The 273435-nt window shown below is 53.0% G+C and overlaps 17 protein-coding genes across 17 annotated transcripts; all 17 read right to left on the minus strand.

Moving 5' to 3' along the window:
- Positions 1-60282: 60282 nt before the first annotated feature.
- LOC136286211 (acrosin-like) lies at positions 60283-62125 on the minus strand. Its single transcript, XM_066177567.1, has 4 exons — positions 62105-62125; positions 61394-61526; positions 60978-61123; positions 60283-60471 (listed from the first exon to the last, which is right to left on the minus strand). The coding sequence occupies exons 1-4, from the start codon at positions 62123-62125 to the stop codon at positions 60283-60285; spliced, it is 489 nt and encodes a 162-aa protein (XP_066033664.1).
- Positions 62126-67166: 5041 nt separating this feature from the next.
- On the minus strand, positions 67167-73707 carry LOC136286212 (acrosin-like). The gene is made up of 6 exons (XM_066177569.1): positions 73690-73707; positions 69680-69813; positions 68858-69091; positions 68278-68543; positions 67862-68007; positions 67167-67355 (listed from the first exon to the last, which is right to left on the minus strand). The coding sequence occupies exons 1-6, from the start codon at positions 73705-73707 to the stop codon at positions 67167-67169; spliced, it is 987 nt and encodes a 328-aa protein (XP_066033666.1).
- A 341-nt stretch (positions 73708-74048) lies between these two features.
- On the minus strand, positions 74049-75890 carry LOC136286213 (acrosin-like). Its single transcript, XM_066177570.1, has 4 exons — positions 75739-75890; positions 75159-75424; positions 74743-74888; positions 74049-74237 (listed from the first exon to the last, which is right to left on the minus strand). Exons 1-4 carry the CDS (start codon positions 75888-75890, stop codon positions 74049-74051), a joined length of 753 nt encoding a protein of 250 aa, XP_066033667.1.
- Positions 75891-80931: 5041 nt separating this feature from the next.
- On the minus strand, positions 80932-82774 carry LOC136286214 (acrosin-like). Its single transcript, XM_066177571.1, has 4 exons — positions 82754-82774; positions 82043-82175; positions 81627-81772; positions 80932-81120 (listed from the first exon to the last, which is right to left on the minus strand). The coding sequence occupies exons 1-4, from the start codon at positions 82772-82774 to the stop codon at positions 80932-80934; spliced, it is 489 nt and encodes a 162-aa protein (XP_066033668.1).
- Positions 82775-87815: 5041 nt separating this feature from the next.
- On the minus strand, positions 87816-94359 carry LOC136286215 (acrosin-like). The gene is made up of 7 exons (XM_066177572.1): positions 94342-94359; positions 90330-90463; positions 89508-89741; positions 89326-89331; positions 88928-89193; positions 88512-88657; positions 87816-88004 (listed from the first exon to the last, which is right to left on the minus strand). The coding sequence occupies exons 1-7, from the start codon at positions 94357-94359 to the stop codon at positions 87816-87818; spliced, it is 993 nt and encodes a 330-aa protein (XP_066033669.1).
- A 341-nt stretch (positions 94360-94700) lies between these two features.
- Positions 94701-96964, minus strand: LOC136287620 (acrosin-like). The gene is made up of 5 exons (XM_066180384.1): positions 96894-96964; positions 96402-96635; positions 95822-96087; positions 95406-95551; positions 94701-94889 (listed from the first exon to the last, which is right to left on the minus strand). The coding sequence occupies exons 1-5, from the start codon at positions 96962-96964 to the stop codon at positions 94701-94703; spliced, it is 906 nt and encodes a 301-aa protein (XP_066036481.1).
- A 4630-nt stretch (positions 96965-101594) lies between these two features.
- Positions 101595-108138, minus strand: LOC136286216 (acrosin-like). The gene is made up of 7 exons (XM_066177573.1): positions 108121-108138; positions 104109-104242; positions 103287-103520; positions 103105-103110; positions 102707-102972; positions 102291-102436; positions 101595-101783 (listed from the first exon to the last, which is right to left on the minus strand). Exons 1-7 carry the CDS (start codon positions 108136-108138, stop codon positions 101595-101597), a joined length of 993 nt encoding a protein of 330 aa, XP_066033670.1.
- A 341-nt stretch (positions 108139-108479) lies between these two features.
- Positions 108480-115024, minus strand: LOC136286217 (acrosin-like). The gene is made up of 7 exons (XM_066177574.1): positions 115007-115024; positions 110995-111128; positions 110173-110406; positions 109991-109996; positions 109593-109858; positions 109177-109322; positions 108480-108668 (listed from the first exon to the last, which is right to left on the minus strand). Exons 1-7 carry the CDS (start codon positions 115022-115024, stop codon positions 108480-108482), a joined length of 993 nt encoding a protein of 330 aa, XP_066033671.1.
- A 14112-nt stretch (positions 115025-129136) lies between these two features.
- On the minus strand, positions 129137-135679 carry LOC136286218 (acrosin-like). The gene is made up of 7 exons (XM_066177575.1): positions 135662-135679; positions 131650-131783; positions 130828-131061; positions 130646-130651; positions 130248-130513; positions 129832-129977; positions 129137-129325 (listed from the first exon to the last, which is right to left on the minus strand). The coding sequence occupies exons 1-7, from the start codon at positions 135677-135679 to the stop codon at positions 129137-129139; spliced, it is 993 nt and encodes a 330-aa protein (XP_066033672.1).
- Positions 135680-136020: 341 nt separating this feature from the next.
- LOC136286220 (acrosin-like) lies at positions 136021-137863 on the minus strand. Its single transcript, XM_066177576.1, has 4 exons — positions 137712-137863; positions 137132-137397; positions 136716-136861; positions 136021-136209 (listed from the first exon to the last, which is right to left on the minus strand). The coding sequence occupies exons 1-4, from the start codon at positions 137861-137863 to the stop codon at positions 136021-136023; spliced, it is 753 nt and encodes a 250-aa protein (XP_066033673.1).
- A 5041-nt stretch (positions 137864-142904) lies between these two features.
- On the minus strand, positions 142905-149446 carry LOC136286221 (acrosin-like). Its single transcript, XM_066177577.1, has 7 exons — positions 149429-149446; positions 145417-145550; positions 144595-144828; positions 144413-144418; positions 144015-144280; positions 143599-143744; positions 142905-143093 (listed from the first exon to the last, which is right to left on the minus strand). Exons 1-7 carry the CDS (start codon positions 149444-149446, stop codon positions 142905-142907), a joined length of 993 nt encoding a protein of 330 aa, XP_066033674.1.
- Positions 149447-149787: 341 nt separating this feature from the next.
- LOC136286222 (acrosin-like) lies at positions 149788-151630 on the minus strand. Its single transcript, XM_066177578.1, has 4 exons — positions 151610-151630; positions 150899-151031; positions 150483-150628; positions 149788-149976 (listed from the first exon to the last, which is right to left on the minus strand). Exons 1-4 carry the CDS (start codon positions 151628-151630, stop codon positions 149788-149790), a joined length of 489 nt encoding a protein of 162 aa, XP_066033675.1.
- Positions 151631-156671: 5041 nt separating this feature from the next.
- LOC136286223 (acrosin-like) lies at positions 156672-163215 on the minus strand. The gene is made up of 7 exons (XM_066177580.1): positions 163198-163215; positions 159186-159319; positions 158364-158597; positions 158182-158187; positions 157784-158049; positions 157368-157513; positions 156672-156860 (listed from the first exon to the last, which is right to left on the minus strand). Exons 1-7 carry the CDS (start codon positions 163213-163215, stop codon positions 156672-156674), a joined length of 993 nt encoding a protein of 330 aa, XP_066033677.1.
- Positions 163216-163556: 341 nt separating this feature from the next.
- LOC136286224 (acrosin-like) lies at positions 163557-170102 on the minus strand. The gene is made up of 7 exons (XM_066177581.1): positions 170085-170102; positions 166073-166206; positions 165251-165484; positions 165069-165074; positions 164671-164936; positions 164255-164400; positions 163557-163745 (listed from the first exon to the last, which is right to left on the minus strand). The coding sequence occupies exons 1-7, from the start codon at positions 170100-170102 to the stop codon at positions 163557-163559; spliced, it is 993 nt and encodes a 330-aa protein (XP_066033678.1).
- Positions 170103-170443: 341 nt separating this feature from the next.
- On the minus strand, positions 170444-179175 carry LOC136286225 (acrosin-like). The gene is made up of 7 exons (XM_066177582.1): positions 179024-179175; positions 178444-178500; positions 172137-172370; positions 171955-171960; positions 171557-171822; positions 171141-171286; positions 170444-170632 (listed from the first exon to the last, which is right to left on the minus strand). Exons 1-7 carry the CDS (start codon positions 179173-179175, stop codon positions 170444-170446), a joined length of 1050 nt encoding a protein of 349 aa, XP_066033679.1.
- Positions 179176-184216: 5041 nt separating this feature from the next.
- Positions 184217-192948, minus strand: LOC136286226 (acrosin-like). Its single transcript, XM_066177583.1, has 6 exons — positions 192797-192948; positions 192217-192273; positions 185909-186142; positions 185329-185594; positions 184913-185058; positions 184217-184405 (listed from the first exon to the last, which is right to left on the minus strand). The coding sequence occupies exons 1-6, from the start codon at positions 192946-192948 to the stop codon at positions 184217-184219; spliced, it is 1044 nt and encodes a 347-aa protein (XP_066033680.1).
- A 32578-nt stretch (positions 192949-225526) lies between these two features.
- On the minus strand, positions 225527-227779 carry LOC136287621 (acrosin-like). The gene is made up of 5 exons (XM_066180385.1): positions 227709-227779; positions 227217-227450; positions 226637-226902; positions 226221-226366; positions 225527-225715 (listed from the first exon to the last, which is right to left on the minus strand). Exons 1-5 carry the CDS (start codon positions 227777-227779, stop codon positions 225527-225529), a joined length of 906 nt encoding a protein of 301 aa, XP_066036482.1.
- Positions 227780-273435: the final 45656 nt, after the last annotated feature.

Here is a 273435-nt window from a genome sequence, read left to right on the forward strand (position 1 = left end):
CCTGAGCATGTCTCTAATGGCCTAAAAAACCAGAAGGGACTTTTAAACTGGTCCCACTATGTTAAAGATCTCTGCACTGTCTCTTAATAATTGTAGCTCAAAATAGCTAGTTTTGATTGTTTCCTTCAGCTTTGATATCTTTCTTTTGATGCCCCCAGTCTCTTCAGCCATACAGCCAACTTCTTCCCACATCTGAGGAGTTTCAAAAGGAAAGTAGCAAGCCACCCTAGCACTGAGGTAGAACCACAATGAAACCTGGGGCAATGTCAACTCCAAGAATTTCACCCCTTGTTTTCGTTTGCTGCAGCATTTTTTAACTGTTGTGGCTTTTAGTAGTGGTTTCAAACTTACTTTTAAAAAAGTTTCATTTTCTTTCTTTCCTCTTTTTTTTCTTTGTAGCTTGAATTTAGATTAGTATCTTGGCAGAGGACTTAAGGCTTGAATCACTTTCATGCATCAGCACTAACAATATCTTTTTTGCTATTCATTTTTTGGGAAATATTAACATTCTTAGAAAAGACTATCAGAGAGTAGTAATGAAAACAATGTAGTATGTAGGAAGTATCTGTAATGCATATGCAATATCTTGGTATTCCCTTTACCTGAAAATATTTATTTGTTATGAAAGCGTGTTAAAGAGTAAAATCATTATTTAAATCTTCATGATTCCTATCACAGTTGTATCTGAGCTATCACATAAAACATAATATACCTCTACATTTGAGCTGGGAAGCTTCCTGAGCTGTTGCTAAGCTGTAGGTCTGAGGAGCAGAGGGTCTAAATGGTCTGTCCAGGAGCAGAGAGAAAGCCAGGGACAAAAGAGACAGCAGACACACTAGGAGGAGTCCTTAGGGACCCTCTGGATACAGTTTTAAAACCAGCTTTAGATAACCCCAGGAGATGGGGCAGGATGGCAGAAAGCCTGCAACAAGACGCCTGGTGATCTGCCATTGATCTTCAGAGGGCCACCAGAGACCAGAAGTGGGGGAAGAGTTGGGAAAGGCAATTAACCTAAGTGGTCACAGATGTTCTCACTCCACATCTGCCCTCTGCAGACTTCAGTGGTGTGGTTTCTGTGGAAACAGAAACTCTGCTAAATGGAGCTGCTATCCCTGGCAGGATCTAATTTTTCCAAAGATGTATTCTACAGTAGCACAACAAGCACTCCTTGATGCCGAAAGGTGCAGAGCTATCCTGCAGCAGTATTACATATTCTGATCCAAGGAAGAACAGGTTTTGATCCAGGAACAATCGCAGGGTCTGTTATGGGTTAATCCAATAAATGATTCTGTAAAAGGAAGGTCTCTAACTGTGGCAAAGACTCTGTGTAATCCTCAGGGAGCATGGGGTCAATTTGAAGTATTTCCTCTGCCCATTTTATGGTGACCAGGGAAAAGAAGATTTGAGCTGAAGTCCTGACTGCATTTAAGCATGTCTGTGTACATATCTCTGTGTAATTTTTTACTTATTTAGGACTTATTTTTGTAATACCTTATTTGGTTAATATACCTTGTTGAATGTATTAGGTTTCATTTTTTTTTAATTGAGTCACTCTACCACTTTAGAGGCTTAAAATTACTTGGGTTGTGTAGTACTTCTTTTTCCATCTTTCCCCCAGCCCCTCCTCCACAGCCCCCAAAAAAGCAGTTGCCTTGTTTTGTTTTCTGCTGACTGCACTGAACTGACAGAATAGCCTTAATTGACAAAATGACAGGATAGAATAAAATGTTGGAAGGAAAGAACTGACACAGGCATTCCTGAACTTTTTAACAGTTCAACCACAATGGCCTGTTTAAATGAATTCATTACTTCCACAAGAGAAAGTAAATTTTATCCCTCCCAGCATTTGCATGGAAACCAAAATGGCCAACAGCTGCTGACTGCCATGAGTCGTCCTGACCATGACTTACAGTGGACTGAAAGCTAAGCTGAAATCCATCCCACCTTCTCCGAGGTTATCAGGAGCAAAGGAAGGCCATCTGGGCCTCCTGTAACAGCTGCTAAGCCAGAGCTGGCAGTAACCCTGACTGCAATTGCTTCAGCCATGGATTTAAAAGAGGACGAATTCTACAAGTCTCCTTTCAAGATCCCAAGAGGGTGTAAAACAACCAGCTGAGAATGATGGGCAGTAGGGTTCACTTTGAATTGACTAAATCTCTGCACAAAGCCAGCACCCCCAAGTCAGGTGCAGGGAGAGGGAAAGTAACTTTACTCTGAATTACCAGGCCACTCCTGAGATGGGATAACTGACTGTACAGGGCCTTAGTCTGCCACCAGAACCATCCCCTTGCAAAACCACATCATCTTGCTTTCCCAGCTGGGAAAGGAGGGTGCCTGGAAACAGGAGAACACAGCAAACAAGAAAAAAGCACGTTGTCAGATTCTAATTTTTAAGTTAGCCAGAGAAGTAAGAAACAATGTGAACCTGATTTCCAAAATGAGATAAAAATAAACCAGAGGGGTTATTTTTAGATGTACCAAGCTATCCAATAACAATTCAGCTTTATGGCATATAAAATAGGATCCAGATTCTGATTTTGGTCATATTGCTGGAAGTTTTCCATTGGTTTCAAAGATAATTAGTAGTTTCACCAAAGTAATTTGATCAGAATTTGGGCATAGATCTATTCTTCCTTGATGTGAGGCATTTACTCAGTAAGTTTTCAATGAAAAATAATGATTAAAAAAATAAAAAGAAGCAACACACTGCTCTACCACACAGTTTCATTGAGGTTTAAATGATTGTAAGTGTTTTGAGAATGAACAGTGCTCTGTGTCTGCTAAGCATTATTATGCATTATATAAATGCATGGTATCAGGCGTGCTATTTTCTTCTTTGCCCACAGCATGATAATGACGTCTCTGCAGTGGGATGAAATGCAACACCATATTTAATAAAGGTTATGGATTTTGTTTCTATTTCACGTTGTTAGGTGCTGTGCTGCTTCTGGTATCTAGGTCAGTGTTCAAATCTCTCAGGGGTTAACCGTGGCCAGTCATTCCTATCTGGCCCTCTGCTGCTACAGGGAAAGTTGTTCCCCTCTGTAACTCATCAGCGTAGTTTAAAGTTAGCAAAAATGCTCTGTGATGGTGCCAGTGCTTACAGGGATGGAAGAAAATGCCAGACTTTATTTTGGGATATTCATTATTCAGCTATGCAGTGTTGTTGATAGTGATGTAAAAAAAATTAAGGACAGTTAGCTGAAACACTGAAGTCCAGCATCTTTTAGGAGTACTAAAAATCTAAGTGAAATATCTGAGAACAAGTTTAGTAAGCTAGTGGTTTGTTTAAGAGAACAGTTTCATTTTTTTACATGGGTCTGATGTGGTTGCAATGAAGTGTAGGACAGAAGATATCACTGGGGTCTCAGAACACTTTCCAGTATGGTTTGCAAGTCTGTCTTTGATAACAACAAAGTTTATTTCCATTGCAAAACTAAATATACATATATATAAATTCTTTAGTTTAGATTTGTGTCTCAAGCCTTACTGTTGGCACTTCTCCTGTATTGCCACTATTTACCCTGAAGAAGTGTACAGAAATCCACTGGAACAAATCTTAAGGTCTTCTGGTCAGTTTTTTATTGAGCTTTTACTAGAAAAGAACTCTCAGTAGTTCAAATCCTGATGGATAAAAAACAGCTGAGCCCACACCCTTCCCTCTGATTTCCACAGCAGTTGTTGCTGAGTAAGAACTGGATGCATCTCCTGCTCCTGCGTCAGGACTGCTGACATGAACAAGTGGGAGGAAGATCAAGCTCCGGCAAGGACGGACTTCAGGAGCTGCTTCGTTCTTCTTTCACACGGATGGGAGTGTCACAGCACGCTTTCCTGTCTAATCAGTCTCAACACAGCCTTGCACAACTCAGCCTGCTTTAAGCTTTTAACCAGGGTGTAGGAGTTCAGAAAAAAAAAACAAAACAAAAAACCACCTCCCTTCCCCCAAGAAAAATTGCAAAGATTTTTTTTGATGTAGCATGTACAGTAAATTTGAATCACTGAAAGGGAACCACACATTTGTGCGAGTATTTTTTCTTTCCCTCATTTTCATTCCTAGTTAGTTATTCATTTTATTTACCTCCTAGAGAAAATGCACTAGAGACTGGATCTGACTTCCAGTGAGGATCGTGGTGGAGCTGTCAGGGCCATAATCCCAGGGGCTGTAAGACAGCTCCTCTCTGGTGACCCCGCTGGGGCTATCCCAGTATATGCCAGCAGACAAGCTGGTCCCACCATCATTAATGCAGACAGTGACTCATCTTATGGGCCAAAGCCAATGTTAATGCTCAGTAATTATATCAAAATAGTGCATAGTGATAGATTCCACTCTCGTTGTAATTGTGTTACTAATTACAGGTGCTACTTACACTTCATAAGACTCATTTGTTTTAGTACTCTGAGAGAAATCATGAGGTTAGTGAATTTAAGGCTTCATACAAAAGCCTTGATGTTATAACATGAACTGCAACAAAAGCAATGCATATATGTGCAATTGCAGTGTAAAGATCATGATGCTTGTAAGCCATCTAGACCTCTGGTGAAGCCTACACAGAAGTTTCAAATTTGTTCGTCCATTAATAAGCTCAGAATATGGATCTTGGTTATTATTATTACCAGTATGTAGCATGCTGAGATGTGGAGGACAAGTGGCAGAGCAGACTAAAATTCAAATTAAGCAATAAATGAGCATAGTAAATAGCAGGGTGAGAATGGAATATCAAGGGACAAAGCCAATAAAATATTGTTCTGTTTCGGGAAGATGATCCAACAAAATGAACTAATATTCAACAATCACATACTCACTATAGAGTAATTTACTGGGACAGCAATAAGAAAACCACTAATGAATGGCTACAGAAAAGTAATACAAACCAATGCCATCAATGAAATTGGGAATTCCTTGACAAGACAAAAAGACAGGCTGGGAATTGAGGCTGTTCAGCCTGGAGAAGAGAAGGCTCTGAGGACACCTTCCAGTACCTAAAGGGGGCCTGCAAGAAAGTTGAAGAGGGACTTTTCACAAGGGTGTGTAGTGATAGGACAAGGGGGAATGGCTTCAAACTGGCAAAGGGTAGGTTTAAATGAGATATTAGGAAGAAATTCTTGACTCTGAGGGTCATGGGGCACTGGCAAGGCCAGGTTGGATGGGGCTCTGAGCAACCTGGTCTAGTGGGAGGTGTCCGTGCCCAAGGTAGGGAGGTTTGAACAAGGTGATCTTTAAGGTCCCTTCTGACACAAACCATTCTATGATTCTGTGATATTTCTACCTCTGTTAGATAGAAAACTTGTTTTACCATGGCACCTGAGCATCATTCTTGTTACAGCCCTCATGTCCCCTGCAATTGGGAAGCTTTGGAGCAGGCCCTCAGCAGCTGGCATCCCTGGGAGGGTGGCAGGCTCCCAGGGATGGCAAAGACAGCATGGATTGTCCTAGCCTGAGTACCTCAGCCCTACATTCTGATGGCACAGCTGCTGGCACCACCACCTAGCAGTAGCTCTCCAAGCCTTCCCTATCCCATCCCATCCTTCTCTTCACTCTTGCTCTTGGTTCCCCTGCAGCATGACTGTGCCACTATGTCAGTCTTTTTCCCTCTATTCCAAGCAGCCTGTTGGAACACAGGAGAAGAGGTTGGGACTGCTGCTTCTCAGAGGAAAGGAGAGAGCTGTTGCTTTTGGAAGAGGGAAAAAAAGTAAATTATTACTCTTCCTATCTCCATCTGTATTTCATGGATCTTACCAGTCTTCCTCCCTTCAGACTTACTCAGTGTAACTACAAAATTCACTTTTACCCATCTATCTTGGGATTCTTGGGGAATCTTATGCCCTTCATACTAATGGGAACAGAAGCATGGAAAGAATAAATTAGTGTATCCAGAAAGTCTACAGCAGGGAGAGATCCCCCAAAATTAATTTCGCATGCAGTCTGTTACCCTGGCTAATTTCTGGATGTGGAACCATATTTTTTTACCTGTTAATCCATGCTTCTCTCCTTTTTCTCATGTTTTTGTTTCATCTAAATTCAATAAAAATGCAGTTTTGCTTCCTCTGACAATGCTGATAAACAGAATTTCCCTTGCAATCATATCCAGGTAGCAAGAAAGTCTTGCAAATATTTGTGAAAGTGTTCACCTAGTTCATAAACTGTATGAATTAACCATGCTGAAATCTTCCTGTGGCTTAGAGAGCTGTACAGGAAGGGGTCAGAAACAGTGCCATCTAGGAAACCAGGCCAAGCTTTAGGCAGCTGGTCTAAGCAGTTGTCCTAATGCATAGTTCATGAATGAACCATTGGCTGCAATATGTTGCTGTTGATCATGTATCAAATTAAAAGGAGCTCTGAAGAGTAGATTCTGCAAATGAATGGATGGGGCTGACTCCCTCACCTTGGTATGAGGAATGTGTCTTGAGGCCCGTGTTTATGGAGCTACAAATTTGTTCTTTGATCTCTTCCCAATAATAAGGCTAAAGGAATGCAATTTTTGTTGTTAATATTTTGCTTAACATTAGTCTAGAGAAAGGTCGTTAATATTCTGTAGCTATCTCATCAGTCTCAAGGGACATGTCATATACATTAAAGGAGACATATCAATAATTAACATAAACCCCTTCTAATCCTGAAGTCAAATATTAACATCCTCTCCTACTTTTTTCCTTTTTTCCTTTTTTTTTTTTTTTTGGCTTCTGGCAAATTCCTAAAGAACCCAAGGCTAGAATTTTGCCCAGAGATGATAAAAATAATGAGACAGCCATGTGCCTGCCTGTCTGTGGCAGATTTTAGGCATATAAGTCTGCAGTAATCTCAAAAGTTAAGTATGCAGAGAAGTGTTTTATAATGTCTCATAATCTTGCAGTTAGATCTAATCAAGAGAAGTACCTATAGTACCTTCAGTACCTATAAAACAATAAATTTGGGGGACAAAAGCTATTCTTCTCTGGATTGCAGCTGCTTCTAAAAGTCTATTAAAACTAATTGCTATAAAATAATAGTTTAAAATATGCACATTTAGTTATTTTCAGAATTAAATATAGTTAGATATTTCTAAAACTGACTTATGAACCTGAACATAAATCCTTATATTAAAAACTCCATTTTCATCCCATAGCATTAGCATTTAGGGCATTTAAAAAAGTGTAATAGTGCCACATGTTCAAAGCAATTCCAAATTCCAGTTAAAGAGTAACATCATGCTAAACAGCTATAAAGTCAAACATATGTGAATAATTTAGTAGGTATAGGCATAAAGGCTTTTTTCAAATGTCTATGTACATCCAAAAATGGTGCCTATCCCTACATGTGTTTATATCTGTATGCATAATAAATTGCAGACCCATATATTCATTAGGTAGAGGCATACAGATCGTTCAGATACATTCCCAAGTCATCTTCAATCACCAACTTTTTTGTCAGTGGAAAGGAACATGATCTTTCATAACAATGAAGTAATTGATTGTTTTCTCCTTGCCATTTTCTTCCAAGAATTAAACATTTTGGGCTACTTATTTCCATGAGATAATTCCTGCCATTCTGCTGAAGGCTCAAGCATGGCAAAGTGTTTCCTAATTCCCAGAAGGCATGTGTTATCTCATGGCAACATACACACACATTGCAGTGTGACATTTCTCCTTGATACAGGTAAATGGACCGTACTGTATCTAGGATACAGCTTTTTGCTTCCATTAAAATCTCACTTGTATTTTCCTGCTTGCGAAATACTTTGTCAAGTTGTATAATACAGAATATAAATTTCACTGAGCTCTTTTACCACCATGATTTTTAATAAAATACAGAGAAAGGCTAAACAGAAATGTCTAGCTGCTAAAAGCCTACAGGACTGGCATTTAGGTGGAAGTTGCTGTCTCTGCTCTTGTACATGTGGGAAAGGATATTCATATTCTCATGCTCCTAAAGGCCAACAGTGTGTGGATAGCTGTCTTAGAATATATTGTGAATATGATGGAGATATTATTGTTCAGTGTTTTCAGGATGTTGCTGTTGAGGCTTGACTATAACAAGGTTTCCTAACTTCAGTCAGCAAATCAGGTGAGGAGCCTTCTGCCAGTCTTCCCCTCCCTGGCTGCCTGCATTTCTCAGCATTCTCGGTCAGGAATGCATCCAGGATGCATTCCAGATTTCAGGCTGTTCCTTGTGCTGTCAGTTCTGCAGTTAGTCACTTAAAAAGATGGACAAGTCTGTGCAGTGGGCAGCCACCTCACGTCACCTCAACCACCCTCAGGGCCAGCTCTGGCTTATTTTTCCACACATCGGATGCTCTGAGGCAGACAGCTCTCCATGCTGTTAATGTCAGCTCAGGGGAGACATAAAAACTCCCTTGTACATGGGGCAGAGGAAGAAAATAGAGCAAGGCAAGTCCCCAGATCTGATACTAGTTTCTGATTGCAGCATATTTTTCTCCTTTCCCCGTGGCAGAGTGTCATTGTGCCACTCTCAGCTCTTCGAGTTCAAAGTCCACCGAGATCAATATCCAACGAATGAGGCCGTGAGAGGACACATTCATGGTAGGACAGGGAGAGGACAGTGGAAACAGCCTATTAACTATTGCACTTAGGGATTTGCCTCCAGAAACTAAGGTCCTTCCAGATTCCCTGTAGAAAGGAATTTGCAGCCACTGGGCACATGCTCTTTCTATCAGTAATTTATTGTATATTGCCAATGAGGCAATGCGGGCCTTTCTTCGCGTACAATGAGCTACTACCCTGGCAGATAAAGCCACACATGGCATATTGTAAATGTGATCTTTAAACAAGTTCTTCTGTGTTACGGGATCACCAACAGAGGAATCTTTCTTCTGTTGAAGGAGGACTTGGATATGGGAAAATTACCTATGGGGAACTCCCATATGCCATAAATAACTACCATATGCCATAAAATGATAATGAACCTGGTTATCTTCTAAATAGAGTAATAAATAATATTTTCTGTTTGGTTAGTAATAATCCACCTGTTTAGTTTATCAAAATTTTAGCAATAGCTTTTCATGTTTCAAGAGAAAGGGGAAAAAGATCCTGGGTTGGAGAGGCACACTGACCAGAACACAGCTGCAGTAGCTAGACCAACATGAAAACCAGATTTTTGGGGGGTTTGGTTTTCTTTTTTCACAAAATTGTCTGTGGGACTAGCTCTCCTGCAGATCCATTTCTGAAGACTACAGCCTCTGCTTTGCATCTGTTACATACAGAGCTGAACATGGGCTCTGCAGTTTGAAACTGGATTTCCAGTTCATCCGAGTTCAAGGAACACTTGGGATTCTTCTGGCTTGGTTTCATAGCTCATTACATGGGGCAAAATCCTAGTTGTCTTGAAGTCAATGGCACAAATCCCACTGGTTTCAGTGGGGCAAGAATGTCACCCCTTGTATTTTAGAGGTCAACTACAGAAAAAACACCCCACAACAGCTTTGATTCTGACCATACAGTGATTTTATCATCTTTATTCATGTGCATGTTTGTCATGCTTTTAGTCTACTGGATCCATTTCCCTCACTACATATTTATAAATGTTTCCCTGCTTGCCTTTCTGCAGTTCTGTGATCTTGCCAAGGGGTATGATCTTCAAACCTAAGAGACAGAAAGACCCCTAGGAAGTTCATAAGCATAAAATGCTGATAGCTTTCTGGCACTTAAATTCTAGTTCCCAATGGGGTCACAAAACAGATTCCATTTATTTTAATTGTCTCTACATCAGTTCTTTTTAGTGCCTGAGAAGTACTGGACACCATCAGATGAGACGTGAAAACTGTTTGTCAGAAGAAATGGGCAATAATCTTCTGTTTGTCTATAATATTATTTTTTCTTTTGTTTTTAATAATCAGGACATCTTCCTCAAATATTCCTAGCCATATATAGTATGATTTTTTTTTTGCCTTTATTTAGGAATTTCCTTTTCAATTTCTCTTGCCTTTTTTTTTTTTTTTTTTTTTTTTAAGGCAGCCTATACTGGGGAAGCATGAAAAATTTCTAGAGTGTGATCCAGTCTCTTGCATTCATATCTGATAAGATGATGGTTCTCTGAGCCTCAGGCGCTGGGAGAACAGCATCACGTTTATAGGGTTTTAATTATAGCTCCTATAGTTACTCCAAACATAGTATGTTACACCAATATTTTGCACTGAGTCCTGCCAAGGCTCCTCAGTGTGCTTTCTCCCAGCTGTGCTGCTGTCAGCCCGAGGACAATGCCTGCAGTGAGGAGCCCAGCATTCCCGCAGATGCTCAGCTGACTCCAGGCTGGACCTCAGCCAGAAGGCTCCTGAGCCATTTCCATGGGCTATGTTCTAGTGTATGTTGCCTGTGCATTCACACCGTTCTTTCTAATGGATGTATGATTTGCAGGGAGAGCTGCTGGGCTGGCTTACAGTGCTCTGGAAGCACATAAGGCAGAGAGATCCCCTCTGCAGAGCTAACATTGTATTATTTTCTATGACAGCTGTGAGTTCTCACATAGACATTGTCTTTTGCTACTTTGTTTGCCAAAACATCATCAAACTATGTGGCATTTAAATACACGAAGCCATGCTGGTTTCTAACACTCTCCTTGTTGACTGCTGTGTTGATGTAGTTATGACCTTGGCTGGTGGGATGGTGTGATGTTTTGGGAAGACAGCCCCTCTTGTGATGCTGCGCCCCTTCGTCCTGCACCTGGTGGTTTCTCTGGCAGTACGCCTTGGGATGGCCACCATGACGTAAAGGGCGCTTGGAAATCCGTGTCCCTGCTTCTTCTTGGGGTGTTGATGATGAGGAGGAAACTGAGTGAGTACTTCAGCAGAACATTTGTCTGTCACAGCTCTGCTCAGTGCAGCAGCACTTTGGGTGCAGCGGGGGGTGCAGCAGGGAACAGATGCCATCCTGGGGCCACCAACCTCTGTTGCCAGAGGTTCCACTCCTGTCTGCATCAGCGACATGGTCACACACAGAGCTTCTCTCCAGATCCAGTTTTGCAATGACTGTTCAGCTGGGGAGGTTGCTGTGGTGCAGGCATTTGTGATTTTTGTGATGCTGTTCTATCACTTAATATGACACAGCAATGTGAAGACATTTATTAGTTGCATTTCAAACAGTTTAGAAAAGGTCCCTTCTGACAAATAGGCTTTTTCAGATATCTGTACCAGCTGACACATTAATGCTTTGATTACTTACAATAACATAAAAAATAAGATGACCACACAAAGTTAAATCACATGCCCCAAGTCACAGGTTCTTGCTTTGGTGCAGAGGTAATTTATGCAAACTGAAATTCTTTTCATGCCCTTCATGCAAGGACATCCATCACCAGTGAGAGCCAGGTTACTCTGAGTGGATTTTGACATGTGTCAGTTCAGTGCTTCATACCATTATAGAAAAAACACCTTTGTGATGCTTCTCTGCTTTCTAGAACCTTTCATCATGTTGGTTGTACAGAAGAAAACTGGTCTAATTCTGAACCATGGGTTTGCAGAGTGCTAAGAATATTCTCCAGAATAACTGAACACAGTAGCAATGCCTGTGTAAAAGCTGATGGTTCTCACCATCATGGGTTTTTCATGCTAAGTGTCTGATGGCTTTTGCACATTTGTGAGTGCATGAGAACGATGCTGAAGGACTGTGGAGATCAGGAGGTCAAGAGATCCTCTGGACATGTGTAAGCCAAAGAGGAAACGCTGGCAGGCTGCCTCGTGTGCTCAGGGATACAGGATCAGGGAGGCATTATGCTCCCATTTAGAGACCAGAAAATAATTGGAGGGAAGGAATGTCATGTAACCAAGAATATGTGTTTGCATTTACTCACACTGGGAGTTAACAGCATGGAAGGATATTATGCTTTTGATAGGTGGTACTCCGATGAAATTTAGCAGCTGAGTGGCATCAGAATAAGTTTACTGTGTGATAAGCAATAACAGAAAACAAGTGCAAAAACAGAGATATCACATTGTTTCTTGAATAGCAAGCCCCCGGTGAACTGGCCTTTTGGTAATGAGGTAGGCAGGTAACAAAGCAAGCAGACTGGAAATTAATTGGATACAAATCAGGACCTCCACTGGAAAAGTGCTAGGGATCTGCAAAGCACACACCACAGCTTAAGAATGACCAGTGTAAGTAATGCCTTTGTTCTCATTCCTCTTCTGGGGGTGGGATTGCACACTGTGTGCTGTGGGGTGGCCCTCCAATCACCCCTGAATGCGTGTATCTTCTCCAGAGTGCAGCGCTCCGGGGTGCAGTCATTAGAGCCAATCACAAAGGAAGTTAATCCATGACATTCCTCCCTGCAATGCCTGTGTCAGGGCTCTTTCCAGGGCAGTGAGCTCCATTTCAGTCCTCTGAGGATTCTCCAGGAAATGCTTTAGGGCCTTCTCTTGGATTAGGTCCAGTAGTTGCTGGAACAGATCCCTCTCTTGCTCCTTTGTCTTTCTGAATGTTGGTCATTCTGTCTGTGTGCACTACTTACTGCTTCAGGGGAGTTGTGGAATCAGAAAGCCTAAAACAGATTTTAGAGAAGAGGAAAGGGTTTAAAGTTATACTTTCTTAAAATCAGTCCTCATGTTAAATGAAACAAAACTGCTCCCTTGACACTGCCCCATTTCAGTTCATGCTCTGGAGTCTAGGCGAGGCAGCAGAGTGTAATCCAAGTTGCTTTTGCTTGCTGTCAGTCTTCATGTAGGAATCGTGAGATGCTCTGGAGCATGGCAAGGCAGGGGGAAATTAGCTGGAGGAGGTGGGCAGCTGTGGTGGCACATATAAATAGAGCACATCAGTTAGGAGGTTGGCAATCCCTGTTCCCCAGTTCTGTTTGCACAGGAGGGTATTACAGCCTCGGGGATCAGAAAGAGCTTTGTAAGAGTCCTGTGCAAGAGAAAGGACTTTGTCACAACAGTGGCCCAGTGGATTCTTCAGTATTCCTCTCTGTGCTGGGTTCTTGTGCAATTTTCAGCCCTGCTGGTTTGTGCAGCACTGGCTGCTCTAATAAATCTCCTGACTGAATCCTAATTCATACACAAGATCAAAAGAGCTTACAGAGGGGTTTGTGCTGTTTGTTTGGTTGTCTTCAGTGCCTGTGCTGCAGCCTTGGGCGCTTTGCAAATATACAGCCATCCTGGAACATTCAGAGCCTCTGCCTGCAATACCTGCAATAAGGTGGTCCAGCTGCTCCTTTGCTAATTAATTCCCCTGGGAGCTCTCTATCTTTGCCTTGGGAAAGGGGACAGTGTGGTGTGTTTGTTATTCCTTATTTGTCTTGAAAGTGCTCTCCAAAGGTGTCTTCATTCTGGTGCTTCTTCTGGGAGAGACTGCAAAGGTCTGCACAAGTGTCAGTGAAACTTTCTCTCTCAGAAAAGGCACACAGTGCAGGTAGCTACTCTTCTTTAAAATTTTGAGGAGCAAGTTCATGCATAATGTTCCAGCCTGGGGTCTTCATAGACACCAAAACTAGCCTCATATGAAGTGCTGACTCCAAACTTTCTGGCTCCTAATCTAAGCCCAGCCTGGGAAACTTGGCAAGTCCCAGCACTAAGATCAGCTTACCAACACTTACACAGCACAGAGATGCATGGCATGAAGTGGCAGTGACCATGTGGCCTGTATTTGAGCCCTCAAGCCGCAACAACAGTTGTAGGAAGCAGAAATATGGGGAATGTGGTTCTAAGTTCTGAAATTCTGTCAGATCATTAAGATTTACTTTCTTTTGCTAAGTTGTTCCTGACAGTAACCTTCTCAGAAACCTTGCATGCTACATCTGCTTGCTACTCTACTGGTTTTCGTTTTACTTCTGAAAATTGATTTCAAACTCAAAGACATCATGACACAGTTCAGCTTTGCTCCTTAGCACAATTGCAGGACTGCAACCTAAGAAATGAAGACAAATATAAGCAGTTACTGATAGAGGTGAGCAACGTACCAGTCTTTTAAATATACCACTGACTGACTTCACATTCCAGAGAGTCCACGCAGATCATTCCCTGGATAGTGTAGTGAATCATTTGCCCATCCCAATGTTTTGCTAGAACAACAACTCTACCAGTCATCTGATTTGTCAGACAACTGGATGATGTCAGATTTCTCCTCTGTGTCTCACTTTGTGCCCCCAAGGCTGAGAAAATGGATTGATTTTAAATGGGACCTATCGTGCCAAATTTCCTGAGAACTTCAAATGAATGCTCTCATTCAGTCATGACAAATGCCTTCTCAGATTCCAAGAACACGTCCATGGTCTGCGTGCTCCTCTTTGGGTTGAATAACAAAGAACCTCCACTCATAAAGGGATCTTTCAAGAAACTTCTTGTAAATCAATCACTGACAACTGCACAGTCAGTCTTCTTGGTCTTGTCAGTTTTTAATTAAAAAGTTGCACCAACAAGTGATGACAGACACCAGCAGCACAGCCTTCTTCAGAAAGTCCAAATATGCCTAAAGGTGAGCATGCAATAACAGCTGAAAATGACCTGCTACATAGAAACAAAAAACAAACTTTAGAAGATAGGGTTTTGATTTGTGTATGCCCAAAATGTGCTCTTTAACATTTTGCCCTAATCCAGGCCTGGATGTAGCCCCAGAATAAAGAAGGTGACTGGGTTTACCCCAGCATCCTTTGATGACATGACATCTTTCACTCACCAGTGGTAGCTTACAAGGAGTCAGGAAATGATAACTCTGTGTTTCCATCCATATATTCTCCTAAAAAGCACTTGGCTGTTTGGATTTTAAATTAATTAATTAATGTGCTGGAAGAAGGAAAACTCTGCTCCAAAGCTGTCCAGCACTAAGTGTCTTTCCCTTCACCACCTCCTGGTGATTTTAACCAGTGCCTGAGACACATTGACACATATCTTTACAGATCTGCTGTGCCAGCAGATGTTCATGCAAAAATAGTGAAGACCCAGAACTGGCAATCAAGATGATATGAGGTGAAAGGAAAGCAAGGCAATATTTTTTAGAGTTTTATTCTACTCAGAATGACTTTCAACATCATAAGGAGGGCAGGAGAGAGAGAAAGAACAACTCCATTTAAAAGTATTTCTTTCAAGGCAGATAACCTTAAAAATACAGAGAAGAAACCTGCTGGTTTGGGCTTGCAAAATCTTCTGTTCATAGATTTGTATGTAACCTTTGTAGTTTTCTTCTTGGTCAGGAAGCAGAGATTAAGAAAATTGGACCTGTTTCACAGGAAAACTGGAGGCTCATTTGGAGACTTCTTTATCTTTGACCCCAAATATGAAAGTTTGCATTTTTATCATTCAGTCAGTCAACTGTGGATTGCCTAAGATATAGAGACGTACTGAGGATTTGTAGAAGTCTTTTTAAAAGACTTTTGTTTCTACACTATCAAGTAATTCTGGCAGCAACTTCAGATTTCCCCATTGGTTTTGTTTTTGTTTTATGTAGCATGGTCTGGGAATAAAGTAATAGAATGTAGAACAACAAAAAAGGATCATTTCTCTTAACTTTCTCTCAGCACATTACATAGCTTTTTGTTTCTCACTTTTTATGGTACTTCACCTGCATTTCTAGTTAGGGCTCATTTCTGCCTGTGGGCCCAGCAGTATTGACTACTGCAGTTACATGGCATTTTATTCCCTGTTTTCCTTGCATTGTGAGTAAACAAGGCAGATCGTGGGTAAAACATAGTCCCCTCCTTCCAATAAATTATTTTTCTCCTCTTTAAAGAGCCAGTACCTTCCCATACACTCTCTTCCTGAGGTTTGCATTACTGCTTAAAAAACCCAAAAGAAACACTTCAGCTTGACTGTAGCTTCTAGACTTTTCTGTAACTTTCATAATTAAGAGTAAAGGATACTACTGTGGTTAAGGTTTTTGCATTTGGACTCAAAATGTAGGGAAGCAATCCCCTAAAAGTTATTCAAGGCCTCCTTTGGCAGAGAGCTGTGGGGCTTCTTTTCAAAACAGGCTTTTGATTTTTGTTAGTGTTTGGTTTTGCTTGTCCAGTTGGAGGCCTGGCCTTTAATGCCTCCAGCTCAATGAGAAGTCAGTGGGACCTGCAGCTTTTGCCATGTGTTAATCAAGGTCAAGGTGCTCCCAGAACAACCAGGAGTGGCACATTCCCAAATTAGAAGCCATGATTGAAAGTCAGGTTTTTAATCTCTTGTGATAATTCAGAATTCCGAATTTAGATGACAGGGGACTTAACTGACTCTATAAGGAGCCTAAGGCTCCTATGTGCCAAGCCAGAAGCTTAAAGGTTGGCAGAGTGAATATGTAATCCCCTGTGAATTGGGATACTGTCCTATCACACCAGGGAAGTGTTCCAAGAGTCTCAGGTGCCCATCAAAGACAATATATGTAAAAGGAAAAGTTCACTGATGAGACTTCAGCAACACTGACTGCAGGCAAAGAGCTATCAATTTCCCCCCCAGACAGCCCTTCAGTAGGGTCCTGAAATATATACAGAAATCACACCAGCATCCATGTCTTTACAGCAGGGATAAGGAATGATGGTGGGTTGCCAAGCAGAACGGTTAATATATTAATATTAGGACCCTGATTCTTTTCTTATGTTATACTCATTCAAACTAAGAGCATCTCTTCTAAAACTGATGGATTTGCCTCTGTGAAATTCCTTCAGTGGGAATGAAAAATAGGCTCTGACTGACAGAGACTCCTCAGTTTCAGGTGCCATTAGGTAGGCAATACATATTGACAGCAAGAAAGAGCTTAAGCTCTTTTTAATCCTCTTAATCACTTATTGTATGTTCTAGTGAGGTTGATGTCACTTTGGGATATCATCCAAGACTAATAATAATTATGACATTATCACATGAAGGCTGGCTTTTGCCCTTACCCAGTATAGCAGCATGGAGGAAAGAGAGGATAGAGGAGACAGAGACCTTTAGCTTTTGCCTGTCTATGCTTTGCACAGGCACTCAAGAAAAAACTCACTGTCTTCTGCAACACAAATATGCCTTGAATGATGGACAAAGAAAAGAATAATGGCAACACCAGCAGCTATAACTCTGCCAAATCCCTTCCTGATGTGGGATTTATAAAGGCTATCATGGACTGGGGAATAATTTCAAAGGACTTCTTTATTGCTATGGCCTGGGGCCAGGGGAATAAACCTTCTGAAGCAGACGAGGATTCCCTTTACCTCAGGCTATTTGTTCTAACTGTGAACACAGTGCAGAATTGGACTTACCAGTCTGTCCCCTCCGGAGGATCCCCAAAGTCTCTTCTTACGGCACCTAAAGAAAATCAGCTGCTTCTGGAGATGAAAAGATTAGAGCTGAATTTGCCACTACCCAAAGCACATTGTGTAACACTGTAAAAGGAAAAGGAGGGGCCAGTGTGTGGGGAAATTTGTGCTCCTATAGAAGATGCACCAGGAGAGAGAAGCCAGGAACTGATTTCCAAAGCTTCATGTGAAACTCTGAGACAAGACTAGAGAGATCCATTTTTAAAAACTTAACAGATAAACTGAGCAGTTAAAAAAGGGTTTTTTTTCTTTGTTTCTCAGAAGTCGCTGGTCTGAGGCAAACACCCCATCCATTCTTTTGAAAGTCCCAGCCTTCCTTTTTTAAAATGATTTGTATTTCTTTGTAGGTGGTTATTACTTTCTCTAACTCAGACATCATCTCAAGATCAGGTGGGGGAGTTAAACACCAAACCTTCCTCTTCCTAAAATGAAGGCATGGGTGCTCCAGGGTACATGCAGCTCTATTGAGGCAACAAATGGGAAATTCCTCAAGATGGTGTTCCATGTGGGGACACTGCCATTGCCATCAGGACCTCTTCAAGAGGTCAATAGATGATTGACCTCTTCAAGATGCTCAATAGAGCATCTCTATTGCTTTTTTCTCTTCAGTCCCTCATTTTATTGAATGCTGAAGGCTGCTGGATCCCCAAGGCTGGTAGAACTCAGTACATGCCTTTTTTTGCTTTCTAATGGAGATGTTCTAAGCTTGTACAATCTCTGTGTCCCAGGCAGGTTGACACAGCTGTGGTTTGCAAATGAAAGAAGGATAGAAACTTTCATTCTTTGCTGTTGGTAGTCATGAGGCTATGGCAGAGTCACCCTGTTTTGATTGTGCCCTGTAGTGTGACAGAGGTGCTCAGACACTGATTGCTGGTTTACTGTGGAATATACTGAAGCCCCATTTTTTTTCTCCCCCTTATTCATTTTCCCAGCCTCTTCTTTCCACAACAGTCAGAGCTGCCATTATTCTTTGCCTAAAGAGAAATCCCCAGCCAGTCATGAAGCAGACTGAAATGCTGGGAGTGGCCATATGCTGCTGTCAGCTTTAGTGCACATCCCTTCCATTGGCATTAAAGCTTGGGATCACGTGGAGCTGATCATCACTGGCCAAAGGCAGGGTATGAATGTGCATGTGCAATCACAGGACTTACCCCTCAGTCAGTGGGAACACAAAGCCCATCCCCAGGCCATTATCCATTAAACGTCCTGCATTTGGATCAGTTAGTTAGGACCTACTTTTGGATGATTCTGAGTACATCTAAACTCCAGGTAACTTCAAGGAGGCTAAGAGCAAGCTTTCCAAGTACTGAGCACAGAAGAATAACAGGAAGACCTACCCCTGACCAGGTCTCATTGCTGGGTTGTTTCCTTGTTCAGAAATGAGCCTCAGAGCCGGTCTTCTTCTTGTCTTACAGGGTAAGGCCGATGCTGAAGAAGGCTTTTGCTGCAGATTCCACCCTGAGCAGCTCCTTCCTGGAATCGCTCCTGAAAATGAATTTACAGCTTCAAGACTACACCTGCACAGGAGATGCCTGTGGCAGTCAGTAGGGAATGTGCCTAATTAAATACGAACAGATTTTCAAAGATTGCTTCATCCAAGAAGCAAAAGCTAAATAATTATATGGAACAAGATGATTACCTGTAACAAGACGATAAAACTCCTAATGTTCCTGTTTATGATATCACTGTGAAGCTTCTCTGTTAAAGCTGGGATGCAATGTATTATAGTTTATTGTTTAATAATACAACAAATAGTGCTGCCGGTATTCTGTGAGAATCATGCTTTTCTTCCAAATAAAATTCCATCTGGAACCGGCCTGTCCAAGTAACTCCCACAATTTTCCCTGGTCTATCCTCATCTGGGAGGAAGGAAGGCTTAGGAAGGGAGAATTATGGTTTTGCATCATATATCAAATACACCTGGGAACTTTGGTAGATGTTGAAGGAGTGGTCACATCTTTACAGGAAGGAAAAAAACCCCAAAGCACAGAGATGGTAAATTGCAGTGAGAGGGTAGATCTGTGACCCTGTGCCGCCTCTTTTGTGTGATGAAAATGCGCTGATGCCATGGCCACAGCCACCCCTCTTTCCTGGATTTTGTGATAAAAAGGAGAGCTTTGCCACTGTGTGCGCCTGTTCAAAAGCTACCGGAGATCTTTTGTTCCCGTCAGCCGGCGGTGTGATTGCAGGGTGTGCCCAGCCCATTCAGCCAGCCACTACACAAGCAAACCCAGCAGTTAGAATGTTGATATGCATGATGATTTAACTCCTCTGACCTCTCAGTGGCTGAGTTCCCAGCTCTGTGCAGGCTCCGCTCTGCTCTCCACCCTGCCTTTATGCATTTTTATTCATATCCACTTTCCCCCCACCTTTCTCTATTTCTTTTAAAGAAACTTGGAATTCTGGAGAATAAAATAGCAGCTCATGAGAGGTGCCAATGAGTTATACCATGAATACAGCTCAGTACAAGTGCTGTCTAAACTCAGCCTCAGTACTCACTGTATTTCACCGATGACCCTTTACAAGACATTAAATTACTGCTTGTCTCAAAGGCAACACTTTCTCTTCTTTACTGTCTCTCACATCTTCCCTAAAGACATTTATAATGACCTCTGCAGCTTGGCTTCAAAAAATTTCCAAGGATTTTGGCATCAGCTGCTGCAAGTGGTCCTCGCACTGTAGCTCCACACCCCTGTGAAACTCTCCTTGTAATGAATCCTGAAAATGGGGACCAGCTCCACCGAGGTTTTAATGCACCACTTAGTTTTTTGAAAATTGTTTAATTTCTGTTAGACTGTTCACATCTTTACAGCTAAGTATGAGTTGAAAAATCTTCTTGTGTCAGGACTTATGGTTTCACCTGGGACGGTATCTCAGAATTGGGACCTGCATTTTGATATGGCCTTTCATGTGTCTGCCTAAAATTTCATACCGACAGGGATCCTGGAGTCTCTGTGTTATAGGGTTGAGCAGCCCATTTCAAGTTAAAAAACCCCTTTGATTAACAATACCTCTGTTTCAGTTGCTGTTTGTTTTTAACCATTTGTGCAACACCTCAAGCCAATTGGCAGGATTAATTGGTTTACAATACTATATTAATTAATATCATAAAATCGTTTTGAGGGAAGGAAGAGCTAATTAACTACAAAGCATTAATACTCCAACTGGGAGAGAACCCAAGGGAAAAAGTCTATAGTGTAATTAATACAGAATACATTTTTTTCTTCCTGCCCTACAATCTCCCCATAGTCCCAGGCACTAATGACTTTCACTTGCCTTTCTGAAAGGTTTTCTGCTCTCCATCAACCCATTCCATGCTTAAAAATATCCAGAGGTAATTTGTATTTTTTTTTTCTTTCTTGACCTTTTCTTTCTGGAAATTCTCTCGATGCAAGGTATGAACTCAACTCTTGCCCTTGCTTCTGTGAAGTGCTTGTGAGGCAGGTTCTTTCTGATATGGAATGGCCATGCTGGTTAAGATCCAGTCTCCAGCAGACAGTGACACAGGCACGGCAGGAGAACAGGGCATGCCACAGCAACCCTTTCCATTCTATACTTTCCCTTCCTATTGCACATCCCACATTTTTCCGGTGAATGTCAGATGAGTCACTGATTTTTTATAGCCTTTTTTAAAAACCTAGTTGGCAGTCAACCTGCTTAAAACCACACTACATTTGATTTGTTTGCTGTTCTCTAGTAACAATCTTAAAAAAAAAAAAAAAAAAAAGCTAAACAAAATTACAGACTATTAAGGGGGAAAACATTAAAAAATATGTGCTTGTTTCCGTAAAATTCCAACTGAAAGCATACTGCCCTGCTTTTTGTGCTTGGACTTCAACCACTTGCACAGAAATGCTTGTAAAGGTGCCCCCAAGTGAGGAGTTGGGCAAGGGCACACGGAGAATTGTCAGAATAAACACATAGAGTGAAAATAGCTACCTTCTCCCTATAAAAATATCTCCCTGCTAGATTTTGGGCTGAGTTAACTGATGGCATCCAGGAAATAAATGTTTTCAAATGTCTAAACCAGAATTTATAAACATGAGAGAGCAGCTTCAGTGAACTAGCCATCAAATCCTAAAACCTTCGTCCATATGAAAATGCTTGAACTACTTTGGTAAAAACTGAAACAGTAGAACAAACAAGCCAATAAAAAACAACTGTAATACTGAAGCATTTCCACAGCATATGGCTTATTCCCTGGTAAGAAGCATCTGCAGCAGTGGTTATGCCTAATTATTCAGTTTAAGGAAAAAAAATAAATTTAAAAAGTGCCCAGGACCCAAATTTACACAGTTCTTAGGGGTTATGATACAGTTAGCACAACCCAGACGTCCCAGTCAGGTCTAAGTCCAACATGGAAAATACATCTGTGTGGTATTGCCAGGAGAGCACTGTGTCGTTAAGGAGTCTGCTCCTTCAAAGGAAAGGTTAAGTCAAGCTCCCTAATCTCTGTATGAATAATCTCATTATTTTCCTGGGAAAACATCTCACCTAGCAAATACAGTGGAGTCTTGCCCAGACATGTTTTCTATAGGTGGGAATTGGTAATACGTGGATGAGGGTGTGGAATGGCCTTTCTTGGTGAAGTCTCTCTCCATTAATCATTGCATGTCTCATACCCAACAAAAAGTGTTGATGGAACGGGTTTAGACACACTTTTGAGTTAGAACAAAACCCATGTCACACCAGCTCAGCTAACATTGGGTATTGTGTTTGTAGTTGCCTGGTGTGATGCAATGGAAAATTGCAAATAAAATTCTGATGCGCTGTCAGCTCCCGTGAGCTTTATCTGTAGGCAAGAGGGTGTCACAGAAACAGAACAGCTCCCCAGGTATTGCCACAGACACCTCCCTGGGACGGGGGGGGAGGAGGGAAGACTCAGATTACCACTGTATAGGTGATATTTCTCACAAAAGGGAGTTTGATTTTGAGAGATTTGCATCTTTATTTTGTTTATCTAGGGTCGAATATCCTTTATCACCTTCTGTAAGTCTGTTTAATCCACATGGGCTGAATTCACCTGCCAGTTTATAGAGCTAGACAATGCACTGTGGTGCCTTTCACTGGCACTTCATGTAATGAAAGGTTCCTGCCACCTCTTTTGAGAAGTTCTAACACCTTTATTAATTGTTTCATGTTTATTAATTGTTTGATGCTTGTTAATTGTTTCACCCTCATTCTTTTGGTAATTGTTTTCATGCTGGGAATAAAAACCTGGCAGCTCTGAAATCTGGCAGGAAGCAAGCGATCAGCACAGAAAATACCTCATTTTTCTTCTGTGAATTTCGCTTCAGGTGTTACCATAATAGAAATGATTGAAAATTTACCATTTCCCCACTCCTGGAGGAATAGCTGAAAAAAAAAGTATTGGCAGCACATCACATTGTAGCTGATGGCAAATATTTTTAAGATAAGGATTCATGTACCACCGGGGCAGCTGTGAAAACTAGTGTGGCACTGGCAGTGCTTGGAAACTGCTGGAGCAGATGGAGCAGCAGGTCTGGGAAACAGGAGCAAGTCCAAGCTTCTCTGGCCATCAACTAGCGGTGTTCCCTGTCTGAAAGACACACAGGAGCCTCCAAGCTGTTCTCCCCACCATCCTCTCCCCACATTGTTCCTTACCACACCCCTTGGTTGACCTGGAATAGAGTTTTCCTGGGTACACTCTACAAGCTGCAGAATCTCCTGCCTGACATGTCCTTATTCCTTTTTAGAGGTTCTAGCCTATTTTATGAGTAAAAAAAAAACCCCAACAACGCAACAAAACACCCAACCACCTCCAGCCCAGCCTGAAGCTTCTCACCCGTTTTACTCAGGGTTGACTGGTTGTTGCCTGAGGGAAAAGCATTGCAATCTGGCACTTACCACTTATCCTGGCTGTCAGCCCAACCAGCAGGTCACCCACAGCAGCCTCGGGAGAGAGCTAGGATAAGTTTGGGACTGGTGCCAGCTCTCCCAGATAGAGCCAGGGAGGTGGTAATAGCCATGTTTGTTGAAGTAGCTGAAGGTGGAGCTGAGGGTCCCCTCTACTGGGCTGAACAAGTGTCTGTGTGAGATAAGGGGTGTCCACAGCTCACTGGGGTGTTTGCATCTCCCATCTCAAGCTGCCTTCACACACAGCTCATGAGGTGCTGCTCTGCTGTCTGGCAGGAGGAAAGCAGCTCTTGGAAATACCTTTGCAATATAAACCCTCAGGGGAGCAGCTTCAAAAACAAAACGTTTGACAAATCCTTACAATACCATTATTGACACGTGCCATCACCAGTAAATTATGTTACTGGAGTCCTTACAAAGTGGGAATACAAAATGGGTAGAAACCCATTCAAAGCAAAGAAAACCACTGGGGTAACTGGGTTCCAGTGGACCTTTGGTAGTGGAAATAGAGGAGAGCCCATGCTCAGCTATGAGAGGTACAAAAGCCACTGCTCACTTTTCCTTCACAGCTTACCTCCTGGGCTTCTCCAACTTGTCAAGTTTAGTGCAGGTGCATGCTCAGCAGCTGTGCCTGGAGCATATTCAGTTAAACATTCAAACTGGGAAATATTTATGCAAAAAACTTCCAGGACTGTTTTTCTATATTTATTACTGGGGAACAAAACCAAGTAGAAACCCTTGTTCAGTATAGTTTTTAAAATGTGGGGTTTGAACCTAAGGAAGCAAGTGACATCTTCTGCTTCTTTTGCATTTTGTAGGGTCTGCATGAGTCAAGTTTAAATGTACAGCCAAAAAAATAATGCAGATTCCTGAGCCAAAGGTAATATCCTTGACTTACTGGCACAAAGCACCTCTTCCCTGCAGATAGTCTACACTGCTTCAATCATTTGGCTCTTTCTTTTTTAGCAGCTTCCAAAAGTGATGAAATGTGTATTGCTACAATATACATTTTGGATGTACATTTTCAAGGCCTTAAGACCATGAAGTCATGCCTGTGTGTGTCATTCTTTCCATTAGTGATGAGCCTGAGGTACTGAGTTTATTCCTGAATCCAGATGGTATTTGGGGCCTGTTTTTTCATCTGAATATATGATCAGATGCCTTTCCTAACTAAACACATTTCTATGTATCTATTGTTTGAGTATTCAGAGAAGAATATAGTCAGCTTTGTGTAACTACTGAATGTGACAATCAGTATTTCTTCCCATGCTGAGGATAAAATAAGGTGGAACTGTAGTGACTGAACAAAAAGTGGAATCCTCACAATCTTTTGAAAATTTTAGTCTGTTATATGTCTGTCTGGATTCAGAATCTTTTCACACTTTTTTATTTTTAACTTGGGAAAGAAAGTGCTGTCTAGACTCATCCCTATAGATGATTAACTGTTCAAGGGGACATACACAGCAGGCATGGATACAAAGGTTTGGATAGGAACACTGCTATATGTTTGCACACCATATCCTGCTGGATAATTCCTTCCTTTGGGGATATGCCTAAGGACAGACTGCTATCTGTGCTACAAAGTCACACTGAAGCTGATATTTAGGTGTGTTGAGACTGCCCAAGCTCTGCAAGAGTCTGGGCAGTCTCTTAGGGTTTGTCCTTGAGGCAAAAGCTGCTGTTCCTGAAGGCAAGAAAATGAATGCATGATGTATTTTCTCTGCTGTATACAGGCCAGCTAAGCTCCCTTTGCCCTGAGCCCCAAGGTTTGTTCCTTGTGCAGAGTGCTAGTTTTGATGACTATCAATTTCAGTGTCATGGTAAAGAGCAAATTGGGTACCCAGAATGGGCACAGTGGGTTTTACATGCACCCCTGGCAGGCAGCACACAGACCTTCCAGAGAACATGGCAACAACGTCTGTCAAATGGGCATAATAATCCTTAATTGTCTCCAGTGTAGGAAGCTTAATTAGGAATTTCAAATCATCTTGAGCTCCTCAGAGGGATGGCCCATATGCTGATACAGTGAGTAATTTGGCACAAATGTATTATCACACCTGCAACTTTATTACCATGTGGATGTGCCAGGGCAAATAGAGCAGTGAATGTCCCAAATGCTGTGAAGACAAACAGCTCTGGAATTGCCTGAAGACCTCTAGCAGAAGAGAGGGATACATCTGTGCAGAGGCTTTATTATAACACCTACTGATATCAGGAGCCCACAACTTTTCATCCCTATAGACAAATACATCCACAACCACATTCCTTCTGGCAGCACAGAGATACACCTATGGTTCAAAACCCTTCTGGGACCCCTCGGGGACAGTCACAGCCACAACTTACTGGCAGTGCACAAAAGATCTGTGTGTAGTGAGCAGACTTTCTGGCAACACAGCTGCAACCCCAGAGCCTGGCTGCCTACGAGCAGTGATACACCAAGCAGACCACATCCCTTAAGGCATAGAGATGATACAGAAACACCTCACATCGCAAAGGGAGATGTCATTGAAAGCCACTTAAAAACCCAAAAGAAACCCCACTGGATAGTGGGCTTTATTGTTGCTTAAGTGCCAACAATGTCAAAGCTATCTGTGCGTGAAGTGGATGCTCAGTGTTAATAAAATACATTCCAACTGAACAGTCTGTATGTTCTGCTGAGCTGTACAAATCATGAGAGCTCTCTGCTCCTGTGGTTTGTGTTTCCACCATGAACCCCTAATAATGAAAGCACTGACCCAGCAATCAGCGTTTTGAGTGCAGGCCCTGAGATTGCTCAGCTGGGTGTAGTTTCTCTCTCTAGAAGAGAGCACGTAATGCAATTAATCCAGCTAGTGGTACAGTGTGTAAGGGGCTGGCCACTCTGCTGTACAAACAGAACAGCTGGTATTCCAGTATTTCCTTATTTCTGAGTACTTGACTGTCAAAGCTTCTGATATTCTTTGACTCAGGGAAGAAAAAAAGTAAAGGGGGAGTTATTTAATATTATACAGCAGACCCAGATTTGTTGTTATTTAGGATTATAGCTAGAATGAAATACTGTGGGATTTACTTTAATCTCCACAAGGGACTAGGCCTGTTTGGAAATGTCAGTGTGTATGCTATAGCTGATCTACTGAGAACCACTTAGACCCAGAGCTGCTTTTGAGGTGGTTGTGCTCATGTTATGCTCAGGAACTACTCAAAATGGAGTCTCAGTTTCCAGGTGTTTTGCTGGCTGCTGCTGAGTGAGGTGTTGGGAACATAAGGGAGTTTTCTGTTACCTTGTGGCTTCTGCTTTCAGCTGGGAGGGCAGCCAGGAGAGCCAGAGGCAAGTGGCACCCAGACTGCTTTTAATCACCTTGCTCAGTCCAAGGCAGCCATGCCACTCCCACAGCACCACGTCCTTCAAGGACTCCAGGAATGGACAGAGCAGGACATCTCTGCCACTTTCACTCTGCCAGAGGAGGAGGAGAGTGGAGCCAGCACTCCCAGTGCAAAGGAGAAAATTATCAGAAGTCATTTTTAACAGCCTGATAAGTAATAAATCAAAGTCACTTGTATTTTGTCTCTCATGCAGCAATAAAAGGTGCCCTTTACCCTGTTGGATGTGATACGGGAGGGTCCTGGGGAAAGCCAGGTTAGTGTTTGGAGTTGCCTGCTCAGAATTGTCTCCAGCAGACATAACTCCCCCCGAGTGGCTCTGCCCTCGCTCCAGCTCATTGCTTTAGCCCAGTGGTCAGCAGGCTGCACTGCACAGGTTAGTGAGAAGCCGCCTTGGCTGGAATGTGCCTTCGGGTGTGCGGCTGTGTGTAAGGATGGTAGGCACTTGCAGTTGATGCTCATTCACCTTCCCCTGTGGATTGAAAGGCAGGAAAAAAGCCCAGTCCATAAGCATTGAATAGCCATAGTGGCAGAAGGGTTGTCCCATGGAGCCTCCAGCATTGGAGACCAAGAATTATGAAGACCTGTGAGGGTCAGACTCAAAGGTGTTGCTTTCCTCGAGAGCCTGAGTCTACGGCTGTAAACATGAGATAAAGCCCTTCTGAGAATACCTGATAGGTCTGCAGGATGGGACTTGGCAGAGCTGCTTGCAGCACTGTAGCTTGCAAGAGAGGTGCTACACCAAGATGGAAATAGGGATGGATGAAAGGACATGAGTGTGCTGATTCATTTCCATCCCCTCACCTTCTCTTGGGCCTTTACTCAGCTGTTTGCTGCACCATGGTTTGGTGGGGGCAATGACAGCATTCTCCATGTGTAGAGGAGCTGGTAAACTGCACTGTTCTGCTGTATGATAAAGAACTATCAACAGTGTTTGCACATAGAAAATATAGTCCATTTGTTTATGGAAAACTTGTAGAAGTTGCCAGCAGAGCTTGTACTTAATGGCAGTGAAAACCAAAATGGACAATAAAAATAATAATTTTAAAAAAAACCTCATTAAGGTTTATATCTTGGACAGGAAATTGAAAATGAAATAATTCCAGTTTGTTGGGTTATGCGTAAGTACAGTACGTCTTGCTAAGCTATGTCAGGCTCCATTCCTACTTCAAAGTTTACTTTGATCTTCCTTTATTTACATTAGCCTTTGCCACAGTATTCACAAAGAGTTTTCAATGACTGCTCCAAGTTATATATTGCACTCTGCTAAGACAAGTTTTAAGTCTTGTGATGGTGCACATTATCTGGTATAACAAAAATACCCCCAGCAGTACGAAGTATTGCCCTTATTCCTTTAGCACACACACAGAGCAGAATTTAAACAACCTCAGTGGTGGTTGCACATAATTAGAAACAGGATCTAATAAACCCTCCCCAAAGTCCTGTGAATGTTCCCTTATAGACCCAAACCTAATTCTCAATATGCTCTTTCACAGAGTGTGCTCCCTGAGAATGAGACATTCTGGTACGTAATGGTCCATGAGCAAACTCGTAGGGACACAAACAATTGCATGAGGACAACCAACTGAGGAAGGATCAGGCCAGGCAACAGGTGTGGTGGTAGAAATTGACTCTACATCTCACCCATATGTACAGGGTTTTTACCTGTTTTGCTTAGGTATAAGCAATTTGCATGTTTGAGTACAACAGAAAATCCAGCCCACAACATGGAGTCTCTTCTGCATCTCTTAGCACTCCCTTTCCTGATGCCACGGATCTGGGCAGGCAGGATGGTGGCTGGCTTGGTCATTCCCATGGAAATCACAAGGAGACATGGCTTCTCCATATTTTTAAGCATCCCAAGGATGAGGCAGGAAGGGTCACAGCATTAGTTCCTGATTATTTCCTCACTTATAGCCAGGTCTGTTTAGGAAGTATCGTAACAGTAGCTTTGTAACAAGTGTCATGATCAATTCATCAGCATGGTAAACCCTAGGTTTTCCCCCTCCCATTGGCTTTGGTTAGGTAATTGGAAGGATGACGTAGTGGAGAGACTGGTGAGATGATCAAAGCATCAGGCCAAGAGTTTAATTTTCATTAAGGCCACCTTAGGCTCCTGTAGAGCCAGGGAATCCTAAACCAAACAGATATTCCAGCAGTGACAGACAGTGTGAGAGCACTGTGAATGACTTTGAATGCAGATTTTATTCTGTAATTTACACTAGTCAGGAGGCTACAATAACTATGTCACTCACAGAGGGTGGGGAGCATGAATATTCCACCACGTTTTCCAGAAGCCAGACAGTTGGTACAGAAGACATTATGCAAACACCAAGCTTCTCACTCCCATTAAGAATCTGTTACAATCCAAGTAATGTTCCAAACCTGAATGTGCTTAGGAAAACACATAATGCTTAAGATTAGAAATTTAGTCTTATTTATGTAGCAATCTACCATGTTTCCATCATCTTTTAGAATAACAATAGGAAACCAAGTAAGGCATTCTGCCTTCCACACTGAAGGGTAAAGAGAGGAAAATCAACCTCACACCCTGCAACACATGCACAGCAGAATGCCTGGGAAAAGATACTATTTATTTACCATAATGCCATTTTAGGAACATTTGTATTCTTACCAGTATTTCTGGTTGCAGTAAGTCTAACTGATATTGCATTTACATAATAGATCTTTTAAAGCAAAAAAATGTTGCATTAATTAGTGAAAAATTACCAAGTAGTCATAAATCACTAATAAGTAACTATGGCAAAATATTCCAATAGTTGTATTTGAAAATAGATCTGGAATTACTAGTTTGGGAGCTGCTGGTTTTTCTGTTGACTGGGTTGTTTAAAATGAAATGTTAAATACTAAGTAATTCTCATTTGATACTATGTAGTGTGTGGAAATTGTGAAAGGAATGGACAGACAATTAGAAATCCAGGAGTTCAGGTGTGACAGCGGACCCAGTTCAATTTTTTATGATTTTCTTGAATTTTCTATGTCCTAATTTCTCTGTCTTTCAGTCGGAGAAAAGAAGGTGTTCTTATCTTAATGAAACTTTGTGAGGCTGTCATATATGATTTTATTCACAAATACAGACCATTGTAACTTTGCATACAGAAAATACAGTCAATATTTACATTGAATACTGACCACTGGGTTTTAATCTTCCCTTTGTAACATCACTAGCACTGTCCTGGGAGCACTGCTAACTATAAACTAAAGGTCACACCCTTTCTGCTTTCATCATACACCTTAATGGATGACAGGGAGTTTGGGGAAAACACCTTATGACAGTCAACAGATGTAACACTGGAGTAGGGGAAGAGATGAGTACTATATTCCAAAGTGGAGGTGAAAGTGGAACTGGACCACTTACTCTTTTTGCCACTGAAACCACTCGTCTCCACAATCAAAGAAAAAAAAAAAAAAAACAACAACAACAACAAAAAAAAGGGGTGGAGGTGCTGGGTATTAAAAGTCTGTGTCTGCTGCTTTGTCCTGGGTCAGCTGGTAAAAAAATCAGCAGAGCAGCTGGAAATAGAGCCTGTAGGCGGTATTGTCTGTGGAAAAGGAGACTGCAAATTCTGTGGAGCACAGAGGCACCACACATTAAAGACAGACTGTGGTCCTCCAGCTCAGATAGGAACATAAACACTCTGGACTTCAAGACTCCAGATTTGGATGATTTCCATTATAAAATACAGAGTATTTTTTCAGAATACAAATCCAAACTCCATCAAGTTCATAACAGTATGAATGAAATGGTTTTGTACTTCAGGGTGTAATCTGCAGTCATGTTTAATCTTTGTAGGCCCATTAATCTCACTGAGAATCTGACCTAAAAGTTGTAACATTCTCTCTATTTTTTTCCTAAACATTTGTTTAAGAAATATTAGCAGCATTGTCAGTCATGGACTAGAAATGTCAGAAATGGTTCATTAAACCTCCCAATGCCAAAGATTTCATTTTAGAAATGCATTAGTGGAAAAAAATAATGACCATATTGCTCCATTCATGAGTGTGTTATAACCCATAACAGGCAGGTAATCTTTTTTTCCAGATGCCTGTTTTCTAGAGTTTTTTATAAAATTATAAGAAATTATAAAGCTCCTACTTGTATAATTTTTTTCTCTTTCAAAACAAAAAAGCATCATAATTGCCATGAAAATTGCATTGTGGTGTCAGGTCACCATCCTGGGCTGCTGTGACCAACAGGGGGTTTTGGAAAACACTATTAATCTGGAAGGCTTTTCCATAGAAGGATAAAAGCTTTGCTCACCTTCCATGAAAGCGTCTTTGGATGCATGACTGCAAAGCAACACCAGTGATGTTTTCAGAAAAGTATAAAACAGGAATTATATAAAACACGCCTGCCTGTTATCCAGCATGTGTGAGATGCCAGCCTGTTTGTGTATCCCCATGCAGCCAGCTAGTGCTGATTTTCAGAGTAAACTTCCAGCTGGGGAAAGGTTTAGTCAGGGAACATACAAAGGCAATAAATGAAAAGCTTCAAGGGCCTGTGCCAATGAAATGTCCAGCACCATCTTGTGGCATTACCATTAATTCAACCAATTGGTCTTTTCTACTGTGGAAACTCTGTAACTTTTGCTTTCCTCACCTGAAGAGACTGATCACTATAAAACAAGAGTGCAGACACAACTTTGCTGACAAGAAGAGCTGAGGACATGGACCTGTTGAAGTGGTTCCAGAGGAAACTACAAAAATGCACAGTGGGCTGGAGCACCTCTCCTAGGAAGACAGGCCAAGAGAGTTGGGGTTGTTCAGCCTGGAGAAGAGAAACCCTGGAGAGACCTTGGAGCACTTTCCAGTACCTAAGGGAGGCTACAGGAAAGTTGGGGACAAACTTTTAGTGGGACCTGTTGTGATAGGACAGGAGGTAACAAATTGCAGTAGGGGTGATTAGGGTTACCTATAAGGAAGAAATTTTTTTTCTAATGAGAGTGCTAAAACATTGGAATGAGTTTCCCAGAGAGGTGGTAGATGCCCTGGACACATTCAAGGCCAGGCTGGACAGGGCTCTGGGCAACCTGTTCTATTTGAAAGTGTCCCTGCTCAGTTCAGGTTGACTTTAAAAGGTCCCATCAAACCCAAACTATTCAGTGATTCTGTGACTAGAAACAGGCTGGGGAATATTTCTCCTTCTGATGGCCTGGTCAACATTCCTTTCCTCGTAAGCTGAGATGAACCTGGTGCCAGCTATTGCTGAAATAGAGCTGCTGCCACATTTGCTTACATAGCTGGTGCATGACCACGATCTAAGTCATTGTTTGTAGAGCACTATGCAAGATGTTCTGCATAACTGTGTGTAGAAACCCACACCACGCTCTCAGATAAGTTTTTAAAGTACTCCCATACAGCTTCACAACTTCGGCCCTGAGTTAAATTAGGCCAAAAAATGGAATGAGTAATTTCCAGGAAGTCTTCAATTTTCTGGACTGACGCTTCTTTGTCTTTGCTCAAACAACAAAACGACACAGCTGAATTGCTTTGTGTTCTCCACATCTGTGTGTGAATTAAATTCCACTGTGAGGTGCTTGGTTCATAGATGAGATTTTATCCAATTGAGAGGGAACTCTGGAAGGTCATCTGATAATTTCTTGCAAGCTGAAGTTTCTCTGTCTCTTCTAGTTCTTCTTAGTTTGGAATTTACAAGCCCGTACTTAGGAATAAGGCTTTAGTTCACTCATTCCTTGGCCTCTGCCGAGACTGATACAACATTCTAACATTAAACAGCACCTGGCAGGAGAGCTGTTTGTTTATTTTTAATATGGTTGCAGTATCATTACCAGATTAATTTCTGAAGTCATTGGATTCTTTGGTCTCTACCCAAAAGCAATGTACAAAAATGTAGCTCCACAGACATAAAACCTCTTGAGGATCTGGCCAGAATTTTTTAGTAGCAGTCATAGCTCTGTTGCAAATATGCTAATGCATAAGGCACACATGCATAAGTTTTTTTATAAGTACCCACATATTTTTGAAAGCTTAAGCTTTAAATTTTAAAGCTCTTGAAATTCATTTTTATGAAATTTTAAGTGGAAAAAAAACCCAAAAAACTCCCTAAGAACTAAGAAAAAACCCCCAAACAAACAAAAAACCCAAACCAACAAGAGCAACAAGAAAACAACAACAAAAATATCCCCAAAACCCATAAACTACTAAGGCAAAAGGATACAGTACATTCTTCAGTTCTGTAATTACTAATTAATCAGATTGTTACCATCATGTCTTGAATTAAAATGATGGGGATCAACTTTTTTCTTATAATAACTCCCCGCTCACATTAACCCCTGACCACAGGGACTGTCCCTGCAGCCGGTCATAACCCTGCAGCCAGGTGCTGCACTCCTTGGTGTGCCCTTCCTCCAAAAACCAGGAATGCAGTCTCCAAGGGAATGTAAACAGCTTATAGTCAGCTACCTCCGACAGTGTCCTTCTCCCCTCTCAGACCACATTCAGAGGTGCAGAGGATGCTGTCCCCAGAGCCTGGGGACACAGAGATCAGGCAGCCTGCTTAAGAACTCACTGTGACTTCTGTTCCTATCATGGGACTGGTAGATATGGGTTAGATACCTAAAAACTGCCTGAAGGTATGAAAATTTAGGTCTAGGGTAATGTTTTATTGTAACAGCCCTTTCAAGCAGGGACCAAACATGGGTTCTCAAGGTTCACCTCGGCAGTGTTGGCACTTGTAGCAGCTGATTCTTTAAAAAAAAAAAAAAAATTAAAAATTGAGAAAAGCCCAACTGTTGACCAAAGGTAAATGTACAAAGGTTTTATTTTTTTTTTACAAAACAAAGTTAATAGCTATTGAATCTCAGGTATAGTTGGTATTTAGTTCAGCTCTCAGTTTACTAGCTATTTCAGTGAGACAAGGCTCTACTTTATTCAAGCCTGTAGCTACAGTAATTCCTTCCTTGCCTTTCACAATAAATCAGGAAAAACAGCTCTGAAATAAGACACGTGTGATGTATGATTTGTAGTCAGTGACCACTGCAAGGTATTTTAAGTCACAGAACAAGTGGATAAATTACTTTACCAGAGAAATGGAAATTTAGTTGGGAATATATTTTAACCACATGGGTGCCAGGGAGACTTCTCCATGCTTCTGTAAAAAATTGCTTAACAAACAGATGTCTGATCTCCAGCTGAAGGGATTACAGAATAAATAGCAGATTTGTCCTTCTAACTGCAGCTTAGTGAATCATAGGTAATATGTCAAACTTGATGTACATCAATAAATTGACTTAATATGTAAGTTGATGGGTGGGTTGTTTAGTTTTGGTATTTGTCAAATGGAATTTCAATCTGTCAGTAATAAAATACCACAAACTACAGCAATGGAATACATTGATGAGCATGGAAAAATAAGGAAAAATTGTCAAAATTCAGCATGGACAAAAACAGTGAACTGCTTTGGGCTAAGAGAGCAGACGGTGGCTTTATTAATTTATACAGGATAACTAAATGAATTCATACTCAGAAAAAATACTAAGACTATAAATTTAAATGTAATAGTTATAGATAACCTAAGTGAAGAAAAAAGTAATTATTTTATTTGCAAAAAATGCTAGAGAAAGGTACATTATGCAGTAGTCAATCACTGACAGAAATGGCTCTGAATGCTTTGAATACATTTTTTAAGAGAAAATGTCTCTCACTGTTGCCTGTCTGGAAATCTGATGAATGAAGGCTTGACTTTTTAATGCAGGTTTACTGAAAATGGGGGGTTTTTGGTATAGTGCTACAGAGCAGCTACGTTTGCCTTTATAAATGACAATAAAGACATAGTATTTGCTTTGACAACAAATTTCTGTAATGCTGTTTCATATCCATCATCTGCCTGAGCCTGCAATTGTGCACCAAGGGAAGAGGATGTTTTCTCTGAGAATAGAAATGAACCTTTTTCTGTGGGGCAGTGATGCCTCATGGCTCCTCCTGGGGTCAACACTTGTCCCAGGATACTTTGGAAAGAGGGAATTATGTATAATTTGAAAAAGGGTAGGCCCACACGACCTTACAACCAGTCTTAATAGAAAATAGATATGTTTGCTTCCTGTGACATTGAAAGGATTAACAGCTGAGATTGAATCCTACCCCCTCCTATTAATCCACTGGGCAAACAAAACATCCATTTGAGCACTGGTAGCTCACTCCAGGAATTATTCTGTCACTGCCCTCTGTGCCTTAAATAATTTTCAGCATCAGTAACCATGGTGTGTGGCATGCCCACACTTCTGCAGGACATTCCCACTGTGGGATGGGGCAGCTCCTGCCTTCACTGGGTGCAGAATTGGCAAGGCTCACAGGGCTGGTGTCTTGGTTCGGGAAGACAGGTATCTGCCAGGTAGTAAAAAAAACAACTGCAGTTTCCTTTGGAATGGAGAGTGTAAAACCTCCCCCCCCTCCACCCCCCCCTCCCTTTTTTTTTTCTTTTTCAATTATAAATTACAATCAGAGGCTCTTAGGCAAAGATTTGGGAAATAGGAATAGCAGTTCTTTACTAGTATGTATTACAAAGCAAACAAACACAAAAAACCCCCCACCAAACAACTACAGCATTAATAACAAACGACAACAGTACCAAGAACCTTGAGGGCTTTGTTTCACAAAACCCAGGGCAGTTTGGTTTCGGTGTCCCTGCAGGATCCTCAGAGCACCAAGCTGGAACAGTGGAAAAGTCCCGGGCTGGTAACTGGGATGGCAGGGTGTCCCGGCAGCGCAGGGGGTGCAGGGTCACACTGTAGCAAGAGGAGCAGCGCCGAAGAAGCCGAAGGAGAGGCAGAGCCTGGACCAGCTCCCGCAGGTGGCAGAGAAAACTCAGGATTCAGACCGAACCGGTGATAGTAGTTTTCCCAAGACTGGATCCCTTTGGCCACAGTGAAAACTTTCCAGCCAGCAACAGCCGTTCTGTCTCTCCCCGAACGCCGGAAAAAAAGAAGAGCCCGCAGCTGCCTCAAGCTCTGTCTTTTACCTGCGTTATCTCCCCCTTCCACCTTTGTCCACATCTTTGTTTCGGTTAAGTACTCTCAAGTATCCAACACTTGGTCTCCTTGGTAACTTATGAGGAAAAAATTCTTTAGAGAAAGAAGGAACAAACCTAACCCCCAACAGCTGGCCATGGCAGGCTACAGCCAGTTCCATTTCCTTAGCCTGGGGAAAAAAAAAAAAAAAAAAAGCAAAAAAAACCCCAACAACAACAACAAAAAAACCACAACAAAAACCAAAACTGTTTTAAAGTGCTTTTCCTTTGGTTTTCACATCCCTTATCTACCAGGGGGCTGCTTGAGATGATGTAATGAAGGTGAGAGTTACTTTCTCTTCACCAGTGAGGGGACTTGAGCTCTCCAAACCCTGTTCCCTGAGAGCAGGAGAGTACCCTCAGCACCGCCTGGCAGCCTGAGCAGTGTGGCTCCCTTGTACTTGGGGTGCTACAGAATCATTTCTTGATAGCATCTTATGGAAATCTTAGTGGTAACATAAACATTCTCATGTAGGACCTTGCTGATGGTGGAGTATTCCTGTGGAAATCTTCAAGTGGAAATTAGCTGATGGGGTAATTCTGTTGTGGCTTTTTTCTTGTAGGAGTTTGTTGGTGGTGGAGGGCTCCTGTGGGACTTTTCATGCAGGAATTTACTGATGGTGGAGCACCACTGTAGAAGGACTTCTGGATTCATTTTGATGCGCAGTGTTGGAGAGTTCACCACTGGTTCGGCGTGAGTTTGTGGAAACACAAATCCCGTGGGTACGGTGCAGAGGGCACACCTGAGGTTTCCTGTGCAGTGCCGTGGAAGGGAGAGCTAATGAAGGTGCTTCTCCAAAAATGAGGAGAGCTGAAGCAAAGCTGTCTGCTTTAGCCCCTTCTGCCAGGGCTGAGAAAGGCCCGTGGAACAGAAGTGTTTCCCCAGTTTGAGGAAAAATCTGTTTCCAAGATATAATTTCTATTAAACAGGCAATGAACTTCCCTCTGTATGGAGATTTGGATAGAAGTGGCAATGTTTAACTTTATTTCAAGAAAGAATTTCAAAACATGTTGAAGTTCATTTCAAGAGAGGTCACTCTAAATTATCAAAAAAGATCACTTCCTAGAGTGTTGTTACGATATAATTAAATAAAGTTCAGGAAGACTCTGGACTTAATTAAAGAAGAGGAAAGGCAACACAACTGTCAGCTTTGTAGTGAAAATGAAATAAAACCTACTTTTCATGGAGGAGGGTTTTTTATAGCAGTGCCTTGCCTACTAATTTACTTTGAATAATAGAGACTCAAAGTTCAAAGAAAATCTCACCCAAACCCAAAGAAATCAAACAAAGCTGGTGTTAAACCTAAATTACACCCACCTGAGAGAAAGGTGGGTGCTTGAAACTGGGAGTGGAGAATGTTACAGTCAAGAAGGGAATTCAATTTTTTGGGAGGGATGGGGATGTGGTTTAAGTAATAAAAGAGCAACACTCAAGGCTTGCCTCCTCTTTAGGAGTGGAGGGCAGTACAGTTGTAGAGGTGGTAAGAAAGAAGGAGGATAAGGGCTGTCTCCTCTTTAGGAGAGGTGAGGTTTGTGGTTCAGAACAAGGCAGGTGAATTGAAAATTAATGTTTAGAAAAAAGTAGAGGCATGTTTGTCAGTCCAGGGCCTGCTGAGCCAGCTGCCCACTCCCTTTGCACAGTGACCTGGTCTGGAACCAGGACAGTGTAAAACAGTATAACCGTGCTCAGTAGTTTGCCTCATGAAGAGAAATGCATACACATGCTAGTAAAATGAAAAAGATCTCATGCATTTAGGAGTTGTTCAAGCAAGGACTTTCCTCCATGTGGCAGAAACAGTAAAACATCTCTAAAGCTAAAGGGGTTGCACAGTTATATTCCAGGCTCCCTTGCAGTTGAAGTGCCTGTTGGCAACAGCTGGACTGTTAAGAGGCATGGGAGACATTGAGAGCTCTAGAAAACTCATATGTTTGCAGTCTTTGCAGGTAGCTGGGACATGGGCTACATGAGTGTGTGGAGAACACGCAGGATTAGATATTCAGAGCAATTAAAAACCCCAAATCATAGGAAAAGTGCAGTTAGTTCAAAAGACATGTTCTGGACTCCAAAGGAACACACTGTTCTCAACTGGAATACTGGTGCACATTTACTTCCCTGCTTGGCCAGGACACTTCTAGTTTCCCTAAGTTAGTCTATTTGCACAGGGTTTCTTTTCCTCCCTTTTGTTCATCCACCAAAAGAAATAGAGAAAGGAAATCTCCTCTGTCGGAGCTGACTATGGGTGGTGTTGGGGAAGCTCCTGTCTATCTGTGAAGGGGAATAAGTGCAGCTGTGTGATCTTAGTACACCTGTATTGAATCTTTTAATCTTCCCCTTGTGAAAATAAAAGCCCAGCCTGCCACCTCTAAGGATCGTAAGTAAAACTGTCCTTGATTTCTGGAGGGATTATGGGGTAATAGCTGGAACAGCCTTGTACAGAGGCAAAAGAGCATTGCTGTTTCTGTTCCTTTTCTGACTCCAGAGGAAAAGTGTTTTCCAACCTTTGCTTGCAGGGGTTCAGTCTGCTCCCTGGGTTGAGGGAATGTGCTTCATTTACTGGTTTGCATTTGTGTGCTGCAGGCTTTTATTCTGCTGGTGGTCTGTAAAACGCAGTGTCCCATTGTAATCTGGTGTAATGACTTGATACTTGAATCACATTCTTCCCCATCTGCAGCAGTAGAAGGCTCTTCCTGGCAGGCCAGTGTTAGCAGCAAAGTGCAAACAGGTTCATTCCCTTGGCTCCAAACTGCAGTCAACTAGGACAAAGTAGTTACAAAATTAAACAGTAAAGTTTTAGAGGTCTCCTGTAACTAATTATTTCCAGCTACAGCCTGCTCCTAGAGTGACACTGGAGGAAGTTAAAGTTAATTAGTGGGTATTTTGGCTGTCTGCTCAAATTATATTTCTACATTCAGCTAGGCTAGGGTATCCAAACAATAAAAATACCTTCTAAAAGTCATGATGAACTGCTTTTTGTCCTCACTGCATCCATTTTTCAGAAATTACTTGAGCACATTTTGTGGTGAGAGGGGTGAGTGGATACCTCTGGAGAGAGCAGCCAGACCAGGGAGCAGCCTCAGGCCATTACCCACTCCTTCTCCTGAACCAATGTGCTCCTGTATACCCCAAGAGCAGTTGCATGTTCCAGGCTTTCATATCTATGATGCACAACCAAGCCTAAAACACCTCACAGAAAGTTTTGCCCGGGGAAGAATCATCCCTGCATCTGCTGCAGCCCCCCATGCTTGCAACAGCTGGTGTGTGGCAGCATAGATTGCATGGAGTTAGGGCTCCTCTGGAGGAAGATCCATCACACAGCAATAGATGCTTCTCTCTTTTCTGTTTATTTAATATTTTTCTTTATTTAATATTATTCTTTTATTCCTATAATTCTGAAAATGAAGTGCCCGTGCTGTTGTTTTGTATGATTCTTCTCCCTGGAGGTCTGCTGCATTCTACAAATGCCCACAAGCACCTGCACACATCTCCAAAGCTTTCTGTTTGTGTGTCCACTGGCTAAAAAGCATTAAAGCAAATTGTTGCTATCTACTCTATTCAGATTTAAGCTTTATTTTCACAGGAGGTAAGTATCAGCAGTGATACTCTCATCTGGATGCAGCTCTATATACTATGAAAATCCAAGGGTATTTGTATCTGTATTGCAAGTCAAAGCTTTTATTTGAGAAAGCACCACTGTTAATTCCCCACCTGCAGGCTGGTCTCAGTGAACCTCCTACAGAATTATTCCAGGACAGCCTCAGACTCTACAGAGAAACTGGTACAAAGGAGTCTTCCCTTTCCCTTTCCCTTTCCCTTTCCCTTTAAACAAAGCCAAAACCAGCCAAACAAAGAAAACCCAAAAAACCAAACCAGTCAGAACATTGACACTCTCTTCTGCTTGCAGATGAAACAAATTACTCCTGCTATTAGTAAAGAGCTATTTCTGCAGTTGTGAACTAACTTCTTTAATGACACTATATGCTTGCCAAAAATACAGCTCAGTTGTTGCTGTCACTGACCTTAGTGTTTTTCCTGTGCATCAGGAAAAAAAAGAAGTGGATTAGGAAAGGACTTCAAAAACAGGAGGCTGGGAAAAAGGAATGAGTTCTTAAATTACCAGGTGTCATGGGTTTTGTACACCAGGTCAGGCAGAAATGCTTAAGAGAAAAGTAAGATACTTCGTGAAGTAACAAATAATTCCTTTAACTGGTTAGAATAAAACCGGTACAGGGGCATGGCTCTTCAGGATGTCTGCATATTTAACCATATGATATTCAGTTTAAATAGGCTGTCTTATTAACCATCTGCAAAAATCAGAAAAGGAATGAGGACAGCACTAGATTACAATTCACTGAGCCTGAGCATTACCTTCATTCCACAGGGGAGCAGACAATTTCACTGTCCTGGCCAATGTTCACCCCATATTACTCTTCCCACTAGAAAACTTCTCCCAGACTATTCTCTTTACAGATCATGCTTACCTTTGGCAGCCCCTTTGCAGACCCACTCCAACTGCAGCTCTAGGCTTACACTCCACCTAAACCTGAATCCTACCCCTAAAAATAACCATAATCTCAGGATTATCCTTCCATACATGGCAATGGTAATGGCATCTAGTCATTGCCCAGGAAAAAGGCATTTACAACCCAGGTCTCTCCATGGCCCACACTTCCCTTTGGGTGCTCTTTTCTAGCCCCACTGCAGCTGCAGCTCTCCAGGCTCTCCCTTTCCTCCAACCCCAAATCTAACCTTTACTTAGGCTAAGCCTGTAAGAAAGGCCCCCAGTTATGGTACAGATGAAAAATTTCTCAAGGCACAGTCCTCTTTGCTGACTACACTTCAGTAACATCCCTTGTGACAGGATTTTATTAAATGTTAGCTTTGTGAGTGAGTGTTGCACCTCTGACTTTCTTAATTTTCTTTATCTGTAAGGAAACATTTGTATTCAGTATGTTTAATCAGGCTGATATGTTTGGGCAGGATTTCCAAGAGAAGCAGTCCAAAACGAGGTAACTGTAGAAGGTTTCTTTTATGGGCAGATCACAAATTATTTGTATAGCAGAAAGCTTCTGAATAATTCCTCCAAAGCAATAGCAATCCATGAAGCGCAAAATGACAGGAAGAAGAAATACCTGTTTCAAAATAGATTCACCAGGAAAGAGGAGAAAGAAGAAATGAGTCTTGAACATGCACATTTCTATCGAATCTTTAATGACAATGTTAAACTTCTGGGCAGTGCTTGCATTAATAAAACAAACAAAAATACCCCCAAAATCTGATGAGGTAAGATTCTGAACTTAAAGGGATAAATATGGAATAATGAAGATGTTCATTACCTTATCTTAGTTCTTTTACACTGGCCTGGCTGTGCAGATCAACAGAAACTCTCTCCATACCTTTGTGTGAAAGCTCCCGACTAGGAATAACCTGTGGAGCACAGCAAGATCAGCTGAGGTGCTGGAACTCCCCATGGCCTCAGGTTGCAAGTGCCCACATGAGGTTATCAAATACCCACATGAGGTTGTCAGAAACCCACCTGTATTACAATGGATTACTCCTTTGCCATAGTTGCTTTGCTTAACTGATGCTGCTGGGCACAGATTTTCAAAAGGGTTTGCATCTCCTTTCTCCAAGTTTAAAATATGGCCTGCATAAAGCAAAGTATTCTATCAGTTCATTGCTGAATTTTCTTTCTCTTCGACAAAAACAAGGAAATGTAGTCCAACAACATTCCTTTTATACAAATCTTCCATCAGCAAGATGCCCAATATCCCAGAAGAGGTACTAATTTATTTATTTAAATAAATCCAGCAATGAGTAATGGGGGTGTAGGTAAAGTCCCTCTGAAGGGAAATATTCTCCTTTAGCTGAAAACTGGAATTTCTAAAGAAACTACACTGAAGCAAAACATCTTATTTCATCAGCCAACTTAATTAGATTTATTTATGCACATGTCTCTCAAAATTTTAATGAGACCTAAACTTTTAAATCTCTGCACTGCTAAAAGGGCTTTTATCTTCATTGTCTGGAAGAAAAAAAAATTTATTAAAATAGCAAGTTAGAGCTCGACTTTTCTGCTATTTTGTGTTGAGTGTTTACCACTAAGAAGTTATTGTGCAATAACAAATCCCTTCAGTTTTTAATACAACTCAGACTTATTTAAACTCTCACTGTAAGCTGTTTAGTAAGACTTTCTAGAGGACAAGAAGCCAGAAAGGAATAAAACATCTGTGGTTTTTATACGCATGACTTGGGCTGTGATACCAGTAACTCCTTCCATTTTTTTAAGAGACAAGGGAGATGCTGCTGGCCTTGCCATCAAAGTACTGCTGTGGCCAGAGGATAATCTATGGGGGCTGTGACTTCCCCACCAGCTTTGAGAAGCACCATCCAAAGTGGCCCAGGCACTCTGTTATCTTCATGCAGGCTTGGTCCTGCTTCTCCTCAAATCAGTGGGAATTTCTGAAGTCTACTGAAAAGGAAACAGAACCTGTGAGGTTTTGGGTCAATGCAGGCTCAGCAAGGTGAAGTGATGTGCTTTTTAAAACTATGTGAAACTCGAGCACTTTAAAAGTTAAACAGCTGGATTCAGAAATGTCAAAGTTCTGTACACAGCTTCCATTCTCCTTTACATGTGTGCATTACAATATGGCCTAAACAATGATGTTCTGCTTTCTCCAGACATGTACAGGACAGATGCAGAATATGGCAGGAATGTGTTTGGGATGACTTGGTTTCTGCAGAATCTTTCTTACCTCACACATAAAAGTTGGTTGACAGAGGATCAGTCGTGAGATATGGGGAGAAATGTGCTTACAGTTCTTAGCTACGATCTTAATTGTGACATTTCCAGGTATCTCATGTTTGGTTATTTGGGTAAAGTAAGAACAGATAAACACAGATTGATCTTGATGCTGGTGCCTGCATAGTTTTTGAAAGCACATTTGCCCCTATGACACTGGTGTGGAATGACAGCAGTGACTCCTGGATTCATTTATTAGATTTCTTGGGTTGTTGAGTTCAAGAAGTCAGTAAATAATTAAGCCGTTCCCTTTTTTCTGCATGCTGTCTTTAGAGGAAGAGCTTACACTTTCCCAGAAAGTTTCTATTTTGAAGACTTGGGTCCGAACTTTCTGTTGTTTATACTAAAAATCCAGAGGAACCAATTAAATGGCATTATTCTATAATGATATTTATAGGTATCAGAGTTAAGCATACAGACAGTTTTTCTATGGACAAAAATTAAATTGAAGATAAATTTCCTATACTGTAGAACTGAATCTGCAGGACTTACCTGCAACTGGATCCTAGGTCAGGATAGGTAGGTTTGATTAATATTTTAATTAACTGTTCAATTTCCACCATTGAAAGAGATGAAATTTAAAAGGCTTCCAGAAACCTAAGCCAATTTTTTGATTGTTTCCTTGCTTTCCTCCCACTCCTAAGGTAACAGATGTATGATGAGCACTGAAGGAGGAGAAGGTCATGGAGGTATCCTGCTAAAGAGAGTAAAAGCACAGTATTGATGGAATACCTGCAAGCTTTAAAAGTACATATTCAGTAATCTTAATTAGTTTTATCAGAATTTTATCATAGAATTCAGTGACGGCCGGCGACAGGAAAGGAGCAGTGACCATAAACTAAAGGACAAGAAGTTCCACCTCAGCATGAGGAAGAACTTCTTTACACTGATAGTGGCAGAGCACTGGAACAGGCTGCCTGAGGGAATTGTGGAGTCTCCCTCTCTGGGGACATTCAGCCTCCACCTGGACACATTCCTGTGTCACCTGCTCCAGGTGGATTGCCTCCCTGCCTTGACAGGGGGGTTGGACTGGGTGATCTCCAGAAGGCCCCTCCAATCCTAGGGATTCTGTGATTATTCAGTATGTTTCTAAAAATTAAAACAAGTCTAGAGTCCAGCACTACATTTCTCTAAAAATGCCACTTCCAAATGTTAGAAACATCAGGTGATTTGAGGACATGCTTGGTAGGACTGTTGCTGACATTAGCAGAATGATCAATTTTGGATTAATTGCCATCCCCAGGATGGCTGTAAAACTGTTCAAATTCTGACAAAAGCCTGAGCTGAGAAAGACAGGACATGGAAAATATTAACCTGAAAAATGAAAACTTTGAACGTTCCGAGCTGGCCAGATCCAGAGATCGAAAGGAGTGTTGGCAACACCTCTTGGCCATGGCAGATGATACAGAGCCCTGGCAGAACTAGGTCATGGTGTCCGCAGACCTAACTTCGGATATCTGCTGCCCTCTAACAGAAAACATAGGAATCACAAATTGTTTTTGCTGGTGAACTGGAAAACACAGGAACTGGAAAACACTGGAAATCACAGCTCCTGCTCTGAGCTGCACCCCCTCCTGTCTCCTGTACCTGCAGAACTGTGTGCTGCTTCTGTTTCACTACAGCTTTAGCGACAACCTGTATATGGCTTTGGTCTGCCACACACACTCCTCTGCTTTTAATCACCCCTCAGAAACATAAAAGGACTATATGTAGATACACAGCTTGGAGTCTTCTCCCCAATACCACAGTTGAAACCAAAACCAGCCGTGCCAGGGAACAAAAGGTCTTTTGGGTTGTTTTTTTGTATCCTCTCCCTCAGTAGCTCTGGCTCCTGCACAAAAACTCTGATTGCTACTGAGTGAGTTGCAGATGCATTTGTTACAAAAAAAACCCCTCCAAACTAAAATTCAAAGGCATTTTATCTTCCTGAACTTGTGAAAAACAGTGTAGAGGCTAAGGTAGTAACGCTGACGTCTGTGCTACAGAACTCAGGATATCTTCTCCCTAGAACCATGTGGATGATGTACAAAAAGAACTCCCACTATTTCTGAGATGAGCTTGTGAAGAGGGGGCTGTGTTAGCCACTAAATTTCCACTTTGTGATTGTAATGCTCTGATTGACTCTTGAAAGGGCGAGAGCATAAAGATAAACACAGGAAACCAAATTTTCTTCCTGAAACTTATACAAGTACAGTAGCATAAAAAGGGGGTTAATATTTTTTATGGTTTGACATTAGTATAATAGTGTATTCAAGCAGGATCCTCTTGAAATGTTTGTTTAAAATGCCAATTTAGAAAGCCATTTATGTAAGTACTGTAATTGCACTCTCGTTCTGCATGGTAAACACGCTGTTCTGTGCAGGCAGTTTGAACGTGTGAAGAGAAACTCTTTCCCTGCCAACCTAATTTCTTTTGAGAATTTATTTTTCATGCTGTGTAGTTTTTCAGATCTGAAGGAGAAGTCTAGCTAAAATAATGAAGCTGAGCGAGACTGTCATCCAGTATTTGGGTTCCAGTTTTAGAAACTAAGCAGCTAATGCTAATGGGATTAACTGTTAGCCCACTGGCACACTTGGTGATTGTGACACTGGCCAATCTAATGAGCCCATGGTACTATGAAGGTAAATAAATTACATAGAGCTTAAAGCTAGCAGCTGCTCTCTCCTCCTTCTTTATCTAGACATTGTTTATTCCTCTCAGGAGGCACAAATCATGCCATTTTCATAGTGATAGCTGAAATCTGGACCCCATACCATGTCATCTAGCTCAGCAGTACAGAGCTGCTTGCTTTGTGCATGCAGTGCATCGTCTCAGAGGCATTTATGGATGTTCCCTTCCCTTATGCCTTCTAAGAATGAGAGAATGACTCTGGTCTCTCTGCTTCTCTGAAGTTATACATAGAAATAAGAAAAGTTAGCAAAATCCTGGAGAAATAAACAGAGGAGTGATATCTTAACTCACATATTGTAATTGGGGATTTTGAAGACAAATTACTAGTTTTTTAGCATTTGAGAAAAACACATTCACAAATCTTTAGGCACACCTTAATAAATGGCACTCTGATTTTGATAAGATTTGTTACTTTGGTTAGGTGGGAAGGTGATAGACAAAGCACTTCAGCAGAAATATCATGCCTGAAGGTTTAATCCAGTTTGTAAGTCCAGTCACACTGACCACATCCACAGTATTTAAAATAATAGGTAGTGCCAATTGCATTTCTGCTCTGGCCATGAACAATTACTGCTGTGGGTTAAGGAAATAAGAGGACTTGGAAAACCTTTTCCTTTCTAAAATATCTATCATTTCATGAAAGGAAATGAAATTTCAAGATTTCATCTAATGCCCAATCCTTCCCTTCCATTTCATTTTTTTGATATTTCATTTCTTTCCATGAAATCCTTTCATGATTTTCCAGGAGCTCCAGATTTGTAACTTCCTCTGTATGTGTGGATAAGCCTCTTGCTACCTGAATAACTGTTAGGAAAAAAAAACCCTTCTGAGGGTGAGAAATTCAGTTGTTTCCTTCTTTGGGGCTTTTCCTCCATATGAAAAAAAAAAAAAGGAAATAATTTAGAGATTGATGCAGAAACACAAAAGACAAATCACAGACAACCTGGTGTATCTGTGTATATCTCTAGGATTTACTTCTCTTAGTTTTACTTGTGATGTCCTCTCTTTTCCTACTCCTGAATGTGTGAAATAATAAATTTAATGTGCCAAGGAAAGAATAGTAGTTCACAAGCTGCAGTTTAGTACAAAGGTTTCAGGTACTACCACTTTCCTCAGCTGGAAAGGGCAGTGTGGTTTCCAAACAACAAATTTTGTGGTCCTCAAAAAATCAGTGAGGTGCCCTGCTGAGGTGCAGTGCTGAGGTCTTCTGTTCTTAAGCTATGGACAAAAACCAAACATAATGCCTGGCTGTGCAGTTTTCTCTGTCACAGATGAAATGAGGATTTCTCTGGGTGTGTAAAAAAAAAAGTCTAATGACTGATGAACATTTATTTCAGACAAGAGTATGAAAAGGCACTATATAAAAGTATTTGTACAGGATCTGCTTTTTACTCTGTCACTTGCCTCTACTTACCTCTGTGTAGGGTGGATCTGCAATCACAAGTATTTTCATGTACTGTTCAGTTCATGTGAAAGTTACTGCAGAAAATAACTACATTCAGCTCTTAGAGGTCTTTTATTAGAGTCACCTTTTAGGCTGGTAGTTGATAGGGAATTCCATTTTTATCATGACCACAGAAAACCAGCCACGTCAAGCTGTCTTGCACACCCCGGTGGTTTGGCAGCTCTGGCCCCCTTGCTGCTTTGCACTCAAGCATAGATTTCCCTACAAGCCTTTGTGGGTGGCAATTCTCTCTCTAGCCAGATGTTCCATTAGATGGCTTTTGCTACATTGGTCATAAAACTTTTGCACAAAGCCAATACTGTACACACAAACTTTAGGGAACATTTTCCCAACTTATGATGAATGCTTGGGTAGAGATTGGGTAGAGACTGATCCTCTTTTTTTCTGGTGACCATCGCAGACAGGTGATATGACCTATATGACCATATTAACTACGGTATCCACTCTTTACTATTCAGCATACTTTGCTTCCATCTTTAAAAAAAAAACAAAAAACAAGGGAAAAAACCCCACCCAATCAAAGTTGATCAAAAACTCCCATGTCAAGTAACTAGTCACAGATCAGAAACATATTGAAGAGATGTTAGAGAAAAAATTCTGCATCAAAAATTATTCATACAAACAGTTCTGCAAGTACTCAGAAATGAGGCCAGGTTTGCAAATAATTTGTGAACTGAACGACTAATTAAAAATTTAACTGGATAAGATTTTTGCAGGGAATGTTCTGACTACTGGAAGGTATCCCATTAAATCCCCTACACATGCTGAATTTCTCAGCCCTAGTCCCCCAGATGGCAGTCTGAACTCATTCTCTGAGATGGCAGATTTGCTCTGCTGACATTCAAGTTTTCTCTCATTAAGGATCATAAAGATCAGGCATCCTTTATTTTCTATAACTCTCCCTGATATTTCACTCAGATCAGTGACATCAAAGTCCTACTGAAATGAATAAAGAATTTGAAAAGATGAACTTCAAATACAGAAAATAAGTATTCTTTTGCTTGATCGATAGCATGGTAGCAAAGCAGGAATGATACTGCCTCCATGGATATGTCAGCTGCATTTCTAACCAAAACCAAAACAGAGGTCTCTAAATTTTAAGCACATCCCTAGAGAGATCTAGCTTACGTGCTGAAAATCCATATTTATTGAAACAACCACTTATTTTTTTAGAAAATATTTCAGAGATATTAATTATGTAAGAAATCCATCCAGTTGGACTCTGTCACCGAATAAGCCTATGAGATGTATATATTTTGCATTATTTAAATATGCAAAATATATAAACACTCTAGGGAGTACCTGAGAGTTGTCTGAAGATATATTTATGAAATAAGATTTCTACAAATCTATTGCAGACCTCTAAAAGCAGGGAAGAAACAGAACAAATGATACTGATACCCACTACAAGCAAAGCTGCACTGATGCAAAGCAATGACACTTATTTCTCTCAGCTTTTGTTTCAGTGCTCTGAACACCAGGAGACAGTGAGAAGTTTGTTCAGATTCGCTCATGTTTGAATTGCAACAAACAGCTCTTGGCCTGTAAATTTTCCAGTCTAAATATACAATATTTGAATTCTCATTTATATTGATTTTTCATAACTAGACCAAAAGTTCAGTGGGGTACACATATGCTACATGACTGGTGGGACTGTAACCAGTAGAATCACATTTGTAGCACAGGGGGTTTTTCAACAATGTTCTTCGATATTTGCATGCTTTTATTTCCTGAGACTACTTCAGCATGTGAAACACGTTCCTGAAATATTCATCAAAAGTGAACCTAGATGGGAATAAATACTATTGCAATGAAGGAATAAAGGACAAAACATTCATAGAGTCAGAAACACTTGCATAGTTTTTGCTTGGCCTTCATATTTCTAGAACAATAATGGAAGATACTAAGCCAAATAGCCAATTTGCTTTTTCATGGAATGCTATGACTCAGATTCTCAGGCCTGGGAATGCAGGCAATACAAAAGAATGGGATTTGGCCAGGCTTAATTAGCACAGATTAGTCTTATTGGAAGAAAAATTCTCTATGAGCTAAGCGTGAATGCTGAGTGACATTGTTAAGGTTACAAAAAATGTATTCTGAGTCCTCAGTCACTACACAGTCACCTGAAGTGGCTGCAACCTTGATGTCTGTCAATCAAACCAGCATGGCTTAAAGAGTCAATGGAGGTAAAAGCTTCCCAGTACAAAAAATTGAACTATTAATTTCCAGCCCTTTTCCTTCTCTCTTCTTTATCTCCCACTAAAGGTTGCTGTGAGGCTGTGTTTAAGTCAGAACCAGTGAGAAGCTGAGGTGAAAGGTTTTGTGGCAGCACTTTTTGTTCATGTGGTTCTATTATGTTATTGTCCTTGAAGACCCCTGGATTGGAGCTTTGCAGTGTTAGGTGACACATAAGCATAGAGACAGTGCTTGCCCTGAAGAACACCTCATTCTCTAGGTATTTCTTCCATTTAGGCCACATACATCATTTCCTCTTTGCTTCCAGAATTCCCTCTTCTGTTTGGACACTCTCTGTTCTCTAGTGCAAATCTCAGCTGCTTTTTATTTTACTTTTTTTTTCCTTTCTCCTGCCTGTTTTTCAGCTGTACTTTGTCTTCATCAAAACTAATCTAGTTAATTCTTCATTTTCAAACCAGGCTGTAGTGCATGGTCCACAGCTGCTTAGCAACAGTTCCCCTCTGTGAGCAGGGATAAGGGCAGGCAGGGATGCCAGCCTAGAAGTCTGATCTACCAAGGTGAGAAAAAAACAGGACCAAGACAGGTTGTCTCCCTCTGGGCTTTAGTGCTGCACATCCTTCTGCTACACACTGGCAGAAATGTCAGAAGGGCAGTGTTTGCTTTCATTAGCAGAAATGGCTTTTCAAATAAAAAATCCTCTCTCAGCACACGATAGGAATCAAGTATGCACAACTCTGGTATGTTCTGGATGCATGTGCGGGTGAACTAAACCATTTCTTTATTAAGCATTAGGCATGGTTTACAATTACTCAAATCCCAGTCACTTAGGCCTGAAACGTACCATGGAGGAATGTGAGTAACTTCATTACACAGAATTTAGGGGACTAAGTGTTGCAATCTCAAACCGGGAGGTCTGGCACTTTCAAGATGGATATGAGCAGTTTATGGAACAGATTTCTCCCTAGACAGACTTCAAAAAATGCAGAGGACAGTGTAGGAAGTAAAAATGTTGTGGGCTTTTACCATCCTCTATAAGTACGTGTATGTGGGAATGTACCTTGTCGCTCTGTTAAAACCCTGTTTACATCACATCCTTGGGTGAAAATCAAGAAATGCAAATGATAGGGCTTGTTGGGAACAGCATTAATAACAAATATTGAATAATTCTAAAAGATCCAGGTTACCTTAAAAATCTTATTACTTCAAAAACATAAACCTGTAAGATGACTTTAGGATTCAGGTTATCTAGAGATTGAGTTAAAATATTCTTGTAATTGAAGGTCAGGATAGTAGACACTCCAGAGGGCTTTATGAAAATCTCAAGAATAGTCAGATTGAGACATTAGTCTTCATGCCTTCCACATTACCTCAAGCTGCAAAGAAAGAATTTGGAACAAGGCACAGCCAGAATTTTGTTAAGCCTTACAGGCTGTTGTAGATTAATTTCAGCTGGAGATGCCTGCAGTGGCCCTAAGTATGTAGAGAGGAGAAAAAGTTGCTTAAATTCAGACTTAATCCAACTTAGAATAATCAGATGAGACACGCTGTCTGGCCCATCCCATCTTCACCCCTAACCTGCCTTTGCTGTGAGTCACAACACCCAATCTAGGTACAAAATGGAAGGAATTTCTCCAGTATGTTGTTCTTCCTCCAAAATAAAGGTTTAGAATTCTTTTTTCTCTATGCAAGAAGTGCAATATATAGGAAAAAAGAACTACCAGGTGCATCTTTCCATCTCCTGTTCTTCAACTACAACCTTTAGTAAATCTCATAAACTGTTTGTGACAGCAGTAAGGAATCCTCATGCTCCTAGTCCTCCCCTTACTCTGCCTCCTGCTCATGTAGGAGCTCACAACAAAGAATTCAATGTCTTGCCAGCTAAGTCTGTCACAGATACCCCAAGAGAGAATTCTTTGTGACAGCTATTTTTATATTTTTAAGATACATATTTATACTTTGTATACAGTACTTGCTCTCTCTTCCCACGAGTACATTACTGAGAAGGCACTAATGCATGTATTTGATAAGGTGATTGTTTGTTTCAATTTGACATTGTGGCGTAGATGTATCTGATGTAACTATTACTAAATTGCTGACTTAATTTTCACTTATTATCAAAGACCAAATGTGGAATTCTGCACATGACAGTATATTCACACTCATTTATGCTAATTAACAATAAAGAATGACAGATGGAGATCATCAGTGCTGCTGAAGAAGGCAGAGTTTTACCCAATGTACTCCACAGATAATAGAATCATAGGATGCTTTGGATTGGAAGGGTCTTAAGGATTATCTTGCTCCTATGAACAGGAACCTTGCACTAGACTCAGTTACTCAGAGCCTGGCTCAAAACCTGTCATGGAACTCTTCAAGGGATGGGGCATCCACAGCTGCTCTGGGCAACCCATGCCAGTGCCTCAGCAACAGAATCAAGAATTCCTTCCCAATATCTCATCTAAAGCTACCCTCTGTCACTGTAAAGTCATTGCCCCTGGTACTATCAGTACCTGCCCTTTTAAGAAGGCTCCCTGTAGCTTGCTTTAGGCCCCTCTTCTTGCAGGATGCGGTTGTGCAGGCCATGGGGAAATTCAGTGGTACCCTGCTCTCTGCAGACTTTTCCCACAAGATTCTTCCCAAAACAGAATCTCTCTGGAACAGGGCTTCTGCAGGAAGCATGTGTGCACTTGGGTGAGGAGGCAATCCAGTCACAGCCACAGTGGGTGAGCACTGAAGTGCCCAAGCTGCATTATTCCACCGACAGTGAAATGCAGGTGCAGCACAGTCCATGCTGGCAACATCAACCACAGAAATGCCCTCTGGCAGGCTCCATGCCCTTGCTCCCAGTGAGCTTTATTGCTGTTCTTGGGCTTAAACTAATGAGGGTACTTGTGGCACCCTCATGCCAGGGGGCCAGTGGCATAAAGAAATCGAAAGATGTAGACAAAGGAGGATGCTCCTTCTCTAAACCACAGACCACTGTCCATGCCATTCTGCTGTGAGAAATTAAGGGCAAAACAGTTTCTTTCCCATCCTGTGGTGATTATGTGCAGCACTCAGACAAAGAAGTACAGCAAGCTGCAGTTTGTGTCTGTGCAGCTGGATCTTTGACTGCTCCATCTCTCCATTTGCCAGACTTACACAGCAGCCTCATCTTCCTTGACTCCTCCCTGTCTCTGCCTTTGTCCCCTCCCAAATATGGAGCCACGCCCAGGGGCTGATGTCACTGAGGGCTGGGTTCCGTGTTTGGGGCGCTGTGGGGGCCTGTGCAACCGGGGCCCACTGGGGGAGGGGCAACACTGAATCCATCAGCCATGGAATGGTTTGGGGTGGAAGGGAGCTTGGAAATCACATGGCTCTGTTAATATCCCCTAGCATGTACACAGAGGGATAGCTTGTACTGGAGAAGGTTGCTCAGAGCCTGGCTCAGAAGCTGTCATTGAACACTTTGAGGGATGGGGCATTGAAGTGCTAAGTCTTTATCAACAGGCCCCGACTGAGGCAGGAACAAGAGCTCTTGATCAAAAGTTGGCCTCTGCGTGAACCTGCCAACCAAATGTTATCTACATCAATACACTGGAGAAATATGGATTTGCCTTTCCCTAATCAGAAACCAGACAAGGCCACATCTGGTCTTCTTTTGGGATGTAGGATCACAGACAACTTCCTTGGTTCCTCCTGGAGTCCTCCAAGGCCTTGGGAGCATCCCAAGAGGAGAAAAAAAAAACAGATGCCCCTGCACTAGATGTTATGGTAGCTTGTTTATTCAACAGTATAAAGGTGGGCCTCTCTCACAGCCCAGTCAGAAACCTCCTTGCCTGTAGGGGAAGGCACCTGCAGGATTTCCCAGTTGCTGGGAGCGGTTCTCCAGTCCTTCACTGTGACTGCCACTGGCTTCCCCCACTTGATGGGCAGACCTGCATGATGGTCAAGGATTAGGGTAACTTGTGATGTGTCTTTCTTCATCACTGTAGGCAGTCTATTATAGTAATGATTAGGTGCATTGCTTAGCTTATCCTTTTGTGGTTTTGAATTGTAGTAAATGACATTTATTCCTGAAGTTGGTGTCTGTGTCTTCTGTGCTCCCCCGACTGTGAGAAAAGCAGAGTTCCACACTGCCCTGGTCAACCTCTGCCTGTGCCTCAATGCTTTGGAGTGATTTATTATGACAGTGTATTCAGATACCATCTGCTCATTTTCCAGAAATTGTTATTGTATCTTTAAGACCCTGCTGCCCCAGGAGTCTGTGTGTGTGAGGCCGGGAGAGAGGAGTATTTTCTTTTGCGTGGGTATTTTAAAAAAACTCCCTGCCTAGGTTTCTCAGGGCTTTGTGTGGCGTGATTTTATCGCGGCTGGCTTGGTTTTTGCCTTGGCAAAAGTTTTTCCTTTCCTTATCTCATGGAAGCTGCAGTAGTGATTTTTGGGCTGCCTTGAAGCAAATTGAGCAACTGCTTGTCCAAGACCAGGGACATCATACCGGCGGGAGCGGAACTTCCTCGCTCTGACCCAAAGTGCTGTCAACTGCATGTAGAAGTTTAAGGCAGATTTTTATGAGGAAAGCTCCTAAGGGGGCCCTCCCTCCCCTCCCCCAACCTGTTCAGAGAAGAAAAAACCTCCTCCGAGAGAAGCGGAAAGAACCCTGTTTATTAAACTGACAAAGCACTCCCCAGCACAATGAATTTGACAGTACCAGATGACAAGAACTTCGTGCCGCTCTGGAGAGATGACAGGATTAGAAATTAAATCCTTCCTGGAGGTGGTTGCTCTCTCTCAGTCCCTCTAATGCTGGAACACGCTGCGCAGGATGGATCTTGGTGGGTTCCAGGTGCGGCCTCCCATGGCGCTCCCCCAAGTCCTCAGTCCAGAGAGATTTTAACAGTTCCAAGGGAAGACGAAAAAAAAGAGGGAAAAAAACCAGGAAAGAAAAAAAGAAAAAAATCCAGGAGGAGACGAAAAAAAGTGAAGCTTCTCCTCTGCTAGCTACTACCTAGCTAGCTAACCAACTACTGAAGAAAAAAAAAATCTCTCCGTCCCTTGCCGTGTTGCTGAATCCGACTCTGAAGGCCAGCTGGCGGAGGAAAGTTTCTGAAAACAAACCACGCACCTCCCCCTTCCCCCTGCTCCCAGACCCAACACCAAAGGCACACAGGGCAATATCCAACAGAGACCCAACAGACAATTGGCGATACAAACCTCACAGCATCACCCCAGGACACTGTGTCAAGCTGTGAAGAGAACACGCCAAATGGCTCAGCCTAGCTGTTTTTACCTTCCTCGTCCATTCTGCTGTCCTTTGTCATGGGGAGGAGGTCAGCGTTAGATGAGCCACAAGGCCTTTGTCTGCTGCTGGGCCTTCGTCTGCTCTGTGAGGCTCCTGCCTTCCAAAGGGGGAGAAGTTGCTGCCATCTTGTATCATATATCAGGAATGGGTGTTCTCCAGCATTTGGGGTCTCCTTTTGTTCTGATGGGGTGGTGAGGTTTGACATTTTGATATGCACAAATTATTTACTTTTTGCTTTTTCCTGCCTGTTGGCATTTGGTTTGTTAATGAAACATTGGGGGTTTGTTGGTTTTTTTCACTTTCATTTCTTAGTATTAATTCCTTACTAGCAGAAAGGGATTCTTGCAAATCTAAAGAAGGTGAACAAGACGGTTCTCTTCTAAATTGTCTCAAAATGAGACAAAATTTGTTGCCCAACTTAAGGGGCCAAGAGAAAGTGAAAAATAAAAAAATAACATTCTTGTCTGAAAGGCTTTGTATTGGCTACCACAGTCAGTGGCCACCATGCTGTCTGGTTCAATAATGGCTTCCTGGCACCTAGGCATGTGTGCGTATCGATATATAGTGGCAATCCTGGCCCTGGTATATATCTTCTTAATATCAGGGACATGAATCAGAATTGCTGTGTTGATGTGCTCTGAGCTAATAATTTATGGAAAGATAACAGCAGAGGCAATAAGAGTTATTTGGGATGTGTATCCTCTGCTGTTTTCCTGTGCTGGGGAATTATTAACAATTACACTCAGTCTGTTTGGGGAAAAGTACATTCTACTTCCTTCTTCCTCTTCAGATCCAGCAGATCACCTCTTGAGGATATTCCGTTCCCTCCAGATGTTAAAGATATCATATTTTCTTGTTTTTTAATTCCGCTAGCTCTCATTTAGAATCAGGGCTGAAATTTCCAGAGAGGTTGTCCAGACATCTGCCCCAGTGGTGGAAAATCTTGAGTGGTGTGGGATGTGGGAGGACATAGGCCAAACTCTGAAGGAATTCTCTGCCCCAGTAGTTTGGAACTTTCCTCCTGAACGAATTCAGCTGAGGTGGGGAAATATCTGAAAGAAAATTGCAATGACAGCTCTAAAGTGAAGAAGCTCATTGCAATGTGCTGGGCCCTGGCTAATGCTTATCACACAGTGCTAGACACTGTATGGCAGCAAATACAGAGGGGCAGGAGGATGAATCAGCAGACACCCCAGGCACTCTGGCTGCAGCTAAACCAGACAGGGAGCCTAAGCCAACAGCAATTGCCCCTGTCCAGAGAAGGAAACACGAAACCAAATCCACTCATCCAGTGGATGACAATGAGGAGTGAGGACCCTCACAGCCAGCAGAGGAATTGGAACCAGAAATAATCACCAAGTCTCTGTCCTTAGAAAGCCTTCACAATCTGAGAAGAGATCTCAGGCAATGGCCCAATGAGTCTGTATTAAGTTGGTTGGTCCGAATCTGGGACACCACAGGCTATGGTACAATTTTGGATGGTACTGAAGTGAGGTGTTTGAGACCTCTGTCACGTGATGTGGGTATTGACAAGGGGATTGCGAGGAGGCCCTTGCAATGTTCTCAACCTCTGGACATGGCTCTTAACAAGTGTGAAAGAAAGATACCCTCACCCAGAAGATCTTCAGCTGCAGCAAGGCCTCTGGAAGACCATGAATCAAGGAATCCAACACTTGAGAAAAGTGGCTGTGCTAGAGGTCCTTTTCTCAGATGAGAACCAAACTGCTAGGAGTCCAGACATCGTAAAATGTAGGGCATTGAGTGATGTAGCTCAAGCTTGAACAAATCAAGCCACAAATATACACTCCTGCCATAGCAACAGTGCAGTGGAAGGAGAGGGACGAGAGAGTAGTGCTGGGACAAACAGGCTCTGGTACTATGAAGACACTGTGCATGGCCCAACAGAAGCAAAAATTTCAGCTGTGGAAACAGACTTGGCAGACTATATACACAAAGTGGAAAGCAGGATTGAAGAGACTCATCAGAAACTCAGGAAGGAGATTAGAGGACCTTCTCCAAGTCTTGTCGGTACAGAGCAGATGCCCTCTTATCAGAGACAGATGACCCCAGCTAGGGAGAGAGGGCACGAGCTGACCTTTGGTTCTTCCTTGTGTAAGCCTGGGGAAGATATGAGATATTTCTGTCCTGGCAGCACAGGTGTGTAAACTAAAGGAGGAAGCTACTAATGAGGGGGTTCCAATAGAAGGAATGTAGTTCCAGTTTCCTGTAGCAGAGCTGCCAGGTATAACAGAAGGGAGGAAAATATGTCCTTCCCCTTGAAGGAATCTCTGGAATGTACCCAAAGGGAATAAATGACAGCCAGGACAAGAGGGGCCCTGTCCTCTAGCCAGGTAGATGCTGGGGAAATTGGGTCTTTTGGACTGTGTGGATCCAATGCCCTAGCGCAGCGGAACTACAAAAATACAAGGTTTTGGCTGACAGTGGTGCACAATGTACTTTAATACCACTGGGACATGTAGGGACAGAACCTGTTTCTATTGCTGGGGCAACAGGGGAGTTGCAGCAGTTGACTCTGTTGGAAGCTGAGGTACACTTGACTGGGAAGGAGTGGAGTAAACACCCGATTGTGACTGGTCCAGAGTTCCCATGTATTCTGGGTGTAGATTTCCTCAGGAGTGTTTATTTCAAAGAGCCTAAAGGACTCAGGTGGGCTTTTGGAATAGCTGCTGTGAAGACAGAGGGTATTAGACACCTTGCCTGGTGTCTCAGAGGACCCTTCTGCAGTAGAACTCCCGAGGGTAGAAGAACAGCAGGTACCAATGGCCCCTACTACAGTGCATCATTGGCAATACCACACAAACTGAGACTCCGTGATTCCCATACATAATAAGATCCATGAACTGGAGAGCCAGCGAGCGGTCAGTAAGACCTATTCATGCTTCAACAGTCCCATTTGGCCCTTGTGCAAGTCTGATGGGGAATGGAGATTGACTGTGGACAATCATAGCCTAAATGAACTTACGCCATCACTGAGCACTGCTGTGCTGGACATGCTGGAGCTCCAGTACAAGCTGGAGTCCAAGGCAGGAAAGTGATATGCCACGACTGACATTGCTAACGCGTTTGTCTCCATTCCTCTGGCAGAAGAGTGCAGGCCCCAGTTTGCTTTCAACTGGAGGGGCATGCACTACACACAGAACAGACAGCCCCAGGGGTGGAAACACAGCCCCACCATCTGCCATAGATCCAGCCTGCACTGGAAAAGGATGAGGCTCCAGAACATCTACAGTACATCGATGATGTCATTGTATGAGGGAACATGGCAGGGGAGGTTTATAAGAAAGGAGAGACAATAATCCAGAGTCTTCTGAAAGCAGGTTTTGCTGTCAAATGAAGTAAAGTCAAGGGGCCTGCCCAGGAAATTAATTTCCTAGGGGTGAAGTGGCAAGATGGATGCAGACAGATGCCAACAGATGTGATTAATAAGATAAGTGCTATATTCCCACTGACCAGCAAGAAAGAAACACAAGCTTTCCTAGGCACCATGGGCTTTTGGAGAATGCACATCCTGGAATACTACCAGATTGTAAGACCTCTCTACCTTACGACACAAAAGAAAAAATAATTTGACTGGGCCCCTGAGGAACAGCAAACTTTTGAGCATATCAAGCATGGGATTGCCCATGCAGTAGCACTTTGGCCTGTCAGGACAGGACAGGATGTGAAGAATATGCTCTACACCACAGCTGCAGAGAATGGCCCATCCTGGAGCCTCTGGCAGAAGGAACCTGGGGAGACCTGAGGCTGACCTCTTGGGTTTTGGAGTCATGCATACCGAACCTGAGGCCAGCTACACCCCAACTGAGGAAGAGATTCTTGCAGCCTATAAGGGGTTTAACCTGCCTCAGAAGTGACTGGCACCGAAGCACAGCTCCCTCTGGTACCCTGACTACCAGTGCTGGGCTGGATATTTAAAGGAAAGGTCCCTGCAATACATCATGCCACAGATGTTACCTGGAGTAAATGGATCACCCTCATCACAGTGAGCTCAAATAGGAAACCCAAATTGCCCTGGGATCTCGGAAGTCATCACATACTAGTCTAAAGGTGAGAACTTTTGATTATCATCAGAAGAGGAAGAACAGGTGACATGTGGTGAGGAAGCCCCACTATGTAACTAGCTACCTGAGAGTGAAGGACAGTATACGCTACACAGATCCTGCCATGTTGTAGGAACCAGTAGGAAATGGAAAAGAGCTGTATGGAGCCCTATGTTGGGAGTTGCAGAAGCTACTGAAGGACAAGGTGGATCCAGTCAGACTGCAGAGTTGAAAGTTATACAGCTGGCTTTGGACATTGCTGCATAAGAGAAGTGGCCAGCACTGTACCTCTGTACTCACTGGTGGATGGTAGCAAACGGTCTAGGGGTGGCTGGAAAGGTGGCAAAAGGCCAAATGCACTGTAGAGGAAAACCAGTCCGGGCCGCTGAAGAATGACTAGACATCACTGCCTGGGTAGAGAAGCGGACTGTTAAAATCTGTCATGTGGATGTCCCTGTGCCCAGGAGTCGGGCAACAATGAACAGGTGGATCAGGCTACAAAACTGCGGTGTTACAGATAAAATTGGCATGGCAACACAAGGGGAAGTTGTTCCTAGCTCAATGGGCCTATGATACTTCAGGTCAGCAGGGCTGAGAGGATGCCTATAAGTGGGCACAAGACCAAGGGGAAGATTTAACCATGGACACAGTCTTCCAGGTAATCCATGACAGTGAGAGGTGCTGAAAGGACAAGGGGCAATGGCTTTACAGTGACAGAGGCTAGCTTTGTACATGTCTTCCCTGAGGAGTTGCAGGATGTCCTATCATTTATTTTTTTCCTCAACATGAACATTGTGGGGTTAAATAAATGGGTATAAAATTTTGGGGTGAATTTTTACAGTATGTAGAGGATTTGTTAATTAGTGAGTCGAGATAAAAGGTTTCTTGCCCATCCTGTGGTGCTTATGTGCAGCACTCAGACAAAGAAGCACAGCAAGCTGCAGTTTGTGTCTGTGCAGCTGGATCTTTGACTGCTCCTTCTCTCCGTTTGCCAGACTTACACAGCAACCTCATCTTGCTCGACTCCTCCCTGTCTCTGCCTTTGTCTCCTCCCAAATATGGAGCCAAGCCCAGGGATCTTTTTCCCATGGCTCCCAGGCTTGCCCTGCCTGTGAACAGCCTTGCTGTTGCAGCTGCTGTTGGCCCACTCACTTTGGCCTTCCATGGCATTCCTGGTGTGCTCTCCTACTGTTTCTGCCAGGTTCCTCTCCCGAGAATGATCCCAGCACTTCCTTTGAGTATCTGTGAAGTGTGACCACCTGGCACCTGAGTCCCCCTTTACTCCCTGTGAACTCTGGCTCTGCCTTAGGGCACTGCCACTCCAGTAAGGACTTTCCCTTTTCATGCCTGGGACATTCCCAGATCTGTTCCTGAACCTTCCTGAGGTCTGGCCCAGACTATCAGACCCCTTTGACTTTCCTTGGGACTCAGCCCCACGGCGACTTGAATGGAGAGAGACAGCTTTGATACAGTTGTCCGAAAAGTACTTTTAATAATAGAAAAATAACAGACAATAAGCTGTCCACTCTATTGGATCAAACCAGACAAAGCAGTAAAAGGGGCAGAAGGCACGACGCCAAAGGTGGAGTCCAGGGGCAGAGAGGGGTAGTTATACACCCTGGTATGGGTGGGGAGATAGGGCGTGGTCTGAGGGAAAGGTCCAATAGGGGACAGTGATTAGAAATATTACAATTCTTGCACTAAAAATCAACGTGTGGTAACAGAGAGAACTAAGGGGAACTTTCTAGTAACAATTATAATAGAGAGCATGAAAATCAGCCTTCGGCTTATGGCAGAAAGAATGGGGTTTCTCAAGGCATTTTTCCAGGGTTTTCTTTTTTTCCTGGGGAAACTGCTCTCTACATGTTCCCTTAGGCCAGGATGACACCAGCCCCTAAATCATCAGCCCGTGGGCATTTGAGCACTGTCCCCAAGGTGTCTGCTTTTGTCCTATCCCCTTCCTGGGCTTGGCGTACCGGCTTCCTCCAGCCCATGGTGGCTCAGAGCCCTCTGCTCTCTGACCAGGCACACTGGTGCTCTTTGGAGCCACTCTGTCCCTTCGTGCCTCAGGCTCATTCTGCAGGTGCCGAATGTGGCACTTGTTGCCCTTCCCAGGAATTGGAATGACACTGAAAAGACGGCTCCCTGTGAACAAAGGGAACTTTATTTCAACAGTTAGATCAACTCCAGTGTTTGCCTGCACACAGGAGAGAAATGGGGGCGGGGCAGAGCAGGGTTTTGGCACTGAGGCTGCCTTTGGATCAGCAGGCATTGCCCCAGCAGGAGATGGTCGCGGTGCACTGCAGCCTGCCCTGGATCCTGCCTGTCCTGCTGCTCAGGAAGCCCTTTCAGCTGTGTGGAACGCACGGATGTTGTAGTCAATCCAGTGATAGAAGTGCCGAGTGGAGGTGTAGATTCCAGGCCGCTTTGGTCTGGCGCAGCCTTCTCCCCAGCTGGTTAAGCCGACAACCCACCAGTACTCAGCGGTGTTGTCCTTGCACATGAGAGGACCACCACTGTCACCCTGCAATAGAGCAGAGAGGATTAAGGTGGCCTTGAGTGGCCCCTGCCAGCACTGGGGCTGTCTCCTCTTCTCTCACAGCCCCTGCCAGAACTGTATTCCAGGCAGAGGAAGGCTTTCCTCAGAGGCTGGAGCCTCCAGAGCCCTGGCTGTGAATGGCTTGGGGTCCTGGAGGGTAGGGCTCTCTCTGTCCTCTCTGCACAAGGCAGGAGTCCTGGATGTGCAGAGGATGGATGTTTGGCACCAGGATCTCTGCGCTGCCAAGACCACCAGCTGGGCTGTCTGGGCTTTCTGGCACAAGGGGGGCACTGGGCAAGTAGGAGTGGATGGGGAGGGTGTAGGAAGCCCCCCCAGCAGCTGGGGGCGGGGGGGGGGGGGGGGGGGAGCTGGGGCTGGGAGGGTGACCGGGCGAACTGGCCGGGGCAAAGCAGACCCTGGGCGGTGTTTGGGCAGTGCTGCCAGGGCTGCTGGTGCTGCTGGGGGCTGAGAGGCTCGTGACACATTCATACCTGGCAGGTGTCGATGGTGCCCTGTGGGTAACCAGCGCACAAGTTGTAGGGGTGGACTTGCCCTGCATACCAGGCTGTGCTGTTGCAGAGCTGGGAATTGATGAGCTGGACCTTGGCCTCCTGCAGGCGACCACTTGAACCTTGAGCTGGGAGCAGAGAAAGCAATAAGCCCTCAGCATCCCCGTGTCAGTTCTCCTTGCCTGTCTGAGGGGAGGAATCCCTGTCCCTTGGGCATGGCTTTCCCTCTGCAGAGGCACTGGGGCATGGTGTCCCTGCTTCCTGCCTTTGGGGAGCAGGCCAGGCCCACCTCTGCACCGGGGTACGTCCTTCAGCCTGGCTTCGGTCTCTGCTGTGAGGAAGCCCAAACCCTCTCCCCAGTGCACTTAGCTGGCTCAGGTTTCACTCCTGGAACTCACCTCTTGCAGTGGTGGAACCCCAGCCAGCGATCCAGCAGTTGTCGAGCTTTGAGACTTCTAGGGCGGGGTCAGCCAGACAGGCCAGCTGGATGTAGGCGCTGCACTGGACAGAACCGTCCAGTTGCAGCAGGGCAATGTCGTAGCTGAAGTCGGCACGCCTGTAGTAGGGGTGAACCACCACCTGCTTCACGTTGCGAACTACAGCCCCAGGGCCCGGCTGAGTGAACTCGGTAGCTCCAAGCACCACATACAGCATGCTGATGTCACTGGAAAGAAGACGGAGAGAGGGCTGAGAGGGAGCAGGGCCACGTACCACAGCAGCCCAGCGGCTGCCTCTCCTCTGCTTGGCAAGGCAGAGAGGGCGCAGTGCTCTGGCAGGTGCGAGTGCCCTCGCACACATTGGGCTGGGGGAATGTCGAGCTGGAGGCTGCTAGGAAGCCTTGGCACAAGCCCAGGCTTCTCCTGAGCACTGTGGCGGCTGGGCTGCCTGAGAGGAAAGGGGATGGGAGTAGCAGGTGGTGCTGCTGACAGGGCACCTGCTGGTGTAGCGAGGGTGTCCCCATTCCCTAGTCTGCCTTACTCCAACTTGTCGAAGCAGTGGGCCGCTGTGAGGACCCAATCGGCAGTGATGAGAGACCCTCCACACCAATGGCCCAGGCCTGGATGTTGGATGCTGACGATCCAGGGCCAGGATGCTTCCAGAGCGCCTACTCCACCCACAACGCGCGTCATGCCGTAGTCGTAAGCTTCGTTGCCGGTGGAATAAGTCGTGGAGCTGTAGTCGGGTTGCGGAGCGCGGAGGCCGCAGGAACCTCTGCAAGCAGAAAGTCATTTCCACGCTGCTGCGTGGCCTGCTGTGGCTCAGGCTGAAGCTCAGCCCTCTGCCCTCCCCACAAGGGTTTGCGGGCACAGCAGGCCAGGGAAGCCCACGGGATGTTTGTCTGTCCAAGGAACTGAGGCTTCCCCGTGGTGGGTGGGAGGCTGTGGGCCAGCCATGGGGGCCAGGCGGGTCCCCTCCAGGGAAGGCCTCAAGTGTTGCCATGGCTCCCTCCCAGGGCCTGGGGCCACTTACCCGCAGGGGTATGGTATGCCGTGGGCCAGCCCGGCCACGGTCAGCAGGACGAGGAGGCCGAGCCAATTCATGGCTGCCAGAGGCACGTGTCAGCTGCAAGCACTGAGGGCTCCGTGCAGCAGCACAGCCACAGCCGCAGTGCCCGGCAGCAGCCGCGCTGCCCGTGGTGCCCTCGGCCCCGGGGCTGATGTCACTGAGGGCTGGGTTCCGTGTTTGGGGCGCTGTGGGGGCCTGTGCAACCGGGGACCACTGGGGGAGGGGCAACACTGAATCCATCAGCCATGGAATGGTTTGGGGTGGAAGGGAGCTTGGAAATCACATAGCTCTGACTTCCTGCCATTGGTAGGGATGGATAGTTTGTACTGGAGAAGTTTGCTCTTCTGAGCCTGGCTCAGAAGCTGCCGTTGAACAATCTGAGGGAGGATGGGACACTGAAGTACTAAGTCTTCATCAACAGGACCTGACTGAGGCAGGAACAAGAGCTCTTGATCAAAAGTTGGCCTCTGCGTGAACCTGCCAACCAAATGTTATCGAGATCCGCTCCTCGGCAAAACGTGGATTTGCCTTTCCCTAATCAGAAACTGGACAAGGCCACATCTGGCCTTCTTTTGGGATGTAGGATCACAGACAACTTCCTTGGTTCCTCCTGGAGTCCTCCAAGGCCTTGGGAGCATCCCAAGAGGAGAAAAAAAACCAGATGCCCCTGCACTAGATGTTATGGTAGCTTGTTTATTCAACAGTATAAAGGTGGGCCTCTCTCACAGCCCAGTCAGAAACCTCCTTGCCTGTAGGGGAAGGCACCTGCGGGATTTCCCAGTTGGCTGGGAGCGGTTCTCCAGTCCTTCACTGTGACTGCCACTGGCTTCCCCCACTTGATGGGCAGACCTGCATGATGGTCAAGGATTAGGGTAACTTGTGATGTGTCTTTCTTCATCACTGTAGGCAGTCTTTTATAGTAATGATTAGGTGCATTGCTTAGCTTATCCTTTTCCCATTGGTTGCGGTTTTGAATTGCAGTAAATGACATTTATTCCTGAAGTTGGTGTCTGCGTCTTCTGTGCTGACCTTGCCTACATGAAAAACAGGCATCCACAGCTGCTCTGGGCAACACATGCCAGTATCCGTGCAGCCTCACAGTCAAGAATTTCTTCCCAATATCTCGTATGAAGCCACCCTCTGTCACTGTAAAGCCATTGCCCTTGTCCTTTGAGGACCTGCCCCTGTAAGAAGGGCTGCTCTCTGCTGCTTTCTTTAGGCCCCTCTTCTTGCAGGATGAGGCTGCGCAGTCTCTGAGGCCAGCAGCTGCTGAGGAATCCATTTGGGGCAGGGAGCTGGTTGTGCGGCTGCAGTGCCAGCTGCAGATTGAGCTCTGGCTGGTGGGAGTCTGGGACCAGAGACTGCCACCCTTTGCATGGCAGAGGGCACAGGGTGCTGTGGCACAGGCCAGGGATTTGAACGGACCCTGAGTGCTGCAGCAGGAGCCGGTGGCTCTTTATGGAATGTGACATCTGTGAGTCTGCTGGGGCAAAGAGCCCTGAGGTTGAATGGGTACGGATACCCGCTCTGACTGGCTGAGAGCGGTGTGGGGAGGGAATCAAACGGGTCACCCATCAGCTTGTTGCAGTCACCTGTGCCTCTGGAATGGTCACACAGGGGAGATCCCTCAGCATTTTGGCAGCCCAGATGGGACCGAAGGACAGTCCTGCTGGAGCCTCCGTCCTGTCACAGCAGGTACTGCTGAGTTCACCTGGGATCTTTAGAGCAAGAAGGAGCCATGGGAGGAGTGTTCTAATTCCATGCGCAGAGTCTGTGTAAATTATAAGCATGGAATTGAGCCTCTCTCTTGTGGTGGCATTTGCTGCAGATTTGGTGAAGTCAGGGGTAGCGGGTGAAGAAGGTGCGCGCAGCACGATCAGTGTAAGGTGGCCACGGAGGAGTTGTGGGGGCCCCCGTAAGTTGTGAGGTAGAGGGGCTCGAGTCTCTGCTTGAAGGCTTTTGCAGACAGGCACAGGGAGAACCTTGCGTCCCTCGTGCCGCAAAATGGGTGCTAGAGCACACACAGAAGGGGGTGGAAATCCCTTCTTGGCATGCAGAAGAGGGTTTCACATGCATCCAGGTGTCTGATGTGATGGGAAATATCCCTGTTTTAGGTGAGGACATGTCTGTGGCCAAAGTTGTAGAGAACTGGGAGAAACTCTTATGGGCAGCAGAATTTTGCACAACAAGGTCGTGCCAGGATGATTGGGCAGCTCTAAGCTTGTCTCCCCTCTGGGCAGGGTAATGATCAGCCCCAACCCTGAGTGACACTCTTGGACTCGGTGTCTTTAGTGAGCAGGCAGCCCCTGAAATTTGCTTCAGCAAAGATTTGAAGAATCTTATGCCAGGGTGGCGGGGCCAAGTACAGATGTGGCATGATTGTTCTCAGCACGGCCCATCTTGATTAACACAAAGGGAAGAATGCCACATGCCGTGAGACAGGACTCTGTTTGCCTGGAACCCAAGAAGAATGTCCAGAAGCGGACGGAGTGACACCTAGCCCAAGGCATTTTGAAGCCTTCCATTAATGCGGGCGTTCAGAGCTGCGACGGCTAGCTCGGTCCCGAACACGCATTAATGGGTACAACTCCGGTACCTTCTTGCTGTGTGAGCCCTGGCCCTCAGGCAGAAGTGTGGCTTCGGTGTGGAAGAAAGGCAGACTCTCACGTGGGTGACAAGATGGGTCTATTGCTGCCAGCTGGCCAGGTGAAAAATGACTTCTCTGGGCTCTCCTTGACCTTAAGTACCAGGGGTGTGGAAAGGGGCAGGGATTAGCCCAGGACCAATACCATGTGGGGTGGGAGTTACCAAGACAAAAAGACAGCACACAGGGCATCTGATACATAATACAGGGCGGGGAAGTCAGAGGCTCTGCCAATCACCCCAGCCCCCCACCGGAGTCTGGGCAGGGTTGCAGGGAGATGGGCAGGAGCCACAACTAGGGAAAAACCAAAGGGGTTAGAACACGGGCTAATCTGGAACAAACCATTCTGCATAAAATTGCACAGTAATAATTTTCGCACCGCAACATTCCATTATATTTAGAAAGTCAATGTTCGCTTGCCTTCACCTGGAACAGACAGCAACTGCCTTCAACAAGTCTTCCCCATGGCATTATGCCATCATTTTTTCTTTGCCCGTCCCAGCACCCCAAATATTGAGGTTTGACTGAAAAGAGTCTAAATTCTGGGGCAAATTTGAACCGTTTGTAGAGGATTTGTTAATTAGTGAGTCGAGATAAGAAGGTTCTTGCCCATCCTGTGGTGCTTATGTGCAGCACTCAGACAAAGAAGCACAGCAAGCTGCAGTTTGTGTCTGTGCAGCTGGATCTTTGACTGCTCCTTCTCTCCGTTTGCCAGACTTACACAGCAGCCTCATCTTCCTTGACTCCTCCCTGTCTCTGCCTTTTGTCTCCTCCCAAATATGGAGCCACGCCCAGGGATCTTTTTCCCATGGCTCCCAGGCTTGGCCCTCCCTGCCTGTGAGCAGCCTTGCTGTTGCAGCTGCTGTTGGCCCACTCACTTTGGCCTTCCAGGGCATTCCTGGTGTGCTCTCCTGCTGTTTCTGCCAGGTTCCTCTCCCCAGAATGAGCCCAGCTCTTCCTTTGAATATCTGTGAAGTGTGACCGCCTAGCACATCAGTCCCCCTTTACTCCCTGTGAACTCTGGCTCTGCCTTAGGGCACTGGTGATGCCTTGAGCTTTAGCTTTCGTATTTTTAGGTTCTGTGCTGCTTCGGGGTGTAGTTCTGAGCCTCGCATTAAGTGCCAGTAGGCTCTTTTTATAGAGGAAGCAGACAAACAAATCCTTTTCCTGCTGAGGACCGAGGGCAACTTTCAGGCCAACAGCATAAACAACAGCGGACTGAAGAGAGAAAACAAGAAGGATGAGACCCCACCAGCTGAAGCTGTAATTGGACAATTAAACCCCAATATGCAAATGGACCAAAACCTATAAAAACGTAAGATCTTGTGACCCGTCAGCCATTTTGTGGCCATTATTTGTCCAACTTTGTGGATAGCCCCGATCAGGCTCCTGTCCTGGCCAAGGTGGATTCTGGAGGCCTTTCAAGAAATACCTACTTTATTTTTTTATCTCTGTCCAATCTCTGTTTCACGTCAGCCTTCCCAGCCATCACTGGCAGTCCACTCAGGAGGCAGGAGTTTCCCTTGTCATGCTTGGGACTGTCTCTGGTCTCTTCTCTTTGCCCAAGCTTACACCGGGCCCTAAATCATCAGCCCATGGGCATTTGAGCACTGTCCCCAAGGTGTCTGCTTTTGTCCTATCCCCTTCCTGGGCTTGGCGTACCGGCTTCCTCCAGCCCATGGTGGCTCAGAGCCCTCTGCTCTCTGACCAGGCACACTGGTGCTCTTTGGAGCCACTCTGTCCCTTCGTGCCTCAGGCTCATTCTGCAGGTGCCGAATGTGGCACTTGTTGCCCTTCCCAGGAATTGGAATGACACTGAAAAGACGGCTCCCTGTGAACAAAGGGAACTTTATTTCAACAGTTAGGTCAACTCCAGTGTTTGCCTGCACACAGGAGAGAAATGGGGGCGGGGCAGAGCAGGGTTTTGGCACTGAGGCTGCCTTTGGATCAGCAGGCATTGCCCCAGCAGGAGATGGTCGCGGTGCACTGCAGCCTGCCCTGGATCCTGCCTGTCCTGCTGCTCAGGAAGCCCTTTCAGCTGTGTGGAACGCACGGATGTTGTAGTCAATCCAGTGATAGAAGTGCCGAGTGGAGGTGTAGATTCCAGGCCGCTTTGGTCTGGCGCAGCCTTCTCCCCAGCTGGTTAAGCCGACAACCCACCAGTACTCAGCGGTGTTGTCCTTGCACATGAGAGGACCACCACTGTCACCCTGCAATAGAGCAGAGAGGATTAAGGTGGCGTTGAGTGGCCCCTGCCAGCACTGGGGCTGTCTCCTCTTCTCTCACAGCCCCTGCCAGAACTGTATTCCAGGCAGAGGAAGGCTTTCCTCAGAGGCTGGAGCCTCCAGAGCCCTGGCTGTGAATGGCTTGGGGTCCTGGAGGGTAGGGCTCTCTCTGTCCTCTCTGCACAAGGCAGGAGTCCTGGATGTGCAGAGGATGGATGTTTGGCACCAGGATCTCTGCGCTGCCAAGACCACCAGCTGGGCTGTCTGGGCTTTCTGGCACAAGGGGGGCACTGGGCAAGTAGGAGTGGATGGGGAGGGTGTAGGAAGCCCCCCCAGCAGCTGGGGGTGGGGGGGGGGGGGGGGGGGAGCTGGGGCTGGGAGGGTGACCGGGCGAACTGGCCGGGGCAAAGCAGACCCTGGGCGGTGTTTGGGCAGTGCTGCCAGGGCTGCTGGTGCTGCTGGGGGCTGAGAGGCTCGTGACACATTCATACCTGGCAGGTGTCGATGGTGCCCTGTGGGTAACCAGCGCACAAGTTGTAGGGGTGGACTTGCCCTGCATACCAGGCTGTGCTGTTGCAGAGCTGGGAATTGATGAGCTGGACCTTGGCCTCCTGCAGGCGACCACTTGAACCTTGAGCTGGGAGCAGAGAAAGCAATAAGCCCTCAGCATCCCCGTGTCAGTTCTCCTTGCCTGTCTGAGGGGAGGAATCCCTGTCCCTTGGGCACGGCTTTCCCTCTGCAGAGGCACTGGGGCATGGTGTCCCTGCTTCCTGCCTTTGGGGAGCAGGCCAGGCCCACCTCTGCACCGGGGTACGTCCTTCAGCCTGGCTTCGGTCTCTGCTGTGAGGAAGCCCAAACCCTCTCCCCAGTGCACTTAGCTGGCTCAGGTTTCACTCCTGGAACTCACCTCTTGCAGTGGTGGAACCCCAGCCAGCGATCCAGCAGTTGTCGAGCTTTGAGACTTCTAGGGCGGGGTCAGCCAGACAGGCCAGCTGGATGTAGGCGCTGCACTGGACAGAACCGTCCAGTTGCAGCAGGGCAATGTCGTAGCTGAAGTCGGCACGCCTGTAGTAGGGGTGAACCACCACCTGCTTCACGTTGCGAACTACAGCCCCAGGGCCCGGCTGAGTGAACTCGGTAGCTCCAAGCACCACATACAGCATGCTGATGTCACTGGAAAGAAGACGGAGAGAGGGCTGAGAGGGAGCAGGGCCACGTACCACAGCAGCCCAGCGGCTGCCTCTCCTCTGCTTGGCAAGGCAGAGAGAGCGCAGTGCTCTGGCAGGTGCGAGTGCCCTCGCACACATTGGGCTGGGGGAATGTCGAGCTGGAGGCTGCTAGGAAGCCTTGGCACAAGCCCAGGCTTCTCCTGAGCACTGTGGCGGCTGGGCTGCCTGAGAGGAAAGGGGATGGGAGTAGCAGGTGGTGCTGCTGACAGGGCACCTGCTGGTGTAGCGAGGGTGTCCCCATTCCCTAGTCTGCCTTACTCTAACTTGTCGAAGCAGTGGGCCGCTGTGAGGACCCAATCGGCAGTGATGAGAGACCCTCCACACCAATGGCCCAGGCCTGGATGTTGGATGCTGACGATCCAGGGCCAGGATGCTTCCAGAGCGCCTACTCCACCCACAACGCGCGTCATGCCGTAGTCGTAAGCTTCGTTGCCGGTGGAATAAGTCGTGGAGCTGTAGTCGGGTTGCGGAGCGCGGAGGCCGCAGGAACCTCTGCAAGCAGAAAGTCATTTCCACGCTGCTGCGTGGCCTGCTGTGGCTCAGGCTGAAGCTCAGCCCTCTGCCCTCCCCACAAGGGTTTGCGGGCACAGCAGGCCAGGGAAGCCCACGGGATGTTTGTCTGTCCAAGGAACTGAGGCTTCCCCGTGGTGGGTGGGAGGCTGTGGGCCAGCCATGGGGGCCAGGCGGGTCCCCTCCAGGGAAGGCCTCAAGTGTTGCCATGGCTCCCTCCCAGGGCCTGGGGCCACTTACCCGCAGGGGTACGGTATGCCGTGGGCCAGCCCAGCCACGGTCAGCAGGACGAGGAGGCCGAGCCAATTCATGGCTGCCAGAGACACGTGTCAGCTGCAAGCACTGAGGGCTCCGTGCAGCAGCACAGCCACAGCCGCAGTGCCCGGCAGCAGCCGCGCTGCCCGTGGTGCCCTCGGCCCCGGGGCTGATGTCACTGAGGGCTGGGTTCCGTGTTTGGGGCGCTGTGGGGGCCTGTGCAACCGGGGACCACTGGGGGAGGGGCAACACTGAATCCATCAGCCATGGAATGGTTTGGGGTGGAAGGGAGCTTGGAAATCACATAGCTCTGACTTCCTGCCATTGGTAGGGATGGATAGTTTGTACTGGAGAAGTTTGCTCTTCTGAGCCTGGCTCAGAAGCTGCCGTTGAACAATCTGAGGGAGGATGGGACACTGAAGTACTAAGTCTTCATCAACAGGACCTGACTGAGGCAGGAACAAGAGCTCTTGATCAAAAGTTGGCCTCTGCGTGAACCTGCCAACCAAATGTTATCGAGATCCGCTCCTCGGCAAAACGTGGATTTGCCTTTCCCTAATCAGAAACTGGACAAGGCCACATCTGGCCTTCTTTTGGGATGTAGGATCACAGACAACTTCCTTGGTTCCTCCTGGAGTCCTCCAAGGCCTTGGGAGCATCCCAAGAGGAGAAAAAAAACCAGATGCCCCTGCACTAGATGTTATGGTAGCTTGTTTATTCAACAGTATAAAGGTGGGCCTCTCTCACAGCCCAGTCAGAAACCTCCTTGCCTGTAGGGGAAGGCACCTGCGGGATTTCCCAGTTGGCTGGGAGCGGTTCTCCAGTCCTTCACTGTGACTGCCACTGGCTTCCCCCACTTGATGGGCAGACCTGCATGATGGTCAAGGATTAGGGTAACTTGTGATGTGTCTTTCTTCATCACTGTAGGCAGTCTTTTATAGTAATGATTAGGTGCATTGCTTAGCTTATCCTTTTCCCATTGGTTGCGGTTTTGAATTGCAGTAAATGACATTTATTCCTGAAGTTGGTGTCTGCGTCTTCTGTGCTGACCTTGCCTACATGAAAAACAGGCATCCACAGCTGCTCTGGGCAACACATGCCAGTATCCGTGCAGCCTCACAGTCAAGAATTTCTTCCCAATATCTCGTATGAAGCCACCCTCTGTCACTGTAAAGCCATTGCCCTTGTCCTTTGAGGACCTGCCCCTGTAAGAAGGGCTGCTCTCTGCTGCTTTCTTTAGGCCCCTCTTCTTGCAGGATGAGGCTGCGCAGTCTGAGGCCAGCAGCTGCTGAGGAATCCATTTGGGGCAGGGAGCTGGTTGTGCGGCTGCAGTGCCAGCTGCAGATTGAGCTCTGGCTGGTGGGAGTCTGGGACCAGAGACTGCCACCCTTTGCATGGCAGAGGGCACAGGGTGCTGTGGCACAGGCCAGGGATTTGAACGGACCCTGAGTGCTGCAGCAGGAGCCGGTGGCTCTTTATGGAATGTGACATCTGTGAGTCTGCTGGGGCAAAGAGCCCTGAGGTTGAATGGGTACGGATACCCGCTCTGACTGGCTGAGAGCGGTGTGGGGAGGGAATCAAACGGGTCACCCATCAGCTTGTTGCAGTCACCTGTGCCTCTGGAATGGTCACACAGGGGAGATCCCTCAGCATTTTGGCAGCCCAGATGGGACCGAAGGACAGTCCTGCTGGAGCCTCCGTCCTGTCACAGCAGGTACTGCTGAGTTCACCTGGGATCTTTAGAGCAAGAAGGAGCCATGGGAGGAGTGTTCTAATTCCATGCGCAGAGTCTGTGTAAATTATAAGCATGGAATTGAGCCTCTCTCTTGTGGCGGCATTTGCTGCAGATTTGGTGAAGTCAGGGGTAGCGGGTGAAGAAGGTGCGCGCAGCACGATCAGTGTAAGGTGGCCACGGAGGAGTTGTGGGGGCCCCCGTAAGTTGTGAGGTAGAGGGGCTCGAGTCTCTGCTTGAAGGCTTTTGCAGACAGGCACAGGGAGAACCTTGCGTCCCTCGTGCCGCAAAATGGGTGCTAGAGCACACACAGAAGGGGGTGGAAATCCCTTCTTGGCATGCAGAAGAGGGTTTCACATGCATCCAGGTGTCTGATGTGATGGGAAATATCCCTGTTTTAGGTGAGGACATGTCTGTGGCCAAAGTTGTAGAGAACTGGGAGAAACTCTTATGGGCAGCAGAATTTTGCACAACAAGGTCGTGCCAGGATGATTGGGCAGCTCTAAGCTTGTCTCCCCTCTGGGCAGGGTAATGATCAGCCCCAACCCTGAGTGACACTCTTGGACTCGGTGTCTTTAGTGAGCAGGCAGCCCCTGAAATTTGCTTCAGCAAAGATTTGAAGAATCTTATGCCAGGGTGGCGGGGCCAAGTACAGATGTGGCATGATTGTTCTCAGCACGGCCCATCTTGATTAACACAAAGGGAAGAATGCCACATGCCGTGAGACAGGACTCCGTTTGCCTGGAACCCAAGAAGAATGTCCAGAAGCGGACGGAGTGACACCTAGCCCAAGGCATTTTGAAGCCTTCCATTAATGCGGGCGTTCAGAGCTGCGACGGCTAGCTCGGTCCCGAACACGCATTAATGGGTACAACTCCGGTACCTTCTTGCTGTGTGAGCCCTGGCCCTCAGGCAGAAGTGTGGCTTCGGTGTGGAAGAAAGGCAGACTCTCACGTGGGTGACAAGATGGGTCTATTGCTGCCAGCTGGCCAGGTGAAAAATGACTTCTCTGGGCTCTCCTTGACCTTAAGTACCAGGGGTGTGGAAAGGGGCAGGGATTAGCCCAGGACCAATACCATGTGGGGTGGGAGTTACCAAGACAAAAAGACAGCACACAGGGCATCTGATACATAATACAGGGCGGGGAAGTCAGAGGCTCTGCCAATCACCCCAGCCCCCCACCGGAGTCTGGGCAGGGTTGCAGGGAGATGGGCAGGAGCCACAACTAGGGAAAAACCAAAGGGGTTAGAACACGGGCTAATCTGGAACAAACCATTCTGCATAAAATTGCACAGTAATAATTTTCGCACCGCAACATTCCATTATATTTAGAAAGTCAATGTTCGCTTGCCTTCACCTGGAACAGACAGCAACTGCCTTCAACAAGTCTTCCCCATGGCATTATGCCATCATTTTTTCTTTGCCCGTCCCAGCACCCCAAATATTGAGGTTTGACTGAAAAGAGTCTAAATTCTGGGGCAAATTTGAACCGTTTGTAGAGGATTTGTTAATTAGTGAGTCGAGATAAGAAGGTTCTTGCCCATCCTGTGGTGCTTATGTGCAGCACTCAGACAAAGAAGCACAGCAAGCTGCAGTTTGTGTCTGTGCAGCTGGATCTTTGACTGCTCCTTCTCTCCGTTTGCCAGACTTACACAGCAGCCTCATCTTCCTTGACTCCTCCCTGTCTCTGCCTTTTGTCTCCTCCCAAATATGGAGCCACGCCCAGGGATCTTTTTCCCATGGCTCCCAGGCTTGGCCCTCCCTGCCTGTGAGCAGCCTTGCTGTTGCAGCTGCTGTTGGCCCACTCACTTTGGCCTTCCAGGGCATTCCTGGTGTGCTCTCCTGCTGTTTCTGCCAGGTTCCTCTCCCCAGAATGAGCCCAGCTCTTCCTTTGAATATCTGTGAAGTGTGACCGCCTAGCACATCAGTCCCCCTTTACTCCCTGTGAACTCTGGCTCTGCCTTAGGGCACTGGTGATGCCTTGAGCTTTAGCTTTCGTATTTTTAGGTTCTGTGCTGCTTCGGGGTGTAGTTCTGAGCCTCGCATTAAGTGCCAGTAGGCTCTTTTTATAGAGGAAGCAGACAAACAAATCCTTTTCCTGCTGAGGACCGAGGGCAACTTTCAGGCCAACAGCATAAACAACAGCGGACTGAAGAGAGAAAACAAGAAGGATGAGACCCCACCAGCTGAAGCTGTAATTGGACAATTAAACCCCAATATGCAAATGGACCAAAACCTATAAAAACGTAAGATCTTGTGACCCGTCAGCCATTTTGTGGCCATTATTTGTCCAACTTTGTGGATAGCCCCGATCAGGCTCCTGTCCTGGCCAAGGTGGATTCTGGAGGCCTTTCAAGAAATACCTACTTTATTTTTTTATCTCTGTCCAATCTCTGTTTCACGTCAGCCTTCCCAGCCATCACTGGCAGTCCACTCAGGAGGCAGGAGTTTCCCTTGTCATGCTTGGGACTGTCTCTGGTCTCTTCTCTTTGCCCAAGCTTACACCGGGCCCTAAATCATCAGCCCATGGGCATTTGAGCACTGTCCCCAAGGTGTCTGCTTTTGTCCTATCCCCTTCCTGGGCTTGGCGTACCGGCTTCCTCCAGCCCATGGTGGCTCAGAGCCCTCTGCTCTCTGACCAGGCACACTGGTGCTCTTTGGAGCCACTCTGTCCCTTCGTGCCTCAGGCTCATTCTGCAGGTGCCGAATGTGGCACTTGTTGCCCTTCCCAGGAATTGGAATGACACTGAAAAGACGGCTCCCTGTGAACAAAGGGAACTTTATTTCAACAGTTAGATCAACTCCAGTGTTTGCCTGCACACAGGAGAGAAATGGGGGCGGGGCAGAGCAGGGTTTTGGCACTGAGGCTGCCTTTGGATCAGCAGGCATTGCCCCAGCAGGAGATGGTCGCGGTGCACTGCAGCCTGCCCTGGATCCTGCCTGTCCTGCTGCTCAGGAAGCCCTTTCAGCTGTGTGGAACGCACGGATGTTGTAGTCAATCCAGTGATAGAAGTGCCGAGTGGAGGTGTAGATTCCAGGCCGCTTTGGTCTGGCGCAGCCTTCTCCCCAGCTGGTTAAGCCGACAACCCACCAGTACTCAGCGGTGTTGTCCTTGCACATGAGAGGACCACCACTGTCACCCTGCAATAGAGCAGAGAGGATTAAGGTGGCGTTGAGTGGCCCCTGCCAGCACTGGGGCTGTCTCCTCTTCTCTCACAGCCCCTGCCAGAACTGTATTCCAGGCAGAGGAAGGCTTTCCTCAGAGGCTGGAGCCTCCAGAGCCCTGGCTGTGAATGGCTTGGGGTCCTGGAGGGTAGGGCTCTCTCTGTCCTCTCTGCACAAGGCAGGAGTCCTGGATGTGCAGAGGATGGATGTTTGGCACCAGGATCTCTGCGCTGCCAAGACCACCAGCTGGGCTGTCTGGGCTTTCTGGCACAAGGGGGGCACTGGGCAAGTAGGAGTGGATGGGGAGGGTGTAGGAAGCCCCCCCAGCAGCTGGGGGCGGGGGGGGGGGGGGGGGGAGCTGGGGCTGGGAGGGTGACCGGGCGAACTGGCCGGGGCAAAGCAGACCCTGGGCGGTGTTTGGGCAGTGCTGCCAGGGCTGCTGGTGCTGCTGGGGGCTGAGAGGCTCGTGACACATTCATACCTGGCAGGTGTCGATGGTGCCCTGTGGGTAACCAGCGCACAAGTTGTAGGGGTGGACTTGCCCTGCATACCAGGCTGTGCTGTTGCAGAGCTGGGAATTGATGAGCTGGACCTTGGCCTCCTGCAGGCGACCACTTGAACCTTGAGCTGGGAGCAGAGAAAGCAATAAGCCCTCAGCATCCCCGTGTCAGTTCTCCTTGCCTGTCTGAGGGGAGGAATCCCTGTCCCTTGGGCACGGCTTTCCCTCTGCAGAGGCACTGGGGCATGGTGTCCCTGCTTCCTGCCTTTGGGGAGCAGGCCAGGCCCACCTCTGCACCGGGGTACGTCCTTCAGCCTGGCTTCGGTCTCTGCTGTGAGGAAGCCCAAACCCTCTCCCCAGTGCACTTAGCTGGCTCAGGTTTCACTCCTGGAACTCACCTCTTGCAGTGGTGGAACCCCAGCCAGCGATCCAGCAGTTGTCGAGCTTTGAGACTTCTAGGGCGGGGTCAGCCAGACAGGCCAGCTGGATGTAGGCGCTGCACTGGACAGAACCGTCCAGTTGCAGCAGGGCAATGTCGTAGCTGAAGTCGGCACGCCTGTAGTAGGGGTGAACCACCACCTGCTTCACGTTGCGAACTACAGCCCCAGGGCCCGGCTGAGTGAACTCGGTAGCTCCAAGCACCACATACAGCATGCTGATGTCACTGGAAAGAAGACGGAGAGAGGGCTGAGAGGGAGCAGGGCCACGTACCACAGCAGCCCAGCGGCTGCCTCTCCTCTGCTTGGCAAGGCAGAGAGAGCGCAGTGCTCTGGCAGGTGCGAGTGCCCTCGCACACATTGGGCTGGGGGAATGTCGAGCTGGAGGCTGCTAGGAAGCCTTGGCACAAGCCCAGGCTTCTCCTGAGCACTGTGGCGGCTGGGCTGCCTGAGAGGAAAGGGGATGGGAGTAGCAGGTGGTGCTGCTGACAGGGCACCTGCTGGTGTAGCGAGGGTGTCCCCATTCCCTAGTCTGCCTTACTCTAACTTGTCGAAGCAGTGGGCCGCTGTGAGGACCCAATCGGCAGTGATGAGAGACCCTCCACACCAATGGCCCAGGCCTGGATGTTGGATGCTGACGATCCAGGGCCAGGATGCTTCCAGAGCGCCTACTCCACCCACAACGCGCGTCATGCCGTAGTCGTAAGCTTCGTTGCCGGTGGAATAAGTCGTGGAGCTGTAGTCGGGTTGCGGAGCGCGGAGGCCGCAGGAACCTCTGCAAGCAGAAAGTCATTTCCACGCTGCTGCGTGGCCTGCTGTGGCTCAGGCTGAAGCTCAGCCCTCTGCCCTCCCCACAAGGGTTTGCGGGCACAGCAGGCCAGGGAAGCCCACGGGATGTTTGTCTGTCCAAGGAACTGAGGCTTCCCCGTGGTGGGTGGGAGGCTGTGGGCCAGCCATGGGGGCCAGGCGGGTCCCCTCCAGGGAAGGCCTCAAGTGTTGCCATGGCTCCCTCCCAGGGCCTGGGGCCACTTACCCGCAGGGGTACGGTATGCCGTGGGCCAGCCCGGCCACGGTCAGCAGGACGAGGAGGCCGAGCCAATTCATGGCTGCCAGAGGCACGTGTCAGCTGCAAGCACTGAGGGCTCCGTGCAGCAGCACAGCCACAGCCGCAGTGCCCGGCAGCAGCCGCGCTGCCCGTGGTGCCCTCGGCCCCGGGGCTGATGTCACTGAGGGCTGGGTTCCGTGTTTGGGGCGCTGTGGGGGCCTGTGCAACCGGGGACCACTGGGGGAGGGGCAACACTGAATCCATCAGCCATGGAATGGTTTGGGGTGGAAGGGAGCTTGGAAATCACATAGCTCTGACTTCCTGCCATTGGCAGGGATGGATAGTTTGTACTGGAGAAGTTTGCTCTTCTGAGCCTGGCTCAGAAGCTGCCGTTGAACAATCTGAGGGAGGATGGGACACTGAAGTACTAAGTCTTCATCAACAGGACCTGACTGAGGCAGGAACAAGAGCTCTTGATCAAAAGTTGGCCTCTGCGTGAACCTGCCAACCAAATGTTATCGAGATCCGCTCCTCGGCAAAACGTGAATTTGCCTTTCCCTAATCAGAAACTGGACAAGGCCACATCTGGCCTTCTTTTGGGATGTAGGATCACAGACAACTTCCTTGGTTCCTCCTGGAGTCCTCCAAGGCCTTGGGAGCATCCCAAGAGGAGAAAAAAAACCAGATGCCCCTGCACTAGATGTTATGGTAGCTTGTTTATTCAACAGTATAAAGGTGGGCCTCTCTCACAGCCCAGTCAGAAACCTCCTTGCCTGTAGGGGAAGGCACCTGCGGGATTTCCCAGTTGGCTGGGAGCGGTTCTCCAGTCCTTCACTGTGACTGCCACTGGCTTCCCCCACTTGATGGGCAGACCTGCATGATGGTCAAGGATTAGGGTAACTTGTGATGTGTCTTTCTTCATCACTGTAGGCAGTCTTTTATAGTAATGATTAGGTGCATTGCTTAGCTTATCCTTTTCCCATTGGTTGCGGTTTTGAATTGCAGTAAATGACATTTATTCCTGAAGTTGGTGTCTGCGTCTTCTGTGCTGACCTTGCCTACATGAAAAACAGGCATCCACAGCTGCTCTGGGCAACACATGCCAGTATCCGTGCAGCCTCACAGTCAAGAATTTCTTCCCAATATCTCGTATGAAGCCACCCTCTGTCACTGTAAAGCCATTGCCCTTGTCCTTTGAGGACCTGCCCCTGTAAGAAGGGCTGCTCTCTGCTGCTTTCTTTAGGCCCCTCTTCTTGCAGGATGAGGCTGCGCAGTCTCTGAGGCCAGCAGCTGCTGAGGAATCCATTTGGGGCAGGGAGCTGGTTGTGCGGCTGCAGTGCCAGCTGCAGATTGAGCTCTGGCTGGTGGGAGTCTGGGACCAGAGACTGCCACCCTTTGCATGGCAGAGGGCACAGGGTGCTGTGGCACAGGCCAGGGATTTGAACGGACCCTGAGTGCTGCAGCAGGAGCCGGTGGCTCTTTATGGAATGTGACATCTGTGAGTCTGCTGGGGCAAAGAGCCCTGAGGTTGAATGGGTACGGATACCCGCTCTGACTGGCTGAGAGCGGTGTGGGGAGGGAATCAAACGGGTCACCCATCAGCTTGTTGCAGTCACCTGTGCCTCTGGAATGGTCACACAGGGGAGATCCCTCAGCATTTTGGCAGCCCAGATGGGACCGAAGGACAGTCCTGCTGGAGCCTCCGTCCTGTCACAGCAGGTACTGCTGAGTTCACCTGGGATCTTTAGAGCAAGAAGGAGCCATGGGAGGAGTGTTCTAATTCCATGCGCAGAGTCTGTGTAAATTATAAGCATGGAATTGAGCCTCTCTCTTGTGGCGGCATTTGCTGCAGATTTGGTGAAGTCAGGGGTAGCGGGTGAAGAAGGTGCGCGCAGCACGATCAGTGTAAGGTGGCCACGGAGGAGTTGTGGGGGCCCCCGTAAGTTGTGAGGTAGAGGGGCTCGAGTCTCTGCTTGAAGGCTTTTGCAGACAGGCACAGGGAGAACCTTGCGTCCCTCGTGCCGCAAAATGGGTGCTAGAGCACACACAGAAGGGGGTGGAAATCCCTTCTTGGCATGCAGAAGAGGGTTTCACATGCATCCAGGTGTCTGATGTGATGGGAAATATCCCTGTTTTAGGTGAGGACATGTCTGTGGCCAAAGTTGTAGAGAACTGGGAGAAACTCTTATGGGCAGCAGAATTTTGCACAACAAGGTCGTGCCAGGATGATTGGGCAGCTCTAAGCTTGTCTCCCCTCTGGGCAGGGTAATGATCAGCCCCAACCCTGAGTGACACTCTTGGACTCGGTGTCTTTAGTGAGCAGGCAGCCCCTGAAATTTGCTTCAGCAAAGATTTGAAGAATCTTATGCCAGGGTGGCGGGGCCAAGTACAGATGTGGCATGATTGTTCTCAGCACGGCCCATCTTGATTTACACAAAGGGAAGAATGCCACATGCCGTGAGACAGGACTCCGTTTGCCTGGAACCCAAGAAGAATGTCCAGAAGCGGACGGAGTGACACCTAGCCCAAGGCATTTTGAAGCCTTCCATTAATGCGGGCGTTCAGAGCTGCGACGGCTAGCTCGGTCCCGAACACGCACTAATGGGTACAACTCCGGTACCTTCTTGCTGTGTGAGCCCTGGCCCTCAGGCAGAAGTGTGGCTTCGGTGTGGAAGAAAGGCAGACTCTCACGTGGGTGACAAGATGGGTCTATTGCTGCCAGCTGGCCAGGTGAAAAATGACTTCTCTGGGCTCTCCTTGACCTTAAGTACCAGGGGTGTGGAAAGGGGCAGGGATTAGCCCAGGACCAATACCATGTGGGGTGGGAGTTACCAAGACAAAAAGACAGCACACAGGGCATCTGATACATAATACAGGGCGGGGAAGTCAGAGGCTCTGCCAATCACCCCAGCCCCCCACCGGAGTCTGGGCAGGGTTGCAGGGAGATGGGCAGGAGCCACAACTAGGGAAAAACCAAAGGGGTTAGAACACGGGCTAATCTGGAACAAACCATTCTGCATAAAATTGCACAGTAATAATTTTCGCACCGCAACATTCCATTATATTTAGAAAGTCAATGTTCGCTTGCCTTCACCTGGAACAGACAGCAACTGCCTTCAACAAGTCTTCCCCATGGCATTATGCCATCATTTTTTCTTTGCCCGTCCCAGCACCCCAAATATTGAGGTTTGACTGAAAAGAGTCTAAATTCTGGGGCAAATTTGAACCGTTTGTAGAGGATTTGTTAATTAGTGAGTCGAGATAAGAAGGTTCTTGCCCATCCTGTGGTGCTTATGTGCAGCACTCAGACAAAGAAGCACAGCAAGCTGCAGTTTGTGTCTGTGCAGCTGGATCTTTGACTGCTCCTTCTCTCCGTTTGCCAGACTTACACAGCAGCCTCATCTTCCTTGACTCCTCCCTGTCTCTGCCTTTTGTCTCCTCCCAAATATGGAGCCACGCCCAGGGATCTTTTTCCCGTGGCTCCCAGGCTTGGCCCTCCCTGCCTGTGAGCAGCCTTGCTGTTGCAGCTGCTGTTGGCCCACTCACTTTGGCCTTCCAGGGCATTCCTGGTGTGCTCTCCTGCTGTTTCTGCCAGGTTCCTCTCCCCAGAATGAGCCCAGCTCTTCCTTTGAATATCTGTGAAGTGTGACCGCCTAGCACATCAGTCCCCCTTTACTCCCTGTGAACTCTGGCTCTGCCTTAGGGCACTGGTGATGCCTTGAGCTTTAGCTTTCGTATTTTTAGGTTCTGTGCTGCTTCGGGGTGTAGTTCTGAGCCTCGCATTAAGTGCCAGTAGGCTCTTTTTATAGAGGAAGCAGACAAACAAATCCTTTTCCTGCTGAGGACCGAGGGCAACTTTCAGGCCAACAGCATAAACAACAGCGGACTGAAGAGAGAAAACAAGAAGGATGAGACCCCACCAGCTGAAGCTGTAATTGGACAATTAAACCCCAATATGCAAATGGACCAAAACCTATAAAAACGTAAGATCTTGTGACCCGTCAGCCATTTTGTGGCCATTATTTGTCCAACTTTGTGGATAGCCCCGATCAGGCTCCTGTCCTGGCCAAGGTGGATTCTGGAGGCCTTTCAAGAAATACCTACTTTATTTTTTTATCTCTGTCCAATCTCTGTTTCACGTCAGCCTTCCCAGCCATCACTGGCAGTCCACTCAGGAGGCAGGAGTTTCCCTTGTCATGCTTGGGACTGTCTCTGGTCTCTTCTCTTTGCCCAAGCTTACACCGGGCCCTAAATCATCAGCCCATGGGCATTTGAGCACTGTCCCCAAGGTGTCTGCTTTTGTCCTATCCCCTTCCTGGGCTTGGCGTACCGGCTTCCTCCAGCCCATGGTGGCTCAGAGCCCTCTGCTCTCTGACCAGGCACACTGGTGCTCTTTGGAGCCACTCTGTCCCTTCGTGCCTCAGGCTCATTCTGCAGGTGCCGAATGTGGCACTTGTTGCCCTTCCCAGGAATTGGAATGACACTGAAAAGACGGCTCCCTGTGAACAAAGGGAACTTTATTTCAACAGTTAGATCAACTCCAGTGTTTGCCTGCACACAGGAGAGAAATGGGGGCGGGGCAGAGCAGGGTTTTGGCACTGAGGCTGCCTTTGGATCAGCAGGCATTGCCCCAGCAGGAGATGGTCGCGGTGCACTGCAGCCTGCCCTGGATCCTGCCTGTCCTGCTGCTCAAGAAGCCCTTTCAGCTGTGTGGAACGCACGGATGTTGTAGTCAATCCAGTGATAGAAGTGCCGAGTGGAGGTGTAGATTCCAGGCCGCTTTGGTCTGGCGCAGCCTTCTCCCCAGCTGGTTAAGCCGACAACCCACCAGTACTCAGCGGTGTTGTCCTTGCACATGAGAGGACCACCACTGTCACCCTGCAATAGAGCAGAGAGGATTAAGGTGGCGTTGAGTGGCCCCTGACAGCACTGGGGCTGTCTCCTCTTCTCTCACAGCCCCTGCCAGAACTGTATTCCAGGCAGAGGAAGGCTTTCCTCAGAGGCTGGAGCCTCCAGAGCCCTGGCTGTGAATGGCTTGGGGTCCTGGAGGGTAGGGCTCTCTCTGTCCTCTCTGCACAAGGCAGGAGTCCTGGATGTGCAGAGGATGGATGTTTGGCACCAGGATCTCTGCGCTGCCAAGACCACCAGCTGGGCTGTCTGGGCTTTCTGGCACAAGGGGGGCACTGGGCAAGTAGGAGTGGATGGGGAGGGTGTAGGAAGCCCCCCCAGCAGCTGGGGGCGGGGGGGGGGGGGGGGGGGAGCTGGGGCTGGGAGGGTGACCGGGCGAACTGGCCGGGGCAAAGCAGACCCTGGGCGGTGTTTGGGCAGTGCTGCCAGGGCTGCTGGTGCTGCTGGGGGCTGAGAGGCTCGTGACACATTCATACCTGGCAGGTGTCGATGGTGCCCTGTGGGTAACCAGCGCACAAGTTGTAGGGGTGGACTTGCCCTGCATACCAGGCTGTGCTGTTGCAGAGCTGGGAATTGATGAGCTGGACCTTGGCCTCCTGCAGGCGACCACTTGAACCTTGAGCTGGGAGCAGAGAAAGCAATAAGCCCTCAGCATCCCCGTGTCAGTTCTCCTTGCCTGTCTGAGGGGAGGAATCCCTGTCCCTTGGGCACGGCTTTCCCTCTGCAGAGGCACTGGGGCATGGTGTCCCTGCTTCCTGCCTTTGGGGAGCAGGCCAGGCCCACCTCTGCACCGGGGTGCGTCCTTCAGCCTGGCTTCGGTCTCTGCTGTGAGGAAGCCCAAACCCTCTCCCCAGTGCACTTAGCTGGCTCAGGTTTCACTCCTGGAACTCACCTCTTGCAGTGGTGGAACCCCAGCCAGCGATCCAGCAGTTGTCGAGCTTTGAGACTTCTAGGGCGGGGTCAGCCAGACAGGCCAGCTGGATGTAGGCGTTGCACTGGACAGAACCGTCCAGTTGCAGCAGGGCAATGTCGTAGCTGAAGTCGGCACGCCTGTAGTAGGGGTGAACCACCACCTGCTTCACGTTGCGAACTACAGCCCCAGGGCCCGGCTGAGTGAACTCGGTAGCTCCAAGCACCACATACAGCATGCTGATGTCACTGGAAAGAAGACGGAGAGAGGGCTGAGAGGGAGCAGGGCCACGTACCACAGCAGCCCAGCGGCTGCCTCTCCTCTGCTTGGCAAGGCAGAGAGAGCGCAGTGCTCTGGCAGGTGCGAGTGCCCTCGCACACATTGGGCTGGGGGAATGTCGAGCTGGAGGCTGCTAGGAAGCCTTGGCACAAGCCCAGGCTTCTCCTGAGCACTGTGGCGGCTGGGCTGCCTGAGAGGAAAGGGGATGGGAGTAGCAGGTGGTGCTGCTGACAGGGCACCTGCTGGTGTAGCGAGGGTGTCCCCATTCCCTAGTCTGCCTTACTCTAACTTGTCGAAGCAGTGGGCCGCTGTGAGGACCCAATCGGCAGTGATGAGAGACCCTCCACACCAATGGCCCAGGCCTGGATGTTGGATGCTGACGATCCAGGGCCAGGATGCTTCCAGAGCGCCTACTCCACCCACAACGCGCGTCATGCCGTAGTCGTAAGCTTCGTTGCCGGTGGAATAAGTCGTGGAGCTGTAGTCGGGTTGCGGAGCGCGGAGGCCGCAGGAACCTCTGCAAGCAGAAAGTCATTTCCACGCTGCTGCGTGGCCTGCTGTGGCTCAGGCTGAAGCTCAGCCCTCTGCCCTCCCCACAAGGGTTTGCGGGCACAGCAGGCCAGGGAAGCCCACGGGATGTTTGTCTGTCCAAGGAACTGAGGCTTCCCCGTGGTGGGTGGGAGGCTGTGGGCCAGCCATGGGGGCCAGGCGGGTCCCCTCCAGGGAAGGCCTCAAGTGTTGCCATGGCTCCCTCCCAGGGCCTGGGGCCACTTACCCGCAGGGGTACGGTATGCCGTGGGCCAGCCCGGCCACGGTCAGCAGGACGAGGAGGCCGAGCCAATTCATGGCTGCCAGAGGCACGTGTCAGCTGCAAGCACTGAGGGCTCCGTGCAGCAGCACAGCCACAGCCGCAGTGCCCGGCAGCAGCCGCGCTGCCCGTGGTGCCCTCGGCCCCGGGGCTGATGTCACTGAGGGCTGGGTTCCGTGTTTGGGGCGCTGTGGGGGCCTGTGCAACCGGGGACCACTGGGGGAGGGGCAACACTGAATCCATCAGCCATGGAATGGTTTGGGGTGGAAGGGAGCTTGGAAATCACATAGCTCTGACTTCCTGCCATTGGTAGGGATGGATAGTTTGTACTGGAGAAGTTTGCTCTTCTGAGCCTGGCTCAGAAGCTGCCGTTGAACAATCTGAGGGAGGATGGGACACTGAAGTACTAAGTCTTCATCAACAGGACCTGACTGAGGCAGGAACAAGAGCTCTTGATCAAAAGTTGGCCTCTGCGTGAACCTGCCAACCAAATGTTATCGAGATCCGCTCCTCGGCAAAACGTGAATTTGCCTTTCCCTAATCAGAAACTGGACAAGGCCACATCTGGCCTTCTTTTGGGATGTAGGATCACAGACAACTTCCTTGGTTCCTCCTGGAGTCCTCCAAGGCCTTGGGAGCATCCCAAGAGGAGAAAAAAAACCAGATGCCCCTGCACTAGATGTTATGGTAGCTTGTTTATTCAACAGTATAAAGGTGGGCCTCTCTCACAGCCCAGTCAGAAACCTCCTTGCCTGTAGGGGAAGGCACCTGCGGGATTTCCCAGTTGGCTGGGAGCGGTTCTCCAGTCCTTCACTGTGACTGCCACTGGCTTCCCCCACTTGATGGGCAGACCTGCATGATGGTCAAGGATTAGGGTAACTTGTGATGTGTCTTTCTTCATCACTGTAGGCAGTCTTTTATAGTAATGATTAGGTGCATTGCTTAGCTTATCCTTTTCCCATTGGTTGCGGTTTTGAATTGCAGTAAATGACATTTATTCCTGAAGTTGGTGTCTGCGTCTTCTGTGCTGACCTTGCCTACATGAAAAACAGGCATCCACAGCTGCTCTGGGCAACCCATGCCAGTATCCGTGCAGCCTCACAGTCAAGAATTTCTTCCCAATATCTCGTATGAAGCCACCCTCTGTCACTGTAAAGCCATTGCCCTTGTCCTTTGAGGACCTGCCCCTGTAAGAAGGGCTGCTCTCTGCTGCTTTCTTTAGGCCCCTCTTCTTGCAGGATGAGGCTGCGCAGTCTCTGAGGCCAGCAGCTGCTGAGGAATCCATTTGGGGCAGGGAGCTGGTTGTGCGGCTGCAGTGCCAGCTGCAGATTGAGCTCTGGCTGGTGGGAGTCTGGGACCAGAGACTGCCACCCTTTGCATGGCAGAGGGCACAGGGTGCTGTGGCACAGGCCAGGGATTTGAACGGACCCTGAGTGCTGCAGCAGGAGCCGGTGGCTCTTTATGGAATGTGACATCTGTGAGTCTGCTGGGGCAAAGAGCCCTGAGGTTGAATGGGTACGGATACCCGCTCTGACTGGCTGAGAGCGGTGTGGGGAGGGAATCAAACGGGTCACCCATCAGCTTGTTGCAGTCACCTGTGCCTCTGGAATGGTCACACAGGGGAGATCCCTCAGCATTTTGGCAGCCCAGATGGGACCGAAGGACAGTCCTGCTGGAGCCTCCGTCCTGTCACAGCAGGTACTGCTGAGTTCACCTGGGATCTTTAGAGCAAGAAGGAGCCATGGGAGGAGTGTTCTAATTCCATGCGCAGAGTCTGTGTAAATTATAAGCATGGAATTGAGCCTCTCTCTTGTGGCGGCATTTGCTGCAGATTTGGTGAAGTCAGGGGTAGCGGGTGAAGAAGGTGCGCGCAGCACGATCAGTGTAAGGTGGCCACGGAGGAGTTGTGGGGGCCCCCGTAAGTTGTGAGGTAGAGGGGCTCGAGTCTCTGCTTGAAGGCTTTTGCAGACAGGCACAGGGAGAACCTTGCGTCCCTCGTGCCGCAAAATGGGTGCTAGAGCACACACAGAAGGGGGTGGAAATCCCTTCTTGGCATGCAGAAGAGGGTTTCACATGCATCCAGGTGTCTGATGTGATGGGAAATATCCCTGTTTTAGGTGAGGACATGTCTGTGGCCAAAGTTGTAGAGAACTGGGAGAAACTCTTATGGGCAGCAGAATTTTGCACAACAAGGTCGTGCCAGGATGATTGGGCAGCTCTAAGCTTGTCTCCCCTCTGGGCAGGGTAATGATCAGCCCCAACCCTGAGTGACACTCTTGGACTCGGTGTCTTTAGTGAGCAGGCAGCCCCTGAAATTTGCTTCAGCAAAGATTTGAAGAATCTTATGCCAGGGTGGCGGGGCCAAGTACAGATGTGGCATGATTGTTCTCAGCACGGCCCATCTTGATTAACACAAAGGGAAGAATGCCACATGCCGTGAGACAGGACTCCGTTTGCCTGGAACCCAAGAAGAATGTCCAGAAGCGGACGGAGTGACACCTAGCCCAAGGCATTTTGAAGCCTTCCATTAATGCGGGCGTTCAGAGCTGCGACGGCTAGCTCGGTCCCGAACACGCATTAATGGGTACAACTCCGGTACCTTCTTGCTGTGTGAGCCCTGGCCCTCAGGCAGAAGTGTGGCTTCGGTGTGGAAGAAAGGCAGACTCTCACGTGGGTGACAAGATGGGTCTATTGCTGCCAGCTGGCCAGGTGAAAAATGACTTCTCTGGGCTCTCCTTGACCTTAAGTACCAGGGGTGTGGAAAGGGGCAGGGATTAGCCCAGGACCAATACCATGTGGGGTGGGAGTTACCAAGACAAAAAGACAGCACACAGGGCATCTGATACATAATACAGGGCGGGGAAGTCAGAGGCTCTGCCAATCACCCCAGCCCCCCACCGGAGTCTGGGCAGGGTTGCAGGGAGATGGGCAGGAGCCACAACTAGGGAAAAACCAAAGGGGTTAGAACACGGGCTAATCTGGAACAAACCATTCTGCATAAAATTGCACAGTAATAATTTTCGCACCGCAACATTCCATTATATTTAGAAAGTCAATGTTCGCTTGCCTTCACCTGGAACAGACAGCAACTGCCTTCAACAAGTCTTCCCCATGGCATTATGCCATCATTTTTTCTTTGCCCGTCCCAGCACCCCAAATATTGAGGTTTGACTGAAAAGAGTCTAAATTCTGGGGCAAATTTGAACCGTTTGTAGAGGATTTGTTAATTAGTGAGTCGAGATAAGAAGGTTCTTGCCCATCCTGTGGTGCTTATGTGCAGCACTCAGACAAAGAAGCACAGCAAGCTGCAGTTTGTGTCTGTGCAGCTGGATCTTTGACTGCTCCTTCTCTCCGTTTGCCAGACTTACACAGCAGCCTCATCTTCCTTGACTCCTCCCTGTCTCTGCCTTTTGTCTCCTCCCAAATATGGAGCCACGCCCAGGGATCTTTTTCCCATGGCTCCCAGGCTTGGCCCTCCCTGCCTGTGAGCAGCCTTGCTGTTGCAGCTGCTGTTGGCCCACTCACTTTGGCCTTCCAGGGCATTCCTGGTGTGCTCTCCTGCTGTTTCTGCCAGGTTCCTCTCCCCAGAATGAGCCCAGCTCTTCCTTTGAATATCTGTGAAGTGTGACCGCCTAGCACATCAGTCCCCCTTTACTCCCTGTGAACTCTGGCTCTGCCTTAGGGCACTGGTGATGCCTTGAGCTTTAGCTTTCGTATTTTTAGGTTCTGTGCTGCTTCGGGGTGTAGTTCTGAGCCTCGCATTAAGTGCCAGTAGGCTCTTTTTATAGAGGAAGCAGACAAACAAATCCTTTTCCTGCTGAGGACCGAGGGCAACTTTCAGGCCAACAGCATAAACAACAGCGGACTGAAGAGAGAAAACAAGAAGGATGAGACCCCACCAGCTGAAGCTGTAATTGGACAATTAAACCCCAATATGCAAATGGACCAAAACCTATAAAAACGTAAGATCTTGTGACCCGTCAGCCATTTTGTGGCCATTATTTGTCCAACTTTGTGGATAGCCCCGATCAGGCTCCTGTCCTGGCCAAGGTGGATTCTGGAGGCCTTTCAAGAAATACCTACTTTATTTTTTTATCTCTGTCCAATCTCTGTTTCACGTCAGCCTTCCCAGCCATCACTGGCAGTCCACTCAGGAGGCAGGAGTTTCCCTTGTCATGCTTGGGACTGTCTCTGGTCTCTTCTCTTTGCCCAAGCTTACACCGGGCCCTAAATCATCAGCCCATGGGCATTTGAGCACTGTCCCCAAGGTGTCTGCTTTTGTCCTATCCCCTTCCTGGGCTTGGCGTACCGGCTTCCTCCAGCCCATGGTGGCTCAGAGCCCTCTGCTCTCTGACCAGGCACACTGGTGCTCTTTGGAGCCACTCTGTCCCTTCGTGCCTCAGGCTCATTCTGCAGGTGCCGAATGTGGCACTTGTTGCCCTTCCCAGGAATTGGAATGACACTGAAAAGACGGCTCCCTGTGAACAAAGGGAACTTTATTTCAACAGTTAGATCAACTCCAGTGTTTGCCTGCACACAGGAGAGAAATGGGGGCGGGGCAGAGCAGGGTTTTGGCACTGAGGCTGCCTTTGGATCAGCAGGCATTGCCCCAGCAGGAGATGGTCGCGGTGCACTGCAGCCTGCCCTGGATCCTGCCTGTCCTGCTGCTCAGGAAGCCCTTTCAGCTGTGTGGAACGCACGGATGTTGTAGTCAATCCAGTGATAGAAGTGCCGAGTGGAGGTGTAGATTCCAGGCCGCTTTGGTCTGGCGCAGCCTTCTCCCCAGCTGGTTAAGCCGACAACCCACCAGTACTCAGCGGTGTTGTCCTTGCACATGAGAGGACCACCACTGTCACCCTGCAATAGAGCAGAGAGGATTAAGGTGGCGTTGAGTGGCCCCTGCCAGCACTGGGGCTGTCTCCTCTTCTCTCACAGCCCCTGCCAGAACTGTATTCCAGGCAGAGGAAGGCTTTCCTCAGAGGCTGGAGCCTCCAGAGCCCTGGCTGTGAATGGCTTGGGGTCCTGGAGGGTAGGGCTCTCTCTGTCCTCTCTGCACAAGGCAGGAGTCCTGGATGTGCAGAGGATGGATGTTTGGCACCAGGATCTCTGCGCTGCCAAGACCACCAGCTGGGCTGTCTGGGCTTTCTGGCACAAGGGGGGCACTGGGCAAGTAGGAGTGGATGGGGAGGGTGTAGGAAGCCCCCCCAGCAGCTGGGGGCGGGGGGGGGGGGGGGGGGGGAGCTGGGGCTGGGAGGGTGACCGGGCGAACTGGCCGGGGCAAAGCAGACCCTGGGCGGTGTTTGGGCAGTGCTGCCAGGGCTGCTGGTGCTGCTGGGGGCTGAGAGGCTCGTGACACATTCATACCTGGCAGGTGTCGATGGTGCCCTGTGGGTAACCAGCGCACAAGTTGTAGGGGTGGACTTGCCCTGCATACCAGGCTGTGCTGTTGCAGAGCTGGGAATTGATGAGCTGGACCTTGGCCTCCTGCAGGCGACCACTTGAACCTTGAGCTGGGAGCAGAGAAAGCAATAAGCCCTCAGCATCCCCGTGTCAGTTCTCCTTGCCTGTCTGAGGGGAGGAATCCCTGTCCCTTGGGCACGGCTTTCCCTCTGCAGAGGCACTGGGGCATGGTGTCCCTGCTTCCTGCCTTTGGGGAGCAGGCCAGGCCCACCTCTGCACCGGGGTGCGTCCTTCAGCCTGGCTTCGGTCTCTGCTGTGAGGAAGCCCAAACCCTCTCCCCAGTGCACTTAGCTGGCTCAGGTTTCACTCCTGGAACTCACCTCTTGCAGTGGTGGAACCCCAGCCAGCGATCCAGCAGTTGTCGAGCTTTGAGACTTCTAGGGCGGGGTCAGCCAGACAGGCCAGCTGGATGTAGGCGTTGCACTGGACAGAACCGTCCAGTTGCAGCAGGGCAATGTCGTAGCTGAAGTCGGCACGCCTGTAGTAGGGGTGAACCACCACCTGCTTCACGTTGCGAACTACAGCCCCAGGGCCCGGCTGAGTGAACTCGGTAGCTCCAAGCACCACATACAGCATGCTGATGTCACTGGAAAGAAGACGGAGAGAGGGCTGAGAGGGAGCAGGGCCACGTACCACAGCAGCCCAGCGGCTGCCTCTCCTCTGCTTGGCAAGGCAGAGAGAGCGCAGTGCTCTGGCAGGTGCGAGTGCCCTCGCACACATTGGGCTGGGGGAATGTCGAGCTGGAGGCTGCTAGGAAGCCTTGGCACAAGCCCAGGCTTCTCCTGAGCACTGTGGCGGCTGGGCTGCCTGAGAGGAAAGGGGATGGGAGTAGCAGGTGGTGCTGCTGACAGGGCACCTGCTGGTGTAGCGAGGGTGTCCCCATTCCCTAGTCTGCCTTACTCTAACTTGTCGAAGCAGTGGGCCGCTGTGAGGACCCAATCGGCAGTGATGAGAGACCCTCCACACCAATGGCCCAGGCCTGGATGTTGGATGCTGACGATCCAGGGCCAGGATGCTTCCAGAGCGCCTACTCCACCCACAACGCGCGTCATGCCGTAGTCGTAAGCTTCGTTGCCGGTGGAATAAGTCGTGGAGCTGTAGTCGGGTTGCGGAGCGCGGAGGCCGCAGGAACCTCTGCAAGCAGAAAGTCATTTCCACGCTGCTGCGTGGCCTGCTGTGGCTCAGGCTGAAGCTCAGCCCTCTGCCCTCCCCACAAGGGTTTGCGGGCACAGCAGGCCAGGGAAGCCCACGGGATGTTTGTCTGTCCAAGGAACTGAGGCTTCCCCGTGGTGGGTGGGAGGCTGTGGGCCAGCCATGGGGGCCAGGCGGGTCCCCTCCAGGGAAGGCCTCAAGTGTTGCCATGGCTCCCTCCCAGGGCCTGGGGCCACTTACCCGCAGGGGTACGGTATGCCGTGGGCCAGCCCGGCCACGGTCAGCAGGACGAGGAGGCCGAGCCAATTCATGGCTGCCAGAGGCACGTGTCAGCTGCAAGCACTGAGGGCTCCGTGCAGCAGCACAGCCACAGCCGCAGTGCCCGGCAGCAGCCGCGCTGCCCGTGGTGCCCTCGGCCCCGGGGCTGATGTCACTGAGGGCTGGGTTCCGTGTTTGGGGCGCTGTGGGGGCCTGTGCAACCGGGGACCACTGGGGGAGGGGCAACACTGAATCCATCAGCCATGGAATGGTTTGGGGTGGAAGGGAGCTTGGAAATCACATAGCTCTGACTTCCTGCCATTGGTAGGGATGGATAGTTTGTACTGGAGAAGTTTGCTCTTCTGAGCCTGGCTCAGAAGCTGCCGTTGAACAATCTGAGGGAGGATGGGACACTGAAGTACTAAGTCTTCATCAACAGGACCTGACTGAGGCAGGAACAAGAGCTCTTGATCAAAAGTTGGCCTCTGCGTGAACCTGCCAACCAAATGTTATCGAGATCCGCTCCTCGGCAAAACGTGGATTTGCCTTTCCCTAATCAGAAACTGGACAAGGCCACATCTGGCCTTCTTTTGGGATGTAGGATCACAGACAACTTCCTTGGTTCCTCCTGGAGTCCTCCAAGGCCTTGGGAGCATCCCAAGAGGAGAAAAAAAACCAGATGCCCCTGCACTAGATGTTATGGTAGCTTGTTTATTCAACAGTATAAAGGTGGGCCTCTCTCACAGCCCAGTCAGAAACCTCCTTGCCTGTAGGGGAAGGCACCTGCGGGATTTCCCAGTTGGCTGGGAGCGGTTCTCCAGTCCTTCACTGTGACTGCCACTGGCTTCCCCCACTTGATGGGCAGACCTGCATGATGGTCAAGGATTAGGGTAACTTGTGATGTGTCTTTCTTCATCACTGTAGGCAGTCTTTTATAGTAATGATTAGGTGCATTGCTTAGCTTATCCTTTTCCCATTGGTTGCGGTTTTGAATTGCAGTAAATGACATTTATTCCTGAAGTTGGTGTCTGCGTCTTCTGTGCTGACCTTGCCTACATGAAAAACAGGCATCCACAGCTGCTCTGGGCAACCCATGCCAGTATCCGTGCAGCCTCACAGTCAAGAATTTCTTCCCAATATCTCGTATGAAGCCACCCTCTGTCACTGTAAAGCCATTGCCCTTGTCCTTTGAGGACCTGCCCCTGTAAGAAGGGCTGCTCTCTGCTGCTTTCTTTAGGCCCCTCTTCTTGCAGGATGAGGCTGCGCAGTCTCTGAGGCCAGCAGCTGCTGAGGAATCCATTTGGGGCAGGGAGCTGGTTGTGCGGCTGCAGTGCCAGCTGCAGATTGAGCTCTGGCTGGTGGGAGTCTGGGACCAGAGACTGCCACCCTTTGCATGGCAGAGGGCACAGGGTGCTGTGGCACAGGCCAGGGATTTGAACGGACCCTGAGTGCTGCAGCAGGAGCCGGTGGCTCTTTATGGAATGTGACATCTGTGAGTCTGCTGGGGCAAAGAGCCCTGAGGTTGAATGGGTACGGATACCCGCTCTGACTGGCTGAGAGCGGTGTGGGGAGGGAATCAAACGGGTCACCCATCAGCTTGTTGCAGTCACCTGTGCCTCTGGAATGGTCACACAGGGGAGATCCCTCAGCATTTTGGCAGCCCAGATGGGACCGAAGGACAGTCCTGCTGGAGCCTCCGTCCTGTCACAGCAGGTACTGCTGAGTTCACCTGGGATCTTTAGAGCAAGAAGGAGCCATGGGAGGAGTGTTCTAATTCCATGCGCAGAGTCTGTGTAAATTATAAGCATGGAATTGAGCCTCTCTCTTGTGGCGGCATTTGCTGCAGATTTGGTGAAGTCAGGGGTAGCGGGTGAAGAAGGTGCGCGCAGCACGATCAGTGTAAGGTGGCCACGGAGGAGTTGTGGGGGCCCCCGTAAGTTGTGAGGTAGAGGGGCTCGAGTCTCTGCTTGAAGGCTTTTGCAGACAGGCACAGGGAGAACCTTGCGTCCCTCGTGCCGCAAAATGGGTGCTAGAGCACACACAGAAGGGGGTGGAAATCCCTTCTTGGCATGCAGAAGAGGGTTTCACATGCATCCAGGTGTCTGATGTGATGGGAAATATCCCTGTTTTAGGTGAGGACATGTCTGTGGCCAAAGTTGTAGAGAACTGGGAGAAACTCTTATGGGCAGCAGAATTTTGCACAACAAGGTCGTGCCAGGATGATTGGGCAGCTCTAAGCTTGTCTCCCCTCTGGGCAGGGTAATGATCAGCCCCAACCCTGAGTGACACTCTTGGACTCGGTGTCTTTAGTGAGCAGGCAGCCCCTGAAATTTGCTTCAGCAAAGATTTGAAGAATCTTATGCCAGGGTGGCGGGGCCAAGTACAGATGTGGCATGATTGTTCTCAGCACGGCCCATCTTGATTAACACAAAGGGAAGAATGCCACATGCCGTGAGACAGGACTCCGTTTGCCTGGAACGCAAGAAGAATGTCCAGAAGCGGACGGAGTGACACCTAGCCCAAGGCATTTTGAAGCCTTCCATTAATGCGGGCGTTCAGAGCTGCGACGGCTAGCTCGGTCCCGAACACGCATTAATGGGTACAACTCCGGTACCTTCTTGCTGTGTGAGCCCTGGCCCTCAGGCAGAAGTGTGGCTTCGGTGTGGAAGAAAGGCAGACTCTCACGTGGGTGACAAGATGGGTCTATTGCTGCCAGCTGGCCAGGTGAAAAATGACTTCTCTGGGCTCTCCTTGACCTTAAGTACCAGGGGTGTGGAAAGGGGCAGGGATTAGCCCAGGACCAATACCATGTGGGGTGGGAGTTACCAAGACAAAAAGACAGCACACAGGGCATCTGATACATAATACAGGGCGGGGAAGTCAGAGGCTCTGCCAATCACCCCAGCCCCCCACCGGAGTCTGGGCAGGGTTGCAGGGAGATGGGCAGGAGCCACAACTAGGGAAAAACCAAAGGGGTTAGAACACGGGCTAATCTGGAACAAACCATTCTGCATAAAATTGCACAGTAATAATTTTCGCACCGCAACATTCCATTATATTTAGAAAGTCAATGTTCGCTTGCCTTCACCTGGAACAGACAGCAACTGCCTTCAACAAGTCTTCCCCATGGCATTATGCCATCATTTTTTCTTTGCCCGTCCCAGCACCCCAAATATTGAGGTTTGACTGAAAAGAGTCTAAATTCTGGGGCAAATTTGAACCGTTTGTAGAGGATTTGTTAATTAGTGAGTCGAGATAAGAAGGTTCTTGCCCATCCTGTGGTGCTTATGTGCAGCACTCAGACAAAGAAGCACAGCAAGCTGCAGTTTGTGTCTGTGCAGCTGGATCTTTGACTGCTCCTTCTCTCCGTTTGCCAGACTTACACAGCAGCCTCATCTTCCTTGACTCCTCCCTGTCTCTGCCTTTTGTCTCCTCCCAAATATGGAGCCACGCCCAGGGATCTTTTTCCCATGGCTCCCAGGCTTGGCCCTCCCTGCCTGTGAGCAGCCTTGCTGTTGCAGCTGCTGTTGGCCCACTCACTTTGGCCTTCCAGGGCATTCCTGGTGTGCTCTCCTGCTGTTTCTGCCAGGTTCCTCTCCCCAGAATGAGCCCAGCTCTTCCTTTGAATATCTGTGAAGTGTGACCGCCTAGCACATCAGTCCCCCTTTACTCCCTGTGAACTCTGGCTCTGCCTTAGGGCACTGGTGATGCCTTGAGCTTTAGCTTTCGTATTTTTAGGTTCTGTGCTGCTTCGGGGTGTAGTTCTGAGCCTCGCATTAAGTGCCAGTAGGCTCTTTTTATAGAGGAAGCAGACAAACAAATCCTTTTCCTGCTGAGGACCGAGGGCAACTTTCAGGCCAACAGCATAAACAACAGCGGACTGAAGAGAGAAAACAAGAAGGATGAGACCCCACCAGCTGAAGCTGTAATTGGACAATTAAACCCCAATATGCAAATGGACCAAAACCTATAAAAACGTAAGATCTTGTGACCCGTCAGCCATTTTGTGGCCATTATTTGTCCAACTTTGTGGATAGCCCCGATCAGGCTCCTGTCCTGGCCAAGGTGGATTCTGGAGGCCTTTCAAGAAATACCTACTTTATTTTTTTATCTCTGTCCAATCTCTGTTTCACGTCAGCCTTCCCAGCCATCACTGGCAGTCCACTCAGGAGGCAGGAGTTTCCCTTGTCATGCTTGGGACTGTCTCTGGTCTCTTCTCTTTGCCCAAGCTTACACCGGGCCCTAAATCATCAGCCCATGGGCATTTGAGCACTGTCCCCAAGGTGTCTGCTTTTGTCCTATCCCCTTCCTGGGCTTGGCGTACCGGCTTCCTCCAGCCCATGGTGGCTCAGAGCCCTCTGCTCTCTGACCAGGCACACTGGTGCTCTTTGGAGCCACTCTGTCCCTTCGTGCCTCAGGCTCATTCTGCAGGTGCCGAATGTGGCACTTGTTGCCCTTCCCAGGAATTGGAATGACACTGAAAAGACGGCTCCCTGTGAACAAAGGGAACTTTATTTCAACAGTTAGATCAACTCCAGTGTTTGCCTGCACACAGGAGAGAAATGGGGGCGGGGCAGAGCAGGGTTTTGGCACTGAGGCTGCCTTTGGATCAGCAGGCATTGCCCCAGCAGGAGATGGTCGCGGTGCACTGCAGCCTGCCCTGGATCCTGCCTGTCCTGCTGCTCAAGAAGCCCTTTCAGCTGTGTGGAACGCACGGATGTTGTAGTCAATCCAGTGATAGAAGTGCCGAGTGGAGGTGTAGATTCCAGGCCGCTTTGGTCTGGCACAGCCTTCTCCCCAGCTGGTTAAGCCGACAACCCACCAGTACTCAGCGGTGTTGTCCTTGCACATGAGAGGACCACCACTGTCACCCTGCAATAGAGCAGAGAGGATTAAGGTGGCCTTGAGTGGCCCCTGCCAGCACTGGGGCTGTCTCCTCTTCTCTCACAGCCCCTGCCAGAACTGTATTCCAGGCAGAGGAAGGCTTTCCTCAGAGGCTGGAGCCTCCAGAGCCCTGGCTGTGAATGGCTTGGGGTCCTGGAGGGTAGGGCTCTCTCTGTCCTCTCTGCACAAGGCAGGAGTCCTGGATGTGCAGAGGATGGATGTTTGGCACCAGGATCTCTGCGCTGCCAAGACCACCAGCTGGGCTGTCTGGGCTTTCTGGCACAAGGGGGGCACTGGGCAAGTAGGAGTGGATGGGGAGGGTGTAGGAAGCCCCCCCAGCAGCTGGGGGCGGGGGGGGGGGGGGGGGGGGGAGCTGGGGCTGGGAGGGTGACCGGGCGAACTGGCCGGGGCAAAGCAGACCCTGGGCGGTGTTTGGGTGTTTGGGCAGTGCTGCCAGGGCTGCTGGTGCTGCTGGGGGCTGAGAGGCTCGTGACACATTCATACCTGGCAGGTGTCGATGGTGCCCTGTGGGTAACCAGCGCACAAGTTGTAGGGGTGGACTTGCCCTGCATACCAGGCTGTGCTGTTGCAGAGCTGGGAATTGATGAGCTGGACCTTGGCCTCCTGCAGGCGACCACTTGAACCTTGAGCTGGGAGCAGAGAAAGCAATAAGCCCTCAGCATCCCCGTGTCAGTTCTCCTTGCCTGTCTGAGGGGAGGAATCCCTGTCCCTTGGGCACGGCTTTCCCTCTGCAGAGGCACTGGGGCATGGTGTCCCTGCTTCCTGCCTTTGGGGAGCAGGCCAGGCCCACCTCTGCACCGGGGTGCGTCCTTCAGCCTGGCTTCGGTCTCTGCTGTGAGGAAGCCCAAACCCTCTCCCCAGTGCACTTAGCTGGCTCAGGTTTCACTCCTGGAACTCACCTCTTGCAGTGGTGGAACCCCAGCCAGCGATCCAGCAGTTGTCGAGCTTTGAGACTTCTAGGGCGGGGTCAGCCAGACAGGCCAGCTGGATGTAGGCGTTGCACTGGACAGAACCGTCCAGTTGCAGCAGGGCAATGTCGTAGCTGAAGTCGGCACGCCTGTAGTAGGGGTGAACCACCACCTGCTTCACGTTGCGAACTACAGCCCCAGGGCCCGGCTGAGTGAACTCGGTAGCTCCAAGCACCACATACAGCATGCTGATGTCACTGGAAAGAAGACGGAGAGAGGGCTGAGAGGGAGCAGGGCCACGTACCACAGCAGCCCAGCGGCTGCCTCTCCTCTGCTTGGCAAGGCAGAGAGAGCGCAGTGCTCTGGCAGGTGCGAGTGCCCTCGCACACATTGGGCTGGGGGAATGTCGAGCTGGAGGCTGCTAGGAAGCCTTGGCACAAGCCCAGGCTTCTCCTGAGCACTGTGGCGGCTGGGCTGCCTGAGAGGAAAGGGGATGGGAGTAGCAGGTGGTGCTGCTGACAGGGCACCTGCTGGTGTAGCGAGGGTGTCCCCATTCCCTAGTCTGCCTTACTCTAACTTGTCGAAGCAGTGGGCCGCTGTGAGGACCCAATCGGTAGTGATGAGAGACCCTCCACACCAATGGCCCAGGCCTGGATGTTGGATGCTGACGATCCAGGGCCAGGATGCTTCCAGAGCGCCTACTCCACCCACAACGCGCGTCATGCCGTAGTCGTAAGCTTCGTTGCCGGTGGAATAAGTCGTGGAGCTGTAGTCGGGTTGCGGAGCGCGGAGGCCGCAGGAACCTCTGCAAGCAGAAAGTCATTTCCACGCTGCTGCGTGGCCTGCTGTGGCTCAGGCTGAAGCTCAGCCCTCTGCCCTCCCCACAAGGGTTTGCGGGCACAGCAGGCCAGGGAAGCCCACGGGATGTTTGTCTGTCCAAGGAACTGAGGCTTCCCCGTGGTGGGTGGGAGGCTGTGGGCCAGCCATGGGGGCCAGGCGGGTCCCCTCCAGGGAAGGCCTCAAGTGTTGCCATGGCTCCCTCCCAGGGCCTGGGGCCACTTACCCGCAGGGGTACGGTATGCCGTGGGCCAGCCCGGCCACGGTCAGCAGGACGAGGAGGCCGAGCCAATTCATGGCTGCCAGAGGCACGTGTCAGCTGCAAGCACTGAGGGCTCCGTGCAGCAGCACAGCCACAGCCGCAGTGCCCGGCAGCAGCCGCGCTGCCCGTGGTGCCCTCGGCCCCGGGGCTGATGTCACTGAGGGCTGGGTTCCGTGTTTGGGGCGCTGTGGGGGCCTGTGCAACCGGGGACCACTGGGGGAGGGGCAACACTGAATCCATCAGCCATGGAATGGTTTGGGGTGGAAGGGAGCTTGGAAATCACATAGCTCTGACTTCCTGCCATTGGTAGGGATGGATAGTTTGTACTGGAGAAGTTTGCTCTTCTGAGCCTGGCTCAGAAGCTGCCGTTGAACAATCTGAGGGAGGATGGGACACTGAAGTACTAAGTCTTCATCAACAGGACCTGACTGAGGCAGGAACAAGAGCTCTTGATCAAAAGTTGGCCTCTGCGTGAACCTGCCAACCAAATGTTATCGAGATCCGCTCCTCGGCAAAACGTGGATTTGCCTTTCCCTAATCAGAAACTGGACAAGGCCACATCTGGCCTTCTTTTGGGATGTAGGATCACAGACAACTTCCTTGGTTCCTCCTGGAGTCCTCCAAGGCCTTGGGAGCATCCCAAGAGGAGAAAAAAAACCAGATGCCCCTGCACTAGATGTTATGGTAGCTTGTTTATTCAACAGTATAAAGGTGGGCCTCTCTCACAGCCCAGTCAGAAACCTCCTTGCCTGTAGGGGAAGGCACCTGCGGGATTTCCCAGTTGGCTGGGAGCGGTTCTCCAGTCCTTCACTGTGACTGCCACTGGCTTCCCCCACTTGATGGGCAGACCTGCATGATGGTCAAGGATTAGGGTAACTTGTGATGTGTCTTTCTTCATCACTGTAGGCAGTCTTTTATAGTAATGATTAGGTGCATTGCTTAGCTTATCCTTTTCCCATTGGTTGCGGTTTTGAATTGCAGTAAATGACATTTATTCCTGAAGTTGGTGTCTGCGTCTTCTGTGCTGACCTTGCCTACATGAAAAACAGGCATCCACAGCTGCTCTGGGCAACCCATGCCAGTATCCGTGCAGCCTCACAGTCAAGAATTTCTTCCCAATATCTCGTATGAAGCCACCCTCTGTCACTGTAAAGCCATTGCCCTTGTCCTTTGAGGACCTGCCCCTGTAAGAAGGGCTGCTCTCTGCTGCTTTCTTTAGGCCCCTCTTCTTGCAGGATGAGGCTGCGCAGTCTCTGAGGCCAGCAGCTGCTGAGGAATCCATTTGGGGCAGGGAGCTGGTTGTGCGGCTGCAGTGCCAGCTGCAGATTGAGCTCTGGCTGGTGGGAGTCTGGGACCAGAGACTGCCACCCTTTGCATGGCAGAGGGCACAGGGTGCTGTGGCACAGGCCAGGGATTTGAACGGACCCTGAGTGCTGCAGCAGGAGCCGGTGGCTCTTTATGGAATGTGACATCTGTGAGTCTGCTGGGGCAAAGAGCCCTGAGGTTGAATGGGTACGGATACCCGCTCTGACTGGCTGAGAGCGGTGTGGGGAGGGAATCAAACGGGTCACCCATCAGCTTGTTGCAGTCACCTGTGCCTCTGGAATGGTCACACAGGGGAGATCCCTCAGCATTTTGGCAGCCCAGATGGGACCGAAGGACAGTCCTGCTGGAGCCTCCGTCCTGTCACAGCAGGTACTGCTGAGTTCACCTGGGATCTTTAGAGCAAGAAGGAGCCATGGGAGGAGTGTTCTAATTCCATGCGCAGAGTCTGTGTAAATTATAAGCATGGAATTGAGCCTCTCTCTTGTGGCGGCATTTGCTGCAGATTTGGTGAAGTCAGGGGTAGCGGGTGAAGAAGGTGCGCGCAGCACGATCAGTGTAAGGTGGCCACGGAGGAGTTGTGGGGGCCCCCGTAAGTTGTGAGGTAGAGGGGCTCGAGTCTCTGCTTGAAGGCTTTTGCAGACAGGCACAGGGAGAACCTTGCGTCCCTCGTGCCGCAAAATGGGTGCTAGAGCACACACAGAAGGGGGTGGAAATCCCTTCTTGGCATGCAGAAGAGGGTTTCACATGCATCCAGGTGTCTGATGTGATGGGAAATATCCCTGTTTTAGGTGAGGACATGTCTGTGGCCAAAGTTGTAGAGAACTGGGAGAAACTCTTATGGGCAGCAGAATTTTGCACAACAAGGTCGTGCCAGGATGATTGGGCAGCTCTAAGCTTGTCTCCCCTCTGGGCAGGGTAATGATCAGCCCCAACCCTGAGTGACACTCTTGGACTCGGTGTCTTTAGTGAGCAGGCAGCCCCTGAAATTTGCTTCAGCAAAGATTTGAAGAATCTTATGCCAGGGTGGCGGGGCCAAGTACAGATGTGGCATGATTGTTCTCAGCACGGCCCATCTTGATTAACACAAAGGGAAGAATGCCACATGCCGTGAGACAGGACTCCGTTTGCCTGGAACCCAAGAAGAATGTCCAGAAGCGGACGGAGTGACACCTAGCCCAAGGCATTTTGAAGCCTTCCATTAATGCGGGCGTTCAGAGCTGCGACGGCTAGCTCGGTCCCGAACACGCATTAATGGGTACAACTCCGGTACCTTCTTGCTGTGTGAGCCCTGGCCCTCAGGCAGAAGTGTGGCTTCGGTGTGGAAGAAAGGCAGACTCTCACGTGGGTGACAAGATGGGTCTATTGCTGCCAGCTGGCCAGGTGAAAAATGACTTCTCTGGGCTCTCCTTGACCTTAAGTACCAGGGGTGTGGAAAGGGGCAGGGATTAGCCCAGGACCAATACCATGTGGGGTGGGAGTTACCAAGACAAAAAGACAGCACACAGGGCATCTGATACATAATACAGGGCGGGGAAGTCAGAGGCTCTGCCAATCACCCCAGCCCCCCACCGGAGTCTGGGCAGGGTTGCAGGGAGATGGGCAGGAGCCACAACTAGGGAAAAACCAAAGGGGTTAGAACACGGGCTAATCTGGAACAAACCATTCTGCATAAAATTGCACAGTAATAATTTTCGCACCGCAACATTCCATTATATTTAGAAAGTCAATGTTCGCTTGCCTTCACCTGGAACAGACAGCAACTGCCTTCAACAAGTCTTCCCCATGGCATTATGCCATCATTTTTTCTTTGCCCGTCCCAGCACCCCAAATATTGAGGTTTGACTGAAAAGAGTCTAAATTCTGGGGCAAATTTGAACCGTTTGTAGAGGATTTGTTAATTAGTGAGTCGAGATAAGAAGGTTCTTGCCCATCCTGTGGTGCTTATGTGCAGCACTCAGACAAAGAAGCACAGCAAGCTGCAGTTTGTGTCTGTGCAGCTGGATCTTTGACTGCTCCTTCTCTCCGTTTGCCAGACTTACACAGCAGCCTCATCTTCCTTGACTCCTCCCTGTCTCTGCCTTTTGTCTCCTCCCAAATATGGAGCCACGCCCAGGGATCTTTTTCCCATGGCTCCCAGGCTTGGCCCTCCCTGCCTGTGAGCAGCCTTGCTGTTGCAGCTGCTGTTGGCCCACTCACTTTGGCCTTCCAGGGCATTCCTGGTGTGCTCTCCTGCTGTTTCTGCCAGGTTCCTCTCCCCAGAATGAGCCCAGCTCTTCCTTTGAATATCTGTGAAGTGTGACCGCCTAGCACATCAGTCCCCCTTTACTCCCTGTGAACTCTGGCTCTGCCTTAGGGCACTGGTGATGCCTTGAGCTTTAGCTTTCGTATTTTTAGGTTCTGTGCTGCTTCGGGGTGTAGTTCTGAGCCTCGCATTAAGTGCCAGTAGGCTCTTTTTATAGAGGAAGCAGACAAACAAATCCTTTTCCTGCTGAGGACCGAGGGCAACTTTCAGGCCAACAGCATAAACAACAGCGGACTGAAGAGAGAAAACAAGAAGGATGAGACCCCACCAGCTGAAGCTGTAATTGGACAATTAAACCCCAATATGCAAATGGACCAAAACCTATAAAAACGTAAGATCTTGTGACCCGTCAGCCATTTTGTGGCCATTATTTGTCCAACTTTGTGGATAGCCCCGATCAGGCTCCTGTCCTGGCCAAGGTGGATTCTGGAGGCCTTTCAAGAAATACCTACTTTATTTTTTTATCTCTGTCCAATCTCTGTTTCACGTCAGCCTTCCCAGCCATCACTGGCAGTCCACTCAGGAGGCAGGAGTTTCCCTTGTCATGCTTGGGACTGTCTCTGGTCTCTTCTCTTTGCCCAAGCTTACACCGGGCCCTAAATCATCAGCCCATGGGCATTTGAGCACTGTCCCCAAGGTGTCTGCTTTTGTCCTATCCCCTTCCTGGGCTTGGCGTACCGGCTTCCTCCAGCCCATGGTGGCTCAGAGCCCTCTGCTCTCTGACCAGGCACACTGGTGCTCTTTGGAGCCACTCTGTCCCTTCGTGCCTCAGGCTCATTCTGCAGGTGCCGAATGTGGCACTTGTTGCCCTTCCCAGGAATTGGAATGACACTGAAAAGACGGCTCCCTGTGAACAAAGGGAACTTTATTTCAACAGTTAGATCAACTCCAGTGTTTGCCTGCACACAGGAGAGAAATGGGGGCGGGGCAGAGCAGGGTTTTGGCACTGAGGCTGCCTTTGGATCAGCAGGCATTGCCCCAGCAGGAGATGGTCGCGGTGCACTGCAGCCTGCCCTGGATCCTGCCTGTCCTGCTGCTCAGGAAGCCCTTTCAGCTGTGTGGAACGCACGGATGTTGTAGTCAATCCAGTGATAGAAGTGCCGAGTGGAGGTGTAGATTCCAGGCCGCTTTGGTCTGGCGCAGCCTTCTCCCCAGCTGGTTAAGCCGACAACCCACCAGTACTCAGCGGTGTTGTCCTTGCACATGAGAGGACCACCACTGTCACCCTGCAATAGAGCAGAGAGGATTAAGGTGGCGTTGAGTGGCCCCTGCCAGCACTGGGGCTGTCTCCTCTTCTCTCACAGCCCCTGCCAGAACTGTATTCCAGGCAGAGGAAGGCTTTCCTCAGAGGCTGGAGCCTCCAGAGCCCTGGCTGTGAATGGCTTGGGGTCCTGGAGGGTAGGGCTCTCTCTGTCCTCTCTGCACAAGGCAGGAGTCCTGGATGTGCAGAGGATGGATGTTTGGCACCAGGATCTCTGCGCTGCCAAGACCACCAGCTGGGCTGTCTGGGCTTTCTGGCACAAGGGGGGCACTGGGCAAGTAGGAGTGGATGGGGAGGGTGTAGGAAGCCCCCCCAGCAGCTGGGGGCGGGGGGGGGGGGGGGGGGGGAGCTGGGGCTGGGAGGGTGACCGGGCGAACTGGCCGGGGCAAAGCAGACCCTGGGCGGTGTTTGGGCAGTGCTGCCAGGGCTGCTGGTGCTGCTGGGGGCTGAGAGGCTCGTGACACATTCATACCTGGCAGGTGTCGATGGTGCCCTGTGGGTAACCAGCGCACAAGTTGTAGGGGTGGACTTGCCCTGCATACCAGGCTGTGCTGTTGCAGAGCTGGGAATTGATGAGCTGGACCTTGGCCTCCTGCAGGCGACCACTTGAACCTTGAGCTGGGAGCAGAGAAAGCAATAAGCCCTCAGCATCCCCGTGTCAGTTCTCCTTGCCTGTCTGAGGGGAGGAATCCCTGTCCCTTGGGCACGGCTTTCCCTCTGCAGAGGCACTGGGGCATGGTGTCCCTGCTTCCTGCCTTTGGGGAGCAGGCCAGGCCCACCTCTGCACCGGGGTGCGTCCTTCAGCCTGGCTTCGGTCTCTGCTGTGAGGAAGCCCAAACCCTCTCCCCAGTGCACTTAGCTGGCTCAGGTTTCACTCCTGGAACTCACCTCTTGCAGTGGTGGAACCCCAGCCAGCGATCCAGCAGTTGTCGAGCTTTGAGACTTCTAGGGCGGGGTCAGCCAGACAGGCCAGCTGGATGTAGGCGTTGCACTGGACAGAACCGTCCAGTTGCAGCAGGGCAATGTCGTAGCTGAAGTCGGCACGCCTGTAGTAGGGGTGAACCACCACCTGCTTCACGTTGCGAACTACAGCCCCAGGGCCCGGCTGAGTGAACTCGGTAGCTCCAAGCACCACATACAGCATGCTGATGTCACTGGAAAGAAGACGGAGAGAGGGCTGAGAGGGAGCAGGGCCACGTACCACAGCAGCCCAGCGGCTGCCTCTCCTCTGCTTGGCAAGGCAGAGAGAGCGCAGTGCTCTGGCAGGTGCGAGTGCCCTCGCACACACTGGGCTGGGGGAATGTCGAGCTGGAGGCTGCTAGGAAGCCTTGGCACAAGCCCAGGCTTCTCCTGAGCACTGTGGCGGCTGGGCTGCCTGAGAGGAAAGGGGATGGGAGTAGCAGGTGGTGCTGCTGACAGGGCACCTGCTGGTGTAGCGAGGGTGTCCCCATTCCCTAGTCTGCCTTACTCTAACTTGTCGAAGCAGTGGGCCGCTGTGAGGACCCAATCGGCAGTGATGAGAGACCCTCCACACCAATGGCCCAGGCCTGGATGTTGGATGCTGACGATCCAGGGCCAGGATGCTTCCAGAGCGCCTACTCCACCCACAACGCGCGTCATGCCGTAGTCGTAAGCTTCGTTGCCGGTGGAATAAGTCGTGGAGCTGTAGTCGGGTTGCGGAGCGCGGAGGCCGCAGGAACCTCTGCAAGCAGAAAGTCATTTCCACGCTGCTGCGTGGCCTGCTGTGGCTCAGGCTGAAGCTCAGCCCTCTGCCCTCCCCACAAGGGTTTGCGGGCACAGCAGGCCAGGGAAGCCCACGGGATGTTTGTCTGTCCAAGGAACTGAGGCTTCCCCGTGGTGGGTGGGAGGCTGTGGGCCAGCCATGGGGGCCAGGCGGGTCCCCTCCAGGGAAGGCCCCAAGTGTTGCCATGGCTCCCTCCCAGGGCCTGGGGCCACTTACCCGCAGGGGTACGGTATGCCGTGGGCCAGCCCGGCCACGGTCAGCAGGACGAGGAGGCCGAGCCAATTCATGGCTGCCAGAGGCACGTGTCAGCTGCAAGCACTGAGGGCTCCGTGCAGCAGCACAGCCACAGCCGCAGTGCCCGGCAGCAGCCGCGCTGCCCGTGGTGCCCTCGGCCCCGGGGCTGATGTCACTGAGGGCTGGGTTCCGTGTTTGGGGCGCTGTGGGGGCCTGTGCAACCGGGGACCACTGGGGGAGGGGCAACACTGAATCCATCAGCCATGGAATGGTTTGGGGTGGAAGGGAGCTTGGAAATCACATAGCTCTGACTTCCTGCCATTGGTAGGGATGGATAGTTTGTACTGGAGAAGTTTGCTCTTCTGAGCCTGGCTCAGAAGCTGCCGTTGAACAATCTGAGGGAGGATGGGACACTGAAGTACTAAGTCTTCATCAACAGGACCTGACTGAGGCAGGAACAAGAGCTCTTGATCAAAAGTTGGCCTCTGCGTGAACCTGCCAACCAAATGTTATCGAGATCCGCTCCTCGGCAAAACGTGGATTTGCCTTTCCCTAATCAGAAACTGGACAAGGCCACATCTGGCCTTCTTTTGGGACGTAGGATCACAGACAACTTCCTTGGTTCCTCCTGGAGTCCTCCAAGGCCTTGGGAGCATCCCAAGAGGAGAAAAAAAACCAGATGCCCCTGCACTAGATGTTATGGTAGCTTGTTTATTCAACAGTATAAAGGTGGGCCTCTCTCACAGCCCAGTCAGAAACCTCCTTGCCTGTAGGGGAAGGCACCTGCGGGATTTCCCAGTTGGCTGGGAGCGGTTCTCCAGTCCTTCACTGTGACTGCCACTGGCTTCCCCCACTTGATGGGCAGACCTGCATGATGGTCAAGGATTAGGGTAACTTGTGATGTGTCTTTCTTCATCACTGTAGGCAGTCTTTTATAGTAATGATTAGGTGCATTGCTTAGCTTATCCTTTTCCCATTGGTTGCGGTTTTGAATTGCAGTAAATGACATTTATTCCTGAAGTTGGTGTCTGCGTCTTCTGTGCTGACCTTGCCTACATGAAAAACAGGCATCCACAGCTGCTCTGGGCAACCCATGCCAGTATCCGTGCAGCCTCACAGTCAAGAATTTCTTCCCAATATCTCGTATGAAGCCACCCTCTGTCACTGTAAAGCCATTGCCCTTGTCCTTTGAGGACCTGCCCCTGTAAGAAGGGCTGCTCTCTGCTGCTTTCTTTAGGCCCCTCTTCTTGCAGGATGAGGCTGCGCAGTCTCTGAGGCCAGCAGCTGCTGAGGAATCCATTTGGGGCAGGGAGCTGGTTGTGCGGCTGCAGTGCCAGCTGCAGATTGAGCTCTGGCTGGTGGGAGTCTGGGACCAGAGACTGCCACCCTTTGCATGGCAGAGGGCACAGGGTGCTGTGGCACAGGCCAGGGATTTGAACGGACCCTGAGTGCTGCAGCAGGAGCCGGTGGCTCTTTATGGAATGTGACATCTGTGAGTCTGCTGGGGCAAAGAGCCCTGAGGTTGAATGGGTACGGATACCCGCCCTGACTGGCTGAGAGCGGTGTGGGGAGGGAATCAAACGGGTCACCCATCAGCTTGTTGCAGTCACCTGTGCCTCTGGAATGGTCACACAGGGGAGATCCCTCAGCATTTTGGCAGCCCAGATGGGACCGAAGGACAGTCCTGCTGGAGCCTCCGTCCTGTCACAGCAGGTACTGCTGAGTTCACCTGGGATCTTTAGAGCAAGAAGGAGCCATGGGAGGAGTGTTCTAATTCCATGCGCAGAGTCTGTGTAAATTATAAGCATGGAATTGAGCCTCTCTCTTGTGGCGGCATTTGCTGCAGATTTGGTGAAGTCAGGGGTAGCGGGTGAAGAAGGTGCGCGCAGCACGATCAGTGTAAGGTGGCCACGGAGGAGTTGTGGGGGCCCCCGTAAGTTGTGAGGTAGAGGGGCTCGAGTCTCTGCTTGAAGGCTTTTGCAGACAGGCACAGGGAGAACCTTGCGTCCCTCGTGCCGCAAAATGGGTGCTAGAGCACACACAGAAGGGGGTGGAAATCCCTTCTTGGCATGCAGAAGAGGGTTTCACATGCATCCAGGTGTCTGATGTGATGGGAAATATCCCTGTTTTAGGTGAGGACATGTCTGTGGCCAAAGTTGTAGAGAACTGGGAGAAACTCTTATGGGCAGCAGAATTTTGCACAACAAGGTCGTGCCAGGATGATTGGGCAGCTCTAAGCTTGTCTCCCCTCTGGGCAGGGTAATGATCAGCCCCAACCCTGAGTGACACTCTTGGACTCGGTGTCTTTAGTGAGCAGGCAGCCCCTGAAATTTGCTTCAGCAAAGATTTGAAGAATCTTATGCCAGGGTGGCGGGGCCAAGTACAGATGTGGCATGATTGTTCTCAGCACGGCCCATCTTGATTAACACAAAGGGAAGAATGCCACATGCCGTGAGACAGGACTCCGTTTGCCTGGAACGCAAGAAGAATGTCCAGAAGCGGACGGAGTGACACCTAGCCCAAGGCATTTTGAAGCCTTCCATTAATGCGGGCGTTCAGAGCTGCGACGGCTAGCTCGGTCCCGAACACGCATTAATGGGTACAACTCCGGTACCTTCTTGCTGTGTGAGCCCTGGCCCTCAGGCAGAAGTGTGGCTTCGGTGTGGAAGAAAGGCAGACTCTCACGTGGGTGACAAGATGGGTCTATTGCTGCCAGCTGGCCAGGTGAAAAATGACTTCTCTGGGCTCTCCTTGACCTTAAGTACCAGGGGTGTGGAAAGGGGCAGGGATTAGCCCAGGACCAATACCATGTGGGGTGGGAGTTACCAAGACAAAAAGACAGCACACAGGGCATCTGATACATAATACAGGGCGGGGAAGTCAGAGGCTCTGCCAATCACCCCAGCCCCCCACCGGAGTCTGGGCAGGGTTGCAGGGAGATGGGCAGGAGCCACAACTAGGGAAAAACCAAAGGGGTTAGAACACGGGCTAATCTGGAACAAACCATTCTGCATAAAATTGCACAGTAATAATTTTCGCACCGCAACATTCCATTATATTTAGAAAGTCAATGTTCGCTTGCCTTCACCTGGAACAGACAGCAACTGCCTTCAACAAGTCTTCCCCATGGCATTATGCCATCATTTTTTCTTTGCCCGTCCCAGCACCCCAAATATTGAGGTTTGACTGAAAAGAGTCTAAATTCTGGGGCAAATTTGAACCGTTTGTAGAGGATTTGTTAATTAGTGAGTCGAGATAAGAAGGTTCTTGCCCATCCTGTGGTGCTTATGTGCAGCACTCAGACAAAGAAGCACAGCAAGCTGCAGTTTGTGTCTGTGCAGCTGGATCTTTGACTGCTCCTTCTCTCCGTTTGCCAGACTTACACAGCAGCCTCATCTTCCTTGACTCCTCCCTGTCTCTGCCTTTTGTCTCCTCCCAAATATGGAGCCACGCCCAGGGATCTTTTTCCCATGGCTCCCAGGCTTGGCCCTCCCTGCCTGTGAGCAGCCTTGCTGTTGCAGCTGCTGTTGGCCCACTCACTTTGGCCTTCCAGGGCATTCCTGGTGTGCTCTCCTGCTGTTTCTGCCAGGTTCCTCTCCCCAGAATGAGCCCAGCTCTTCCTTTGAATATCTGTGAAGTGTGACCGCCTAGCACATCAGTCCCCCTTTACTCCCTGTGAACTCTGGCTCTGCCTTAGGGCACTGGTGATGCCTTGAGCTTTAGCTTTCGTATTTTTAGGTTCTGTGCTGCTTCGGGGTGTAGTTCTGAGCCTCGCATTAAGTGCCAGTAGGCTCTTTTTATAGAGGAAGCAGACAAACAAATCCTTTTCCTGCTGAGGACCGAGGGCAACTTTCAGGCCAACAGCATAAACAACAGCGGACTGAAGAGAGAAAACAAGAAGGATGAGACCCCACCAGCTGAAGCTGTAATTGGACAATTAAACCCCAATATGCAAATGGACCAAAACCTATAAAAACGTAAGATCTTGTGACCCGTCAGCCATTTTGTGGCCATTATTTGTCCAACTTTGTGGATAGCCCCGATCAGGCTCCTGTCCTGGCCAAGGTGGATTCTGGAGGCCTTTCAAGAAATACCTACTTTATTTTTTTATCTCTGTCCAATCTCTGTTTCACGTCAGCCTTCCCAGCCATCACTGGCAGTCCACTCAGGAGGCAGGAGTTTCCCTTGTCATGCTTGGGACTGTCTCTGGTCTCTTCTCTTTGCCCAAGCTTACACCGGGCCCTAAATCATCAGCCCATGGGCATTTGAGCACTGTCCCCAAGGTGTCTGCTTTTGTCCTATCCCCTTCCTGGGCTTGGCGTACCGGCTTCCTCCAGCCCATGGTGGCTCAGAGCCCTCTGCTCTCTGACCAGGCACACTGGTGCTCTTTGGAGCCACTCTGTCCCTTCGTGCCTCAGGCTCATTCTGCAGGTGCCGAATGTGGCACTTGTTGCCCTTCCCAGGAATTGGAATGACACTGAAAAGACGGCTCCCTGTGAACAAAGGGAACTTTATTTCAACAGTTAGATCAACTCCAGTGTTTGCCTGCACACAGGAGAGAAATGGGGGCGGGGCAGAGCAGGGTTTTGGCACTGAGGCTGCCTTTGGATCAGCAGGCATTGCCCCAGCAGGAGATGGTCGCGGTGCACTGCAGCCTGCCCTGGATCCTGCCTGTCCTGCTGCTCAGGAAGCCCTTTCAGCTGTGTGGAACGCACGGATGTTGTAGTCAATCCAGTGATAGAAGTGCCGAGTGGAGGTGTAGATTCCAGGCCGCTTTGGTCTGGCGCAGCCTTCTCCCCAGCTGGTTAAGCCGACAACCCACCAGTACTCAGCGGTGTTGTCCTTGCACATGAGAGGACCACCACTGTCACCCTGCAATAGAGCAGAGAGGATTAAGGTGGCCTTGAGTGGCCCCTGCCAGCACTGGGGCTGTCTCCTCTTCTCTCACAGCCCCTGCCAGAACTGTATTCCAGGCAGAGGAAGGCTTTCCTCAGAGGCTGGAGCCTCCAGAGCCCTGGCTGTGAATGGCTTGGGGTCCTGGAGGGTAGGGCTCTCTCTGTCCTCTCTGCACAAGGCAGGAGTCCTGGATGTGCAGAGGATGGATGTTTGGCACCAGGATCTCTGCGCTGCCAAGACCACCAGCTGGACTGTCTGGGCTTTCTGGCACAAGGGGGGCACTGGGCAAGTAGGAGTGGATGGGGAGGGTGTAGGAAGCCCCCCCAGCAGCTGGGGGCGGGGGGGGGGGGGGGGGGGGGAGCTGGGGCTGGGAGGGTGACCGGGCGAACTGGCCGGGGCAAAGCAGACCCTGGGCGGTGTTTGGGCAGTGCTGCCAGGGCTGCTGGTGCTGCTGGGGGCTGAGAGGCTCGTGACACATTCATACCTGGCAGGTGTCGATGGTGCCCTGTGGGTAACCAGCGCACAAGTTGTAGGGGTGGACTTGCCCTGCATACCAGGCTGTGCTGTTGCAGAGCTGGGAATTGATGAGCTGGACCTTGGCCTCCTGCAGGCGACCACTTGAACCTTGAGCTGGGAGCAGAGAAAGCAATAAGCCCTCAGCATCCCCGTGTCAGTTCTCCTTGCCTGTCTGAGGGGAGGAATCCCTGTCCCTTGGGCACGGCTTTCCCTCTGCAGAGGCACTGGGGCATGGTGTCCCTGCTTCCTGCCTTTGGGGAGCAGGCCAGGCCCACCTCTGCACCGGGGTGCGTCCTTCAGCCTGGCTTCGGTCTCTGCTGTGAGGAAGCCCAAACCCTCTCCCCAGTGCACTTAGCTGGCTCAGGTTTCACTCCTGGAACTCACCTCTTGCAGTGGTGGAACCCCAGCCAGCGATCCAGCAGTTGTCGAGCTTTGAGACTTCTAGGGCGGGGTCAGCCAGACAGGCCAGCTGGATGTAGGCGTTGCACTGGACAGAACCGTCCAGTTGCAGCAGGGCAATGTCGTAGCTGAAGTCGGCACGCCTGTAGTAGGGGTGAACCACCACCTGCTTCACGTTGCGAACTACAGCCCCAGGGCCCGGCTGAGTGAACTCGGTAGCTCCAAGCACCACATACAGCATGCTGATGTCACTGGAAAGAAGACGGAGAGAGGGCTGAGAGGGAGCAGGGCCACGTACCACAGCAGCCCAGCGGCTGCCTCTCCTCTGCTTGGCAAGGCAGAGAGGGCACAGTGCTCTGGCAGGTGCGAGTGCCCTCGCACACACTGGGCTGGGGGAATGTCGAGCTGGAGGCTGCTAGGAAGCCTTGGCACAAGCCCAGGCTTCTCCTGAGCACTGTGGCGGCTGGGCTGCCTGAGAGGAAAGGGGATGGGAGTAGCAGGTGGTGCTGCTGACAGGGCACCTGCTGGTGTAGCGAGGGTGTCCCCATTCCCTAGTCTGCCTTACTCTAACTTGTCGAAGCAGTGGGCCGCTGTGAGGACCCAATCGGCAGTGATGAGAGACCCTCCACACCAATGGCCCAGGCCTGGATGTTGGATGCTGACGATCCAGGGCCAGGATGCTTCCAGAGCGCCTACTCCACCCACAACGCGCGTCATGCCGTAGTCGTAAGCTTCGTTGCCGGTGGAATAAGTCGTGGAGCTGTAGTCGGGTTGCGGAGCGCGGAGGCCGCAGGAACCTCTGCAAGCAGAAAGTCATTTCCACGCTGCTGCGTGGCCTGCTGTGGCTCAGGCTGAAGCTCAGCCCTCTGCCCTCCCCACAAGGGTTTGCGGGCACAGCAGGCCAGGGAAGCCCACGGGATGTTTGTCTGTCCAAGGAACTGAGGCTTCCCCGTGGTGGGTGGGAGGCTGTGGGCCAGCCATGGGGGCCAGGCGGGTCCCCTCCAGGGAAGGCCCCAAGTGTTGCCATGGCTCCCTCCCAGGGCCTGGGGCCACTTACCCGCAGGGGTACGGTATGCCGTGGGCCAGCCCGGCCACGGTCAGCAGGACGAGGAGGCCGAGCCAATTCATGGCTGCCAGAGGCACGTGTCAGCTGCAAGCACTGAGGGCTCCGTGCAGCAGCACAGCCACAGCCGCAGTGCCCGGCAGCAGCCGCGCTGCCCGTGGTGCCCTCGGCCCCGGGGCTGATGTCACTGAGGGCTGGGTTCCGTGTTTGGGGCGCTGTGGGGGCCTGTGCAACCGGGGACCACTGGGGGAGGGGCAACACTGAATCCATCAGCCATGGAATGGTTTGGGGTGGAAGGGAGCTTGGAAATCACATAGCTCTGACTTCCTGCCATTGGTAGGGATGGATAGTTTGTACTGGAGAAGTTTGCTCTTCTGAGCCTGGCTCAGAAGCTGCCGTTGAACAATCTGAGGGAGGATGGGACACTGAAGTACTAAGTCTTCATCAACAGGACCTGACTGAGGCAGGAACAAGAGCTCTTGATCAAAAGTTGGCCTCTGCGTGAACCTGCCAACCAAATGTTATCGAGATCCGCTCCTCGGCAAAACGTGGATTTGCCTTTCCCTAATCAGAAACTGGACAAGGCCACATCTGGCCTTCTTTTGGGACGTAGGATCACAGACAACTTCCTTGGTTCCTCCTGGAGTCCTCCAAGGCCTTGGGAGCATCCCAAGAGGAGAAAAAAAAACAGATGCCCCTGCACTAGATGTTATGGTAGCTTGTTTATTCAACAGTATAAAGGTGGGCCTCTCTCACAGCCCAGTCAGAAACCTCCTTGCCTGTAGGGGAAGGCACCTGCGGGATTTCCCAGTTGGCTGGGAGCGGTTCTCCAGTCCTTCACTGTGACTGCCACTGGCTTCCCCCACTTGATGGGCAGACCTGCATGATGGTCAAGGATTAGGGTAACTTGTGATGTGTCTTTCTTCATCACTGTAGGCAGTCTTTTATAGTAATGATTAGGTGCATTGCTTAGCTTATCCTTTTCCCATTGGTTGCGGTTTTGAATTGCAGTAAATGACATTTATTCCTGAAGTTGGTGTCTGCGTCTTCTGTGCTGACCTTGCCTACATGAAAAACAGGCATCCACAGCTGCTCTGGGCAACCCATGCCAGTATCCGTGCAGCCTCACAGTCAAGAATTTCTTCCCAATATCTCGTATGAAGCCACCCTCTGTCACTGTAAAGCCATTGCCCTTGTCCTTTGAGGACCTGCCCCTGTAAGAAGGGCTGCTCTCTGCTGCTTTCTTTAGGCCCCTCTTCTTGCAGGATGAGGCTGCGCAGTCTCTGAGGCCAGCAGCTGCTGAGGAATCCATTTGGGGCAGGGAGCTGGTTGTGCGGCTGCAGTGCCAGCTGCAGATTGAGCTCTGGCTGGTGGGAGTCTGGGACCAGAGACTGCCACCCTTTGCATGGCAGAGGGCACAGGGTGCTGTGGCACAGGCCAGGGATTTGAACGGACCCTGAGTGCTGCAGCAGGAGCCGGTGGCTCTTTATGGAATGTGACATCTGTGAGTCTGCTGGGGCAAAGAGCCCTGAGGTTGAATGGGTACGGATACCCGCTCTGACTGGCTGAGAGCGGTGTGGGGAGGGAATCAAACGGGTCACCCATCAGCTTGTTGCAGTCACCTGTGCCTCTGGAATGGTCACACAGGGGAGATCCCTCAGCATTTTGGCAGCCCAGATGGGACCGAAGGACAGTCCTGCTGGAGCCTCCGTCCTGTCACAGCAGGTACTGCTGAGTTCACCTGGGATCTTTAGAGCAAGAAGGAGCCATGGGAGGAGTGTTCTAATTCCATGCGCAGAGTCTGTGTAAATTATAAGCATGGAATTGAGCCTCTCTCTTGTGGCGGCATTTGCTGCAGATTTGGTGAAGTCAGGGGTAGCGGGTGAAGAAGGTGCGCGCAGCACGATCAGTGTAAGGTGGCCACGGAGGAGTTGTGGGGGCCCCCGTAAGTTGTGAGGTAGAGGGGCTCGAGTCTCTGCTTGAAGGCTTTTGCAGACAGGCACAGGGAGAACCTTGCGTCCCTCGTGCCGCAAAATGGGTGCTAGAGCACACACAGAAGGGGGTGGAAATCCCTTCTTGGCATGCAGAAGAGGGTTTCACATGCATCCAGGTGTCTGATGTGATGGGAAATATCCCTGTTTTAGGTGAGGACATGTCTGTGGCCAAAGTTGTAGAGAACTGGGAGAAACTCTTATGGGCAGCAGAATTTTGCACAACAAGGTCGTGCCAGGATGATTGGGCAGCTCTAAGCTTGTCTCCCCTCTGGGCAGGGTAATGATCAGCCCCAACCCTGAGTGACACTCTTGGACTCGGTGTCTTTAGTGAGCAGGCAGCCCCTGAAATTTGCTTCAGCAAAGATTTGAAGAATCTTATGCCAGGGTGGCGGGGCCAAGTACAGATGTGGCATGATTGTTCTCAGCACGGCCCATCTTGATTAACACAAAGGGAAGAATGCCACATGCCGTGAGACAGGACTCCGTTTGCCTGGAACCCAAGAAGAATGTCCAGAAGCGGACGGAGTGACACCTAGCCCAAGGCATTTTGAAGCCTTCCATTAATGCGGGCGTTCAGAGCTGCGACGGCTAGCTCGGTCCCGAACACGCATTAATGGGTACAACTCCGGTACCTTCTTGCTGTGTGAGCCCTGGCCCTCAGGCAGAAGTGTGGCTTCGGTGTGGAAGAAAGGCAGACTCTCACGTGGGTGACAAGATGGGTCTATTGCTGCCAGCTGGCCAGGTGAAAAATGACTTCTCTGGGCTCTCCTTGACCTTAAGTACCAGGGGTGTGGAAAGGGGCAGGGATTAGCCCAGGACCAATACCATGTGGGGTGGGAGTTACCAAGACAAAAAGACAGCACACAGGGCATCTGATACATAATACAGGGCGGGGAAGTCAGAGGCTCTGCCAATCACCCCAGCCCCCCACCGGAGTCTGGGCAGGGTTGCAGGGAGATGGGCAGGAGCCACAACTAGGGAAAAACCAAAGGGGTTAGAACACGGGCTAATCTGGAACAAACCATTCTGCATAAAATTGCACAGTAATAATTTTCGCACCGCAACATTCCATTATATTTAGAAAGTCAATGTTCGCTTGCCTTCACCTGGAACAGACAGCAACTGCCTTCAACAAGTCTTCCCCATGGCATTATGCCATCATTTTTTCTTTGCCCGTCCCAGCACCCCAAATATTGAGGTTTGACTGAAAAGAGTCTAAATTCTGGGGCAAATTTGAACCGTTTGTAGAGGATTTGTTAATTAGTGAGTCGAGATAAGAAGGTTCTTGCCCATCCTGTGGTGCTTATGTGCAGCACTCAGACAAAGAAGCACAGCAAGCTGCAGTTTGTGTCTGTGCAGCTGGATCTTTGACTGCTCCTTCTCTCCGTTTGCCAGACTTACACAGCAGCCTCATCTTCCTTGACTCCTCCCTGTCTCTGCCTTTTGTCTCCTCCCAAATATGGAGCCACGCCCAGGGATCTTTTTCCCATGGCTCCCAGGCTTGGCCCTCCCTGCCTGTGAGCAGCCTTGCTGTTGCAGCTGCTGTTGGCCCACTCACTTTGGCCTTCCAGGGCATTCCTGGTGTGCTCTCCTGCTGTTTCTGCCAGGTTCCTCTCCCCAGAATGAGCCCAGCTCTTCCTTTGAATATCTGTGAAGTGTGACCGCCTAGCACATCAGTCCCCCTTTACTCCCTGTGAACTCTGGCTCTGCCTTAGGGCACTGGTGATGCCTTGAGCTTTAGCTTTCGTATTTTTAGGTTCTGTGCTGCTTCGGGGTGTAGTTCTGAGCCTCGCATTAAGTGCCAGTAGGCTCTTTTTATAGAGGAAGCAGACAAACAAATCCTTTTCCTGCTGAGGACCGAGGGCAACTTTCAGGCCAACAGCATAAACAACAGCGGACTGAAGAGAGAAAACAAGAAGGATGAGACCCCACCAGCTGAAGCTGTAATTGGACAATTAAACCCCAATATGCAAATGGACCAAAACCTATAAAAACGTAAGATCTTGTGACCCGTCAGCCATTTTGTGGCCATTATTTGTCCAACTTTGTGGATAGCCCCGATCAGGCTCCTGTCCTGGCCAAGGTGGATTCTGGAGGCCTTTCAAGAAATACCTACTTTATTTTTTTATCTCTGTCCAATCTCTGTTTCACGTCAGCCTTCCCAGCCATCACTGGCAGTCCACTCAGGAGGCAGGAGTTTCCCTTGTCATGCTTGGGACTGTCTCTGGTCTCTTCTCTTTGCCCAAGCTTACACCGGGCCCTAAATCATCAGCCCATGGGCATTTGAGCACTGTCCCCAAGGTGTCTGCTTTTGTCCTATCCCCTTCCTGGGCTTGGCGTACCGGCTTCCTCCAGCCCATGGTGGCTCAGAGCCCTCTGCTCTCTGACCAGGCACACTGGTGCTCTTTGGAGCCACTCTGTCCCTTCGTGCCTCAGGCTCATTCTGCAGGTGCCGAATGTGGCACTTGTTGCCCTTCCCAGGAATTGGAATGACACTGAAAAGACGGCTCCCTGTGAACAAAGGGAACTTTATTTCAACAGTTAGATCAACTCCAGTGTTTGCCTGCACACAGGAGAGAAATGGGGGCGGGGCAGAGCAGGGTTTTGGCACTGAGGCTGCCTTTGGATCAGCAGGCATTGCCCCAGCAGGAGATGGTCGCGGTGCACTGCAGCCTGCCCTGGATCCTGCCTGTCCTGCTGCTCAGGAAGCCCTTTCAGCTGTGTGGAACGCACGGATGTTGTAGTCAATCCAGTGATAGAAGTGCCGAGTGGAGGTGTAGATTCCAGGCCGCTTTGGTCTGGCGCAGCCTTCTCCCCAGCTGGTTAAGCCGACAACCCACCAGTACTCAGCGGTGTTGTCCTTGCACATGAGAGGACCACCACTGTCACCCTGCAATAGAGCAGAGAGGATTAAGGTGGCCTTGAGTGGCCCCTGCCAGCACTGGGGCTGTCTCCTCTTCTCTCACAGCCCCTGCCAGAACTGTATTCCAGGCAGAGGAAGGCTTTCCTCAGAGGCTGGAGCCTCCAGAGCCCTGGCTGTGAATGGCTTGGGGTCCTGGAGGGTAGGGCTCTCTCTGTCCTCTCTGCACAAGGCAGGAGTCCTGGATGTGCAGAGGATGGATGTTTGGCACCAGGATCTCTGCGCTGCCAAGACCACCAGCTGGGCTGTCTGGGCTTTCTGGCACAAGGGGGGCACTGGGCAAGTAGGAGTGGATGGGGAGGGTGTAGGAAGCCCCCCCAGCAGCTGGGGGCGGGGGGGGGGGGGGGGGGGGGAGCTGGGGCTGGGAGGGTGACCGGGCGAACTGGCCGGGGCAAAGCAGACCCTGGGCGGTGTTTGGGCAGTGCTGCCAGGGCTGCTGGTGCTGCTGGGGGCTGAGAGGCTCGTGACACATTCATACCTGGCAGGTGTCGATGGTGCCCTGTGGGTAACCAGCGCACAAGTTGTAGGGGTGGACTTGCCCTGCATACCAGGCTGTGCTGTTGCAGAGCTGGGAATTGATGAGCTGGACCTTGGCCTCCTGCAGGCGACCACTTGAACCTTGAGCTGGGAGCAGAGAAAGCAATAAGCCCTCAGCATCCCCGTGTCAGTTCTCCTTGCCTGTCTGAGGGGAGGAATCCCTGTCCCTTGGGCACGGCTTTCCCTCTGCAGAGGCACTGGGGCATGGTGTCCCTGCTTCCTGCCTTTGGGGAGCAGGCCAGGCCCACCTCTGCACCGGGGTGTGTCCTTCAGCCTGGCTTCGGTCTCTGCTGTGAGGAAGCCCAAACCCTCTCCCCAGTGCACTTAGCTGGCTCAGGTTTCACTCCTGGAACTCACCTCTTGCAGTGGTGGAACCCCAGCCAGCGATCCAGCAGTTGTCGAGCTTTGAGACTTCTAGGGCGGGGTCAGCCAGACAGGCCAGCTGGATGTAGGCGTTGCACTGGACAGAACCGTCCAGTTGCAGCAGGGCAATGTCGTAGCTGAAGTCGGCACGCCTGTAGTAGGGGTGAACCACCACCTGCTTCACGTTGCGAACTACAGCCCCAGGGCCCGGCTGAGTGAACTCGGTAGCTCCAAGCACCACATACAGCATGCTGATGTCACTGGAAAGAAGACGGAGAGAGGGCTGAGAGGGAGCAGGGCCACGTACCACAGCAGCCCAGCGGCTGCCTCTCCTCTGCTTGGCAAGGCAGAGAGAGCGCAGTGCTCTGGCAGGTGCGAGTGCCCTCGCACACACTGGGCTGGGGGAATGTCGAGCTGGAGGCTGCTAGGAAGCCTTGGCACAAGCCCAGGCTTCTCCTGAGCACTGTGGCGGCTGGGCTGCCTGAGAGGAAAGGGGATGGGAGTAGCAGGTGGTGCTGCTGACAGGGCACCTGCTGGTGTAGCGAGGGTGTCCCCATTCCCTAGTCTGCCTTACTCTAACTTGTCGAAGCAGTGGGCCGCTGTGAGGACCCAATCGGCAGTGATGAGAGACCCTCCACACCAATGGCCCAGGCCTGGATGTTGGATGCTGACGATCCAGGGCCAGGATGCTTCCAGAGCGCCTACTCCACCCACAACGCGCGTCATGCCGTAGTCGTAAGCTTCGTTGCCGGTGGAATAAGTCGTGGAGCTGTAGTCGGGTTGCGGAGCGCGGAGGCCGCAGGAACCTCTGCAAGCAGAAAGTCATTTCCACGCTGCTGCGTGGCCTGCTGTGGCTCAGGCTGAAGCTCAGCCCTCTGCCCTCCCCACAAGGGTTTGCGGGCACAGCAGGCCAGGGAAGCCCACGGGATGTTTGTCTGTCCAAGGAACTGAGGCTTCCCCGTGGTGGGTGGGAGGCTGTGGGCCAGCCATGGGGGCCAGGCGGGTCCCCTCCAGGGAAGGCCTCAAGTGTTGCCATGGCTCCCTCCCAGGGCCTGGGGCCACTTACCCGCAGGGGTACGGTATGCCGTGGGCCAGCCCGGCCACGGTCAGCAGGACGAGGAGGCCGAGCCAATTCATGGCTGCCAGAGGCACGTGTCAGCTGCAAGCACTGAGGGCTCCGTGCAGCAGCACAGCCACAGCCGCAGTGCCCGGCAGCAGCCGCGCTGCCCGTGGTGCCCTCGGCCCCGGGGCTGATGTCACTGAGGGCTGGGTTCCGTGTTTGGGGCGCTGTGGGGGCCTGTGCAACCGGGGACCACTGGGGGAGGGGCAACACTGAATCCATCAGCCATGGAATGGTTTGGGGTGGAAGGGAGCTTGGAAATCACATAGCTCTGACTTCCTGCCATTGGTAGGGATGGATAGTTTGTACTGGAGAAGTTTGCTCTTCTGAGCCTGGCTCAGAAGCTGCCGTTGAACAATCTGAGGGAGGATGGGACACTGAAGTACTAAGTCTTCATCAACAGGACCTGACTGAGGCAGGAACAAGAGCTCTTGATCAAAAGTTGGCCTCTGCGTGAACCTGCCAACCAAATGTTATCGAGATCCGCTCCTCGGCAAAACGTGGATTTGCCTTTCCCTAATCAGAAACTGGACAAGGCCACATCTGGCCTTCTTTTGGGATGTAGGATCACAGACAACTTCCTTGGTTCCTCCTGGAGTCCTCCAAGGCCTTGGGAGCATCCCAAGAGGAGAAAAAAAACCAGATGCCCCTGCACTAGATGTTATGGTAGCTTGTTTATTCAACAGTATAAAGGTGGGCCTCTCTCACAGCCCAGTCAGAAACCTCCTTGCCTGTAGGGGAAGGCACCTGCGGGATTTCCCAGTTGGCTGGGAGCGGTTCTCCAGTCCTTCACTGTGACTGCCACTGGCTTCCCCCACTTGATGGGCAGACCTGCATGATGGTCAAGGATTAGGGTAACTTGTGATGTGTCTTTCTTCATCACTGTAGGCAGTCTTTTATAGTAATGATTAGGTGCATTGCTTAGCTTATCCTTTTCCCATTGGTTGCGGTTTTGAATTGCAGTAAATGACATTTATTCCTGAAGTTGGTGTCTGCGTCTTCTGTGCTGACCTTGCCTACATGAAAAACAGGCATCCACAGCTGCTCTGGGCAACCCATGCCAGTATCCGTGCAGCCTCACAGTCAAGAATTTCTTCCCAATATCTCGTATGAAGCCACCCTCTGTCACTGTAAAGCCATTGCCCTTGTCCTTTGAGGACCTGCCCCTGTAAGAAGGGCTGCTCTCTGCTGCTTTCTTTAGGCCCCTCTTCTTGCAGGATGAGGCTGCGCAGTCTCTGAGGCCAGCAGCTGCTGAGGAATCCATTTGGGGCAGGGAGCTGGTTGTGCGGCTGCAGTGCCAGCTGCAGATTGAGCTCTGGCTGGTGGGAGTCTGGGACCCAGAGACTGCCACCCTTTGCATGGCAGAGGGCACAGGGTGCTGTGGCACAGGCAGGGATTTGAACGGACCCTGAGTGCTGCAGCAGGAGCCGGTGGCTCTTTAGGAATGTGACATCTGTGAGTCTGCTGGGGCAAAGAGCCCTGAGGTTGAATGGGTACGGATACCCGCTCTGACTGGCTGAGAGCGGTGTGGGGAGGGAATCAAACGGGTCACCCATCAGCTTGTTGCAGTCACCTGTGCCTCTGGAATGGTCACACAGGGGAGATCCCTCAGCATTTTGGCAGCCAGATGGGACCGAAGGACAGTCCTGCTGGAGCCTCCGTCCTGTCACAGCAGGTACTGCTGAGTTCACCTGGGATCTTTAGAGCAAGAAGGAGCCATGGGAGGAGTGTTCTAATTCCATGCGCAAGAGTCTGTGTAAATTATAAGCATGGAATTGAGCCTCTCTCTTGTGGCGGCATTTGCTGCAGATTTGGTGAAGTCAGGGGTAGCGGGTGAAGAAGGTGCGCGCAGCACGATCAGTGTAAGGTGGCCACGGAGGAGTTGTGGGGGCCCCCGTAAGTTGTGAGGTAGAGGGGCTCGAGTCTCTGCTTGAAGGCTTTTGCAGACAGGCACAGGGAGAACCTTGCGTCCCTCGTGCCGCAAAATGGGTGCTAGAGCACACACAGAAGGGGTGGAAATCCCTTCTTGGCATGCAGAAGAGGGGTTTCACATGCATCCAGGTGTCTGATGTGATGGGAAATATCCCTGTTTTTAGGTGAGGACATGTCTGTGGCCAAAGTTGTAGAGAACTGGGAGAAACTCTTATGGGCAGCAGAATTTTGCACAACAAGGTCGTGCCAGGATGAATTGGGCAGCTCTAAGCTTGTCTCCCCTCTGGGCAGGGTAATGATCAGCCCCAACCCTGAGTGACACTCTTGGACTCGGTGTCTTTAGTGAGCAGGCAGCCCCTGAAATTTGCTTCAGCAAAGATTTGAAGAATCTTATGCCAGGGTGGCGGGGCCAAGTACAGATGTGGGCATGATTGTTCTCAGCACGGCCCATCTTGATTAACACAAAGGGAAGAATGCCACATGCCGTGAGACAGGACTCCATTTGCCTGGAACCCAAGAAGAATGTCCAGAAGCGGACGGAGTGACACCTAGCCCAAGGCATTTTGAAGCCTTCCATTAATGCGGGCGTTCAGAGCTGCGACGGCTAGCTCGGTCCCCGAACACGCATTAATGGTACAACTCCGGTACCTTCTTGCTGTGTGAGCCCTGGCCCTCAGGCAGAAGTGTGGCTTCGGTGTGGAAGAAAGGCAGACTCTCACGTGGGTGACAAGATGGGTCTATTGCTGCCAGCTGGCCAGGTGAAAAATGACTTCTCTGGGCTCTCCTTGACCTTAAGTACCAGGGGTGTGGAAAGGGGCAGGGATTAGCCCAGGACCAATACCATGTGGGGTGGGAGTTACCAAGACAAAAAAGACAGCACACAGGGCATCTGATACATAATACAGGGCGGGGAAGTCAGAGGCTCTGCCAATCACTCCCAGCCCCCCACCGGAGTCTGGGCAGGGTTGCAGGGAGATGGGCAGGAGCCACAACTAGGAAAAACCAAAGGGGTTAGAACACGGGCTAATCTGGAACAAAACCATTCTGCATAAAATTGCCACAGTAATAATTTTCGCACCGCAACATTCCATTATATTTAGAAAGTCAATGTTCGCTTGCCTTCACCTGGAACAGACAGCAACTGCCTTCAACAAGTCTTCCCCATGGCATTTATGCCATCATTTTTCTTTGCCCGTCCCAGCACCCCAAATATTGAGGTTTGACTGAAAAGAGTCTAAATTCTGGGGCAAATTTGAACCGTTTGTAGAGGATTTGTTAATTAGTGAGTCGAGATAAGAAGGTTCTTGCCCATCCTGTGGTGCTTATGTGGCAGCACTCAGACAAAGAAGCACAGCAAGCTGCAGTTTGTGTCTGTGCAGCTGGATCTTTGACTGCTCCTTCTCTCCGTTTGCCAGACTTACACAGCAGCCTCATCTTCCTTGACTCCTCCCTGTCTCTGCCTTTTGTCTCCTCCCAAATATGAGCCACGCCCAGGGATCTTTTTCCATGGCTCCCAGGCTTGGCCCTCCCTGCCTGTGAGCAGCCTTGCTGTTGCAGCTGCTGTTGGCCCACTCACTTTGGCCTTCCAGGGCATTCCTGGTGTGCTCTCCTGCTGTTTCTGCCAGGTTCCTCTCCCCAGAATGAGCCCAGCTCTTCCTTTGAATATCTGTGAAGTGTGACCGCCTAGCACATCAGTCCCCCTTTACTCCCTGTGAACTCTGGCTCTGCCTTAGGGCACTGGTGATGCCTTGAGCTTTAGCTTTCGTATTTTTTAGGTTCTGTGCTGCTTCGGGGTGTAGTTCTGAGCCTCGCATTAAGTGCCAGATAGGCTCTTTTTATAGAGGAAGCAGACAAACAAATCCTTTTCCGTGCTGAGGACCGAGGGCAACTTTCAGGCCAACAGCATAAACAACAGCGACTGAAGAGAGAAAACAAGAAGGATGAGACCCCACCAGCTGAAGCTGTAATTGGACAATTAAACCCAATATGCAAATGGACCAAAACCTATAAAAACGTAAGATCTTGTGACCCGTCAGCCATTTTGTGGCCATTATTTGTCCAACTTTGTGGGATAGCCCCGATCAGGCTCCTGTCCTGGCCAAGGTGGATTCTGGAGGCCTTTCAAGAAATACCTACTTATTTTTTTATCTCTGTCCAATCTCTGTTTCACGTCAGCCTTCCCAGCCATCACTGGCAGTCCACTCAGGAGGCAGGAGTTTCCCTTGTCATGCTTGGACTGTCTCTGGTCTCTTCTCTTGCCCAAGCTTACACCGGGCCCTAAATCATCAGCCCATGGGCATTTGAGCACTGTCCCCAAGGTGTCTGCTTTTGTCCTATCCCCTTCCTGGGCTTGGCGTACCGGCTTCCTCCAGCCCATGGTGGCTCAGAGCCCCTCTGCTCTCTGACCAGGCACACTGGTGCTCTTTGGAGCCACTCTGTCCCTTCGTGCCTCAGGCTCATTCTGCAGGTGCCGAATGTGGCACTTGTTGCCCTTCCAGGAATTGGAATGACACTGAAAGACGGCTCCCTGTGAACAAAGGGAACTTTATTTCAACAGTTAGATCAACTCCAGTGTTTGCCTGCACACAGGAGAGAAATGGGGGCGGGGCAGAGCAGGGTTTTGGCACTGAGGCTGCCTTTGGATCAGCAGGCATTGCCCCAGCAGGAGATGGTCGCGGTGCACTGCAGCCTGCCCTGATCCTGCCTGTCCTGCTGCTCAAGAAGCCCTTTCAGCTGTGTGGAACGCACGGATGTTGTAGTCAATCCAGTGATAGAAGTGCCGAGTGGAGGTGTAGATTCCAGGCCGCTTTGGTCTGGCGCAGCCTTCTCCCCAGCTGGTTAAGCCGACAACCCACCAGTACTCAGCGGTGTTGTCCTTGCACATGAGAGGACCACCACTGTCACCCTGCAATAGAGCAGAGAGGATTAAGGTGGCCTTGAGTGGCCCCTGCCAGCACTGGGGCTGTCTCCTCTTCTCTCACAGCCCCTGCCAGAACTGTATTCCAGGCAGAGGAAGGCTTTCCTCAGAGGCTGGAGCCTCCAGAGCCCTGGCTGTGAATGCTTGGGGTCCTGGAGGGTAGGGCTCTCTCTGTCCTCTCTGCACAAGGCAGGAGTCCTGGATGTGCAGAGGATGGATGTTGGCACCAGGATCTCTGCGCTGCAAGACCACCAGCTGGGCTGTCTGGGCTTTCTGGCACAAGGGGGGCACTGGGCAAGTAGGAGTGATGGGGAGGGTGTAGGAAGCCCCCCCCAGCAGCTGGGGGCGGGGGGGGGGGGGGGGGGAGCTGGGGCTGGGAGGGTGACCGGGCGAACTGGCCGGGGCAAAGCAGACCCTGGGCGGTGTTTGGGCAGTGCTGGCCCAGGGCTGCTGGTGCTGCTGGGGGCTGAGAGGCTCGTGACACATTCATACCTGGCAGGTGTCGATGGTGCCCTGTGGGTAACCAGCGCACAAGTTGTAGGGGTGGACTTGCCCTGCATACCAGGCTGTGCTGTTGCAGAGCTGGGAATTGATGAGCTGGACCTTGGCCTCCTGCAGGCGACCACTTGAACCTTTGAGCTGGGAGCAGAGAAAGCAATAAGCCCTCAGCATCCCCGTGTCAGTTCTCTTGCCTGTCTGAGGGGAGGAATCCCTGTCCCTTGGGCACGGCTTTCCCTCTGCAGAGGCACTGGGGCATGGTGTCCCTGCTTCCTGCCTTTGGGGAGCAGGCCAGGCCCACCTCTGCAACCGGGGTGCGTCCTTCAGCCTGGCTTCGGTCTCTGCTGTGAGGAAGCCCAAACCCTCTCCCAGTGCACTTAGCTGGCTCAGGTTTCACTCTGGAACTCACCTCTTGCAGTGGTGGAACCCCAGCCAGCGATCCAGCAGTTGTCGAGCTTTGAGACTTCTAGGGCGGGGTCAGCCAGACAGGCCAGCTGGATGTAGGCGTTGCACTGGACAGGAACCGTCCAGTTGCAGCAGGGCAATGTCGTAGCTGAAGTCGGCACGCTGTAGTAGTAGGGGTGAACCACCACCTGCTTCACGTTGCGAACTACAGCCCCAGGGCCCGGCTGAGTGAACTCGGTAGCTCCAAGCACCACATACAGCATGCTGATGTCACTGGAAAGAAGACGGAGAGAGGGCTGAGAGGGAGCAGGGCCACGTACCACAGCAGCCCAGCGGCTGCCTCTCCTCTGCTTGGCAAGGCAGAGAGAGCGCAGTGCTCTGGCAGGTGCGAGTGCCCTCGCACACACTGGGCTGGGGGAATGTCGAGCTGGAGGCTGCTAGGAAGCCTTGGCACAAGCCCAGGCTTCTCCTGAGCACTGTGGCGGCTGGGCTGCCTGAGAGGAAAGGGGATGGGAGTAGCAGGTGGTGCTGCTGACAGGGCACCTGCTGGTGTAGCGAGGGTGTCCCCATTCCCTAGTCTGCCTTACTCTAACTTGTCGAAGCAGTGGGCCGCTGTGAGGACCCAATCGGCAGTGATGAGAGACCCTCCACACCAATGGCCCAGGCCTGGATGTTGGATGCTGACGATCCAGGGCCAGGATGCTTCCAGAGCGCCTACTCCACCCACAACGCGCGTCATGCCGTAGTCGTAAGCTTCGTTGCCGGTGGAATAAGTCGTGGAGCTGTAGTCGGGTTGCGGAGCGCGGAGGCCGCAGGAACCTCTGCAAGCAGAAAGTCATTTCCACGCTGCTGCGTGGCCTGCTGTGGCTCAGGCTGAAGCTCAGCCCTCTGCCCTCCCCACAAGGGTTTGCGGGCACAGCAGGCCAGGGAAGCCCACGGGATGTTTGTCTGTCCAAGGAACTGAGGCTTCCCCGTGGTGGGTGGGAGGCTGTGGGCCAGCCATGGGGGCCAGGCGGGTCCCCTCCAGGGAAGGCCTCAAGTGTTGCCATGGCTCCCTCCCAGGGCCTGGGGCCACTTACCCGCAGGGGTACGGTATGCCGTGGGCCAGCCCGGCCACGGTCAGCAGGACGAGGAGGCCGAGCCAATTCATGGCTGCCAGAGGCACATGTCAGCTGCAAGCACTGAGGGCTCCGTGCAGCAGCACAGCCACAGCCGCAGTGCCCGGCAGCAGCCGCGCTGCCCGTGGTGCCCTCGGCCCCGGGGCTGATGTCACTGAGGGCTGGGTTCCGTGTTTGGGGCGCTGTGGGGGCCTGTGCAACCGGGGACCACTGGGGGAGGGGCAACACTGAATCCATCAGCCATGGAATGGTTTGGGGTGGAAGGGAGCTTGGAAATCACATAGCTCTGACTTCCTGCCATTGGTAGGGATGGATAGTTTGTACTGGAGAAGTTTGCTCTTCTGAGCCTGGCTCAGAAGCTGCCGTTGAACAATCTGAGGGAGGATGGGACACTGAAGTACTAAGTCTTCATCAACAGGACCTGACTGAGGCAGGAACAAGAGCTCTTGATCAAAAGTTGGCCTCTGCGTGAACCTGCCAACCAAATGTTATCGAGATCCGCTCCTCGGCAAAACGTGGATTTGCCTTTCCCTAATCAGAAACTGGACAAGGCCACATCTGGCCTTCTTTTGGGATGTAGGATCACAGACAACTTCCTTGGTTCCTCCTGGAGTCCTCCAAGGCCTTGGGAGCATCCCAAGAGGAGAAAAAAAACCAGATGCCCCTGCACTAGATGTTATGGTAGCTTGTTTATTCAACAGTATAAAGGTGGGCCTCTCTCACAGCCCAGTCAGAAACCTCCTTGCCTGTAGGGGAAGGCACCTGCGGGATTTCCCAGTTGGCTGGGAGCGGTTCTCCAGTCCTTCACTGTGACTGCCACTGGCTTCCCCCACTTGATGGGCAGACCTGCATGATGGTCAAGGATTAGGGTAACTTGTGATGTGTCTTTCTTCATCACTGTAGGCAGTCTTTTATAGTAATGATTAGGTGCATTGCTTAGCTTATCCTTTTCCCATTGGTTGCGGTTTTGAATTGCAGTAAATGACATTTATTCCTGAAGTTGGTGTCTGCGTCTTCTGTGCTGACCTTGCCTACATGAAAAACAGGCATCCACAGCTGCTCTGGGCAACCCATGCCAGTATCCGTGCAGCCTCACAGTCAAGAATTTCTTCCCAATATCTCGTATGAAGCCACCCTCTGTCACTGTAAAGCCATTGCCCTTGTCCTTTGAGGACCTGCCCCTGTAAGAAGGGCTGCTCTCTGCTGCTTTCTTTAGGCCCCTCTTCTTGCAGGATGAGGCTGCGCAGTCTCTGAGGCCAGCAGCTGCTGAGGAATCCATTTGGGGCAGGGAGCTGGTTGTGCGGCTGCAGTGCCAGCTGCAGATTGAGCTCTGGCTGGTGGGAGTCTGGGACCAGAGACTGCCACCCTTTGCATGGCAGAGGGCACAGGGTGCTGTGGCACAGGCCAGGGATTTGAACGGACCCTGAGTGCTGCAGCAGGAGCCGGTGGCTCTTTATGGAATGTGACATCTGTGAGTCTGCTGGGGCAAAGAGCCCTGAGGTTGAATGGGTACGGATACCCGCTCTGACTGGCTGAGAGCGGTGTGGGGAGGGAATCAAACGGGTCACCCATCAGCTTGTTGCAGTCACCTGTGCCTCTGGAATGGTCACACAGGGGAGATCCCTCAGCATTTTGGCAGCCCAGATGGGACCGAAGGACAGTCCTGCTGGAGCCTCCGTCCTGTCACAGCAGGTACTGCTGAGTTCACCTGGGATCTTTAGAGCAAGAAGGAGCCATGGGAGGAGTGTTCTAATTCCATGCGCAGAGTCTGTGTAAATTATAAGCATGGAATTGAGCCTCTCTCTTGTGGCGGCATTTGCTGCAGATTTGGTGAAGTCAGGGGTAGCGGGTGAAGAAGGTGCGCGCAGCACGATCAGTGTAAGGTGGCCACGGAGGAGTTGTGGGGGCCCCCGTAAGTTGTGAGGTAGAGGGGCTCGAGTCTCTGCTTGAAGGCTTTTGCAGACAGGCACAGGGAGAACCTTGCGTCCCTCGTGCCGCAAAATGGGTGCTAGAGCACACACAGAAGGGGGTGGAAATCCCTTCTTGGCATGCAGAAGAGGGTTTCACATGCATCCAGGTGTCTGATGTGATGGGAAATATCCCTGTTTTAGGTGAGGACATGTCTGTGGCCAAAGTTGTAGAGAACTGGGAGAAACTCTTATGGGCAGCAGAATTTTGCACAACAAGGTCGTGCCAGGATGATTGGGCAGCTCTAAGCTTGTCTCCCCTCTGGGCAGGGTAATGATCAGCCCCAACCCTGAGTGACACTCTTGGACTCGGTGTCTTTAGTGAGCAGGCAGCCCCTGAAATTTGCTTCAGCAAAGATTTGAAGAATCTTATGCCAGGGTGGCGGGGCCAAGTACAGATGTGGCATGATTGTTCTCAGCACGGCCCATCTTGATTAACACAAAGGGAAGAATGCCACATGCCGTGAGACAGGACTCCATTTGCCTGGAACCCAAGAAGAATGTCCAGAAGCGGACGGAGTGACACCTAGCCCAAGGCATTTTGAAGCCTTCCATTAATGCGGGCGTTCAGAGCTGCGACGGCTAGCTCGGTCCCGAACACGCATTAATGGGTACAACTCCGGTACCTTCTTGCTGTGTGAGCCCTGGCCCTCAGGCAGAAGTGTGGCTTCGGTGTGGAAGAAAGGCAGACTCTCACGTGGGTGACAAGATGGGTCTATTGCTGCCAGCTGGCCAGGTGAAAAATGACTTCTCTGGGCTCTCCTTGACCTTAAGTACCAGGGGTGTGGAAAGGGGCAGGGATTAGCCCAGGACCAATACCATGTGGGGTGGGAGTTACCAAGACAAAAAGACAGCACACAGGGCATCTGATACATAATACAGGGCGGGGAAGTCAGAGGCTCTGCCAATCACCCCAGCCCCCCACCGGAGTCTGGGCAGGGTTGCAGGGAGATGGGCAGGAGCCACAACTAGGGAAAAACCAAAGGGGTTAGAACACGGGCTAATCTGGAACAAACCATTCTGCATAAAATTGCACAGTAATAATTTTCGCACCGCAACATTCCATTATATTTAGAAAGTCAATGTTCGCTTGCCTTCACCTGGAACAGACAGCAACTGCCTTCAACAAGTCTTCCCCATGGCATTATGCCATCATTTTTTCTTTGCCCGTCCCAGCACCCCAAATATTGAGGTTTGACTGAAAAGAGTCTAAATTCTGGGGCAAATTTGAACCGTTTGTAGAGGATTTGTTAATTAGTGAGTCGAGATAAGAAGGTTCTTGCCCATCCTGTGGTGCTTATGTGCAGCACTCAGACAAAGAAGCACAGCAAGCTGCAGTTTGTGTCTGTGCAGCTGGATCTTTGACTGCTCCTTCTCTCCGTTTGCCAGACTTACACAGCAGCCTCATCTTCCTTGACTCCTCCCTGTCTCTGCCTTTTGTCTCCTCCCAAATATGGAGCCACGCCCAGGGATCTTTTTCCCATGGCTCCCAGGCTTGGCCCTCCCTGCCTGTGAGCAGCCTTGCTGTTGCAGCTGCTGTTGGCCCACTCACTTTGGCCTTCCAGGGCATTCCTGGTGTGCTCTCCTGCTGTTTCTGCCAGGTTCCTCTCCCCAGAATGAGCCCAGCTCTTCCTTTGAATATCTGTGAAGTGTGACCGCCTAGCACATCAGTCCCCCTTTACTCCCTGTGAACTCTGGCTCTGCCTTAGGGCACTGGTGATGCCTTGAGCTTTAGCTTTCGTATTTTTAGGTTCTGTGCTGCTTCGGGGTGTAGTTCTGAGCCTCGCATTAAGTGCCAGTAGGCTCTTTTTATAGAGGAAGCAGACAAACAAATCCTTTTCCTGCTGAGGACCGAGGGCAACTTTCAGGCCAACAGCATAAACAACAGCGGACTGAAGAGAGAAAACAAGAAGGATGAGACCCCACCAGCTGAAGCTGTAATTGGACAATTAAACCCCAATATGCAAATGGACCAAAACCTATAAAAACGTAAGATCTTGTGACCCGTCAGCCATTTTGTGGCCATTATTTGTCCAACTTTGTGGATAGCCCCGATCAGGCTCCTGTCCTGGCCAAGGTGGATTCTGGAGGCCTTTCAAGAAATACCTACTTTATTTTTTTATCTCTGTCCAATCTCTGTTTCACGTCAGCCTTCCCAGCCATCACTGGCAGTCCACTCAGGAGGCAGGAGTTTCCCTTGTCATGCTTGGGACTGTCTCTGGTCTCTTCTCTTTGCCCAAGCTTACACCGGGCCCTAAATCATCAGCCCATGGGCATTTGAGCACTGTCCCCAAGGTGTCTGCTTTTGTCCTATCCCCTTCCTGGGCTTGGCGTACCGGCTTCCTCCAGCCCATGGTGGCTCAGAGCCCTCTGCTCTCTGACCAGGCACACTGGTGCTCTTTGGAGCCACTCTGTCCCTTCGTGCCTCAGGCTCATTCTGCAGGTGCCGAATGTGGCACTTGTTGCCCTTCCCAGGAATTGGAATGACACTGAAAAGACGGCTCCCTGTGAACAAAGGGAACTTTATTTCAACAGTTAGATCAACTCCAGTGTTTGCCTGCACACAGGAGAGAAATGGGGGCGGGGCAGAGCAGGGTTTTGGCACTGAGGCTGCCTTTGGATCAGCAGGCATTGCCCCAGCAGGAGATGGTCGCGGTGCACTGCAGCCTGCCCTGGATCCTGCCTGTCCTGCTGCTCAAGAAGCCCTTTCAGCTGTGTGGAACGCACGGATGTTGTAGTCAATCCAGTGATAGAAGTGCCGAGTGGAGGTGTAGATTCCAGGCCGCTTTGGTCTGGCGCAGCCTTCTCCCCAGCTGGTTAAGCCGACAACCCACCAGTACTCAGCGGTGTTGTCCTTGCACATGAGAGGACCACCACTGTCACCCTGCAATAGAGCAGAGAGGATTAAGGTGGCCTTGAGTGGCCCCTGCCAGCACTGGGGCTGTCTCCTCTTCTCTCACAGCCCCTGCCAGAACTGTATTCCAGGCAGAGGAAGGCTTTCCTCAGAGGCTGGAGCCTCCAGAGCCCTGGCTGTGAATGGCTTGGGGTCCTGGAGGGTAGGGCTCTCTCTGTCCTCTCTGCACAAGGCAGGAGTCCTGGATGTGCAGAGGATGGATGTTTGGCACCAGGATCTCTGCGCTGCCAAGACCACCAGCTGGGCTGTCTGGGCTTTCTGGCACAAGGGGGGCACTGGGCAAGTAGGAGTGGATGGGGAGGGTGTAGGAAGCCCCCCCAGCAGCTGGGGGCGGGGGGGGGGGGGGGGGGGAGCTGGGGCTGGGAGGGTGACCGGGCGAACTGGCCGGGGCAAAGCAGACCCTGGGCGGTGTTTGGGCAGTGCTGCCAGGGCTGCTGGTGCTGCTGGGGGCTGAGAGGCTCGTGACACATTCATACCTGGCAGGTGTCGATGGTGCCCTGTGGGTAACCAGCGCACAAGTTGTAGGGGTGGACTTGCCCTGCATACCAGGCTGTGCTGTTGCAGAGCTGGGAATTGATGAGCTGGACCTTGGCCTCCTGCAGGCGACCACTTGAACCTTGAGCTGGGAGCAGAGAAAGCAATAAGCCCTCAGCATCCCCGTGTCAGTTCTCCTTGCCTGTCTGAGGGGAGGAATCCCTGTCCCTTGGGCACGGCTTTCCCTCTGCAGAGGCACTGGGGCATGGTGTCCCTGCTTCCTGCCTTTGGGGAGCAGGCCAGGCCCACCTCTGCACCGGGGTGCGTCCTTCAGCCTGGCTTCGGTCTCTGCTGTGAGGAAGCCCAAACCCTCTCCCCAGTGCACTTAGCTGGCTCAGGTTTCACTCCTGGAACTCACCTCTTGCAGTGGTGGAACCCCAGCCAGCGATCCAGCAGTTGTCGAGCTTTGAGACTTCTAGGGCGGGGTCAGCCAGACAGGCCAGCTGGATGTAGGCGTTGCACTGGACAGAACCGTCCAGTTGCAGCAGGGCAATGTCGTAGCTGAAGTCGGCACGCCTGTAGTAGGGGTGAACCACCACCTGCTTCACGTTGCGAACTACAGCCCCAGGGCCCGGCTGAGTGAACTCGGTAGCTCCAAGCACCACATACAGCATGCTGATGTCACTGGAAAGAAGACGGAGAGAGGGCTGAGAGGGAGCAGGGCCACGTACCACAGCAGCCCAGCGGCTGCCTCTCCTCTGCTTGGCAAGGCAGAGAGAGCGCAGTGCTCTGGCAGGTGCGAGTGCCCTCGCACACACTGGGCTGGGGGAATGTCGAGCTGGAGGCTGCTAGGAAGCCTTGGCACAAGCCCAGGCTTCTCCTGAGCACTGTGGCGGCTGGGCTGCCTGAGAGGAAAGGGGATGGGAGTAGCAGGTGGTGCTGCTGACAGGGCACCTGCTGGTGTAGCGAGGGTGTCCCCATTCCCTAGTCTGCCTTACTCTAACTTGTCGAAGCAGTGGGCCGCTGTGAGGACCCAATCGGCAGTGATGAGAGACCCTCCACACCAATGGCCCAGGCCTGGATGTTGGATGCTGACGATCCAGGGCCAGGATGCTTCCAGAGCGCCTACTCCACCCACAACGCGCGTCATGCCGTAGTCGTAAGCTTCGTTGCCGGTGGAATAAGTCGTGGAGCTGTAGTCGGGTTGCGGAGCGCGGAGGCCGCAGGAACCTCTGCAAGCAGAAAGTCATTTCCACGCTGCTGCGTGGCCTGCTGTGGCTCAGGCTGAAGCTCAGCCCTCTGCCCTCCCCACAAGGGTTTGCGGGCACAGCAGGCCAGGGAAGCCCACGGGATGTTTGTCTGTCCAAGGAACTGAGGCTTCCCCGTGGTGGGTGGGAGGCTGTGGGCCAGCCATGGGGGCCAGGCGGGTCCCCTCCAGGGAAGGCCTCAAGTGTTGCCATGGCTCCCTCCCAGGGCCTGGGGCCACTTACCCGCAGGGGTACGGTATGCCGTGGGCCAGCCCGGCCACGGTCAGCAGGACGAGGAGGCCGAGCCAATTCATGGCTGCCAGAGGCACGTGTCAGCTGCAAGCACTGAGGGCTCCGTGCAGCAGCACAGCCACAGCCGCAGTGCCCGGCAGCAGCCGCGCTGCCCGTGGTGCCCTCGGCCCCGGGGCTGATGTCACTGAGGGCTGGGTTCCGTGTTTGGGGCGCTGTGGGGGCCTGTGCAACCGGGGCCCACTGGGGGAGGGGCAACACTGAATCCATCAGCCATGGAATGGTTTGGGGTGGAAGGGAGCTTGGAAATCACATAGCTCTGACTTCCTGCCATTGGTAGGGATGGATAGTTTGTACTGGAGAAGTTTGCTCTTCTGAGCCTGGCTCAGAAGCTGCCGTTGAACAATCTGAGGGAGGATGGGACACTGAAGTACTAAGTCTTCATCAACAGGACCTGACTGAGGCAGGAACAAGAGCTCTTGATCAAAAGTTGGCCTCTGCGTGAACCTGCCAACCAAATGTTATCGAGATCCGCTCCTCGGCAAAACGTGGATTTGCCTTTCCCTAATCAGAAACTGGACAAGGCCACATCTGGCCTTCTTTTGGGATGTAGGATCACAGACAACTTCCTTGGTTCCTCCTGGAGTCCTCCAAGGCCTTGGGAGCATCCCAAGAGGAGAAAAAAAACCAGATGCCCCTGCACTAGATGTTATGGTAGCTTGTTTATTCAACAGTATAAAGGTGGGCCTCTCTCACAGCCCAGTCAGAAACCTCCTTGCCTGTAGGGGAAGGCACCTGCGGGATTTCCCAGTTGGCTGGGAGCGGTTCTCCAGTCCTTCACTGTGACTGCCACTGGCTTCCCCCACTTGATGGGCAGACCTGCATGATGGTCAAGGATTAGGGTAACTTGTGATGTGTCTTTCTTCATCACTGTAGGCAGTCTTTTATAGTAATGATTAGGTGCATTGCTTAGCTTATCCTTTTCCCATTGGTTGCGGTTTTGAATTGCAGTAAATGACATTTATTCCTGAAGTTGGTGTCTGCGTCTTCTGTGCTGACCTTGCCTACATGAAAAACAGGCATCCACAGCTGCTCTGGGCAACCCATGCCAGTATCCGTGCAGCCTCACAGTCAAGAATTTCTTCCCAATATCTCGTATGAAGCCACCCTCTGTCACTGTAAAGCCATTGCCCTTGTCCTTTGAGGACCTGCCCCTGTAAGAAGGGCTGCTCTCTGCTGCTTTCTTTAGGCCCCTCTTCTTGCAGGATGAGGCTGCGCAGTCTCTGAGGCCAGCAGCTGCTGAGGAATCCATTTGGGGCAGGGAGCTGGTTGTGCGGCTGCAGTGCCAGCTGCAGATTGAGCTCTGGCTGGTGGGAGTCTGGGACCAGAGACTGCCACCCTTTGCATGGCAGAGGGCACAGGGTGCTGTGGCACAGGCCAGGGATTTGAACGGACCCTGAGTGCTGCAGCAGGAGCCGGTGGCTCTTTATGGAATGTGACATCTGTGAGTCTGCTGGGGCAAAGAGCCCTGAGGTTGAATGGGTACGGATACCCGCTCTGACTGGCTGAGAGCGGTGTGGGGAGGGAATCAAACGGGTCACCCATCAGCTTGTTGCAGTCACCTGTGCCTCTGGAATGGTCACACAGGGGAGATCCCTCAGCATTTTGGCAGCCCAGATGGGACCGAAGGACAGTCCTGCTGGAGCCTCCGTCCTGTCACAGCAGGTACTGCTGAGTTCACCTGGGATCTTTAGAGCAAGAAGGAGCCATGGGAGGAGTGTTCTAATTCCATGCGCAGAGTCTGTGTAAATTATAAGCATGGAATTGAGCCTCTCTCTTGTGGCGGCATTTGCTGCAGATTTGGTGAAGTCAGGGGTAGCGGGTGAAGAAGGTGCGCGCAGCACGATCAGTGTAAGGTGGCCACGGAGGAGTTGTGGGGGCCCCCGTAAGTTGTGAGGTAGAGGGGCTCGAGTCTCTGCTTGAAGGCTTTTGCAGACAGGCACAGGGAGAACCTTGCGTCCCTCGTGCCGCAAAATGGGTGCTAGAGCACACACAGAAGGGGGTGGAAATCCCTTCTTGGCATGCAGAAGAGGGTTTCACATGCATCCAGGTGTCTGATGTGATGGGAAATATCCCTGTTTTAGGTGAGGACATGTCTGTGGCCAAAGTTGTAGAGAACTGGGAGAAACTCTTATGGGCAGCAGAATTTTGCACAACAAGGTCGTGCCAGGATGATTGGGCAGCTCTAAGCTTGTCTCCCCTCTGGGCAGGGTAATGATCAGCCCCAACCCTGAGTGACACTCTTGGACTCGGTGTCTTTAGTGAGCAGGCAGCCCCTGAAATTTGCTTCAGCAAAGATTTGAAGAATCTTATGCCAGGGTGGCGGGGCCAAGTACAGATGTGGCATGATTGTTCTCAGCACGGCCCATCTTGATTAACACAAAGGGAAGAATGCCACATGCCGTGAGACAGGACTCCGTTTGCCTGGAACCCAAGAAGAATGTCCAGAAGCGGACGGAGTGACACCTAGCCCAAGGCATTTTGAAGCCTTCCATTAATGCGGGCGTTCAGAGCTGCGACGGCTAGCTCGGTCCCGAACACGCATTAATGGGTACAACTCCGGTACCTTCTTGCTGTGTGAGCCCTGGCCCTCAGGCAGAAGTGTGGCTTCGGTGTGGAAGAAAGGCAGACTCTCACGTGGGTGACAAGATGGGTCTATTGCTGCCAGCTGGCCAGGTGAAAAATGACTTCTCTGGGCTCTCCTTGACCTTAAGTACCAGGGGTGTGGAAAGGGGCAGGGATTAGCCCAGGACCAATACCATGTGGGGTGGGAGTTACCAAGACAAAAAGACAGCACACAGGGCATCTGATACATAATACAGGGCGGGGAAGTCAGAGGCTCTGCCAATCACCCCAGCCCCCCACCGGAGTCTGGGCAGGGTTGCAGGGAGATGGGCAGGAGCCACAACTAGGGAAAAACCAAAGGGGTTAGAACACGGGCTAATCTGGAACAAACCATTCTGCATAAAATTGCACAGTAATAATTTTCGCACCGCAACATTCCATTATATTTAGAAAGTCAATGTTCGCTTGCCTTCACCTGGAACAGACAGCAACTGCCTTCAACAAGTCTTCCCCATGGCATTATGCCATCATTTTTTCTTTGCCCGTCCCAGCACCCCAAATATTGAGGTTTGACTGAAAAGAGTCTAAATTCTGGGGCAAATTTGAACCGTTTGTAGAGGATTTGTTAATTAGTGAGTCGAGATAAGAAGGTTCTTGCCCATCCTGTGGTGCTTATGTGCAGCACTCAGACAAAGAAGCACAGCAAGCTGCAGTTTGTGTCTGTGCAGCTGGATCTTTGACTGCTCCTTCTCTCCGTTTGCCAGACTTACACAGCAGCCTCATCTTCCTTGACTCCTCCCTGTCTCTGCCTTTTGTCTCCTCCCAAATATGGAGCCACGCCCAGGGATCTTTTTCCCATGGCTCCCAGGCTTGGCCCTCCCTGCCTGTGAGCAGCCTTGCTGTTGCAGCTGCTGTTGGCCCACTCACTTTGGCCTTCCAGGGCATTCCTGGTGTGCTCTCCTGCTGTTTCTGCCAGGTTCCTCTCCCCAGAATGAGCCCAGCTCTTCCTTTGAATATCTGTGAAGTGTGACCGCCTAGCACATCAGTCCCCCTTTACTCCCTGTGAACTCTGGCTCTGCCTTAGGGCACTGGTGATGCCTTGAGCTTTAGCTTTCGTATTTTTAGGTTCTGTGCTGCTTCGGGGTGTAGTTCTGAGCCTCGCATTAAGTGCCAGTAGGCTCTTTTTATAGAGGAAGCAGACAAACAAATCCTTTTCCTGCTGAGGACCGAGGGCAACTTTCAGGCCAACAGCATAAACAACAGCGGACTGAAGAGAGAAAACAAGAAGGATGAGACCCCACCAGCTGAAGCTGTAATTGGACAATTAAACCCCAATATGCAAATGGACCAAAACCTATAAAAACGTAAGATCTTGTGACCCGTCAGCCATTTTGTGGCCATTATTTGTCCAACTTTGTGGATAGCCCCGATCAGGCTCCTGTCCTGGCCAAGGTGGATTCTGGAGGCCTTTCAAGAAATACCTACTTTATTTTTTTATCTCTGTCCAATCTCTGTTTCACGTCAGCCTTCCCAGCCATCACTGGCAGTCCACTCAGGAGGCAGGAGTTTCCCTTGTCATGCTTGGGACTGTCTCTGGTCTCTTCTCTTTGCCCAAGCTTACACCGGGCCCTAAATCATCAGCCCATGGGCATTTGAGCACTGTCCCCAAGGTGTCTGCTTTTGTCCTATCCCCTTCCTGGGCTTGGCGTACCGGCTTCCTCCAGCCCATGGTGGCTCAGAGCCCTCTGCTCTCTGACCAGGCACACTGGTGCTCTTTGGAGCCACTCTGTCCCTTCGTGCCTCAGGCTCATTCTGCAGGTGCCGAATGTGGCACTTGTTGCCCTTCCCAGGAATTGGAATGACACTGAAAAGACGGCTCCCTGTGAACAAAGGGAACTTTATTTCAACAGTTAGATCAACTCCAGTGTTTGCCTGCACACAGGAGAGAAATGGGGGCGGGGCAGAGCAGGGTTTTGGCACTGAGGCTGCCTTTGGATCAGCAGGCATTGCCCCAGCAGGAGATGGTCGCGGTGCACTGCAGCCTGCCCTGGATCCTGCCTGTCCTGCTGCTCAGGAAGCCCTTTCAGCTGTGTGGAACGCACGGATGTTGTAGTCAATCCAGTGATAGAAGTGCCGAGTGGAGGTGTAGATTCCAGGCCGCTTTGGTCTGGCGCAGCCTTCTCCCCAGCTGGTTAAGCCGACAACCCACCAGTACTCAGCGGTGTTGTCCTTGCACATGAGAGGACCACCACTGTCACCCTGCAATAGAGCAGAGAGGATTAAGGTGGCCTTGAGTGGCCCCTGCCAGCACTGGGGCTGTCTCCTCTTCTCTCACAGCCCCTGCCAGAACTGTATTCCAGGCAGAGGAAGGCTTTCCTCAGAGGCTGGAGCCTCCAGAGCCCTGGCTGTGAATGGCTTGGGGTCCTGGAGGGTAGGGCTCTCTCTGTCCTCTCTGCACAAGGCAGGAGTCCTGGATGTGCAGAGGATGGATGTTTGGCACCAGGATCTCTGCGCTGCCAAGACCACCAGCTGGGCTGTCTGGGCTTTCTGGCACAAGGGGGGCACTGGGCAAGTAGGAGTGGATGGGGAGGGTGTAGGAAGCCCCCCCAGCAGCTGGGGGCGGGGGGGGGGGGGGGGGGGAGCTGGGGCTGGGAGGGTGACCGGGCGAACTGGCCGGGGCAAAGCAGACCCTGGGCGGTGTTTGGGCAGTGCTGCCAGGGCTGCTGGTGCTGCTGGGGGCTGAGAGGCTCGTGACACATTCATACCTGGCAGGTGTCGATGGTGCCCTGTGGGTAACCAGCGCACAAGTTGTAGGGGTGGACTTGCCCTGCATACCAGGCTGTGCTGTTGCAGAGCTGGGAATTGATGAGCTGGACCTTGGCCTCCTGCAGGCGACCACTTGAACCTTGAGCTGGGAGCAGAGAAAGCAATAAGCCCTCAGCATCCCCGTGTCAGTTCTCCTTGCCTGTCTGAGGGGAGGAATCCCTGTCCCTTGGGCACGGCTTTCCCTCTGCAGAGGCACTGGGGCATGGTGTCCCTGCTTCCTGCCTTTGGGGAGCAGGCCAGGCCCACCTCTGCACCGGGGTGCGTCCTTCAGCCTGGCTTCGGTCTCTGCTGTGAGGAAGCCCAAACCCTCTCCCCAGTGCACTTAGCTGGCTCAGGTTTCACTCCTGGAACTCACCTCTTGCAGTGGTGGAACCCCAGCCAGCGATCCAGCAGTTGTCGAGCTTTGAGACTTCTAGGGCGGGGTCAGCCAGACAGGCCAGCTGGATGTAGGCGTTGCACTGGACAGAACCGTCCAGTTGCAGCAGGGCAATGTCGTAGCTGAAGTCGGCACGCCTGTAGTAGGGGTGAACCACCACCTGCTTCACGTTGCGAACTACAGCCCCAGGGCCCGGCTGAGTGAACTCGGTAGCTCCAAGCACCACATACAGCATGCTGATGTCACTGGAAAGAAGACGGAGAGAGGGCTGAGAGGGAGCAGGGCCACGTACCACAGCAGCCCAGCGGCTGCCTCTCCTCTGCTTGGCAAGGCAGAGAGAGCGCAGTGCTCTGGCAGGTGCGAGTGCCCTCGCACACATTGGGCTGGGGGAATGTCGAGCTGGAGGCTGCTAGGAAGCCTTGGCACAAGCCCAGGCTTCTCCTGAGCACTGTGGCGGCTGGGCTGCCTGAGAGGAAAGGGGATGGGAGTAGCAGGTGGTGCTGCTGACAGGGCACCTGCTGGTGTAGCGAGGGTGTCCCCATTCCCTAGTCTGCCTTACTCTAACTTGTCGAAGCAGTGGGCCGCTGTGAGGACCCAATCGGCAGTGATGAGAGACCCTCCACACCAATGGCCCAGGCCTGGATGTTGGATGCTGACGATCCAGGGCCAGGATGCTTCCAGAGCGCCTACTCCACCCACAACGCGCGTCATGCCGTAGTCGTAAGCTTCGTTGCCGGTGGAATAAGTCGTGGAGCTGTAGTCGGGTTGCGGAGCGCGGAGGCCGCAGGAACCTCTGCAAGCAGAAAGTCATTTCCACGCTGCTGCGTGGCCTGCTGTGGCTCAGGCTGAAGCTCAGCCCTCTGCCCTCCCCACAAGGGTTTGCGGGCACAGCAGGCCAGGGAAGCCCACGGGATGTTTGTCTGTCCAAGGAACTGAGGCTTCCCCGTGGTGGGTGGGAGGCTGTGGGCCAGCCATGGGGGCCAGGCGGGTCCCCTCCAGGGAAGGCCTCAAGTGTTGCCATGGCTCCCTCCCAGGGCCTGGGGCCACTTACCCGCAGGGGTACGGTATGCCGTGGGCCAGCCCGGCCACGGTCAGCAGGACGAGGAGGCCGAGCCAATTCATGGCTGCCAGAGGCACGTGTCAGCTGCAAGCACTGAGGGCTCCGTGCAGCAGCACAGCCACAGCCGCAGTGCCCGGCAGCAGCCGCGCTGCCCGTGGTGCCCTCGGCCCCGGGGCTGATGTCACTGAGGGCTGGGTTCCGTGTTTGGGGCGCTGTGGGGGCCTGTGCAACCGGGGCCCACTGGGGGAGGGGCAACACTGAATCCATCAGCCATGGAATGGTTTGGGGTGGAAGGGAGCTTGGAAATCACATAGCTCTGACTTCCTGCCATTGGTAGGGATGGATAGTTTGTACTGGAGAAGTTTGCTCTTCTGAGCCTGGCTCAGAAGCTGCCGTTGAACAATCTGAGGGAGGATGGGACACTGAAGTACTAAGTCTTCATCAACAGGACCTGACTGAGGCAGGAACAAGAGCTCTTGATCAAAAGTTGGCCTCTGCGTGAACCTGCCAACCAAATGTTATCGAGATCCGCTCCTCGGCAAAACGTGGATTTGCCTTTCCCTAATCAGAAACTGGACAAGGCCACATCTGGCCTTCTTTTGGGATGTAGGATCACAGACAACTTCCTTGGTTCCTCCTGGAGTCCTCCAAGGCCTTGGGAGCATCCCAAGAGGAGAAAAAAAACCAGATGCCCCTGCACTAGATGTTATGGTAGCTTGTTTATTCAACAGTATAAAGGTGGGCCTCTCTCACAGCCCAGTCAGAAACCTCCTTGCCTGTAGGGGAAGGCACCTGCGGGATTTCCCAGTTGGCTGGGAGCGGTTCTCCAGTCCTTCACTGTGACTGCCACTGGCTTCCCCCACTTGATGGGCAGACCTGCATGATGGTCAAGGATTAGGGTAACTTGTGATGTGTCTTTCTTCATCACTGTAGGCAGTCTTTTATAGTAATGATTAGGTGCATTGCTTAGCTTATCCTTTTCCCATTGGTTGCGGTTTTGAATTGCAGTAAATGACATTTATTCCTGAAGTTGGTGTCTGCGTCTTCTGTGCTGACCTTGCCTACATGAAAAACAGGCATCCACAGCTGCTCTGGGCAACCCATGCCAGTATCCGTGCAGCCTCACAGTCAAGAATTTCTTCCCAATATCTCGTATGAAGCCACCCTCTGTCACTGTAAAGCCATTGCCCTTGTCCTTTGAGGACCTGCCCCTGTAAGAAGGGCTGCTCTCTGCTGCTTTCTTTAGGCCCCTCTTCTTGCAGGATGAGGCTGCGCAGTCTCTGAGGCCAGCAGCTGCTGAGGAATCCATTTGGGGCAGGGAGCTGGTTGTGCGGCTGCAGTGCCAGCTGCAGATTGAGCTCTGGCTGGTGGGAGTCTGGGACCAGAGACTGCCACCCTTTGCATGGCAGAGGGCACAGGGTGCTGTGGCACAGGCCAGGGATTTGAACGGACCCTGAGTGCTGCAGCAGGAGCCGGTGGCTCTTTATGGAATGTGACATCTGTGAGTCTGCTGGGGCAAAGAGCCCTGAGGTTGAATGGGTACGGATACCCGCTCTGACTGGCTGAGAGCGGTGTGGGGAGGGAATCAAACGGGTCACCCATCAGCTTGTTGCAGTCACCTGTGCCTCTGGAATGGTCACACAGGGGAGATCCCTCAGCATTTTGGCAGCCCAGATGGGACCGAAGGACAGTCCTGCTGGAGCCTCCGTCCTGTCACAGCAGGTACTGCTGAGTTCACCTGGGATCTTTAGAGCAAGAAGGAGCCATGGGAGGAGTGTTCTAATTCCATGCGCAGAGTCTGTGTAAATTATAAGCATGGAATTGAGCCTCTCTCTTGTGGCGGCATTTGCTGCAGATTTGGTGAAGTCAGGGGTAGCGGGTGAAGAAGGTGCGCGCAGCACGATCAGTGTAAGGTGGCCACGGAGGAGTTGTGGGGGCCCCCGTAAGTTGTGAGGTAGAGGGGCTCGAGTCTCTGCTTGAAGGCTTTTGCAGACAGGCACAGGGAGAACCTTGCGTCCCTCGTGCCGCAAAATGGGTGCTAGAGCACACACAGAAGGGGGTGGAAATCCCTTCTTGGCATGCAGAAGAGGGTTTCACATGCATCCAGGTGTCTGATGTGATGGGAAATATCCCTGTTTTAGGTGAGGACATGTCTGTGGCCAAAGTTGTAGAGAACTGGGAGAAACTCTTATGGGCAGCAGAATTTTGCACAACAAGGTCGTGCCAGGATGATTGGGCAGCTCTAAGCTTGTCTCCCCTCTGGGCAGGGTAATGATCAGCCCCAACCCTGAGTGACACTCTTGGACTCGGTGTCTTTAGTGAGCAGGCAGCCCCTGAAATTTGCTTCAGCAAAGATTTGAAGAATCTTATGCCAGGGTGGCGGGGCCAAGTACAGATGTGGCATGATTGTTCTCAGCACGGCCCATCTTGATTAACACAAAGGGAAGAATGCCACATGCCGTGAGACAGGACTCCGTTTGCCTGGAACCCAAGAAGAATGTCCAGAAGCGGACGGAGAGTGACACCTAGCCCAAGGCATTTTGAAGCCTTCCATTAATGCGGGCGTTCAGAGCTGCGACGGCTAGCTCGGTCCCGAACACGCATTAATGGGTACAACTCCGGTACCTTCTTGCTGTGTGAGCCCTGGCCCTCAGGCAGAAGTGTGGCTTCGGTGTGGAAGAAAGGCAGACTCTCACGTGGGTGACAAGATGGGTCTATTGCTGCCAGCTGGCCAGGTGAAAAATGACTTCTCTGGGCTCTCCTTGACCTTAAGTACCAGGGGTGTGGAAAGGGGCAGGGATTAGCCCAGGACCAATACCATGTGGGGTGGGAGTTACCAAGACAAAAAGACAGCACACAGGGCATCTGATACATAATACAGGGCGGGGAAGTCAGGCTCTGCCAATCACCCCAGCCCCCCACCGGAGTCTGGGCAGGGTTGCAGGGAGATGGGCAGGAGCCACAACTAGGGAAAAACCAAAGGGGTTAGAACACGGGCTAATCTGGAACAAACCATTCTGCATAAAATTGCACAGTAATAATTTTCGCACCGCAACATTCCATTATATTTAGAAAGTCAATGTTCGCTTGCCTTCACCTGGAACAGACAGCAACTGCCTTCAACAAGTCTTCCCCATGGCATTATGCCATCATTTTTTCTTTGCCCGTCCCAGCACCCCAAATATTGAGGTTTGACTGAAAAGAGTCTAAATTCTGGGGCAAATTTGAACCGTTTGTAGAGGATTTGTTAATTAGTGAGTCGAGATAAGAAGGTTCTTGCCCATCCTGTGGTGCTTATGTGCAGCACTCAGACAAAGAAGCACAGCAAGCTGCAGTTTGTGTCTGTGCAGCTGGATCTTTGACTGCTCCTTCTCTCCGTTTGCCAGACTTACACAGCAGCCTCATCTTCCTTGACTCCTCCCTGTCTCTGCCTTTTGTCTCCTCCCAAATATGGAGCCACGCCCAGGGATCTTTTTCCCATGGCTCCCAGGCTTGGCCCTCCCTGCCTGTGAGCAGCCTTGCTGTTGCAGCTGCTGTTGGCCCACTCACTTTGGCCTTCCAGGGCATTCCTGGTGTGCTCTCCTGCTGTTTCTGCCAGGTTCCTCTCCCCAGAATGAGCCCAGCTCTTCCTTTGAATATCTGTGAAGTGTGACCGCCTAGCACATCAGTCCCCCTTTACTCCCTGTGAACTCTGGCTCTGCCTTAGGGCACTGGTGATGCCTTGAGCTTTAGCTTTCGTATTTTTAGGTTCTGTGCTGCTTCGGGGTGTAGTTCTGAGCCTCGCATTAAGTGCCAGTAGGCTCTTTTTATAGAGGAAGCAGACAAACAAATCCTTTTCCTGCTGAGGACCGAGGGCAACTTTCAGGCCAACAGCATAAACAACAGCGGACTGAAGAGAGAAAACAAGAAGGATGAGACCCCACCAGCTGAAGCTGTAATTGGACAATTAAACCCCAATATGCAAATGGACCAAAACCTATAAAAACGTAAGATCTTGTGACCCGTCAGCCATTTTGTGGCCATTATTTGTCCAACTTTGTGGATAGCCCCGATCAGGCTCCTGTCCTGGCCAAGGTGGATTCTGGAGGCCTTTCAAGAAATACCTACTTTATTTTTTTATCTCTGTCCAATCTCTGTTTCACGTCAGCCTTCCCAGCCATCACTGGCAGTCCACTCAGGAGGCAGGAGTTTCCCTTGTCATGCTTGGGACTGTCTCTGGTCTCTTCTCTTTGCCCAAGCTTACACCGGGCCCTAAATCATCAGCCCATGGGCATTTGAGCACTGTCCCCAAGGTGTCTGCTTTTGTCCTATCCCCTTCCTGGGCTTGGCGTACCGGCTTCCTCCAGCCCATGGTGGCTCAGAGCCCTCTGCTCTCTGACCAGGCACACTGGTGCTCTTTGGAGCCACTCTGTCCCTTCGTGCCTCAGGCTCATTCTGCAGGTGCCGAATGTGGCACTTGTTGCCCTTCCCAGGAATTGGAATGACACTGAAAAGACGGCTCCCTGTGAACAAAGGGAACTTTATTTCAACAGTTAGATCAACTCCAGTGTTTGCCTGCACACAGGAGAGAAATGGGGGCGGGGCAGAGCAGGGTTTTGGCACTGAGGCTGCCTTTGGATCAGCAGGCATTGCCCCAGCAGGAGATGGTCGCGGTGCACTGCAGCCTGCCCTGGATCCTGCCTGTCCTGCTGCTCAGGAAGCCCTTTCAGCTGTGTGGAACGCACGGATGTTGTAGTCAATCCAGTGATAGAAGTGCCGAGTGGAGGTGTAGATTCCAGGCCGCTTTGGTCTGGCGCAGCCTTCTCCCCAGCTGGTTAAGCCGACAACCCACCAGTACTCAGCGGTGTTGTCCTTGCACATGAGAGGACCACCACTGTCACCCTGCAATAGAGCAGAGAGGATTAAGGTGGCCTTGAGTGGCCCCTGCCAGCACTGGGGCTGTCTCCTCTTCTCTCACAGCCCCTGCCAGAACTGTATTCCAGGCAGAGGAAGGCTTTCCTCAGAGGCTGGAGCCTCCAGAGCCCTGGCTGTGAATGGCTTGGGGTCCTGGAGGGTAGGGCTCTCTCTGTCCTCTCTGCACAAGGCAGGAGTCCTGGATGTGCAGAGGATGGATGTTTGGCACCAGGATCTCTGCGCTGCCAAGACCACCAGCTGGGCTGTCTGGGCTTTCTGGCACAAGGGGGGCACTGGGCAAGTAGGAGTGGATGGGGAGGGTGTAGGAAGCCCCCCCAGCAGCTGGGGGCGGGGGGGGGGGGGGGGGGAGCTGGGGCTGGGAGGGTGACCGGGCGAACTGGCCGGGGCAAAGCAGACCCTGGGCGGTGTTTGGGCAGTGCTGCCAGGGCTGCTGGTGCTGCTGGGGGCTGAGAGGCTCGTGACACATTCATACCTGGCAGGTGTCGATGGTGCCCTGTGGGTAACCAGCGCACAAGTTGTAGGGGTGGACTTGCCCTGCATACCAGGCTGTGCTGTTGCAGAGCTGGGAATTGATGAGCTGGACCTTGGCCTCCTGCAGGCGACCACTTGAACCTTGAGCTGGGAGCAGAGAAAGCAATAAGCCCTCAGCATCCCCGTGTCAGTTCTCCTTGCCTGTCTGAGGGGAGGAATCCCTGTCCCTTGGGCACGGCTTTCCCTCTGCAGAGGCACTGGGGCATGGTGTCCCTGCTTCCTGCCTTTGGGGAGCAGGCCAGGCCCACCTCTGCACCGGGGTACGTCCTTCAGCCTGGCTTCGGTCTCTGCTGTGAGGAAGCCCAAACCCTCTCCCCAGTGCACTTAGCTGGCTCAGGTTTCACTCCTGGAACTCACCTCTTGCAGTGGTGGAACCCCAGCCAGCGATCCAGCAGTTGTCGAGCTTTGAGACTTCTAGGGCGGGGTCAGCCAGACAGGCCAGCTGGATGTAGGCGTTGCACTGGACAGAACCGTCCAGTTGCAGCAGGGCAATGTCGTAGCTGAAGTCGGCACGCCTGTAGTAGGGGTGAACCACCACCTGCTTCACGTTGCGAACTACAGCCCCAGGGCCCGGCTGAGTGAACTCGGTAGCTCCAAGCACCACATACAGCATGCTGATGTCACTGGAAAGAAGACGGAGAGAGGGCTGAGAGGGAGCAGGGCCACGTACCACAGCAGCCCAGCGGCTGCCTCTCCTCTGCTTGGCAAGGCAGAGAGGGCGCAGTGCTCTGGCAGGTGCGAGTGCCCTCGCACACATTGGGCTGGGGGAATGTCGAGCTGGAGGCTGCTAGGAAGCCTTGGCACAAGCCCAGGCTTCTCCTGAGCACTGTGGCGGCTGGGCTGCCTGAGAGGAAAGGGGATGGGAGTAGCAGGTGGTGCTGCTGACAGGGCACCTGCTGGTGTAGCGAGGGTGTCCCCATTCCCTAGTCTGCCTTACTCTAACTTGTCGAAGCAGTGGGCCGCTGTGAGGACCCAATCGGCAGTGATGAGAGACCCTCCACACCAATGGCCCAGGCCTGGATGTTGGATGCTGACGATCCAGGGCCAGGATGCTTCCAGAGCGCCTACTCCACCCACAACGCGTGTCATGCCGTAGTCGTAAGCTTCGTTGCCGGTGGAATAAGTCGTGGAGCTGTAGTCGGGTTGCGGAGCGCGGAGGCCGCAGGAACCTCTGCAAGCAGAAAGTCATTTCCACGCTGCTGCGTGGCCTGCTGTGGCTCAGGCTGAAGCTCAGCCCTCTGCCCTCCCCACAAGGGTTTGCGGGCACAGCAGGCCAGGGAAGCCCACGGGATGTTTGTCTGTCCAAGGAACTGAGGCTTCCCCGTGGTGGGTGGGAGGCTGTGGGCCAGCCATGGGGGCCAGGCGGGTCCCCTCCAGGGAAGGCCCCAAGTGTTGCCATGGCTCCCTCCCAGGGCCTGGGGCCACTTACCCGCAGGGGTACGGTATGCCGTGGGCCAGCCCGGCCACGGTCAGCAGGACGAGGAGGCCGAGCCAATTCATGGCTGCCAGAGGCACGTGTCAGCTGCAAGCACTGAGGGCTCCGTGCAGCAGCACAGCCACAGCCGCAGTGCCCGGCAGCAGCCGCGCTGCCCGTGGTGCCCTCGGCCCCGGGGCTGATGTCACTGAGGGCTGGGTTCCGTGTTTGGGGCGCTGTGGGGGCCTGTGCAACCGGGGACCACTGGGGGAGGGGCAACACTGAATCCATCAGCCATGGAATGGTTTGGGGTGGAAGGGAGCTTGGAAATCACATAGCTCTGACTTCCTGCCATTGGTAGGGATGGATAGTTTGTACTGGAGAAGTTTGCTCTTCTGAGCCTGGCTCAGAAGCTGCCGTTGAACAATCTGAGGGAGGATGGGACACTGAAGTACTAAGTCTTCATCAACAGGACCTGACTGAGGCAGGAACAAGAGCTCTTGATCAAAAGTTGGCCTCTGCGTGAACCTGCCAACCAAATGTTATCGAGATCCGCTCCTCGGCAAAACGTGGATTTGCCTTTCCCTAATCAGAAACTGGACAAGGCCACATCTGGCCTTCTTTTGGGACGTAGGATCACAGACAACTTCCTTGGTTCCTCCTGGAGTCCTCCAAGGCCTTGGGAGCATCCCAAGAGGAGAAAAAAAACCAGATGCCCCTGCACTAGATGTTATGGTAGCTTGTTTATTCAACAGTATAAAGGTGGGCCTCTCTCACAGCCCAGTCAGAAACCTCCTTGCCTGTAGGGGAAGGCACCTGCGGGATTTCCCAGTTGGCTGGGAGCGGTTCTCCAGTCCTTCACTGTGACTGCCACTGGCTTCCCCCACTTGATGGGCAGACCTGCATGATGGTCAAGGATTAGGGTAACTTGTGATGTGTCTTTCTTCATCACTGTAGGCAGTCTTTTATAGTAATGATTAGGTGCATTGCTTAGCTTATCCTTTTCCCATTGGTTGCGGTTTTGAATTGCAGTAAATGACATTTATTCCTGAAGTTGGTGTCTGCGTCTTCTGTGCTGACCTTGCCTACATGAAAAACAGGCATCCACAGCTGCTCTGGGCAACCCATGCCAGTATCCGTGCAGCCTCACAGTCAAGAATTTCTTCCCAATATCTCGTATGAAGCCACCCTCTGTCACTGTAAAGCCATTGCCCTTGTCCTTTGAGGACCTGCCCCTGTAAGAAGGGCTGCTCTCTGCTGCTTTCTTTAGGCCCCTCTTCTTGCAGGATGAGGCTGCGCAGTCTCTGAGGCCAGCAGCTGCTGAGGAATCCATTTGGGGCAGGGAGCTGGTTGTGCGGCTGCAGTGCCAGCTGCAGATTGAGCTCTGGCTGGTGGGAGTCTGGGACCAGAGACTGCCACCCTTTGCATGGCAGAGGGCACAGGGTGCTGTGGCACAGGCCAGGGATTTGAACGGACCCTGAGTGCTGCAGCAGGAGCCGGTGGCTCTTTATGGAATGTGACATCTGTGAGTCTGCTGGGGCAAAGAGCCCTGAGGTTGAATGGGTACGGATACCCGCCCTGACTGGCTGAGAGCGGTGTGGGGAGGGAATCAAACGGGTCACCCATCAGCTTGTTGCAGTCACCTGTGCCTCTGGAATGGTCACACAGGGGAGATCCCTCAGCATTTTGGCAGCCCAGATGGGACCGAAGGACAGTCCTGCTGGAGCCTCCGTCCTGTCACAGCAGGTACTGCTGAGTTCACCTGGGATCTTTAGAGCAAGAAGGAGCCATGGGAGGAGTGTTCTAATTCCATGCGCAGAGTCTGTGTAAATTATAAGCATGGAATTGAGCCTCTCTCTTGTGGCGGCATTTGCTGCAGATTTGGTGAAGTCAGGGGTAGCGGGTGAAGAAGGTGCGCGCAGCACGATCAGTGTAAGGTGGCCACGGAGGAGTTGTGGGGGCCCCCGTAAGTTGTGAGGTAGAGGGGCTCGAGTCTCTGCTTGAAGGCTTTTGCAGACAGGCACAGGGAGAACCTTGCGTCCCTCGTGCCGCAAAATGGGTGCTAGAGCACACACAGAAGGGGGTGGAAATCCCTTCTTGGCATGCAGAAGAGGGTTTCACATGCATCCAGGTGTCTGATGTGATGGGAAATATCCCTGTTTTAGGTGAGGACATGTCTGTGGCCAAAGTTGTAGAGAACTGGGAGAAACTCTTATGGGCAGCAGAATTTTGCACAACAAGGTCGTGCCAGGATGATTGGGCAGCTCTAAGCTTGTCTCCCCTCTGGGCAGGGTAATGATCAGCCCCAACCCTGAGTGACACTCTTGGACTCGGTGTCTTTAGTGAGCAGGCAGCCCCTGAAATTTGCTTCAGCAAAGATTTGAAGAATCTTATGCCAGGGTGGCGGGGCCAAGTACAGATGTGGCATGATTGTTCTCAGCACGGCCCATCTTGATTAACACAAAGGGAAGAATGCCACATGCCGTGAGACAGGACTCCGTTTGCCTGGAACCCAAGAAGAATGTCCAGAAGCGGACGGAGTGACACCTAGCCCAAGGCATTTTGAAGCCTTCCATTAATGCGGGCGTTCAGAGCTGCGACGGCTAGCTCGGTCCCGAACACGCATTAATGGGTACAACTCCGGTACCTTCTTGCTGTGTGAGCCCTGGCCCTCAGGCAGAAGTGTGGCTTCGGTGTGGAAGAAAGGCAGACTCTCACGTGGGTGACAAGATGGGTCTATTGCTGCCAGCTGGCCAGGTGAAAAATGACTTCTCTGGGCTCTCCTTGACCTTAAGTACCAGGGGTGTGGAAAGGGGCAGGGATTAGCCCAGGACCAATACCATGTGGGGTGGGAGTTACCAAGACAAAAAGACAGCACACAGGGCATCTGATACATAATACAGGGCGGGGAAGTCAGAGGCTCTGCCAATCACCCCAGCCCCCCACCGGAGTCTGGGCAGGGTTGCAGGGAGATGGGCAGGAGCCACAACTAGGGAAAAACCAAAGGGGTTAGAACACGGGCTAATCTGGAACAAACCATTCTGCATAAAATTGCACAGTAATAATTTTCGCACCGCAACATTCCATTATATTTAGAAAGTCAATGTTCGCTTGCCTTCACCTGGAACAGACAGCAACTGCCTTCAACAAGTCTTCCCCATGGCATTATGCCATCATTTTTTCTTTGCCCGTCCCAGCACCCCAAATATTGAGGTTTGACTGAAAAGAGTCTAAATTCTGGGGCAAATTTGAACCGTTTGTAGAGGATTTGTTAATTAGTGAGTCGAGATAAGAAGGTTCTTGCCCATCCTGTGGTGCTTATGTGCAGCACTCAGACAAAGAAGCACAGCAAGCTGCAGTTTGTGTCTGTGCAGCTGGATCTTTGACTGCTCCTTCTCTCCGTTTGCCAGACTTACACAGCAGCCTCATCTTCCTTGACTCCTCCCTGTCTCTGCCTTTTGTCTCCTCCCAAATATGGAGCCACGCCCAGGGATCTTTTTCCCATGGCTCCCAGGCTTGGCCCTCCCTGCCTGTGAGCAGCCTTGCTGTTGCAGCTGCTGTTGGCCCACTCACTTTGGCCTTCCAGGGCATTCCTGGTGTGCTCTCCTGCTGTTTCTGCCAGGTTCCTCTCCCCAGAATGAGCCCAGCTCTTCCTTTGAATATCTGTGAAGTGTGACCGCCTAGCACATCAGTCCCCCTTTACTCCCTGTGAACTCTGGCTCTGCCTTAGGGCACTGGTGATGCCTTGAGCTTTAGCTTTCGTATTTTTAGGTTCTGTGCTGCTTCGGGGTGTAGTTCTGAGCCTCGCATTAAGTGCCAGTAGGCTCTTTTTATAGAGGAAGCAGACAAACAAATCCTTTTCCTGCTGAGGACCGAGGGCAACTTTCAGGCCAACAGCATAAACAACAGCGGACTGAAGAGAGAAAACAAGAAGGATGAGACCCCACCAGCTGAAGCTGTAATTGGACAATTAAACCCCAATATGCAAATGGACCAAAACCTATAAAAACGTAAGATCTTGTGACCCGTCAGCCATTTTGTGGCCATTATTTGTCCAACTTTGTGGATAGCCCCGATCAGGCTCCTGTCCTGGCCAAGGTGGATTCTGGAGGCCTTTCAAGAAATACCTACTTTATTTTTTTATCTCTGTCCAATCTCTGTTTCACGTCAGCCTTCCCAGCCATCACTGGCAGTCCACTCAGGAGGCAGGAGTTTCCCTTGTCATGCTTGGGACTGTCTCTGGTCTCTTCTCTTTGCCCAAGCTTACACCGGGCCCTAAATCATCAGCCCATGGGCATTTGAGCACTGTCCCCAAGGTGTCTGCTTTTGTCCTATCCCCTTCCTGGGCTTGGCGTACCGGCTTCCTCCAGCCCATGGTGGCTCAGAGCCCTCTGCTCTCTGACCAGGCACACTGGTGCTCTTTGGAGCCACTCTGTCCCTTCGTGCCTCAGGCTCATTCTGCGGGTGCCGAATGTGGCACTTGTTGCCCTTCCCAGGAATTGGAATGACACTGAAAAGACGGCTCCCTGTGAACAAAGGGAACTTTATTTCAACAGTTAGATCAACTCCAGTGTTTGCCTGCACACAGGAGAGAAATGGGGGCGGGGCAGAGCAGGGTTTTGGCACTGAGGCTGCCTTTGGATCAGCAGGCATTGCCCCAGCAGGAGATGGTCGCGGTGCACTGCAGCCTGCCCTGGATCCTGCCTGTCCTGCTGCTCAGGAAGCCCTTTCAGCTGTGTGGAACGCACGGATGTTGTAGTCAATCCAGTGATAGAAGTGCCGAGTGGAGGTGTAGATTCCAGGCCGCTTTGGTCTGGCGCAGCCTTCTCCCCAGCTGGTTAAGCCGACAACCCACCAGTACTCAGCGGTGTTGTCCTTGCACATGAGAGGACCACCACTGTCACCCTGCAATAGAGCAGAGAGGATTAAGGTGGCCTTGAGTGGCCCCTGCCAGCACTGGGGCTGTCTCCTCTTCTCTCACAGCCCCTGCCAGAACTGTATTCCAGGCAGAGGAAGGCTTTCCTCAGAGGCTGGAGCCTCCAGAGCCCTGGCTGTGAATGGCTTGGGGTCCTGGAGGGTAGGGCTCTCTCTGTCCTCTCTGCACAAGGCAGGAGTCCTGGATGTGCAGAGGATGGATGTTTGGCACCAGGATCTCTGCGCTGCCAAGACCACCAGCTGGGCTGTCTGGGCTTTCTGGCACAAGGGGGGCACTGGGCAAGTAGGAGTGGATGGGGAGGGTGTAGGAAGCCCCCCCAGCAGCTGGGGGCGGGGGGGGGGGGGGGGGGGAGCTGGGGCTGGGAGGGTGACCGGGCGAACTGGCCGGGGCAAAGCAGACCCTGGGCGGTGTTTGGGCAGTGCTGCCAGGGCTGCTGGTGCTGCTGGGGGCTGAGAGGCTCGTGACACATTCATACCTGGCAGGTGTCGATGGTGCCCTGTGGGTAACCAGCGCACAAGTTGTAGGGGTGGACTTGCCCTGCATACCAGGCTGTGCTGTTGCAGAGCTGGGAATTGATGAGCTGGACCTTGGCCTCCTGCAGGCGACCACTTGAACCTTGAGCTGGGAGCAGAGAAAGCAATAAGCCCTCAGCATCCCCGTGTCAGTTCTCCTTGCCTGTCTGAGGGGAGGAATCCCTGTCCCTTGGGCACGGCTTTCCCTCTTCAGAGGCACTGGGGCATGGTGTCCCTGCTTCCTGCCTTTGGGGAGCAGGCCAGGCCCACCTCAGCACCGGGGTACGTCCTTCAGCCTGGCTTCGGTCTCTGCTGTGAGGAAGCCCAAACCCTCTCCCCAGTGCACTTAGCTGGCTCAGGTTTCACTCCTGGAACTCACCTCTTGCAGTGGTGGAACCCCAGCCAGCGATCCAGCAGTTGTCGAGCTTTGAGACTTCTAGGGCGGGGTCAGCCAGACAGGCCAGCTGGATGTAGGCGTTGCACTGGACAGAACCGTCCAGTTGCAGCAGGGCAATGTCGTAGCTGAAGTCGGCACGCCTGTAGTAGGGGTGAACCACCACCTGCTTCACGTTGCGAACTACAGCCCCAGGGCCCGGCTGAGTGAACTCGGTAGCTCCAAGCACCACATACAGCATGCTGATGTCACTGGAAAGAAGACGGAGAGAGGGCTGAGAGGGAGCAGGGCCACGTACCACAGCAGCCCAGCGGCTGCCTCTCCTCTGCTTGGCAAGGCAGAGAGGGCGCAGTGCTCTGGCAGGTGCGAGTGCCCTCGCACACATTGGGCTGGGGGAATGTCGAGCTGGAGGCTGCTAGGAAGCCTTGGCACAAGCCCAGGCTTCTCCTGAGCACTGTGGCGGCTGGGCTGCCTGAGAGGAAAGGGGATGGGAGTAGCAGGTGGTGCTGCTGACAGGGCACCTGCTGGTGTAGCGAGGGTGTCCCCATTCCCTAGTCTGCCTTACTCTAACTTGTCGAAGCAGTGGGCCGCTGTGAGGACCCAATCGGCAGTGATGAGAGACCCTCCACACCAATGGCCCAGGCCTGGATGTTGGATGCTGACGATCCAGGGCCAGGATGCTTCCAGAGCGCCTACTCCACCCACAACGCGCGTCATGCCGTAGTCGTAAGCTTCGTTGCCGGTGGAATAAGTCGTGGAGCTGTAGTCGGGTTGCGGAGCGCGGAGGCCGCAGGAACCTCTGCAAGCAGAAAGTCATTTCCACGCTGCTGCGTGGCCTGCTGTGGCTCAGGCTGAAGCTCAGCCCTCTGCCCTCCCCACAAGGGTTTGCGGGCACAGCAGGCCAGGGAAGCCCACGGGATGTTTGTCTGTCCAAGGAACTGAGGCTTCCCCGTGGTGGGTGGGAGGCTGTGGGCCAGCCATGGGGGCCAGGCGGGTCCCCTCCAGGGAAGGCCCCAAGTGTTGCCATGGCTCCCTCCCAGGGCCTGGGGCCACTTACCCGCAGGGGTACGGTATGCCGTGGGCCAGCCCGGCCACGGTCAGCAGGACGAGGAGGCCGAGCCAATTCATGGCTGCCAGAGGCACGTGTCAGCTGCAAGCACTGAGGGCTCCGTGCAGCAGCACAGCCACAGCCGCAGTGCCCGGCAGCAGCCGCGCTGCCCGTGGTGCCCTCGGCCCCGGGGCTGATGTCACTGAGGGCTGGGTTCCGTGTTTGGGGCGCTGTGGGGGCCTGTGCAACCGGGGCCCACTGGGGGAGGGGCAACACTGAATCCATCAGCCATGGAATGGTTTGGGGTGGAAGGGAGCTTGGAAATCACATAGCTCTGACTTCCTGCCATTGGTAGGGATGGATAGTTTGTACTGGAGAAGTTTGCTCTTCTGAGCCTGGCTCAGAAGCTGCCGTTGAACAATCTGAGGGAGGATGGGACACTGAAGTACTAAGTCTTCATCAACAGGACCTGACTGAGGCAGGAACAAGAGCTCTTGATCAAAAGTTGGCCTCTGCGTGAACCTGCCAACCAAATGTTATCGAGATCCGCTCCTCGGCAAAACGTGGATTTGCCTTTCCCTAATCAGAAACTGGACAAGGCCACATCTGGCCTTCTTTTGGGACGTAGGATCACAGACAACTTCCTTGGTTCCTCCTGGAGTCCTCCAAGGCCTTGGGAGCATCCCAAGAGGAGAAAAAAAACCAGATGCCCCTGCACTAGATGTTATGGTAGCTTGTTTATTCAACAGTATAAAGGTGGGCCTCTCTCACAGCCCAGTCAGAAACCTCCTTGCCTGTAGGGGAAGGCACCTGCGGGATTTCCCAGTTGGCTGGGAGCGGTTCTCCAGTCCTTCACTGTGACTGCCACTGGCTTCCCCCACTTGATGGGCAGACCTGCATGATGGTCAAGGATTAGGGTAACTTGTGATGTGTCTTTCTTCATCACTGTAGGCAGTCTTTTATAGTAATGATTAGGTGCATTGCTTAGCTTATCCTTTTCCCATTGGTTGCGGTTTTGAATTGCAGTAAATGACATTTATTCCTGAAGTTGGTGTCTGCGTCTTCTGTGCTGACCTTGCCTACATGAAAAACAGGCATCCACAGCTGCTCTGGGCAACCCATGCCAGTATCCGTGCAGCCTCACAGTCAAGAATTTCTTCCCAATATCTCGTATGAAGCCACCCTCTGTCACTGTAAAGCCATTGCCCTTGTCCTTTGAGGACCTGCCCCTGTAAGAAGGGCTGCTCTCTGCTGCTTTCTTTAGGCCCCTCTTCTTGCAGGATGAGGCTGCGCAGTCTCTGAGGCCAGCAGCTGCTGAGGAATCCATTTGGGGCAGGGAGCTGGTTGTGCGGCTGCAGTGCCAGCTGCAGATTGAGCTCTGGCTGGTGGGAGTCTGGGACCAGAGACTGCCACCCTTTGCATGGCAGAGGGCACAGGGTGCTGTGGCACAGGCCAGGGATTTGAACGGACCCTGAGTGCTGCAGCAGGAGCCGGTGGCTCTTTATGGAATGTGACATCTGTGAGTCTGCTGGGGCAAAGAGCCCTGAGGTTGAATGGGTACGGATACCCGCCCTGACTGGCTGAGAGCGGTGTGGGGAGGGAATCAAACGGGTCACCCATCAGCTTGTTGCAGTCACCTGTGCCTCTGGAATGGTCACACAGGGGAGATCCCTCAGCATTTTGGCAGCCCAGATGGGACCGAAGGACAGTCCTGCTGGAGCCTCCGTCCTGTCACAGCAGGTACTGCTGAGTTCACCTGGGATCTTTAGAGCAAGAAGGAGCCATGGGAGGAGTGTTCTAATTCCATGCGCAGAGTCTGTGTAAATTATAAGCATGGAATTGAGCCTCTCTCTTGTGGCGGCATTTGCTGCAGATTTGGTGAAGTCAGGGGTAGCGGGTGAAGAAGGTGCGCGCAGCACGATCAGTGTAAGGTGGCCACGGAGGAGTTGTGGGGGCCCCCGTAAGTTGTGAGGTAGAGGGGCTCGAGTCTCTGCTTGAAGGCTTTTGCAGACAGGCACAGGGAGAACCTTGCGTCCCTCGTGCCGCAAAATGGGTGCTAGAGCACACACAGAAGGGGGTGGAAATCCCTTCTTGGCATGCAGAAGAGGGTTTCACATGCATCCAGGTGTCTGATGTGATGGGAAATATCCCTGTTTTAGGTGAGGACATGTCTGTGGCCAAAGTTGTAGAGAACTGGGAGAAACTCTTATGGGCAGCAGAATTTTGCACAACAAGGTCGTGCCAGGATGATTGGGCAGCTCTAAGCTTGTCTCCCCTCTGGGCAGGGTAATGATCAGCCCCAACCCTGAGTGACACTCTTGGACTCGGTGTCTTTAGTGAGCAGGCAGCCCCTGAAATTTGCTTCAGCAAAGATTTGAAGAATCTTATGCCAGGGTGGCGGGGCCAAGTACAGATGTGGCATGATTGTTCTCAGCACGGCCCATCTTGATTAACACAAAGGGAAGAATGCCACATGCCGTGAGACAGGACTCCGTTTGCCTGGAACCCAAGAAGAATGTCCAGAAGCGGACGGAGTGACACCTAGCCCAAGGCATTTTGAAGCCTTCCATTAATGCGGGCGTTCAGAGCTGCGACGGCTAGCTCGGTCCCGAACACGCATTAATGGGTACAACTCCGGTACCTTCTTGCTGTGTGAGCCCTGGCCCTCAGGCAGAAGTGTGGCTTCGGTGTGGAAGAAAGGCAGACTCTCACGTGGGTGACAAGATGGGTCTATTGCTGCCAGCTGGCCAGGTGAAAAATGACTTCTCTGGGCTCTCCTTGACCTTAAGTACCAGGGGTGTGGAAAGGGGCAGGGATTAGCCCAGGACCAATACCATGTGGGGTGGGAGTTACCAAGACAAAAAGACAGCACACAGGGCATCTGATACATAATACAGGGCGGGGAAGTCAGAGGCTCTGCCAATCACCCCAGCCCCCCACCGGAGTCTGGGCAGGGTTGCAGGGAGATGGGCAGGAGCCACAACTAGGGAAAAACCAAAGGGGTTAGAACACGGGCTAATCTGGAACAAACCATTCTGCATAAAATTGCACAGTAATAATTTTCGCACCGCAACATTCCATTATATTTAGAAAGTCAATGTTCGCTTGCCTTCACCTGGAACAGACAGCAACTGCCTTCAACAAGTCTTCCCCATGGCATTATGCCATCATTTTTTCTTTGCCCGTCCCAGCACCCCAAATATTGAGGTTTGACTGAAAAGAGTCTAAATTCTGGGGCAAATTTGAACCGTTTGTAGAGGATTTGTTAATTAGTGAGTCGAGATAAGAAGGTTCTTGCCCATCCTGTGGTGCTTATGTGCAGCACTCAGACAAAGAAGCACAGCAAGCTGCAGTTTGTGTCTGTGCAGCTGGATCTTTGACTGCTCCTTCTCTCCGTTTGCCAGACTTACACAGCAGCCTCATCTTCCTTGACTCCTCCCTGTCTCTGCCTTTTGTCTCCTCCCAAATATGGAGCCACGCCCAGGGATCTTTTTCCCATGGCTCCCAGGCTTGGCCCTCCCTGCCTGTGAGCAGCCTTGCTGTTGCAGCTGCTGTTGGCCCACTCACTTTGGCCTTCCAGGGCATTCCTGGTGTGCTCTCCTGCTGTTTCTGCCAGGTTCCTCTCCCCAGAATGAGCCCAGCTCTTCCTTTGAATATCTGTGAAGTGTGACCGCCTAGCACATCAGTCCCCCTTTACTCCCTGTGAACTCTGGCTCTGCCTTAGGGCACTGGTGATGCCTTGAGCTTTAGCTTTCGTATTTTTAGGTTCTGTGCTGCTTCGGGGTGTAGTTCTGAGCCTCGCATTAAGTGCCAGTAGGCTCTTTTTATAGAGGAAGCAGACAAACAAATCCTTTTCCTGCTGAGGACCGAGGGCAACTTTCAGGCCAACAGCATAAACAACAGCGGACTGAAGAGAGAAAACAAGAAGGATGAGACCCCACCAGCTGAAGCTGTAATTGGACAATTAAACCCCAATATGCAAATGGACCAAAACCTATAAAAACGTAAGATCTTGTGACCCGTCAGCCATTTTGTGGCCATTATTTGTCCAACTTTGTGGATAGCCCCGATCAGGCTCCTGTCCTGGCCAAGGTGGATTCTGGAGGCCTTTCAAGAAATACCTACTTTATTTTTTTATCTCTGTCCAATCTCTGTTTCACGTCAGCCTTCCCAGCCATCACTGGCAGTCCACTCAGGAGGCAGGAGTTTCCCTTGTCATGCTTGGGACTGTCTCTGGTCTCTTCTCTTTGCCCAAGCTTACACCGGGCCCTAAATCATCAGCCCATGGGCATTTGAGCACTGTCCCCAAGGTGTCTGCTTTTGTCCTATCCCCTTCCTGGGCTTGGCGTACCGGCTTCCTCCAGCCCATGGTGGCTCAGAGCCCTCTGCTCTCTGACCAGGCACACTGGTGCTCTTTGGAGCCACTCTGTCCCTTCGTGCCTCAGGCTCATTCTGCGGGTGCCGAATGTGGCACTTGTTGCCCTTCCCAGGAATTGGAATGACACTGAAAAGACGGCTCCCTGTGAACAAAGGGAACTTTATTTCAACAGTTAGATCAACTCCAGTGTTTGCCTGCACACAGGAGAGAAATGGGGGCGGGGCAGAGCAGGGTTTTGGCACTGAGGCTGCCTTTGGATCAGCAGGCATTGCCCCAGCAGGAGATGGTCGCGGTGCACTGCAGCCTGCCCTGGATCCTGCCTGTCCTGCTGCTCAGGAAGCCCTTTCAGCTGTGTGGAACGCACGGATGTTGTAGTCAATCCAGTGATAGAAGTGCCGAGTGGAGGTGTAGATTCCAGGCCGCTTTGGTCTGGCGCAGCCTTCTCCCCAGCTGGTTAAGCCGACAACCCACCAGTACTCAGCGGTGTTGTCCTTGCACATGAGAGGACCACCACTGTCACCCTGCAATAGAGCAGAGAGGATTAAGGTGGCCTTGAGTGGCCCCTGCCAGCACTGGGGCTGTCTCCTCTTCTCTCACAGCCCCTGCCAGAACTGTATTCCAGGCAGAGGAAGGCTTTCCTCAGAGGCTGGAGCCTCCAGAGCCCTGGCTGTGAATGGCTTGGGGTCCTGGAGGGTAGGGCTCTCTCTGTCCTCTCTGCACAAGGCAGGAGTCCTGGATGTGCAGAGGATGGATGTTTGGCACCAGGATCTCTGCGCTGCCAAGACCACCAGCTGGGCTGTCTGGGCTTTCTGGCACAAGGGGGGCACTGGGCAAGTAGGAGTGGATGGGGAGGGTGTAGGAAGCCCCCCCAGCAGCTGGGGGCGGGGGGGGGGGGGGGGGGGGAGCTGGGGCTGGGAGGGTGACCGGGCGAACTGGCCGGGGCAAAGCAGACCCTGGGCGGTGTTTGGGCAGTGCTGCCAGGGCTGCTGGTGCTGCTGGGGGCTGAGAGGCTCGTGACACATTCATACCTGGCAGGTGTCGATGGTGCCCTGTGGGTAACCAGCGCACAAGTTGTAGGGGTGGACTTGCCCTGCATACCAGGCTGTGCTGTTGCAGAGCTGGGAATTGATGAGCTGGACCTTGGCCTCCTGCAGGCGACCACTTGAACCTTGAGCTGGGAGCAGAGAAAGCAATAAGCCCTCAGCATCCCCGTGTCAGTTCTCCTTGCCTGTCTGAGGGGAGGAATCCCTGTCCCTTGGGCACGGCTTTCCCTCTGCAGAGGCACTGGGGCATGGTGTCCCTGCTTCCTGCCTTTGGGGAGCAGGCCAGGCCCACCTCTGCACCGGGGTACGTCCTTCAGCCTGGCTTCGGTCTCTGCTGTGAGGAAGCCCAAACCCTCTCCCCAGTGCACTTAGCTGGCTCAGGTTTCACTCCTGGAACTCACCTCTTGCAGTGGTGGAACCCCAGCCAGCGATCCAGCAGTTGTCGAGCTTTGAGACTTCTAGGGCGGGGTCAGCCAGACAGGCCAGCTGGATGTAGGCGTTGCACTGGACAGAACCGTCCAGTTGCAGCAGGGCAATGTCGTAGCTGAAGTCGGCACGCCTGTAGTAGGGGTGAACCACCACCTGCTTCACGTTGCGAACTACAGCCCCAGGGCCCGGCTGAGTGAACTCGGTAGCTCCAAGCACCACATACAGCATGCTGATGTCACTGGAAAGAAGACGGAGAGAGGGCTGAGAGGGAGCAGGGCCACGTAGCACAGCAGCCCAGCGGCTGCCTCTCCTCTGCTTGGCAAGGCAGAGAGAGCGCAGTGCTCTGGCAGGTGCGAGTGCCCTCGCACACATTGGGCTGGGGGAATGTCGAGCTGGAGGCTGCTAGGAAGCCTTGGCACAAGCCCAGGCTTCTCCTGAGCACTGTGGCGGCTGGGCTGCCTGAGAGGAAAGGGGATGGGAGTAGCAGGTGGTGCTGCTGACAGGGCACCTGCTGGTGTAGCGAGGGTGTCCCCATTCCCTAGTCTGCCTTACTCTAACTTGTCGAAGCAGTGGGCCGCTGTGAGGACCCAATCGGCAGTGATGAGAGACCCTCCACACCAATGGCCCAGGCCTGGATGTTGGATGCTGACGATCCAGGGCCAGGATGCTTCCAGAGCGCCTACTCCACCCACAACGCGCGTCATGCCGTAGTCGTAAGCTTCGTTGCCGGTGGAATAAGTCGTGGAGCTGTAGTCGGGTTGCGGAGCGCGGAGGCCGCAGGAACCTCTGCAAGCAGAAAGTCATTTCCACGCTGCTGCGTGGCCTGCTGTGGCTCAGGCTGAAGCTCAGCCCTCTGCCCTCCCCACAAGGGTTTGCGGGCACAGCAGGCCAGGGAAGCCCACGGGATGTTTGTCTGTCCAAGGAACTGAGGCTTCCCCGTGGTGGGTGGGAGGCTGTGGGCCAGCCATGGGGGCCAGGCGGGTCCCCTCCAGGGAAGGCCTCAAGTGTTGCCATGGCTCCCTCCCAGGGCCTGGGGCCACTTACCCGCAGGGGTACGGTATGCCGTGGGCCAGCCCGGCCACGGTCAGCAGGACGAGGAGGCCGAGCCAATTCATGGCTGCCAGAGGCACGTGTCAGCTGCAAGCACTGAGGGCTCCGTGCAGCAGCACAGCCACAGCCGCAGTGCCCGGCAGCAGCCGCGCTGCCCGTGGTGCCCTCGGCCCCGGGGCTGATGTCACTGAGGGCTGGGTTCCGTGTTTGGGGCGCTGTGGGGGCCTGTGCAACCGGGGACCACTGGGGGAGGGGCAACACTGAATCCATCAGCCATGGAATGGTTTGGGGTGGAAGGGAGCTTGGAAATCACATAGCTCTGACTTCCTGCCATTGGTAGGGATGGATAGTTTGTACTGGAGAAGTTTGCTCTTCTGAGCCTGGCTCAGAAGCTGCCGTTGAACAATCTGAGGGAGGATGGGACACTGAAGTACTAAGTCTTCATCAACAGGACCTGACTGAGGCAGGAACAAGAGCTCTTGATCAAAAGTTGGCCTCTGCGTGAACCTGCCAACCAAATGTTATCGAGATCCGCTCCTCGGCAAAACGTGGATTTGCCTTTCCCTAATCAGAAACTGGACAAGGCCACATCTGGCCTTCTTTTGGGATGTAGGATCACAGACAACTTCCTTGGTTCCTCCCGGAGTCCTCCAAGGCCTTGGGAGCATCCCAAGAGGAGAAAAAAAACCAGATGCCCCTGCACTAGATGTTATGGTAGCTTGTTTATTCAACAGTATAAAGGTGGGCCTCTCTCACAGCCCAGTCAGAAACCTCCTTGCCTGTAGGGGAAGGCACCTGCGGGATTTCCCAGTTGGCTGGGAGCGGTTCTCCAGTCCTTCACTGTGACTGCCACTGGCTTCCCCCACTTGATGGGCAGACCTGCATGATGGTCAAGGATTAGGGTAACTTGTGATGTGTCTTTCTTCATCACTGTAGGCAGTCTTTTATAGTAATGATTAGGTGCATTGCTTAGCTTATCCTTTTCCCATTGGTTGCGGTTTTGAATTGCAGTAAATGACATTTATTCCTGAAGTTGGTGTCTGCGTCTTCTGTGCTGACCTTGCCTACATGAAAAACAGGCATCCACAGCTGCTCTGGGCAACCCATGCCAGTATCCGTGCAGCCTCACAGTCAAGAATTTCTTCCCAATATCTCGTATGAAGCCACCCTCTGTCACTGTAAAGCCATTGCCCTTGTCCTTTGAGGACCTGCCCCTGTAAGAAGGGCTGCTCTCTGCTGCTTTCTTTAGGCCCCTCTTCTTGCAGGATGAGGCTGCGCAGTCTCTGAGGCCAGCAGCTGCTGAGGAATCCATTTGGGGCAGGGAGCTGGTTGTGCGGCTGCAGTGCCAGCTGCAGATTGAGCTCTGGCTGGTGGGAGTCTGGGACCAGAGACTGCCACCCTTTGCATGGCAGAGGGCACAGGGTGCTGTGGCACAGGCCAGGGATTTGAACGGACCCTGAGTGCTGCAGCAGGAGCCGGTGGCTCTTTATGGAATGTGACATCTGTGAGTCTGCTGGGGCAAAGAGCCCTGAGGTTGAATGGGTACGGATACCCGCTCTGACTGGCTGAGAGCGGTGTGGGGAGGGAATCAAACGGGTCACCCATCAGCTTGTTGCAGTCACCTGTGCCTCTGGAATGGTCACACAGGGGAGATCCCTCAGCATTTTGGCAGCCCAGATGGGACCGAAGGACAGTCCTGCTGGAGCCTCCGTCCTGTCACAGCAGGTACTGCTGAGTTCACCTGGGATCTTTAGAGCAAGAAGGAGCCATGGGAGGAGTGTTCTAATTCCATGCGCAGAGTCTGTGTAAATTATAAGCATGGAATTGAGCCTCTCTCTTGTGGTGGCATTTGCTGCAGATTTGGTGAAGTCAGGGGTAGCGGGTGAAGAAGGTGCGCGCAGCACGATCAGTGTAAGGTGGCCACGGAGGAGTTGTGGGGGCCCCCGTAAGTTGTGAGGTAGAGGGGCTCGAGTCTCTGCTTGAAGGCTTTTGCAGACAGGCACAGGGAGAACCTTGCGTCCCTCGTGCCGCAAAATGGGTGCTAGAGCACACACAGAAGGGGGTGGAAATCCCTTCTTGGCATGCAGAAGAGGGTTTCACATGCATCCAGGTGTCTGATGTGATGGGAAATATCCCTGTTTTAGGTGAGGACATGTCTGTGGCCAAAGTTGTAGAGAACTGGGAGAAACTCTTATGGGCAGCAGAATTTTGCACAACAAGGTCGTGCCAGGATGATTGGGCAGCTCTAAGCTTGTCTCCCCTCTGGGCAGGGTAATGATCAGCCCCAACCCTGAGTGACACTCTTGGACTCGGTGTCTTTAGTGAGCAGGCAGCCCCTGAAATTTGCTTCAGCAAAGATTTGAAGAATCTTATGCCAGGGTGGCGGGGCCAAGTACAGATGTGGCATGATTGTTCTCAGCACGGCCCATCTTGATTAACACAAAGGGAAGAATGCCACATGCCGTGAGACAGGACTCCGTTTGCCTGGAACCCAAGAAGAATGTCCAGAAGCGGACGGAGTGACACCTAGCCCAAGGCATTTTGAAGCCTTCCATTAATGCGGGCGTTCAGAGCTGCGACGGCTAGCTCGGTCCCGAACACGCATTAATGGGTACAACTCCGGTACCTTCTTGCTGTGTGAGCCCTGGCCCTCAGGCAGAAGTGTGGCTTCGGTGTGGAAGAAAGGCAGACTCTCACGTGGGTGACAAGATGGGTCTATTGCTGCCAGCTGGCCAGGTGAAAAATGACTTCTCTGGGCTCTCCTTGACCTTAAGTACCAGGGGTGTGGAAAGGGGCAGGGATTAGCCCAGGACCAATACCATGTGGGGTGGGAGTTACCAAGACAAAAAGACAGCACACAGGGCATCTGATACATAATACAGGGCGGGGAAGTCAGAGGCTCTGCCAATCACCCCAGCCCCCCACCGGAGTCTGGGCAGGGTTGCAGGGAGATGGGCAGGAGCCACAACTAGGGAAAAACCAAAGGGGTTAGAACACGGGCTAATCTGGAACAAACCATTCTGCATAAAATTGCACAGTAATAATTTTCGCACCGCAACATTCCATTATATTTAGAAAGTCAATGTTCGCTTGCCTTCACCTGGAACAGACAGCAACTGCCTTCAACAAGTCTTCCCCATGGCATTATGCCATCATTTTTTCTTTGCCCGTCCCAGCACCCCAAATATTGAGGTTTGACTGAAAAGAGTCTAAATTCTGGGGCAAATTTGAACCGTTTGTAGAGGATTTGTTAATTAGTGAGTCGAGATAAGAAGGTTCTTGCCCATCCTGTGGTGCTTATGTGCAGCACTCAGACAAAGAAGCACAGCAAGCTGCAGTTTGTGTCTGTGCAGCTGGATCTTTGACTGCTCCTTCTCTCCGTTTGCCAGACTTACACAGCAGCCTCATCTTCCTTGACTCCTCCCTGTCTCTGCCTTTTGTCTCCTCCCAAATATGGAGCCACGCCCAGGGATCTTTTTCCCATGGCTCCCAGGCTTGGCCCTCCCTGCCTGTGAGCAGCCTTGCTGTTGCAGCTGCTGTTGGCCCACTCACTTTGGCCTTCCAGGGCATTCCTGGTGTGCTCTCCTGCTGTTTCTGCCAGGTTCCTCTCCCCAGAATGAGCCCAGCTCTTCCTTTGAATATCTGTGAAGTGTGACCGCCTAGCACATCAGTCCCCCTTTACTCCCTGTGAACTCTGGCTCTGCCTTAGGGCACTGGTGATGCCTTGAGCTTTAGCTTTCGTATTTTTAGGTTCTGTGCTGCTTCGGGGTGTAGTTCTGAGCCTCGCATTAAGTGCCAGTAGGCTCTTTTTATAGAGGAAGCAGACAAACAAATCCTTTTCCTGCTGAGGACCGAGGGCAACTTTCAGGCCAACAGCATAAACAACAGCGGACTGAAGAGAGAAAACAAGAAGGATGAGACCCCACCAGCTGAAGCTGTAATTGGACAATTAAACCCCAATATGCAAATGGACCAAAACCTATAAAAACGTAAGATCTTGTGACCCGTCAGCCATTTTGTGGCCATTATTTGTCCAACTTTGTGGATAGCCCCGATCAGGCTCCTGTCCTGGCCAAGGTGGATTCTGGAGGCCTTTCAAGAAATACCTACTTTATTTTTTTATCTCTGTCCAATCTCTGTTTCACGTCAGCCTTCCCAGCCATCACTGGCAGTCCACTCAGGAGGCAGGAGTTTCCCTTGTCATGCTTGGGACTGTCTCTGGTCTCTTCTCTTTGCCCAAGCTTACACCGGGCCCTAAATCATCAGCCCATGGGCATTTGAGCACTGTCCCCAAGGTGTCTGCTTTTGTCCTATCCCCTTCCTGGGCTTGGCGTACCGGCTTCCTCCAGCCCATGGTGGCTCAGAGCCCTCTGCTCTCTGACCAGGCACACTGGTGCTCTTTGGAGCCACTCTGTCCCTTCGTGCCTCAGGCTCATTCTGCAGGTGCCGAATGTGGCACTTGTTGCCCTTCCCAGGAATTGGAATGACACTGAAAAGACGGCTCCCTGTGAACAAAGGGAACTTTATTTCAACAGTTAGGTCAACTCCAGTGTTTGCCTGCACACAGGAGAGAAATGGGGGCGGGGCAGAGCAGGGTTTTGGCACTGAGGCTGCCTTTGGATCAGCAGGCATTGCCCCAGCAGGAGATGGTCGCGGTGCACTGCAGCCTGCCCTGGATCCTGCCTGTCCTGCTGCTCAGGAAGCCCTTTCAGCTGTGTGGAACGCACGGATGTTGTAGTCAATCCAGTGATAGAAGTGCCGAGTGGAGGTGTAGATTCCAGGCCGCTTTGGTCTGGCGCAGCCTTCTCCCCAGCTGGTTAAGCCGACAACCCACCAGTACTCAGCGGTGTTGTCCTTGCACATGAGAGGACCACCACTGTCACCCTGCAATAAAGCAGAGAGGATTAAGGTGGCCTTGAGTGGCCCCTGCCAGCACTGGGGCTGTCTCCTCTTCTCTCACAGCCCCTGCCAGAACTGTATTCCAGGCAGAGGAAGGCTTTCCTCAGAGGCTGGAGCCTCCAGAGCCCTGGCTGTGAATGGCTTGGGGTCCTGGAGGGTAGGGCTCTCTCTGTCCTCTCTGCACAAGGCAGGAGTCCTGGATGTGCAGAGGATGGATGTTTGGCACCAGGATCTCTGCGCTGCCAAGACCACCAGCTGGGCTGTCTGGGCTTTCTGGCACAAGGGGGGCACTGGGCAAGTAGGAGTGGATGGGGAGGGTGTAGGAAGCCCCCCCAGCAGCTGGGGGCGGGGGGGGGGGGGGGGGGGGGCAGCTGGGGCTGGGAGGGTGACCGGGCGAACTGGCCGGGGCAAAGCAGACCCTGGGCGGTGTTTGGGCAGTGCTGCCAGGGCTGCTGGTGCTGCTGGGGGCTGAGAGGCTCGTGACACATTCATACCTGGCAGGTGTCGATGGTGCCCTGTGGGTAACCAGCGCACAAGTTGTAGGGGTGGACTTGCCCTGCATACCAGGCTGTGCTGTTGCAGAGCTGGGAATTGATGAGCTGGACCTTGGCCTCCTGCAGGCGACCACTTGAACCTTGAGCTGGGAGCAGAGAAAGCAATAAGCCCTCAGCATCCCCGTGTCAGTTCTCCTTGCCTGTCTGAGGGGAGGAATCCCTGTCCCTTGGGCACGGCTTTCCCTCTGCAGAGGCACTGGGGCATGGTGTCCCTGCTTCCTGCCTTTGGGGAGCAGGCCAGGCCCACCTCTGCACCGGGGTGCGTCCTTCAGCCTGGCTTCGGTCTCTGCTGTGAGGAAGCCCAAACCCTCTCCCCAGTGCACTTAGCTGGCTCAGGTTTCACTCCTGGAACTCACCTCTTGCAGTGGTGGAACCCCAGCCAGCGATCCAGCAGTTGTCGAGCTTTGAGACTTCTAGGGCGGGGTCAGCCAGACAGGCCAGCTGGATGTAGGCGTTGCACTGGACAGAACCGTCCAGTTGCAGCAGGGCAATGTCGTAGCTGAAGTCGGCACGCCTGTAGTAGGGGTGAACCACCACCTGCTTCACGTTGCGAACTACAGCCCCAGGGCCCGGCTGAGTGAACTCGGTAGCTCCAAGCACCACATACAGCATGCTGATGTCACTGGAAAGAAGACGGAGAGAGGGCTGAGAGGGAGCAGGGCCACGTAGCACAGCAGCCCAGCGGCTGCCTCTCCTCTGCTTGGCAAGGCAGAGAGAGCGCAGTGCTCTGGCAGGTGCGAGTGCCCTCGCACACATTGGGCTGGGGGAATGTCGAGCTGGAGGCTGCTAGGAAGCCTTGGCACAAGCCCAGGCTTCTCCTGAGCACTGTGGCGGCTGGGCTGCCTGAGAGGAAAGGGGATGGGAGTAGCAGGTGGTGCTGCTGACAGGGCACCTGCTGGTGTAGCGAGGGTGTCCCCATTCCCTAGTCTGCCTTACTCTAACTTGTCGAAGCAGTGGGCCGCTGTGAGGACCCAATCGGCAGTGATGAGAGACCCTCCACACCAATGGCCCAGGCCTGGATGTTGGATGCTGACGATCCAGGGCCAGGATGCTTCCAGAGCGCCTACTCCACCCACAACGCGCGTCATGCCGTAGTCGTAAGCTTCGTTGCCGGTGGAATAAGTCGTGGAGCTGTAGTCGGGTTGCGGAGCGCGGAGGCCGCAGGAACCTCTGCAAGCAGAAAGTCATTTCCACGCTGCTGCGTGGCCTGCTGTGGCTCAGGCTGAAGCTCAGCCCTCTGCCCTCCCCACAAGGGTTTGCGGGCACAGCAGGCCAGGGAAGCCCACGGGATGTTTGTCTGTCCAAGGAACTGAGGCTTCCCCGTGGTGGGTGGGAGGCTGTGGGCCAGCCATGGGGGCCAGGCGGGTCCCCTCCAGGGAAGGCCTCAAGTGTTGCCATGGCTCCCTCCCAGGGCCTGGGGCCACTTACCCGCAGGGGTACGGTATGCCGTGGGCCAGCCCGGCCACGGTCAGCAGGACGAGGAGGCCGAGCCAATTCATGGCTGCCAGAGGCACGTGTCAGCTGCAAGCACTGAGGGCTCCGTGCAGCAGCACAGCCACAGCCGCAGTGCCCGGCAGCAGCCGCGCTGCCCGTGGTGCCCTCGGCCCCGGGGCTGATGTCACTGAGGGCTGGGTTCCGTGTTTGGGGCGCTGTGGGGGCCTGTGCAACCGGGGCCCACTGGGGGAGGGGCAACACTGAATCCATCAGCCATGGAATGGTTTGGGGTGGAAGGGAGCTTGGAAATCACATAGCTCTGACTTCCTGCCATTGGTAGGGATGGATAGTTTGTACTGGAGAAGTTTGCTCTTCTGAGCCTGGCTCAGAAGCTGCCGTTGAACAATCTGAGGGAGGATGGGACACTGAAGTACTAAGTCTTCATCAACAGGACCTGACTGAGGCAGGAACAAGAGCTCTTGATCAAAAGTTGGCCTCTGCGTGAACCTGCCAACCAAATGTTATCGAGATCCGCTCCTCGGCAAAACGTGGATTTGCCTTTCCCTAATCAGAAACTGGACAAGGCCACATCTGGCCTTCTTTTGGGATGTAGGATCACAGACAACTTCCTTGGTTCCTCCTGGAGTCCTCCAAGGCCTTGGGAGCATCCCAAGAGGAGAAAAAAAACCAGATGCCCCTGCACTAGATGTTATGGTAGCTTGTTTATTCAACAGTATAAAGGTGGGCCTCTCTCACAGCCCAGTCAGAAACCTCCTTGCCTGTAGGGGAAGGCACCTGCGGGATTTCCCAGTTGGCTGGGAGCGGTTCTCCAGTCCTTCACTGTGACTGCCACTGGCTTCCCCCACTTGATGGGCAGACCTGCATGATGGTCAAGGATTAGGGTAACTTGTGATGTGTCTTTCTTCATCACTGTAGGCAGTCTTTTATAGTAATGATTAGGTGCATTGCTTAGCTTATCCTTTTCCCATTGGTTGCGGTTTTGAATTGCAGTAAATGACATTTATTCCTGAAGTTGGTGTCTGCGTCTTCTGTGCTGACCTTGCCTACATGAAAAACAGGCATCCACAGCTGCTCTGGGCAACCCATGCCAGTATCCGTGCAGCCTCACAGTCAAGAATTTCTTCCCAATATCTCGTATGAAGCCACCCTCTGTCACTGTAAAGCCATTGCCCTTGTCCTTTGAGGACCTGCCCCTGTAAGAAGGGCTGCTCTCTGCTGCTTTCTTTAGGCCCCTCTTCTTGCAGGATGAGGCTGCGCAGTCTCTGAGGCCAGCAGCTGCTGAGGAATCCATTTGGGGCAGGGAGCTGGTTGTGCGGCTGCAGTGCCAGCTGCAGATTGAGCTCTGGCTGGTGGGAGTCTGGGACCAGAGACTGCCACCCTTTGCATGGCAGAGGGCACAGGGTGCTGTGGCACAGGCCAGGGATTTGAACGGACCCTGAGTGCTGCAGCAGGAGCCGGTGGCTCTTTATGGAATGTGACATCTGTGAGTCTGCTGGGGCAAAGAGCCCTGAGGTTGAATGGGTACGGATACCCGCTCTGACTGGCTGAGAGCGGTGTGGGGAGGGAATCAAACGGGTCACCCATCAGCTTGTTGCAGTCACCTGTGCCTCTGGAATGGTCACACAGGGGAGATCCCTCAGCATTTTGGCAGCCCAGATGGGACCGAAGGACAGTCCTGCTGGAGCCTCCGTCCTGTCACAGCAGGTACTGCTGAGTTCACCTGGGATCTTTAGAGCAAGAAGGAGCCATGGGAGGAGTGTTCTAATTCCATGCGCAGAGTCTGTGTAAATTATAAGCATGGAATTGAGCCTCTCTCTTGTGGCGGCATTTGCTGCAGATTTGGTGAAGTCAGGGGTAGCGGGTGAAGAAGGTGCGCGCAGCACGATCAGTGTAAGGTGGCCACGGAGGAGTTGTGGGGGCCCCCGTAAGTTGTGAGGTAGAGGGGCTCGAGTCTCTGCTTGAAGGCTTTTGCAGACAGGCACAGGGAGAACCTTGCGTCCCTCGTGCCGCAAAATGGGTGCTAGAGCACACACAGAAGGGGGTGGAAATCCCTTCTTGGCATGCAGAAGAGGGTTTCACATGCATCCAGGTGTCTGATGTGATGGGAAATATCCCTGTTTTAGGTGAGGACATGTCTGTGGCCAAAGTTGTAGAGAACTGGGAGAAACTCTTATGGGCAGCAGAATTTTGCACAACAAGGTCGTGCCAGGATGATTGGGCAGCTCTAAGCTTGTCTCCCCTCTGGGCAGGGTAATGATCAGCCCCAACCCTGAGTGACACTCTTGGACTCGGTGTCTTTAGTGAGCAGGCAGCCCCTGAAATTTGCTTCAGCAAAGATTTGAAGAATCTTATGCCAGGGTGGCGGGGCCAAGTACAGATGTGGCATGATTGTTCTCAGCACGGCCCATCTTGATTAACACAAAGGGAAGAATGCCACATGCCGTGAGACAGGACTCCGTTTGCCTGGAACCCAAGAAGAATGTCCAGAAGCGGACGGAGTGACACCTAGCCCAAGGCATTTTGAAGCCTTCCATTAATGCGGGCGTTCAGAGCTGCGACGGCTAGCTCGGTCCCAAACACGCATTAATGGGTACAACTCCGGTACCTTCTTGCTGTGTGAGCCCTGGCCCTCAGGCAGAAGTGTGGCTTCGGTGTGGAAGAAAGGCAGACTCTCACGTGGGTGACAAGATGGGTCTATTGCTGCCAGCTGGCCAGGTGAAAAATGACTTCTCTGGGCTCTCCTTGACCTTAAGTACCAGGGGTGTGGAAAGGGGCAGGGATTAGCCCAGGACCAATACCATGTGGGGTGGGAGTTACCAAGACAAAAAGACAGCACACAGGGCATCTGATACATAATACAGGGCGGGGAAGTCAGAGGCTCTGCCAATCACCCCAGCCCCCCACCGGAGTCTGGGCAGGGTTGCAGGGAGATGGGCAGGAGCCACAACTAGGGAAAAACCAAAGGGGTTAGAACAAGGGCTAATCTGGAACAAACCATTCTGCATAAAATTGCACAGTAATAATTTTCGCACCGCAACATTCCATTATATTTAGAAAGTCAATGTTCGCTTGCCTTCACCTGGAACAGACAGCAACTGCCTTCAACAAGTCTTCCCCATGGCATTATGCCATCATTTTTTCTTTGCCCGTCCCAGCACCCCAAATATTGAGGTTTGACTGAAAAGAGTCTAAATTCTGGGGCAAATTTGAACCGTTTGTAGAGGATTTGTTAATTAGTGAGTCGAGATAAGAAGGTTCTTGCCCATCCTGTGGTGCTTATGTGCAGCACTCAGACAAAGAAGCACAGCAAGCTGCAGTTTGTGTCTGTGCAGCTGGATCTTTGACTGCTCCTTCTCTCCGTTTGCCAGACTTACACAGCAGCCTCATCTTCCTTGACTCCTCCCTGTCTCTGCCTTTTGTCTCCTCCCAAATATGGAGCCACGCCCAGGGATCTTTTTCCCATGGCTCCCAGGCTTGGCCCTCCCTGCCTGTGAGCAGCCTTGCTGTTGCAGCTGCTGTTGGCCCACTCACTTTGGCCTTCCAGGGCATTCCTGGTGTGCTCTCCTGCTGTTTCTGCCAGGTTCCTCTCCCCAGAATGAGCCCAGCTCTTCCTTTGAATATCTGTGAAGTGTGACCGCCTAGCACATCAGTCCCCCTTTACTCCCTGTGAACTCTGGCTCTGCCTTAGGGCACTGGTGATGCCTTGAGCTTTAGCTTTCGTATTTTTAGGTTCTGTGCTGCTTCGGGGTGTAGTTCTGAGCCTCGCATTAAGTGCCAGTAGGCTCTTTTTATAGAGGAAGCAGACAAACAAATCCTTTTCCTGCTGAGGACCGAGGGCAACTTTCAGGCCAACAGCATAAACAACAGCGGACTGAAGAGAGAAAACAAGAAGGATGAGACCCCACCAGCTGAAGCTGTAATTGGACAATTAAACCCCAATATGCAAATGGACCAAAACCTATAAAAACGTAAGATCTTGTGACCCGTCAGCCATTTTGTGGCCATTATTTGTCCAACTTTGTGGATAGCCCCGATCAGGCTCCTGTCCTGGCCAAGGTGGATTCTGGAGGCCTTTCAAGAAATACCTACTTTATTTTTTTATCTCTGTCCAATCTCTGTTTCACGTCAGCCTTCCCAGCCATCACTGGCAGTCCACTCAGGAGGCAGGAGTTTCCCTTGTCATGCTTGGGACTGTCTCTGGTCTCTTCTCTTTGCCCAAGCTTACACCGGGCCCTAAATCATCAGCCCATGGGCATTTGAGCACTGTCCCCAAGGTGTCTGCTTTTGTCCTATCCCCTTCCTGGGCTTGGCGTACCGGCTTCCTCCAGCCCATGGTGGCTCAGAGCCCTCTGCTCTCTGACCAGGCACACTGGTGCTCTTTGGAGCCACTCTGTCCCTTCGTGCCTCAGGCTCATTCTGCAGGTGCCGAATGTGGCACTTGTTGCCCTTCCCAGGAATTGGAATGACACTGAAAAGACGGCTCCCTGTGAACAAAGGGAACTTTATTTCAACAGTTAGGTCAACTCCAGTGTTTGCCTGCACACAGGAGAGAAATGGGGGCGGGGCAGAGCAGGGTTTTGGCACTGAGGCTGCCTTTGGATCAGCAGGCATTGCCCCAGCAGGAGATGGTCGCGGTGCACTGCAGCCTGCCCTGGATCCTGCCTGTCCTGCTGCTCAGGAAGCCCTTTCAGCTGTGTGGAACGCACGGATGTTGTAGTCAATCCAGTGATAGAAGTGCCGAGTGGAGGTGTAGATTCCAGGCCGCTTTGGTCTGGCGCAGCCTTCTCCCCAGCTGGTTAAGCCGACAACCCACCAGTACTCAGCGGTGTTGTCCTTGCACATGAGAGGACCACCACTGTCACCCTGCAATAGAGCAGAGAGGATTAAGGTGGCCTTGAGTGGCCCCTGCCAGCACTGGGGCTGTCTCCTCTTCTCTCACAGCCCCTGCCAGAACTGTATTCCAGGCAGAGGAAGGCTTTCCTCAGAGGCTGGAGCCTCCAGAGCCCTGGCTGTGAATGGCTTGGGGTCCTGGAGGGTAGGGCTCTCTCTGTCCTCTCTGCACAAGGCAGGAGTCCTGGATGTGCAGAGGATGGATGTTTGGCACCAGGATCTCTGCGCTGCCAAGACCACCAGCTGGGCTGTCTGGGCTTTCTGGCACAAGGGGGGCACTGGGCAAGTAGGAGTGGATGGGGAGGGTGTAGGAAGCCCCCCCAGCAGCTGGGGGCGGGGGGGGGGGGGGGGGGGGGAGCTGGGGCTGGGAGGGTGACCGGGCGAACTGGCCGGGGCAAAGCAGACCCTGGGCGGTGTTTGGGCAGTGCTGCCAGGGCTGCTGGTGCTGCTGGGGGCTGAGAGGCTCGTGACACATTCATACCTGGCAGGTGTCGATGGTGCCCTGTGGGTAACCAGCGCACAAGTTGTAGGGGTGGACTTGCCCTGCATACCAGGCTGTGCTGTTGCAGAGCTGGGAATTGATGAGCTGGACCTTGGCCTCCTGCAGGCGACCACTTGAACCTTGAGCTGGGAGCAGAGAAAGCAATAAGCCCTCAGCATCCCCGTGTCAGTTCTCCTTGCCTGTCTGAGGGGAGGAATCCCTGTCCCTTGGGCACGGCTTTCCCTCTGCAGAGGCACTGGGGCATGGTGTCCCTGCTTCCTGCCTTTGGGGAGCAGGCCAGGCCCACCTCTGCACCGGGGTGCGTCCTTCAGCCTGGCTTCGGTCTCTGCTGTGAGGAAGCCCAAACCCTCTCCCCAGTGCACTTAGCTGGCTCAGGTTTCACTCCTGGAACTCACCTCTTGCAGTGGTGGAACCCCAGCCAGCGATCCAGCAGTTGTCGAGCTTTGAGACTTCTAGGGCGGGGTCAGCCAGACAGGCCAGCTGGATGTAGGCGTTGCACTGGACAGAACCGTCCAGTTGCAGCAGGGCAATGTCGTAGCTGAAGTCGGCACGCCTGTAGTAGGGGTGAACCACCACCTGCTTCACGTTGCGAACTACAGCCCCAGGGCCCGGCTGAGTGAACTCGGTAGCTCCAAGCACCACATACAGCATGCTGATGTCACTGGAAAGAAGACGGAGAGAGGGCTGAGAGGGAGCAGGGCCACGTAGCACAGCAGCCCAGCGGCTGCCTCTCCTCTGCTTGGCAAGGCAGAGAGAGCGCAGTGCTCTGGCAGGTGCGAGTGCCCTCGCACACATTGGGCTGGGGGAATGTCGAGCTGGAGGCTGCTAGGAAGCCTTGGCACAAGCCCAGGCTTCTCCTGAGCACTGTGGCGGCTGGGCTGCCTGAGAGGAAAGGGGATGGGAGTAGCAGGTGGTGCTGCTGACAGGGCACCTGCTGGTGTAGCGAGGGTGTCCCCATTCCCTAGTCTGCCTTACTCTAACTTGTCGAAGCAGTGGGCCGCTGTGAGGACCCAATCGGCAGTGATGAGAGACCCTCCACACCAATGGCCCAGGCCTGGATGTTGGATGCTGACGATCCAGGGCCAGGATGCTTCCAGAGCGCCTACTCCACCCACAACGCGCGTCATGCCGTAGTCGTAAGCTTCGTTGCCGGTGGAATAAGTCGTGGAGCTGTAGTCGGGTTGCGGAGCGCGGAGGCCGCAGGAACCTCTGCAAGCAGAAAGTCATTTCCACGCTGCTGCGTGGCCTGCTGTGGCTCAGGCTGAAGCTCAGCCCTCTGCCCTCCCCACAAGGGTTTGCGGGCACAGCAGGCCAGGGAAGCCCACGGGATGTTTGTCTGTCCAAGGAACTGAGGCTTCCCCGTGGTGGGTGGGAGGCTGTGGGCCAGCCATGGGGGCCAGGCGGGTCCCCTCCAGGGAAGGCCTCAAGTGTTGCCATGGCTCCCTCCCAGGGCCTGGGGCCACTTACCCGCAGGGGTACGGTATGCCGTGGGCCAGCCCGGCCACGGTCAGCAGGACGAGGAGGCCGAGCCAATTCATGGCTGCCAGAGGCACGTGTCAGCTGCAAGCACTGAGGGCTCCGTGCAGCAGCACAGCCACAGCCGCAGTGCCCGGCAGCAGCCGCGCTGCCCGTGGTGCCCTCGGCCCCGGGGCTGATGTCACTGAGGGCTGGGTTCCGTGTTTGGGGCGCTGTGGGGGCCTGTGCAACCGGGGCCCACTGGGGGAGGGGCAACACTGAATCCATCAGCCATGGAATGGTTTGGGGTGGAAGGGAGCTTGGAAATCACATAGCTCTGACTTCCTGCCATTGGTAGGGATGGATAGTTTGTACTGGAGAAGTTTGCTCTTCTGAGCCTGGCTCAGAAGCTGCCGTTGAACAATCTGAGGGAGGATGGGACACTGAAGTACTAAGTCTTCATCAACAGGACCTGACTGAGGCAGGAACAAGAGCTCTTGATCAAAAGTTGGCCTCTGCGTGAACCTGCCAACCAAATGTTATCGAGATCCGCTCCTCGGCAAAACGTGGATTTGCCTTTCCCTAATCAGAAACTGGACAAGGCCACATCTGGCCTTCTTTTGGGATGTAGGATCACAGACAACTTCCTTGGTTCCTCCTGGAGTCCTCCAAGGCCTTGGGAGCATCCCAAGAGGAGAAAAAAAAACAGATGCCCCTGCACTAGATGTTATGGTAGCTTGTTTATTCAACAGTATAAAGGTGGGCCTCTCTCACAGCCCAGTCAGAAACCTCCTTGCCTGTAGGGGAAGGCACCTGCGGGATTTCCCAGTTGGCTGGGAGCGGTTCTCCAGTCCTTCACTGTGACTGCCACTGGCTTCCCCCACTTGATGGGCAGACCTGCATGATGGTCAAGGATTAGGGTAACTTGTGATGTGTCTTTCTTCATCACTGTAGGCAGTCTTTTATAGTAATGATTAGGTGCATTGCTTAGCTTATCCTTTTCCCATTGGTTGCGGTTTTGAATTGCAGTAAATGACATTTATTCCTGAAGTTGGTGTCTGCGTCTTCTGTGCTGACCTTGCCTACATGAAAAACAGGCATCCACAGCTGCTCTGGGCAACACATGCCAGTATCCGTGCAGCCTCACAGTCAAGAATTTCTTCCCAATATCTCGTATGAAGCCACCCTCTGTCACTGTAAAGCCATTGCCCTTGTCCTTTGAGGACCTGCCCCTGTAAGAAGGGCTGCTCTCTGCTGCTTTCTTTAGGCCCCTCTTCTTGCAGGATGAGGCTGCGCAGTCTCTGAGGCCAGCAGCTGCTGAGGAATCCATTTGGGGCAGGGAGCTGGTTGTGCGGCTGCAGTGCCAGCTGCAGATTGAGCTCTGGCTGGTGGGAGTCTGGGACCAGAGACTGCCACCCTTTGCATGGCAGAGGGCACAGGGTGCTGTGGCACAGGCCAGGGATTTGAACGGACCCTGAGTGCTGCAGCAGGAGCCGGTGGCTCTTTATGGAATGTGACATCTGTGAGTCTGCTGGGGCAAAGAGCCCTGAGGTTGAATGGGTACGGATACCCGCTCTGACTGGCTGAGAGCGGTGTGGGGAGGGAATCAAACGGGTCACCCATCAGCTTGTTGCAGTCACCTGTGCCTCTGGAATGGTCACACAGGGGAGATCCCTCAGCATTTTGGCAGCCCAGATGGGACCGAAGGACAGTCCTGCTGGAGCCTCCGTCCTGTCACAGCAGGTACTGCTGAGTTCACCTGGGATCTTTAGAGCAAGAAGGAGCCATGGGAGGAGTGTTCTAATTCCATGCGCAGAGTCTGTGTAAATTATAAGCATGGAATTGAGCCTCTCTCTTGTGGCGGCATTTGCTGCAGATTTGGTGAAGTCAGGGGTAGCGGGTGAAGAAGGTGCGCGCAGCACGATCAGTGTAAGGTGGCCACGGAGGAGTTGTGGGGGCCCCTGTAAGTTGTGAGGTAGAGGGGCTCGAGTCTCTGCTTGAAGGCTTTTGCAGACAGGCACAGGGAGAACCTTGCGTCCCTCGTGCCGCAAAATGGGTGCTAGAGCACACACAGAAGGGGGTGGAAATCCCTTCTTGGCATGCAGAAGAGGGTTTCACATGCATCCAGGTGTCTGATGTGATGGGAAATATCCCTGTTTTAGGTGAGGACATGTCTGTGGCCAAAGTTGTAGAGAACTGGGAGAAACTCTTATGGGCAGCAGAATTTTGCACAACAAGGTCGTGCCAGGATGATTGGGCAGCTCTAAGCTTGTCTCCCCTCTGGGCAGGGTAATGATCAGCCCCAACCCTGAGTGACACTCTTGGACTCGGTGTCTTTAGTGAGCAGGCAGCCCCTGAAATTTGCTTCAGCAAAGATTTGAAGAATCTTATGCCAGGGTGGCGGGGCCAAGTACAGATGTGGCATGATTGTTCTCAGCACGGCCCATCTTGATTAACACAAAGGGAAGAATGCCACATGCCGTGAGACAGGACTCCGTTTGCCTGGAACCCAAGAAGAATGTCCAGAAGCGGACGGAGTGACACCTAGCCCAAGGCATTTTGAAGCCTTCCATTAATGCGGGCGTTCAGAGCTGCGACGGCTAGCTCGGTCCCGAACACGCATTAATGGGTACAACTCCGGTACCTTCTTGCTGTGTGAGCCCTGGCCCTCAGGCAGAAGTGTGGCTTCGGTGTGGAAGAAAGGCAGACTCTCACGTGGGTGACAAGATGGGTCTATTGCTGCCAGCTGGCCAGGTGAAAAATGACTTCTCTGGGCTCTCCTTGACCTTAAGTACCAGGGGTGTGGAAAGGGGCAGGGATTAGCCCAGGACCAATACCATGTGGGGTGGGAGTTACCAAGACAAAAAGACAGCACACAGGGCATCTGATACATAATACAGGGCGGGGAAGTCAGAGGCTCTGCCAATCACCCCAGCCCCCCACCGGAGTCTGGGCAGGGTTGCAGGGAGATGGGCAGGAGCCACAACTAGGGAAAAACCAAAGGGGTTAGAACACGGGCTAATCTGGAACAAACCATTCTGCATAAAATTGCACAGTAATAATTTTCGCACCGCAACATTCCATTATATTTAGAAAGTCAATGTTCGCTTGCCTTCACCTGGAACAGACAGCAACTGCCTTCAACAAGTCTTCCCCATGGCATTATGCCATCATTTTTTCTTTGCCCGTCCCAGCACCCCAAATATTGAGGTTTGACTGAAAAGAGTCTAAATTCTGGGGCAAATTTGAACCGTTTGTAGAGGATTTGTTAATTAGTGAGTCGAGATAAGAAGGTTCTTGCCCATCCTGTGGTGCTTATGTGCAGCACTCAGACAAAGAAGCACAGCAAGCTGCAGTTTGTGTCTGTGCAGCTGGATCTTTGACTGCTCCTTCTCTCCGTTTGCCAGACTTACACAGCAGCCTCATCTTCCTTGACTCCTCCCTGTCTCTGCCTTTTGTCTCCTCCCAAATATGGAGCCACGCCCAGGGATCTTTTTCCCATGGCTCCCAGGCTTGGCCCTCGCTGCCTGTGAGCAGCCTTGCTGTTGCAGCTGCTGTTGGCCCACTCACTTTGGCCTTCCAGGGCATTCCTGGTGTGCTCTCCTGCTGTTTCTGCCAGGTTCCTCTCCCCAGAATGAGCCCAGCTCTTCCTTTGAATATCTGTGAAGTGTGACCGCCTAGCACATCAGTCCCCCTTTACTCCCTGTGAACTCTGGCTCTGCCTTAGGGCACTGGTGATGCCTTGAGCTTTAGCTTTCGTATTTTTAGGTTCTGTGCTGCTTCGGGGTGTAGTTCTGAGCCTCGCATTAAGTGCCAGTAGGCTCTTTTTATAGAGGAAGCAGACAAACAAATCCTTTTCCTGCTGAGGACCGAGGGCAACTTTCAGGCCAACAGCATAAACAACAGCGGACTGAAGAGAGAAAACAAGAAGGATGAGACCCCACCAGCTGAAGCTGTAATTGGACAATTAAACCCCAATATGCAAATGGACCAAAACCTATAAAAACGTAAGATCTTGTGACCCGTCAGCCATTTTGTGGCCATTATTTGTCCAACTTTGTGGATAGCCCCGATCAGGCTCCTGTCCTGGCCAAGGTGGATTCTGGAGGCCTTTCAAGAAATACCTACTTTATTTTTTTATCTCTGTCCAATCTCTGTTTCACGTCAGCCTTCCCAGCCATCACTGGCAGTCCACTCAGGAGGCAGGAGTTTCCCTTGTCATGCTTGGGACTGTCTCTGGTCTCTTCTCTTTGCCCAAGCTTACACCGGGCCCTAAATCATCAGCCCATGGGCATTTGAGCACTGTCCCCAAGGTGTCTGCTTTTGTCCTATCCCCTTCCTGGGCTTGGCGTACCGGCTTCCTCCAGCCCATGGTGGCTCAGAGCCCTCTGCTCTCTGACCAGGCACACTGGTGCTCTTTGGAGCCACTCTGTCCCTTCGTGCCTCAGGCTCATTCTGCAGGTGCCGAATGTGGCACTTGTTGCCCTTCCCAGGAATTGGAATGACACTGAAAAGACGGCTCCCTGTGAACAAAGGGAACTTTATTTCAACAGTTAGGTCAACTCCAGTGTTTGCCTGCACACAGGAGAGAAATGGGGGCGGGGCAGAGCAGGGTTTTGGCACTGAGGCTGCCTTTGGATCAGCAGGCATTGCCCCAGCAGGAGATGGTCGCGGTGCACTGCAGCCTGCCCTGGATCCTGCCTGTCCTGCTGCTCAGGAAGCCCTTTCAGCTGTGTGGAACGCACGGATGTTGTAGTCAATCCAGTGATAGAAGTGCCGAGTGGAGGTGTAGATTCCAGGCCGCTTTGGTCTGGCGCAGCCTTCTCCCCAGCTGGTTAAGCCGACAACCCACCAGTACTCAGCGGTGTTGTCCTTGCACATGAGAGGACCACCACTGTCACCCTGCAATAGAGCAGAGAGGATTAAGGTGGTGTTGAGTGGCCCCTGCCAGCACTGGGGCTGTCTCCTCTTCTCTCACAGCCCCTGCCAGAACTGTATTCCAGGCAGAGGAAGGCTTTCCTCAGAGGCTGGAGCCTCCAGAGCCCTGGCTGTGAATGGCTTGGGGTCCTGGAGGGTAGGGCTCTCTCTGTCCTCTCTGCACAAGGCAGGAGTCCTGGATGTGCAGAGGATGGATGTTTGGCACCAGGATCTCTGCGCTGCCAAGACCACCAGCTGGGCTGTCTGGGCTTTCTGGCACAAGGGGGGCACTGGGCAAGTAGGAGTGGATGGGGAGGGTGTAGGAAGCCCCCCCAGCAGCTGGGGGCGGGGGGGGGGGGGGGGGGGGGAAGCTGGGGCTGGGAGGGTGACCGGGCGAACTGGCCGGGGCAAAGCAGACCCTGGGCGGTGTTTGGGCAGTGCTGCCAGGGCTGCTGGTGCTGCTGGGGGCTGAGAGGCTCGTGACACATTCATACCTGGCAGGTGTCGATGGTGCCCTGTGGGTAACCAGCGCACAAGTTGTAGGGGTGGACTTGCCCTGCATACCAGGCTGTGCTGTTGCAGAGCTGGGAATTGATGAGCTGGACCTTGGCCTCCTGCAGGCGACCACTTGAACCTTGAGCTGGGAGCAGAGAAAGCAATAAGCCCTCAGCATCCCCGTGTCAGTTCTCCTTGCCTGTCTGAGGGGAGGAATCCCTGTCCCTTGGGCACGGCTTTCCCTCTGCAGAGGCACTGGGGCATGGTGTCCCTGCTTCCTGCCTTTGGGGAGCAGGCCAGGCCCACCTCTGCACCGGGGTGCGTCCTTCAGCCTGGCTTCGGTCTCTGCTGTGAGGAAGCCCAAACCCTCTCCCCAGTGCACTTAGCTGGCTCAGGTTTCACTCCTGGAACTCACCTCTTGCAGTGGTGGAACCCCAGCCAGCGATCCAGCAGTTGTCGAGCTTTGAGACTTCTAGGGCGGGGTCAGCCAGACAGGCCAGCTGGATGTAGGCGTTGCACTGGACAGAACCGTCCAGTTGCAGCAGGGCAATGTCGTAGCTGAAGTCGGCACGCCTGTAGTAGGGGTGAACCACCACCTGCTTCACGTTGCGAACTACAGCCCCAGGGCCCGGCTGAGTGAACTCGGTAGCTCCAAGCACCACATACAGCATGCTGATGTCACTGGAAAGAAGACGGAGAGAGGGCTGAGAGGGAGCAGGGCCACGTAGCACAGCAGCCCAGCGGCTGCCTCTCCTCTGCTTGGCAAGGCAGAGAGAGCGCAGTGCTCTGGCAGGTGCGAGTGCCCTCGCACACATTGGGCTGGGGGAATGTCGAGCTGGAGGCTGCTAGGAAGCCTTGGCACAAGCCCAGGCTTCTCCTGAGCACTGTGGCGGCTGGGCTGCCTGAGAGGAAAGGGGATGGGAGTAGCAGGTGGTGCTGCTGACAGGGCACCTGCTGGTGTAGCGAGGGTGTCCCCATTCCCTAGTCTGCCTTACTCTAACTTGTCGAAGCAGTGGGCCGCTGTGAGGACCCAATCGGCAGTGATGAGAGACCCTCCACACCAATGGCCCAGGCCTGGATGTTGGATGCTGACGATCCAGGGCCAGGATGCTTCCAGAGCGCCTACTCCACCCACAACGCGCGTCATGCCGTAGTCGTAAGCTTCGTTGCCGGTGGAATAAGTCGTGGAGCTGTAGTCGGGTTGCGGAGCGCGGAGGCCGCAGGAACCTCTGCAAGCAGAAAGTCATTTCCACGCTGCTGCGTGGCCTGCTGTGGCTCAGGCTGAAGCTCAGCCCTCTGCCCTCCCCACAAGGGTTTGCGGGCACAGCAGGCCAGGGAAGCCCACGGGATGTTTGTCTGTCCAAGGAACTGAGGCTTCCCCGTGGTGGGTGGGAGGCTGTGGGCCAGCCATGGGGGCCAGGCGGGTCCCCTCCAGGGAAGGCCTCAAGTGTTGCCATGGCTCCCTCCCAGGGCCTGGGGCCACTTACCCGCAGGGGTACGGTATGCCGTGGGCCAGCCCGGCCACGGTCAGCAGGACGAGGAGGCCGAGCCAATTCATGGCTGCCAGAGGCACGTGTCAGCTGCAAGCACTGAGGGCTCCGTGCAGCAGCACAGCCACAGCCGCAGTGCCCGGCAGCAGCCGCGCTGCCCGTGGTGCCCTCGGCCCCGGGGCTGATGTCACTGAGGGCTGGGTTCCGTGTTTGGGGCGCTGTGGGGGCCTGTGCAACCGGGGCCCACTGGGGGAGGGGCAACACTGAATCCATCAGCCATGGAATGGTTTGGGGTGGAAGGGAGCTTGGAAATCACATAGCTCTGACTTCCTGCCATTGGTAGGGATGGATAGTTTGTACTGGAGAAGTTTGCTCTTCTGAGCCTGGCTCAGAAGCTGCCGTTGAACAATCTGAGGGAGGATGGGACACTGAAGTACTAAGTCTTCATCAACAGGACCTGACTGAGGCAGGAACAAGAGCTCTTGATCAAAAGTTGGCCTCTGCGTGAACCTGCCAACCAAATGTTATCGAGATCCGCTCCTCGGCAAAACGTGGATTTGCCTTTCCCTAATCAGAAACTGGACAAGGCCACATCTGGCCTTCTTTTGGGATGTAGGATCACAGACAACTTCCTTGGTTCCTCCTGGAGTCCTCCAAGGCCTTGGGAGCATCCCAAGAGGAGAAAAAAAACCAGATGCCCCTGCACTAGATGTTATGGTAGCTTGTTTATTCAACAGTATAAAGGTGGGCCTCTCTCACAGCCCAGTCAGAAACCTCCTTGCCTGTAGGGGAAGGCACCTGCGGGATTTCCCAGTTGGCTGGGAGCGGTTCTCCAGTCCTTCACTGTGACTGCCACTGGCTTCCCCCACTTGATGGGCAGACCTGCATGATGGTCAAGGATTAGGGTAACTTGTGATGTGTCTTTCTTCATCACTGTAGGCAGTCTTTTATAGTAATGATTAGGTGCATTGCTTAGCTTATCCTTTTCCCATTGGTTGCGGTTTTGAATTGCAGTAAATGACATTTATTCCTGAAGTTGGTGTCTGCGTCTTCTGTGCTGACCTTGCCTACATGAAAAACAGGCATCCACAGCTGCTCTGGGCAACCCATGCCAGTATCCGTGCAGCCTCACAGTCAAGAATTTCTTCCCAATATCTCGTATGAAGCCACCCTCTGTCACTGTAAAGCCATTGCCCTTGTCCTTTGAGGACCTGCCCCTGTAAGAAGGGCTGCTCTCTGCTGCTTTCTTTAGGCCCCTCTTCTTGCAGGATGAGGCTGCGCAGTCTCTGAGGCCAGCAGCTGCTGAGGAATCCATTTGGGGCAGGGAGCTGGTTGTGCGGCTGCAGTGCCAGCTGCAGATTGAGCTCTGGCTGGTGGGAGTCTGGGACCAGAGACTGCCACCCTTTGCATGGCAGAGGGCACAGGGTGCTGTGGCACAGGCCAGGGATTTGAACGGACCCTGAGTGCTGCAGCAGGAGCCGGTGGCTCTTTATGGAATGTGACATCTGTGAGTCTGCTGGGGCAAAGAGCCCTGAGGTTGAATGGGTACGGATACCCGCTCTGACTGGCTGAGAGCGGTGTGGGGAGGGAATCAAACGGGTCACCCATCAGCTTGTTGCAGTCACCTGTGCCTCTGGAATGGTCACACAGGGGAGATCCCTCAGCATTTTGGCAGCCCAGATGGGACCGAAGGACAGTCCTGCTGGAGCCTCCGTCCTGTCACAGCAGGTACTGCTGAGTTCACCTGGGATCTTTAGAGCAAGAAGGAGCCATGGGAGGAGTGTTCTAATTCCATGCGCAGAGTCTGTGTAAATTATAAGCATGGAATTGAGCCTCTCTCTTGTGGCGGCATTTGCTGCAGATTTGGTGAAGTCAGGGGTAGCGGGTGAAAAAGGTGCGCGCAGCACGATCAGTGTAAGGTGGCCACGGAGGAGTTGTGGGGGCCCCCGTAAGTTGTGAGGTAGAGGGGCTCGAGTCTCTGCTTGAAGGCTTTTGCAGACAGGCACAGGGAGAACCTTGCGTCCCTCGTGCCGCAAAATGGGTGCTAGAGCACACACAGAAGGGGGTGGAAATCCCTTCTTGGCATGCAGAAGAGGGTTTCACATGCATCCAGGTGTCTGATGTGATGGGAAATATCCCTGTTTTAGGTGAGGACATGTCTGTGGCCAAAGTTGTAGAGAACTGGGAGAAACTCTTATGGGCAGCAGAATTTCGCACAACAAGGTCGTGCCAGGATGATTGGGCAGCTCTAAGCTTGTCTCCCCTCTGGGCAGGGTAATGATCAGCCCCAACCCTGAGTGACACTCTTGGACTCGGTGTCTTTAGTGAGCAGGCAGCCCCTGAAATTTGCTTCAGCAAAGATTTGAAGAATCTTATGCCAGGGTGGCGGGGCCAAGTACAGATGTGGCATGATTGTTCTCAGCACGGCCCATCTTGATTAACACAAAGGGAAGAATGCCACATGCCGTGAGACAGGACTCCGTTTGCCTGGAACCCAAGAAGAATGTCCAGAAGCGGACGGAGTGACACCTAGCCCAAGGCATTTTGAAGCCTTCCATTAATGCGGGCGTTCAGAGCTGCGACGGCTAGCTCGGTCCCGAACACGCATTAATGGGTACAACTCCGGTACCTTCTTGCTGTGTGAGCCCTGGCCCTCAGGCAGAAGTGTGGCTTCGGTGTGGAAGAAAGGCAGACTCTCACGTGGGTGACAAGATGGGTCTATTGCTGCCAGCTGGCCAGGTGAAAAATGACTTCTCTGGGCTCTCCTTGACCTTAAGTACCAGGGGTGTGGAAAGGGGCAGGGATTAGCCCAGGACCAATACCATGTGGGGTGGGAGTTACCAAGACAAAAAGACAGCACACAGGGCATCTGATACATAATACAGGGCGGGGAAGTCAGAGGCTCTGCCAATCACCCCAGCCCCCCACCGGAGTCTGGGCAGGGTTGCAGGGAGATGGGCAGGAGCCACAACTAGGGAAAAACCAAAGGGGTTAGAACACGGGCTAATCTGGAACAAACCATTCTGCATAAAATTGCACAGTAATAATTTTCGCACCGCAACATTCCATTATATTTAGAAAGTCAATGTTCGCTTGCCTTCACCTGGAACAGACAGCAACTGCCTTCAACAAGTCTTCCCCATGGCATTATGCCATCATTTTTTCTTTGCCCGTCCCAGCACCCCAAATATTGAGGTTTGACTGAAAAGAGTCTAAATTCTGGGGCAAATTTGAACCGTTTGTAGAGGATTTGTTAATTAGTGAGTCGAGATAAGAAGGTTCTTGCCCATCCTGTGGTGCTTATGTGCAGCACTCAGACAAAGAAGCACAGCAAGCTGCAGTTTGTGTCTGTGCAGCTGGATCTTTGACTGCTCCTTCTCTCCGTTTGCCAGACTTACACAGCAGCCTCATCTTCCTTGACTCCTCCCTGTCTCTGCCTTTTGTCTCCTCCCAAATATGGAGCCACGCCCAGGGATCTTTTTCCCATGGCTCCCAGGCTTGGCCCTCCCTGCCTGTGAGCAGCCTTGCTGTTGCAGCTGCTGTTGGCCCACTCACTTTGGCCTTCCAGGGCATTCCTGGTGTGCTCTCCTGCTGTTTCTGCCAGGTTCCTCTCCCCAGAATGAGCCCAGCTCTTCCTTTGAATATCTGTGAAGTGTGACCGCCTAGCACATCAGTCCCCCTTTACTCCCTGTGAACTCTGGCTCTGCCTTAGGGCACTGGTGATGCCTTGAGCTTTAGCTTTCGTATTTTTAGGTTCTGTGCTGCTTCGGGGTGTAGTTCTGAGCCTCGCATTAAGTGCCAGTAGGCTCTTTTTATAGAGGAAGCAGACAAACAAATCCTTTTCCTGCTGAGGACCGAGGGCAACTTTCAGGCCAACAGCATAAACAACAGCGGACTGAAGAGAGAAAACAAGAAGGATGAGACCCCACCAGCTGAAGCTGTAACTGGACAATTAAACCCCAATATGCAAATGGACCAAAACCTATAAAAACGTAAGATCTTGTGACCCGTCAGCCATTTTGTGGCCATTATTTGTCCAACTTTGTGGATAGCCCCGATCAGGCTCCTGTCCTGGCCAAGGTGGATTCTGGAGGCCTTTCAAGAAATACCTACTTTATTTTTTTATCTCTGTCCAATCTCTGTTTCACGTCAGCCTTCCCAGCCATCACTGGCAGTCCACTCAGGAGGCAGGAGTTTCCCTTGTCATGCTTGGGACTGTCTCTGGTCTCTTCTCTTTGCCCAAGCTTACACCGGGCCCTAAATCATCAGCCCATGGGCATTTGAGCACTGTCCCCAAGGTGTCTGCTTTTGTCCTATCCCCTTCCTGGGCTTGGCGTACCGGCTTCCTCCAGCCCATGGTGGCTCAGAGCCCTCTGCTCTCTGACCAGGCACACTGGTGCTCTTTGGAGCCACTCTGTCCCTTCGTGCCTCAGGCTCATTCTGCAGGTGCCGAATGTGGCACTTGTTGCCCTTCCCAGGAATTGGAATGACACTGAAAAGACGGCTCCCTGTGAACAAAGGGAACTTTATTTCAACAGTTAGGTCAACTCCAGTGTTTGCCTGCACACAGGAGAGAAATGGGGGCGGGGCAGAGCAGGGTTTTGGCACTGAGGCTGCCTTTGGATGAGCAGGCATTGCCCCAGCAGGAGATGGTCGCGGTGCACTGCAGCCTGCCCTGGATCCTGCCTGTCCTGCTGCTCAGGAAGCCCTTTCAGCTGTGTGGAACGCACGGATGTTGTAGTCAATCCAGTGATAGAAGTGCCGAGTGGAGGTGTAGATTCCAGGCCGCTTTGGTCTGGCGCAGCCTTCTCCCCAGCTGGTTAAGCCGACAACCCACCAGTACTCAGCGGTGTTGTCCTTGCACATGAGAGGACCACCACTGTCACCCTGCAATAGAGCAGAGAGGATTAAGGTGGCCTTGAGTGGCCCCTGCCAGCACTGGGGCTGTCTCCTCTTCTCTCACAGCCCCTGCCAGAACTGTATTCCAGGCAGAGGAAGGCTTTCCTCAGAGGCTGGAGCCTCCAGAGCCCTGGCTGTGAATGGCTTGGGGTCCTGGAGGGTAGGGCTCTCTCTGTCCTCTCTGCACAAGGCAGGAGTCCTGGATGTGCAGAGGATGGATGTTTGGCACCAGGATCTCTGCGCTGCCAAGACCACCAGCTGGGCTGTCTGGGCTTTCTGGCACAAGGGGGGCACTGGGCAAGTAGGAGTGGATGGGGAGGGTGTAGGAAGCCCCCCCAGCAGCTGGGGGCGGGGGGGGGGGGGGGGGGGGAGCTGGGGCTGGGAGGGTGACCGGGCGAACTGGCCGGGGCAAAGCAGACCCTGGGCGGTGTTTGGGCAGTGCTGCCAGGGCTGCTGGTGCTGCTGGGGGCTGAGAGGCTCGTGACACATTCATACCTGGCAGGTGTCGATGGTGCCCTGTGGGTAACCAGCGCACAAGTTGTAGGGGTGGACTTGCCCTGCATACCAGGCTGTGCTGTTGCAGAGCTGGGAATTGATGAGCTGGACCTTGGCCTCCTGCAGGCGACCACTTGAACCTTGAGCTGGGAGCAGAGAAAGCAATAAGCCCTCAGCATCCCCGTGTCAGTTCTCCTTGCCTGTCTGAGGGGAGGAATCCCTGTCCCTTGGGCACGGCTTTCCCTCTGCAGAGGCACTGGGGCATGGTGTCCCTGCTTCCTGCCTTTGGGGAGCAGGCCAGGCCCACCTCTGCACCGGGGTACGTCCTTCAGCCTGGCTTCGGTCTCTGCTGTGAGGAAGCCCAAACCCTCTCCCCAGTGCACTTAGCTGGCTCACGTTTCACTCCTGGAACTCACCTCTTGCAGTGGTGGAACCCCAGCCAGCGATCCAGCAGTTGTCGAGCTTTGAGACTTCTAGGGCGGGGTCAGCCAGACAGGCCAGCTGGATGTAGGCGCTGCACTGGACAGAACCGTCCAGTTGCAGCAGGGCAATGTCGTAGCTGAAGTCGGCACGCCTGTAGTAGGGGTGAACCACCACCTGCTTCACGTTGCGAACTACAGCCCCAGGGCCCGGCTGAGTGAACTCGGTAGCTCCAAGCACCACATACAGCATGCTGATGTCACTGGAAAGAAGACGGAGAGAGGGCTGAGAGGGAGCAGGGCCACGTACCACAGCAGCCCAGCGGCTGCCTCTCCTCTGCTTGGCAAGGCAGAGAGAGCGCAGTGCTCTGGCAGGTGCGAGTGCCCTCGCACACATTGGGCTGGGGGAATGTCGAGCTGGAGGCTGCTAGGAAGCCTTGGCACAAGCCCAGGCTTCTCCTGAGCACTGTGGCGGCTGGGCTGCCTGAGAGGAAAGGGGATGGGAGTAGCAGGTGGTGCTGCTGACAGGGCACCTGCTGGTGTAGCGAGGGTGTCCCCATTCCCTAGTCTGCCTTACTCCAACTTGTCGAAGCAGTGGGCCGCTGTGAGGACCCAATCGGCAGTGATGAGAGACCCTCCACACCAATGGCCCAGGCCTGGATGTTGGATGCTGACGATCCAGGGCCAGGATGCTTCCAGAGCGCCTACTCCACCCACAACGCGCGTCATGCCGTAGTCGTAAGCTTCGTTGCCGGTGGAATAAGTCGTGGAGCTGTAGTCGGGTTGCGGAGCGCGGAGGCCGCAGGAACCTCTGCAAGCAGAAAGTCATTTCCACGCTGCTGCGTGGCCTGCTGTGGCTCAGGCTGAAGCTCAGCCCTCTGCCCTCCCCACAAGGGTTTGCGGGCACAGCAGGCCAGGGAAGCCCACGGGATGTTTGTCTGTCCAAGGAACTGAGGCTTCCCCGTGGTGGGTGGGAGGCTGTGGGCCAGCCATGGGGGCCAGGCGGGTCCCCTCCAGGGAAGGCCTCAAGTGTTGCCATGGCTCCCTCCCAGGGCCTGGGGCCACTTACCCGCAGGGGTACGGTATGCCGTGGGCCAGCCCGGCCACGGTCAGCAGGACGAGGAGGCCGAGCCAATTCATGGCTGCCAGAGGCACGTGTCAGCTGCAAGCACTGAGGGCTCCGTGCAGCAGCACAGCCACAGCCGCAGTGCCCGGCAGCAGCCGCGCTGCCCGTGGTGCCCTCGGCCCCGGGGCTGATGTCACTGAGGGCTGGGTTCCGTGTTTGGGGCGCTGTGGGGGCCTGTGCAACCGGGGACCACTGGGGGAGGGGCAACACTGAATCCATCAGCCATGGAATGGTTTGGGGTGGAAGGGAGCTTGGAAATCACATAGCTCTGACTTCCTGCCATTGGTAGGGATGGATAGTTTGTACTGGAGAAGTTTGCTCTTCTGAGCCTGGCTCAGAAGCTGCCGTTGAACAATCTGAGGGAGGATGGGACACTGAAGTACTAAGTCTTCATCAACAGGACCTGACTGAGGCAGGAACAAGAGCTCTTGATCAAAAGTTGGCCTCTGCGTGAACCTGCCAACCAAATGTTATCGAGATCCGCTCCTCGGCAAAACGTGGATTTGCCTTTCCCTAATCAGAAACTGGACAAGGCCACATCTGGCCTTCTTTTGGGATGTAGGATCACAGACAACTTCCTTGGTTCCTCCTGGAGTCCTCCAAGGCCTTGGGAGCATCCCAAGAGGAGAAAAAAAACCAGATGCCCCTGCACTAGATGTTATGGTAGCTTGTTTATTCAACAGTATAAAGGTGGGCCTCTCTCACAGCCCAGTCAGAAACCTCCTTGCCTGTAGGGGAAGGCACCTGCGGGATTTCCCAGTTGGCTGGGAGCGGTTCTCCAGTCCTTCACTGTGACTGCCACTGGCTTCCCCCACTTGATGGGCAGACCTGCATGATGGTCAAGGATTAGGGTAACTTGTGATGTGTCTTTCTTCATCACTGTAGGCAGTCTTTTATAGTAATGATTAGGTGCATTGCTTAGCTTATCCTTTTCCCATTGGTTGCGGTTTTGAATTGCAGTAAATGACATTTATTCCTGAAGTTGGTGTCTGCGTCTTCTGTGCTGACCTTGCCTACATGAAAAACAGGCATCCACAGCTGCTCTGGGCAACACATGCCAGTATCCGTGCAGCCTCACAGTCAAGAATTTCTTCCCAATATCTCGTATGAAGCCACCCTCTGTCACTGTAAAGCCATTGCCCTTGTCCTTTGAGGACCTGCCCCTGTAAGAAGGGCTGCTCTCTGCTGCTTTCTTTAGGCCCCTCTTCTTGCAGGATGAGGCTGCGCAGTCTCTGAGGCCAGCAGCTGCTGAGGAATCCATTTGGGGCAGGGAGCTGGTTGTGCGGCTGCAGTGCCAGCTGCAGATTGAGCTCTGGCTGGTGGGAGTCTGGGACCAGAGACTGCCACCCTTTGCATGGCAGAGGGCACAGGGTGCTGTGGCACAGGCCAGGGATTTGAACGGACCCTGAGTGCTGCAGCAGGAGCCGGTGGCTCTTTATGGAATGTGACATCTGTGAGTCTGCTGGGGCAAAGAGCCCTGAGGTTGAATGGGTACGGATACCCGCTCTGACTGGCTGAGAGCGGTGTGGGGAGGGAATCAAACGGGTCACCCATCAGCTTGTTGCAGTCACCTGTGCCTCTGGAATGGTCACACAGGGGAGATCCCTCAGCATTTTGGCAGCCCAGATGGGACCGAAGGACAGTCCTGCTGGAGCCTCCGTCCTGTCACAGCAGGTACTGCTGAGTTCACCTGGGATCTTTAGAGCAAGAAGGAGCCATGGGAGGAGTGTTCTAATTCCATGCGCAGAGTCTGTGTAAATTATAAGCATGGAATTGAGCCTCTCTCTTGTGGCGGCATTTGCTGCAGATTTGGTGAAGTCAGGGGTAGCGGGTGAAGAAGGTGCGCGCAGCACGATCAGTGTAAGGTGGCCACGGAGGAGTTGTGGGGGCCCCCGTAAGTTGTGAGGTAGAGGGGCTCGAGTCTCTGCTTGAAGGCTTTTGCAGACAGGCACAGGGAGAACCTTGCGTCCCTCGTGCCGCAAAATGGGTGCTAGAGCACACACAGAAGGGGGTGGAAATCCCTTCTTGGCATGCAGAAGAGGGTTTCACATGCATCCAGGTGTCTGATGTGATGGGAAATATCCCTGTTTTAGGTGAGGACATGTCTGTGGCCAAAGTTGTAGAGAACTGGGAGAAACTCTTATGGGCAGCAGAATTTTGCACAACAAGGTCGTGCCAGGATGATTGGGCAGCTCTAAGCTTGTCTCCCCTCTGGGCAGGGTAATGATCAGCCCCAACCCTGAGTGACACTCTTGGACTCGGTGTCTTTAGTGAGCAGGCAGCCCCTGAAATTTGCTTCAGCAAAGATTTGAAGAATCTTATGCCAGGGTGGCGGGGCCAAGTACAGATGTGGCATGATTGTTCTCAGCACGGCCCATCTTGATTAACACAAAGGGAAGAATGCCACATGCCGTGAGACAGGACTCCGTTTGCCTGGAACCCAAGAAGAATGTCCAGAAGCGGACGGAGTGACACCTAGCCCAAGGCATTTTGAAGCCTTCCATTAATGCGGGCGTTCAGAGCTGCGACGGCTAGCTCGGTCCCGAACACGCATTAATGGGTACAACTCCGGTACCTTCTTGCTGTGTGAGCCCTGGCCCTCAGGCAGAAGTGTGGCTTCGGTGTGGAAGAAAGGCAGACTCTCACGTGGGTGACAAGATGGGTCTATTGCTGCCAGCTGGCCAGGTGAAAAATGACTTCTCTGGGCTCTCCTTGACCTTAAGTACCAGGGGTGTGGAAAGGGGCAGGGATTAGCCCAGGACCAATACCATGTGGGGTGGGAGTTACCAAGACAAAAAGACAGCACACAGGGCATCTGATACATAATACAGGGCGGGGAAGTCAGAGGCTCTGCCAATCACCCCAGCCCCCCACCGGAGTCTGGGCAGGGTTGCAGGGAGATGGGCAGGAGCCACAACTAGGGAAAAACCAAAGGGGTTAGAACACGGGCTAATCTGGAACAAACCATTCTGCATAAAATTGCACAGTAATAATTTTCGCACCGCAACATTCCATTATATTTAGAAAGTCAATGTTCGCTTGCCTTCACCTGGAACAGACAGCAACTGCCTTCAACAAGTCTTCCCCATGGCATTATGCCATCATTTTTTCTTTGCCCGTCCCAGCACCCCAAATATTGAGGTTTGACTGAAAAGAGTCTAAATTCTGGGGCAAATTTGAACCGTTTGTAGAGGATTTGTTAATTAGTGAGTCGAGATAAGAAGGTTCTTGCCCATCCTGTGGTGCTTATGTGCAGCACTCAGACAAAGAAGCACAGCAAGCTGCAGTTTGTGTCTGTGCAGCTGGATCTTTGACTGCTCCTTCTCTCCGTTTGCCAGACTTACACAGCAGCCTCATCTTCCTTGACTCCTCCCTGTCTCTGCCTTTTGTCTCCTCCCAAATATGGAGCCACGCCCAGGGATCTTTTTCCCATGGCTCCCAGGCTTGGCCCTCCCTGCCTGTGAGCAGCCTTGCTGTTGCAGCTGCTGTTGGCCCACTCACTTTGGCCTTCCAGGGCATTCCTGGTGTGCTCTCCTGCTGTTTCTGCCAGGTTCCTCTCCCCAGAATGAGCCCAGCTCTTCCTTTGAATATCTGTGAAGTGTGACCGCCTAGCACATCAGTCCCCCTTTACTCCCTGTGAACTCTGGCTCTGCCTTAGGGCACTGGTGATGCCTTGAGCTTTAGCTTTCGTATTTTTAGGTTCTGTGCTGCTTCGGGGTGTAGTTCTGAGCCTCGCATTAAGTGCCAGTAGGCTCTTTTTATAGAGGAAGCAGACAAACAAATCCTTTTCCTGCTGAGGACCGAGGGCAACTTTCAGGCCAACAGCATAAACAACAGCGGACTGAAGAGAGAAAACAAGAAGGATGAGACCCCACCAGCTGAAGCTGTAATTGGACAATTAAACCCCAATATGCAAATGGACCAAAACCTATAAAAACGTAAGATCTTGTGACCCGTCAGCCATTTTGTGGCCATTATTTGTCCAACTTTGTGGATAGCCCCGATCAGGCTCCTGTCCTGGCCAAGGTGGATTCTGGAGGCCTTTCAAGAAATACCTACTTTATTTTTTTATCTCTGTCCAATCTCTGTTTCACGTCAGCCTTCCCAGCCATCACTGGCAGTCCACTCAGGAGGCAGGAGTTTCCCTTGTCATGCTTGGGACTGTCTCTGGTCTCTTCTCTTTGCCCAAGCTTACACCGGGCCCTAAATCATCAGCCCATGGGCATTTGAGCACTGTCCCCAAGGTGTCTGCTTTTGTCCTATCCCCTTCCTGGGCTTGGCGTACCGGCTTCCTCCAGCCCATGGTGGCTCAGAGCCCTCTGCTCTCTGACCAGGCACACTGGTGCTCTTTGGAGCCACTCTGTCCCTTCGTGCCTCAGGCTCATTCTGCAGGTGCCGAATGTGGCACTTGTTGCCCTTCCCAGGAATTGGAATGACACTGAAAAGACGGCTCCCTGTGAACAAAGGGAACTTTATTTCAACAGTTAGGTCAACTCCAGTGTTTGCCTGCACACAGGAGAGAAATGGGGGCGGGGCAGAGCAGGGTTTTGGCACTGAGGCTGCCTTTGGATCAGCAGGCATTGCCCCAGCAGGAGATGGTCGCGGTGCACTGCAGCCTGCCCTGGATCCTGCCTGTCCTGCTGCTCAGGAAGCCCTTTCAGCTGTGTGGAACGCACGGATGTTGTAGTCAATCCAGTGATAGAAGTGCCGAGTGGAGGTGTAGATTCCAGGCCGCTTTGGTCTGGCGCAGCCTTCTCCCCAGCTGGTTAAGCCGACAACCCACCAGTACTCAGCGGTGTTGTCCTTGCACATGAGAGGACCACCACTGTCACCCTGCAATAGAGCAGAGAGGATTAAGGTGGCCTTGAGTGGCCCCTGCCAGCACTGGGGCTGTCTCCTCTTCTCTCACAGCCCCTGCCAGAACTGTATTCCAGGCAGAGGAAGGCTTTCCTCAGAGGCTGGAGCCTCCAGAGCCCTGGCTGTGAATGGCTTGGGGTCCTGGAGGGTAGGGCTCTCTCTGTCCTCTCTGCACAAGGCAGGAGTCCTGGATGTGCAGAGGATGGATGTTTGGCACCAGGATCTCTGCGCTGCCAAGACCACCAGCTGGGCTGTCTGGGCTTTCTGGCACAAGGGGGGCACTGGGCAAGTAGGAGTGGATGGGGAGGGTGTAGGAAGCCCCCCCAGCAGCTGGGGGCGGGGGGGGGGGGGGGGGGGGGGGAGCTGGGGCTGGGAGGGTGACCGGGCGAACTGGCCGGGGCAAAGCAGACCCTGGGCGGTGTTTGGGCAGTGCTGCCAGGGCTGCTGGTGCTGCTGGGGGCTGAGAGGCTCGTGACACATTCATACCTGGCAGGTGTCGATGGTGCCCTGTGGGTAACCAGCGCACAAGTTGTAGGGGTGGACTTGCCCTGCATACCAGGCTGTGCTGTTGCAGAGCTGGGAATTGATGAGCTGGACCTTGGCCTCCTGCAGGCGACCACTTGAACCTTGAGCTGGGAGCAGAGAAAGCAATAAGCCCTCAGCATCCCCGTGTCAGTTCTCCTTGCCTGTCTGAGGGGAGGAATCCCTGTCCCTTGGGCACGGCTTTCCCTCTGCAGAGGCACTGGGGCATGGTGTCCCTGCTTCCTGCCTTTGGGGAGCAGGCCAGGCCCACCTCTGCACCGGGGTGCGTCCTTCAGCCTGGCTTCGGTCTCTGCTGTGAGGAAGCCCAAACCCTCTCCCCAGTGCACTTAGCTGGCTCAGGTTTCACTCCTGGAACTCACCTCTTGCAGTGGTGGAACCCCAGCCAGCGATCCAGCAGTTGTCGAGCTTTGAGACTTCTAGGGCGGGGTCAGCCAGACAGGCCAGCTGGATGTAGGCGTTGCACTGGACAGAACCGTCCAGTTGCAGCAGGGCAATGTCGTAGCTGAAGTCGGCACGCCTGTAGTAGGGGTGAACCACCACCTGCTTCACGTTGCGAACTACAGCCCCAGGGCCCGGCTGAGTGAACTCGGTAGCTCCAAGCACCACATACAGCATGCTGATGTCACTGGAAAGAAGACGGAGAGAGGGCTGAGAGGGAGCAGGGCCACGTACCACAGCAGCCCAGCGGCTGCCTCTCCTCTGCTTGGCAAGGCAGAGAGAGCGCAGTGCTCTGGCAGGTGCGAGTGCCCTCGCACACATTGGGCTGGGGGAATGTCGAGCTGGAGGCTGCTAGGAAGCCTTGGCACAAGCCCAGGCTTCTCCTGAGCACTGTGGCGGCTGGGCTGCCTGAGAGGAAAGGGGATGGGAGTAGCAGGTGGTGCTGCTGACAGGGCACCTGCTGGTGTAGCGAGGGTGTCCCCATTCCCTAGTCTGCCTTACTCTAACTTGTCGAAGCAGTGGGCCGCTGTGAGGACCCAATCGGCAGTGATGAGAGACCCTCCACACCAATGGCCCAGGCCTGGATGTTGGATGCTGACGATCCAGGGCCAGGATGCTTCCAGAGCGCCTACTCCACCCACAACGCGCGTCATGCCGTAGTCGTAAGCTTCGTTGCCGGTGGAATAAGTCGTGGAGCTGTAGTCGGGTTGCGGAGCGCGGAGGCCGCAGGAACCTCTGCAAGCAGAAAGTCATTTCCACGCTGCTGCGTGGCCTGCTGTGGCTCAGGCTGAAGCTCAGCCCTCTGCCCTCCCCACAAGGGTTTGCGGGCACAGCAGGCCAGGGAAGCCCACGGGATGTTTGTCTGTCCAAGGAACTGAGGCTTCCCCGTGGTGGGTGGGAGGCTGTGGGCCAGCCATGGGGGCCAGGCGGGTCCCCTCCAGGGAAGGCCCCAAGTGTTGCCATGGCTCCCTCCCAGGGCCTGGGGCCACTTACCCGCAGGGGTACGGTATGCCGTGGGCCAGCCCGGCCACGGTCAGCAGGACGAGGAGGCCGAGCCAATTCATGGCTGCCAGAGGCACGTGTCAGCTGCAAGCACTGAGGGCTCCGTGCAGCAGCACAGCCACAGCCGCAGTGCCCGGCAGCAGCCGCGCTGCCCGTGGTGCCCTCGGCCCCGGGGCTGATGTCACTGAGGGCTGGGTTCCGTGTTTGGGGCGCTGTGGGGGCCTGTGCAACCGGGGCCCACTGGGGGAGGGGCAACACTGAATCCATCAGCCATGGAATGGTTTGGGGTGGAAGGGAGCTTGGAAATCACATAGCTCTGACTTCCTGCCATTGGTAGGGATGGATAGTTTGTACTGGAGAAGTTTGCTCTTCTGAGCCTGGCTCAGAAGCTGCCGTTGAACAATCTGAGGGAGGATGGGACACTGAAGTACTAAGTCTTCATCAACAGGACCTGACTGAGGCAGGAACAAGAGCTCTTGATCAAAAGTTGGCCTCTGCGTGAACCTGCCAACCAAATGTTATCGAGATCCGCTCCTCGGCAAAACGTGGATTTGCCTTTCCCTAATCAGAAACTGGACAAGGCCACATCTGGCCTTCTTTTGGGATGTAGGATCACAGACAACTTCCTTGGTTCCTCCTGGAGTCCTCCAAGGCCTTGGGAGCATCCCAAGAGGAGAAAAAAAACCAGATGCCCCTGCACTAGATGTTATGGTAGCTTGTTTATTCAACAGTATAAAGGTGGGCCTCTCTCACAGCCCAGTCAGAAACCTCCTTGCCTGTAGGGGAAGGCACCTGCGGGATTTCCCAGTTGGCTGGGAGCGGTTCTCCAGTCCTTCACTGTGACTGCCACTGGCTTCCCCCACTTGATGGGCAGACCTGCATGATGGTCAAGGATTAGGGTAACTTGTGATGTGTCTTTCTTCATCACTGTAGGCAGTCTTTTATAGTAATGATTAGGTGCATTGCTTAGCTTATCCTTTTCCCATTGGTTGCGGTTTTGAATTGCAGTAAATGACATTTATTCCTGAAGTTGGTGTCTGCGTCTTCTGTGCTGACCTTGCCTACATGAAAAACAGGCATCCACAGCTGCTCTGGGCAACCCATGCCAGTATCCGTGCAGCCTCACAGTCAAGAATTTCTTCCCAATATCTCGTATGAAGCCACCCTCTGTCACTGTAAAGCCATTGCCCTTGTCCTTTGAGGACCTGCCCCTGTAAGAAGGGCTGCTCTCTGCTGCTTTCTTTAGGCCCCTCTTCTTGCAGGATGAGGCTGCGCAGTCTCTGAGGCCAGCAGCTGCTGAGGAATCCATTTGGGGCAGGGAGCTGGTTGTGCGGCTGCAGTGCCAGCTGCAGATTGAGCTCTGGCTGGTGGGAGTCTGGGACCAGAGACTGCCACCCTTTGCATGGCAGAGGGCACAGGGTGCTGTGGCACAGGCCAGGGATTTGAACGGACCCTGAGTGCTGCAGCAGGAGCCGGTGGCTCTTTATGGAATGTGACATCTGTGAGTCTGCTGGGGCAAAGAGCCCTGAGGTTGAATGGGTACGGATACCCGCTCTGACTGGCTGAGAGCGGTGTGGGGAGGGAATCAAACGGGTCACCCATCAGCTTGTTGCAGTCACCTGTGCCTCTGGAATGGTCACACAGGGGAGATCCCTCAGCATTTTGGCAGCCCAGATGGGACCGAAGGACAGTCCTGCTGGAGCCTCCGTCCTGTCACAGCAGGTACTGCTGAGTTCACCTGGGATCTTTAGAGCAAGAAGGAGCCATGGGAGGAGTGTTCTAATTCCATGCGCAGAGTCTGTGTAAATTATAAGCATGGAATTGAGCCTCTCTCTTGTGGTGGCATTTGCTGCAGATTTGGTGAAGTCAGGGGTAGCGGGTGAAGAAGGTGCGCGCAGCACGATCAGTGTAAGGTGGCCACGGAGGAGTTGTGGGGGCCCCCGTAAGTTGTGAGGTAGAGGGGCTCGAGTCTCTGCTTGAAGGCTTTTGCAGACAGGCACAGGGAGAACCTTGCGTCCCTCGTGCCGCAAAATGGGTGCTAGAGCACACACAGAAGGGGGTGGAAATCCCTTCTTGGCATGCAGAAGAGGGTTTCACATGCATCCAGGTGTCTGATGTGATGGGAAATATCCCTGTTTTAGGTGAGGACATGTCTGTGGCCAAAGTTGTAGAGAACTGGGAGAAACTCTTATGGGCAGCAGAATTTTGCACAACAAGGTCGTGCCAGGATGATTGGGCAGCTCTAAGCTTGTCTCCCCTCTGGGCAGGGTAATGATCAGCCCCAACCCTGAGTGACACTCTTGGACTCGGTGTCTTTAGTGAGCAGGCAGCCCCTGAAATTTGCTTCAGCAAAGATTTGAAGAATCTTATGCCAGGGTGGCGGGGCCAAGTACAGATGTGGCATGATTGTTCTCAGCACGGCCCATCTTGATTAACACAAAGGGAAGAATGCCACATGCCGTGAGACAGGACTCCGTTTGCCTGGAACCCAAGAAGAATGTCCAGAAGCGGACGGAGTGACACCTAGCCCAAGGCATTTTGAAGCCTTCCATTAATGCGGGCGTTCAGAGCTGCGACGGCTAGCTCGGTCCCGAACACGCATTAATGGGTACAACTCCGGTACCTTCTTGCTGTGTGAGCCCTGGCCCTCAGGCAGAAGTGTGGCTTCGGTGTGGAAGAAAGGCAGACTCTCACGTGGGTGACAAGATGGGTCTATTGCTGCCAGCTGGCCAGGTGAAAAATGACTTCTCTGGGCTCTCCTTGACCTTAAGTACCAGGGGTGTGGAAAGGGGCAGGGATTAGCCCAGGACCAATACCATGTGGGGTGGGAGTTACCAAGACAAAAAGACAGCACACAGGGCATCTGATACATAATACAGGGCGGGGAAGTCAGAGGCTCTGCCAATCACCCCAGCCCCCCACCGGAGTCTGGGCAGGGTTGCAGGGAGATGGGCAGGAGCCACAACTAGGGAAAAACCAAAGGGGTTAGAACACGGGCTAATCTGGAACAAACCATTCTGCATAAAATTGCACAGTAATAATTTTCGCACCGCAACATTCCATTATATTTAGAAAGTCAATGTTCGCTTGCCTTCACCTGGAACAGACAGCAACTGCCTTCAACAAGTCTTCCCCATGGCATTATGCCATCATTTTTTCTTTGCCCGTCCCAGCACCCCAAATATTGAGGTTTGACTGAAAAGAGTCTAAATTCTGGGGCAAATTTGAACCGTTTGTAGAGGATTTGTTAATTAGTGAGTCGAGATAAGAAGGTTCTTGCCCATCCTGTGGTGCTTATGTGCAGCACTCAGACAAAGAAGCACAGCAAGCTGCAGTTTGTGTCTGTGCAGCTGGATCTTTGACTGCTCCTTCTCTCCGTTTGCCAGACTTACACAGCAGCCTCATCTTCCTTGACTCCTCCCTGTCTCTGCCTTTTGTCTCCTCCCAAATATGGAGCCACGCCCAGGGATCTTTTTCCCATGGCTCCCAGGCTTGGCCCTCCCTGCCTGTGAGCAGCCTTGCTGTTGCAGCTGCTGTTGGCCCACTCACTTTGGCCTTCCAGGGCATTCCTGGTGTGCTCTCCTGCTGTTTCTGCCAGGTTCCTCTCCCCAGAATGAGCCCAGCTCTTCCTTTGAATATCTGTGAAGTGTGACCGCCTAGCACATCAGTCCCCCTTTACTCCCTGTGAACTCTGGCTCTGCCTTAGGGCACTGGTGATGCCTTGAGCTTTAGCTTTCGTATTTTTAGGTTCTGTGCTGCTTCGGGGTGTAGTTCTGAGCCTCGCATTAAGTGCCAGTAGGCTCTTTTTATAGAGGAAGCAGACAAACAAATCCTTTTCCTGCTGAGGACCGAGGGCAACTTTCAGGCCAACAGCATAAACAACAGCGGACTGAAGAGAGAAAACAAGAAGGATGAGACCCCACCAGCTGAAGCTGTAATTGGACAATTAAACCCCAATATGCAAATGGACCAAAACCTATAAAAACGTAAGATCTTGTGACCCGTCAGCCATTTTGTGGCCATTATTTGTCCAACTTTGTGGATAGCCCCGATCAGGCTCCTGTCCTGGCCAAGGTGGATTCTGGAGGCCTTTCAAGAAATACCTACTTTATTTTTTTATCTCTGTCCAATCTCTGTTTCACGTCAGCCTTCCCAGCCATCACTGGCAGTCCACTCAGGAGGCAGGAGTTTCCCTTGTCATGCTTGGGACTGTCTCTGGTCTCTTCTCTTTGCCCAAGCTTACACCGGGCCCTAAATCATCAGCCCATGGGCATTTGAGCACTGTCCCCAAGGTGTCTGCTTTTGTCCTATCCCCTTCCTGGGCTTGGCGTACCGGCTTCCTCCAGCCCATGGTGGCTCAGAGCCCTCTGCTCTCTGACCAGGCACACTGGTGCTCTTTGGAGCCACTCTGTCCCTTCGTGCCTCAGGCTCATTCTGCAGGTGCCGAATGTGGCACTTGTTGCCCTTCCCAGGAATTGGAATGACACTGAAAAGACGGCTCCCTGTGAACAAAGGGAACTTTATTTCAACAGTTAGGTCAACTCCAGTGTTTGCCTGCACACAGGAGAGAAATGGGGGCGGGGCAGAGCAGGTTTTGGCACTGAGGCTGCCTTTGGATGAGCAGGCATTGCCCCAGCAGGAGATGGTCGCGGTGCACTGCAGCCTGCCCTGGATCCTGCCTGTCCTGCTGCTCAGGAAGCCCTTTCAGCTGTGTGGAACGCACGGATGTTGTAGTCAATCCAGTGATAGAAGTGCCGAGTGGAGGTGTAGATTCCAGGCCGCTTTGGTCTGGCGCAGCCTTCTCCCCAGCTGGTTAAGCCGACAACCCACCAGTACTCAGCGGTGTTGTCCTTGCACATGAGAGGACCACCACTGTCACCCTGCAATAGAGCAGAGAGGATTAAGGTGGCGTTGAGTGGCCCCTGCCAGCACTGGGGCTGTCTCCTCTTCTCTCACAGCCCCTGCCAGAACTGTATTCCAGGCAGAGGAAGGCTTTCCTCAGAGGCTGGAGCCTCCAGAGCCCTGGCTGTGAATGGCTTGGGGTCCTGGAGGGTAGGGCTCTCTCTGTCCTCTCTGCACAAGGCAGGAGTCCTGGATGTGCAGAGGATGGATGTTTGGCACCAGGATCTCTGCGCTGCCAAGACCACCAGCTGGGCTGTCTGGGCTTTCTGGCACAAGGGGGGCACTGGGCAAGTAGGAGTGGATGGGGAGGGTGTAGGAAGCCCCCCCAGCAGCTGGGGGCGGGGGGGGGGGGGGGGGGGAGCTGGGGCTGGGAGGGTGACCGGGCGAACTGGCCGGGGCAAAGCAGACCCTGGGCGGTGTTTGGGCAGTGCTGCCAGGGCTGCTGGTGCTGCTGGGGGCTGAGAGGCTCGTGACACATTCATACCTGGCAGGTGTCGATGGTGCCCTGTGGGTAACCAGCGCACAAGTTGTAGGGGTGGACTTGCCCTGCATACCAGGCTGTGCTGTTGCAGAGCTGGGAATTGATGAGCTGGACCTTGGCCTCCTGCAGGCGACCACTTGAACCTTGAGCTGGGAGCAGAGAAAGCAATAAGCCCTCAGCATCCCCGTGTCAGTTCTCCTTGCCTGTCTGAGGGGAGGAATCCCTGTCCCTTGGGCACGGCTTTCCCTCTGCAGAGGCACTGGGGCATGGTGTCCCTGCTTCCTGCCTTTGGGGAGCAGGCCAGGCCCACCTCTGCACCGGGGTGCGTCCTTCAGCCTGGCTTCGGTCTCTGCTGTGAGGAAGCCCAAACCCTCTCCCCAGTGCACTTAGCTGGCTCAGGTTTCACTCCTGGAACTCACCTCTTGCAGTGGTGGAACCCCAGCCAGCGATCCAGCAGTTGTCGAGCTTTGAGACTTCTAGGGCGGGGTCAGCCAGACAGGCCAGCTGGATGTAGGCGTTGCACTGGACAGAACCGTCCAGTTGCAGCAGGGCAATGTCGTAGCTGAAGTCGGCACGCCTGTAGTAGGGGTGAACCACCACCTGCTTCACGTTGCGAACTACAGCCCCAGGGCCCGGCTGAGTGAACTCGGTAGCTCCAAGCACCACATACAGCATGCTGATGTCACTGGAAAGAAGACGGAGAGAGGGCTGAGAGGGAGCAGGGCCACGTACCACAGCAGCCCAGCGGCTGCCTCTCCTCTGCTTGGCAAGGCAGAGAGAGCGCAGTGCTCTGGCAGGTGCGAGTGCCCTCGCACACATTGGGCTGGGGGAATGTCGAGCTGGAGGCTGCTAGGAAGCCTTGGCACAAGCCCAGGCTTCTCCTGAGCACTGTGGCGGCTGGGCTGCCTGAGAGGAAAGGGGATGGGAGTAGCAGGTGGTGCTGCTGACAGGGCACCTGCTGGTGTAGCGAGGGTGTCCCCATTCCCTAGTCTGCCTTACTCTAACTTGTCGAAGCAGTGGGCCGCTGTGAGGACCCAATCGGCAGTGATGAGAGACCCTCCACACCAATGGCCCAGGCCTGGATGTTGGATGCTGACGATCCAGGGCCAGGATGCTTCCAGAGCGCCTACTCCACCCACAACGCGCGTCATGCCGTAGTCGTAAGCTTCGTTGCCGGTGGAATAAGTCGTGGAGCTGTAGTCGGGTTGCGGAGCGCGGAGGCCGCAGGAACCTCTGCAAGCAGAAAGTCATTTCCACGCTGCTGCGTGGCCTGCTGTGGCTCAGGCTGAAGCTCAGCCCTCTGCCCTCCCCACAAGGGTTTGCGGGCACAGCAGGCCAGGGAAGCCCACGGGATGTTTGTCTGTCCAAGGAACTGAGGCTTCCCCGTGGTGGGTGGGAGGCTGTGGGCCAGCCATGGGGGCCAGGCGGGTCCCCTCCAGGGAAGGCCCCAAGTGTTGCCATGGCTCCCTCCCAGGGCCTGGGGCCACTTACCCGCAGGGGTACGGTATGCCGTGGGCCAGCCCGGCCACGGTCAGCAGGACGAGGAGGCCGAGCCAATTCATGGCTGCCAGAGGCACGTGTCAGCTGCAAGCACTGAGGGCTCCGTGCAGCAGCACAGCCACAGCCGCAGTGCCCGGCAGCAGCCGCGCTGCCCGTGGTGCCCTCGGCCCCGGGGCTGATGTCACTGAGGGCTGGGTTCCGTGTTTGGGGCGCTGTGGGGGCCTGTGCAACCGGGGCCCACTGGGGGAGGGGCAACACTGAATCCATCAGCCATGGAATGGTTTGGGGTGGAAGGGAGCTTGGAAATCACATAGCTCTGACTTCCTGCCATTGGTAGGGATGGATAGTTTGTACTGGAGAAGTTTGCTCTTCTGAGCCTGGCTCAGAAGCTGCCGTTGAACAATCTGAGGGAGGATGGGACACTGAAGTACTAAGTCTTCATCAACAGGACCTGACTGAGGCAGGAACAAGAGCTCTTGATCAAAAGTTGGCCTCTGCGTGAACCTGCCAACCAAATGTTATCGAGATCCGCTCCTCGGCAAAACGTGGATTTGCCTTTCCCTAATCAGAAACTGGACAAGGCCACATCTGGCCTTCTTTTGGGATGTAGGATCACAGACAACTTCCTTGGTTCCTCCTGGAGTCCTCCAAGGCCTTGGGAGCATCCCAAGAGGAGAAAAAAAACCAGATGCCCCTGCACTAGATGTTATGGTAGCTTGTTTATTCAACAGTATAAAGGTGGGCCTCTCTCACAGCCCAGTCAGAAACCTCCTTGCCTGTAGGGGAAGGCACCTGCGGGATTTCCCAGTTGGCTGGGAGCGGTTCTCCAGTCCTTCACTGTGACTGCCACTGGCTTCCCCCACTTGATGGGCAGACCTGCATGATGGTCAAGGATTAGGGTAACTTGTGATGTGTCTTTCTTCATCACTGTAGGCAGTCTTTTATAGTAATGATTAGGTGCATTGCTTAGCTTATCCTTTTCCCATTGGTTGCGGTTTTGAATTGCAGTAAATGACATTTATTCCTGAAGTTGGTGTCTGCGTCTTCTGTGCTGACCTTGCCTACATGAAAAACAGGCATCCACAGCTGCTCTGGGCAACCCATGCCAGTATCCGTGCAGCCTCACAGTCAAGAATTTCTTCCCAATATCTCGTATGAAGCCACCCTCTGTCACTGTAAAGCCATTGCCCTTGTCCTTTGAGGACCTGCCCCTGTAAGAAGGGCTGCTCTCTGCTGCTTTCTTTAGGCCCCTCTTCTTGCAGGATGAGGCTGCGCAGTCTCTGAGGCCAGCAGCTGCTGAGGAATCCATTTGGGGCAGGGAGCTGGTTGTGCGGCTGCAGTGCCAGCTGCAGATTGAGCTCTGGCTGGTGGGAGTCTGGGACCAGAGACTGCCACCCTTTGCATGGCAGAGGGCACAGGGTGCTGTGGCACAGGCCAGGGATTTGAACGGACCCTGAGTGCTGCAGCAGGAGCCGGTGGCTCTTTATGGAATGTGACATCTGTGAGTCTGCTGGGGCAAAGAGCCCTGAGGTTGAATGGGTACGGATACCCGCTCTGACTGGCTGAGAGCGGTGTGGGGAGGGAATCAAACGGGTCACCCATCAGCTTGTTGCAGTCACCTGTGCCTCTGGAATGGTCACACAGGGGAGATCCCTCAGCATTTTGGCAGCCCAGATGGGACCGAAGGACAGTCCTGCTGGAGCCTCCGTCCTGTCACAGCAGGTACTGCTGAGTTCACCTGGGATCTTTAGAGCAAGAAGGAGCCATGGGAGGAGTGTTCTAATTCCATGCGCAGAGTCTGTGTAAATTATAAGCATGGAATTGAGCCTCTCTCTTGTGGTGGCATTTGCTGCAGATTTGGTGAAGTCAGGGGTAGCGGGTGAAGAAGGTGCGCGCAGCACGATCAGTGTAAGGTGGCCACGGAGGAGTTGTGGGGGCCCCCGTAAGTTGTGAGGTAGAGGGGCTCGAGTCTCTGCTTGAAGGCTTTTGCAGACAGGCACAGGGAGAACCTTGCGTCCCTCGTGCCGCAAAATGGGTGCTAGAGCACACACAGAAGGGGGTGGAAATCCCTTCTTGGCATGCAGAAGAGGGTTTCACATGCATCCAGGTGTCTGATGTGATGGGAAATATCCCTGTTTTAGGTGAGGACATGTCTGTGGCCAAAGTTGTAGAGAACTGGGAGAAACTCTTATGGGCAGCAGAATTTTGCACAACAAGGTCGTGCCAGGATGATTGGGCAGCTCTAAGCTTGTCTCCCCTCTGGGCAGGGTAATGATCAGCCCCAACCCTGAGTGACACTCTTGGACTCGGTGTCTTTAGTGAGCAGGCAGCCCCTGAAATTTGCTTCAGCAAAGATTTGAAGAATCTTATGCCAGGGTGGCGGGGCCAAGTACAGATGTGGCATGATTGTTCTCAGCACGGCCCATCTTGATTAACACAAAGGGAAGAATGCCACATGCCGTGAGACAGGACTCCGTTTGCCTGGAACCCAAGAAGAATGTCCAGAAGCGGACGGAGTGACACCTAGCCCAAGGCATTTTGAAGCCTTCCATTAATGCGGGCGTTCAGAGCTGCGAAGGCTAGCTCGGTCCCGAACACGCATTAATGGGTACAACTCCGGTACCTTCTTGCTGTGTGAGCCCTGGCCCTCAGGCAGAAGTGTGGCTTCGGTGTGGAAGAAAGGCAGACTCTCACGTGGGTGACAAGATGGGTCTATTGCTGCCAGCTGGCCAGGTGAAAAATGACTTCTCTGGGCTCTCCTTGACCTTAAGTACCAGGGGTGTGGAAAGGGGCAGGGATTAGCCCAGGACCAATACCATGTGGGGTGGGAGTTACCAAGACAAAAAGACAGCACACAGGGCATCTGATACATAATACAGGGCGGGGAAGTCAGAGGCTCTGCCAATCACCCCAGCCCCCCACCGGAGTCTGGGCAGGGTTGCAGGGAGATGGGCAGGAGCCACAACTAGGGAAAAACCAAAGGGGTTAGAACACGGGCTAATCTGGAACAAACCATTCTGCATAAAATTGCACAGTAATAATTTTCGCACCGCAACATTCCATTATATTTAGAAAGTCAATGTTCGCTTGCCTTCACCTGGAACAGACAGCAACTGCCTTCAACAAGTCTTCCCCATGGCATTATGCCATCATTTTTTCTTTGCCCGTCCCAGCACCCCAAATATTGAGGTTTGACTGAAAAGAGTCTAAATTCTGGGGCAAATTTGAACCGTTTGTAGAGGATTTGTTAATTAGTGAGTCGAGATAAGAAGGTTCTTGCCCATCCTGTGGTGCTTATGTGCAGCACTCAGACAAAGAAGCACAGCAAGCTGCAGTTTGTGTCTGTGCAGCTGGATCTTTGACTGCTCCTTCTCTCCGTTTGCCAGACTTACACAGCAGCCTCATCTTCCTTGACTCCTCCCTGTCTCTGCCTTTTGTCTCCTCCCAAATATGGAGCCACGCCCAGGGATCTTTTTCCCATGGCTCCCAGGCTTGGCCCTCCCTGCCTGTGAGCAGCCTTGCTGTTGCAGCTGCTGTTGGCCCACTCACTTTGGCCTTCCAGGGCATTCCTGGTGTGCTCTCCTGCTGTTTCTGCCAGGTTCCTCTCCCCAGAATGAGCCCAGCTCTTCCTTTGAATATCTGTGAAGTGTGACCGCCTAGCACATCAGTCCCCCTTTACTCCCTGTGAACTCTGGCTCTGCCTTAGGGCACTGGTGATGCCTTGAGCTTTAGCTTTCGTATTTTTAGGTTCTGTGCTGCTTCGGGGTGTAGTTCTGAGCCTCGCATTAAGTGCCAGTAGGCTCTTTTTATAGAGGAAGCAGACAAACAAATCCTTTTCCTGCTGAGGACCGAGGGCAACTTTCAGGCCAACAGCATAAACAACAGCGGACTGAAGAGAGAAAACAAGAAGGATGAGACCCCACCAGCTGAAGCTGTAATTGGACAATTAAACCCCAATATGCAAATGGACCAAAACCTATAAAAACGTAAGATCTTGTGACCCGTCAGCCATTTTGTGGCCATTATTTGTCCAACTTTGTGGATAGCCCCGATCAGGCTCCTGTCCTGGCCAAGGTGGATTCTGGAGGCCTTTCAAGAAATACCTACTTTATTTTTTTATCTCTGTCCAATCTCTGTTTCACGTCAGCCTTCCCAGCCATCACTGGCAGTCCACTCAGGAGGCAGGAGTTTCCCTTGTCATGCTTGGGACTGTCTCTGGTCTCTTCTCTTTGCCCAAGCTTACACCGGGCCCTAAATCATCAGCCCATGGGCATTTGAGCACTGTCCCCAAGGTGTCTGCTTTTGTCCTATCCCCTTCCTGGGCTTGGCGTACCGGCTTCCTCCAGCCCATGGTGGCTCAGAGCCCTCTGCTCTCTGACCAGGCACACTGGTGCTCTTTGGAGCCACTCTGTCCCTTCGTGCCTCAGGCTCATTCTGCAGGTGCCGAATGTGGCACTTGTTGCCCTTCCCAGGAATTGGAATGACACTGAAAAGACGGCTCCCTGTGAACAAAGGGAACTTTATTTCAACAGTTAGGTCAACTCCAGTGTTTGCCTGCACACAGGAGAGAAATGGGGGCGGGGCAGAGCAGGGTTTTGGCACTGAGGCTGCCTTTGGATCAGCAGGCATTGCCCCAGCAGGAGATGGTCGCGGTGCACTGCAGCCTGCCCTGGATCCTGCCTGTCCTGCTGCTCAGGAAGCCCTTTCAGCTGTGTGGAACGCACGGATGTTGTAGTCAATCCAGTGATAGAAGTGCCGAGTGGAGGTGTAGATTCCAGGCCGCTTTGGTCTGGCGCAGCCTTCTCCCCAGCTGGTTAAGCCGACAACCCACCAGTACTCAGCGGTGTTGTCCTTGCACATGAGAGGACCACCACTGTCACCCTGCAATAGAGCAGAGAGGATTAAGGTGGCCTTGAGTGGCCCCTGCCAGCACTGGGGCTGTCTCCTCTTCTCTCACAGCCCCTGCCAGAACTGTATTCCAGGCAGAGGAAGGCTTTCCTCAGAGGCTGGAGCCTCCAGAGCCCTGGCTGTGAATGGCTTGGGGTCCTGGAGGGTAGGGCTCTCTCTGTCCTCTCTGCACAAGGCAGGAGTCCTGGATGTGCAGAGGATGGATGTTTGGCACCAGGATCTCTGCGCTGCCAAGACCACCAGCTGGGCTGTCTGGGCTTTCTGGCACAAGGGGGGCACTGGGCAAGTAGGAGTGGATGGGGAGGGTGTAGGAAGCCCCCCCAGCAGCTGGGGGCGGGGGGGGGGGGGGGGGGGGAGCTGGGGCTGGGAGGGTGACCGGGCGAACTGGCCGGGGCAAAGCAGACCCTGGGCGGTGTTTGGGCAGTGCTGCCAGGGCTGCTGGTGCTGCTGGGGGCTGAGAGGCTCGTGACACATTCATACCTGGCAGGTGTCGATGGTGCCCTGTGGGTAACCAGCGCACAAGTTGTAGGGGTGGACTTGCCCTGCATACCAGGCTGTGCTGTTGCAGAGCTGGGAATTGATGAGCTGGACCTTGGCCTCCTGCAGGCGACCACTTGAACCTTGAGCTGGGAGCAGAGAAAGCAATAAGCCCTCAGCATCCCCGTGTCAGTTCTCCTTGCCTGTCTGAGGGGAGGAATCCCTGTCCCTTGGGCACGGCTTTCCCTCTGCAGAGGCACTGGGGCATGGTGTCCCTGCTTCCTGCCTTTGGGGAGCAGGCCAGGCCCACCTCTGCACCGGGGTACGTCCTTCAGCCTGGCTTCGGTCTCTGCTGTGAGGAAGCCCAAACCCTCTCCCCAGTGCACTTAGCTGGCTCAGGTTTCACTCCTGGAACTCACCTCTTGCAGTGGTGGAACCCCAGCCAGCGATCCAGCAGTTGTCGAGCTTTGAGACTTCTAGGGCGGGGTCAGCCAGACAGGCCAGCTGGATGTAGGCGTTGCACTGGACAGAACCGTCCAGTTGCAGCAGGGCAATGTCGTAGCTGAAGTCGGCACGCCTGTAGTAGGGGTGAACCACCACCTGCTTCACGTTGCGAACTACAGCCCCAGGGCCCGGCTGAGTGAACTCGGTAGCTCCAAGCACCACATACAGCATGCTGATGTCACTGGAAAGAAGACGGAGAGAGGGCTGAGAGGGAGCAGGGCCACGTACCACAGCAGCCCAGCGGCTGCCTCTCCTCTGCTTGGCAAGGCAGAGAGAGCGCAGTGCTCTGGCAGGTGCGAGTGCCCTCGCACACATTGGGCTGGGGGAATGTCGAGCTGGAGGCTGCTAGGAAGCCTTGGCACAAGCCCAGGCTTCTCCTGAGCACTGTGGCGGCTGGGCTGCCTGAGAGGAAAGGGGATGGGAGTAGCAGGTGGTGCTGCTGACAGGGCACCTGCTGGTGTAGCGAGGGTGTCCCCATTCCCTAGTCTGCCTTACTCTAACTTGTCGAAGCAGTGGGCCGCTGTGAGGACCCAATCGGCAGTGATGAGAGACCCTCCACACCAATGGCCCAGGCCTGGATGTTGGATGCTGACGATCCAGGGCCAGGATGCTTCCAGAGCGCCTACTCCACCCACAACGCGCGTCATGCCGTAGTCGTAAGCTTCGTTGCCGGTGGAATAAGTCGTGGAGCTGTAGTCGGGTTGCGGAGCGCGGAGGCCGCAGGAACCTCTGCAAGCAGAAAGTCATTTCCACGCTGCTGCGTGGCCTGCTGTGGCTCAGGCTGAAGCTCAGCCCTCTGCCCTCCCCACAAGGGTTTGCGGGCACAGCAGGCCAGGGAAGCCCACGGGATGTTTGTCTGTCCAAGGAACTGAGGCTTCCCCGTGGTGGGTGGGAGGCTGTGGGCCAGCCATGGGGGCCAGGCGGGTCCCCTCCAGGGAAGGCCCCAAGTGTTGCCATGGCTCCCTCCCAGGGCCTGGGGCCACTTACCCGCAGGGGTACGGTATGCCGTGGGCCAGCCCGGCCACGGTCAGCAGGACGAGGAGGCCGAGCCAATTCATGGCTGCCAGAGGCACGTGTCAGCTGCAAGCACTGAGGGCTCCGTGCAGCAGCACAGCCACAGCCGCAGTGCCCGGCAGCAGCCGCGCTGCCCGTGGTGCCCTCGGCCCCGGGGCTGATGTCACTGAGGGCTGGGTTCCGTGTTTGGGGCGCTGTGGGGGCCTGTGCAACCGGGGACCACTGGGGGAGGGGCAACACTGAATCCATCAGCCATGGAATGGTTTGGGGTGGAAGGGAGCTTGGAAATCACATAGCTCTGACTTCCTGCCATTGGTAGGGATGGATAGTTTGTACTGGAGAAGTTTGCTCTTCTGAGCCTGGCTCAGAAGCTGCCGTTGAACAATCTGAGGGAGGATGGGACACTGAAGTACTAAGTCTTCATCAACAGGACCTGACTGAGGCAGGAACAAGAGCTCTTGATCAAAAGTTGGCCTCTGCGTGAACCTGCCAACCAAATGTTATCGAGATCCGCTCCTCGGCAAAACGTGGATTTGCCTTTCCCTAATCAGAAACTGGACAAGGCCACATCTGGCCTTCTTTTGGGATGTAGGATCACAGACAACTTCCTTGGTTCCTCCTGGAGTCCTCCAAGGCCTTGGGAGCATCCCAAGAGGAGAAAAAAAACCAGATGCCCCTGCACTAGATGTTATGGTAGCTTGTTTATTCAACAGTATAAAGGTGGGCCTCTCTCACAGCCCAGTCAGAAACCTCCTTGCCTGTAGGGGAAGGCACCTGCGGGATTTCCCAGTTGGCTGGGAGCGGTTCTCCAGTCCTTCACTGTGACTGCCACTGGCTTCCCCCACTTGATGGGCAGACCTGCATGATGGTCAAGGATTAGGGTAACTTGTGATGTGTCTTTCTTCATCACTGTAGGCAGTCTTTTATAGTAATGATTAGGTGCATTGCTTAGCTTATCCTTTTCCCATTGGTTGCGGTTTTGAATTGCAGTAAATGACATTTATTCCTGAAGTTGGTGTCTGCGTCTTCTGTGCTGACCTTGCCTACATGAAAAACAGGCATCCACAGCTGCTCTGGGCAACACATGCCAGTATCCGTGCAGCCTCACAGTCAAGAATTTCTTCCCAATATCTCGTATGAAGCCACCCTCTGTCACTGTAAAGCCATTGCCCTTGTCCTTTGAGGACCTGCCCCTGTAAGAAGGGCTGCTCTCTGCTGCTTTCTTTAGGCCCCTCTTCTTGCAGGATGAGGCTGCGCAGTCTCTGAGGCCAGCAGCTGCTGAGGAATCCATTTGGGGCAGGGAGCTGGTTGTGCGGCTGCAGTGCCAGCTGCAGATTGAGCTCTGGCTGGTGGGAGTCTGGGACCAGAGACTGCCACCCTTTGCATGGCAGAGGGCACAGGGTGCTGTGGCACAGGCCAGGGATTTGAACGGACCCTGAGTGCTGCAGCAGGAGCCGGTGGCTCTTTATGGAATGTGACATCTGTGAGTCTGCTGGGGCAAAGAGCCCTGAGGTTGAATGGGTACGGATACCCGCTCTGACTGGCTGAGAGCGGTGTGGGGAGGGAATCAAACGGGTCACCCATCAGCTTGTTGCAGTCACCTGTGCCTCTGGAATGGTCACACAGGGGAGATCCCTCAGCATTTTGGCAGCCCAGATGGGACCGAAGGACAGTCCTGCTGGAGCCTCCGTCCTGTCACAGCAGGTACTGCTGAGTTCACCTGGGATCTTTAGAGCAAGAAGGAGCCATGGGAGGAGTGTTCTAATTCCATGCGCAGAGTCTGTGTAAATTATAAGCATGGAATTGAGCCTCTCTCTTGTGGCGGCATTTGCTGCAGATTTGGTGAAGTCAGGGGTAGCGGGTGAAGAAGGTGCGCGCAGCACGATCAGTGTAAGGTGGCCACGGAGGAGTTGTGGGGGCCCCCGTAAGTTGTGAGGTAGAGGGGCTCGAGTCTCTGCTTGAAGGCTTTTGCAGACAGGCACAGGGAGAACCTTGCGTCCCTCGTGCCGCAAAATGGGTGCTAGAGCACACACAGAAGGGGGTGGAAATCCCTTCTTGGCATGCAGAAGAGGGTTTCACATGCATCCAGGTGTCTGATGTGATGGGAAATATCCCTGTTTTAGGTGAGGACATGTCTGTGGCCAAAGTTGTAGAGAACTGGGAGAAACTCTTATGGGCAGCAGAATTTTGCACAACAAGGTCGTGCCAGGATGATTGGGCAGCTCTAAGCTTGTCTCCCCTCTGGGCAGGGTAATGATCAGCCCCAACCCTGAGTGACACTCTTGGACTCGGTGTCTTTAGTGAGCAGGCAGCCCCTGAAATTTGCTTCAGCAAAGATTTGAAGAATCTTATGCCAGGGTGGCGGGGCCAAGTACAGATGTGGCATGATTGTTCTCAGCACGGCCCATCTTGATTAACACAAAGGGAAGAATGCCACATGCCGTGAGACAGGACTCCGTTTGCCTGGAACCCAAGAAGAATGTCCAGAAGCGGACGGAGTGACACCTAGCCCAAGGCATTTTGAAGCCTTCCATTAATGCGGGCGTTCAGAGCTGCGACGGCTAGCTCGGTCCCGAACACGCATTAATGGGTACAACTCCGGTACCTTCTTGCTGTGTGAGCCCTGGCCCTCAGGCAGAAGTGTGGCTTCGGTGTGGAAGAAAGGCAGACTCTCACGTGGGTGACAAGATGGGTCTATTGCTGCCAGCTGGCCAGGTGAAAAATGACTTCTCTGGGCTCTCCTTGACCTTAAGTACCAGGGGTGTGGAAAGGGGCAGGGATTAGCCCAGGACCAATACCATGTGGGGTGGGAGTTACCAAGACAAAAAGACAGCACACAGGGCATCTGATACATAATACAGGGCGGGGAAGTCAGAGGCTCTGCCAATCACCCCAGCCCCCCACCGGAGTCTGGGCAGGGTTGCAGGGAGATGGGCAGGAGCCACAACTAGGGAAAAACCAAAGGGGTTAGAACACGGGCTAATCTGGAACAAACCATTCTGCATAAAATTGCACAGTAATAATTTTCGCACCGCAACATTCCATTATATTTAGAAAGTCAATGTTCGCTTGCCTTCACCTGGAACAGACAGCAACTGCCTTCAACAAGTCTTCCCCATGGCATTATGCCATCATTTTTTCTTTGCCCGTCCCAGCACCCCAAATATTGAGGTTTGACTGAAAAGAGTCTAAATTCTGGGGCAAATTTGAACCGTTTGTAGAGGATTTGTTAATTAGTGAGTCGAGATAAGAAGGTTCTTGCCCATCCTGTGGTGCTTATGTGCAGCACTCAGACAAAGAAGCACAGCAAGCTGCAGTTTGTGTCTGTGCAGCTGGATCTTTGACTGCTCCTTCTCTCCGTTTGCCAGACTTACACAGCAGCCTCATCTTCCTTGACTCCTCCCTGTCTCTGCCTTTTGTCTCCTCCCAAATATGGAGCCACGCCCAGGGATCTTTTTCCCATGGCTCCCAGGCTTGGCCCTCCCTGCCTGTGAGCAGCCTTGCTGTTGCAGCTGCTGTTGGCCCACTCACTTTGGCCTTCCAGGGCATTCCTGGTGTGCTCTCCTGCTGTTTCTGCCAGGTTCCTCTCCCCAGAATGAGCCCAGCTCTTCCTTTGAATATCTGTGAAGTGTGACCGCCTAGCACATCAGTCCCCCTTTACTCCCTGTGAACTCTGGCTCTGCCTTAGGGCACTGGTGATGCCTTGAGCTTTAGCTTTCGTATTTTTAGGTTCTGTGCTGCTTCGGGGTGTAGTTCTGAGCCTCGCATTAAGTGCCAGTAGGCTCTTTTTATAGAGGAAGCAGACAAACAAATCCTTTTCCTGCTGAGGACCGAGGGCAACTTTCAGGCCAACAGCATAAACAACAGCGGACTGAAGAGAGAAAACAAGAAGGATGAGACCCCACCAGCTGAAGCTGTAATTGGACAATTAAACCCCAATATGCAAATGGACCAAAACCTATAAAAACGTAAGATCTTGTGACCCGTCAGCCATTTTGTGGCCATTATTTGTCCAACTTTGTGGATAGCCCCGATCAGGCTCCTGTCCTGGCCAAGGTGGATTCTGGAGGCCTTTCAAGAAATACCTACTTTATTTTTTTATCTCTGTCCAATCTCTGTTTCACGTCAGCCTTCCCAGCCATCACTGGCAGTCCACTCAGGAGGCAGGAGTTTCCCTTGTCATGCTTGGGACTGTCTCTGGTCTCTTCTCTTTGCCCAAGCTTACACCGGGCCCTAAATCATCAGCCCATGGGCATTTGAGCACTGTCCCCAAGGTGTCTGCTTTTGTCCTATCCCCTTCCTGGGCTTGGCGTACCGGCTTCCTCCAGCCCATGGTGGCTCAGAGCCCTCTGCTCTCTGACCAGGCACACTGGTGCTCTTTGGAGCCACTCTGTCCCTTCGTGCCTCAGGCTCATTCTGCAGGTGCCGAATGTGGCACTTGTTGCCCTTCCCAGGAATTGGAATGACACTGAAAAGACGGCTCCCTGTGAACAAAGGGAACTTTATTTCAACAGTTAGGTCAACTCCAGTGTTTGCCTGCACACAGGAGAGAAATGGGGGCGGGGCAGAGCAGGGTTTTGGCACTGAGGCTGCCTTTGGATCAGCAGGCATTGCCCCAGCAGGAGATGGTCGCGGTGCACTGCAGCCTGCCCTGGATCCTGCCTGTCCTGCTGCTCAGGAAGCCCTTTCAGCTGTGTGGAACGCACGGATGTTGTAGTCAATCCAGTGATAGAAGTGCCGAGTGGAGGTGTAGATTCCAGGCCGCTTTGGTCTGGCGCAGCCTTCTCCCCAGCTGGTTAAGCCGACAACCCACCAGTACTCAGCGGTGTTGTCCTTGCACATGAGAGGACCACCACTGTCACCCTGCAATAGAGCAGAGAGGATTAAGGTGGCCTTGAGTGGCCCCTGCCAGCACTGGGGCTGTCTCCTCTTCTCTCACAGCCCCTGCCAGAACTGTATTCCAGGCAGAGGAAGGCTTTCCTCAGAGGCTGGAGCCTCCAGAGCCCTGGCTGTGAATGGCTTGGGGTCCTGGAGGGTAGGGCTCTCTCTGTCCTCTCTGCACAAGGCAGGAGTCCTGGATGTGCAGAGGATGGATGTTTGGCACCAGGATCTCTGCGCTGCCAAGACCACCAGCTGGGCTGTCTGGGCTTTCTGGCACAAGGGGGGCACTGGGCAAGTAGGAGTGGATGGGGAGGGTGTAGGAAGCCCCCCCAGCAGCTGGGGGCGGGGGGGGGGGGGGGGGGGGAGCTGGGGCTGGGAGGGTGACCGGGCGAACTGGCCGGGGCAAAGCAGACCCTGGGCGGTGTTTGGGCAGTGCTGCCAGGGCTGCTGGTGCTGCTGGGGGCTGAGAGGCTCGTGACACATTCATACCTGGCAGGTGTCGATGGTGCCCTGTGGGTAACCAGCGCACAAGTTGTAGGGGTGGACTTGCCCTGCATACCAGGCTGTGCTGTTGCAGAGCTGGGAATTGATGAGCTGGACCTTGGCCTCCTGCAGGCGACCACTTGAACCTTGAGCTGGGAGCAGAGAAAGCAATAAGCCCTCAGCATCCCCGTGTCAGTTCTCCTTGCCTGTCTGAGGGGAGGAATCCCTGTCCCTTGGGCACGGCTTTCCCTCTGCAGAGGCACTGGGGCATGGTGTCCCTGCTTCCTGCCTTTGGGGAGCAGGCCAGGCCCACCTCTGCACCGGGGTACGTCCTTCAGCCTGGCTTCGGTCTCTGCTGTGAGGAAGCCCAAACCCTCTCCCCAGTGCACTTAGCTGGCTCAGGTTTCACTCCTGGAACTCACCTCTTGCAGTGGTGGAACCCCAGCCAGCGATCCAGCAGTTGTCGAGCTTTGAGACTTCTAGGGCGGGGTCAGCCAGACAGGCCAGCTGGATGTAGGCATTGCACTGGACAGAACCGTCCAGTTGCAGCAGGGCAATGTCGTAGCTGAAGTCGGCACGCCTGTAGTAGGGGTGAACCACCACCTGCTTCACGTTGCGAACTACAGCCCCAGGGCCCGGCTGAGTGAACTCGGTAGCTCCAAGCACCACATACAGCATGCTGATGTCACTGGAAAGAAGACGGAGAGAGGGCTGAGAGGGAGCAGGGCCACGTACCACAGCAGCCCAGCGGCTGCCTCTCCTCTGCTTGGCAAGGCAGAGAGAGCGCAGTGCTCTGGCAGGTGCGAGTGCCCTCGCACACATTGGGCTGGGGGAATGTCGAGCTGGAGGCTGCTAGGAAGCCTTGGCACAAGCCCAGGCTTCTCCTGAGCACTGTGGCGGCTGGGCTGCCTGAGAGGAAAGGGGATGGGAGTAGCAGGTGGTGCTGCTGACAGGGCACCTGCTGGTGTAGCGAGGGTGTCCCCATTCCCTAGTCTGCCTTACTCTAACTTGTCGAAGCAGTGGGCCGCTGTGAGGACCCAATCGGCAGTGATGAGAGACCCTCCACACCAATGGCCCAGGCCTGGATGTTGGATGCTGACGATCCAGGGCCAGGATGCTTCCAGAGCGCCTACTCCACCCACAACGCGCGTCATGCCGTAGTCGTAAGCTTCGTTGCCGGTGGAATAAGTCGTGGAGCTGTAGTCGGGTTGCGGAGCGCGGAGGCCGCAGGAACCTCTGCAAGCAGAAAGTCATTTCCACGCTGCTGCGTGGCCTGCTGTGGCTCAGGCTGAAGCTCAGCCCTCTGCCCTCCCCACAAGGGTTTGCGGGCACAGCAGGCCAGGGAAGCCCACGGGATGTTTGTCTGTCCAAGGAACTGAGGCTTCCCCGTGGTGGGTGGGAGGCTGTGGGCCAGCCATGGGGGCCAGGCGGGTCCCCTCCAGGGAAGGCCCCAAGTGTTGCCATGGCTCCCTCCCAGGGCCTGGGGCCACTTACCCGCAGGGGTACGGTATGCCGTGGGCCAGCCCGGCCACGGTCAGCAGGACGAGGAGGCCGAGCCAATTCATGGCTGCCAGAGGCACGTGTCAGCTGCAAGCACTGAGGGCTCCGTGCAGCAGCACAGCCACAGCCGCAGTGCCCGGCAGCAGCCGCGCTGCCCGTGGTGCCCTCGGCCCCGGGGCTGATGTCACTGAGGGCTGGGTTCCGTGTTTGGGGCGCTGTGGGGGCCTGTGCAACCGGGGCCCACTGGGGGAGGGGCAACACTGAATCCATCAGCCATGGAATGGTTTGGGGTGGAAGGGAGCTTGGAAATCACATAGCTCTGACTTCCTGCCATTGGTAGGGATGGATAGTTTGTACTGGAGAAGTTTGCTCTTCTGAGCCTGGCTCAGAAGCTGCCGTTGAACAATCTGAGGGAGGATGGGACACTGAAGTACTAAGTCTTCATCAACAGGACCTGACTGAGGCAGGAACAAGAGCTCTTGATCAAAAGTTGGCCTCTGCGTGAACCTGCCAACCAAATGTTATCGAGATCCGCTCCTCGGCAAAACGTGGATTTGCCTTTCCCTAATCAGAAACTGGACAAGGCCACATCTGGCCTTCTTTTGGGATGTAGGATCACAGACAACTTCCTTGGTTCCTCCTGGAGTCCTCCAAGGCCTTGGGAGCATCCCAAGAGGAGAAAAAAAACCAGATGCCCCTGCACTAGATGTTATGGTAGCTTGTTTATTCAACAGTATAAAGGTGGGCCTCTCTCACAGCCCAGTCAGAAACCTCCTTGCCTGTAGGGGAAGGCACCTGCGGGATTTCCCAGTTGGCTGGGAGCGGTTCTCCAGTCCTTCACTGTGACTGCCACTGGCTTCCCCCACTTGATGGGCAGACCTGCATGATGGTCAAGGATTAGGGTAACTTGTGATGTGTCTTTCTTCATCACTGTAGGCAGTCTTTTATAGTAATGATTAGGTGCATTGCTTAGCTTATCCTTTTCCCATTGGTTGCGGTTTTGAATTGCAGTAAATGACATTTATTCCTGAAGTTGGTGTCTGCGTCTTCTGTGCTGACCTTGCCTACATGAAAAACAGGCATCCACAGCTGCTCTGGGCAACCCATGCCAGTATCCGTGCAGCCTCACAGTCAAGAATTTCTTCCCAATATCTCGTATGAAGCCACCCTCTGTCACTGTAAAGCCATTGCCCTTGTCCTTTGAGGACCTGCCCCTGTAAGAAGGGCTGCTCTCTGCTGCTTTCTTTAGGCCCCTCTTCTTGCAGGATGAGGCTGCGCAGTCTCTGAGGCCAGCAGCTGCTGAGGAATCCATTTGGGGCAGGGAGCTGGTTGTGCGGCTGCAGTGCCAGCTGCAGATTGAGCTCTGGCTGGTGGGAGTCTGGGACCAGAGACTGCCACCCTTTGCATGGCAGAGGGCACAGGGTGCTGTGGCACAGGCCAGGGATTTGAACGGACCCTGAGTGCTGCAGCAGGAGCCGGTGGCTCTTTATGGAATGTGACATCTGTGAGTCTGCTGGGGCAAAGAGCCCTGAGGTTGAATGGGTACGGATACCCGCTCTGACTGGCTGAGAGCGGTGTGGGGAGGGAATCAAACGGGTCACCCATCAGCTTGTTGCAGTCACCTGTGCCTCTGGAATGGTCACACAGGGGAGATCCCTCAGCATTTTGGCAGCCCAGATGGGACCGAAGGACAGTCCTGCTGGAGCCTCCGTCCTGTCACAGCAGGTACTGCTGAGTTCACCTGGGATCTTTAGAGCAAGAAGGAGCCATGGGAGGAGTGTTCTAATTCCATGCGCAGAGTCTGTGTAAATTATAAGCATGGAATTGAGCCTCTCTCTTGTGGCGGCATTTGCTGCAGATTTGGTGAAGTCAGGGGTAGCGGGTGAAGAAGGTGCGCGCAGCACGATCAGTGTAAGGTGGCCACGGAGGAGTTGTGGGGGCCCCCGTAAGTTGTGAGGTAGAGGGGCTCGAGTCTCTGCTTGAAGGCTTTTGCAGACAGGCACAGGGAGAACCTTGCGTCCCTCGTGCCGCAAAATGGGTGCTAGAGCACACACAGAAGGGGGTGGAAATCCCTTCTTGGCATGCAGAAGAGGGTTTCACATGCATCCAGGTGTCTGATGTGATGGGAAATATCCCTGTTTTAGGTGAGGACATGTCTGTGGCCAAAGTTGTAGAGAACTGGGAGAAACTCTTATGGGCAGCAGAATTTTGCACAACAAGGTCGTGCCAGGATGATTGGGCAGCTCTAAGCTTGTCTCCCCTCTGGGCAGGGTAATGATCAGCCCCAACCCTGAGTGACACTCTTGGACTCGGTGTCTTTAGTGAGCAGGCAGCCCCTGAAATTTGCTTCAGCAAAGATTTGAAGAATCTTATGCCAGGGTGGCGGGGCCAAGTACAGATGTGGCATGATTGTTCTCAGCACGGCCCATCTTGATTAACACAAAGGGAAGAATGCCACATGCCGTGAGACAGGACTCCGTTTGCCTGGAACCCAAGAAGAATGTCCAGAAGCGGACGGAGTGACACCTAGCCCAAGGCATTTTGAAGCCTTCCATTAATGCGGGCGTTCAGAGCTGCGACGGCTAGCTCGGTCCCGAACACGCATTAATGGGTACAACTCCGGTACCTTCTTGCTGTGTGAGCCCTGGCCCTCAGGCAGAAGTGTGGCTTCGGTGTGGAAGAAAGGCAGACTCTCACGTGGGTGACAAGATGGGTCTATTGCTGCCAGCTGGCCAGGTGAAAAATGACTTCTCTGGGCTCTCCTTGACCTTAAGTACCAGGGGTGTGGAAAGGGGCAGGGATTAGCCCAGGACCAATACCATGTGGGGTGGGAGTTACCAAGACAAAAAGACAGCACACAGGGCATCTGATACATAATACAGGGCGGGGAAGTCAGAGGCTCTGCCAATCACCCCAGCCCCCCACCGGAGTCTGGGCAGGGTTGCAGGGAGATGGGCAGGAGCCACAACTAGGGAAAAACCAAAGGGGTTAGAACACGGGCTAATCTGGAACAAACCATTCTGCATAAAATTGCACAGTAATAATTTTCGCACCGCAACATTCCATTATATTTAGAAAGTCAATGTTCGCTTGCCTTCACCTGGAACAGACAGCAACTGCCTTCAACAAGTCTTCCCCATGGCATTATGCCATCATTTTTTCTTTGCCCGTCCCAGCACCCCAAATATTGAGGTTTGACTGAAAAGAGTCTAAATTCTGGGGCAAATTTGAACCGTTTGTAGAGGATTTGTTAATTAGTGAGTCGAGATAAGAAGGTTCTTGCCCATCCTGTGGTGCTTATGTGCAGCACTCAGACAAAGAAGCACAGCAAGCTGCAGTTTGTGTCTGTGCAGCTGGATCTTTGACTGCTCCTTCTCTCCGTTTGCCAGACTTACACAGCAGCCTCATCTTCCTTGACTCCTCCCTGTCTCTGCCTTTTGTCTCCTCCCAAATATGGAGCCACGCCCAGGGATCTTTTTCCCATGGCTCCCAGGCTTGGCCCTCCCTGCCTGTGAGCAGCCTTGCTGTTGCAGCTGCTGTTGGCCCACTCACTTTGGCCTTCCAGGGCATTCCTGGTGTGCTCTCCTGCTGTTTCTGCCAGGTTCCTCTCCCCAGAATGAGCCCAGCTCTTCCTTTGAATATCTGTGAAGTGTGACCGCCTAGCACATCAGTCCCCCTTTACTCCCTGTGAACTCTGGCTCTGCCTTAGGGCACTGGTGATGCCTTGAGCTTTAGCTTTCGTATTTTTAGGTTCTGTGCTGCTTCGGGGTGTAGTTCTGAGCCTCGCATTAAGTGCCAGTAGGCTCTTTTTATAGAGGAAGCAGACAAACAAATCCTTTTCCTGCTGAGGACCGAGGGCAACTTTCAGGCCAACAGCATAAACAACAGCGGACTGAAGAGAGAAAACAAGAAGGATGAGACCCCACCAGCTGAAGCTGTAATTGGACAATTAAACCCCAATATGCAAATGGACCAAAACCTATAAAAACGTAAGATCTTGTGACCCGTCAGCCATTTTGTGGCCATTATTTGTCCAACTTTGTGGATAGCCCCGATCAGGCTCCTGTCCTGGCCAAGGTGGATTCTGGAGGCCTTTCAAGAAATACCTACTTTATTTTTTTATCTCTGTCCAATCTCTGTTTCACGTCAGCCTTCCCAGCCATCACTGGCAGTCCACTCAGGAGGCAGGAGTTTCCCTTGTCATGCTTGGGACTGTCTCTGGTCTCTTCTCTTTGCCCAAGCTTACACCGGGCCCTAAATCATCAGCCCATGGGCATTTGAGCACTGTCCCCAAGGTGTCTGCTTTTGTCCTATCCCCTTCCTGGGCTTGGCGTACCGGCTTCCTCCAGCCCATGGTGGCTCAGAGCCCTCTGCTCTCTGACCAGGCACACTGGTGCTCTTTGGAGCCACTCTGTCCCTTCGTGCCTCAGGCTCATTCTGCAGGTGCCGAATGTGGCACTTGTTGCCCTTCCCAGGAATTGGAATGACACTGAAAAGACGGCTCCCTGTGAACAAAGGGAACTTTATTTCAACAGTTAGGTCAACTCCAGTGTTTGCCTGCACACAGGAGAGAAATGGGGGCGGGGCAGAGCAGGGTTTTGGCACTGAGGCTGCCTTTGGATCAGCAGGCATTGCCCCAGCAGGAGATGGTCGCGGTGCACTGCAGCCTGCCCTGGATCCTGCCTGTCCTGCTGCTCAGGAAGCCCTTTCAGCTGTGTGGAACGCACGGATGTTGTAGTCAATCCAGTGATAGAAGTGCCGAGTGGAGGTGTAGATTCCAGGCCGCTTTGGTCTGGCGCAGCCTTCTCCCCAGCTGGTTAAGCCGACAACCCACCAGTACTCAGCGGTGTTGTCCTTGCACATGAGAGGACCACCACTGTCACCCTGCAATAGAGCAGAGAGGATTAAGGTGGCCTTGAGTGGCCCCTGCCAGCACTGGGGCTGTCTCCTCTTCTCTCACAGCCCCTGCCAGAACTGTATTCCAGGCAGAGGAAGGCTTTCCTCAGAGGCTGGAGCCTCCAGAGCCCTGGCTGTGAATGGCTTGGGGTCCTGGAGGGTAGGGCTCTCTCTGTCCTCTCTGCACAAGGCAGGAGTCCTGGATGTGCAGAGGATGGATGTTTGGCACCAGGATCTCTGCGCTGCCAAGACCACCAGCTGGGCTGTCTGGGCTTTCTGGCACAAGGGGGGCACTGGGCAAGTAGGAGTGGATGGGGAGGGTGTAGGAAGCCCCCCCAGCAGCTGGGGGCGGGGGGGGGGGGGGGGGGGGAGCTGGGGCTGGGAGGGTGACCGGGCGAACTGGCCGGGGCAAAGCAGACCCTGGGCGGTGTTTGGGCAGTGCTGCCAGGGCTGCTGGTGCTGCTGGGGGCTGAGAGGCTCGTGACACATTCATACCTGGCAGGTGTCGATGGTGCCCTGTGGGTAACCAGCGCACAAGTTGTAGGGGTGGACTTGCCCTGCATACCAGGCTGTGCTGTTGCAGAGCTGGGAATTGATGAGCTGGACCTTGGCCTCCTGCAGGCGACCACTTGAACCTTGAGCTGGGAGCAGAGAAAGCAATAAGCCCTCAGCATCCCCGTGTCAGTTCTCCTTGCCTGTCTGAGGGGAGGAATCCCTGTCCCTTGGGCACGGCTTTCCCTCTGCAGAGGCACTGGGGCATGGTGTCCCTGCTTCCTGCCTTTGGGGAGCAGGCCAGGCCCACCTCTGCACCGGGGTACGTCCTTCAGCCTGGCTTCGGTCTCTGCTGTGAGGAAGCCCAAACCCTCTCCCCAGTGCACTTAGCTGGCTCAGGTTTCACTCCTGGAACTCACCTCTTGCAGTGGTGGAACCCCAGCCAGCGATCCAGCAGTTGTCGAGCTTTGAGACTTCTAGGGCGGGGTCAGCCAGACAGGCCAGCTGGATGTAGGCATTGCACTGGACAGAACCGTCCAGTTGCAGCAGGGCAATGTCGTAGCTGAAGTCGGCACGCCTGTAGTAGGGGTGAACCACCACCTGCTTCACGTTGCGAACTACAGCCCCAGGGCCCGGCTGAGTGAACTCGGTAGCTCCAAGCACCACATACAGCATGCTGATGTCACTGGAAAGAAGACGGAGAGAGGGCTGAGAGGGAGCAGGGCCACGTACCACAGCAGCCCAGCGGCTGCCTCTCCTCTGCTTGGCAAGGCAGAGAGAGCGCAGTGCTCTGGCAGGTGCGAGTGCCCTCGCACACATTGGGCTGGGGGAATGTCGAGCTGGAGGCTGCTAGGAAGCCTTGGCACAAGCCCAGGCTTCTCCTGAGCACTGTGGCGGCTGGGCTGCCTGAGAGGAAAGGGGATGGGAGTAGCAGGTGGTGCTGCTGACAGGGCACCTGCTGGTGTAGCGAGGGTGTCCCCATTCCCTAGTCTGCCTTACTCTAACTTGTCGAAGCAGTGGGCCGCTGTGAGGACCCAATCGGCAGTGATGAGAGACCCTCCACACCAATGGCCCAGGCCTGGATGTTGGATGCTGACGATCCAGGGCCAGGATGCTTCCAGAGCGCCTACTCCACCCACAACGCGCGTCATGCCGTAGTCGTAAGCTTCGTTGCCGGTGGAATAAGTCGTGGAGCTGTAGTCGGGTTGCGGAGCGCGGAGGCCGCAGGAACCTCTGCAAGCAGAAAGTCATTTCCACGCTGCTGCGTGGCCTGCTGTGGCTCAGGCTGAAGCTCAGCCCTCTGCCCTCCCCACAAGGGTTTGCGGGCACAGCAGGCCAGGGAAGCCCACGGGATGTTTGTCTGTCCAAGGAACTGAGGCTTCCCCGTGGTGGGTGGGAGGCTGTGGGCCAGCCATGGGGGCCAGGCGGGTCCCCTCCAGGGAAGGCCCCAAGTGTTGCCATGGCTCCCTCCCAGGGCCTGGGGCCACTTACCCGCAGGGGTACGGTATGCCGTGGGCCAGCCCGGCCACGGTCAGCAGGACGAGGAGGCCGAGCCAATTCATGGCTGCCAGAGGCACGTGTCAGCTGCAAGCACTGAGGGCTCCGTGCAGCAGCACAGCCACAGCCGCAGTGCCCGGCAGCAGCCGCGCTGCCCGTGGTGCCCTCGGCCCCGGGGCTGATGTCACTGAGGGCTGGGTTCCGTGTTTGGGGCGCTGTGGGGGCCTGTGCAACCGGGGACCACTGGGGGAGGGGCAACACTGAATCCATCAGCCATGGAATGGTTTGGGGTGGAAGGGAGCTTGGAAATCACATAGCTCTGACTTCCTGCCATTGGTAGGGATGGATAGTTTGTACTGGAGAAGTTTGCTCTTCTGAGCCTGGCTCAGAAGCTGCCGTTGAACAATCTGAGGGAGGATGGGACACTGAAGTACTAAGTCTTCATCAACAGGACCTGACTGAGGCAGGAACAAGAGCTCTTGATCAAAAGTTGGCCTCTGCGTGAACCTGCCAACCAAATGTTATCGAGATCCGCTCCTCGGCAAAACGTGGATTTGCCTTTCCCTAATCAGAAACTGGACAAGGCCACATCTGGCCTTCTTTTGGGATGTAGGATCACAGACAACTTCCTTGGTTCCTCCTGGAGTCCTCCAAGGCCTTGGGAGCATCCCAAGAGGAGAAAAAAAACCAGATGCCCCTGCACTAGATGTTATGGTAGCTTGTTTATTCAACAGTATAAAGGTGGGCCTCTCTCACAGCCCAGTCAGAAACCTCCTTGCCTGTAGGGGAAGGCACCTGCGGGATTTCCCAGTTGGCTGGGAGCGGTTCTCCAGTCCTTCACTGTGACTGCCACTGGCTTCCCCCACTTGATGGGCAGACCTGCATGATGGTCAAGGATTAGGGTAACTTGTGATGTGTCTTTCTTCATCACTGTAGGCAGTCTTTTATAGTAATGATTAGGTGCATTGCTTAGCTTATCCTTTTCCCATTGGTTGCGGTTTTGAATTGCAGTAAATGACATTTATTCCTGAAGTTGGTGTCTGCGTCTTCTGTGCTGACCTTGCCTACATGAAAAACAGGCATCCACAGCTGCTCTGGGCAACCCATGCCAGTATCCGTGCAGCCTCACAGTCAAGAATTTCTTCCCAATATCTCGTATGAAGCCACCCTCTGTCACTGTAAAGCCATTGCCCTTGTCCTTTGAGGACCTGCCCCTGTAAGAAGGGCTGCTCTCTGCTGCTTTCTTTAGGCCCCTCTTCTTGCAGGATGAGGCTGCGCAGTCTCTGAGGCCAGCAGCTGCTGAGGAATCCATTTGGGGCAGGGAGCTGGTTGTGCGGCTGCAGTGCCAGCTGCAGATTGAGCTCTGGCTGGTGGGAGTCTGGGACCAGAGACTGCCACCCTTTGCATGGCAGAGGGCACAGGGTGCTGTGGCACAGGCCAGGGATTTGAACGGACCCTGAGTGCTGCAGCAGGAGCCGGTGGCTCTTTATGGAATGTGACATCTGTGAGTCTGCTGGGGCAAAGAGCCCTGAGGTTGAATGGGTACGGATACCCGCTCTGACTGGCTGAGAGCGGTGTGGGGAGGGAATCAAACGGGTCACCCATCAGCTTGTTGCAGTCACCTGTGCCTCTGGAATGGTCACACAGGGGAGATCCCTCAGCATTTTGGCAGCCCAGATGGGACCGAAGGACAGTCCTGCTGGAGCCTCCGTCCTGTCACAGCAGGTACTGCTGAGTTCACCTGGGATCTTTAGAGCAAGAAGGAGCCATGGGAGGAGTGTTCTAATTCCATGCGCAGAGTCTGTGTAAATTATAAGCATGGAATTGAGCCTCTCTCTTGTGGTGGCATTTGCTGCAGATTTGGTGAAGTCAGGGGTAGCGGGTGAAGAAGGTGCGCGCAGCACGATCAGTGTAAGGTGGCCACGGAGGAGTTGTGGGGGCCCCCGTAAGTTGTGAGGTAGAGGGGCTCGAGTCTCTGCTTGAAGGCTTTTGCAGACAGGCACAGGGAGAACCTTGCGTCCCTCGTGCCGCAAAATGGGTGCTAGAGCACACACAGAAGGGGGTGGAAATCCCTTCTTGGCATGCAGAAGAGGGTTTCACATGCATCCAGGTGTCTGATGTGATGGGAAATATCCCTGTTTTAGGTGAGGACATGTCTGTGGCCAAAGTTGTAGAGAACTGGGAGAAACTCTTATGGGCAGCAGAATTTTGCACAACAAGGTCGTGCCAGGATGATTGGGCAGCTCTAAGCTTGTCTCCCCTCTGGGCAGGGTAATGATCAGCCCCAACCCTGAGTGACACTCTTGGACTCGGTGTCTTTAGTGAGCAGGCAGCCCCTGAAATTTGCTTCAGCAAAGATTTGAAGAATCTTATGCCAGGGTGGCGGGGCCAAGTACAGATGTGGCATGATTGTTCTCAGCACGGCCCATCTTGATTAACACAAAGGGAAGAATGCCACATGCCGTGAGACAGGACTCCGTTTGCCTGGAACCCAAGAAGAATGTCCAGAAGCGGACGGAGTGACACCTAGCCCAAGGCATTTTGAAGCCTTCCATTAATGCGGGCGTTCAGAGCTGCGACGGCTAGCTCGGTCCCGAACACGCATTAATGGGTACAACTCCGGTACCTTCTTGCTGTGTGAGCCCTGGCCCTCAGGCAGAAGTGTGGCTTCGGTGTGGAAGAAAGGCAGACTCTCACGTGGGTGACAAGATGGGTCTATTGCTGCCAGCTGGCCAGGTGAAAAATGACTTCTCTGGGCTCTCCTTGACCTTAAGTACCAGGGGTGTGGAAAGGGGCAGGGATTAGCCCAGGACCAATACCATGTGGGGTGGGAGTTACCAAGACAAAAAGACAGCACACAGGGCATCTGATACATAATACAGGGCGGGGAAGTCAGAGGCTCTGCCAATCACCCCAGCCCCCCACCGGAGTCTGGGCAGGGTTGCAGGGAGATGGGCAGGAGCCACAACTAGGGAAAAACCAAAGGGGTTAGAACACGGGCTAATCTGGAACAAACCATTCTGCATAAAATTGCACAGTAATAATTTTCGCACCGCAACATTCCATTATATTTAGAAAGTCAATGTTCGCTTGCCTTCACCTGGAACAGACAGCAACTGCCTTCAACAAGTCTTCCCCATGGCATTATGCCATCATTTTTTCTTTGCCCGTCCCAGCACCCCAAATATTGAGGTTTGACTGAAAAGAGTCTAAATTCTGGGGCAAATTTGAACCGTTTGTAGAGGATTTGTTAATTAGTGAGTCGAGATAAGAAGGTTCTTGCCCATCCTGTGGTGCTTATGTGCAGCACTCAGACAAAGAAGCACAGCAAGCTGCAGTTTGTGTCTGTGCAGCTGGATCTTTGACTGCTCCTTCTCTCCGTTTGCCAGACTTACACAGCAGCCTCATCTTCCTTGACTCCTCCCTGTCTCTGCCTTTTGTCTCCTCCCAAATATGGAGCCACGCCCAGGGATCTTTTTCCCATGGCTCCCAGGCTTGGCCCTCCCTGCCTGTGAGCAGCCTTGCTGTTGCAGCTGCTGTTGGCCCACTCACTTTGGCCTTCCAGGGCATTCCTGGTGTGCTCTCCTGCTGTTTCTGCCAGGTTCCTCTCCCCAGAATGAGCCCAGCTCTTCCTTTGAATATCTGTGAAGTGTGACCGCCTAGCACATCAGTCCCCCTTTACTCCCTGTGAACTCTGGCTCTGCCTTAGGGCACTGGTGATGCCTTGAGCTTTAGCTTTCGTATTTTTAGGTTCTGTGCTGCTTCGGGGTGTAGTTCTGAGCCTCGCATTAAGTGCCAGTAGGCTCTTTTTATAGAGGAAGCAGACAAACAAATCCTTTTCCTGCTGAGGACCGAGGGCAACTTTCAGGCCAACAGCATAAACAACAGCGGACTGAAGAGAGAAAACAAGAAGGATGAGACCCCACCAGCTGAAGCTGTAATTGGACAATTAAACCCCAATATGCAAATGGACCAAAACCTATAAAAACGTAAGATCTTGTGACCCGTCAGCCATTTTGTGGCCATTATTTGTCCAACTTTGTGGATAGCCCCGATCAGGCTCCTGTCCTGGCCAAGGTGGATTCTGGAGGCCTTTCAAGAAATACCTACTTTATTTTTTTATCTCTGTCCAATCTCTGTTTCACGTCAGCCTTCCCAGCCATCACTGGCAGTCCACTCAGGAGGCAGGAGTTTCCCTTGTCATGCTTGGGACTGTCTCTGGTCTCTTCTCTTTGCCCAAGCTTACACCGGGCCCTAAATCATCAGCCCATGGGCATTTGAGCACTGTCCCCAAGGTGTCTGCTTTTGTCCTATCCCCTTCCTGGGCTTGGCGTACCGGCTTCCTCCAGCCCATGGTGGCTCAGAGCCCTCTGCTCTCTGACCAGGCACACTGGTGCTCTTTGGAGCCACTCTGTCCCTTCGTGCCTCAGGCTCATTCTGCAGGTGCCGAATGTGGCACTTGTTGCCCTTCCCAGGAATTGGAATGACACTGAAAAGACGGCTCCCTGTGAACAAAGGGAACTTTATTTCAACAGTTAGGTCAACTCCAGTGTTTGCCTGCACACAGGAGAGAAATGGGGGCGGGGCAGAGCAGGTTTTGGCACTGAGGCTGCCTTTGGATGAGCAGGCATTGCCCCAGCAGGAGATGGTCGCGGTGCACTGCAGCCTGCCCTGGATCCTGCCTGTCCTGCTGCTCAGGAAGCCCTTTCAGCTGTGTGGAACGCACGGATGTTGTAGTCAATCCAGTGATAGAAGTGCCGAGTGGAGGTGTAGATTCCAGGCCGCTTTGGTCTGGCGCAGCCTTCTCCCCAGCTGGTTAAGCCGACAACCCACCAGTACTCAGCGGTGTTGTCCTTGCACATGAGAGGACCACCACTGTCACCCTGCAATAGAGCAGAGAGGATTAAGGTGGCGTTGAGTGGCCCCTGCCAGCACTGGGGCTGTCTCCTCTTCTCTCACAGCCCCTGCCAGAACTGTATTCCAGGCAGAGGAAGGCTTTCCTCAGAGGCTGGAGCCTCCAGAGCCCTGGCTGTGAATGGCTTGGGGTCCTGGAGGGTAGGGCTCTCTCTGTCCTCTCTGCACAAGGCAGGAGTCCTGGATGTGCAGAGGATGGATGTTTGGCACCAGGATCTCTGCGCTGCCAAGACCACCAGCTGGGCTGTCTGGGCTTTCTGGCACAAGGGGGGCACTGGGCAAGTAGGAGTGGATGGGGAGGGTGTAGGAAGCCCCCCCAGCAGCTGGGGGCGGGGGGGGGGGGGGGGGGAGCTGGGGCTGGGAGGGTGACCGGGCGAACTGGCCGGGGCAAAGCAGACCCTGGGCGGTGTTTGGGCAGTGCTGCCAGGGCTGCTGGTGCTGCTGGGGGCTGAGAGGCTCGTGACACATTCATACCTGGCAGGTGTCGATGGTGCCCTGTGGGTAACCAGCGCACAAGTTGTAGGGGTGGACTTGCCCTGCATACCAGGCTGTGCTGTTGCAGAGCTGGGAATTGATGAGCTGGACCTTGGCCTCCTGCAGGCGACCACTTGAACCTTGAGCTGGGAGCAGAGAAAGCAATAAGCCCTCAGCATCCCCGTGTCAGTTCTCCTTGCCTGTCTGAGGGGAGGAATCCCTGTCCCTTGGGCACGGCTTTCCCTCTGCAGAGGCACTGGGGCATGGTGTCCCTGCTTCCTGCCTTTGGGGAGCAGGCCAGGCCCACCTCTGCACCGGGGTGCGTCCTTCAGCCTGGCTTCGGTCTCTGCTGTGAGGAAGCCCAAACCCTCTCCCCAGTGCACTTAGCTGGCTCAGGTTTCACTCCTGGAACTCACCTCTTGCAGTGGTGGAACCCCAGCCAGCGATCCAGCAGTTGTCGAGCTTTGAGACTTCTAGGGCGGGGTCAGCCAGACAGGCCAGCTGGATGTAGGCGTTGCACTGGACAGAACCGTCCAGTTGCAGCAGGGCAATGTCGTAGCTGAAGTCGGCACGCCTGTAGTAGGGGTGAACCACCACCTGCTTCACGTTGCGAACTACAGCCCCAGGGCCCGGCTGAGTGAACTCGGTAGCTCCAAGCACCACATACAGCATGCTGATGTCACTGGAAAGAAGACGGAGAGAGGGCTGAGAGGGAGCAGGGCCACGTACCACAGCAGCCCAGCGGCTGCCTCTCCTCTGCTTGGCAAGGCAGAGAGAGCGCAGTGCTCTGGCAGGTGCGAGTGCCCTCGCACACATTGGGCTGGGGGAATGTCGAGCTGGAGGCTGCTAGGAAGCCTTGGCACAAGCCCAGGCTTCTCCTGAGCACTGTGGCGGCTGGGCTGCCTGAGAGGAAAGGGGATGGGAGTAGCAGGTGGTGCTGCTGACAGGGCACCTGCTGGTGTAGCGAGGGTGTCCCCATTCCCTAGTCTGCCTTACTCTAACTTGTCGAAGCAGTGGGCCGCTGTGAGGACCCAATCGGCAGTGATGAGAGACCCTCCACACCAATGGCCCAGGCCTGGATGTTGGATGCTGACGATCCAGGGCCAGGATGCTTCCAGAGCGCCTACTCCACCCACAACGCGCGTCATGCCGTAGTCGTAAGCTTCGTTGCCGGTGGAATAAGTCGTGGAGCTGTAGTCGGGTTGCGGAGCGCGGAGGCCGCAGGAACCTCTGCAAGCAGAAAGTCATTTCCACGCTGCTGCGTGGCCTGCTGTGGCTCAGGCTGAAGCTCAGCCCTCTGCCCTCCCCACAAGGGTTTGCGGGCACAGCAGGCCAGGGAAGCCCACGGGATGTTTGTCTGTCCAAGGAACTGAGGCTTCCCCGTGGTGGGTGGGAGGCTGTGGGCCAGCCATGGGGGCCAGGCGGGTCCCCTCCAGGGAAGGCCCCAAGTGTTGCCATGGCTCCCTCCCAGGGCCTGGGGCCACTTACCCGCAGGGGTACGGTATGCCGTGGGCCAGCCCGGCCACGGTCAGCAGGACGAGGAGGCCGAGCCAATTCATGGCTGCCAGAGGCACGTGTCAGCTGCAAGCACTGAGGGCTCCGTGCAGCAGCACAGCCACAGCCGCAGTGCCCGGCAGCAGCCGCGCTGCCCGTGGTGCCCTCGGCCCCGGGGCTGATGTCACTGAGGGCTGGGTTCCGTGTTTGGGGCGCTGTGGGGGCCTGTGCAACCGGGGCCCACTGGGGGAGGGGCAACACTGAATCCATCAGCCATGGAATGGTTTGGGGTGGAAGGGAGCTTGGAAATCACATAGCTCTGACTTCCTGCCATTGGTAGGGATGGATAGTTTGTACTGGAGAAGTTTGCTCTTCTGAGCCTGGCTCAGAAGCTGCCGTTGAACAATCTGAGGGAGGATGGGACACTGAAGTACTAAGTCTTCATCAACAGGACCTGACTGAGGCAGGAACAAGAGCTCTTGATCAAAAGTTGGCCTCTGCGTGAACCTGCCAACCAAATGTTATCGAGATCCGCTCCTCGGCAAAACGTGGATTTGCCTTTCCCTAATCAGAAACTGGACAAGGCCACATCTGGCCTTCTTTTGGGATGTAGGATCACAGACAACTTCCTTGGTTCCTCCTGGAGTCCTCCAAGGCCTTGGGAGCATCCCAAGAGGAGAAAAAAAAACAGATGCCCCTGCACTAGATGTTATGGTAGCTTGTTTATTCAACAGTATAAAGGTGGGCCTCTCTCACAGCCCAGTCAGAAACCTCCTTGCCTGTAGGGGAAGGCACCTGCGGGATTTCCCAGTTGGCTGGGAGCGGTTCTCCAGTCCTTCACTGTGACTGCCACTGGCTTCCCCCACTTGATGGGCAGACCTGCATGATGGTCAAGGATTAGGGTAACTTGTGATGTGTCTTTCTTCATCACTGTAGGCAGTCTTTTATAGTAATGATTAGGTGCATTGCTTAGCTTATCCTTTTCCCATTGGTTGCGGTTTTGAATTGCAGTAAATGACATTTATTCCTGAAGTTGGTGTCTGCGTCTTCTGTGCTGACCTTGCCTACATGAAAAACAGGCATCCACAGCTGCTCTGGGCAACACATGCCAGTATCCGTGCAGCCTCACAGTCAAGAATTTCTTCCCAATATCTCGTATGAAGCCACCCTCTGTCACTGTAAAGCCATTGCCCTTGTCCTTTGAGGACCTGCCCCTGTAAGAAGGGCTGCTCTCTGCTGCTTTCTTTAGGCCCCTCTTCTTGCAGGATGAGGCTGCGCAGTCTCTGAGGCCAGCAGCTGCTGAGGAATCCATTTGGGGCAGGGAGCTGGTTGTGCGGCTGCAGTGCCAGCTGCAGATTGAGCTCTGGCTGGTGGGAGTCTGGGACCAGAGACTGCCACCCTTTGCATGGCAGAGGGCACAGGGTGCTGTGGCACAGGCCAGGGATTTGAACGGACCCTGAGTGCTGCAGCAGGAGCCGGTGGCTCTTTATGGAATGTGACATCTGTGAGTCTGCTGGGGCAAAGAGCCCTGAGGTTGAATGGGTACGGATACCCGCTCTGACTGGCTGAGAGCGGTGTGGGGAGGGAATCAAACGGGTCACCCATCAGCTTGTTGCAGTCACCTGTGCCTCTGGAATGGTCACACAGGGGAGATCCCTCAGCATTTTGGCAGCCCAGATGGGACCGAAGGACAGTCCTGCTGGAGCCTCCGTCCTGTCACAGCAGGTACTGCTGAGTTCACCTGGGATCTTTAGAGCAAGAAGGAGCCATGGGAGGAGTGTTCTAATTCCATGCGCAGAGTCTGTGTAAATTATAAGCATGGAATTGAGCCTCTCTCTTGTGGTGGCATTTGCTGCAGATTTGGTGAAGTCAGGGGTAGCGGGTGAAGAAGGTGCGCGCAGCACGATCAGTGTAAGGTGGCCACGGAGGAGTTGTGGGGGCCCCCGTAAGTTGTGAGGTAGAGGGGCTCGAGTCTCTGCTTGAAGGCTTTTGCAGACAGGCACAGGGAGAACCTTGCGTCCCTCGTGCCGCAAAATGGGTGCTAGAGCACACACAGAAGGGGGTGGAAATCCCTTCTTGGCATGCAGAAGAGGGTTTCACATGCATCCAGGTGTCTGATGTGATGGGAAATATCCCTGTTTTAGGTGAGGACATGTCTGTGGCCAAAGTTGTAGAGAACTGGGAGAAACTCTTATGGGCAGCAGAATTTTGCACAACAAGGTCGTGCCAGGATGATTGGGCAGCTCTAAGCTTGTCTCCCCTCTGGGCAGGGTAATGATCAGCCCCAACCCTGAGTGACACTCTTGGACTCGGTGTCTTTAGTGAGCAGGCAGCCCCTGAAATTTGCTTCAGCAAAGATTTGAAGAATCTTATGCCAGGGTGGCGGGGCCAAGTACAGATGTGGCATGATTGTTCTCAGCACGGCCCATCTTGATTAACACAAAGGGAAGAATGCCACATGCCGTGAGACAGGACTCCGTTTGCCTGGAACCCAAGAAGAATGTCCAGAAGCGGACGGAGTGACACCTAGCCCAAGGCATTTTGAAGCCTTCCATTAATGCGGGCGTTCAGAGCTGCGAAGGCTAGCTCGGTCCCGAACACGCATTAATGGGTACAACTCCGGTACCTTCTTGCTGTGTGAGCCCTGGCCCTCAGGCAGAAGTGTGGCTTCGGTGTGGAAGAAAGGCAGACTCTCACGTGGGTGACAAGATGGGTCTATTGCTGCCAGCTGGCCAGGTGAAAAATGACTTCTCTGGGCTCTCCTTGACCTTAAGTACCAGGGGTGTGGAAAGGGGCAGGGATTAGCCCAGGACCAATACCATGTGGGGTGGGAGTTACCAAGACAAAAAGACAGCACACAGGGCATCTGATACATAATACAGGGCGGGGAAGTCAGAGGCTCTGCCAATCACCCCAGCCCCCCACCGGAGTCTGGGCAGGGTTGCAGGGAGATGGGCAGGAGCCACAACTAGGGAAAAACCAAAGGGGTTAGAACACGGGCTAATCTGGAACAAACCATTCTGCATAAAATTGCACAGTAATAATTTTCGCACCGCAACATTCCATTATATTTAGAAAGTCAATGTTCGCTTGCCTTCACCTGGAACAGACAGCAACTGCCTTCAACAAGTCTTCCCCATGGCATTATGCCATCATTTTTTCTTTGCCCGTCCCAGCACCCCAAATATTGAGGTTTGACTGAAAAGAGTCTAAATTCTGGGGCAAATTTGAACCGTTTGTAGAGGATTTGTTAATTAGTGAGTCGAGATAAGAAGGTTCTTGCCCATCCTGTGGTGCTTATGTGCAGCACTCAGACAAAGAAGCACAGCAAGCTGCAGTTTGTGTCTGTGCAGCTGGATCTTTGACTGCTCCTTCTCTCCGTTTGCCAGACTTACACAGCAGCCTCATCTTCCTTGACTCCTCCCTGTCTCTGCCTTTTGTCTCCTCCCAAATATGGAGCCACGCCCAGGGATCTTTTTCCCATGGCTCCCAGGCTTGGCCCTCCCTGCCTGTGAGCAGCCTTGCTGTTGCAGCTGCTGTTGGCCCACTCACTTTGGCCTTCCAGGGCATTCCTGGTGTGCTCTCCTGCTGTTTCTGCCAGGTTCCTCTCCCCAGAATGAGCCCAGCTCTTCCTTTGAATATCTGTGAAGTGTGACCGCCTAGCACATCAGTCCCCCTTTACTCCCTGTGAACTCTGGCTCTGCCTTAGGGCACTGGTGATGCCTTGAGCTTTAGCTTTCGTATTTTTAGGTTCTGTGCTGCTTCGGGGTGTAGTTCTGAGCCTCGCATTAAGTGCCAGTAGGCTCTTTTTATAGAGGAAGCAGACAAACAAATCCTTTTCCTGCTGAGGACCGAGGGCAACTTTCAGGCCAACAGCATAAACAACAGCGGACTGAAGAGAGAAAACAAGAAGGATGAGACCCCACCAGCTGAAGCTGTAATTGGACAATTAAACCCCAATATGCAAATGGACCAAAACCTATAAAAACGTAAGATCTTGTGACCCGTCAGCCATTTTGTGGCCATTATTTGTCCAACTTTGTGGATAGCCCCGATCAGGCTCCTGTCCTGGCCAAGGTGGATTCTGGAGGCCTTTCAAGAAATACCTACTTTATTTTTTTATCTCTGTCCAATCTCTGTTTCACGTCAGCCTTCCCAGCCATCACTGGCAGTCCACTCAGGAGGCAGGAGTTTCCCTTGTCATGCTTGGGACTGTCTCTGGTCTCTTCTCTTTGCCCAAGCTTACACCGGGCCCTAAATCATCAGCCCATGGGCATTTGAGCACTGTCCCCAAGGTGTCTGCTTTTGTCCTATCCCCTTCCTGGGCTTGGCGTACCGGCTTCCTCCAGCCCATGGTGGCTCAGAGCCCTCTGCTCTCTGACCAGGCACACTGGTGCTCTTTGGAGCCACTCTGTCCCTTCGTGCCTCAGGCTCATTCTGCAGGTGCCGAATGTGGCACTTGTTGCCCTTCCCAGGAATTGGAATGACACTGAAAAGACGGCTCCCTGTGAACAAAGGGAACTTTATTTCAACAGTTAGGTCAACTCCAGTGTTTGCCTGCACACAGGAGAGAAATGGGGGCGGGGCAGAGCAGGGTTTTGGCACTGAGGCTGCCTTTGGATCAGCAGGCATTGCCCCAGCAGGAGATGGTCGCGGTGCACTGCAGCCTGCCCTGGATCCTGCCTGTCCTGCTGCTCAGGAAGCCCTTTCAGCTGTGTGGAACGCACGGATGTTGTAGTCAATCCAGTGATAGAAGTGCCGAGTGGAGGTGTAGATTCCAGGCCGCTTTGGTCTGGCGCAGCCTTCTCCCCAGCTGGTTAAGCCGACAACCCACCAGTACTCAGCGGTGTTGTCCTTGCACATGAGAGGACCACCACTGTCACCCTGCAATAGAGCAGAGAGGATTAAGGTGGCCTTGAGTGGCCCCTGCCAGCACTGGGGCTGTCTCCTCTTCTCTCACAGCCCCTGCCAGAACTGTATTCCAGGCAGAGGAAGGCTTTCCTCAGAGGCTGGAGCCTCCAGAGCCCTGGCTGTGAATGGCTTGGGGTCCTGGAGGGTAGGGCTCTCTCTGTCCTCTCTGCACAAGGCAGGAGTCCTGGATGTGCAGAGGATGGATGTTTGGCACCAGGATCTCTGCGCTGCCAAGACCACCAGCTGGGCTGTCTGGGCTTTCTGGCACAAGGGGGGCACTGGGCAAGTAGGAGTGGATGGGGAGGGTGTAGGAAGCCCCCCCAGCAGCTGGGGGCGGGGGGGGGGGGGGGGGGGGAGCTGGGGCTGGGAGGGTGACCGGGCGAACTGGCCGGGGCAAAGCAGACCCTGGGCGGTGTTTGGGCAGTGCTGCCAGGGCTGCTGGTGCTGCTGGGGGCTGAGAGGCTCGTGACACATTCATACCTGGCAGGTGTCGATGGTGCCCTGTGGGTAACCAGCGCACAAGTTGTAGGGGTGGACTTGCCCTGCATACCAGGCTGTGCTGTTGCAGAGCTGGGAATTGATGAGCTGGACCTTGGCCTCCTGCAGGCGACCACTTGAACCTTGAGCTGGGAGCAGAGAAAGCAATAAGCCCTCAGCATCCCCGTGTCAGTTCTCCTTGCCTGTCTGAGGGGAGGAATCCCTGTCCCTTGGGCACGGCTTTCCCTCTGCAGAGGCACTGGGGCATGGTGTCCCTGCTTCCTGCCTTTGGGGAGCAGGCCAGGCCCACCTCTGCACCGGGGTACGTCCTTCAGCCTGGCTTCGGTCTCTGCTGTGAGGAAGCCCAAACCCTCTCCCCAGTGCACTTAGCTGGCTCAGGTTTCACTCCTGGAACTCACCTCTTGCAGTGGTGGAACCCCAGCCAGCGATCCAGCAGTTGTCGAGCTTTGAGACTTCTAGGGCGGGGTCAGCCAGACAGGCCAGCTGGATGTAGGCGTTGCACTGGACAGAACCGTCCAGTTGCAGCAGGGCAATGTCGTAGCTGAAGTCGGCACGCCTGTAGTAGGGGTGAACCACCACCTGCTTCACGTTGCGAACTACAGCCCCAGGGCCCGGCTGAGTGAACTCGGTAGCTCCAAGCACCACATACAGCATGCTGATGTCACTGGAAAGAAGACGGAGAGAGGGCTGAGAGGGAGCAGGGCCACGTACCACAGCAGCCCAGCGGCTGCCTCTCCTCTGCTTGGCAAGGCAGAGAGAGCGCAGTGCTCTGGCAGGTGCGAGTGCCCTCGCACACATTGGGCTGGGGGAATGTCGAGCTGGAGGCTGCTAGGAAGCCTTGGCACAAGCCCAGGCTTCTCCTGAGCACTGTGGCGGCTGGGCTGCCTGAGAGGAAAGGGGATGGGAGTAGCAGGTGGTGCTGCTGACAGGGCACCTGCTGGTGTAGCGAGGGTGTCCCCATTCCCTAGTCTGCCTTACTCTAACTTGTCGAAGCAGTGGGCCGCTGTGAGGACCCAATCGGCAGTGATGAGAGACCCTCCACACCAATGGCCCAGGCCTGGATGTTGGATGCTGACGATCCAGGGCCAGGATGCTTCCAGAGCGCCTACTCCACCCACAACGCGCGTCATGCCGTAGTCGTAAGCTTCGTTGCCGGTGGAATAAGTCGTGGAGCTGTAGTCGGGTTGCGGAGCGCGGAGGCCGCAGGAACCTCTGCAAGCAGAAAGTCATTTCCACGCTGCTGCGTGGCCTGCTGTGGCTCAGGCTGAAGCTCAGCCCTCTGCCCTCCCCACAAGGGTTTGCGGGCACAGCAGGCCAGGGAAGCCCACGGGATGTTTGTCTGTCCAAGGAACTGAGGCTTCCCCGTGGTGGGTGGGAGGCTGTGGGCCAGCCATGGGGGCCAGGCGGGTCCCCTCCAGGGAAGGCCCCAAGTGTTGCCATGGCTCCCTCCCAGGGCCTGGGGCCACTTACCCGCAGGGGTACGGTATGCCGTGGGCCAGCCCGGCCACGGTCAGCAGGACGAGGAGGCCGAGCCAATTCATGGCTGCCAGAGGCACGTGTCAGCTGCAAGCACTGAGGGCTCCGTGCAGCAGCACAGCCACAGCCGCAGTGCCCGGCAGCAGCCGCGCTGCCCGTGGTGCCCTCGGCCCCGGGGCTGATGTCACTGAGGGCTGGGTTCCGTGTTTGGGGCGCTGTGGGGGCCTGTGCAACCGGGGACCACTGGGGGAGGGGCAACACTGAATCCATCAGCCATGGAATGGTTTGGGGTGGAAGGGAGCTTGGAAATCACATAGCTCTGACTTCCTGCCATTGGTAGGGATGGATAGTTTGTACTGGAGAAGTTTGCTCTTCTGAGCCTGGCTCAGAAGCTGCCGTTGAACAATCTGAGGGAGGATGGGACACTGAAGTACTAAGTCTTCATCAACAGGACCTGACTGAGGCAGGAACAAGAGCTCTTGATCAAAAGTTGGCCTCTGCGTGAACCTGCCAACCAAATGTTATCGAGATCCGCTCCTCGGCAAAACGTGGATTTGCCTTTCCCTAATCAGAAACTGGACAAGGCCACATCTGGCCTTCTTTTGGGATGTAGGATCACAGACAACTTCCTTGGTTCCTCCTGGAGTCCTCCAAGGCCTTGGGAGCATCCCAAGAGGAGAAAAAAAACCAGATGCCCCTGCACTAGATGTTATGGTAGCTTGTTTATTCAACAGTATAAAGGTGGGCCTCTCTCACAGCCCAGTCAGAAACCTCCTTGCCTGTAGGGGAAGGCACCTGCGGGATTTCCCAGTTGGCTGGGAGCGGTTCTCCAGTCCTTCACTGTGACTGCCACTGGCTTCCCCCACTTGATGGGCAGACCTGCATGATGGTCAAGGATTAGGGTAACTTGTGATGTGTCTTTCTTCATCACTGTAGGCAGTCTTTTATAGTAATGATTAGGTGCATTGCTTAGCTTATCCTTTTCCCATTGGTTGCGGTTTTGAATTGCAGTAAATGACATTTATTCCTGAAGTTGGTGTCTGCGTCTTCTGTGCTGACCTTGCCTACATGAAAAACAGGCATCCACAGCTGCTCTGGGCAACACATGCCAGTATCCGTGCAGCCTCACAGTCAAGAATTTCTTCCCAATATCTCGTATGAAGCCACCCTCTGTCACTGTAAAGCCATTGCCCTTGTCCTTTGAGGACCTGCCCCTGTAAGAAGGGCTGCTCTCTGCTGCTTTCTTTAGGCCCCTCTTCTTGCAGGATGAGGCTGCGCAGTCTCTGAGGCCAGCAGCTGCTGAGGAATCCATTTGGGGCAGGGAGCTGGTTGTGCGGCTGCAGTGCCAGCTGCAGATTGAGCTCTGGCTGGTGGGAGTCTGGGACCAGAGACTGCCACCCTTTGCATGGCAGAGGGCACAGGGTGCTGTGGCACAGGCCAGGGATTTGAACGGACCCTGAGTGCTGCAGCAGGAGCCGGTGGCTCTTTATGGAATGTGACATCTGTGAGTCTGCTGGGGCAAAGAGCCCTGAGGTTGAATGGGTACGGATACCCGCTCTGACTGGCTGAGAGCGGTGTGGGGAGGGAATCAAACGGGTCACCCATCAGCTTGTTGCAGTCACCTGTGCCTCTGGAATGGTCACACAGGGGAGATCCCTCAGCATTTTGGCAGCCCAGATGGGACCGAAGGACAGTCCTGCTGGAGCCTCCGTCCTGTCACAGCAGGTACTGCTGAGTTCACCTGGGATCTTTAGAGCAAGAAGGAGCCATGGGAGGAGTGTTCTAATTCCATGCGCAGAGTCTGTGTAAATTATAAGCATGGAATTGAGCCTCTCTCTTGTGGCGGCATTTGCTGCAGATTTGGTGAAGTCAGGGGTAGCGGGTGAAGAAGGTGCGCGCAGCACGATCAGTGTAAGGTGGCCACGGAGGAGTTGTGGGGGCCCCCGTAAGTTGTGAGGTAGAGGGGCTCGAGTCTCTGCTTGAAGGCTTTTGCAGACAGGCACAGGGAGAACCTTGCGTCCCTCGTGCCGCAAAATGGGTGCTAGAGCACACACAGAAGGGGGTGGAAATCCCTTCTTGGCATGCAGAAGAGGGTTTCACATGCATCCAGGTGTCTGATGTGATGGGAAATATCCCTGTTTTAGGTGAGGACATGTCTGTGGCCAAAGTTGTAGAGAACTGGGAGAAACTCTTATGGGCAGCAGAATTTTGCACAACAAGGTCGTGCCAGGATGATTGGGCAGCTCTAAGCTTGTCTCCCCTCTGGGCAGGGTAATGATCAGCCCCAACCCTGAGTGACACTCTTGGACTCGGTGTCTTTAGTGAGCAGGCAGCCCCTGAAATTTGCTTCAGCAAAGATTTGAAGAATCTTATGCCAGGGTGGCGGGGCCAAGTACAGATGTGGCATGATTGTTCTCAGCACGGCCCATCTTGATTAACACAAAGGGAAGAATGCCACATGCCGTGAGACAGGACTCCGTTTGCCTGGAACCCAAGAAGAATGTCCAGAAGCGGACGGAGTGACACCTAGCCCAAGGCATTTTGAAGCCTTCCATTAATGCGGGCGTTCAGAGCTGCGACGGCTAGCTCGGTCCCGAACACGCATTAATGGGTACAACTCCGGTACCTTCTTGCTGTGTGAGCCCTGGCCCTCAGGCAGAAGTGTGGCTTCGGTGTGGAAGAAAGGCAGACTCTCACGTGGGTGACAAGATGGGTCTATTGCTGCCAGCTGGCCAGGTGAAAAATGACTTCTCTGGGCTCTCCTTGACCTTAAGTACCAGGGGTGTGGAAAGGGGCAGGGATTAGCCCAGGACCAATACCATGTGGGGTGGGAGTTACCAAGACAAAAAGACAGCACACAGGGCATCTGATACATAATACAGGGCGGGGAAGTCAGAGGCTCTGCCAATCACCCCAGCCCCCCACCGGAGTCTGGGCAGGGTTGCAGGGAGATGGGCAGGAGCCACAACTAGGGAAAAACCAAAGGGGTTAGAACACGGGCTAATCTGGAACAAACCATTCTGCATAAAATTGCACAGTAATAATTTTCGCACCGCAACATTCCATTATATTTAGAAAGTCAATGTTCGCTTGCCTTCACCTGGAACAGACAGCAACTGCCTTCAACAAGTCTTCCCCATGGCATTATGCCATCATTTTTTCTTTGCCCGTCCCAGCACCCCAAATATTGAGGTTTGACTGAAAAGAGTCTAAATTCTGGGGCAAATTTGAACCGTTTGTAGAGGATTTGTTAATTAGTGAGTCGAGATAAGAAGGTTCTTGCCCATCCTGTGGTGCTTATGTGCAGCACTCAGACAAAGAAGCACAGCAAGCTGCAGTTTGTGTCTGTGCAGCTGGATCTTTGACTGCTCCTTCTCTCCGTTTGCCAGACTTACACAGCAGCCTCATCTTCCTTGACTCCTCCCTGTCTCTGCCTTTTGTCTCCTCCCAAATATGGAGCCACGCCCAGGGATCTTTTTCCCATGGCTCCCAGGCTTGGCCCTCCCTGCCTGTGAGCAGCCTTGCTGTTGCAGCTGCTGTTGGCCCACTCACTTTGGCCTTCCAGGGCATTCCTGGTGTGCTCTCCTGCTGTTTCTGCCAGGTTCCTCTCCCCAGAATGAGCCCAGCTCTTCCTTTGAATATCTGTGAAGTGTGACCGCCTAGCACATCAGTCCCCCTTTACTCCCTGTGAACTCTGGCTCTGCCTTAGGGCACTGGTGATGCCTTGAGCTTTAGCTTTCGTATTTTTAGGTTCTGTGCTGCTTCGGGGTGTAGTTCTGAGCCTCGCATTAAGTGCCAGTAGGCTCTTTTTATAGAGGAAGCAGACAAACAAATCCTTTTCCTGCTGAGGACCGAGGGCAACTTTCAGGCCAACAGCATAAACAACAGCGGACTGAAGAGAGAAAACAAGAAGGATGAGACCCCACCAGCTGAAGCTGTAATTGGACAATTAAACCCCAATATGCAAATGGACCAAAACCTATAAAAACGTAAGATCTTGTGACCCGTCAGCCATTTTGTGGCCATTATTTGTCCAACTTTGTGGATAGCCCCGATCAGGCTCCTGTCCTGGCCAAGGTGGATTCTGGAGGCCTTTCAAGAAATACCTACTTTATTTTTTTATCTCTGTCCAATCTCTGTTTCACGTCAGCCTTCCCAGCCATCACTGGCAGTCCACTCAGGAGGCAGGAGTTTCCCTTGTCATGCTTGGGACTGTCTCTGGTCTCTTCTCTTTGCCCAAGCTTACACCGGGCCCTAAATCATCAGCCCATGGGCATTTGAGCACTGTCCCCAAGGTGTCTGCTTTTGTCCTATCCCCTTCCTGGGCTTGGCGTACCGGCTTCCTCCAGCCCATGGTGGCTCAGAGCCCTCTGCTCTCTGACCAGGCACACTGGTGCTCTTTGGAGCCACTCTGTCCCTTCGTGCCTCAGGCTCATTCTGCAGGTGCCGAATGTGGCACTTGTTGCCCTTCCCAGGAATTGGAATGACACTGAAAAGACGGCTCCCTGTGAACAAAGGGAACTTTATTTCAACAGTTAGGTCAACTCCAGTGTTTGCCTGCACACAGGAGAGAAATGGGGGCGGGGCAGAGCAGGGTTTTGGCACTGAGGCTGCCTTTGGATCAGCAGGCATTGCCCCAGCAGGAGATGGTCGCGGTGCACTGCAGCCTGCCCTGGATCCTGCCTGTCCTGCTGCTCAGGAAGCCCTTTCAGCTGTGTGGAACGCACGGATGTTGTAGTCAATCCAGTGATAGAAGTGCCGAGTGGAGGTGTAGATTCCAGGCCGCTTTGGTCTGGCGCAGCCTTCTCCCCAGCTGGTTAAGCCGACAACCCACCAGTACTCAGCGGTGTTGTCCTTGCACATGAGAGGACCACCACTGTCACCCTGCAATAGAGCAGAGAGGATTAAGGTGGCCTTGAGTGGCCCCTGCCAGCACTGGGGCTGTCTCCTCTTCTCTCACAGCCCCTGCCAGAACTGTATTCCAGGCAGAGGAAGGCTTTCCTCAGAGGCTGGAGCCTCCAGAGCCCTGGCTGTGAATGGCTTGGGGTCCTGGAGGGTAGGGCTCTCTCTGTCCTCTCTGCACAAGGCAGGAGTCCTGGATGTGCAGAGGATGGATGTTTGGCACCAGGATCTCTGCGCTGCCAAGACCACCAGCTGGGCTGTCTGGGCTTTCTGGCACAAGGGGGGCACTGGGCAAGTAGGAGTGGATGGGGAGGGTGTAGGAAGCCCCCCCAGCAGCTGGGGGCGGGGGGGGGGGGGGGGGGGGAGCTGGGGCTGGGAGGGTGACCGGGCGAACTGGCCGGGGCAAAGCAGACCCTGGGCGGTGTTTGGGCAGTGCTGCCAGGGCTGCTGGTGCTGCTGGGGGCTGAGAGGCTCGTGACACATTCATACCTGGCAGGTGTCGATGGTGCCCTGTGGGTAACCAGCGCACAAGTTGTAGGGGTGGACTTGCCCTGCATACCAGGCTGTGCTGTTGCAGAGCTGGGAATTGATGAGCTGGACCTTGGCCTCCTGCAGGCGACCACTTGAACCTTGAGCTGGGAGCAGAGAAAGCAATAAGCCCTCAGCATCCCCGTGTCAGTTCTCCTTGCCTGTCTGAGGGGAGGAATCCCTGTCCCTTGGGCACGGCTTTCCCTCTGCAGAGGCACTGGGGCATGGTGTCCCTGCTTCCTGCCTTTGGGGAGCAGGCCAGGCCCACCTCTGCACCGGGGTACGTCCTTCAGCCTGGCTTCGGTCTCTGCTGTGAGGAAGCCCAAACCCTCTCCCCAGTGCACTTAGCTGGCTCAGGTTTCACTCCTGGAACTCACCTCTTGCAGTGGTGGAACCCCAGCCAGCGATCCAGCAGTTGTCGAGCTTTGAGACTTCTAGGGCGGGGTCAGCCAGACAGGCCAGCTGGATGTAGGCATTGCACTGGACAGAACCGTCCAGTTGCAGCAGGGCAATGTCGTAGCTGAAGTCGGCACGCCTGTAGTAGGGGTGAACCACCACCTGCTTCACGTTGCGAACTACAGCCCCAGGGCCCGGCTGAGTGAACTCGGTAGCTCCAAGCACCACATACAGCATGCTGATGTCACTGGAAAGAAGACGGAGAGAGGGCTGAGAGGGAGCAGGGCCACGTACCACAGCAGCCCAGCGGCTGCCTCTCCTCTGCTTGGCAAGGCAGAGAGAGCGCAGTGCTCTGGCAGGTGCGAGTGCCCTCGCACACATTGGGCTGGGGGAATGTCGAGCTGGAGGCTGCTAGGAAGCCTTGGCACAAGCCCAGGCTTCTCCTGAGCACTGTGGCGGCTGGGCTGCCTGAGAGGAAAGGGGATGGGAGTAGCAGGTGGTGCTGCTGACAGGGCACCTGCTGGTGTAGCGAGGGTGTCCCCATTCCCTAGTCTGCCTTACTCTAACTTGTCGAAGCAGTGGGCCGCTGTGAGGACCCAATCGGCAGTGATGAGAGACCCTCCACACCAATGGCCCAGGCCTGGATGTTGGATGCTGACGATCCAGGGCCAGGATGCTTCCAGAGCGCCTACTCCACCCACAACGCGCGTCATGCCGTAGTCGTAAGCTTCGTTGCCGGTGGAATAAGTCGTGGAGCTGTAGTCGGGTTGCGGAGCGCGGAGGCCGCAGGAACCTCTGCAAGCAGAAAGTCATTTCCACGCTGCTGCGTGGCCTGCTGTGGCTCAGGCTGAAGCTCAGCCCTCTGCCCTCCCCACAAGGGTTTGCGGGCACAGCAGGCCAGGGAAGCCCACGGGATGTTTGTCTGTCCAAGGAACTGAGGCTTCCCCGTGGTGGGTGGGAGGCTGTGGGCCAGCCATGGGGGCCAGGCGGGTCCCCTCCAGGGAAGGCCCCAAGTGTTGCCATGGCTCCCTCCCAGGGCCTGGGGCCACTTACCCGCAGGGGTACGGTATGCCGTGGGCCAGCCCGGCCACGGTCAGCAGGACGAGGAGGCCGAGCCAATTCATGGCTGCCAGAGGCACGTGTCAGCTGCAAGCACTGAGGGCTCCGTGCAGCAGCACAGCCACAGCCGCAGTGCCCGGCAGCAGCCGCGCTGCCCGTGGTGCCCTCGGCCCCGGGGCTGATGTCACTGAGGGCTGGGTTCCGTGTTTGGGGCGCTGTGGGGGCCTGTGCAACCGGGGACCACTGGGGGAGGGGCAACACTGAATCCATCAGCCATGGAATGGTTTGGGGTGGAAGGGAGCTTGGAAATCACATAGCTCTGACTTCCTGCCATTGGTAGGGATGGATAGTTTGTACTGGAGAAGTTTGCTCTTCTGAGCCTGGCTCAGAAGCTGCCGTTGAACAATCTGAGGGAGGATGGGACACTGAAGTACTAAGTCTTCATCAACAGGACCTGACTGAGGCAGGAACAAGAGCTCTTGATCAAAAGTTGGCCTCTGCGTGAACCTGCCAACCAAATGTTATCGAGATCCGCTCCTCGGCAAAACGTGGATTTGCCTTTCCCTAATCAGAAACTGGACAAGGCCACATCTGGCCTTCTTTTGGGATGTAGGATCACAGACAACTTCCTTGGTTCCTCCTGGAGTCCTCCAAGGCCTTGGGAGCATCCCAAGAGGAGAAAAAAAACCAGATGCCCCTGCACTAGATGTTATGGTAGCTTGTTTATTCAACAGTATAAAGGTGGGCCTCTCTCACAGCCCAGTCAGAAACCTCCTTGCCTGTAGGGGAAGGCACCTGCGGGATTTCCCAGTTGGCTGGGAGCGGTTCTCCAGTCCTTCACTGTGACTGCCACTGGCTTCCCCCACTTGATGGGCAGACCTGCATGATGGTCAAGGATTAGGGTAACTTGTGATGTGTCTTTCTTCATCACTGTAGGCAGTCTTTTATAGTAATGATTAGGTGCATTGCTTAGCTTATCCTTTTCCCATTGGTTGCGGTTTTGAATTGCAGTAAATGACATTTATTCCTGAAGTTGGTGTCTGCGTCTTCTGTGCTGACCTTGCCTACATGAAAAACAGGCATCCACAGCTGCTCTGGGCAACACATGCCAGTATCCGTGCAGCCTCACAGTCAAGAATTTCTTCCCAATATCTCGTATGAAGCCACCCTCTGTCACTGTAAAGCCATTGCCCTTGTCCTTTGAGGACCTGCCCCTGTAAGAAGGGCTGCTCTCTGCTGCTTTCTTTAGGCCCCTCTTCTTGCAGGATGAGGCTGCGCAGTCTCTGAGGCCAGCAGCTGCTGAGGAATCCATTTGGGGCAGGGAGCTGGTTGTGCGGCTGCAGTGCCAGCTGCAGATTGAGCTCTGGCTGGTGGGAGTCTGGGACCAGAGACTGCCACCCTTTGCATGGCAGAGGGCACAGGGTGCTGTGGCACAGGCCAGGGATTTGAACGGACCCTGAGTGCTGCAGCAGGAGCCGGTGGCTCTTTATGGAATGTGACATCTGTGAGTCTGCTGGGGCAAAGAGCCCTGAGGTTGAATGGGTACGGATACCCGCTCTGACTGGCTGAGAGCGGTGTGGGGAGGGAATCAAACGGGTCACCCATCAGCTTGTTGCAGTCACCTGTGCCTCTGGAATGGTCACACAGGGGAGATCCCTCAGCATTTTGGCAGCCCAGATGGGACCGAAGGACAGTCCTGCTGGAGCCTCCGTCCTGTCACAGCAGGTACTGCTGAGTTCACCTGGGATCTTTAGAGCAAGAAGGAGCCATGGGAGGAGTGTTCTAATTCCATGCGCAGAGTCTGTGTAAATTATAAGCATGGAATTGAGCCTCTCTCTTGTGGTGGCATTTGCTGCAGATTTGGTGAAGTCAGGGGTAGCGGGTGAAGAAGGTGCGCGCAGCACGATCAGTGTAAGGTGGCCACGGAGGAGTTGTGGGGGCCCCCGTAAGTTGTGAGGTAGAGGGGCTCGAGTCTCTGCTTGAAGGCTTTTGCAGACAGGCACAGGGAGAACCTTGCGTCCCTCGTGCCGCAAAATGGGTGCTAGAGCACACACAGAAGGGGGTGGAAATCCCTTCTTGGCATGCAGAAGAGGGTTTCACATGCATCCAGGTGTCTGATGTGATGGGAAATATCCCTGTTTTAGGTGAGGACATGTCTGTGGCCAAAGTTGTAGAGAACTGGGAGAAACTCTTATGGGCAGCAGAATTTTGCACAACAAGGTCGTGCCAGGATGATTGGGCAGCTCTAAGCTTGTCTCCCCTCTGGGCAGGGTAATGATCAGCCCCAACCCTGAGTGACACTCTTGGACTCGGTGTCTTTAGTGAGCAGGCAGCCCCTGAAATTTGCTTCAGCAAAGATTTGAAGAATCTTATGCCAGGGTGGCGGGGCCAAGTACAGATGTGGCATGATTGTTCTCAGCACGGCCCATCTTGATTAACACAAAGGGAAGAATGCCACATGCCGTGAGACAGGACTCCGTTTGCCTGGAACCCAAGAAGAATGTCCAGAAGCGGACGGAGTGACACCTAGCCCAAGGCATTTTGAAGCCTTCCATTAATGCGGGCGTTCAGAGCTGCGACGGCTAGCTCGGTCCCGAACACGCATTAATGGGTACAACTCCGGTACCTTCTTGCTGTGTGAGCCCTGGCCCTCAGGCAGAAGTGTGGCTTCGGTGTGGAAGAAAGGCAGACTCTCACGTGGGTGACAAGATGGGTCTATTGCTGCCAGCTGGCCAGGTGAAAAATGACTTCTCTGGGCTCTCCTTGACCTTAAGTACCAGGGGTGTGGAAAGGGGCAGGGATTAGCCCAGGACCAATACCATGTGGGGTGGGAGTTACCAAGACAAAAAGACAGCACACAGGGCATCTGATACATAATACAGGGCGGGGAAGTCAGAGGCTCTGCCAATCACCCCAGCCCCCCACCGGAGTCTGGGCAGGGTTGCAGGGAGATGGGCAGGAGCCACAACTAGGGAAAAACCAAAGGGGTTAGAACACGGGCTAATCTGGAACAAACCATTCTGCATAAAATTGCACAGTAATAATTTTCGCACCGCAACATTCCATTATATTTAGAAAGTCAATGTTCGCTTGCCTTCACCTGGAACAGACAGCAACTGCCTTCAACAAGTCTTCCCCATGGCATTATGCCATCATTTTTTCTTTGCCCGTCCCAGCACCCCAAATATTGAGGTTTGACTGAAAAGAGTCTAAATTCTGGGGCAAATTTGAACCGTTTGTAGAGGATTTGTTAATTAGTGAGTCGAGATAAGAAGGTTCTTGCCCATCCTGTGGTGCTTATGTGCAGCACTCAGACAAAGAAGCACAGCAAGCTGCAGTTTGTGTCTGTGCAGCTGGATCTTTGACTGCTCCTTCTCTCCGTTTGCCAGACTTACACAGCAGCCTCATCTTCCTTGACTCCTCCCTGTCTCTGCCTTTTGTCTCCTCCCAAATATGGAGCCACGCCCAGGGATCTTTTTCCCATGGCTCCCAGGCTTGGCCCTCCCTGCCTGTGAGCAGCCTTGCTGTTGCAGCTGCTGTTGGCCCACTCACTTTGGCCTTCCAGGGCATTCCTGGTGTGCTCTCCTGCTGTTTCTGCCAGGTTCCTCTCCCCAGAATGAGCCCAGCTCTTCCTTTGAATATCTGTGAAGTGTGACCGCCTAGCACATCAGTCCCCCTTTACTCCCTGTGAACTCTGGCTCTGCCTTAGGGCACTGGTGATGCCTTGAGCTTTAGCTTTCGTATTTTTAGGTTCTGTGCTGCTTCGGGGTGTAGTTCTGAGCCTCGCATTAAGTGCCAGTAGGCTCTTTTTATAGAGGAAGCAGACAAACAAATCCTTTTCCTGCTGAGGACCGAGGGCAACTTTCAGGCCAACAGCATAAACAACAGCGGACTGAAGAGAGAAAACAAGAAGGATGAGACCCCACCAGCTGAAGCTGTAATTGGACAATTAAACCCCAATATGCAAATGGACCAAAACCTATAAAAACGTAAGATCTTGTGACCCGTCAGCCATTTTGTGGCCATTATTTGTCCAACTTTGTGGATAGCCCCGATCAGGCTCCTGTCCTGGCCAAGGTGGATTCTGGAGGCCTTTCAAGAAATACCTACTTTATTTTTTTATCTCTGTCCAATCTCTGTTTCACGTCAGCCTTCCCAGCCATCACTGGCAGTCCACTCAGGAGGCAGGAGTTTCCCTTGTCATGCTTGGGACTGTCTCTGGTCTCTTCTCTTTGCCCAAGCTTACACCGGGCCCTAAATCATCAGCCCATGGGCATTTGAGCACTGTCCCCAAGGTGTCTGCTTTTGTCCTATCCCCTTCCTGGGCTTGGCGTACCGGCTTCCTCCAGCCCATGGTGGCTCAGAGCCCTCTGCTCTCTGACCAGGCACACTGGTGCTCTTTGGAGCCACTCTGTCCCTTCGTGCCTCAGGCTCATTCTGCAGGTGCCGAATGTGGCACTTGTTGCCCTTCCCAGGAATTGGAATGACACTGAAAAGACGGCTCCCTGTGAACAAAGGGAACTTTATTTCAACAGTTAGGTCAACTCCAGTGTTTGCCTGCACACAGGAGAGAAATGGGGGCGGGGCAGAGCAGGGTTTTGGCACTGAGGCTGCCTTTGGATCAGCAGGCATTGCCCCAGCAGGAGATGGTCGCGGTGCACTGCAGCCTGCCCTGGATCCTGCCTGTCCTGCTGCTCAGGAAGCCCTTTCAGCTGTGTGGAACGCACGGATGTTGTAGTCAATCCAGTGATAGAAGTGCCGAGTGGAGGTGTAGATTCCAGGCCGCTTTGGTCTGGCGCAGCCTTCTCCCCAGCTGGTTAAGCCGACAACCCACCAGTACTCAGCGGTGTTGTCCTTGCACATGAGAGGACCACCACTGTCACCCTGCAATAGAGCAGAGAGGATTAAGGTGGCCTTGAGTGGCCCCTGCCAGCACTGGGGCTGTCTCCTCTTCTCTCACAGCCCCTGCCAGAACTGTATTCCAGGCAGAGGAAGGCTTTCCTCAGAGGCTGGAGCCTCCAGAGCCCTGGCTGTGAATGGCTTGGGGTCCTGGAGGGTAGGGCTCTCTCTGTCCTCTCTGCACAAGGCAGGAGTCCTGGATGTGCAGAGGATGGATGTTTGGCACCAGGATCTCTGCGCTGCCAAGACCACCAGCTGGGCTGTCTGGGCTTTCTGGCACAAGGGGGGCACTGGGCAAGTAGGAGTGGATGGGGAGGGTGTAGGAAGCCCCCCCAGCAGCTGGGGGCGGGGGGGGGGGGGGGGGGGGGGAGCTGGGGCTGGGAGGGTGACCGGGCGAACTGGCCGGGGCAAAGCAGACCCTGGGCGGTGTTTGGGCAGTGCTGCCAGGGCTGCTGGTGCTGCTGGGGGCTGAGAGGCTCGTGACACATTCATACCTGGCAGGTGTCGATGGTGCCCTGTGGGTAACCAGCGCACAAGTTGTAGGGGTGGACTTGCCCTGCATACCAGGCTGTGCTGTTGCAGAGCTGGGAATTGATGAGCTGGACCTTGGCCTCCTGCAGGCGACCACTTGAACCTTGAGCTGGGAGCAGAGAAAGCAATAAGCCCTCAGCATCCCCGTGTCAGTTCTCCTTGCCTGTCTGAGGGGAGGAATCCCTGTCCCTTGGGCACGGCTTTCCCTCTGCAGAGGCACTGGGGCATGGTGTCCCTGCTTCCTGCCTTTGGGGAGCAGGCCAGGCCCACCTCTGCACCGGGGTGCGTCCTTCAGCCTGGCTTCGGTCTCTGCTGTGAGGAAGCCCAAACCCTCTCCCCAGTGCACTTAGCTGGCTCAGGTTTCACTCCTGGAACTCACCTCTTGCAGTGGTGGAACCCCAGCCAGCGATCCAGCAGTTGTCGAGCTTTGAGACTTCTAGGGCGGGGTCAGCCAGACAGGCCAGCTGGATGTAGGCGTTGCACTGGACAGAACCGTCCAGTTGCAGCAGGGCAATGTCGTAGCTGAAGTCGGCACGCCTGTAGTAGGGGTGAACCACCACCTGCTTCACGTTGCGAACTACAGCCCCAGGGCCCGGCTGAGTGAACTCGGTAGCTCCAAGCACCACATACAGCATGCTGATGTCACTGGAAAGAAGACGGAGAGAGGGCTGAGAGGGAGCAGGGCCACGTACCACAGCAGCCCAGCGGCTGCCTCTCCTCTGCTTGGCAAGGCAGAGAGAGCGCAGTGCTCTGGCAGGTGCGAGTGCCCTCGCACACATTGGGCTGGGGGAATGTCGAGCTGGAGGCTGCTAGGAAGCCTTGGCACAAGCCCAGGCTTCTCCTGAGCACTGTGGCGGCTGGGCTGCCTGAGAGGAAAGGGGATGGGAGTAGCAGGTGGTGCTGCTGACAGGGCACCTGCTGGTGTAGCGAGGGTGTCCCCATTCCCTAGTCTGCCTTACTCTAACTTGTCGAAGCAGTGGGCCGCTGTGAGGACCCAATCGGCAGTGATGAGAGACCCTCCACACCAATGGCCCAGGCCTGGATGTTGGATGCTGACGATCCAGGGCCAGGATGCTTCCAGAGCGCCTACTCCACCCACAACGCGCGTCATGCCGTAGTCGTAAGCTTCGTTGCCGGTGGAATAAGTCGTGGAGCTGTAGTCGGGTTGCGGAGCGCGGAGGCCGCAGGAACCTCTGCAAGCAGAAAGTCATTTCCACGCTGCTGCGTGGCCTGCTGTGGCTCAGGCTGAAGCTCAGCCCTCTGCCCTCCCCACAAGGGTTTGCGGGCACAGCAGGCCAGGGAAGCCCACGGGATGTTTGTCTGTCCAAGGAACTGAGGCTTCCCCGTGGTGGGTGGGAGGCTGTGGGCCAGCCATGGGGGCCAGGCGGGTCCCCTCCAGGGAAGGCCTCAAGTGTTGCCATGGCTCCCTCCCAGGGCCTGGGGCCACTTACCCGCAGGGGTACGGTATGCCGTGGGCCAGCCCGGCCACGGTCAGCAGGACGAGGAGGCCGAGCCAATTCATGGCTGCCAGAGGCACGTGTCAGCTGCAAGCACTGAGGGCTCCGTGCAGCAGCACAGCCACAGCCGCAGTGCCCGGCAGCAGCCGCGCTGCCCGTGGTGCCCTCGGCCCCGGGGCTGATGTCACTGAGGGCTGGGTTCCGTGTTTGGGGCGCTGTGGGGGCCTGTGCAACCGGGGCCCACTGGGGGAGGGGCAACACTGAATCCATCAGCCATGGAATGGTTTGGGGTGGAAGGGAGCTTGGAAATCACATAGCTCTGACTTCCTGCCATTGGTAGGGATGGATAGTTTGTACTGGAGAAGTTTGCTCTTCTGAGCCTGGCTCAGAAGCTGCCGTTGAACAATCTGAGGGAGGATGGGACACTGAAGTACTAAGTCTTCATCAACAGGACCTGACTGAGGCAGGAACAAGAGCTCTTGATCAAAAGTTGGCCTCTGCGTGAACCTGCCAACCAAATGTTATCGAGATCCGCTCCTCGGCAAAACGTGGATTTGCCTTTCCCTAATCAGAAACTGGACAAGGCCACATCTGGCCTTCTTTTGGGATGTAGGATCACAGACAACTTCCTTGGTTCCTCCTGGAGTCCTCCAAGGCCTTGGGAGCATCCCAAGAGGAGAAAAAAAACCAGATGCCCCTGCACTAGATGTTATGGTAGCTTGTTTATTCAACAGTATAAAGGTGGGCCTCTCTCACAGCCCAGTCAGAAACCTCCTTGCCTGTAGGGGAAGGCACCTGCGGGATTTCCCAGTTGGCTGGGAGCGGTTCTCCAGTCCTTCACTGTGACTGCCACTGGCTTCCCCCACTTGATGGGCAGACCTGCATGATGGTCAAGGATTAGGGTAACTTGTGATGTGTCTTTCTTCATCACTGTAGGCAGTCTTTTATAGTAATGATTAGGTGCATTGCTTAGCTTATCCTTTTCCCATTGGTTGCGGTTTTGAATTGCAGTAAATGACATTTATTCCTGAAGTTGGTGTCTGCGTCTTCTGTGCTGACCTTGCCTACATGAAAAACAGGCATCCACAGCTGCTCTGGGCAACACATGCCAGTATCCGTGCAGCCTCACAGTCAAGAATTTCTTCCCAATATCTCGTATGAAGCCACCCTCTGTCACTGTAAAGCCATTGCCCTTGTCCTTTGAGGACCTGCCCCTGTAAGAAGGGCTGCTCTCTGCTGCTTTCTTTAGGCCCCTCTTCTTGCAGGATGAGGCTGCGCAGTCTCTGAGGCCAGCAGCTGCTGAGGAATCCATTTGGGGCAGGGAGCTGGTTGTGCGGCTGCAGTGCCAGCTGCAGATTGAGCTCTGGCTGGTGGGAGTCTGGGACCAGAGACTGCCACCCTTTGCATGGCAGAGGGCACAGGGTGCTGTGGCACAGGCCAGGGATTTGAACGGACCCTGAGTGCTGCAGCAGGAGCCGGTGGCTCTTTATGGAATGTGACATCTGTGAGTCTGCTGGGGCAAAGAGCCCTGAGGTTGAATGGGTACGGATACCCGCTCTGACTGGCTGAGAGCGGTGTGGGGAGGGAATCAAACGGGTCACCCATCAGCTTGTTGCAGTCACCTGTGCCTCTGGAATGGTCACACAGGGGAGATCCCTCAGCATTTTGGCAGCCCAGATGGGACCGAAGGACAGTCCTGCTGGAGCCTCCGTCCTGTCACAGCAGGTACTGCTGAGTTCACCTGGGATCTTTAGAGCAAGAAGGAGCCATGGGAGGAGTGTTCTAATTCCATGCGCAGAGTCTGTGTAAATTATAAGCATGGAATTGAGCCTCTCTCTTGTGGTGGCATTTGCTGCAGATTTGGTGAAGTCAGGGGTAGCGGGTGAAGAAGGTGCGCGCAGCACGATCAGTGTAAGGTGGCCACGGAGGAGTTGTGGGGGCCCCCGTAAGTTGTGAGGTAGAGGGGCTCGAGTCTCTGCTTGAAGGCTTTTGCAGACAGGCACAGGGAGAACCTTGCGTCCCTCGTGCCGCAAAATGGGTGCTAGAGCACACACAGAAGGGGGTGGAAATCCCTTCCTGGCATGCAGAAGAGGGTTTCACATGCATCCAGGTGTCTGATGTGATGGGAAATATCCCTGTTTTAGGTGAGGACATGTCTGTGGCCAAAGTTGTAGAGAACTGGGAGAAACTCTTATGGGCAGCAGAATTTTGCACAACAAGGTCGTGCCAGGATGATTGGGCAGCTCTAAGCTTGTCTCCCCTCTGGGCAGGGTAATGATCAGCCCCAACCCTGAGTGACACTCTTGGACTCGGTGTCTTTAGTGAGCAGGCAGCCCCTGAAATTTGCTTCAGCAAAGATTTGAAGAATCTTATGCCAGGGTGGCGGGGCCAAGTACAGATGTGGCATGATTGTTCTCAGCACGGCCCATCTTGATTAACACAAAGGGAAGAATGCCACATGCCGTGAGACAGGACTCCGTTTGCCTGGAACCCAAGAAGAATGTCCAGAAGCGGACGGAGTGACACCTAGCCCAAGGCATTTTGAAGCCTTCCATTAATGCGGGCGTTCAGAGCTGCGACGGCTAGCTCGGTCCCGAACACGCATTAATGGGTACAACTCCGGTACCTTCTTGCTGTGTGAGCCCTGGCCCTCAGGCAGAAGTGTGGCTTCGGTGTGGAAGAAAGGCAGACTCTCACGTGGGTGACAAGATGGGTCTATTGCTGCCAGCTGGCCAGGTGAAAAATGACTTCTCTGGGCTCTCCTTGACCTTAAGTACCAGGGGTGTGGAAAGGGGCAGGGATTAGCCCAGGACCAATACCATGTGGGGTGGGAGTTACCAAGACAAAAAGACAGCACACAGGGCATCTGATACATAATACAGGGCGGGGAAGTCAGAGGCTCTGCCAATCACCCCAGCCCCCCACCGGAGTCTGGGCAGGGTTGCAGGGAGATGGGCAGGAGCCACAACTAGGGAAAAACCAAAGGGGTTAGAACACGGGCTAATCTGGAACAAACCATTCTGCATAAAATTGCACAGTAATAATTTTCGCACCGCAACATTCCATTATATTTAGAAAGTCAATGTTCGCTTGCCTTCACCTGGAACAGACAGCAACTGCCTTCAACAAGTCTTCCCCATGGCATTATGCCATCATTTTTTCTTTGCCCGTCCCAGCACCCCAAATATTGAGGTTTGACTGAAAAGAGTCTAAATTCTGGGGCAAATTTGAACCGTTTGTAGAGGATTTGTTAATTAGTGAGTCGAGATAAGAAGGTTCTTGCCCATCCTGTGGTGCTTATGTGCAGCACTCAGACAAAGAAGCACAGCAAGCTGCAGTTTGTGTCTGTGCAGCTGGATCTTTGACTGCTCCTTCTCTCCGTTTGCCAGACTTACACAGCAGCCTCATCTTCCTTGACTCCTCCCTGTCTCTGCCTTTTGTCTCCTCCCAAATATGGAGCCACGCCCAGGGATCTTTTTCCCATGGCTCCCAGGCTTGGCCCTCCCTGCCTGTGAGCAGCCTTGCTGTTGCAGCTGCTGTTGGCCCACTCACTTTGGCCTTCCAGGGCATTCCTGGTGTGCTCTCCTGCTGTTTCTGCCAGGTTCCTCTCCCCAGAATGAGCCCAGCTCTTCCTTTGAATATCTGTGAAGTGTGACCGCCTAGCACATCAGTCCCCCTTTACTCCCTGTGAACTCTGGCTCTGCCTTAGGGCACTGGTGATGCCTTGAGCTTTAGCTTTCGTATTTTTAGGTTCTGTGCTGCTTCGGGGTGTAGTTCTGAGCCTCGCATTAAGTGCCAGTAGGCTCTTTTTATAGAGGAAGCAGACAAACAAATCCTTTTCCTGCTGAGGACCGAGGGCAACTTTCAGGCCAACAGCATAAACAACAGCGGACTGAAGAGAGAAAACAAGAAGGATGAGACCCCACCAGCTGAAGCTGTAATTGGACAATTAAACCCCAATATGCAAATGGACCAAAACCTATAAAAACGTAAGATCTTGTGACCCGTCAGCCATTTTGTGGCCATTATTTGTCCAACTTTGTGGATAGCCCCGATCAGGCTCCTGTCCTGGCCAAGGTGGATTCTGGAGGCCTTTCAAGAAATACCTACTTTATTTTTTTATCTCTGTCCAATCTCTGTTTCACGTCAGCCTTCCCAGCCATCACTGGCAGTCCACTCAGGAGGCAGGAGTTTCCCTTGTCATGCTTGGGACTGTCTCTGGTCTCTTCTCTTTGCCCAAGCTTACACCGGGCCCTAAATCATCAGCCCATGGGCATTTGAGCACTGTCCCCAAGGTGTCTGCTTTTGTCCTATCCCCTTCCTGGGCTTGGCGTACCGGCTTCCTCCAGCCCATGGTGGCTCAGAGCCCTCTGCTCTCTGACCAGGCACACTGGTGCTCTTTGGAGCCACTCTGTCCCTTCGTGCCTCAGGCTCATTCTGCAGGTGCCGAATGTGGCACTTGTTGCCCTTCCCAGGAATTGGAATGACACTGAAAAGACGGCTCCCTGTGAACAAAGGGAACTTTATTTCAACAGTTAGGTCAACTCCAGTGTTTGCCTGCACACAGGAGAGAAATGGGGGCGGGGCAGAGCAGGTTTTGGCACTGAGGCTGCCTTTGGATGAGCAGGCATTGCCCCAGCAGGAGATGGTCGCGGTGCACTGCAGCCTGCCCTGGATCCTGCCTGTCCTGCTGCTCAGGAAGCCCTTTCAGCTGTGTGGAACGCACGGATGTTGTAGTCAATCCAGTGATAGAAGTGCCGAGTGGAGGTGTAGATTCCAGGCCGCTTTGGTCTGGCGCAGCCTTCTCCCCAGCTGGTTAAGCCGACAACCCACCAGTACTCAGCGGTGTTGTCCTTGCACATGAGAGGACCACCACTGTCACCCTGCAATAGAGCAGAGAGGATTAAGGTGGCGTTGAGTGGCCCCTGCCAGCACTGGGGCTGTCTCCTCTTCTCTCACAGCCCCTGCCAGAACTGTATTCCAGGCAGAGGAAGGCTTTCCTCAGAGGCTGGAGCCTCCAGAGCCCTGGCTGTGAATGGCTTGGGGTCCTGGAGGGTAGGGCTCTCTCTGTCCTCTCTGCACAAGGCAGGAGTCCTGGATGTGCAGAGGATGGATGTTTGGCACCAGGATCTCTGCGCTGCCAAGACCACCAGCTGGGCTGTCTGGGCTTTCTGGCACAAGGGGGGCACTGGGCAAGTAGGAGTGGATGGGGAGGGTGTAGGAAGCCCCCCCAGCAGCTGGGGGCGGGGGGGGGGGGGGGGGGGGAGCTGGGGCTGGGAGGGTGACCGGGCGAACTGGCCGGGGCAAAGCAGACCCTGGGCGGTGTTTGGGCAGTGCTGCCAGGGCTGCTGGTGCTGCTGGGGGCTGAGAGGCTCGTGACACATTCATACCTGGCAGGTGTCGATGGTGCCCTGTGGGTAACCAGCGCACAAGTTGTAGGGGTGGACTTGCCCTGCATACCAGGCTGTGCTGTTGCAGAGCTGGGAATTGATGAGCTGGACCTTGGCCTCCTGCAGGCGACCACTTGAACCTTGAGCTGGGAGCAGAGAAAGCAATAAGCCCTCAGCATCCCCGTGTCAGTTCTCCTTGCCTGTCTGAGGGGAGGAATCCCTGTCCCTTGGGCACGGCTTTCCCTCTGCAGAGGCACTGGGGCATGGTGTCCCTGCTTCCTGCCTTTGGGGAGCAGGCCAGGCCCACCTCTGCACCGGGGTGCGTCCTTCAGCCTGGCTTCGGTCTCTGCTGTGAGGAAGCCCAAACCCTCTCCCCAGTGCACTTAGCTGGCTCAGGTTTCACTCCTGGAACTCACCTCTTGCAGTGGTGGAACCCCAGCCAGCGATCCAGCAGTTGTCGAGCTTTGAGACTTCTAGGGCGGGGTCAGCCAGACAGGCCAGCTGGATGTAGGCGTTGCACTGGACAGAACCGTCCAGTTGCAGCAGGGCAATGTCGTAGCTGAAGTCGGCACGCCTGTAGTAGGGGTGAACCACCACCTGCTTCACGTTGCGAACTACAGCCCCAGGGCCCGGCTGAGTGAACTCGGTAGCTCCAAGCACCACATACAGCATGCTGATGTCACTGGAAAGAAGACGGAGAGAGGGCTGAGAGGGAGCAGGGCCACGTACCACAGCAGCCCAGCGGCTGCCTCTCCTCTGCTTGGCAAGGCAGAGAGAGCGCAGTGCTCTGGCAGGTGCGAGTGCCCTCGCACACATTGGGCTGGGGGAATGTCGAGCTGGAGGCTGCTAGGAAGCCTTGGCACAAGCCCAGGCTTCTCCTGAGCACTGTGGCGGCTGGGCTGCCTGAGAGGAAAGGGGATGGGAGTAGCAGGTGGTGCTGCTGACAGGGCACCTGCTGGTGTAGCGAGGGTGTCCCCATTCCCTAGTCTGCCTTACTCTAACTTGTCGAAGCAGTGGGCCGCTGTGAGGACCCAATCGGCAGTGATGAGAGACCCTCCACACCAATGGCCCAGGCCTGGATGTTGGATGCTGACGATCCAGGGCCAGGATGCTTCCAGAGCGCCTACTCCACCCACAACGCGCGTCATGCCGTAGTCGTAAGCTTCGTTGCCGGTGGAATAAGTCGTGGAGCTGTAGTCGGGTTGCGGAGCGCGGAGGCCGCAGGAACCTCTGCAAGCAGAAAGTCATTTCCACGCTGCTGCGTGGCCTGCTGTGGCTCAGGCTGAAGCTCAGCCCTCTGCCCTCCCCACAAGGGTTTGCGGGCACAGCAGGCCAGGGAAGCCCACGGGATGTTTGTCTGTCCAAGGAACTGAGGCTTCCCCGTGGTGGGTGGGAGGCTGTGGGCCAGCCATGGGGGCCAGGCGGGTCCCCTCCAGGGAAGGCCCCAAGTGTTGCCATGGCTCCCTCCCAGGGCCTGGGGCCACTTACCCGCAGGGGTACGGTATGCCGTGGGCCAGCCCGGCCACGGTCAGCAGGACGAGGAGGCCGAGCCAATTCATGGCTGCCAGAGGCACGTGTCAGCTGCAAGCACTGAGGGCTCCGTGCAGCAGCACAGCCACAGCCGCAGTGCCCGGCAGCAGCCGCGCTGCCCGTGGTGCCCTCGGCCCCGGGGCTGATGTCACTGAGGGCTGGGTTCCGTGTTTGGGGCGCTGTGGGGGCCTGTGCAACCGGGGCCCACTGGGGGAGGGGCAACACTGAATCCATCAGCCATGGAATGGTTTGGGGTGGAAGGGAGCTTGGAAATCACATAGCTCTGACTTCCTGCCATTGGTAGGGATGGATAGTTTGTACTGGAGAAGTTTGCTCTTCTGAGCCTGGCTCAGAAGCTGCCGTTGAACAATCTGAGGGAGGATGGGACACTGAAGTACTAAGTCTTCATCAACAGGACCTGACTGAGGCAGGAACAAGAGCTCTTGATCAAAAGTTGGCCTCTGCGTGAACCTGCCAACCAAATGTTATCGAGATCCGCTCCTCGGCAAAACGTGGATTTGCCTTTCCCTAATCAGAAACTGGACAAGGCCACATCTGGCCTTCTTTTGGGATGTAGGATCACAGACAACTTCCTTGGTTCCTCCTGGAGTCCTCCAAGGCCTTGGGAGCATCCCAAGAGGAGAAAAAAAAACAGATGCCCCTGCACTAGATGTTATGGTAGCTTGTTTATTCAACAGTATAAAGGTGGGCCTCTCTCACAGCCCAGTCAGAAACCTCCTTGCCTGTAGGGGAAGGCACCTGCGGGATTTCCCAGTTGGCTGGGAGCGGTTCTCCAGTCCTTCACTGTGACTGCCACTGGCTTCCCCCACTTGATGGGCAGACCTGCATGATGGTCAAGGATTAGGGTAACTTGTGATGTGTCTTTCTTCATCACTGTAGGCAGTCTTTTATAGTAATGATTAGGTGCATTGCTTAGCTTATCCTTTTCCCATTGGTTGCGGTTTTGAATTGCAGTAAATGACATTTATTCCTGAAGTTGGTGTCTGCGTCTTCTGTGCTGACCTTGCCTACATGAAAAACAGGCATCCACAGCTGCTCTGGGCAACACATGCCAGTATCCGTGCAGCCTCACAGTCAAGAATTTCTTCCCAATATCTCGTATGAAGCCACCCTCTGTCACTGTAAAGCCATTGCCCTTGTCCTTTGAGGACCTGCCCCTGTAAGAAGGGCTGCTCTCTGCTGCTTTCTTTAGGCCCCTCTTCTTGCAGGATGAGGCTGCGCAGTCTCTGAGGCCAGCAGCTGCTGAGGAATCCATTTGGGGCAGGGAGCTGGTTGTGCGGCTGCAGTGCCAGCTGCAGATTGAGCTCTGGCTGGTGGGAGTCTGGGACCAGAGACTGCCACCCTTTGCATGGCAGAGGGCACAGGGTGCTGTGGCACAGGCCAGGGATTTGAACGGACCCTGAGTGCTGCAGCAGGAGCCGGTGGCTCTTTATGGAATGTGACATCTGTGAGTCTGCTGGGGCAAAGAGCCCTGAGGTTGAATGGGTACGGATACCCGCTCTGACTGGCTGAGAGCGGTGTGGGGAGGGAATCAAACGGGTCACCCATCAGCTTGTTGCAGTCACCTGTGCCTCTGGAATGGTCACACATGGGAGATCCCTCAGCATTTTGGCAGCCCAGATGGGACCGAAGGACAGTCCTGCTGGAGCCTCCGTCCTGTCACAGCAGGTACTGCTGAGTTCACCTGGGATCTTTAGAGCAAGAAGGAGCCATGGGAGGAGTGTTCTAATTCCATGCGCAGAGTCTGTGTAAATTATAAGCATGGAATTGAGCCTCTCTCTTGTGGTGGCATTTGCTGCAGATTTGGTGAAGTCAGGGGTAGCGGGTGAAGAAGGTGCGCGCAGCACGATCAGTGTAAGGTGGCCACGGAGGAGTTGTGGGGGCCCCCGTAAGTTGTGAGGTAGAGGGGCTCGAGTCTCTGCTTGAAGGCTTTTGCAGACAGGCACAGGGAGAACCTTGCGTCCCTCGTGCCGCAAAATGGGTGCTAGAGCACACACAGAAGGGGGTGGAAATCCCTTCTTGGCATGCAGAAGAGGGTTTCACATGCATCCAGGTGTCTGATGTGATGGGAAATATCCCTGTTTTAGGTGAGGACATGTCTGTGGCCAAAGTTGTAGAGAACTGGGAGAAACTCTTATGGGCAGCAGAATTTTGCACAACAAGGTCGTGCCAGGATGATTGGGCAGCTCTAAGCTTGTCTCCCCTCTGGGCAGGGTAATGATCAGCCCCAACCCTGAGTGACACTCTTGGACTCGGTGTCTTTAGTGAGCAGGCAGCCCCTGAAATTTGCTTCAGCAAAGATTTGAAGAATCTTATGCCAGGGTGGCGGGGCCAAGTACAGATGTGGCATGATTGTTCTCAGCACGGCCCATCTTGATTAACACAAAGGGAAGAATGCCACATGCCGTGAGACAGGACTCCGTTTGCCTGGAACCCAAGAAGAATGTCCAGAAGCGGACGGAGTGACACCTAGCCCAAGGCATTTTGAAGCCTTCCATTAATGCGGGCGTTCAGAGCTGCGAAGGCTAGCTCGGTCCCGAACACGCATTAATGGGTACAACTCCGGTACCTTCTTGCTGTGTGAGCCCTGGCCCTCAGGCAGAAGTGTGGCTTCGGTGTGGAAGAAAGGCAGACTCTCACGTGGGTGACAAGATGGGTCTATTGCTGCCAGCTGGCCAGGTGAAAAATGACTTCTCTGGGCTCTCCTTGACCTTAAGTACCAGGGGTGTGGAAAGGGGCAGGGATTAGCCCAGGACCAATACCATGTGGGGTGGGAGTTACCAAGACAAAAAGACAGCACACAGGGCATCTGATACATAATACAGGGCGGGGAAGTCAGAGGCTCTGCCAATCACCCCAGCCCCCCACCGGAGTCTGGGCAGGGTTGCAGGGAGATGGGCAGGAGCCACAACTAGGGAAAAACCAAAGGGGTTAGAACACGGGCTAATCTGGAACAAACCATTCTGCATAAAATTGCACAGTAATAATTTTCGCACCGCAACATTCCATTATATTTAGAAAGTCAATGTTCGCTTGCCTTCACCTGGAACAGACAGCAACTGCCTTCAACAAGTCTTCCCCATGGCATTATGCCATCATTTTTTCTTTGCCCGTCCCAGCACCCCAAATATTGAGGTTTGACTGAAAAGAGTCTAAATTCTGGGGCAAATTTGAACCGTTTGTAGAGGATTTGTTAATTAGTGAGTCGAGATAAGAAGGTTCTTGCCCATCCTGTGGTGCTTATGTGCAGCACTCAGACAAAGAAGCACAGCAAGCTGCAGTTTGTGTCTGTGCAGCTGGATCTTTGACTGCTCCTTCTCTCCGTTTGCCAGACTTACACAGCAGCCTCATCTTCCTTGACTCCTCCCTGTCTCTGCCTTTTGTCTCCTCCCAAATATGGAGCCACGCCCAGGGATCTTTTTCCCATGGCTCCCAGGCTTGGCCCTCCCTGCCTGTGAGCAGCCTTGCTGTTGCAGCTGCTGTTGGCCCACTCACTTTGGCCTTCCAGGGCATTCCTGGTGTGCTCTCCTGCTGTTTCTGCCAGGTTCCTCTCCCCAGAATGAGCCCAGCTCTTCCTTTGAATATCTGTGAAGTGTGACCGCCTAGCACATCAGTCCCCCTTTACTCCCTGTGAACTCTGGCTCTGCCTTAGGGCACTGGTGATGCCTTGAGCTTTAGCTTTCGTATTTTTAGGTTCTGTGCTGCTTCGGGGTGTAGTTCTGAGCCTCGCATTAAGTGCCAGTAGGCTCTTTTTATAGAGGAAGCAGACAAACAAATCCTTTTCCTGCTGAGGACCGAGGGCAACTTTCAGGCCAACAGCATAAACAACAGCGGACTGAAGAGAGAAAACAAGAAGGATGAGACCCCACCAGCTGAAGCTGTAATTGGACAATTAAACCCCAATATGCAAATGGACCAAAACCTATAAAAACGTAAGATCTTGTGACCCGTCAGCCATTTTGTGGCCATTATTTGTCCAACTTTGTGGATAGCCCCGATCAGGCTCCTGTCCTGGCCAAGGTGGATTCTGGAGGCCTTTCAAGAAATACCTACTTTATTTTTTTATCTCTGTCCAATCTCTGTTTCACGTCAGCCTTCCCAGCCATCACTGGCAGTCCACTCAGGAGGCAGGAGTTTCCCTTGTCATGCTTGGGACTGTCTCTGGTCTCTTCTCTTTGCCCAAGCTTACACCGGGCCCTAAATCATCAGCCCATGGGCATTTGAGCACTGTCCCCAAGGTGTCTGCTTTTGTCCTATCCCCTTCCTGGGCTTGGCGTACCGGCTTCCTCCAGCCCATGGTGGCTCAGAGCCCTCTGCTCTCTGACCAGGCACACTGGTGCTCTTTGGAGCCACTCTGTCCCTTCGTGCCTCAGGCTCATTCTGCAGGTGCCGAATGTGGCACTTGTTGCCCTTCCCAGGAATTGGAATGACACTGAAAAGACGGCTCCCTGTGAACAAAGGGAACTTTATTTCAACAGTTAGGTCAACTCCAGTGTTTGCCTGCACACAGGAGAGAAATGGGGGCGGGGCAGAGCAGGGTTTTGGCACTGAGGCTGCCTTTGGATCAGCAGGCATTGCCCCAGCAGGAGATGGTCGCGGTGCACTGCAGCCTGCCCTGGATCCTGCCTGTCCTGCTGCTCAGGAAGCCCTTTCAGCTGTGTGGAACGCACGGATGTTGTAGTCAATCCAGTGATAGAAGTGCCGAGTGGAGGTGTAGATTCCAGGCCGCTTTGGTCTGGCGCAGCCTTCTCCCCAGCTGGTTAAGCCGACAACCCACCAGTACTCAGCGGTGTTGTCCTTGCACATGAGAGGACCACCACTGTCACCCTGCAATAGAGCAGAGAGGATTAAGGTGGCCTTGAGTGGCCCCTGCCAGCACTGGGGCTGTCTCCTCTTCTCTCACAGCCCCTGCCAGAACTGTATTCCAGGCAGAGGAAGGCTTTCCTCAGAGGCTGGAGCCTCCAGAGCCCTGGCTGTGAATGGCTTGGGGTCCTGGAGGGTAGGGCTCTCTCTGTCCTCTCTGCACAAGGCAGGAGTCCTGGATGTGCAGAGGATGGATGTTTGGCACCAGGATCTCTGCGCTGCCAAGACCACCAGCTGGGCTGTCTGGGCTTTCTGGCACAAGGGGGGCACTGGGCAAGTAGGAGTGGATGGGGAGGGTGTAGGAAGCCCCCCCAGCAGCTGGGGGCGGGGGGGGGGGGGGGGGGGAGCTGGGGCTGGGAGGGTGACCGGGCGAACTGGCCGGGGCAAAGCAGACCCTGGGCGGTGTTTGGGCAGTGCTGCCAGGGCTGCTGGTGCTGCTGGGGGCTGAGAGGCTCGTGACACATTCATACCTGGCAGGTGTCGATGGTGCCCTGTGGGTAACCAGCGCACAAGTTGTAGGGGTGGACTTGCCCTGCATACCAGGCTGTGCTGTTGCAGAGCTGGGAATTGATGAGCTGGACCTTGGCCTCCTGCAGGCGACCACTTGAACCTTGAGCTGGGAGCAGAGAAAGCAATAAGCCCTCAGCATCCCCGTGTCAGTTCTCCTTGCCTGTCTGAGGGGAGGAATCCCTGTCCCTTGGGCACGGCTTTCCCTCTGCAGAGGCACTGGGGCATGGTGTCCCTGCTTCCTGCCTTTGGGGAGCAGGCCAGGCCCACCTCTGCACCGGGGTACGTCCTTCAGCCTGGCTTCGGTCTCTGCTGTGAGGAAGCCCAAACCCTCTCCCCAGTGCACTTAGCTGGCTCAGGTTTCACTCCTGGAACTCACCTCTTGCAGTGGTGGAACCCCAGCCAGCGATCCAGCAGTTGTCGAGCTTTGAGACTTCTAGGGCGGGGTCAGCCAGACAGGCCAGCTGGATGTAGGCGTTGCACTGGACAGAACCGTCCAGTTGCAGCAGGGCAATGTCGTAGCTGAAGTCGGCACGCCTGTAGTAGGGGTGAACCACCACCTGCTTCACGTTGCGAACTACAGCCCCAGGGCCCGGCTGAGTGAACTCGGTAGCTCCAAGCACCACATACAGCATGCTGATGTCACTGGAAAGAAGACGGAGAGAGGGCTGAGAGGGAGCAGGGCCACGTACCACAGCAGCCCAGCGGCTGCCTCTCCTCTGCTTGGCAAGGCAGAGAGAGCGCAGTGCTCTGGCAGGTGCGAGTGCCCTCGCACACATTGGGCTGGGGGAATGTCGAGCTGGAGGCTGCTAGGAAGCCTTGGCACAAGCCCAGGCTTCTCCTGAGCACTGTGGCGGCTGGGCTGCCTGAGAGGAAAGGGGATGGGAGTAGCAGGTGGTGCTGCTGACAGGGCACCTGCTGGTGTAGCGAGGGTGTCCCCATTCCCTAGTCTGCCTTACTCTAACTTGTCGAAGCAGTGGGCCGCTGTGAGGACCCAATCGGCAGTGATGAGAGACCCTCCACACCAATGGCCCAGGCCTGGATGTTGGATGCTGACGATCCAGGGCCAGGATGCTTCCAGAGCGCCTACTCCACCCACAACGCGCGTCATGCCGTAGTCGTAAGCTTCGTTGCCGGTGGAATAAGTCGTGGAGCTGTAGTCGGGTTGCGGAGCGCGGAGGCCGCAGGAACCTCTGCAAGCAGAAAGTCATTTCCACGCTGCTGCGTGGCCTGCTGTGGCTCAGGCTGAAGCTCAGCCCTCTGCCCTCCCCACAAGGGTTTGCGGGCACAGCAGGCCAGGGAAGCCCACGGGATGTTTGTCTGTCCAAGGAACTGAGGCTTCCCCGTGGTGGGTGGGAGGCTGTGGGCCAGCCATGGGGGCCAGGCGGGTCCCCTCCAGGGAAGGCCCCAAGTGTTGCCATGGCTCCCTCCCAGGGCCTGGGGCCACTTACCCGCAGGGGTACGGTATGCCGTGGGCCAGCCCGGCCACGGTCAGCAGGACGAGGAGGCCGAGCCAATTCATGGCTGCCAGAGGCACGTGTCAGCTGCAAGCACTGAGGGCTCCGTGCAGCAGCACAGCCACAGCCGCAGTGCCCGGCAGCAGCCGCGCTGCCCGTGGTGCCCTCGGCCCCGGGGCTGATGTCACTGAGGGCTGGGTTCCGTGTTTGGGGCGCTGTGGGGGCCTGTGCAACCGGGGACCACTGGGGGAGGGGCAACACTGAATCCATCAGCCATGGAATGGTTTGGGGTGGAAGGGAGCTTGGAAATCACATAGCTCTGACTTCCTGCCATTGGTAGGGATGGATAGTTTGTACTGGAGAAGTTTGCTCTTCTGAGCCTGGCTCAGAAGCTGCCGTTGAACAATCTGAGGGAGGATGGGACACTGAAGTACTAAGTCTTCATCAACAGGACCTGACTGAGGCAGGAACAAGAGCTCTTGATCAAAAGTTGGCCTCTGCGTGAACCTGCCAACCAAATGTTATCGAGATCCGCTCCTCGGCAAAACGTGGATTTGCCTTTCCCTAATCAGAAACTGGACAAGGCCACATCTGGCCTTCTTTTGGGATGTAGGATCACAGACAACTTCCTTGGTTCCTCCTGGAGTCCTCCAAGGCCTTGGGAGCATCCCAAGAGGAGAAAAAAAACCAGATGCCCCTGCACTAGATGTTATGGTAGCTTGTTTATTCAACAGTATAAAGGTGGGCCTCTCTCACAGCCCAGTCAGAAACCTCCTTGCCTGTAGGGGAAGGCACCTGCGGGATTTCCCAGTTGGCTGGGAGCGGTTCTCCAGTCCTTCACTGTGACTGCCACTGGCTTCCCCCACTTGATGGGCAGACCTGCATGATGGTCAAGGATTAGGGTAACTTGTGATGTGTCTTTCTTCATCACTGTAGGCAGTCTTTTATAGTAATGATTAGGTGCATTGCTTAGCTTATCCTTTTCCCATTGGTTGCGGTTTTGAATTGCAGTAAATGACATTTATTCCTGAAGTTGGTGTCTGCGTCTTCTGTGCTGACCTTGCCTACATGAAAAACAGGCATCCACAGCTGCTCTGGGCAACACATGCCAGTATCCGTGCAGCCTCACAGTCAAGAATTTCTTCCCAATATCTCGTATGAAGCCACCCTCTGTCACTGTAAAGCCATTGCCCTTGTCCTTTGAGGACCTGCCCCTGTAAGAAGGGCTGCTCTCTGCTGCTTTCTTTAGGCCCCTCTTCTTGCAGGATGAGGCTGCGCAGTCTCTGAGGCCAGCAGCTGCTGAGGAATCCATTTGGGGCAGGGAGCTGGTTGTGCGGCTGCAGTGCCAGCTGCAGATTGAGCTCTGGCTGGTGGGAGTCTGGGACCAGAGACTGCCACCCTTTGCATGGCAGAGGGCACAGGGTGCTGTGGCACAGGCCAGGGATTTGAACGGACCCTGAGTGCTGCAGCAGGAGCCGGTGGCTCTTTATGGAATGTGACATCTGTGAGTCTGCTGGGGCAAAGAGCCCTGAGGTTGAATGGGTACGGATACCCGCTCTGACTGGCTGAGAGCGGTGTGGGGAGGGAATCAAACGGGTCACCCATCAGCTTGTTGCAGTCACCTGTGCCTCTGGAATGGTCACACAGGGGAGATCCCTCAGCATTTTGGCAGCCCAGATGGGACCGAAGGACAGTCCTGCTGGAGCCTCCGTCCTGTCACAGCAGGTACTGCTGAGTTCACCTGGGATCTTTAGAGCAAGAAGGAGCCATGGGAGGAGTGTTCTAATTCCATGCGCAGAGTCTGTGTAAATTATAAGCATGGAATTGAGCCTCTCTCTTGTGGTGGCATTTGCTGCAGATTTGGTGAAGTCAGGGGTAGCGGGTGAAGAAGGTGCGCGCAGCACGATCAGTGTAAGGTGGCCACGGAGGAGTTGTGGGGGCCCCCGTAAGTTGTGAGGTAGAGGGGCTCGAGTCTCTGCTTGAAGGCTTTTGCAGACAGGCACAGGGAGAACCTTGCGTCCCTCGTGCCGCAAAATGGGTGCTAGAGCACACACAGAAGGGGGTGGAAATCCCTTCTTGGCATGCAGAAGAGGGTTTCACATGCATCCAGGTGTCTGATGTGATGGGAAATATCCCTGTTTTAGGTGAGGACATGTCTGTGGCCAAAGTTGTAGAGAACTGGGAGAAACTCTTATGGGCAGCAGAATTTTGCACAACAAGGTCGTGCCAGGATGATTGGGCAGCTCTAAGCTTGTCTCCCCTCTGGGCAGGGTAATGATCAGCCCCAACCCTGAGTGACACTCTTGGACTCGGTGTCTTTAGTGAGCAGGCAGCCCCTGAAATTTGCTTCAGCAAAGATTTGAAGAATCTTATGCCAGGGTGGCGGGGCCAAGTACAGATGTGGCATGATTGTTCTCAGCACGGCCCATCTTGATTAACACAAAGGGAAGAATGCCACATGCCGTGAGACAGGACTCCGTTTGCCTGGAACCCAAGAAGAATGTCCAGAAGCGGACGGAGTGACACCTAGCCCAAGGCATTTTGAAGCCTTCCATTAATGCGGGCGTTCAGAGCTGCGACGGCTAGCTCGGTCCCGAACACGCATTAATGGGTACAACTCCGGTACCTTCTTGCTGTGTGAGCCCTGGCCCTCAGGCAGAAGTGTGGCTTCGGTGTGGAAGAAAGGCAGACTCTCACGTGGGTGACAAGATGGGTCTATTGCTGCCAGCTGGCCAGGTGAAAAATGACTTCTCTGGGCTCTCCTTGACCTTAAGTACCAGGGGTGTGGAAAGGGGCAGGGATTAGCCCAGGACCAATACCATGTGGGGTGGGAGTTACCAAGACAAAAAGACAGCACACAGGGCATCTGATACATAATACAGGGCGGGGAAGTCAGAGGCTCTGCCAATCACCCCAGCCCCCCACCGGAGTCTGGGCAGGGTTGCAGGGAGATGGGCAGGAGCCACAACTAGGGAAAAACCAAAGGGGTTAGAACACGGGCTAATCTGGAACAAACCATTCTGCATAAAATTGCACAGTAATAATTTTCGCACCGCAACATTCCATTATATTTAGAAAGTCAATGTTCGCTTGCCTTCACCTGGAACAGACAGCAACTGCCTTCAACAAGTCTTCCCCATGGCATTATGCCATCATTTTTTCTTTGCCCGTCCCAGCACCCCAAATATTGAGGTTTGACTGAAAAGAGTCTAAATTCTGGGGCAAATTTGAACCGTTTGTAGAGGATTTGTTAATTAGTGAGTCGAGATAAGAAGGTTCTTGCCCATCCTGTGGTGCTTATGTGCAGCACTCAGACAAAGAAGCACAGCAAGCTGCAGTTTGTGTCTGTGCAGCTGGATCTTTGACTGCTCCTTCTCTCCGTTTGCCAGACTTACACAGCAGCCTCATCTTCCTTGACTCCTCCCTGTCTCTGCCTTTTGTCTCCTCCCAAATATGGAGCCACGCCCAGGGATCTTTTTCCCATGGCTCCCAGGCTTGGCCCTCCCTGCCTGTGAGCAGCCTTGCTGTTGCAGCTGCTGTTGGCCCACTCACTTTGGCCTTCCAGGGCATTCCTGGTGTGCTCTCCTGCTGTTTCTGCCAGGTTCCTCTCCCCAGAATGAGCCCAGCTCTTCCTTTGAATATCTGTGAAGTGTGACCGCCTAGCACATCAGTCCCCCTTTACTCCCTGTGAACTCTGGCTCTGCCTTAGGGCACTGGTGATGCCTTGAGCTTTAGCTTTCGTATTTTTAGGTTCTGTGCTGCTTCGGGGTGTAGTTCTGAGCCTCGCATTAAGTGCCAGTAGGCTCTTTTTATAGAGGAAGCAGACAAACAAATCCTTTTCCTGCTGAGGACCGAGGGCAACTTTCAGGCCAACAGCATAAACAACAGCGGACTGAAGAGAGAAAACAAGAAGGATGAGACCCCACCAGCTGAAGCTGTAATTGGACAATTAAACCCCAATATGCAAATGGACCAAAACCTATAAAAACGTAAGATCTTGTGACCCGTCAGCCATTTTGTGGCCATTATTTGTCCAACTTTGTGGATAGCCCCGATCAGGCTCCTGTCCTGGCCAAGGTGGATTCTGGAGGCCTTTCAAGAAATACCTACTTTATTTTTTTATCTCTGTCCAATCTCTGTTTCACGTCAGCCTTCCCAGCCATCACTGGCAGTCCACTCAGGAGGCAGGAGTTTCCCTTGTCATGCTTGGGACTGTCTCTGGTCTCTTCTCTTTGCCCAAGCTTACACCGGGCCCTAAATCATCAGCCCATGGGCATTTGAGCACTGTCCCCAAGGTGTCTGCTTTTGTCCTATCCCCTTCCTGGGCTTGGCGTACCGGCTTCCTCCAGCCCATGGTGGCTCAGAGCCCTCTGCTCTCTGACCAGGCACACTGGTGCTCTTTGGAGCCACTCTGTCCCTTCGTGCCTCAGGCTCATTCTGCAGGTGCCGAATGTGGCACTTGTTGCCCTTCCCAGGAATTGGAATGACACTGAAAAGACGGCTCCCTGTGAACAAAGGGAACTTTATTTCAACAGTTAGGTCAACTCCAGTGTTTGCCTGCACACAGGAGAGAAATGGGGGCGGGGCAGAGCAGGGTTTTGGCACTGAGGCTGCCTTTGGATCAGCAGGCATTGCCCCAGCAGGAGATGGTCGCGGTGCACTGCAGCCTGCCCTGGATCCTGCCTGTCCTGCTGCTCAGGAAGCCCTTTCAGCTGTGTGGAACGCACGGATGTTGTAGTCAATCCAGTGATAGAAGTGCCGAGTGGAGGTGTAGATTCCAGGCCGCTTTGGTCTGGCGCAGCCTTCTCCCCAGCTGGTTAAGCCGACAACCCACCAGTACTCAGCGGTGTTGTCCTTGCACATGAGAGGACCACCACTGTCACCCTGCAATAGAGCAGAGAGGATTAAGGTGGCCTTGAGTGGCCCCTGCCAGCACTGGGGCTGTCTCCTCTTCTCTCACAGCCCCTGCCAGAACTGTATTCCAGGCAGAGGAAGGCTTTCCTCAGAGGCTGGAGCCTCCAGAGCCCTGGCTGTGAATGGCTTGGGGTCCTGGAGGGTAGGGCTCTCTCTGTCCTCTCTGCACAAGGCAGGAGTCCTGGATGTGCAGAGGATGGATGTTTGGCACCAGGATCTCTGCGCTGCCAAGACCACCAGCTGGGCTGTCTGGGCTTTCTGGCACAAGGGGGGCACTGGGCAAGTAGGAGTGGATGGGGAGGGTGTAGGAAGCCCCCCCAGCAGCTGGGGGCGGGGGGGGGGGGGGGGGGGGGGGAGCTGGGGCTGGGAGGGTGACCGGGCGAACTGGCCGGGGCAAAGCAGACCCTGGGCGGTGTTTGGGCAGTGCTGCCAGGGCTGCTGGTGCTGCTGGGGGCTGAGAGGCTCGTGACACATTCATACCTGGCAGGTGTCGATGGTGCCCTGTGGGTAACCAGCGCACAAGTTGTAGGGGTGGACTTGCCCTGCATACCAGGCTGTGCTGTTGCAGAGCTGGGAATTGATGAGCTGGACCTTGGCCTCCTGCAGGCGACCACTTGAACCTTGAGCTGGGAGCAGAGAAAGCAATAAGCCCTCAGCATCCCCGTGTCAGTTCTCCTTGCCTGTCTGAGGGGAGGAATCCCTGTCCCTTGGGCACGGCTTTCCCTCTGCAGAGGCACTGGGGCATGGTGTCCCTGCTTCCTGCCTTTGGGGAGCAGGCCAGGCCCACCTCTGCACCGGGGTGCGTCCTTCAGCCTGGCTTCGGTCTCTGCTGTGAGGAAGCCCAAACCCTCTCCCCAGTGCACTTAGCTGGCTCAGGTTTCACTCCTGGAACTCACCTCTTGCAGTGGTGGAACCCCAGCCAGCGATCCAGCAGTTGTCGAGCTTTGAGACTTCTAGGGCGGGGTCAGCCAGACAGGCCAGCTGGATGTAGGCGTTGCACTGGACAGAACCGTCCAGTTGCAGCAGGGCAATGTCGTAGCTGAAGTCGGCACGCCTGTAGTAGGGGTGAACCACCACCTGCTTCACGTTGCGAACTACAGCCCCAGGGCCCGGCTGAGTGAACTCGGTAGCTCCAAGCACCACATACAGCATGCTGATGTCACTGGAAAGAAGACGGAGAGAGGGCTGAGAGGGAGCAGGGCCACGTACCACAGCAGCCCAGCGGCTGCCTCTCCTCTGCTTGGCAAGGCAGAGAGAGCGCAGTGCTCTGGCAGGTGCGAGTGCCCTCGCACACATTGGGCTGGGGGAATGTCGAGCTGGAGGCTGCTAGGAAGCCTTGGCACAAGCCCAGGCTTCTCCTGAGCACTGTGGCGGCTGGGCTGCCTGAGAGGAAAGGGGATGGGAGTAGCAGGTGGTGCTGCTGACAGGGCACCTGCTGGTGTAGCGAGGGTGTCCCCATTCCCTAGTCTGCCTTACTCTAACTTGTCGAAGCAGTGGGCCGCTGTGAGGACCCAATCGGCAGTGATGAGAGACCCTCCACACCAATGGCCCAGGCCTGGATGTTGGATGCTGACGATCCAGGGCCAGGATGCTTCCAGAGCGCCTACTCCACCCACAACGCGCGTCATGCCGTAGTCGTAAGCTTCGTTGCCGGTGGAATAAGTCGTGGAGCTGTAGTCGGGTTGCGGAGCGCGGAGGCCGCAGGAACCTCTGCAAGCAGAAAGTCATTTCCACGCTGCTGCGTGGCCTGCTGTGGCTCAGGCTGAAGCTCAGCCCTCTGCCCTCCCCACAAGGGTTTGCGGGCACAGCAGGCCAGGGAAGCCCACGGGATGTTTGTCTGTCCAAGGAACTGAGGCTTCCCCGTGGTGGGTGGGAGGCTGTGGGCCAGCCATGGGGGCCAGGCGGGTCCCCTCCAGGGAAGGCCTCAAGTGTTGCCATGGCTCCCTCCCAGGGCCTGGGGCCACTTACCCGCAGGGGTACGGTATGCCGTGGGCCAGCCCGGCCACGGTCAGCAGGACGAGGAGGCCGAGCCAATTCATGGCTGCCAGAGGCACGTGTCAGCTGCAAGCACTGAGGGCTCCGTGCAGCAGCACAGCCACAGCCGCAGTGCCCGGCAGCAGCCGCGCTGCCCGTGGTGCCCTCGGCCCCGGGGCTGATGTCACTGAGGGCTGGGTTCCGTGTTTGGGGCGCTGTGGGGGCCTGTGCAACCGGGGCCCACTGGGGGAGGGGCAACACTGAATCCATCAGCCATGGAATGGTTTGGGGTGGAAGGGAGCTTGGAAATCACATAGCTCTGACTTCCTGCCATTGGTAGGGATGGATAGTTTGTACTGGAGAAGTTTGCTCTTCTGAGCCTGGCTCAGAAGCTGCCGTTGAACAATCTGAGGGAGGATGGGACACTGAAGTACTAAGTCTTCATCAACAGGACCTGACTGAGGCAGGAACAAGAGCTCTTGATCAAAAGTTGGCCTCTGCGTGAACCTGCCAACCAAATGTTATCGAGATCCGCTCCTCGGCAAAACGTGGATTTGCCTTTCCCTAATCAGAAACTGGACAAGGCCACATCTGGCCTTCTTTTGGGATGTAGGATCACAGACAACTTCCTTGGTTCCTCCTGGAGTCCTCCAAGGCCTTGGGAGCATCCCAAGAGGAGAAAAAAAACCAGATGCCCCTGCACTAGATGTTATGGTAGCTTGTTTATTCAACAGTATAAAGGTGGGCCTCTCTCACAGCCCAGTCAGAAACCTCCTTGCCTGTAGGGGAAGGCACCTGCGGGATTTCCCAGTTGGCTGGGAGCGGTTCTCCAGTCCTTCACTGTGACTGCCACTGGCTTCCCCCACTTGATGGGCAGACCTGCATGATGGTCAAGGATTAGGGTAACTTGTGATGTGTCTTTCTTCATCACTGTAGGCAGTCTTTTATAGTAATGATTAGGTGCATTGCTTAGCTTATCCTTTTCCCATTGGTTGCGGTTTTGAATTGCAGTAAATGACATTTATTCCTGAAGTTGGTGTCTGCGTCTTCTGTGCTGACCTTGCCTACATGAAAAACAGGCATCCACAGCTGCTCTGGGCAACACATGCCAGTATCCGTGCAGCCTCACAGTCAAGAATTTCTTCCCAATATCTCGTATGAAGCCACCCTCTGTCACTGTAAAGCCATTGCCCTTGTCCTTTGAGGACCTGCCCCTGTAAGAAGGGCTGCTCTCTGCTGCTTTCTTTAGGCCCCTCTTCTTGCAGGATGAGGCTGCGCAGTCTCTGAGGCCAGCAGCTGCTGAGGAATCCATTTGGGGCAGGGAGCTGGTTGTGCGGCTGCAGTGCCAGCTGCAGATTGAGCTCTGGCTGGTGGGAGTCTGGGACCAGAGACTGCCACCCTTTGCATGGCAGAGGGCACAGGGTGCTGTGGCACAGGCCAGGGATTTGAACGGACCCTGAGTGCTGCAGCAGGAGCCGGTGGCTCTTTATGGAATGTGACATCTGTGAGTCTGCTGGGGCAAAGAGCCCTGAGGTTGAATGGGTACGGATACCCGCTCTGACTGGCTGAGAGCGGTGTGGGGAGGGAATCAAACGGGTCACCCATCAGCTTGTTGCAGTCACCTGTGCCTCTGGAATGGTCACACAGGGGAGATCCCTCAGCATTTTGGCAGCCCAGATGGGACCGAAGGACAGTCCTGCTGGAGCCTCCGTCCTGTCACAGCAGGTACTGCTGAGTTCACCTGGGATCTTTAGAGCAAGAAGGAGCCATGGGAGGAGTGTTCTAATTCCATGCGCAGAGTCTGTGTAAATTATAAGCATGGAATTGAGCCTCTCTCTTGTGGTGGCATTTGCTGCAGATTTGGTGAAGTCAGGGGTAGCGGGTGAAGAAGGTGCGCGCAGCACGATCAGTGTAAGGTGGCCACGGAGGAGTTGTGGGGGCCCCCGTAAGTTGTGAGGTAGAGGGGCTCGAGTCTCTGCTTGAAGGCTTTTGCAGACAGGCACAGGGAGAACCTTGCGTCCCTCGTGCCGCAAAATGGGTGCTAGAGCACACACAGAAGGGGGTGGAAATCCCTTCTTGGCATGCAGAAGAGGGTTTCACATGCATCCAGGTGTCTGATGTGATGGGAAATATCCCTGTTTTAGGTGAGGACATGTCTGTGGCCAAAGTTGTAGAGAACTGGGAGAAACTCTTATGGGCAGCAGAATTTTGCACAACAAGGTCGTGCCAGGATGATTGGGCAGCTCTAAGCTTGTCTCCCCTCTGGGCAGGGTAATGATCAGCCCCAACCCTGAGTGACACTCTTGGACTCGGTGTCTTTAGTGAGCAGGCAGCCCCTGAAATTTGCTTCAGCAAAGATTTGAAGAATCTTATGCCAGGGTGGCGGGGCCAAGTACAGATGTGGCATGATTGTTCTCAGCACGGCCCATCTTGATTAACACAAAGGGAAGAATGCCACATGCCGTGAGACAGGACTCCGTTTGCCTGGAACCCAAGAAGAATGTCCAGAAGCGGACGGAGTGACACCTAGCCCAAGGCATTTTGAAGCCTTCCATTAATGCGGGCGTTCAGAGCTGCGACGGCTAGCTCGGTCCCGAACACGCATTAATGGGTACAACTCCGGTACCTTCTTGCTGTGTGAGCCCTGGCCCTCAGGCAGAAGTGTGGCTTCGGTGTGGAAGAAAGGCAGACTCTCACGTGGGTGACAAGATGGGTCTATTGCTGCCAGCTGGCCAGGTGAAAAATGACTTCTCTGGGCTCTCCTTGACCTTAAGTACCAGGGGTGTGGAAAGGGGCAGGGATTAGCCCAGGACCAATACCATGTGGGGTGGGAGTTACCAAGACAAAAAGACAGCACACAGGGCATCTGATACATAATACAGGGCGGGGAAGTCAGAGGCTCTGCCAATCACCCCAGCCCCCCACCGGAGTCTGGGCAGGGTTGCAGGGAGATGGGCAGGAGCCACAACTAGGGAAAAACCAAAGGGGTTAGAACACGGGCTAATCTGGAACAAACCATTCTGCATAAAATTGCACAGTAATAATTTTCGCACCGCAACATTCCATTATATTTAGAAAGTCAATGTTCGCTTGCCTTCACCTGGAACAGACAGCAACTGCCTTCAACAAGTCTTCCCCATGGCATTATGCCATCATTTTTTCTTTGCCCGTCCCAGCACCCCAAATATTGAGGTTTGACTGAAAAGAGTCTAAATTCTGGGGCAAATTTGAACCGTTTGTAGAGGATTTGTTAATTAGTGAGTCGAGATAAGAAGGTTCTTGCCCATCCTGTGGTGCTTATGTGCAGCACTCAGACAAAGAAGCACAGCAAGCTGCAGTTTGTGTCTGTGCAGCTGGATCTTTGACTGCTCCTTCTCTCCGTTTGCCAGACTTACACAGCAGCCTCATCTTCCTTGACTCCTCCCTGTCTCTGCCTTTTGTCTCCTCCCAAATATGGAGCCACGCCCAGGGATCTTTTTCCCATGGCTCCCAGGCTTGGCCCTCCCTGCCTGTGAGCAGCCTTGCTGTTGCAGCTGCTGTTGGCCCACTCACTTTGGCCTTCCAGGGCATTCCTGGTGTGCTCTCCTGCTGTTTCTGCCAGGTTCCTCTCCCCAGAATGAGCCCAGCTCTTCCTTTGAATATCTGTGAAGTGTGACCGCCTAGCACATCAGTCCCCCTTTACTCCCTGTGAACTCTGGCTCTGCCTTAGGGCACTGGTGATGCCTTGAGCTTTAGCTTTCGTATTTTTAGGTTCTGTGCTGCTTCGGGGTGTAGTTCTGAGCCTCGCATTAAGTGCCAGTAGGCTCTTTTTATAGAGGAAGCAGACAAACAAATCCTTTTCCTGCTGAGGACCGAGGGCAACTTTCAGGCCAACAGCATAAACAACAGCGGACTGAAGAGAGAAAACAAGAAGGATGAGACCCCACCAGCTGAAGCTGTAATTGGACAATTAAACCCCAATATGCAAATGGACCAAAACCTATAAAAACGTAAGATCTTGTGACCCGTCAGCCATTTTGTGGCCATTATTTGTCCAACTTTGTGGATAGCCCCGATCAGGCTCCTGTCCTGGCCAAGGTGGATTCTGGAGGCCTTTCAAGAAATACCTACTTTATTTTTTTATCTCTGTCCAATCTCTGTTTCACGTCAGCCTTCCCAGCCATCACTGGCAGTCCACTCAGGAGGCAGGAGTTTCCCTTGTCATGCTTGGGACTGTCTCTGGTCTCTTCTCTTTGCCCAAGCTTACACCGGGCCCTAAATCATCAGCCCATGGGCATTTGAGCACTGTCCCCAAGGTGTCTGCTTTTGTCCTATCCCCTTCCTGGGCTTGGCGTACCGGCTTCCTCCAGCCCATGGTGGCTCAGAGCCCTCTGCTCTCTGACCAGGCACACTGGTGCTCTTTGGAGCC

Source organism: Chamaea fasciata, unplaced genomic scaffold (genome assembly GCF_029207755.1).
Source record: "Chamaea fasciata isolate MVZ Bird 193981 ecotype frontalis unplaced genomic scaffold, bChaFas1.0.hap1 SCAF_3, whole genome shotgun sequence".
Taxonomy (NCBI): Eukaryota; Metazoa; Chordata; class Aves; order Passeriformes; family Sylviidae; genus Chamaea; species Chamaea fasciata.

Bases quoted from the DNA above. Each gene is read 5' to 3' on its own strand.
- LOC136286211 (XM_066177567.1), bottom strand. From the start codon at position 62,125: ATGACGCGCGTTGTGGGTGGA. The intron at 61,124-61,393 runs GTGAGTTCCAGG...CTCTGCTCCCAG, and splicing joins GGGTTCCACCACTGCAAGAG to CTCAAGGTTCAAGTGGTCGC. The intron at 60,472-60,977 runs GTATGAATGTGT...GCTCTATTGCAG, and splicing joins GCACCATCGACACCTGCCAG to GGTGACAGTGGTGGTCCTCT.
- LOC136286212 (XM_066177569.1), bottom strand. The intron at 68,008-68,277 runs GTGAGTTCCAGG...CTCTGCTCCCAG, and splicing joins GGGTTCCACCACTGCAAGAG to CTCAAGGTTCAAGTGGTCGC. The intron at 67,356-67,861 runs GTATGAATGTGT...GCTCTATTGCAG, and splicing joins GCACCATCGACACCTGCCAG to GGTGACAGTGGTGGTCCTCT.
- LOC136286213 (XM_066177570.1), bottom strand. From the start codon at position 75,890: ATGACGCGCGTTGTGGGTGGAGTAGGCGCTCTGGAAGCATCCTGGCCC. The intron at 75,425-75,738 runs GTAAGGCAGACT...TCTTCTTTCCAG, and splicing joins CACTGCTTCGACAAGTTAGA to TGACATCAGCATGCTGTATG. The intron at 74,889-75,158 runs GTGAGTTCCAGG...CTCTGCTCCCAG, and splicing joins GGGTTCCACCACTGCAAGAG to CTCAAGGTTCAAGTGGTCGC.
- LOC136286214 (XM_066177571.1), bottom strand. From the start codon at position 82,774: ATGACGCGCGTTGTGGGTGGA. The intron at 81,773-82,042 runs GTGAGTTCCAGG...CTCTGCTCCCAG, and splicing joins GGGTTCCACCACTGCAAGAG to CTCAAGGTTCAAGTGGTCGC. The intron at 81,121-81,626 runs GTATGAATGTGT...GCTCTATTGCAG, and splicing joins GCACCATCGACACCTGCCAG to GGTGACAGTGGTGGTCCTCT.
- LOC136286215 (XM_066177572.1), bottom strand. The intron at 89,742-90,329 runs GTCAGAGCTATG...TTCTGCTTGCAG, and splicing joins ATCCCTACCAATGGCAGGAA to AGGTTCCTGCGGCCTCCGCG. The intron at 88,658-88,927 runs GTGAGTTCCAGG...CTCTGCTCCCAG, and splicing joins GGGTTCCACCACTGCAAGAG to CTCAAGGTTCAAGTGGTCGC.
- LOC136287620 (XM_066180384.1), bottom strand. From the start codon at position 96,964: ATGAATTGGCTCGGCCTCCTCGTCCTGCTGACCGTGGCCGGGCTGGCC. The intron at 96,636-96,893 runs GTAAGTGGCCCC...TTCTGCTTGCAG, and splicing joins GGCATACCGTACCCCTGCGG to AGGTTCCTGCGGCCTCCGCG. The intron at 96,088-96,401 runs GTAAGGCAGACT...TCTTCTTTCCAG, and splicing joins CACTGCTTCGACAAGTTAGA to TGACATCAGCATGCTGTATG.
- LOC136286216 (XM_066177573.1), bottom strand. The intron at 102,437-102,706 runs GTGAGTTCCAGG...CTCTGCTCCCAG, and splicing joins GGGTTCCACCACTGCAAGAG to CTCAAGGTTCAAGTGGTCGC. The intron at 101,784-102,290 runs GTATGAATGTGT...GCTCTATTGCAG, and splicing joins GCACCATCGACACCTGCCAG to GGTGACAGTGGTGGTCCTCT.
- LOC136286217 (XM_066177574.1), bottom strand. The intron at 110,407-110,994 runs GTCAGAGCTATG...TTCTGCTTGCAG, and splicing joins ATCCCTACCAATGGCAGGAA to AGGTTCCTGCGGCCTCCGCG. The intron at 108,669-109,176 runs GTATGAATGTGT...GCTCTATTGCAG, and splicing joins GCACCATCGACACCTGCCAG to GGTGACAGTGGTGGTCCTCT.
- LOC136286218 (XM_066177575.1), bottom strand. The intron at 129,978-130,247 runs GTGAGTTCCAGG...CTCTGCTCCCAG, and splicing joins GGGTTCCACCACTGCAAGAG to CTCAAGGTTCAAGTGGTCGC. The intron at 129,326-129,831 runs GTATGAATGTGT...GCTCTATTGCAG, and splicing joins GCACCATCGACACCTGCCAG to GGTGACAGTGGTGGTCCTCT.
- LOC136286220 (XM_066177576.1), bottom strand. From the start codon at position 137,863: ATGACGCGCGTTGTGGGTGGAGTAGGCGCTCTGGAAGCATCCTGGCCC. The intron at 137,398-137,711 runs GTAAGGCAGACT...TCTTCTTTCCAG, and splicing joins CACTGCTTCGACAAGTTAGA to TGACATCAGCATGCTGTATG. The intron at 136,210-136,715 runs GTATGAATGTGT...GCTCTATTGCAG, and splicing joins GCACCATCGACACCTGCCAG to GGTGACAGTGGTGGTCCTCT.
- LOC136286221 (XM_066177577.1), bottom strand. The intron at 143,745-144,014 runs GTGAGTTCCAGG...CTCTGCTCCCAG, and splicing joins GGGTTCCACCACTGCAAGAG to CTCAAGGTTCAAGTGGTCGC. The intron at 143,094-143,598 runs GTATGAATGTGT...GCTCTATTGCAG, and splicing joins GCACCATCGACACCTGCCAG to GGTGACAGTGGTGGTCCTCT.
- LOC136286222 (XM_066177578.1), bottom strand. From the start codon at position 151,630: ATGACGCGCGTTGTGGGTGGA. The intron at 150,629-150,898 runs GTGAGTTCCAGG...CTCTGCTCCCAG, and splicing joins GGGTTCCACCACTGCAAGAG to CTCAAGGTTCAAGTGGTCGC. The intron at 149,977-150,482 runs GTATGAATGTGT...GCTCTATTGCAG, and splicing joins GCACCATCGACACCTGCCAG to GGTGACAGTGGTGGTCCTCT.
- LOC136286223 (XM_066177580.1), bottom strand. The intron at 158,598-159,185 runs GTCAGAGCTATG...TTCTGCTTGCAG, and splicing joins ATCCCTACCAATGGCAGGAA to AGGTTCCTGCGGCCTCCGCG. The intron at 156,861-157,367 runs GTATGAATGTGT...GCTCTATTGCAG, and splicing joins GCACCATCGACACCTGCCAG to GGTGACAGTGGTGGTCCTCT.
- LOC136286224 (XM_066177581.1), bottom strand. The intron at 165,485-166,072 runs GTCAGAGCTATG...TTCTGCTTGCAG, and splicing joins ATCCCTACCAATGGCAGGAA to AGGTTCCTGCGGCCTCCGCG. The intron at 163,746-164,254 runs GTATGAATGTGT...GCTTTATTGCAG, and splicing joins GCACCATCGACACCTGCCAG to GGTGACAGTGGTGGTCCTCT.
- LOC136286225 (XM_066177582.1), bottom strand. From the start codon at position 179,175: ATGACGCGCGTTGTGGGTGGAGTAGGCGCTCTGGAAGCATCCTGGCCC. The intron at 178,501-179,023 runs GTAAGGCAGACT...ACCCCGCCCTAG, and splicing joins CACTGCTTCGACAAGTTAGA to AAGTCTCAAAGCTCGACAAC. The intron at 172,371-178,443 runs GTGAGTTCCAGG...TTCTGCTTGCAG, and splicing joins GGGTTCCACCACTGCAAGAG to AGGTTCCTGCGGCCTCCGCG.
- LOC136286226 (XM_066177583.1), bottom strand. From the start codon at position 192,948: ATGACGCGCGTTGTGGGTGGAGTAGGCGCTCTGGAAGCATCCTGGCCC. The intron at 192,274-192,796 runs GTAAGGCAGACT...ACCCCGCCCTAG, and splicing joins CACTGCTTCGACAAGTTAGA to AAGTCTCAAAGCTCGACAAC. The intron at 184,406-184,912 runs GTATGAATGTGT...GCTCTATTGCAG, and splicing joins GCACCATCGACACCTGCCAG to GGTGACAGTGGTGGTCCTCT.
- LOC136287621 (XM_066180385.1), bottom strand. From the start codon at position 227,779: ATGAATTGGCTCGGCCTCCTCGTCCTGCTGACCGTGGCCGGGCTGGCC. The intron at 227,451-227,708 runs GTAAGTGGCCCC...TTCTGCTTGCAG, and splicing joins GGCATACCGTACCCCTGCGG to AGGTTCCTGCGGCCTCCGCG. The intron at 226,367-226,636 runs GTGAGTTCCAGG...CTCTGCTCCCAG, and splicing joins GGGTTCCACCACTGCAAGAG to CTCAAGGTTCAAGTGGTCGC.